The 251,709-nt window shown below is 42.0% G+C and overlaps 8 protein-coding genes across 17 annotated transcripts; 2 read left to right on the plus strand and 6 right to left on the minus strand.

The window, feature by feature from the left end:
• Positions 1-6,195: 6,195 nt before the first annotated feature.
• KIF15 (kinesin family member 15) lies at positions 6,196-94,523 on the minus strand. 4 transcript variants are annotated; one of them, XM_060109845.1, is made up of 35 exons: positions 94,435-94,523; positions 88,279-88,321; positions 87,613-87,796; positions 84,543-84,619; positions 80,540-80,577; positions 71,055-71,152; positions 69,543-69,722; positions 55,889-56,098; positions 54,073-54,198; positions 53,784-53,906; positions 51,704-51,827; positions 51,038-51,114; positions 50,602-50,811; positions 49,521-49,698; positions 47,368-47,533; positions 46,414-46,555; positions 39,223-39,420; positions 38,365-38,472; positions 37,745-37,850; positions 36,444-36,609; positions 33,615-33,765; positions 33,368-33,453; positions 32,316-32,385; positions 31,841-31,927; positions 31,136-31,240; positions 30,196-30,318; positions 28,232-28,378; positions 27,246-27,347; positions 26,794-26,958; positions 24,927-25,036; positions 22,000-22,069; positions 20,924-20,961; positions 16,703-16,868; positions 16,333-16,464; positions 6,196-11,728 (listed from the first exon to the last, which is right to left on the minus strand). In XM_060109845.1, the coding sequence occupies exons 1-35, from the start codon at positions 94,451-94,453 to the stop codon at positions 11,681-11,683; spliced, it is 4,173 nt and encodes a 1,390-aa protein (XP_059965828.1). In that variant the 5' UTR covers positions 94,454-94,523; the 3' UTR covers positions 6,196-11,680. The 4 variants fall into 4 exon arrangements, with proteins under 4 accessions (XP_059965828.1, XP_059965829.1, XP_059965827.1 ...); XM_060109846.1 differs by lacking the exon at positions 6,196-11,728 and adding an exon at positions 15,450-15,999 and having other exon boundaries at positions 47,368-47,509; XM_060109844.1 differs by lacking the exon at positions 6,196-11,728 and adding an exon at positions 15,450-15,999.
• Positions 41,017-41,319, plus strand: LOC132497803 (protein LTO1 homolog). Its single transcript, XM_060111301.1, has one exon. It carries the CDS (start codon positions 41,017-41,019, stop codon positions 41,317-41,319), a length of 303 nt encoding a protein of 100 aa, XP_059967284.1.
• A 142-nt stretch (positions 94,524-94,665) lies between the features above and the next one.
• On the plus strand, positions 94,666-99,514 carry KIAA1143 (KIAA1143 ortholog). Of its 2 annotated transcripts, XM_060109858.1 has the most exons (4): positions 94,666-94,821; positions 97,738-97,882; positions 98,792-99,011; positions 99,493-99,514. In XM_060109858.1, exons 1-3 carry the CDS (start codon positions 94,714-94,716, stop codon positions 99,007-99,009), a joined length of 471 nt encoding a protein of 156 aa, XP_059965841.1. In that variant the 5' UTR covers positions 94,666-94,713; the 3' UTR covers positions 99,010-99,011; positions 99,493-99,514. The 2 variants fall into 2 exon arrangements, with proteins under 2 accessions (XP_059965841.1, XP_059965839.1); XM_060109856.1 differs by lacking the exon at positions 99,493-99,514 and having other exon boundaries at positions 98,792-99,462.
• A 9,691-nt stretch (positions 99,515-109,205) lies between these two features.
• On the minus strand, positions 109,206-131,381 carry ZNF502 (zinc finger protein 502). The gene is made up of 5 exons (XM_060109365.1): positions 131,307-131,381; positions 125,784-125,864; positions 125,181-125,294; positions 122,975-124,363; positions 109,206-109,885 (listed from the first exon to the last, which is right to left on the minus strand). The coding sequence occupies exons 3-5, from the start codon at positions 125,233-125,235 to the stop codon at positions 109,206-109,208; spliced, it is 2,124 nt and encodes a 707-aa protein (XP_059965348.1). The 5' UTR covers positions 125,236-125,294; positions 125,784-125,864; positions 131,307-131,381.
• Positions 131,382-136,878: 5,497 nt separating this feature from the next.
• On the minus strand, positions 136,879-148,713 carry ZNF35 (zinc finger protein 35). Its single transcript, XM_060109366.1, has 4 exons — positions 148,624-148,713; positions 146,337-146,655; positions 145,175-145,319; positions 136,879-142,845 (listed from the first exon to the last, which is right to left on the minus strand). Exons 2-4 carry the CDS (start codon positions 146,526-146,528, stop codon positions 141,593-141,595), a joined length of 1,590 nt encoding a protein of 529 aa, XP_059965349.1. The 5' UTR covers positions 146,529-146,655; positions 148,624-148,713; the 3' UTR covers positions 136,879-141,592.
• A 3,316-nt stretch (positions 148,714-152,029) lies between these two features.
• On the minus strand, positions 152,030-172,196 carry ZNF197 (zinc finger protein 197). 5 transcript variants are annotated; one of them, XM_060109363.1, is made up of 7 exons: positions 172,095-172,196; positions 170,003-170,084; positions 165,967-166,436; positions 164,603-164,765; positions 163,521-163,612; positions 163,094-163,220; positions 152,030-155,668 (listed from the first exon to the last, which is right to left on the minus strand). In XM_060109363.1, exons 3-7 carry the CDS (start codon positions 166,354-166,356, stop codon positions 153,351-153,353), a joined length of 3,090 nt encoding a protein of 1,029 aa, XP_059965346.1. In that variant the 5' UTR covers positions 166,357-166,436; positions 170,003-170,084; positions 172,095-172,196; the 3' UTR covers positions 152,030-153,350. The 5 variants fall into 5 exon arrangements, with proteins under 5 accessions (XP_059965346.1, XP_059965344.1, XP_059965342.1 ...); XM_060109361.1 differs by having other exon boundaries at positions 165,967-166,445; XM_060109359.1 differs by lacking the exon at positions 170,003-170,084.
• Positions 172,197-179,933: 7,737 nt separating this feature from the next.
• ZNF660 (zinc finger protein 660) lies at positions 179,934-191,150 on the minus strand. 2 transcript variants are annotated; one of them, XM_060109367.1, is made up of 4 exons: positions 191,112-191,144; positions 189,700-189,834; positions 188,424-188,544; positions 179,934-183,521 (listed from the first exon to the last, which is right to left on the minus strand). In XM_060109367.1, exon 4 carries the CDS (start codon positions 183,341-183,343, stop codon positions 182,363-182,365), a length of 981 nt encoding a protein of 326 aa, XP_059965350.1. In that variant the 5' UTR covers positions 183,344-183,521; positions 188,424-188,544; positions 189,700-189,834; positions 191,112-191,144; the 3' UTR covers positions 179,934-182,362. The 2 variants fall into 2 exon arrangements, with proteins under 2 accessions (XP_059965350.1, XP_059965351.1); XM_060109368.1 differs by lacking the exon at positions 189,700-189,834 and having other exon boundaries at positions 191,112-191,150.
• A 10,031-nt stretch (positions 191,151-201,181) lies between these two features.
• On the minus strand, positions 201,182-213,982 carry ZKSCAN7 (zinc finger with KRAB and SCAN domains 7). The gene is made up of 6 exons (XM_060109369.1): positions 213,720-213,982; positions 211,273-211,813; positions 206,950-207,121; positions 205,484-205,575; positions 204,941-205,070; positions 201,182-203,250 (listed from the first exon to the last, which is right to left on the minus strand). The coding sequence occupies exons 2-6, from the start codon at positions 211,693-211,695 to the stop codon at positions 201,797-201,799; spliced, it is 2,271 nt and encodes a 756-aa protein (XP_059965352.1). The 5' UTR covers positions 211,696-211,813; positions 213,720-213,982; the 3' UTR covers positions 201,182-201,796.
• Between the last annotated feature and the right edge of the window lie 37,727 nt (positions 213,983-251,709).

The following is a 251,709-nucleotide window of genomic DNA, read 5'->3' on the forward strand; positions in this document are numbered from 1 at the left end:
GCCAGGCACGGACCCCCGGAGCAGCACACCCCGCGCTCGACTGCGGCCTCACGTGACGCGACGCTCACGTGGGTGCGGTGGCCAATAGAGGCTCCCCGAGGGCCTAGAGGGGCGGGGCCGCCGGAAGAGCCCCAGGCCTCCTTCTCCCGGGGTTGGCTCTTTTCCGCGTTAGGTTTAGGCTTTCGCTGGCGCACTCCTGGACCAATGTCCAAGGCTGACAGTGGCGGTGGTACTGTGGTTGCTGATGTAGACTAACTCTTCGTGGCCTAGCAGTTTCAATCCTTGTCATTAGGTGTGGTCCAACATCGGCTTCCCCTGGGAATCTGTTTAACTCCCAGGTCCCGCCCCACATCCGTTGAATCAGAATCTACTTTTTAACAAGACCCCCAGGAGATCGACATGCACCTTAGAGATACTTCGGAAGAGGGCGCCAAAGACCTGCAGACTCAGCAAGAAAGTGGGCTAGGGTTAGGGCTTCTGACAATTCCAAAGGCCCTGATGGATATATGCTCATTGTAAGAAATTTAGAAAGTATATTAGAAAATTTCATCCATAATCACTCCACTCAGATAATTGGGATTAACATTACTTCCAATTTCCAATGTACTTACTTTTTTTTTTTTTTTTTTTTGCGGTATGCGGGCCTCTCACTGTTGTGGCCTCCCCCGTTGCGGAGCACAGGCTCCGGACGCGCAGGCTCAGCGGCCATGGCTCACGGGCCCAGCCGCTCCGCGGCATATGGGATCCTCCCAGACCGGGGCACGAACCCGTATCCCCTGCATCGGCAGGCGGACTCTCAACCACTTGCGCCACCAGGGAGGCCCCAATGTACTTACTTTTAAAATGTTTTTGTTTAAGTAGTACGTTTCTTTGAAAATGAAGTGCTGTTCAAGTGTATAAAGGCCAATTACACTATCCAGGAAAGTCAGTTATTACAGTACTTTTTCTATATATATAGTTTTATATATAGCACACGTTAAAAAATAGTGCATATACCATATATGGGACTATTTTTCTAAACATGATTTCACAGTGCACATACTGTCCAGCAGCATTGTTTTTTTCCATTCAGTAAGTTTTCATGTTAATCCTTACGTGCCATCCTCTCACAACGTGGCTTTGTGGCTCCAATAAAAGCATGGATAACCCTGATAACTCCTATTAAAATTTCAAATTGGCCAATTTTGTAGTTGAGAAAAGCGAGGCTCTGAGAGGCACTGTGCCACTTTGCAAAGAGCTGTGTGAACCCCAGCGCAAAGATGATCCCATCAGAAAGCTCTTACCTTACTTGGAACCTACAGGAAATTGAGTGGTGCTGTGCTGGATCAACTGTGCCTGCTTTATAAGTTTCCTTAGAACAAATGATGCCTCTACTAGCATTAGAGGTTGAGCATCTCAGAGCCACCTCCTCTGTAAAGCAGACTCGGCTACTCCCCTACCTTTGCACCACTCCTGTGGTTGTCTGTCTGCCTCCCTGCTAGCCTGCGAGCTCCTTGAGGGCAGGGACATGTTTCTTTCTTCTCTAGGTCCCCAGTGCCCAGCACAGGGCCTTGTCCTGGTGATGATGGCTGAATTGATACCATCCTTGGACACCCAGCTAAGAAGTTATTTCTGCCTCCTGGACAAGAGCTCCCATGTGCACACGTATCACCTGCTAGCAATCTTGTTAAAATGAAGATCCTGACTCAGGTCTGGAGCTGGATTAAGATTCTGCATTTCTAACAGGCTCCCAGATGGTGCTAATGCTGCAGGGGGCGGGGGGCGGGGGGAGGGGGACACACAACACTGAGTAGCAAGTCTGTGATTAATCGTTGCCCTCAGCGCACTCACACGCCTTGCAACATACTTGCCTCCCTAACTGGGCTCCATCAGGCAGATGTTATGCATGTTTTCTTTGTTCTGCCACAGTGCCCAATATTGTGACCGGCTCCTGTCCTTGCTACAAAAGTTTGAGTGAACAGACTATGATTTGATTATAAAAGATAAAATTAAAAAAATTACCAACAAACAAACAAAAAATTACGAACAGCACCATGGTGTTAACTAGAGCACCCTTAACTGGGAGTGTGAAGGGGACGGAATACCTCATCCCACATTTATTTAATGGTATTTTAAAAAATTAATTAATTTTATTTTTGGCTGCGTTGGTTCTTCGTTGCTGCATGCAGGCTTTCTCTAGTTGTGGCGAGTGGGGGCTACTCTTCGTTGTGGTGTGCGGGCTTCTCGTTGTGGTGGCTTCTCTTGTTGCGGAGCACGGGCTCTAGGCGCCCCGGCTTCAGTAGTTGCGGCTCGCAGGCTCTAGAGCACAGGCTCAGTAGTTGTGGCGCACGGGCTTGGTTGCTCTGCACTATGTGGGATCTTCCTGGACCAGGGCTCGAACCCATGTCCCCTGCATTGGCAGGCAGATTCTTAACCACTGCGCCACCAGGGAAGTCCCCACATTTATTTAAGAAGCCATGAAAACAGACATCAAAGATGGCTTATGGACAAAGGATGACCTATCAAGTTCTGGGAGACCCATTCAAACTCTGCCTCAGATTTAGGGCCTAAAGTCACAAATTTAAGAGGCCTTAGGGGCCAAGGAGGGAATTTAAATGTGTGAAGTTCCCCACCCCCTTACCCATGAGACAGGAGGGATGGGTGTGGCCTGTGATGACCTAGGGAGTGAATGTCTGTCTTGTCTCTTTTATGCCCTCTCTCCAACCTTACCTCAGTCTCTTCCTCCCTTCACTTTGATGGCAAAATATTAGCTCTCTGCACAGACACCCAATAGAAATACAGAGGCAGAGTTTTGGAGGAAAAAGAAAGAGTCACTTTGTTCTTTGCCAAGCAAAGAGAGAACATAGCAGGCTGGCGCCTCAAGAACTGTGCCCTCCTCCCTGGGGAATCAGGAAGTGTCTTATAGGTGGAGCTTGCAGTCTGGGGTAGGTGATAAGGATCAAAGTAGTGAAGGTCTTGCATTCTTCTTCTTTCTGCTTTATTTCAAAATGGTCACAGCTGGCGTCAGGCAGCCGGGTAATTGGGTCTGTTCATCTCTGGGTTATCGGCCCAGGACCTTCTTTCTGAAATGCAGAACACTCCAGGGGGTTATTTGTTACAAGGGAGTGTAGGGGGTGTATATACCAGGGGCAGGATGTAATTCACAGAGTCAGAGAGTCTTAGAGGTTAGCTTTGTGAAGGACAAATCTAATTACAGACACTACAGATCAGTAACAGTTAAAATAAAACTAGGATTGGTTAACTCTTTCAGTCCAGTTTATGCTGCTTCTCTAGCCTGTTCATTGTTCCTTTATTTTCCTTGTTTGTCAGAAAAGAACAACCTCATTTCAACAAGACAAGGACACAGGGGCTTCTTTACGCTTCCAACTTGTGTCCATTCTTTGCCCAGGTAAACAAATGAGCACATACATACTCAGGATCAGGACTGTTCCAGGCAGAATGCCAGGATGACTAAGATCCCTGCACTCCTTGGGTTCTGGCTTTTTGCAAAACTTTCAGTTCTAGCTCCCTGTCCTTAGCTGGCCTAAAGCTTTATCTCCTTTTCCTTGCTGTGAGTGACGTTATGGGTTGAATTGTGTCCCCTAAAAAGATGTTGAAGTCCTAATCCCCAGCACTTGTGAATGTGACCTTATATGGAAACGGAGTCATTGCGAATGTAGTCAAATTAAGATGAGATCATTAGGGTGGGCCCTAATCTGACTAGTGTTCTTAGAAAAGACAGACGGGAGAATGCCATGTGACCATGGAAACAGAGATTGGAGTGATGCATCTAAAAATCAAGGAATGCCAAGGGCTGCTGGCAACACCATAAGCTAAGAGAGGCATGAAATAGATTCTCCTCTGGAGCCCTCAGCCTTGCCAACACCTTGATTTTGAACTTATAGCTTCCAGAACTGTGTGAGAATAAATTTGTCGTCTTAAGCCATCCAGTTTGTGGTAATTTTTTGCAGCAGCCCTGGGGAACTCATACAGGTTGTTGAAAAATTAACCAGTCAACCTAAGAAAAATGGAAAAAAATTTTTTTTGGCTGTGCCTTGTGGCATGCGGGATCTTAGTTCCCCAACTAGGGATTGAACCCATGTCCCCTGCAGTGGAAGCTCGGAGTCCTAACCACTGGACCATCAGGGAAGTCCCCCAAATGGAAAATTTTATTCAAGCCAAATTTGAGGATTATAACCCAGGAAGAGCAACTCAGAAAGCTCTGAGAACTGTTCTGCCTGTTAGAAGTCAAGGCACAGTTATATAAGTTTTTGGAGAAAGAGGGCTGTACATCAAATGACGTATTATTGACAGTTTACATAATCCAGACCTAAGCACCATGTGACCCCTTACGAGATCAAGACAGAATATTATCTTTAAGGAGTTGTGCTACTGATGCTAGAATATTGCTCTTTATGGTTGAGCAGTTCTGCCAATGGGGGAGCTTTGTTCAATGCATAATGCAGATGCAAGATGCAGAGTCAGGGGAGAGAGGAGACCAAAGGGCACAGAAGATTTTTTTGTTTATATATATTTTTAATTTATTATTTATTTTTGGCTGTGTTGGGTCTTCACTGCTGCACATGGGCTTTCTCTAGTTGTGGCGAGCAGTGGCTACTCTTCGTTGTGGTGGCTTCTCTTTGTTGCAGAGCACAGGCTCTAGGTACACAGGCTTCAGTAGTTGTGACACATGGGCTCATAGTTGTGGCTCGTGGACTCTAGAATGCAGGCTCAGTAGTTGTGGCGCACGGGCTTAGTTGCTCCGTGGCATGTGGGATCTTCCCAGACCAGGGATCAAGCTTGTGTCCCCTGCATTGGCAGGTGGATTCTTAACCACTGCGCCACCAGGAAGTGCTATATTTTTTCTTGTCTTGCCATAAAATATGAATTTTATTTCACGAGGTGATAAGATCCAAGCCTCTTTATTACCAGCTTCACTGCACCACCTTCTCCTACCTCCAAGGCAGTCAGTGTCTATTCTTTACCTTACACTGAATTTCAGTTCTTTCTTCATTTCTGGCTCTTAGGGATTTACTATTACTATTCCTTGAAAGTTCAACTATGCATTAATTTTCTAAAATAGTTTTTCTTCAGCATTATTGAGGTATAATTTACAAACCATAAAAGTAACTTTAAAAATGTTTTTTTTTTCATTTCCTGAATCAGTACATTAAGAATTTGCCTTTTTTTTTTTTTTTTTTTTTTTTTTTTAGTTTGGCTGTGTTGGGTCTTAGTTGCGGCACACGGGACCTTCGTTGCGGCACGTAGGATCTTTCATTGTGGTGCTTGGGTTCTACGTTGTGGCATGCAGGCTTCTCTCCAGTTGTGGCTCTTGGGGTCCACAGCATGTGGGCTCAGTAGTTGCAGCATGTTGGCTTAGTTGCCCCTCGCCATGTGGGATCTGTAGTTCCCCGACCAGGGATCGAACCCACGTCCCCTGCACTGGAAGGTAGATTCTTAACCACTGGACCACCAGGGAAGTCCCAAAATTAACCCATTTTCAATGTAGTTTAATTTTTATTAAATTTATAGAGTTGTGCAACCATCACCACAAAACACTTTTAAAACATTTCTGCAACATCAAAACGTTCTCTTGTGGGAATTCCCTGGTGGTCCAGTGGTTAGGACTCCACGCTTTCACTGCTGAGGGCCCGGGTTCAATTCCTGGTCAGGGAACTAAGATCCAACAAGCCGTGCAGCACAGCAAAAAAAGCAAAGTTTCCCTTGTGCCCAACCCCAAGCAACCAGTGATTTGCTTTCTATCACCTGGCCTTTTCTGAACATTTCACATAAATGGAATCAAACAATATATGGTCTTTTGGGTCTGGCTTCTTTCACTTAGCATGCTTTTTTCTCCCCCCCGCCACGGTTCCTGCATGTTGTAGGAACATGTATCAGTTTGTCTCTTTTTTTATTGCTGACTACTATATGTAAAAAGTGTTTGACGTCATTAGTCGTTAGGAAAATATAAGTGATATGCCACTTCATACCCTCCAAGATGACTACAGGAAAACCTGACGGTAACAAGTGTTGGTGAAGATATGGAAAAACTGGAACACACTGTAGTTGCGAACATAAAATAGTGCAGCCAAATGGTATGTTTGGAAAAGTTAGACAATATGTTAAAAAGAAGATGAACACATATTCACCAGATGACCCAGCAATTCTTTTTAACATCTTTATTGGACTATAATTGCTTTACAATGGTGTGTTAGTTTCCGCTGTATAACAAAATGAATCAGCTGTACATATACATATATCCTCGTATCTCCTCCCTCTTGTGTCTCCCTCCAACCCATCCTCACCCATCTAGGTGGTCACAAAGCACCCAGATGATCTCCCTGTGCTATGCAGCTGCTTCCTACTAGCTATCTATTTTACATTTGGTAGTGTATATATGTCCATGCCACTCCCTCACTTTGTTCCAGCTTACCCTGCCCCCTCCCCGTGTCCTCAAGTCCATTCTACTCGTCTGTGTTTTTATTCCTGTCCTGCCCCTAGGTGCTTCAGAACCTTTTTTTTTTTTTAAGATTCCATATATATGTATTAGCATACGGTATTTGTTTCTCTCTTTCTGACTTACTTCACTCTGTATGGCAGACCCTAGGTCCATCCACCTCACTACAAATAACTCAATTTCGTTTCTTTTTATGGCTAATATTCCATTGTATATATGTGCCACATCTTCTTTATCCATTCATCTGTTGATGGACACTTAGGTTGCTTTCATGTCCTGGCTATTGTAAATAGAGCTGCAATGAACATTTTGGTACATGACTGTTTTTGAATTATGGTTTTCTCAGGGTATATGCCCAGTAGTGGGATTGCTGAGTCATATGGTAGTTCTATTTTTAGTTTTTTAAGGAACCTCCATACTGTTCTCCATAGTGGCTGTATCAATTTACATTCCCACCAGTAGTGCAAGAGGGTTCCCTTTTCTCCACACCCTGTACAGCATTTATTGTTTGTAGATTTTGTGATGGCCATTTTTTTTTTGATGACAGCAATTCTGACTGTTGTGAGGTGATACCTCATTTTAGTTTTGATTTGCATTTCTCTAATGGTTAGTGATGTTGAGCATCCTTTCATGGCAATCTGTATATCTTCTTTGAAGAAAGGTCTATTTAGGTCTTCTGCCCATTTTTGGATTGGGTTGTTTTTTTTGATATTGAGCTGCATGAGCTGCTTGTAAATTTTGGAGATTAATCCTTTGTCAGTTGCTTCATTTGCAAATATATTCTCCCATTCTGAGGGTTGTCTTTTGGTCTTGTTTATGGTTTCCTTTGCTGTACGAAAGCTTTTACGATTCATTAGGTCCCATTTGTTTATTTTTGTTTTTATTTCCTTTCTCTAGGAGGTGGGTCAAAAAGGGCCATGCTGTGATGTATTTCATATAGTGTTCTACCTATGTTTTCCTCTAAGAGTTTTACAGTGTCTGGCCTTACATTTAGGTCTTTAATACATTTTCAGTTTATTTTTGTGTATGGTGTTAGGGAGTGTTCTAATTTCATTCTTTTGCATGTAGCTGTCCAGTTTCCCCAGCACCACTTACTGAAGAAACTGTCTTTTATCCATTGTATATTCTTGCCTTCTTAATCAAAAATGAGGTGACCATATGTGCGTGGGCTTACCTCTGGGCTTTCTATCCTGTTCCATTGAGCTATATTTCTGTTTCTGTGCCAGTACCATACTGTCTTGATTACTGTAGCTTTGTAGTATAGTCTGAAGTCTGGGAGCCTGATTCCTCCAGCTCCGTTTTTTTCCCTCAAGATTGCTTTTGCTATTTGGGGTCTTTTGTGTTTCCATACAAATTGTGAAATTTTTTGTTCTAGTTCTGTGAAAAATGCCATTGGTAGTTTGATAGGGATTTCAATGAATCTGTAGATTGCTTTGGGTATTATAGTCATTTTCACAATGTTGATTCTTCCAATCCAAGAACATGGTATATCTCTCCATCTGTTTGTATCATCTTTAATTTCTTTCTTCAGTGTCATATAATTTTCTGCATAGAGGTCTTTTGTCTCCTTAGGTAGGTTTATTCCTAGGTATTTTATTCTTTTTGTTGCAATAGTAAATGGGAGTGTTTCCTTAATTTCTCTTTCAGATATTTTTACCATTAGTGTATAGGAATGCACGAGATTTCTGTGCATTAATTTTGTATCTTGCTACTTTACCAAATTCATTGATTAGTTCTAGTAGTTTTCTGGTAGCATCTTTAGGATTCTCTATGTATAGTATCATGTCATCTGCAAACAGTGACAGCTTTACTTCTTTTCTGATTTGGATTCTTTGAATTCCTTTTTCTTGTCTGATTGCTGTGGCTAAAACTTCCAAAACTATGTTGCATAATAGTGGTGAGAGTGGACAACCTTGTTTGTTCCTGATCTTAGAGGAAATGGTTTCAGTTTTTCACCATTGAGAATGATGTTGGCTGTGGGTTTTTCATATATGGCCTTTATTATGTTGAGGAAAGTTCCCTCTATGCCTACTTTCTGCAGGGTTTTTATCATAAATGGGTGTTGAATTTTGTTGAAAGCTTTTTCTGCATCTATTGAGATGATCATATGTTTTTTCTCTTTCAGTTTGTTAATATGGTTTGTCACATTGATTGATTTGCTATGTTGAAGAATCCTTGCGTTCCTGGGATAAACCCCACTTGCTCATGGTGTATGATCCTTTTAATGTGCTGTTGGATTCTGTTTGCTAGTATTTTGTTGAGGATTTTTGCATCTATGTTCATCAGTGATATTGGCCTGTAGTTTTCTTTCTTTGTGACATCTTTGTCTGGTTTTGGTAACAGGGTGATGGTGGCCTTGTAGAATGAGTTTGGGAGTGTTCCTCCCTCTGCTACATTTTGGAACAGTTCGAGAAGGATAGGTGTTATCTCTTCTCTGAATGTTTGACAGAATTCGCCTGTGAAGCCATTTAGTTGTGAGCTTTTGTTTGTTGGAAGATTTTTAATCACAGTCTCAATTTCAGTGCTTGTGATTGGTCTGTTTATATTTTCTATTTCTTCCTGGTTCAGGCTCAGAAGTTTGCACTTTTCTAAGAATTTGTCCATTATTTCCAGGTTGTCCATTTTATTGGCATATAGTTGCTTGTAGTAATCTCTCATAATCCTTTGTATTTCTGCAGTGTCAGTTGTTACTGGTCCTTTTTCATTTCTAATTCTAGACTTGAGTCTCCTCCCCTTTTTCTTGATAAGTCTGGCTAATGGTTTATCAATTTTGTTTATCTTCTCAAAGAACTAGCTTTTAGTTTTATTGATCTTTGCTGTTGTTTCCTTCATTTCTTTTTCACTTATTTCTGATCTGATCTTTATGATTTCTTTCCTTCTGCTAACTTTGGGGTTTTTTTGTTCTTCTTTCTCTAATTGCTTTAGGTGCAAGGTTAGATTATTTGAGATGTTTCTTCTTTCTTGAGGTAGGATTGTAGTGCTATAAACTTCCCTCTTAGAACTGCTTTTGCTGTACTGCATAGATTTTGGGTCGTCGTGTTTTCATTGTCATTTGTTTCTAGGTATTTTTTGATTTCCTTTTTGATTTCTTCAGTGATCTCCTGGTTATTTAGTAGTGTATTATTTAGCCTAATGTGTTTGTATTTTTTACAGATTATTTCCTGTAATTGATATCTAGTCTCATAGCACTGTGGTCGGAAAAAATACTTGATATGATTTCAATTTTGTTAAATTTACCAAGGCTTGTTTTGTGACCCAAGACATGATCTATCCTGGAGAATGTTCCACGAGCACTTGAGAAGAAAGTGTATTCTATGTTTTTGGATGGAATGTCCTATAAATATTAAGTCCATCTTGTTTAATGTATCATTTAAAGCTTGTGTTTCCTTATTTATTTTCAGTTTGGATGATCTGTCCATTGGTGAAAGTGGGGTGTTAAAGTTCCCTACTATGATTGTGTTACTGTCGATTTCTTCTTTTATGGCTGTTAGCATTTGCCTTATGTATTGAGGTGCTCCTATGTTGGGTGAATAAATTTTTATAATTGTTGTATCTTCTTCTTGGATTGATCCCTTGATCATTATGTAGTGTCCCTCTTTGTCTCTTGTAATAGCCTTTATTTTAAAGTCTATTTTGTCTGATATAAGAATTGCTACTCCAGATTTCTTTTGATTTCCGCTTGCATGGAATATATTTTATCATCCCCTCACTTTCAATTTGTATGTGTCCCTAGGTGTGAAGTGGATCTCTTGTAGACAGCATATATACAGGTCTTGTTTTTGTATCCATTCAGCCAGTGTATATCTTTTGGTTAGATCATTTAATCCATTTGCATTTAAGGTAGTTATCGATATGGATGCTCCTATTACCATTTTTAATTGTTTTGGGTGTTATTGTAGGTCTTTTCCTTCTCTTGTGTTTCCTGCCTAGAGAAGTTCCTTTAGCATTTGTTTTAAAGCTGGTTTGCTGGTGCTGAATTCTTTAGCTTTTGCTTGTCTGTAAAGCTTTTAATTTCTCTGTCGAATCAGAATGAGATCCTTGCTGGGTAGACTAATCTTGGTTGTAGGTTTTTCCGTTTCATCACTTTAAATATGTCCTGCCACTCCCTTCTGGCTTGCAGAGTTTCTGCTGAAAGATCAGCTGTTAACCTTATGGGGATTCCTTTGTATGTTATTTGTTGTTTTTCCCTTGTTGCTTTTCATATTTTTTGTTTTTAATTTTTGATAGTTTGATTAATATGTGTCTTGGTGTGTTTCTCCTTGGATTTATCCTGTATGGGACTCTCTGCCCTTGTACTTGATTATTTCCTTTCCCATATCAGGGAAGTTTTCAACTGTAATCTCTTCAAATATTTTCTCAATCCCTTTCTTTTTCTCTTCTTCTTCTGGGACCCCTATAATTCGAATGTTGGTGTGTTTAATGTTGTCCCAGAGGTCTCTGAGACTGGTCTCAATTCTTTTCATTCTTTTTTCTTTATTCTGCTCTGCAGTAGTTATTTCCACTATTTTATCTTCCAGGTCACTCATTCGTTCTTCTGCCTGTTATTCTGCTATTGATTCCTTCCAGAGAATTTTTAATTTCATTTATTGTGTTGTTCATCATTGTTTGTTTGCTCTTTAGTTCTTCTTCGTCCTTGTTAAACATTTCTTGTATTTTCTCCATTCTATTTCCAAGATTTTGGATCATCTTTACTATCATTACTCTGAATTCTTTTTCAGGTAGAGTGCTTATTTCCTCTTCATTTGTTTAGTCTGGAGGGTTTTTGCCTTGCTCCTTCATCTGCTGTTTCTATGTCTTCTCATTTTCCCTAACTTACTGTGTTTGGGGTCTCCTTTTCACAGGCTGCAGGTTCGCAGTTCCCATTGTTTTTGGTGTCTGCCCCCAGTGGCTATGGTTGGTTCAGTGGCTTGTGTAGGCTTCTGGTGGAGGGGACTGGTGCTTGTGTTCTGGTGGATAAGGCTGGATCTTGTCTTTCTGGTGGGCAGGACCGCCTCTGGTGGTGTGCTTCGGGGTGTCTGTGACCTTATTATGATTTTAGGCAGCCTCTCTGCTAATGGGTGGGGTTGTGTTCCTGTCTTGCTAGTTGTTTGGCACATGGTGTCCAGCACTGTAGCTTGCTGGTCATTGAGTGGAGCTGGGTCTTAGCATTGACATGGAGATCTCTGGGAGAGCTTTTGCCATTTGATATCGTGTGGAGCCGGGAGGTCTCTGCTGGACTAATGTCCTGAACTCAGCTCTCCCACCTCAGAAGCATAGGCCTGACACCCGGCCAGAGCACCAAGACCCTGTCAGCTACATGGCTCAGAAGAAAAGGGAGAAAAAAAGAAAGAAAAATAAAATAAGATAAAATAAAATAAATTTATTAAAATTAAAAATTAAAAAAAAAAAACGGAAAGGAAGAAAGAAGAGAGCAACCAAACCAAAAAACAAATCCACTAGTGATAACAAGCGCTAAAAATTGTACTAAAAAAAAACACCAGACAGACGGAACCCTAGGACAAATGGTAAAAGCAAAGCTACACAGACAAAATCACACAAGGAAGTATACACATACACACTCACAAAAAGAGAAAAAGGAAAAAAAAAAAATATCCATGAAGCCCAGGCCTCATTCTATGCAGATAGCTGGGGATCTTGGTTTTAGGTTCATCTCTGATGTGCGTTCTCTGAAGCTGAGTCCATTTCTCAGGAGAAAGAATGGTTGTGTGAGGGAACCGTTGACCGAAACTGCCGTCCTTGGCTAGGCATGATGCAAACCGCTTGCGTGAGTTGTCTCACAACACGAGGTCCCTCCCTGATAAGGAACATGGTGCTGCTGCCGAAAAGTAATGGGGAGAACTTGGGAGAGGCTGAAAGGACCCAGCAATTCTGAGGCAGGAGATAGATGGGCCCCAGGGTGAGCAGCTGGAGTTTGTCCCCTGTGGACAGATACTCCAAAACAGCAGGAGGGAGGAGAAGCTAAGCCCTGCCCAGATAAAAGACCACATTCTCGAAGTCAAGGAGACCATCCCAACTACACACACACACACACACGCACGTGCAGAGAAAGGCTCCTTGAAGGTCAAAAAGGGTGAGGGCACCACCCTATAGCAGGTGATGTCAAGCTACCCATAGGCCTCTTCACTAGAATCCTCCTTGGCTAAGAGATGCATGTGCACACATGGAAGTGAGGCAGGAGATAGATGGGCTCCAGGCTGGGCATTTACAACTGGCCTCCTGTTTTTCAGTTCCTGAGGAAGGAGGCAGGTGGGCTCTAGGCTAGGTATTTACAACCAGCCTCCTGTTTGCACGAGATAGAAATAACAACAGCAACAGGGTAAATAGCGGGACTTTGTCTCCTGAGGACACTTTAAGATAACAGTCACAGCAGAGAAAGAAAGAGGCTAAACCCTGTCTGAGTAAAGGATCGAGAGGTCACATGTTCCCTATCCTTGGGGCAAGGGAGACACTGCACATGCGCAGAAAGGCTCCTTGGGGGTTAAAAAGGAGGGGGCGCTACCCCATAATAGGTGATGCCAAGGCCTCTGGGCTGGAATCCATCTTGGAAAAAAGTTGTGCAGGTATGTCAGGGAGGGTCCTAGGGCAGGTCAGGTGTGGAAAAAGAAACCACATAATTGGCCAAAGGTAAACAAAGAGCCGGAAGGACTGCCCTATATAAATGACTTAACCGCCTCTTTACTGTGCTCCTCATTAGGGGGTACGCCCACACCCTTTCTCTCCGGGTGTGCATCTCTGCCTTGCTTGTCTTAACTAAACAAACTGTTTCTCTGTGTGCTCTCCCACTTATTGTGCTGTGTCTCTATTAATAAACTTTGTACCTGTTTTTGCAGTTTTTGCCTCCTTGAGAAATGCATTTTTCAGTGGAGGCAAGGGCCAGGGGAATTTAGCTTCCAGCCTCTAGCCCCTGGTGGACTAATGGCTAGGATTCCTGGTTTTCATCCAGGCTACCCAGGTCCAATTCCTGGGCAGAGAACTAAGATCTTGCTTCAAGCCACTGCCCACTGCTGCCTCTCCAAGATGGCGAAGACACTGAGATATACCAAATATGGACTCAGAACCAGGCAAAGCAAGATGACTGGCCAAGGAAAACCAGAAGAAATGTCCCATAAAAGTGATTCAAACTACCATGAGGGCACGACTCACTCTCTGAGCCTGCCCATGTGTCTATCCACATGTACTCTTTTTCCTCCTAATAAATGCTTTACTTGTTTCACTACTTTCTGACTCTATGTACAAGTTCATTTCTACACTGCTGACAGGCCGGGGCCTTGTGACTGGTCACTGGTCCCTGGTGGTCTAGTGGCTAGAATTCAGCGCTCTCACTGCTGCAGCCTGACTTCAATCTCTGGCTGGGGAACTGAAATCCTGCTTCAAGCTGCTGCAGGCCGAGGCCACCCGAGATCAATTTCACCCCGAGGTATCTACTCAAGAGATATGAAACATTTTCATAGCAAAACTTACACAGGAGTATTTAGAGCACTGTTATCCATAGTAGCCCAAAATTGCCAACAGTTCAAATTGTAACCGAGCAGGACCCTACAGGGCCTTCCTGGGACAGACCCTTCCTCCACTTCCTCTGCTTTAGCTCCTCTCTAAGCACCTAGATAACAGTATCTGATGGCACATTCCCTGAGTTGTTTTATAGATGCTAAAACCCTCACTGAATGGAAGAAATTAATTACTTGATGACCCTGAGTGCATGGCCCCCAGACCAACTGGCACCTAAGGAATGATAGTGTTAACCCCTGTGACACTGCCCTGTTACCTCACCGTCAACCAGTCAGAGAACTGGGCACAAACTTATCACAAACCCTGAGATGCCTCTCCCTCATCTTGCTTTTTTTTTTTTTTTTAAAGTATTTATTATTTATTTTTGGCTGCACCAGGTCCTAGTTGCAGCATGCGGGATCTTTTGTTGCAGCGTGTGCACTTCTCTCTAGTTGTGGCATGCCGGTTTTTCTCTCTCTACTTGTGGCATGCAGGCTGCAGAGCACATGGGCTCTGTAGTTTGCAGCAAGCAGGCTCTAGTTGAGGTGCGGGAGCTCAGTAGTTGTGGTGCACGGGCTTAGTTGCCCCACGGCATGTGGGATCTTAGTTCCCTGACCAGGGATCGAACCCAGGTCCCCTGTATTGTAAGGCAGATTCTTTACCACTGGACCACCAGGGAAGTACCATCTTGCCTTTAAAAATGCTTTGCTGGACTTCTCTGGTGGTGCAGTGGTTAAGAATCTGCCTGCAAATGCAGGGGACATGGGTTCGAGCCCTGGTCTGGGAAGATCCCACATGCTGCAGAGCAACTAAGCCCGTGTGCCACAACTACTGAGTCTGCGCTCTATAGCCCACGAGCCACAACTACTGAGCCCATGTGCTACAACTACTGAAGCCCGCGCACCTAGAGCCTGTGCTCCACAACAAGAGAAGCCACCATGATGAGAAGCCCGTGCACCACAATGAAGAGTAGCCCCCGCTCGCCACAACTAGAGAAAGCCTGCACGCAGCAACGAAGACCCAACACAGCCAAAAATAAATAAATATATAAATAAATAAATTAATTGTAAAAAATGCTTTGCTGAGGGACTTCCCTGGCGGTACAGTAGTTAGGACTTGGCTCTTTCACTGCAGTGGCCTGGGTTGGGGAACTAAGATCCCAGAAGACACATGGCACGGCCAAAAAAAACCAAAAAAAACCAAAAAACCACAAACGCGGTGTCAGTAGATTGGCTGCACGAGGGTGAACGGACCCAAGTTTGGTTTGGTAACACAATGCCCATCGAATGGTAAGTAAATAAAATGTGGCATGTCCATACAACGGAATATTACTCTCAATGAGAAGGAACGAAGTGCTGATACACAGAAGTTCCTCGAGGACGGGGTTTCTGTTTGCCTTGTTCACTGATGACCAGTGCCTGGCATATAATAGTTGCTCAATAAGTATATGGTGAATGAACAATATAAATCACCTTATTAAACAATTTATTTTTAAAAGATTTTATTACATTTTGAAAAATGGCCATATTAACAGTCATAAAAAAGGCCCATGAGAACACTTCAAGTAGGAACACAAAAATAATCTATATTAACAAGTTTGCTATTCATGCACACTGCACCGTCACTAACCTCACTGTAAGTTTTGAAGCCTGTATATTGTTGGAGCTTCTGATGCAAAACTCAAAGGAGATTATGGCAGTACTGAAGGAAAAAAATAATCTGGCCGACATCCACTATAAAACTGCAGCTACGGGCTTTTATTTTAAAAGACAAAAGGTTTTCCCAATATTTACAGCTTTGAAACAGTAACCTCTAACTGCAGGCTGCGGGCTGCCACAGGTGTGCACAGCTGCAGAGAGTTCATAAGAAACTTGAGGGTCAGCCCCCCAACCCCCACATACACAGGTAATAGTCGTGGCTCTTAATTCAGCTCTACTAAGTGTGCAAGGGCAGGTCTTACTTCTATAAGAGGGAAAAAAGTCTCCAAACAAGGTAGGTAGTTGATTGGGATCCTTATGATTCATTCATTTCTTTTCTTTTAAAAATAGATTTTCAGCACGCAACTTTTCTGACTCCTGGTTAGTAATTTTTAAGAAAAGGAAAAGAAAAAAAAATTAAGGCTCTAATTCTTGCAGGAAGAGTTATTCTTGGCATTCATTAAGTTTAAGTTTCAAACTACGACTATAATTTTCCATTTGTAAACTACTTTAACAGTAAACAAGAATCTCATGTATATGATAACTGACTGAATTATGCTTACAATAGCAATGGCTGAATATATATACATTTTTAAACAGGAGGTTCCCTGAAGAAAGCAGTTAAGTGATTCAATAGTTAAATTAAATTTTAACTAAATCATCATTTAAAAACCAGAATGAGTTTATTAGGCACAATTTTCAGGAGTTTACCTCAGCAAGCCTGATGTTTTCCTTCTTCAGCCGCACTACGTACTGGATCTTCTGATGTAGGTTTTGGTGACCTACCAACTTCCCATTTTCCTCAGCGAGACACTCCACCTGCTTCCTTAACATTTCCATCTCCTGCAGGTAAATCAATCCAGGGAAGGGAAAATGAACTGTTTTTAATTTTTCTTTTAAAATAACGTTATTTCATGCCTTCCAAGAGCACAGGGAGGGAGAGACAGAGCCCAGGTTCCCAGCTTTCGTGACCACACATCTTTGCGTGCACCGGAGCAACTGTAAACCACGGGATGCCCAATCACAGCCAGGAGACATATGCTGATCAGCTCTGTTAATAAAAACCAACACACAAATGCACCTGGCATGTTCTCTCCTTTTCTTCATACAATTCTTCCAGCTTTGATCTTAGTTGTTCCTTTTCTTGGAATGCTTTTGACTCCAACATTCTAACTCGTTCAACTTCCTCAGTCATTGTAAGGTAGTCGGTCTCTTTGTTCTGAAGGGCACTCTGGAGCTGTTCTAGGCTGTAACAGTAACTATCACGTTATGGTCTCCCAAAGGCAGGTAATTATAAAACAGTACTCAAATCAGACACTTGTCATCCAAGCCCAGAATTTTTATTTGAAAGTATCACTAATATTCAGCCCTCCCCTTTCTGACAGCACAGGAAGATAGCAAGAGCTGCAGATACACTTTTTTTTAATGGTTGTTTTACCCAAAACTTTCATTCTGGAAAGCTCCACAAACCGTTTTTTACACAACAAAAATTTAGAATGGAAACTTTTAGATCTAGCCCTCAGAGCAAACTGTTACTTAAGCATTATTACAGTCTGCATGGTTTATTCAGTGCCCCATATCTTAGAGTAATCTTTTCTGGTTTCAAAAACTGGTTCTCAGATGGTGGGACACTAGTCATTTCTTCAAGGATGTACTATTTAGAATTTATACACTTTATACAACTATCAATTGAAAATAAACATTAAAAAGAAGGGTTACCCATGGATGGACCTAGAGATTGTCATACTGAGTAAAGTTAAGTCAGACAGAGAAAGACAAATATCATATGGTATCACTTATATGCAGAATCTAAAAAAAAAATTATACAAATGAACTTATTTACAAAACAGAAACAGACTCATAGACTTAGATTATGAATTTATGGCTACCAGGGGGAAAGGGAGGCAGGGAGGGATAGTTAGGGAGTTTGAGATTGACATGTATACACTGCTATATTTAAAACAGTGTTGGATAACCAACAAGGACCTACTGTATAGCACAGGGAACTCTGCTCAATACTATGTAACAACCTAAATGGGAAAAGAATTTGAAAAAGAATAGATACATGTATATGTATAACTTAATCACTTTGCTGTACACCTGAAACTAAGACAACATTGTTAATCAGCTATACTCCAATATAAAATGTTAAAAAAAAGAATAAAATAGTATTCAAAAGGGGAAAAAAAAAGAAGGGTTACCAAACAATTATATAGAATTTCACAAAACTAACTGAATCCTATAAGCTTCCCAAAGAAACAAATGATTTTTATTTATTTTACAATGCATATGGAATAGAAAGCTGATGATTTAAGTGATGTAATACACAGAATTAAAAATACCACTTAAGGCCAACAATTTCTAGGGCGGTGTTTTCAGACTACATTCTGTGGAACCTCAGGAGGACAGTGTGGGAGTGAGGGCACTGATGTTCTCCCAATTCATCTGGAGCTGTTCTGCATTTGTCTTATGTGTTTTGCTTTCGTTTCATGAAAAGGCTTTGTGGCATGGCAGACACTGCAGCTGCCTACCCAACAGCCAATCCCTTGCTTTTTATAAAAACTCAGTTTAGGGCTTCCCTGGTGGCGCAGTGGTTGAGAGTCCGCCTGCCGATGCAGGGGACGCGGGTTTGTGCTCCGGTCTGGGAGGATCCCACATGCCGCGGAGCGGCTGGGCCCGTGAGCCCGGGCCTGTGAGCCCTGGCCACTGAGCCTGCGCATCCGGAGCCTGTTGCTCCGCATCGGGAGAGGCCACAACAGTGAGAGGCCCGTGTACCGCAAAAAAAACCAAAAAACAAAAAACTCAGTTTATTCAGAGGACAAGAAAGGGAGAGGAGAAGCACACGCAGTTCCCAAAGGTTAGTAAATAATAACTGGTCTGAGCTAAAACCATGGTTATCTCTACCCCACTGCCAGATACTGGTTTTCTCAGGTTGCCCTGCAGGCATGCTAATTCTGGATAAGGAGACACAATGAATCTTGAGGGTTTCTGGGAGTTTTTTTCCCCAAAAAAAGAAAGTCCTTTTGAACCCACAACACTGCAAGCTGTGATCCTCCTGTTTATGTTGTTTGGAGCTGCAGCAGCCATCTTGTAGTCAATAGGTCACAAGCAAGAGTACCAAAAGCAGAAGAATGGGAAGGGTCTGGGTCAGTGATGGCATCACTGAGTCAACGCACCTCCAGACCTCTTGTTATGTGAAATTAAACATCTGCCTACACCACTGTTGGCTTGGTATTCAGTTCTTTGTAGCTTTTTAAAAGCATTGTCACATACGCATGTGGATAACGCAATGTTTAAAATTGCTGCTGTAGGCTGGGACTGATAAAACCGTGTGTGCCATTTTCTGGAGGTTGCTTCACTTGCCACAGTGTGGGCTCCTGTAGTCCCAGGGACACTGTAGCACTGGTTACTAGATCATGAAATAAATTACGTATCAGCTTACGTATCATTCTTTTTGCTAGAAGGTCTCAAATGGGTATTATCTATACTTCTACAAACTATACAGGTGGATTCTCATGGATCCTGTAAGTGATCCAGATTCTGTCCTAGCCCTACAGCTAACTGGCAAGGAACCAGTCCCCAAACTGCTCAAATGCAGATGAAGGTGTTGAACAAAGTTCTGTTCCACACCTATACTCTATTAAGTATATGATTCTATGACGCAAATGACTCAATAACTGAGTAACAAATCTTTCACAAGTTGGGTGGTCTTTGTCAGCTGATCATTAAAAAGATTTTTTTTGCCACACCATGCAGCATGTGGGATCTTAGTTCCCTGACCAGGGATCGAACCCATGTCCCCTGCAATGGAAGCACAGAGTCTTAACCACTGGACCACCAGGGAAGTCCCTAAAAAGAATTTTTGATGACATATCACTATGTAACTTCTGGCATATTAACTTGGATAGAGTTCAAATAATTGAAGGACAACATTCTAACAAAACTCCTTCCATTGTTATTTACTTAGTATGTGAATAAGATTTCTCAGCCTTTTTATCTATAAAAACAAAAAAGTAGGAACAGAATTGATAGTGAATACTGTCTGATTCCAGAATTAAGTGCAACAGAATGAGCTAATTAAAGAAAAAGCATTAAGATAAAATGCATTGAGAGATGCATTTCCAATAAAATTTTACTTGTATAATAATTATTCATAAAAATTTACAATAAATTCAGGATACTTTAATAATTGTAATGAAAACTCAATCCAGAAAAAATAAAACACTTAGAGCCATATGAATATAATAAATTTTTACAAATTACTTGTAATTTGCATACATATTTTCATTGCTGAGTTATGATAGGGCAGTCAACAAAAAATTTTCCAAACAATATATTAAATTAAGATATAATTCTGCATGGGTATAGAATGGAAACTTAATTTTAAAGGAAAAAGAAACAATGTAAAATTTTAGACTTACGAATTTCTTCAAGTATTTTTTAAATGGGTAGAAAGTACCAAATCGGTTGGATAACTTTTAAAAGCACACCACAAAAGCTTTATTTCTAAATGTCACTATTTTCAGTATGTCAAAACTTTTATCCTTTGCAATAATTTAAACTTACACAATGAAAAATTTTAGACATAGTCAACTCCAAAAATGTGCAAGAGGGTATATGGTGTTTCAAAATTCTTTTAGGAGGTAAAACAAGTGAAAATGTTTGAGAATCGCTGTTCCTGATGAGATCTATTCTATTCAGAGAGTAAAATATCTTTCTAACGTTTTATCACTTTGTTAATACCAACCAGTTTACTTATTTTGAACTTGATAGAAAATACAGTGTATCTTGTTTATCAAAGAATGAGGCAGTTTATAAGATTACATAAATTAAAATATAAGAACTATATGAATAAAATAAAATCATGTCCATAGAAAACATATAAAGAGACACAAGGTCAAGACCAGAAGAATCCATAGTATTGATGATCTATGGGTCTGAGAGGGCCTCAAGGTTTTAAATCAGAAGAAACCAGAAGCAAGAAGGAAACCTGGTCACTTATATAGTTCTCACTGTCCATGAGGAGAAAACCCATCAATTCCCCCAGGGAAGCTAAGGTTTTCCTGTCACTTATTTCTTTAAGTTCTTTTTTTGGAATGGTTTCATATGAGGAACCCCTTTAGCAAGTGGTATTTAAGAAAAGAATTTTGTAAATATCTATTATGTTCACATACTACTGCAGAAAGGAAAGAATTTACTTACCTTGTGGATATTATAAGCATTTCTTCCTTTAGAGGAATACTGGTTGGTATTAATAAAGAAACGATCAACAAGAACTTGAATTACAAAAGAGTGTACTTACTCTGCTTTCATTTTTAGCATTTCTTCAACCAATTTATTCTATAAGAAGATTAAAGAAAGAGAAAGAAAAAATGACTTAAGTTCTTAACATTGCTAAACAAAAGACTGAAAGTAATCAGTCTGTTCTCCCTAATGGTAATAAAACCAATTAAAGCAAATTCCTTTACAATACATGCATCTCAATGTTCACAATGGCACTATTTACAACAGCCAAGACATGGAAGCAACCTAAATGTCTATGAACAGATGAATGGATAAAGAAGATGTGGTACATATGGACAATGGAGTATTACTCAGCCATAAAAAAGAATGAAATAATGCCATTTGCAGCAACATGGATGGACCTAGAGATTACCATGTTAAGTGAAGTAAGTCAGAGAAATATCACATGGTATCATTTACAGGTAGAATCTAAAAATAGATACAAATGAGCTTATTTACGAAACAGAAACAGACTCACAGACATAGAAAACAAACTTACAGTTACCAAAGGGGAAAGGGGGAGAGGGATAAATTTGGAGTTTGGGATTAGCAGATACAAGCTACTATATGTAAAGCAGATAAACAACAAGGTCCTACTGTATAGTACAGGGAACTATATTCAATATCCTATAATAAAACATAATGGAAAAGAATATGAAAAAGAATACACATATAGGTATAACAATCATTTTGCTGTACATCAGAAACTAACACAATATTGTAAATCAATTATACCTCAATTAAAAAAAAAGGGACATCCTTTTCCACAATCCCAGCTACACACACATAAAGGGGGTACCTATTTACAATCATTCATGTATTGTGCCCTTTAAGGCCTCAAATAGGCACTAGATACTTGCTTCTAAATGGAGAATTCTGTGTGAGCAGTAGGCTTACCGTCAGGCATGAAGACTAATTCACTCAATTCTCAGCTATAGCTAAATACTGATGGTAAATATCAAACTTAACAGGAATACAAAAAAGACAACATTTCAATAATAAAATGGTTTCTAAAATATATAACCATAAATGCTAACTATAAAAGCATTTTTCACACAAGAAAAAAACAACTATTATGTAAAAACAAAATCATACTTTAGCAAGTCTTTCTTTGATTTCTTCTTGTTCATTCTTCAGCTGCTGCATGTCTGAATGATTCTGTTCACTGCGTTAGATTAGGAAGGGAGGATGGGAAAAGTGTCAAATATATTCAAGTATTGATTTCGTATCTATTACATGCAGCAATGCCAAGATGTGCAAAGAAGAGCTAATTCTATGGTGATTAGGTCAAGTTAGCACAATCAATAAGCGTGATCAACACATGAGGATGAAATAAGGTACCTCCCCAGCACTCGGGATTCCTTCCATACAAAAGTGAGATGAGCAAAGCTGGGAAATCTAATTACAGGGTTTGGTTGAGAATAAAGTATTAACTTAGAGCGGTACCATCTGAAGATCATATGTGAACAAAATGGGGCCGAAAGGACAGTCCAGGTGCCTGGCATGAATGTGATTGGCTGGGTCGGGATGGTGGGGGAAACACAGGACACACATGGGGGCGGGGAGGGCCCCTCACACTGGCCTGTCCCGTGGAGCCTCTGATGCCCCCTCTTTGCTTTGGATTTCAGGTCTGGGACTGCTGTAGCCCTTTTTATTTATTATTTTTGGCTGCGATACGCGGCATGCAGAATCTTAGTTCCCCAACCAGGGACCAAACCCGTGCCCCTGGCCACCAGGGAATTCCCTGCATTGGATATCATAGTCAGCTGGCGATTTTCTGATGCCACTTGGGCTTCCCATACATGCTGACACCAAGAAGGGGATTCTCTGAGCACCAGACATAAATCCCGTCATGGAGAAGAAACACTCCTCTGTACAAAGAAAATTACATTCTGGACTATACATCGGTATCATGTGAATTTGATTAATGTGAGGCCATCTCTGTGAGCCTGACCAGGTTGGATAATAAATTGAGTTTCTGTGGGCAGCCCCTGAATCAGGAGACACCCCTACTAGGAGAATCTGCCTGAATGCCTCTGGCTTCTCTAGAAATCTCTCTCTCACTGGTGAGTAAAGGATCATTCCTTGAAGGAAAACAGAAGCTACATTAGTTTCTTCCACTTAATGAATCTGACAGCCTAGATAAAAATGGTAGTGAGGAAAACACCCCAAATCATTAGGGCAGATGTGTCTTCTGTTGTCTAATCTGGCGGGGCGGGGGGGGGGGTAACTTTTTCTGTCAAGAACCAGACATAGGTTTTGGGAGCCATAAGGTCTCCGGCACAGCTACGCAACTGGGCTGCTGTAATGCAAAGGCAGCCACTGTGATATTTATATGAAAGAACTGGACTGCTCCAATGAAACTTCAGTTACCAAACAGGCTGACCCCTGGACTATAATTTTCTTCTATTCTAATCTTTCATGAAGAAGGTTCTGTATGGCTCCTCACAAATGGGATGCAAGGCTATGAAATAAAGTATTTTAAATTGTGGTTTTATAAATGATCTGGTAACGTTCTAAGTTCCATGCTCAAACTAACTCTTGATAAAAGGTACAATGCTTTTCTTTAATATGCCTGGACATGGGGGTGGAGCATATGGAAACTAGGTGAGCAGACTGTGGACTACCTGCATCAAAATCACCCAGAAGAGGAGTGAAATCCCTACAAGAGGATGCTTAATAAAACGAGCACCTCCTATGCTCACTAAAACTTGAAAAGAACCATTTAGGGGAATTCCCTGGCAGTCCAGTTGTTAGGACTCTGAGCTTTCACTGTCGAGCGCTTGAGTTCAGTCCTCGGTCAGAGAACTAAAATCCCCCTGCACCCCGCCACCCAGCAAAGAACCATTTAGGAATAGGTTGTTAGCACAGCCACCATCACCAACCTCAAATATCCAGTGTCTCACTTAGGTTTGGACAGTGCACGTCAGGGCTGCTTCTGGACAGGGATGGGGAGCAGCAGGAGTGGGAAAGTGCCTGTTAAGATCTTCTGACAACAGCAGCAGAAGCAGACACCCCTAATCTGGGATGCTGAATTCACAAAGGGCTTCCATCCCAAATACAGACTCCCTTTGACAAACCTCAACTTCCTGCATAGTCTCACAGACCACCCTCATCTCCATCCCTCACTCAGGGGTGGGATCATAAATCTACCGTGTCTACTTAATAGCTACCATTTATCGAGTGGCTCCCCTCTCCTAAGCACTGTAACCAGCACTTTACACACGTTATCTTTGGTCTTTAAAACACCTTGTATAAGAGCTATCATCTCTCTCACTTTATTGCTAAGGAAACTGAGGCACTAAGAGGTTTAAAGATGTGTCCAAAGTCACACAACTTTCAAGTGTCAGAGACAGGATATAACCTGGGTGCAGTTGCCCTTGACAAGACACTGTGCCATTATCAGATACAACTAGAAGACTGTCTGAGTTGAGGCCAAAACACACACACACACACACACACACACACACACACACACACACACACACACACACACACACACACACACACACACACACACACACACACACACACACACACACACACACACACACACACACACACACACACACACACACACACACACCCCTGAACGCCCCGCTGTACAGCTTCTCCTAGGAACGTGCCCTTCCCCAGAAGCCAAGAAGCAAAACCAAGGAAATTCTCCCTTTTTCTGCAGGCAGAACCTTGAGCCTTGTCTTGTTGACATATTTGCTCCCGCCTCACCCCTTTCAAATACAAGTAGACAGTTTGGTTCAAGTATTTCATGTGTTTGAAATTCACTTCAATAGCTCTATAGCAATACAAAAGTTAACAGAGTGGGCAAGATGGTGATGACCTTATTTTCCCTCTCTGGTAAAACAACCCCCTCATCAGACCTGATTGAGAAGCAACCCCTGGAGCAGCTCCTGGATCATTAAGAAACATCACACACGCTGTGAAACCTATTCTGACCTCATTCACTCAACTATACCCAGGCAGGCCAAGATTTAGCTCACAGACTGCTCATGGCTCTTTCTCACCTGTTGTCCTTTTGTCTTTTAATATCATCCAGCTGACCTTGCAGGAGCCAGTTTTTCTCTCTTAACTGCTTGGCTTCCAGGCGTAGGTTTTCCATGTCACACAACTGCTCCTAATAACATCAAATCAGGTCTTTTCAGAAAACACCTTATAGTAGGCATTATTTTGCTCCCCAGACCATGATGAGACAGGTATTCCTCTTTTAAGCTCCCTCCACACACTGAACACTGCTCTGGGTATCACTGGAGAAAAAGTAGACTATGAGAAGCTCTCAGGGGCTCCGAATGTGATTAATTTTCATATCCCCATTGTCTTAAACATAGTCTCTTATCAATATCACATAATTTGGACTTCCCTGGCAGTCCAGTGGTTAAGACTCTGCGCCTCCACTGCAGGGGGCACAGGTTCGATCCCTGGTTGGGGAACTAGGATCCCATATGCCAGGCGGCATGGCCAAAAAACCCCCCAAACAAACCTTAATTCATTAAAATTCCTCTATGAGAAAAGATGAACAAAAGCATCTACTACTTTGGTAAATGTTCTATTTGATTCTATTTATTAGATTCTAAGTTTTAAAAATGGATGTGCCACAGCCTCAAAATACTTAATTGGATTCTGACTTGAAAATCGTGAGCATAACCACCCAGAAGAAATAAATACTCGTCTGCAAGGAGTGTCCTTTTCGATTTACTTCTGCTTATCTGTTGTTTGATTTCTTTTTTTTTTTTTTTTTTGCGGTATGCGGGCCTCTCACTGTTGTGGCCTCTCCCGTTGCGGAGCACAGGCTCCGGATGCGCAGGCCCAGCGGCCATGGCTCACAGGCCCAGCCGCTCCGCGGCATATGGGATCCTCCCAGACCGGGGCACGAACCCGTATCCCCTGCATCGGCAGGCGGACTCTCAACCACTTGCGCCACCAGGGAGGCCCTGTTGTTTGATTTCTTTTAACCTGATCCAATTTCTTCTAAGTACCAAGATCAGGCCACATTCCTGAGATAGCAGCATACTGAGAGCCACCCTGAATAAAAAAGCCAGGAATGATCCCCTCTATGAGAAACAAAGCTTAACAGTGATACTGTCTTCCTACACAGTAGGCTAATTGTGTTCCTAAACAAAGACTCGCTGCAGAGCCGTGAGGTCACAGACTATCTTCTATGGGGCATCGCATCCTCCTTACACACCCTTCTGCACCCACACTACACCTACCCAGGCACTTCTCCACGCACTTCCCACCCCTAACACCACCCGAAATATACTCTCCCACACACAAAAACCATACCCCCCAAGTACCGGGGTGAAAAACACTAGAAGGAAGTTTAAAGAAATGGCAAACAAGAGAAACAGACAAAAGCAAATCTCTCTAACATATAAAGAATGCTTGTACCTCATTAAGGAAAAGTCCAACAACAGAAAAATGGGTGAAGGATATAGTTCATAGAAACAAAAAAACCAAAAGATGCTCAATCTGACTCCTAATAAGAAAAACACAAATTTAAAAATACAATGAGATAAGGTGCTTCAGCTATTAAATTGGCAAAAATCTAAAAGCTGGACAGCACTGTCATGAGAGTAGTTAGTGCAGCCTGTATGATATGACACCATAGCATGAAAAACAAATGGGGCAGGGAGACAATGCTTACGCGCCTGGTTATAGATGCGCTGAAAAGTGCTCAGAAGATAAATAAGACACTAGCTCCACCTGGAGCCTACAGGGCCAGCAAACTAGGCAGCTTGGAGTAAGGGGTGAGAGGAAGACTTTTCTCCATCTACCCTGGAGTTCTGTCCCTTTTGAATTTTGGACCCTCAGTCACCATGAAAGATACTGCTTATTTTGAAACATTAAGTTCATTGAAAAAAATTACCCAGTTACCTTTATTCTGAGGATTTCAGCATTTTTGACTTCTCTGTCTTCATTTAGCTTTGTTATAAGGTGTTGCAAAGAAATTTTGGAGGCTCTCCCATCTTCTATCTCTTGTTCTTGCGTTTCCAGGAGTTTCGCCAAATGTGTTTGAAAGTGTGGTGGTGTTTTAGGGCTCTAAAATAAAATCAAATTTCATCCAAATACCTGATTAAGTGGTTATAAAGGTTTCATTGTAAATATACATGCCAAGCACGTAGAAAATACACAGGCTACGTATATAGCTTGCTATTCTAATTCTTGTCCAAGTAAAACACTGGTACCTTTTTATCAAAAAAAAGCAGAAAAGCTGTTAGTGAAAATCTTTTTCTGTAAAGACAAAGCTAGTCTTAGCAATTTCCAACTTGCATCGCTCACAAAATTGCTTATTCCTCCTGAAATGCACTCTTTCTTATGAAAAGTACCTGGGGATACTTGGCAGCAGAATCCATCACATGTTCTAGTTGCCTCATTTTGAAGTTATATTCATTCTTCTTCTGTTCTACTTCCTCTTTCTTTTGGTTTAGCTGGGAAAATTGAACAGATATAAGATTACAAGTTAGAAAGTAATACAGGTACATGGTCCAATTAGAACAGACAATCCTCCCAAGGCATGCAGAAATGGACTTCTTACATTATTTTTTCAGGGCTTGATTGATAATTTGACATTTCTCTCACAAATTTATTTACACTTTAAAAGAAACATTTTTAAGTTTCACAAGTAATCAAAGGGTCATTTGAGGAAAGTTACAAAATATATTATAAAACTACACTAGCCAAAAAAGAGGAAAAAAGTCAGCCATGGGACTTCCCTCGTGGCGCAGTGGTTAAGAATCCACCTGCCCGTGCAGGGACACGGGTTCGAGCCCTGGTCCAGGAAGATCCCACGTGCCACGGAGCAACTAAGCCTGTGCACCACAACTACTGAGCCTGAACTCTAGAGCCTGCAAGCCACAACTACTGAGCCCACACGCCCTAGAGCCCACGTGCCACAACTACTGAGCCCACGTGCTGCAACTACTGAAGCCCAAGCGCTTAGAGCCTGTGCTCCGCAAAGAAGAGTAGCCCCCACTTGCTGCAACTAGAGAAGCCCATGAGCAGCAATGAAGACCCAACGCAGCCAAAGATAAAAATTAAAAAAAAAAAAAAAAAAAAAAAGTCAGGCATAACCTTTGCCACAGTGGTTAGAACTTGCTGGCACGAGGACAGCCACCGGGTCTGAACACACAGAAGCAACCACATTGTTAAGAGCCCACAGCGCTGCTGCCCCACTACCTACTTGCCCTGCTAGCCCACCTTTCTGAATGTAGAGAATTAGCCGAGGCAGGGACCTCATGAGCTCAACCGCCACACAGTCTTGTTCCCCCAACTCCCAAAGCCTATCCTAAGCAACGCTCACCCTGCATCTCACCTCATGCTGAAGCTCCTGGATGAGGGTGTCCTTCCTGGTCAGCTCCTCCTGGGCCGACTGCAGAAGCCCCGAGTGCTTTTTCGAGGCCTCGGTGAGCATGTTCAGCTGCTCAGTGGCGTGAGCCAGGTCCTCACAGAGCATGTCCCTCTGTTAGGGGACAATCCCCAGAGGGGAAGACTCTCTTTAATTGTGGTGCTCCAATATCAATTTGCAAATCATTACTATGTATGATTTTTAAAACGTTAAGAAAGTTTTAAGTGAGAATCTTTTTTTTTTTTTTTGCTTGTATGCTAATCCATTCCAAGACAAACCAAGCAGTTAATACTTAAGCCACGAGGTCTAGAGATAAATACTACAGTAAATTGATATAAGTATCCCAGTGGAAGTCTAACCACCCTCTGCTCCCCTCTCCCCTCAACCCCAGGTAATCTCTTAGAGCTGATCTCTCCTTCCTTGGGAGGACTCCAGGCATGCGTCTCTAGTTTACCTGTTGTCTCACCAATAGATTCCAGTCCATTATACACGGGAAGGTAAACAGTTGTAAAGATGAGTACCCCTCAGCTAATTGGGGAGGGGCTGGCCAGTTCACCAGACTGTGATACAGTGTCATAGGCCATCAAATTTTCAGGGGAGTAGCTTGATGGAAAGTGGCAGAGAGAATTAGAAGTCCTACAGGTTGCATACATAATTCCTATGTACACAGTGTATGTAATCTCTACCAAATTAGAGCAGAATCTATTCCCCCTAACTTTCCAAATGTGCATGTATATGTGCACAGATATATATAATAGTGTATATTACATATACATTAAACATACAATATTATATATGTCATAGATACAATATGTGTATTGCACACACATATCTGATAGATCACAAACATCTCCACATATACTTACTCTTTTATTATATAATTTTCATTGAGTGGGCTCTATTTCATCTTATGGATGTACCACCATTTAACCCTTCACTAAATATTTCAGTTGATTTGAATTTTTCACTATTATATGCATCTAATTCTCATATCTAGATTATTATTGGGTTGTCCCAAAAGCCAACCACCTCAAGTCAGTCACACCCAACTGTTCCCCTTTATGAGGATGCTCCACAAACATTCACAGGTGCCAGGCTTCCCTCCCTAGCAAAGTCTTATTCTAATACTGTCTTCTCCGGGAAGCTCTTTGGAATTCTCCAGGCATAACTACTCCTCTCCCTCGCTTTTCTGTGCTCCCAAGTCATTTATTACATCATAATACATCTACCTCTTAAGCTAGATTGCATGCCTCAAGGTAAGTAACTGTGTTTCATTCTTCCAATCCCAAATGACAAACAGGTACAGGTTGTATGGCAGGTGGGTTCAATAAATATTTGTTGAATTTGTTTCATGGATAGCAAGAAAACTATTTCTAAAGCAGGTTCAGAGAAGTATACATAGTGGGTTACCATCTGTGTGAAAAAAGGAAAACTCAAGGTATATAGGACTAGCCAAAAATATCTCTGGAAGGATATACAAGAGGGAATGTATATTGCTTTATATATTTTGAATTTTGAACCACACGACAGTATTGCTTAATTTTTAAAAAGATACATTTACATCAACAACAAGAGAATTAAAACTTATTTTAGCTAAAACACAAGAAGCAATTTTTGGTTAACCAGCCCTTTATTTGCTCCCTGATGCTACCACTACTTCCAAGTAAATGCAGTTTCCACTCTTCTTCCTTTTCAGAAGAGGGTGAGTTACAGGAACCTAGCATGGTGTTAGCACAAATGAATGAAAATAAATCAACTAAACAAAATATAACAATCTTAGTATTATCTATCAATTGTCTAACTACCTTAGGGAAAGTGGCTCAAATTATGACTTACTCCTTTTTAAAAGTCTTCTATTTATTCATTAATAACACACAGAAACATACTGACAAGTAATAAACAAAAAAGGGTGATGATGTGTTAACATCTACCTCTATGTCCTCGGAGAGTATTCTCAGTCTCAGGGATTCTTTCAGATCCAGAATGTCCACTTCCTGTCTCTTAATCAATGCTTTGCTCTCTTCTTTGTCAACCAAAGCAGAATTGTATTTGCCCTGCAGAAAAGAAAATGATGATACAAGATCTGTCTGCTTTATTATCAGTTTATTTTTAGATTAAGATAACTGAAGAATGAGTCTGAGTTCCAAGGTGATGACCAGATTAACACAAATAAACTCAATAACCACTTGTTGAATGAAGGAGTGGAAGAGTTAATGGATGAATGGCAAGAAGAAGTGGAAAAGTCCCACAGGTATCAGTGAAAAAACATCTGGTTTTGTCATCTTTATCAGAAATCAGTGGAGTGCAGCAAGCTCCCTTTGGAGCACAGGAGTGAGGAACATTAACAAAAAACTACCTTGACCGAAGGGACGGAGGAAGCATTCACCATTTATATGCAGGAAGAGTAAGTAGTTACTTTAGGAAATGATAAAGTCCAATAATGGGGAAACAAACTCACTTTCTAAATCACTGATGTCTCTGAACTTAACTAAAATGTGTTATTTTTTTTCTTGAAGCAATTAAGGAATACCACATACCCTTAACCATCAGAGGCAACAGCCAGTCTGTTTCTGATCTGACTTGGATCAGCAATTCCCAAATGTGCACAGAGAGCACTGTTCTCAGGTCAGTGAGATCTGAGAAATGCTGCAGCCAACTTTGCTTTCCCAAGATGCACACAGCACACACGTCAGCATGTTAAAGGCCCTGCGGGTTCTGCAGATACCCAAGCCTGCTGAGCTTTCACTAGTACATATTTTCAAACCTGGGTGACCACAGAACCCTTTTTTCTGTGGGGCATTGGTTAACCACTTGAGTCTGTGAACTATGCCTCATGCTCAAATTTAATATCTTGTTGGCGACAGAACTTACATTGATGTCCTTCAGTTCTTGCCTCAGGGTGTCTATGGTTTCTGTTTTCTCAGAGACTGAGGTTCTTAGCTCCTGGATCTGGCTCATGAGGTCAGCTACAACTTCCTGACAAGGACAGAAACAATATCTTCATACTCAACGACAGCAAGGAGAACTTTTTTTAATAATAAATCATTTATCTTTCCAAATGACAATAGAAGTCAATTTTATTTTAGCAAAATATCATGTGTCACATTACATTATTAATGTTACCAATTTATATTTTATTGGTTTTCTAATATTTTAGTTAATCATTTGCTTTGGTTTTATGAATGAATAAGAGCTAGACATATAAGGAATGTACACCTAATTTTATGTTCAGACATACATATTAATGTTTATTATTCTAGTTAAAGCCAACACCAGGGATTTGAGAATTTGTATCATGGCACTCACAATCAATGAGAAAAGGTCGGACTGACAGCATCCTAGTTAAAGGGGGCAGGGATGTGTTTTAGAAACACTGCCATCAAGAGTGATAGAACAGTTTGGGTTGAAGTTATGAGGAAACTTAACTTAAAGACTTCATTCTCTAGCAACCTTGGAAGATGAGCAAGGCCTAAGTGCATACAGAAATGCTAGCTAACCCGGGGAGCAGGAGACTGGAATGTGAAGGCAGCGTTTATAAGGAAAATGCAGGGGGCTATAGCCTCAACCTCTACCTACCTTGTCAGCATCTCTAGACTTCTCCAGAGAACTGATTACTTTTTCGGTAGCACACAAACTCTCTTCTAGTTTTTGTACTTTTGCCATCTATGGGGGAAAATTAATATTTTTAGAAAGAGAATTAAATCACAAAGTTAACCACACACATGTATTTTAAAAAGCATAAAAGGAGTTGAAATCTGCTTTTCATATTAAACAGTGTATACTATGGAGTAATATTTGAAAATAAAAAGTTGGGTTAAAAGATAATGATTTTGTGGTCTCTATCAGGAAACCACCAACAAATTATGATTACAGCCATCTGGAAGTTAGAAAAACAAGAGTTGAAAATAATACAACCAACCAAAAATTCCATCTTTTTATTATAAATTTTCAACATCTGAAAGCTGAAACAGTTTTTATAACAAATCTCTTTGGACATCAGGAATAAAAGTTATAAACCTCAAATTTCAGAGTTAGAGTATAGGACATATACCTGCTGCTCACACTTGGCCATCTCCTTCTGTTTCTCCTGACGTACAGCTTCAAGAACTTCTAAGATTTCTCTGGAAAAGAAGAACTATCTTTTACTCATGACTCATTCAATGGAAACAGGAACTGAGTCCATTCGTACAGAAGAGACTCAATGCAATGCAACTGAACTTTATTAGACACGTACTTGGTGTTAGGAATTGTATTCCAGTAGGATCAGAAATTTGAACCAGTTTCTTCAACAGTTATTTAACAAGAACCCAGTTTTGTGCCAGGACAGTTTATTTTTCCTCCAGAGTACTTAGGACTCTCTAACATAATATGTAGTATTTACTTATTACCCATCTCTCTGTGCTACAATGTGAACCTCAAAAGGGCGGGGCTACTTTGTTCACTGTCTTACCTCTAAATGTCCTGGCATTTACCAGAACAGTGCCTGGCTTGCTGGATATCACTAAGCGTTTGAATGAACGACTAAATGTTAACTGTCTTTCCCAATTAGATGGAATCACAGTATACAGCAGGGACTAGAAGAGAATCTGTCTCATAGTAAGAACTCTACAAGTATCTGCTGAATACACTAATACAAATTCTTCTTATTAGAGTAATAATCCTCCTGTTGGCTGGAACGAAGAGACTGAGATAGATCATCAAGGAAAAGAATTTGGAGAGAGGAAAGAAAGACAATGGTGTTCATATAAGGGACCAGAAGAAAAAAAGAGCAGAGAGAAATCAAATAGTAGAGACAGAAATAAATCAGTCCCTACCTTTCAATAATAAATACTGTGATTTATTTACAGAAGGTCCCGAGTTCTGATCACCACCAACTGCTATTCATTTAAAAAGTACTGTAGCTAGTTATTAAATGTTTCGAAAAATTAAGTTTCTCTACATAGCCATTTATACAAAAAAATCTGATATTCGTTTTGGAATGCTTTAAAAAAAAACTTAACAGGCTATTAGCAATTAAAAAAAGAAAAAAGAAAACCCGCAAGATAAAGAATGTGGTAGTAAATGATATTCTAGTCAACTATGGAAAAGATAAATAGCACTCACTTAGAACTGTTTTCTTTATCTTCTTCAAATTGTAATAATAATTTGTTATTGCGTTCTTTCTCTGCCTCAAAAAGCTCCATCAAATTCTAAAAGACAATGTTATATTAGATTTTAAGGTGTAGTCAACAAACACATGGAGTGCCTTCTACGTGGCAGGCACAATGGGCCAGTACAGAAGTTAGGAAGAGGTCAAACAGTCACACATCCAGAACAAGTTCACCAATAACCAATATCCTTCTTAACTTACATTCAGATCAGATTTCAGAGTTTCATTTTCTTTTTTGCAGTTTTGGAGGTTTTTTGAAAGTTGGTCAATTTCAAACTTCATTACTTCTTGTAAGTTGTCATAGGAATCCTGTAGGCAGGTTTTGCTCTCAAGAAGCTTTTCATTTTCCAATCTTTAACAGGAAAACATTTTTACAAATGTAAATATAGACATCAAATGTAGTTCTGCTAGTCAGATTTATCTGCAGTTCACTTTATCCCATCTACAGACCATTCCCAACTTACAGAAGGCTTGACTGATGTAAAGCTCCTTACGGACTTCTGTGAAATGGTCATTATGATGTGATGCACGAATATTAGTGTGATAGGGATGGAAAAGACAGGTTGGGCATGTTAGCCTGCAGCCATTTACTTCTTCATTCTTTCTCCCGTGATTTCAACCAGACATGTTTAATTGACTGGCAATTTCGGGTGATGAGACTCATTTAGGGGGTTCCAGACCTAACCCTCATGTAAACTAAAGACTGCCCATTGATTTAATTTTGTTGATAGCTGAACTCTATAGACTCAACACCTATTCTCCCGACTCTAGGAAGGTTTTTCAAGACGGCAAATATGGCTTTGATCTGAGCAAGAGAATAAACTCCTTTAGGATAGAACTATCTTTTAAATCACATGATTATTACTTATTGCTTTTTAGGTTTTCACCCTCTTATTCTACTTCGCAACATACTGTGACATGCCCAAACAGAGTTCATCCAAAAACTAGTAAACATGACCTCTGGACCACCCAAAACAGATGTCCCAGCTTGTACACAGAGGGCTATGAGACCTGGATCTATCTGGCTTCACTAACTCCATGCAGAGCAGGAGTGGCAAATTACGAAGTAGGATAAATCAGTTGCTAAAGATAGATATACAGACAATACATGGTAGGGAGGGAGAACATATGATTTATGATACAAGCTGTATATATAAAGCAGGTAAAATAATTCAAGAAATACAAGGCAGTTGGGTGGTTTCACTTAGAGGTCTTAACAACCTTTGAGAGCCATGACAGTTTAAGCAGCCCAGTAAGTGATATACTCAATGTATGTCACATTGAGTGCAAAAAAAATCACACAAAATTAGTTTACAACAGAACCAAGATAAGATTTAGTGATTCAGATGTTAAAAACTAATACCAGGTGTAAGAAAAAACAACAGTGCACCTGTGATGATAAATAGCCATTGACCAGCAGTCTTGGTGCTGGGGAAATGGCGCCGGGGAGTGGAGGCTGTGCTGACTTAGCACAGGCCCCTCTCTAAAGGATGGCTGCCATACAAGAATGTGGGCCCAGTGCCACCAACTTGTCGGATTTTTAAGAGGATGCTGAAATATGGATCTTTATAAGAAAGTTCTCAATTTTAAAAATGCTATGCTAAATTTTTTTCAAAAACCATACTGGGCAGGCAGGCCCAACAAAAACATGTCTATGGAAACATGCAGACCTCAAATTTTCTTCCTCTATTTTTAATTCCTTGTTGCATATTCAAAAAACACTCAAGCATTACAGGTTTTAGTCTTTGCAATGTCTATAAAAACTAAATTCAAGGTTATCTATTAGCAGCTTTTCTAGAGTAAGCAGTCACACTCATATCACACTCACAGTGTCAAAATCAAAATGTCCATTATTAAATTATTGCCATAGACTTGGGAAATAGCATCAAAACCACAAGATGGTTATAAGTTACGTTTTACAAAAGGTTGAAATTAGTGAGAAAAAAAAACAGTAAAAACAAACAATTTACATCTTAGATTACTTTGTTTCAAGATTACCAGCACTTGACTAACTAGCCAGCCTCTGGAGTTACTGTGGACAATGGTGGCAACTACTGATTTGGTCTACCTTGTACTGTCCCTTCTAGTAAGAGCACACCTTTCCCGCTGGAGAGGGAACAGACACATCACCTCTGTTGGGCTAACCCCTGGTAAGTGACTGATCCAAAAGTAAGCAGATGACTCAAGCAAGAACAATACCAATTTTCTCTGGGATTGATATATGGCGATGGGGAGAGAGAATTTCTTCGCAGGGATTGTTATGCCAGGAGACAGAAGATGGAGCTGTCTGAGGCAATCTGTTCCCTGTCACATAGAGGAAGGTCTTCAACAGTAGAAGAGAATAAGGGCAATACACAGAGGGAAGAAGAGCAGAGAGAAAGGGAGGGAGGGAGAGAAAGAGGAAGTGAGGGAGAGAAGCTGGGGGGGATGGGTGTATGGGGATGCACACTGACAATATTGTTTGAGATTCAATCTAGTTTGTCCGTGAAACCAAAATCACCTCTGGGGCTTCCCAATGTCGTGAGCCAATAAACTACCTTTTTTTTTTTTTTTAAATGGGGGCACAGTGTGGCTTGCAGGATTTAAATTCCCTGACCAGGGATCAAACCCAGGCCCTTGGCAGTGAAAGCACAGAGTCCTAACCACTGGACAGCCAGGGAATTCCCAATAAATTACCTTTTAGTTTTGTTTTTTTTTTTTTTTTTTTTTGCGGTATGCGGGCCTCTCACTGTTGTGGCCTCCCCCGTTGCGGAGCACAGGCTCCGGACGCGCAGGCTCCGGACGCACAGGCTCAGCGGCCATGGCTCACGGGCCCAGCCGCTCCGCGGCATATGGGATCCTCCCAGACCGGGGCACGAACCCGTATCCCCTGCATCGGCAGGCGGACTCTCAACCACTTGCGCCACCAGGGAGGCCCAACCTTTTAGTTTTTTTAAACTAGTTTGAGTTGGGTTTATAGCACTTGTACTTCAAGTAGTCCTGGGTTACAGGCTAATCAGGCAACTTGAAACAATAACAGAACAACTCTACCTGACATTATCCAGTTGAAGCTGTACATGCATGTGTCTTTCAGAAAGGCTGTTGAGTTCTTTCTCCTGACTCTCTCTGAATGAAATATACTCCAGTTTCACTGAAGACAGCTCCTTGTCTGCAGAATGAAGAACTACTCGCAGGTCATGTACCTCACTTTCCAAAACTAAAACAAACAAACAAACACATAATAACTCTTAACAGACTTTTCTTTACATGTATTTTTTACAAAGGAGGCAAATAAATTTGATAGGTACCCTTCACACAATCAGCAAAAACAAGTTGAAGAGACCATTTTAAGAGTAAAAATCTTGAACAACTAAATGGGAGGTATCTAAGGAGCACTGAAATTTGTATTTTCTTCCTCTCCCTTGCTCACGGTTTTTGGTATATTTCTACCAAAAAAAAAAGCTAACACCTGTCCCTCACATGTAGGTCATTTGATTTTTCTACATTTCTCCTGCAGAATGTGCATCAAAACTCTTCAAATAAGAAAAAAAGCCAAGAGATTTAATGTATTTTAAGTGACCTAATCTTACTTATTGAAAACCCTTGGAGATGCACCAGAACTTTCCAAAATAAGCTAAACACTCTGGTCTTCTAAGGAAACTCCAACTGGAATTAAAATTAGGTAACTTTGGGGCTTCCCTGGTGGTGCAGTGGTTGAGAGTCCACCTGCTAATGCAGGGGACGCGGGTTCGTGCCCCGGTCCGGGAAGATCCCACATGCCGTGGAGCGGCTGGGCCTGTGAGCCATGGCCGCTGAGCCTGCACGTCCGGAGCCTGTGCTCCGCAATGGGAGAGGCCACAACAGTGAGAGGCCCGCGTACCGCAAAAAACAAAACAAAACAAACAAACAAACAAAATTAGGTAAATTTTAGATCAAAGAAAAGGAAACGGCTGTCTTTTTTTGCCTTAGCTTTATCATAAGCTATTGCAAATATTCTGATGAAAGAAGAAACTGAAAAAACTGGGAATTAAATGATATTCCCACATCTATGAATATATACAAATATATTTTATGCTTTTTTGTCACTAGTAAAACGTTCATCTTATGAATTCAAGACGCTTTGTTTTCAAAGCAGTATTAAAACTTTAAGCAAACATTTGTATCATTTGTTTGAGAGCAGTCCTGAAAAAAATTACCTTTTATAATATATTGCTATTACTCATCTGGTTTAATTTAAAACAAACAAACAGAAACAACCAACCAAAAACACAGGGACAACATTTTATCCATAAGAGTAAAAAGATACTGAGTTACAGTATTCAGATTAGGAAGCCTCCAGTGTTCAGACTCACAGTCATTCTTCATTTGAGTGTCTTGAAGCTGCTTTTCAAGGACATTCAACTGAGAGAGATACCCTTGCTGCTGTTTGGTCCAATCAGTTCTTTCTGATGAGAAAAGCTTTGGGAAAGAGATAAATTTACTGGAAAAAAAATACTGGCATGCTAAGACACACTCCAAATCATCACCTTGTTTCTGTTTTTAAAATCTAGTCTTAAATTCAGACTAGGGATGTGTGTCTCATTATAGTAGGTGAAGTAACAAAATAGAGAATACAACTCAAATAAACCTTGATCAAGGCTTCATAAAGTCATTTCCTTCCTGGGATGCGCTTTTTTTTTTTTTTTTTTTTTTAGTTTCTGCTTTATAACAAAGTGAATCAGTCATACATATACATCTGTTCCCACATCCCTTCCTTCATGCATCTCCCTCCCTCCCACCCTCCCCATCCCACCCCTCCAGGCAGTCACAAAGCACCGAGCTGATCTCCCTGTGCTCTGCGGCTGCTTCCCACTATCTATCTACCTTACGTTTGATAGTGTATATATGTCCATGCCTCTCTTTCGCTTTGTCACAGCTTACCCTCTTGAGGATCTGTTTCATATATTTTCTGAGGCAATGCTCATGGTCTCACCTCCTGCATTTGAGTAGAATGATGTTCCAGTTTGTCAATGTGCTGCTGAAGCTTTAGGTTTTTATGCTCTTCTTCATCCAACTTGACTTGAAGGGCACACATTTGTTCCTGCAATACAAGAACTTCAGTTGTCAAAGATTCTTTTAATGGACATCTTAAACATTGCATTATTTCTTCTGCATTAAAAATACAAAACTCAAAACCTCATATGGACAAAGGTATCAAAGGCCAGTCTGGAGCCAGAAAACCATTTCAAAAGACTACACTAATGATTTCTCATGTTTCAGAATTATACTTGTGGCCCATCAAAGTGGATAATTTCAAACACAAAGGAAAGAAGTGATTAAAATTAAAATCATAGATTAAATCGTAGAGCCATCTTGAGACTTCTAAGAAGCTTTCTCAGGCCTATATGAAGTGACTTCACCAGAAAGGCCTCCATACCCGTGGAAGGGCAAAATTTTGGAATTTGGGGTGATGTGGCTCCCTATAAGTTTTACTAGACAGCAGATAAACTTCTTAAAAGAAAAAACATATCACTGAATTCTGAGATAAACAAACTTCACATGTTATTTCAAATATACCAAAAGCTGTCTAAAATTTGATCACAAGATTCTTTCAACTATTTAATCTTCTTTAGCAGGTACAACACTGTGCCATGTAAACCAGTTCTGGAACTAGAAGCTAGTGGCAAACTGGTCTTTTTACACACGAGCGAATCAAAACTCAAGGAGAGTGGAAACTGGCTTGCTAAATACTGCAAAACAGATTAAAAGAACAAGAGCAGGCTGATTTCTAACCCAGGGATTTTTACACACTCATCCTTAAAAAGATACGATTTTAATACTAAACAGGTACCTGCACCATTCTGTGCTCTTCAGAAATGGCTTCAAAAGCTTGTTCATTAATCTCAGGTGGCAATGGTTCATTTAAGATATCCTTATCCAATCTGCTAGAATTCTGAGTGTGTGCAGAGCTAAAGCTCTCCAGTTCAGGGCTTAATTTTGGTAGTGGTCGAGACCAAAGTTGATAAGCCTTGGTTGGTGTCGTTATGATCTGCAGCAAAAAATTATTAGGAAAACAACATTAGCACACATGAAAACAATAGCATATTTATAATTATGTGAACAGAGAGGATAAAATTATAATTCTATTCATCAAGAGAAAAGAAAAGGTATCCCTGGGACTTCCCTGGTGGTCCAGTGGCTAAGACTCCATGCTCCCAATGCAGGGGGCCCAGGTTCAATCCCTGGTCAGAGAACTAGATCCCACATTCCACAACTAAGAGTTCACATGCCGCAACTAAAGATCCCACATGCTGCAACTAAGACCTGGAGCAGCCAAATAAACAAATATTTAAGAAAAAAAAGAAAAGAAAAGGTATCCTTGAGAGGCTGCATAGAAATGCCCTTGTGGAAACAAACCTATCAGTTCAAAGCAGTCTCAAGCAAAAATTGTAAGATTTTTTAAAACGAAACTTGATAAGTCGACTCCAAACTGTATACAAAAAAAAAAAAAAAAAAAAAGCACAAAAAGAGACAATTAAAAAGACAACAAATTAGGAAGACTTCCCTGGTCAATATAAAAATATAAGTGTATGGTCACTAAAACAATACATTATTAGCATATGTATAATCAAATAGAACACTGGAAGAAAATAAAAAGTCCAGAATTAGAATAATTTATATATGGAAAGTTCAAATTGAGAAAAACATGGTCTATTTTTATTATTTTTTTAAACATCTTTTTGGAGTATAATTGCTTTACAATGGTGTGTTAGTTTCTGCTTTATAACAAAGTGAATCATCTGTACATATACATATGTCCCCATATCTCCTCCCTCTTGCATCTCCCTCCCTCCCACCCTATCCCACCCCTCTAGGTGGTCACAAAGCACCGAGCTGATCTCCCTGTGCTATGCAGCTGCTTCCCACTAGCTATCTGTTTTACATTTGGTAGTGTATGTAAGTCCGTGCCACTCTCTCATTTTGTCCCAGCTTACCCTTCCCCCCTCTGTGTCCTCAAGTCCATTCTCTACGTCTGCATCTTTATTCCTGTCCTGCCCCTCCCTAGGTTCTTCAGAACTTTTTTTTTTTAGATTCCATATATAAAATATGGTCTATTTTTTTAAAAAGGTAAACCTGTATGTCATGCCATTTAAAAATAAAATAGCAGACGCATTAAAAATCTCAATGTAGGGACTTCCCTGGTGGCGCAGTGGTTAAGAATCCACCTGCCAATGCCGGGGACATGGGTTCGAGCCCTGGTCCGGGAAGATCCCACATGCCGCGGAGCAACGAAGCCCGCGCACCACAACTACTGAGCCCGTGCACCTGGAGGCCATGCTCCGCAATAAGAGAAGACCACGCACCACAGCGAAGAGTGGCCTCTGCTCTCCGCAACTAGAGAGGGCCCACACGCAGCAATGAAGACCCAAGGCAGCCAATAAATAAATAAAAAGAGTAACTATTTAAAAAAATCTCAATGTAAAAAGAAAATTATAAAAGTAGTAAAAGAGGCATCCGTGCCCGAGGCTCTGCGGGTCTGTGGCCACAGAGTGGGGCGGCGGAGCCCGAGGGGTGGGGGATGGGAGCGGGGCGGCTGCTGCCACAGCCGGGAGTCAGGGCATGTTCGATGCCATCGTGATGGCGGATGAGAGGTTTCACGGGGAAGGGTTATCAGGAAGGCTATGAATACGGAAGTAGTTTGGGTATGATTGAAGGAAGACAGTATAACACGTTACATGGAGCTAAAATCAGATCTGAGATCAGATACTACCAAGGTTTTGCTTTTGCTTGGAGATGTCTCCTGCACGGTTCTGCCACTGAGAAAGACAGCAAAAAGATGAAGGTCTTAGAATCGTTGATTGGAATGATTCAGAAACTCCCTTATGATGACCCTACTTACGATAAACTTCACGAAGACTTAGACAAAATTAGAGGGAAATTTAAGTAGCCTTGTTCATTACTAAACGTTCAGCCCGACTTTAAAATTAGTGCAGAAGGTTCTGGACTTTCATTTTGAGGATGACAGAGGAACAAAGAGGAAACATCAAGGAACAGATGTTTGTATGTTAAGTGTTTAAAAATGTGATTAAAGGCAAAACAATGAGGAGGGATTCAGTTTTGCAGGGAGAGTTCCAGCTTGGCCGGTGCCTTCACCTGAGGTCTGCCTGCATCGCCTCAGTGCCCCCCATGGGGCCCCTCCACAGAAGCCCGTCCTTTGTTGGGCCCTGTCTGCTCTGCAGTCTGAACGCGGCCCTGGCAGAGCCCTGGCAGAGCCCTGACGGGGATGCTCTTCTCTGGTCCAGGGTCCAGGCCGCTGGCTCACGGGTTCTCGTCACCTGGCAGGCCTGGCTGGATCTAGATTTGGGTTGGCTCTGGATAGGATAAACCTCCCCTTTACCCCCCAGGCTTTGGTCAGCGCTCAGAGGGACAGTTTTAAAAAAAAATGAGAGCCACAGGGTTGACACGAAGCAGGTTAATGGGAAGGAGTGATGGGTATTGTGACATTTATTGACCCTTGAGATGCGCCAGTGCTGTGACCTGCTTCTCATGTTTTATTTAGTCCCTTCAGGAGCCCATGAGGTGGGCATTATTCCCATTTTATAGATAAGGAAACCAAGGCCCAACAGACAGCCTGGTCCAAGGGCAGCGGGCAGTAAAGCTGGGACTCCAACCCCGGCACCCGGCTCTCTCCCCCGTCTCCTGGTGCCTGCTCTGGACCGTGCGGTCGCACCCACAGGCTCAGGGTCCCTGCCCGCAGGTCCCCGCTGTGCCCTGGGGAGCCCTGGGGCATCCCCTGTGGCCATGGACGTGGGTGTCTGGCTGAGAGGAGGGGAGGCCAGCCCTGTCCTCAGGAAGCCGGGACATGCTCTTCCTGTGTCCCCTGGTGGGTGGGGCTCTGCAGCATCAAAAATGGTCACCGTTCTATATGCAGAAACTTTGGAGCCTTACTGCAGCCTTCCTTTTATCGTGAGTTCTTCTGTCTTCTGCCCAGACTTAAAAGGCATCGCCTGTATGCGGTGAGGTCCAGGCAGGCCAGTCCCCCCTGAGATGCGTGGCTCCCGGGCATTTCTCTGCACATGACGGCCCGTGTCCAGGCCCCTCGGGCACCCTGGCCCGAGGCCTCTCCCCACCCGCTTCTGGCCCAGGGAGCAGATCTGGAAGCCGTGAGTGAGATTAGCACAGGGGTAGCCGTGAATCCGCTCCAGATTTTAAAATCATTCCAGAGCATCTGGGTAAACCGTGCTCCCCTGGCAGATGCTGGGGGGCTCCCTGCGGGGCCTGGGACGCTGGCCCTCACCGTGTGCCAAGGAGGGAGAAACAGCTTCTAGTTGTTGGAAGACAAGACTCTGGCTTTATCCTGCTCAGCTGTCTTATGTGTGTCTCGCTCTTTGTTCCTGGCCTGCAGCCCCACCTCAGATCTGCAGAGGCCAGGGCTGGGTGCACGGCCTCAGATGTGCCTGCGTCACAGACACCAGCAGCGCTTATCTCTGGCTGGTGGAATGGAGGGGCTTTTGTTGTCGTTTCCCTGGGTGGATTTTTGTGTTTCCTAAACTATCTGTTTGGATAATGTATTATTTTTATAATTGGAGAAAAAAATAAACAGCATATTTTAAAGCAAAAAAATAAATAAATAAGTAAAATAAAAGTAGTAAAAGAAAGTAGACTATACTGATGCTCTTGAGATTGTCTAGGCCTTTAAAAATGTATTTAAAAAGTCACAAAGAGGGAATTCCCTGGCAGGCCAGTGGCCAGGACTTGGCACCTTCACTGCTGGGGCCCGGGTTCCATCTCTGGTCAGGGAAGTAAGATCCAGCAAGCCACTCGGCACAGCCAAAAAAAGAAAGTCGCAAAGATAAAAGATCAATAAACTTGGCTATATCAAAAATTTTTAACTTCTGTTTAACAAAAGTATCGCATACAAAGATGAAAGACAAGGAACATGATGACAGAATATACTGGCAGTATACATAACAAACAAAAGATTAACACATAAAACGCCTACAAATCACAAGAAAAAGATAAATAACTAGTAGGGAAATAGGCACTTTTTCATAGGTCAAACATCTTTTCCTGTGTTCCAACCAATGGCAATGAACATAGGAAAAGGTGTGGTCTGACCTCACTAGAAATGAGGGGAAGTAGAATTAAAACCATTTTCACCCATCAGACTGTCGAACAATGCCAGTTCTGGGACCAGTGCATGGAAGGAGTGCTCCCAAGTTTCCTGGGAAGGAATGTGGTGCAGCCACTTGGAGGGCACTTCAGCAGGATGCTGAAACGTCCTAAAACTACCACTTCTCCTTCATAAAACCCGCCTCGGAGAATGCCTGCACTGGAAACCACCTAAATAAGCCACGGAATTGTTCCAAAGCACAGAAGCCTGGGTTTAAAATAAGGTAGAGTTCTAAGTACTAGTTCATGTGGAAAGACCCAAGGCATATTCCTGAGTTAACAAAAGCCCATTGCAGAATAACATATGTAGGATGATTCCATTTATTTTTAAAAACAAAGTACAACAACAACAAAAAAACTCTATGAAATAACTCCACATATCTTCTCAGACTATGTATATTTACTGTACAAAATTGCTAAGAAAAAGGATTCCCAAATTGATAATAAATTACCCCTGGGGATGGGGATGGGGGATGAAGGACCAGATTAGACCCAGACTGGCAGTGGTACTCAAAAGGAACTTTAACCAGAACTTGTATACATATGTATACTTTCTTTAAACAAGGGTAATGTATCCATAAAGTTCTCACATAATTAAAAATGAACAACAACAACAAGACCTGAATTGCTATGCTACTCTTGGCAAACCTTTTAATTCCCTTCATCCTGTTTGCTCAGCTATAAAAAGAAGTAGACTAGAGGGCTTCTCTGGTGGTGCAGTGGTTGAGAGTCCGCCTGCTGATGCAGGGGACACGGGTTTGTGCCCTGGTCCGGGAAGATCCCACATGCCGCGGAGCGGCTGGGCCCGTGAGCCATAGCTGGTCCAGAGCCTGTGCTCCGCAACGGGAGAGGCCACAACAGTGAGAGGCCCGCATACCGCATAAAAAAAAAAAAAAGAAGTAGACTAGAATGCCACAGTGCTTCAAGCTCTATAATTCTATTGCTAAGGGGCTACAAATTCAAATTATGAAACATTTAGTGATATTCTGCAAGTATTTTAAAATAATTTCCTGCACAGATTTTAAAGGCCACCTTTTTAAAAAAGCAATCTTAAAAATTCTGCCTTTATAAGAAAAAATAGTATTTTTCTTGTATTTACTTGAAAATAGTATTTTCAAGTTAAATAATAGTATTTAACTTGATATATATCAAATTAAATCATGATATATTCGTACAGTGTATTCCTGTGCAGCTGCCAAAACAAAACAAAAAACAAACAAAAGCAAAAAGGAGAGAGGGACTTCCCTGGTGGTGCAGTGGTTAAGAATCTGGCTGCCAATGCAGGGGACACGGGTTCAAGCCCTGGTCCAGGAAGATTCCACATGCCGCAGAGAAACTAAGTCTGTGTGCCAGAACTATTGAGCCCGCGTGCTGCAACTACTGAAGCCCATGCACCTAGAGCCCGTGCTCCACAACAAGAGAAGCCACCACAATGAGAAGCCCGTGCACTGCAACAAAGAGTAGCCCCCGCTCACCACAACTAGAGAAGGCCCATGAGCAGCAACAAAAACCCAACGCAGCCAAAAAATAAATAAATAAATAAATAAATAAGGAGAAGAAAGTTTGTTTTTCTCCCTTTAGACATGGGACAAACTCTAAAATATCATTATGTTTAAACAAAAAATTGAGGTGTAGAATGATGTGTATGTGTATGCTACTGTGTGTGAAAAATAAAAAAATATATGAAAAAGAAAGAAAAAACAAAAAAACTTTGTGACATTGTCTGCCTCCAAGGAGGGTTTTGGTTGGCTGAAAGGACAGCAGACAGAATGAGACTTGTCACTTTGTACCTTTAAAAATTCCAGTCATGGGACTTCCCTGGTGGTGCAGCGGTTAAGACTCCACGCTCCCAATGCAGGGGGCCCAGTTTCGATCCCTGGCCAGGGAATTAGATCCCACATCCATGCCGCAACTAAAAGTTTGCATGCCACAACTAAGGAGCCCATGTACTGCAACTAAGGAGCCAGCAAGCCGCAACTAAGGAACCTGCGAGCTGCAACTAAGGAGCTTGCCTGCTGCAACTAAGACCCAGTGCAACCAAATAAATAATATTTAAAAAAAATCCAGTCATGTGATTACCTATTCAAACAAATAAAATTACTTTGAAAAGCAGTATCCTATTAAGTGATACCAAAAGGCATCACTGATAAAGATAACCATTAGAGATAAACACCTATTTTTTTAAAGATGTATAAGGAAAGGTTTTTTTTTTAGCCTTCAGAGAATTTGGCCCAAAAGTTAAAATAACCAAGATGAGCAGCATCAGCTTCTTAACCTTTGCCTTCCTTATGCATTCCCCTTCCCTCTCCTCATTCTCAGATGTTCACAGTTTTCTTCTTTCATGAGGGCTTCGGTTATTTAGGGCAACAATCCCTTCTATTATCCCCTATGTTACCCTTGATCCTTTAGTGGTCTTTATCTTTAGGATTTCTATTCTTCCACTGCAAGCTTTGAGCACACAACACATTATAGCAACAATTGCCATATACTGAGAGCCATCAGGTGCCAGGCACTTTATTATCTCATTTAATGCTCTAAAAACCCCGTTATTAAGTTGGCCTCGTCTCCAATTCAGAGGCAATAAATGAGGCTCAGAAGTTAGGAAACCCTGCCTAAGGTTACTGACAGATTAGAATTTAGATTAGAATCAGATTAGAATTAGACAGGTCTGATTCCAAATGCTGTATTCTTCCCTACATGACCCTGCCACTGGGGGTATACATCAGAACCCTAGGACTAGTATTACCCTGGGGTTAACTGTTGGCAAGGGATTCTGTCTGTATCTGGAGATAGTCTGTGCAGACTCTCCATTATTAACAAAATGAGACAGCACTGATTTAAGGTTGAAGTATTGCCTCAGATGACCTACCTTAAGTGTTTCAGCATGAATTTTATTCAGCTGGGAAACTTCTTGCCGCTTGCAGGCTTTTGTTGCTTCCAAAAGGTTTTCAAGATTAAGGTTCGCTTTGTGCAAAGACTGAAGCTCTGATTCTAATTCCAGCTGCCTTTTCCTAACACATATTATAATATTGAGTGTTTCAGGTAATAAGTAATGTCATACATTTGTAGAGTACTTTACAGTTTATATTCTCACAAAACTTTATAGTTAGCTCTTTAAATCAGAGATATTTTCAGATTATTACTGGGATTTTCCAATTGGGTAAAATACAACTCAGAGATTGATGACTGTTTAAGGTATTCAACTAGCAAATGGTAGAGCTCCAATTCAAAAGCCCAAACAATCCACAATGATTCCATATGTAATATGTTATTTTTAAAACAAACATTTCTATATATTTTAGAATGGGATTAATCTTAGTTATAATATGAATGCGGTTTATCTGTTTTCTTTTACAAAGAATATCAAGTGAGAATATTAACAGGAAAAATTTAATAAAAAATAAATAACTGCATAGAACTTGAATCTCAAAAAAAAAAGAATATTAACAAACCTATAATTTCTAAAAATCCTGATCTAATTCATAACAGTGGTGATTTAAATTTGCTGGCCAGATAAAGAATTTACAAGTAACTTTAACAGATACTCATCTTAACAGGTATATCCCTTAAAACATCTGTATCACCTAGTTCATTGAATATATTATTAAAGACTAGAAGTTTATGTCAACTGTACTTCAATTTTTAAAAATGAGTAAAGAAAAAGAGCTAGATGCAAGCTCTTTTCCTTCATGTCAAAACAAGTTAGCTGCTATATTAGAATATTTAAGGTAAATGCTCAATTAAATCATCAATGCTAAACACCAAAACAAACCAACACTAAAAGATCAGAAATAGTAAGCATGAATGTGTATTTATACTTTACCTAGTTAGTTCTTTGAATTCTTCATATTCTTGCTTTGAATTATTCAGCTCTGTCTGAACTTGCAGGAGTTGTGCTTTTAACTTCTCAGTGTTTGCTAACGAACATGGCTCTTTCGGAGCTTTGGGAGAGAATCTTTGCTGACCTGATAATAAGGAAACAACCTGGTCTTTGAAAGAGAAAAACAACAGAATACATATTCTAAGTTCTCTGCCAGGTATCAATTTTGAAGCACAAGGAGGAAAAAAGAGAAATCATTGGAAAGTGGACCCTAAAATACAAGAGCCTGTAACTCAAGAGGAGACATAAGACACAACCCAGTGCATCAAAGAGTATCAGAAGTTGTTTTTGAGAAGCTGTGAAGCCACAGGATGAAGGGGCATATTTAAGCCAACACCTTTTCCATTAAGAGAAAAGAGCAAACAATGACTGAAGTATAACACCCACACTGCTGGACAGAGAAACATCACCAACTGAATCTTGCAGGATTTAGTGCCAACGGTCAATGAATTTTTAGCAAAAGAAACAAATAGCAATGGCAGCCAACTGAAAGAACTTGGTATCATCTACCAGGTAGAATATATTAATTTTCAGGGATTGCTTAGAAGGCTGAATTTGTTGAAAAGAGTGCCACTGAGTTTCAGTATGGGAAGTAACATGTAAAACTGTTTAGAGAGGGACTTCGCTGGTGGTCCAGTGGTAAAGAATCAGCTTTCCAATGCAGGGGATGTGGGTTCGATCCCTGTCCAGGCAACTAAGATCTCACATGCCATGGAGCAACTAAGCCCGTGGAGCAGCTAAGCCCGTGCACCACAACTATTGAGCTTGTGCGCCTCAATGAGAGCCCACCTGCTGCAAACTACAGAGGAGCCCATGAGCTCTGGAGCCCACGTGCCACAACTACAGGGCCCACGAGCCCTGGAGTCTGTGCACCACAACTAGAGAGAGAAAACCTGTATGCCACAACTAGAGAGAAGACCACGTGCCGCAGCTAGACAGAAACCCGAGCAGACGGTGCACTGTAACGAAAGGATCCTGCATGCTTCAACAGAGATGCCTCAACAAAGAACCCATGTGCCCCAAGTAAGACCCGACGCAGCCAAAAAAAAAAAAAGGAAAAAAATAATAATAAATATGTTTTTAAAAAGGAAGAAAGATTGAAGTAAATACCCCAAACTGCTTATTAAAAAAGAAATTGTTTAGAGAATGATGTATGTTTAGAAGATGGTGAGTCCAGAAATTACCATTAGTATCTTTCAAAGGCAGTAAGTTAAGGTACTATTGAGGGCAAAATGGCCAACAAAATACAGAGCACTGTAGGAAAAAATAGTTAATACAGAAAACCTGATTTTAACTTTGCATCTAAAATTGTGGTCTCTCTACAACCCATATTCTGTGAATTTTATTCGTTTGTTAATTCATAACAGAATGGAAGAAGGCTTGGAAAAGGAAATTTAAAAAATATTTTTTTCTTTTATCATTGCAGTATAAAAAGATTAGAACTATCTCAATTTCAACCTAAAGAGAAACAAAGGCTGAAACAGAGTGTGATAAAAGACCATGAAGATATTCACTCTAAGAATGGAGCAAACATAGACTTTGTTACCAAATTCCAGAGCATTAACACCAATAGCTGCCAAGCGTGTAAATCAGATCAGTAACTAAACCACTTTTCAGAGAGTAACAGTAAACTTACAGAACTAATGTAGAGCAGAACGTACACTGGCAAGCATGGCCCGCAACCATGACATCAGGACCCATCACTGTGCTGGCTGGACTGTGAGTCTGATCACTCTGACATCTCTCACACTGTACAGATGTTCGTCAGGTGAATAAATATCTCAATTCTACACTCATTCATGTTGTCATTAGTTAAGCACGTTTCATTTCAAATACTTAAAATAGGAAAATTCCATTTAATAAAAGTGTAAAGTAATATCTGAATCAATCTTTTATCTGTAAGACAGAGATATTCTTTGAGTATTCCTTTGCTAATGGGTATCTATTAGCTTTCATAAAGAATAAGTATGTATATAAGAAATTTGTACACCAGGTCTAGAAGCTAAAATGAAAAACCTCAATGCAAGGCAATATCGATGCCCTTTTAAACAGTCCCCTCGCCCCTAGAAGGCAGGTTTACAACTATCACGTCTTACTTTTGTCATTTTTCTCTGTGCCAGATACTTCAAAGAAAGCTTTCTCCAGGATTGTGATGGTCTGGGCATCCATTTCGTGGGCTCTTTTCACAGGCTGTGACAATCTCAGTCTTCTGTTCTCCTCCCTGAGGGAATGATTTTCCATAGCATATTTTGCAACTCTGGGGTGATGCTCTACCTGTCACATGGAAGAATTAGAGACGTACGTATTTACAAACATGACCTTAGTGAACAAGTCTTTCTGAAAGCCAAACACTGTGCAACACTGTGGACACACAGGCACTGTGGGGGTGGGGAGCACCTCAGCTTTTACCATCAGACTGAATATGTGCATATTCTACAACTCTGAACTCTACATTCAGGTCTGGAAACTCGAAACTTCCCCGTCTACCCCTGAAACGTTCACCCAGGCACCTGCAGTGATAAGCACAGGGTGCACATTGTGGCATGCTCTTCCTGCAAAGGAGACGGCTTGAATTAACACACTGAAAAGAATTAGGAAACTCTCTACTGACCAGGGAGGAATGCCCCCCAAAGACACATTAAATGAAAAGGGCAAGGTACAGAAAAGTGTGTATGCTGTCTTCTGTGCACAAAAGGGATAAAAGTAAAAACATCTATCAATATTAGTTGGAAAATGCAGAAAAACCTCTCAAAAGATATCCCTTCTGGTAAGAGATTATCCTTGTTTTTTAATTACGTGCCTGTGTCAACTATCCATCCTCTCAGGGAAAAGGAAAAACAACAACACTTCAAAGGGCTCAGCTGCGAAGAGACTACTGGCTCCTGGCTCCGATAACCCCAGGTGCCCACTGGGAGGAAGTGGGCTTGGCCTGCTGGGGCTAAATGCCACGGCAGCGACACCACCACCACATCCTCCCTTCTCCCTTCAGGTTTTACTACTTTAGAAAATTGGGCGGGGAGCGGGGGCACATTATGCAATCATACTGTCAGTTGAATTCATTTAAAACACTTTCTCTTGCATTAAATTCCAAGAATTTGCTGACCAATTTGGTGACTGATTCATACTTGCCTTGAACTTCTTTTAGTTTTACAATTACTGCGAATGTCATGTACTCACTTGTTCTCGCAGAGTTTGAATCTCATCCCTCAATTCCGACAGCAAACGATCCTGCTCCTCGGGCAGAAAACTTCCCCGGGATTCCTTGTGGAGCTTCTCCAGGCGCATTATTTGATCCTCTCGGAATTTCACGATCATTTTATTAGATTGAATAAATTTTTCTTTTTTGAGGGTGAGGTCTTCCAATTGGCTAACTTTTTCTACCAAAGACTTAAGAAATTCATAATTTGGTTAAACATAAAAAATAATTGGGCTTCCCTAAATTTTCACAAAACAAGCAATAAACACTAACTTCACATTTAATCTCAAAGGCAAAATTAGGTTTTTCAGTCTTCCTTTGTTTTATTTACCTGTGCCATTTATTTCACTCGGAAAAGCTCTTCATGGTGAAAGCCTAAAATATCTTGAATTCCCTTTTACTAATTCAGTTTCCTACCTTCTTTTCCTGTTCAGATTTCTTAAAGAATAACATTGCCTCTCGGAAATACTTCATGTAGTCAGTCTCGTCTTTGTCTGTAATGGGTCCAGTAAGAAAGAAAAGGAAAGAGGAAAAATGTTTTATCTCCCAAATTTTAAGAACAAGAAATGAGCTAAAATAGCCTTTGATTGACTGCTCTCAATTCGTCTTAAAGAATCACTCTCTCTCTCCCAAAAAAAGAAAAAAAAAAAAAAAAAAAAAAGAATCAGACTCTCATCACCAGTTCATGAATTTCAAATTAACCCAGTCTACAAATTACCTATTCTTTGAAGAAAAGTAAGTCTCTCATATCCAATTTAGTAAACATATAAAGATTACATATGACAGAATCTTGGAAGTGGATCTAAATGAAATTTACTAGTATCTCTTTTTAGCACTTATTAGGGATGAATTATTCAAAATTATTTCTACTGCCCCTTCCCACCACATCTCACAGAAATCAGTACCTGTGGTAACTGTGTCTGGTTACAAAGTACCATGTTCCTATGTAGGTGAAATAAACAGGAACAGACACTTGTGGGAAATCTGGGTAGCCTTACTGTGTTGTGCCTGTCACTGGAGGGCTCTCATACTAATACCCACACCTGGATTTCCTCAGGTTAGAGGACACTGCGCTCATCGTACCTCCGGTCCGAAAGCTTTCTGGTGGTACCTGCCCTGCAGTAAGCTGGGCCAGCTGCTCTTTGAGCCTCTTTACTTCAGCTTGGAGCTGGGTCACATTTCCTTGCGTGTCTTCATTTACCACTGCCTGTTCAAGAATTTTTTTAAAAAGCATTAAAAGAATGCTAAGTCATACAGTCTCGTGTTTATATTTGTTTGTATGATTTGGAGTGACGAAGACCAAACAAAACTGCACTTGCATCTCACAAACAGTCCAAAGGCCTCCAAAATCAGTGCCCTGGAGTGCGGAGGGAGCTTCCTTCCCCTCTGCCTTCACACCAAGAGCCAGAGACTCTTTCCCCTCCCCTCCCCAAGCCCCCACTTAGGTCTCTGCTCTGTTGACTAGCCCTGGGCCCTGCTGGGCTGGGTCACCTCTGGGATCAACGTATATTCATCTAACACTGCCTTCTTCCTGAGATAACCCCACCCCATGAAGAAGAGCAAACACCTCCATGAATGTCACCTCCCCCTGTCTTCGCTCACTAAAGAGGTGTAAGGAACTGCAGAGCTGACCTGAGCTCCACTGGCTTGGAAGAAACCACCCTCTCCAGAAAAATCCAACCCTGTATTTCCTAACAGTCTCCTGGAAGGGAGAGTTGGTTTGACAACTCCATTTCTGTTTTATTATCACACTAAATGCTGTTTTAAAGAAATGTCTTATTTGAGACGACTTCTAAGAAGTTCATAAAGTCCCACAAAACCTAGAGGATGATAACAAGAGTCAAGAGCTGAGAACCAACCAAATCAAATACCCAATACTCCAGAGTGAGGGAGAAACCTCTGACAGCCCCAAGGTCCCCATGTTCCTGTCTGTAGCTGGGTCTGCCCACTGGGAAGGACTGTTCACCCCTAAACAAATTCCAGACATCCGAGCCACTTTCCCTTGGTAGGCTGCAGCAGAGGACTCACCATTGGCAGTGACTAGTATAAGGCTCCTGGTTTGGTTATTTCATGTGTTAAGAAGCCAGTTCTAGTTGTTTCTGATTCTTATGGACAGCCTCATTAAAAGGCACTCCTATACACTGTGACATCACTGTCACATTAATTCTAGTTATCCCTGCAGTTCTCCACTCTCCAAAATTTTCTAGTAAGTCCCAAGAGATAGGGTCAGGAAGCTCTAATGATTTTCCTCCTCATATTACAAATATCCCACAGGGGGTTCATAATCCAATAAAATGAATGAATAACCAGACCTATACTCTTCTGCCTTACCCAAGGGAAGAGGCAACATGGACCTCTTTGCTTTTACCATGATAAGATCACCAGGGAGTCTATTTTGGGAGGTAACAATGACCACTTTCTCTGTTGAAAGAGAGAGGAAATTAATTTGCCAGTTTATGCCCTTTGATTCTTTTGTCTAGAACCAAAGAGCCCTCCAACCTCTCCAAAGCAAGTGGGGAACTCCTTGGTCTTCTGACAGTTTGCACCAGGGGTTGGAGAAGTGCTGCTTGAACATAGCCATGCCTGTATGTTTACATATCATCTACAGCTGCTTTCTCACTACAAAGGCAGAGCTGAGTAGTTGGGACAGAGACCATATGGTCCAAGAAGCCGAAATTATTTACCTCGTGGGCCCTTTACAGGAAGTTTTCTGACCACTGGTGTACACAAGTATCAAGGAAACTTCTTGTATATAAAGAAAAATGAGGAATCCTTAGAGTTACAGACAACTTGAAAGACAAAGTTGGTCAATAGCATCAAATTACGTTCATAGCAGATCCTCCTGCTCCCAACACCCAGCTCCGATAGCGTGGTTTAGGTAAATAAATTTAGTCTCCAGCCCAATTACAAAAGAAAAACTTTGCCTTCCCTTGAGAAAAAACTAGCCAAACAATAATGACCACAAGACCTATTCTAGTGTCAAATTACATGAGTGATATAGAAGGCTCAGAAAGGTAAAATAGAAACCCTGCTTAGAGTTAGGCTTTCACAACAGAGAAATACAATAACTAAAAGCTAATGTTAATATGAGGGCAATCACAAAAGTGAGATACTGCAAGCTTAAATATTTTTCTAATTTACTTAAGTATACTCAGTATTTTACCTTATTTTTAATCAGCTTGGCTCTTTGGGCAAAATTAAGCGTTGATAGGGTTTCCCCAAAACACCTAGATCCAGGATGAACATTTGCAATTATGGCTGTTTTGGCATTACCTCCAAGGGAATCCTGTTTAATGATATGAATGGTACACATTTTCAGGGGAGAAACCACAAGATGTTTTTTAAGCAAAGAAAATGTATACTATTAGCACCAAGGCTGAGAGATTATCCGACTACCAACCATAGTGAGCATAACCAAAACAGGGGCCCAGGAACCCAATGATCTACTTTACCCGGAGTAAGAAGGTAAGTTTGGAGTCTCTGTAGCAAACGTGTCTCTGTTTTCCATTACCCACATCGACAAGCGCAGTAATCACCTGGCCCAGGCAGCTCAACGATCGGTTTATGTTACCTGCTTCCTAGGGCATTGGGGAAAAAGAACAAAAAATTGAGGTGAACTGATGTCTTTTTAGTATTTTGAATTAAAATATACCTAGCAGGGTGGCAATTTTGAATGGAAAGGCAAGACAGGGACAATATTAGTTAAGGTAACTAACTTCTCAGCAAAAAGATGTCCTCAACTGTCCACTAACCTTTTCCTATTCAAGGCACACACTGCAATTTTAGTACTATTCAAATACAAACACAAAAATCATGTGAAGGAAAAAAATATCAATGTCACCTCATAATTGTAATAGTTTTAAACTGACCTATAGGTAGGGATAAAATCTAGAAGAGAACACAGGAAAAAAATTTGGAGTGCATTAATAGGCATATTTTTCAATCCTTTTATGTTAAAATGTTTGCTACATTATAAGGGTATGGTAACTAATAACCCACTCTCATGTCCCACAAAGCCACCAATGAACATATTACAAGAGAACATTCAGTCTAATTCTGTAATGTAATGTATAATAAAACCCCTTTAAAAGAGTGGTTTCAGGAGAAAAGAAAAATGTTTGGGTTAAACATGTTACACTGGATTTTTACCATAGGGAGCATATTTCGATAACTGGGTCTGCAGAAGTGGGAGAATAGAAAAAAAGAGAGGAGGAATAGAAATTATTAAGCAAGATGTGATGAGTCCGGAGTTGCCACTATCTGTTACCATTCAGAAAGGTGGTTTAGGGTCACAGTTGAGAGCCCTGTCAGTGGAGCTGGATTACCATCTGAATCTCAGCGACCCTTAGCCATGTGCCCCTGGAAAATTTCCTCCAGTTTCTTCAAAATAGAAAGGATAATAGGATCACTTCCCAGAGTTGTTGGGACAGTTAAATAGCTAATATATATAAAGCATTGAGAATGGGCCCAGCATATGTCCTATTTTGAACTTATGCTATTTTTCTTTGCTTCATGTCCCCATAGAAACACAAATGTGAGACAGACTGAAACTGCCTGAGAGTTCAAGTGGCTCAGACCCTCACTTTTAAGGCAAACAAGACCCTCTCCTCTACCATTTCTGACTGTTTTCCCCTCTGCCCTTATATATCCTAAACTGTAGAATCCACACACATTTTATTTTTTTAATTAATTTTTATTGGAGTATAGTTGTTTTATAATGTAAGAACCTTTTTTTTTTTTTTTTTTTTTTTTTTGTCCACAGGGCATGTGGGATCTTAGTTCCCTGACTAAGGATTGAACCCGTGTCCCTTGCATTGGAAGCGTGGAATCCTAACCACTGGACCGCCAGGGAAGTCCCCACACACATTTTATTGACAGTACATATTACAATACATATACATATACACATTAGCAATTACATATTACCAAGAACTTCTGGTAATACCTTAACCTAGAACGAGGTCCTTAACCCTTAACTCAAGGACTACTTTGCCATGTTTCCCCCAAGCAGACCATGTCATACCCTTCTTCCTCTGACCCCTGCTACCACTCATATTATCACCCCTTTTGGCATGAATTCAAATACTCTTGCTACTGACACTTGTCATATCCCATGTATGTTTACTGTCCCTACCCCACAACAAAAATTTCTATACCTTTTGGATGAAAGCAATTTCTTAATCTTTTGTAGCCCTCAAAACACTTAGCTTGGTATTGACTTCTAGTAATAATTCAGTCAAGAATTGAAGACCATAATTCTATTCTTACCTTCAATCTCATCCCTTCTGCATGGGTATCTTTTTGCCTTTCAGATCCTGCTAAATCCACCAGATTGAGAAGGGAGGTCCGTATGTTCACAGTTTCATGGCTCTTCTCCATCGACTCTATTGTAATTGTAAAGACTGCATGAGACCTAGAGGATTCTCTATTCATTGATGTTGATGCTACACGTCTGTTTCTCCACCCTCCAGACAACACCTAGGCAAAAGGAAAATACGTTATCACGACTTCCAAGTGGTCACGACAGCCACGAACATCAGTAGGAAATTTGCAAAGAGTGGTGAGAGACTATCTAATGAGGAATACACTCAAGTTATTTTCCTTTCTCTTTCTTTTTTGATTCTTCTCCATGTCATGAAAGAAAACAAGCAGGAAATCAGAAGGCATAGGATCTAGAATGGGTTTTGCCATTTCTCTATTTGTATTAACTCAATGCAAATCGCAAAATCTCTCTGAACCCTCTTCTTTACCGAGACTAAGAGAAAGTTAGATAAAATAAATCTTAAAATTACCTTCAAGCCCAAAGTTTTATTAGCTCTTTTGGTCTACAAAGTATTTGTTTTCCCTCCCTATTCCCTGTGGCAAGTAGATACATGAAGGTTCAGACTGCAGACTCTAGAATAGGATGAACATGAGTTCAACTCTTGGCTCCACTATCTACCAGTTGTGTGGTCTGGGGGCCAGTTGACCTTTTCAAGGCTCAGTCCCATATTTGTAAAATGGGAATATGGGTACCTACCTCACAGGGCAGAACATCTTAAACTGTAATATAAATACTAATCAGCTAGGATCTGGTTAAAATTCAGATTCTGACTCAGCAGACGTGAGGTAGAGACTGAGATCCTGCATTTCTAACAACCTCCTATGTGACACCCATAGTCTGAGAACTACATTCTTTTTTTTTTTTTTTTTTTTTGGTGGTTCGCGGGCGTCTCACTGTTGTGGCCTCTCCCGTTTCAGAGCACAGGCTCCAGACGCGCAGGCTCAGCGGCCATGGCTCACGGGCCTAGCTGCTCCACAGCATGTGGGATCTTCCCGGACCAGGTCATGAACCCGTGTCCCCTGCATCAGCAGGCAGACTCTCAACCACTGCGCCACCAGGGAAGCCCAAGAACTACATTCTTGAGTGGCATGGTTATAATATGCATTGGATAAAATGAAGAAATTAGTAGCTTACCTCAAAAAGTAGATAAAAAATTAAATGAAATAACGTATACAAAAGAAGTTAGCACAGGGCTTAGCACATACACTCAATAAATGGAGCTGTTATAACCCTCTCTATTAACCAGCCATAGCATAAAAATGAAATTGTTTATATCTTTATTTTTTTGGTTAGTAGTTCATGCTTCCTTTTCATAACACTATATACTGTATATTAAATATTAGATAATGATACATTCATACAGCTGCAAAGAGAAAGAGAGAGAGATCCTCAAACATGGGACAAATTTCAAAATACTATTAGCTTAAAAAAGCAAGTGCAGGGCTTCCCTGGTGGTGCTGTGGTTAAGAATCCGCCTGCCAATGACGGGGACATGGGTTTGAACCCTGGTCTGGGAAGATCCCACATGCCGCGGAGCAACTAAGCATGTGAGCCACAACTACTGAGCCTGCGCTCTAGAGCCTGCGAGCCACAACTACTGAGCCCATGTGCAACAACTACTGAAACCCATGCACCTAGAGCCCGTGCTCCGCAACAAGAGAAGGCACTGCAATGAGGAGGCTGTGCACCTCAACAAAGAGTAGCCCCTACTCGCCTCAACTAGAGAAAGCCCACGCACAGCAACGAAGACCCAACACAGCCAAAAATAAATAAATAAATTTATAAAAATAAAAATAAATAAAAGTTTTTAAAAAGCAAGTGTAAAAGTAGCACAATATGCTATCATTTGTGCAACATAAGGTGAAAAAGCAAATACAAGTATGCTTAAATACTTATGCAAAGGCCAAATACAAACAAAAATCAAAAACAAAACACAAAACTATTTGGTGAATACTCATGGATTGGAAGACTCAATATTGTTAAGATATTAACTCCCCCCAAATTGATTGACAGATTCAACCCAATCCCACTCAAAAATCCCAGCAGTCTTTTCTGTAGAAACTAACAAACTAAATCTGAGTATATGAAAATGCAAAGGACAAAAGAATAACCAAACTAATTTTTAAGAAATTAGAGAACTTACTCTACGTGATCTCAAGACGTACTTCTCAGCAATAACAATACAGGCCTAACTCATTTTATTGTGCTTTGCAGATATTATGTGTTTTACAAATTGAAGGTTTGTGGCAACACTGTGTCAAGCAAGGCTGACTCCCGTTAGGGGCTAATGTAGCTGGTGACTAAGTTGAAGCCAATGCTCATTTACCATTCTAAAATTCCTAGGGCCTTAAGAATTATGCTAAATCTACTCTGCTTATGCTCTATAACTGGAACAACAAAGCCTGGATGACAGCACATCTGTTTACAACATGGTTTACTGAATATTTTAAGGTCACTGTTGAGACCTATTGCTCAGAAAAAAAAATTCCTTTGAAAATAGTATTGCTCATTGACAATACACCTGGTCACCCAAGAGCTCTGGTGGAGATGTACAACAAGGTTAATGTTGTTTTCACGGCTGCTAATACAACATCCATTCTGCAGACCATGGATCAAGGAGTCAATTTGACTTTCAAATCTTATTATCAAAGAAATATACTTCATAAGACTAAAGCTGCCGTGGATAGTGATTCCTCTCATGGATCTGGGGAAAGTCAACTAAAACTTCCTAGAAAGGATTCACCACTCTAGATGCCATAAAGAATATTCACAACTCGTGGCAAGAGGTCAAAATATCAACATTAACAGGACTCTGGAAGAAGCTGATTCCAACCCTCATGGGTAATTTTGAGGGGTCCAAGACTTCAGTGGAGGAAATAACACAGATGTGGTAGGAAGAGCAAGAGAAGTAGAATTAGGAGTGGAGCCTGAAGATGTGACTGAACTGCTGCAATCTCCTGATAAAACAGATGAGAGGTTGCTTCTTATGGATGAGCACAGAGAGTGGTTTCTTGAAATGGAATCTACTCCTGGCGAAGATGCTGTGAAGATCGTTGAAAAGACAACAGAGGATTTAGAATATTATATAAACATAGATGATAAAGCGGGGCAAAGTTTGAGAGGACTGACTCCAATTTTGAAAGAAGTTCCACTATGGGTAAAATGGTACCAAACAGCTGCAGAGACATCATTCATGACAGTAAGAGTCCCCTGACGCAGCAAGCTTCATTGTTGTCTTATTTTAAGAAATTGCAACATCCACTCCAACCTTCAGCAACAACCATCCCTATCAGTCAGCAGCCATCACCATTGAGGAAAGACCTTCCAGCAGCAAAAAGATTATGATTCACTGAAGGCTCAGAGAATGGTTAGCATTTTTTAACAATAAAATATTTTTAAATTAAGGTATATACATTGTTTTATTAGACATAATGCTATTGCACACTTAATAAACTACAGAAGAGCGCTTTTATATGCACTGAGAAACCAAAACATTCATGTGACTCACTTTATTGCAATATTTGCTTTATTGTGGTGGGGGGGACCAAACCTATGATATCCTCAGGTTTGCTTAATATCGATCAACAATATCAATATAAAGACAGTTGTGTATTGGTAACTGATTCAGACACAGAGATCAATGAAACAGAATACAGTCAGATATAAACTCATATATGTACGGTCAATTGATTTTCTTTAAAGGTGCAAAGGCAACCAAATGAGAAATTTTTTTTAAAAAAATGGTGCTGCATACGGGATCAAAACCAAAAAGGCAGCCCAAGATTGAACTTCTGATGTCAACTATGGGCTTTGGGTGATTATGATATGTCAATGTAAGTTCATCAATTGAACCACTTTAGCGGGGAATGTTTAAAATGGGGAAGGCTACCCATTTGGGGGAGCACGGGATATATGAGAAATCACTGTACATTCCTCTCACTTTTGCTGTGAACCTAAAATTGCTCATTTTAAAAAGAAGCAAGAGGGACTTCCCTGGTTGTCCAGTGGTGAAGACTCCATGCTCCCAATGCAGGGGGCCCAGGTTCGATCCCTGGTTGGGGAATTAGATCCCACATGCTGCAACTAAAGATCCTGCATACTGCAACTAAGACCCGACGCAGCCAGATAAATAAATAAATATTTTTTAAAAAGAAAGGAAGAAAGGGGAAAGAGCATTGAATAAAACAGAACACAAAACACTAAGAAAGATGGTAGAAAGATGGTAGAAACCAGTCCAACAATATCAACAATCATACTTATGTAAAGTTAGGTAAAATGCTGTCAAAAAAAATTTTTTTTTAAAGCAAGATATAACTACATGGTTTTTCTTGTAGAAAAACTTAAAACATTAAAACACAGAGGACTGATGGGAAAACATATGCCGGGCAAATAACTAATCAAAAGAATGCTGAATGGTAGGTCAATATCAGACAAAATAAATTTTTAAGGCAAAATATGTTAATAGAAAACTGTGTTAATAATAGAAAACTAAGGACTTCCCTGGTGGCGCAGTGGATAAAAATCCACCTGCCGGCTTCCCTGGTGGCGCAGTGGTTGGGGGTCCGCCTGCCAATGCAGGGGGCGCGGGTTCGTGCCCCGGTCCGGGAGGGTCCCGCGTGCCGTGGAGCGGCTGGGCCCGTGAGACATGGCCGCTGGGCCTGCGCGTCCGGAGCCTGTGCTCCGCAGCGGGAGAGGCCACAGCAGTGAGAGGCCCGAGTACCGCAAAAAAAAAAAAAAAAAAAAAAAAAAGAATCCGCCTGCCAATGCAGGGGACACGGGTTCAAGCCCTGGTCCGGGAAGATCCCACATGCCATGGAACAACTAAGCCCATGTGCCACAACTACTGAGCCTGTGCTCTAGAGCCTCCATGCCACAACTACTGAGCCCGTGCGTCTTGAGCCCATGCTCCACAACAAGCGAAGCCACTGCAATGAGAAGCCTGTGCACCGCAACGAAGAGTAGCCCCCGTTCTCCACAACTAGAGAAACCCCGCACACAGCAATGAAGACCCAACGCAGCGGAAAAACAAAACAAAACAAAACAGAAAACTGTGTTAATATAAATACAAAACTATGAATTCAAATCAAAGGAAGATATATTAATTCTACTACTTGCATATGCCCCTAATAAAAGTCTATCTCTATATGTATACATATATATTTACGTAAATAGACAAAAGCCAAGACAAAACCAACACTTTAGTTGGAGATTAATATATCTCAAGTACTGATAGATTATACAGACAAAAAAATATTAGTAAAAATATAAAACCCTATATCCAAGGATGTACACACTTCTTCTCAAGCACACACTTATAAAAGTTGGCCATTGTATTAATCCATAAATTATTTCTCAATAAATCTCAAAGACTAGGAATCAAACAAGACCGCATTCTCTGATCCCAATGCAATTAACAATCAACATGAAAAATAAATATAAATTTCCCATAAATTGGGGAATTTAAATCACATTTCTAAGTAATTCATGGGTCAAAAAAGAAATTATAATGGCATAATACTTAGATCTATATGACAGTTAAGATATTAAAACTTGTGTGAACTTTAAGTAATATTAAGTAAATTTATAGCATTAAATACAAAAGAAAGGCCAAAATGAGCTAATAAGCATCAAGCTTAAGAAGTAGGAAGGACAGTAGGATAAACCCAAAGAAAGTAAAAATAAAACATTAAAGAGTAAGGCCATATAAACCATCACAACTGTTCAAAAAGAGAACAAAACTATAGTTACAGCAAAGATTTTAAAAATGAGAATACTAGGAACAGCTTTATGACAATATATTTGAAAACTTAGAGGAAACTAAAATTTTTCTAGGAATATGCAACCTATCAAGACATCTGACCCAAAACGCCTGCATAGGTCTATTAAAGAATTTTTATTTGTTGTTAAAAATCTTCTTACCAAATAAATAAATAAACAAATAATCAATCTAACTAAACACAAGGCCCAGATGTTTTGGGGGATGAGTGCTACATGCTTTTTAAGAACAGGTCATTCTAATCACACGTATTTCCAGAAAACACATAAAGGTGGTAATAAAGCAAGACAAGGAAAGTAGGAAAAAGGAAAATTACAAGTTTATCTCAATCTTAAGCCCTGATGAAAAATGATAAACAAAATACTGACAAAGCTAATCCAATATTTTATCATGTTAACATGTTAAATGAGAAAAACCATATGATCATCTCAGTACAGGTAGAAAGAGCATCTGACAAAATTTAACACACATCCTTGATTTTATAAGATAGCTAACGGGGTGGCTGTTTATAAAAGCATTCTATTAAAAAACCTGCATTTCTATACATAACAGACAACATATAATTTTAAAAAGAAGTTATCCCGCACCAGAGCAATAAAAAATATAAGGTATATTAGAATAAAGGTAACAAAAAAAGGTAAGACTTTTATGGTGAAAATTATTGTAATGTAAGACATTAAAGACCCAATTAAATGAAGAGACATACCATGTTCATGTATGAACTCTATTGTAAAGATGTCAATCCCTCCAAACTGGTCTCTAACTACAATGCAATTCCAATCAAAATCTCAACATTATTTTTTGAATATGCATATATATATACACCGGATCACAAGTAAAACCTATCTCTTACTATGAGAGTCACAGTTTAAGAAGTTTGAAAAAGATTTGCTGAAGATAGAAGAATAAATTAATGAACTCTGATATATGTATATTTATTTATTTATAAATATTCATATAATGGATTACACAGCAGTGAAAAAAAAGCAACATAGATGAATTTCATACACTGTGTTGACTTTAAAAAAGTTATAGAAGGCAAAATACATACCTCTTTTTAAAACTCAAAAACAGGCAATACTAACATTTTAAGAAATACATACATATGTGATTTAAAAGTCCGGCTTCCCTGGTGGTGCAGTGGTTGAGAGTCCGCCTGCCGATGTAGGGGACACAGGTTCGTGCCCCGGTCCAGGAAGATCCCACATGCTGTGGAGTGGCTGGGCCCGTGAGCCGTGGCCGCTGAGCGTGCACGTCTGGAGACTGTGCTCCGCAACAGGAGAGGCCACAACAGTGAGAGGCCCGCGTACCGCAAAAAAAAAATAATAATAATAAAAATGAAAATAAAAATAAAAGTAGAAGAAAATGATAATGACATTCAGCACAGTGCTTATGTTTAGGGAGGAACCAGGGATATGAGATAGAAAGAAGCACACAGGTAGAATGATAATATTGGTGATATTTAAGTCTAAATTGTCTAATAGGGTCCTGCAAGTTCATTTTAACATTATGCTTAGTAAGTTATATGCATATGGCAATATTGTATATGCATCAAATATTACATATAAAAAATTGTTTAAATTCAACTGGCCAGGTTAGAATCCATAAAATGTGAATAGAGGAAGAAATAGAAAATATGAACAGACCCAATCAGAAGCAATGAAATTGAAACTGTGATTAAAAATCTTCCAACAGAAAGGGATAAAACAGTATGCTGACAACTGTTTACAAGAAAGTGGAGAAAAATGTACATACATTTTTGTATGTTTAGATATTACCATAAATACTCAGGATTGGAGCTGCTTGTAAGTATAACAATATACAGAATAACTTTATTTTATCTTGTCAGAGTCCATCACTAATCTAAAACAAAGGTGGCACTTTTTCATGTTAACCTTAAACTCTAGGCCTTACTGGAAGCCACTGAAGGGGGACACTTCACTACCAGATGGGTATGCAGTGCCACAGATGGTCATTTACACTGTGAGGCACTGATTCTGCCTTCAGAGGTTCTGACCAGATTGGCTGCTGAAATAGCCCCTAATTTTCTGAAGGCTTGAAGAGGAAAAAATAAAGTTTACATACTCTTGATGTGAAGTGCATTTAAGTGTTTGTTGGCTTGTTGCAGTACTATAAACACAGAGCTGTTAATAATGGTTATGTAGATTACTGTGATTTGAAAACTGAATTCACAAAAACTTACATTAGTGAAGAATTAGTAAGTCTTTTTCTTAAATAGAGAACTTTAACACTACGTATTTTAACAGTAAACAGGAATCGCTTTTCCTTTAGCGTTCAGAAGGACACCATGTTCTTAAACATACTCCTCCCCTGAAGCGTGTTTGTGTGTGATGCCATATTTCTTTTTCAGGTAAATGCAGTCTTCCTTATAAAAATGAAATTAAACTTATTGCTCTTTCAGTTCTTTTATATTCTAACAATAAATAAAACAAAAAGATCACTGACTGTGCATTGTACCTGTATTTATAGCTTATGGTTGTTAACAGGAAGCTCACTGAGAAAAAAAAAAGGTAAGCCTCCAGGTAAACAGCTAGTGGAGGTTTTACATTTGTTTGCACATCTCAGTATATTCCTGTTGAAGTCAAGTTTGCACAGTCTTCTGACTTTGGAACAAATGATAGACTTTAACTTGTTTAAAATTTGTCTTAAATGCCGGTAACATGGCTCTGGTTTATCAGCTAATCTTCAATTCTGTGGTAAATCTTTGGGCTGTTGAGTATCTTTGAGATAGATTGAATTCAACTTCTGTTGAATTGAAAACTGTCTTAATTTTTCCTCTATGTATATGAATTATTTTTGTTACAAAGCCACTGATATGTGCACAATTGTAATTTTACTCAAGTATGTTGCAGTTGTAAATATTAGAGAGTTTAATCTCGTGCTCTACTCTTATTTAGCAATTACCTGATTTGCCAGTAGCTTTATAATTTTTTTTTTAAGATAATTGTTCATTATTTTGTCAATGTTATTTGAACTTAGGATACTAGGATCCTCTTTCTAGGGACTTTGCCTAGCTAGCATGTCCTAACTTTGTTCTTGTCTGGCCTAACTTTAGTAATCTTTGTCATTACATGTAACTTTGTTACTCTGTATGACATTATTGTATCCATAAACATGGTAATTTTGATACAGTTATACTTTTACAGTGGTACATAATCCAAGGACTAGTATAGAATTAAGATGAGTGCAAGATGAGGGAGGGAAGGGTTTTGTTCTTGGTAATTTAGATGTGAAACCTCTAAGGAGCTATCATGTGAAACGTCGTAGGGTGGTTGTGCTACTGTATAATTGGGGTGATAATACCAGGAATTTTAATGAGATTTTGTAAAGAATATCCAGAAAAGTAATGAACTTATTTTCAGTATGACATAGAAAACAATGTGAATATTTAAGGTCTGTGACTATACTTCACTAAGAATTTGCAGAATTGTTTTGAGATGTGAGAATAAAGGTAATTTTGTTGAATCTTTATTGGTGCTAATGATGGACAGTTAAAAAGGTAGCTAGTGTATATTGTTATGGGTCAGTACTTATTAGTACTTCCAAAATTGAATTTGAAATGCTATGTATTCACTTTTCACTCTGTAAATGTAATTCTTTACAATGACTTTATTTATTAAAGGGCAGCCAGTTGTAATTTTTACAGGATTGTGTGAGCTATTCAAACTCTTCAACCTCTGAACAGGATATTAGCTTCCGTAAACCACAATGGGGATAAAATATGGAATTTCTTTTAAGTTTCGTTTCCATTAAATGAGAACCCTTATAATTCATATTGCCATGAATTTAACCATCTCATTTGCATAAAGTAGTTCATCAGCCTGGTCCCAATAGGCTCAACCAAAGAAAAAGACTCCAATGAATGGACATTATTACTGAGTCTTCTTGTAAGTAGCCATAAATAAACCAAAATAGTATCAAATTTAGGTATGAAATTCCACATGTGCAAAGTACTGTTAAGGTGATACATTTTTGATGAGATTTTTAAAAATATTTGAACTATTAAAAAGCATTATCTTTAAACATCAAAAAAAAAAAAAAAAAAAAAAAAAAAAAATCTTCCAACAGGGCTTCCCTGGTGGCGCAGTGGTTGAGAGTCTGTCTGCTGATGCAGAGAACATGGGTTCGTGCCCCGGTCCAGGAAGATCCCACATGCTGCGGAGTGGCTGGGCCTGTGAGCCATGGCCGCTGAGCCTGCGTGTCAGGAGACTGTGCTCCACAACGGGAGAGGCCACAACAGTGAGAGGCCCGCGTACCACAAAAAAAAAAAAAAAAAATCTTCCAACAAACAAAAGTCCAGGACCAGATGGCTTCACAGGTGAATTCTATCAAACATTTGGAGAAGAGCTAACACCCATCCTTCTCAAACTCTTCCAAAAAATTGCACAGGAAGGAACACTCCCAAACTCATTCTATGAGGCCACCATCACCCTGATACCAAAACCCGACAAGGATACTACAAAAAAAAGAAAATTACAGACCAATATCACTGATGAATATAGATGCAAAAATCCTCAACAAAATACTAGCAAACAGAATCCAACAATACATTAAAAGAATCATACACCATGATCAAGTGGGATTCATCCCAGGGATGCAAGGATTCTTCAATATGCACAAATCAATCAAAGTGATACACCATATTAACAAATTGAAGAATAAAAACCATATGGTCATCTCAATAGATGCAGAAAAAGCTTTTGACAAAATTCAACACCCATTTATGATAAAAACTCTCCAGAAAGTAGGCACAGAGGGAACTTACCTCAACATAATAAAAGCCATATATGACAAACCCACAGCAAACATCATCCTCAATGGTGAAAAACTGAAAGCATTTCCTCTAAGATCAGGAACAAGACAAGGATGTCCACTCTCACCACTATTACTCAACATAGTTCTGGAAGTCCTAGCCACGGCAATCAGAGAAGAAAAAGAAATAAAAGGAATACAAATTGGAAAAGAAGTAAAACTGTCACTGCTTGCAGAAGACATGATACTATACATAGAGAATCCTAAAGATGCCACCAGAAAACTACTAGAACTAATCAATGAATTTGGTAACGTTGCAAGATACAAAATTAATGCACAGAAATCTCTTGCATTCCTATACACTAATGGTGAAAAATCTGAAAGAGAAATTAAGGAAACACTCCCATTTACCATTGCAACAAAAAGAATAAAATACCTAGGAATAAACCTACCTAGGGAGACAAAAGACCTGTATGCAGAAAACTGTAAGACACTGATGAAAGAAATTAAAGATGATACAAACAGATGGAGAGATATACCATGTTTTTGGATTGGAAGAATCAATACTGTGAAAATGACTATACTGCCCAAAGCAATCTACAGATTGAATGAAGTCCCCTACCAAATTACCAATGGTATTTTTCACAGAACTAGAACAAAAAATCTTAAAATTTGTATGGAGACACAAAAGACCCTGAATAGCCAAAGCAGTCCTGAGGGAAAAAAATGGAGCTGGAGAAATCAGACTCCCTGACTTCAGATTATACTACAAAGCTTATCAAGACAATATGGTACTGGCACAAAAACAAATACAGATCAATGGAACAAGATAGAAAGCCCAGAGATAAACCCAAACACCTATGGTCAACTAATCTACGACAAAGGAGGCAAGGATATACCATGGAGAAAAAGACAGTCTCTTCAATAAGTGGTGCTGGGAAAACTGGACAGCTACATGTAAAAGAATGAAATTAGAACACTCCCTAACACCATACATAAAAATAAACTCAAAATGGATTAGAGACCTAAATGTAAGACTGGACACTATAAAACTCTTAGAGGAAAATATAGGAAGAATGCTCTTTGACATAAATCACAGCAAGATCTTTGCTGATCCACCTCCTAGAGTAATGGAAATAAAAACAAAAATAAACAAATGGGACCTAATGAAACTTAAAAGCTTTTGCAAAGCAAAGGAAACTACAAGTAAGACGAAAAGACAACCCTCAGAATGGGAGAAAATATTTGCAAACGAATCAATGGACAAAGGGTTAATCTCCAAAATATATAAACAGTTCATGTAGCTCAATATTGAAAAAACAGACAACTCAATCCAAAAATGGGCAGAAGACCTAAATAGACATTTTCTCCAAAGAAGACATACAGATGGCCAAGAAGTACATGAAAACCTGCTCAACATCACTAATTATTAGAGAAATGAAAATCAAAACTACAATGAGCTATCACCTCACACCAGTTAGAATGGGCATCATCAGAAAATCTACAAACAACAAATGCTGGAGAGGGGGTGGAGAAAAGGGAAGCCTCTTGCACTGTTGGTGGGAATGTAAATTGATACAGCCACTATGGAGAACAGTATGGAGGTTCCTTAAAAAACTAAAAATAGAATTACCATATGACCCAGCAATCCCACTACTGGGCATATACCCAGAGAAAACCATAATTCAAAAAGACACATGCACCCCAATGTTCACTGCAGCACTATTTACAATAGCCAGGTCATGGAAGCAACCTAAATGCCCATCAACAGACAAATAGATAAAAAAGATGTGGCACATGTATACAATGGAATATTACTCAGTCATAAAAAGGAATGAAATTGGATCATTTGTAGAGACGTGGATTGATCTAGAGACTGTCATACAGAGTGAAGTAAGTCAGAAAGAGAAATACAAATATTATATATTAACGTATATATGTGGAACCTAGAAAAATGGTACAGATGAACCAGTTTGCAGGGCAGAAATAGAGACACAAATGTAGAGAACAAACGTATGGACACCAAGGTGGGGGAAGTGGTGGGGTGTGTGTGTGTGTGTGTGGTGGTGTGATGAATTGGGAGATTGGGATTGACATGTATACACTAATATGCATAAAATGGATAACTAATAAGAACCTGCAGTATAAAAAAATTAATTTAAAAAAATTCAAAAAAATGTGAATAGAATATTTTGCAAATTCCTGTCAAAAGGTTTCTTTGTCCTGAGCTGAATGGCCAAAAGAGGTTGCCTTTTGACACCTAACAAGTAATAAACAAGGGTAGAAAATAGAGAGAAGAGCCAGCTGGTTTGAAGGGCAGAGATCCTAGGAGCTCTTCAAAAGGGCAGCTCCGGGCTTCCCTGGTTGCGCAGTGGTTAAGAATCTGCCTGCCACTGCAGGGGATACAGTTTCGAGCCCTGGTCCGGGAAGATCCCAATGCCGCGGAGCAGCTAAGCCCATGCGCCACAGCTACTGAGCCCATGTGCCACAACTATTGAAGTCCATTCGCCTAGAGCCCATGCTCTGCAACAAGAGAAGCCACTGCAGTAAGAAGCCCGTGCACCACAACAAAGAGTAGCCCCACTCGCCACAACTAGAGAAAGCCCCCGCGCAGCAACAAAGACCCAATACAGCCAAAATTAAATAAATAAATAAATTTATTAAATAAATAAATAATAAAATAAAACTGTAACTCTATATCCTTTAAAAAAAACCAAAAAAAACAAAAGGGCAGCTCCCAGGAGGAACAACTAAAGGGATATGGTCACTAACAAACTGTCCCCCAGTGACATATAAGGTAGTTTTTAAGAGTCTATGACCAGAATGAACAACACCAAAATAACAAATAATCAAGGGGTCAAACTTCTATTTTAACTAAGGGGAAATTTATAAAACAGTGTCATATCCTTCTTTCATTTCTTCTCATGAACATTCTGGTTATGGCTTTATAAAACATTTTTAGTAACTCAACTCTTTCTTTTTTTTGAGATCAAGGTGCTCATCACAGCATGCTATATTGCCTACAAATCAAATTGCTCAAGGCAGGGTACCTGATAGGATTCAGCAGCTGAGGTCACCACCTGCTCCACAGCACCAACAACGAAGACTCCCTTCTTAATATGCTCCCTTAAGTACAGTCCAGCCGAAGCAGAGTCCAGGAGGTCATAGATCTGCTCGTTGTAGATTTCAATAAAGGAACACTTACAAAGAAAACTCTTTCCAGCTCCAGCCTGTAAAAGAGAAGCCTGGTTTAGCTATATTCTTTTCATGAGTTCATCCTTACCTTTCATGAGCATTCATCTTTCACTCACTTCACAACATATAAATTTCCTACAACATTATCCTTTACACAATACAGGACACTTAAAAGTCAGTATTAAAATGTAGGTTACTAGTTTCAGCACATCAGTACACTTTAAAGCAGCATCAAACTGTGGTCCCAGGAGCCCTAAAGTTCCCAACAGTGCCTCAGAACAAAGACAGGGAGGTGGGACTTGAGCATTCCAAATAGGCAATTCCATTTTTTGTTTAATTGAGGCATAATTGATATACAGCATTATACTAGTTTCAGGCGTGTAACATAATGATTTGATATTTGTATATATTGCAAAATGATCACAATAAGCCTAGTTAACATCCATCGCCATACATAGTTACATAATTTTTTCCCCTTGTGATGAAAATAGCAATTCCATTTTCACCTGTCTTATATATGAATCAAGTGTTATATTCCTCAAACGACTGAAAACAATGTATTTTAAAAGTCTCTCTTTAAAAAAATAAACAAATAAAAGTTTTCTTTAAAAAGCCTTGCTATAGGATTTTTAACCACAGAAATGCACATCACTAAACTTACTTCACTGGCAAATAATATGTGTGTCTAACTGCAATGGTCAGGCATAGTTTCTGCAAAGGAGTAAGTGGTAAACCAATGCTATATATCAGACTCCTTGGCACAAACGTAATAGAACATAAAACACTAATGGCTCTTAAGCCTGGAATTCCCTAAGCTAAAGACGCACAACCAACAGAATGACCCAATCTGGGAGTCAATGGAAAATGGAAGGCCACATCGCTAGGATGATGGAACACCATGTGTGAAGCAAGGAGAGCATAGTCAGATGGTAGCAGGTGCTGCAAAGGAAGTACAGATGGGCCCATTACTAGTGGCTGTCATGAAGATGTAGGGACAGCTGCAGTCAACTGTGAGCCTAGGTGCAGGTAGGTGATGGAGCTTAATGAATTTGTTTTCCTCAGTTAAGATTTTCTTTACACTTTCTCTCTTGTAAAATCTGAGAGCCTAAGAAGCACTACATTCTTCTTTCTTTCAATGTGGGTTCATGGATGATGCATGTTTTATAGACTAAAAACGTGTAGAAAATAAAAAACTCAGAATCCTTAATTTTATCTTAAGAATTGAAAGATTTTTTTTATGACTCTAGCCTATCCACACTGTAGACTACCAATGATGCCCTTCCATGTACCATGAGCTAATTATTAGTAGTTAGCTACTCAAAACTAGGTATTTCATAGAATCGCTTTATTTTTACAATAAGTTTTACCTTCTCTTTTTCACGTTCAATTAAGGAAAACAAATATTCAAAACTTCGTGGAATTACTCCTCTCAGGTTATGAGAAAAATGATCAGATTCAGATGGTCCTAAAGAAAAATGTAAAAATATATATATATAGCTGTTCATTTTTATTCTGTTAACAGGAGTCTTTCAAAACAGCAAAACTGAAAGGCAATTCATATAGAAAAGACAAATTGTATAATCAGTTTCTTTCAGGCCCCCAAACAAGATAAATCGTGGTAACAGATGGCATAATAGAACCTGCCTATCAATGGGACTGAAGGGAAGGGCCCACAATAGCCACTAAGCAATTTTAAAAAGTAGTTGTTGTTTGATAAATTAAAAAATCCATTTCAGTCCCAAGCTTGAAAATTTTCCTTCTGCAGGTACCAAAAGTAGCAGAAATAACAAATAATTGTACTTTACTGTTGCATAAGACATTCTGTCTCCTAGGCTGATCTTTATACACTGGTTCTGTGGCCACAGGCTAATTACTTAACCTCTTGGAGTTTTCAACTATAAAATGGAAATAGTAATGGTAATAACTATCTCACAGGGTATAAAAATTAGCATTAGCTAGTATTTTCTTAATTGGGCAGTAAAAGCCAAGCTGGTAAGAAAGATACTATAGGAATTCTTCACAAGATTTCTGTACAGACAGAAAATTGAAGAGCAATCCAATCTCTATTTTGTTAACACTGGGGAAAAGGGGAGATGTGAGTGGATATGTAAACAGCAGGATTTTTTGGATACTAATTCAAGCTATAGCTATATTTGCCAGAAAAAAAACTATAAAGCTAGAAAAGATCCAGAAGTTACTATATGTATTAGTTAAACATGCCTTAGAGGGACTTCCCTGGTGGTGCAGCAGTTAAGAATCCACCAGCCAATGTAGGGGACACAGGCTCAAGCCCTGGTCTGGGAAGATCCCACATGCCAAGAAGCAACTAAGCCCATGCGCCACAACTACTGAAGCCCATGTGTATACAGCCCATGCTCCACAACAAGAGAAGCCACCGAAATGAGAAGCCAGTGCACTGCAATGAAGAGTTGCACCCCGCTTGCCACAACTAGAGAAAGCCCACACACAGCAATGAAGACCCAACACAGCCAAAAATTAATTAATCAATAAGTAAATTTATTTAAAATATATATATATGCCTTAGAGGCCAAAGGAACTAACAAAATGCTGGTGTACGCAAGAAAATTACAGAAAATAAATTTTAAGATATTACTGTCATCTCGGTGTGCCACACCTAAAATATTTTAAATGGCCCTTGTAAACTGTACCTTAAAAAGATAAAAGAAAAAAATAAAAACAGGGCAGAGAAATGCAAGTAAATGAACACAGAGGACAGATAATATTAGAATACGTGCAGATAATTTTATAACATTTTCCTGCTAAATACTATATAAAGATACTCAAAATATTCATTATAGTTACCTTATCATCTCTTGCCTAGTCTCCTGCCTTGGCTCCCTATCTTGCTTCGGCTCTAGCCCCTCCTAGGGTCTCTATTCCATTCAGCTGCCTGAGTAGTCCTTTTAATTATACATCAGACCATGTAATTCTTCTTTAAAAAAACAAACAAAAAAAACAAACAAAAAAACCCGTTCCCATGACTTCACATACACTCATGAAAAATTCCAAAATCCATGACCTGGCTTCAGGCTACAATTTCAACTTGCCCCTTATTCTGTAAAATTCCACTCTAGCCCCATGTGTCTTCTTGCTGTTTCTTGAATGCTCTTGAGCATGCTCCCAACTCAGGGCCTGTGCATTTGCAGGGATGGTCCCTCTGCCTGGAAGATTCTTCTCCCAGAGTCTTATGGTTCCTTCTCATTTCACTCAGTAATTCTCTTCAAATGTCATGCTGAGAGGCCTCTCTGACCCACCTAACTAAAACAGCACCTGCTGCTCTTTTCCATCCTCTTATTTTTCTTCATAGTACTTACTACCTCTGGCATAATTACTAGACATTTATTTGTTTTTACTTGTACATCCCCCGTGAGAATATAAACTCCATGAGAGCCTGGACATTGCCTTGTATTTGAACAGACCACCAGAGCCTTGAAGAGTGCCTGGCATATTTTAAGCACTCACTTATATGTTGTCATAACCTCAGAGAAGGGAAAACCTTTCTTACTAAAACTCACAATTCAGAAACCATTAAAAAACAAAACAAAACAAAGAAAACCTGAAATTCAACCACATAAAAATAAAAAACTTTGGCATCAGAAAAAATTAAATAAGCCAAAAGAAAAAACCTACAGAAAAATCTGTAATCTATATCATAGACAAAGAGATAATCTATTTTATGAAGAATCCCCACAACTGAGTAAGAAAAAGACAAGATAATTCTTAAATAAGAAAAAAGCTTGAGGGACTTCCCTGGTGTCGCGGTGGTTAAGAATCCACCTGCCAATGCAGGGGACATGGGTTCAAGCCCTGGTCTGGGAGGATCCCATATGCAGCAGAGTAACTAAGCCCATGCACCACAACTACTGAGCCTGTGCTCTAGAGCCCTCGAGCCACAACTACTGAGCCCACATGCCACAACTACTGAAGTCCGTACACCTAGAGCCCATGCTCCACAGCAAGAAAAGCCACAGCAATGAGAGGCCCACGCACCACAACGAAGAGCAGCCCCCACTCACTGCAACTAGAGAAAGCCTGCACACAGCAAAGAAGACCCAATGCAGCCAAATATAAATAAATAAATTTATTTTAAAAAAAGAGAAAAAAGCTTGAATGGGCATTTTACAGAGAGGCTATTCAAATGTCCAATAAACGTATAAAAGGTGCTTAGTAGTCAATGGACATCAAACAAGTGCAAATAAAAACACGAGATAGTACTATACATACTCCAGAACAACTAAAAATTTTAAAACGGACAATACCAAGTGTGGACATGGATGTGGAGCACTGGGAAATTCTATGTCTACGCATCTCCATCATGACATTTTTACTAAAGCTGAACATACATATACTATAACCCAGCAAGTCCACACCCAGAAGTTCAATAGATATGCACTATAAAAGACACACACAAGAAAAAAATGTCCATAACAGTACTATTCATGTGCTCTAAAACTCTCTAGCAACAGCAGAATAGAAAATGTGGAGCTCCTTTAAGATGGCAGTGTGGGAAGACGCAGAGTTAGTGTCTCCCCACAACTAGGGCGCCTGCCGGCCACTGGTGGGGGGCTCTGACCCCAAAGAGATGGGAGGAACCCCAGAGTGAACCAGTAGGACATAGGGGGACCAAGGGAGGAGGAGAAGTGGAGGCCAGACAGGATCGGCTCCCCTGAGGCTGCGGAGATCAGGAGAGGGAGGTGGGAGGGACTCTCCGGGAAGAGTGGGAGAGGAGCGTAGGGCAATTGCCTGGCCCACTGGTCTCGGGGAGACTGCTGAGCTCCCAAGCCAGTCCCCCCCCCACAAAGCCCCATCCAGGCTGCATGGGTCCTGGGGGCACAGGAGGGAGGCCAGGGAGATCAGGAGTGGCAGGTGGGAGGGGCCATCAAGGAGGAGGGGGAGAGGAGCAGAGGTTGCTTTCCCCGCCCACTCGGGCCCAGGGAGCCTACTGAGCTCCCAGACCACTTCCCTGCCCTCCAAGGCCCACCCCCAATTGGTCCTGGGGGTATAGGAGGGAGGACAGGGAGATCAGGATTGGCAGGTGGGAGGGGACCCTAACCAGACCCCAGACGGGAGGAGCAGGAGAGGAGAGGAGAGGAGGGCGTTTGCCCCACCCACTCAAGCCCAGGTAGCCTGCTGGGCTCCCAGGTGAGGTCCCCCGCCCTCTGAGACCAGGCCCATGCCTGAGCCCCTTCTGTTCCTTGAGTCTAAGCCCCACCCCCACACAGCCCCCAGGGCCTTTTCCAGCCCTGTGGGTGCTGAGCACTGGCCCCACCCACCGCCCAAACCTCACCCTTGCTTAGGCCCTGCTCTCCACAGCCAAGGCCTTCCCCCCCCCTTTCCTTTTTTTTCTTCTCCCTCCTCCTCTTTTTTTACTATTGTGGTACTGACGTACCTTCCAATTGTTGATTCATCTATATTTTTATTGTTAGATTCTTTCTAATATATCTATTAGTTTCCTAGTCTAATTTTGTTTTTTACTTTGTTATTGTTCTCTTTTTTTTGCCACCCCATGTGGCTTGCGAGATCTTGATTTGTGAGCACAGGGTTGGGCTGAAGCTCCTGCAGTGGGAGCTCCGAATCTGAACCACTGGACTAACAGAGAACCTCAGACCCTAGGGAATATTCATCAGAGTGAGGTCTCACAGAGTTCCTCATCTCAGCACCAAGACCCAGCTCTACCCAAGAGCCTACAAACTCCAGTGTTGGAAGCCTCAGGCCAAACAACCAGTAAAACAGGAACACAATCCCACTCATTAAAAAAAAAAAGGAGACAGCAAAAAAATATGTCACAGATGAAGAAGCAAGGTAAAAAAACCTACAAGACCAAATAAATGAAGATGAAATAGGCAATCTACCTGAAAAAGAATTCAGAGTAATGATAGTAAAGATGATCTAGAATCTCAGATATTGAATGGAAGCACAGATTGAGAAAATAAATGTTTAACAAAGATCTAGAACTAAAGAACAAACAAACAGAGATGAACAACACATTAACTGAAATGAAAAATACACTAGAAGGAATCAATAACAGAATAACAGAGGCAAAAGAAGGAATAAGTGAGCTGGAAGACAAAATGGTGGAAATAACTGCCGAGGAGCAGAATAAAGAAAAAAGAATGAAAAGAATTGAAGACAATCTCAGAGACCTCTGGGATAACACTAAATGCACCAACATTCGAATTATAGGGGTCCCAGAAAAAGAAGAGAAAAAGAAAGTGTCTGAGAAAATATTTGAAGAGATTATAATGGAAAACTTCCCGAACATGGGAAAGGAAATAGTCACCCAAGTCCAGGAAGCACAGAGAGTCCCATACAGGATAAACCCTAGGAAAAACACACCAAAACACATATTAATCAAACTAACAAAAATTAAGTTCAAAGAAAAAATATTTTAAAAAATAACACACAAAGGAATCCCCATAAGGTTGTCAGCTGATTTTTCAGCAGACTCTGCAGGCCAGAAGGGAGTGGCAGGATATACTTAAAGTGATGAAAGGGAAGAACCTACAACCAAGATTACTCTATCCAGCAAGGATCTCATTCAGATTCGATGGAGAAGTCAAAAGCTTTTCAAACAAACAAAAACTAAGAGAATTCAGCACCACCAAACCAGCTTCACAACAAATGCTAAAGAAACTTCTCTAAGTGGGAAACACAAGAGAAGAAAAAGACACACAAAAATAAACCCAACTGGGGCTTCCCTGGTGGCGCAGTGGTTGAGAGTCCGCCTGCCAATGCAGGGGACACGGGTTCGTGCCCCGGTCCGGGAAGATCCCACATGCCGCGGAGCGGCTGGGCCTGTGAGCCATGGCCGCTGAGCCTGCACGTCCAGAGCCTGTGCCCCGCAATGGGAGAGGCCACAACAGTGAGAGGCCCGCGTACCACAAAAAAAAGAGAAAAAAACCAAACCCAACTAACACACCATTGTAAAGCAATTATACTCCAATAAAGATGTTAAAAACAAACAAACAAACAAACCCAAAACAATTAAGAAACTGGTAATAGGAACATCCATATCGATAATAACCTTGAATGTAAATGGATTAAATGCCCCAACCAAAAGACACAGACTGGCTGAATGGATACAAAACAAGACCCATATATATGCTGTCTACAAGAGAACCACTTCAGACCTAGGAACACATACAGACTGAAAGTGAAGGGATGGAAAAAGATATTCCATGCAAATGGAAATCAAAAGAAAGCTGGAGTAGCAATACTCGTATCAGATAAGATAGAGTTTAAAATAAAGACTGTTACAAGAGATAAGGAGGGACACTACATAATGATCAAAGGATCAATCCAAGAAGAAGATATAACAATTAAAAATGTTTATGCACCCAGCAGAGGAGCACCTCAATGCATAAGGCAAATGCTAACAACCATGAAAGGAGAAATTGACAGTAACACAATAATAGTAAGAGACTTTAACACCTCACTTACACCAATGGACAGATCATCCAAACAGAAAATAAATAAGGAAACACAAGCTTTAAATGACACAATAGACTAGATAGATCTAATTGATATTTATAGAACATTCCACCCCAAAGTGGCAGAATACACTTTCTTCTCAGGTGTACATGGAACATTCTCCAGGATAGATCACATATTGGTTCACAAACCAAGCCTTGAAAAATTTAAGAAAATTGAAATCATATCAAGCATCTTTTCTGACCACAATGCTCTGAGACTGGAAATCAATTATAGGAAAAAAAGTGTAAAAAAACACTGGAGGCTAAACAGTGTGCCACTAAATAACCAAGAGATCACTGAAGAAATCAGAGAAGAAATTTAAAAATACATAGAAACAAATGACAATGAAAACACAATGACCCCAAACCTATGGGATGCAGCAAAAGCAGTTCTAAGGGGAAAGTTTACAGCAATTCAACCTCACCTCAAGAAACAAGAAAAATCTCAAATAAACAATATAACACTACACTTAAAACAACTAGAGAAAGAAGAACAAAGAAAACATAAAGATCAGAGCAGAAATAAATGAAATAGAAATGAAGCAAACAATAGCAAAAATCAATAAAACTAAAAGCTGGTTCTTTGAGAAGATAAACAGAATTGATAAATCCTTAGACTCATCAAGAAAAAAAGGGAGAGGATGCAAATCAATAAAATTAGAAATGAAAGGGAGAAATCACAACTGACACTGCAGAAATACAAAGGATGATAAGAGACTACTGCAACAACCATATGCCAAAAAAATGGACAACCACGAAGAAATGGACAAATTCTTGGAAAGGTACAATTTTCTAAGACTGAACCAGGAAGAATTAGAAAATATAAGCAGTCCTATCACAAGTAATGAAATTGAAACCAGAATTAAAAACCTTCCAACAAACAAAAGTCCAGGACCAGATGGCTTCACAAGCAAATTCTATCAAACATTTAGAGAAGAGCTAACACCAATCCTTCTCAAACTCTTCCAAAAATTGCAGAGGGAGGAACACTCCCAAACTCATTCTACAAAGCCACCATCACCCTGATACCAAAACCAGAAAAAGATATCACAAAAAAAGAAAATTATAGACCAATATCACTGATGAACATAGATGCAAAAATCCTCAACAAAATACTAGCAAACAGAATCCAATAGCACATTAAAAGGATCATACACCATGATCAAATGGGGTTTATCCCAGGGATGCAAGGATTCTTCAATATACGCAAATAAAACAATGTGATACACCATATTAACAAACTGAAGAATAAAAACCATATGATCGGGCTTCCCTGGTGGCGAAGTGGTTGAGAGTCCGCCTGCCGATGCAGGGGATGCAGGTTCGTGCCCCGCTCCGGGAGGATCCCACATGCCACGGAGCGGCTGGGCCCGTGGGCCATGGCCGCTGGACCTGCGCATCCGGAGCCTGTGCTCTGCAACGGGAGAGGCCACAGCAGTGAGAGGCCCGCGTACCACCAAAAAAAAAAAAAAAAAAAAAACCATATAATCATCTCAATAGATGCAGAAAAAGCTTTTGACAAAATTCAACACCCATTTATGATAAAAATTCTCCAGAAAATGGGCATAGAGGGAACCCACCTCATCATAACAAAGGTCATATATGACAAACCCACAGCAAGCATCATGCTCAGTGGTGAAAAACTGGAAGCATGTGCACTAAGATCAGGAACAAGACAGGGATGTCCACTCTCACCACTCGTATTCAACATAGTTTTGGAAGTCCTAGCCACAGCAATGAGAGAAGAAAAAGAAATAAAAGGAATAGAAATTGGAAAAGAAGAAGTAAAACTGTCACTGTTTGCAGATGACATGATACTATACATAGAGAATCCTAAAGATGCCACCAGAAAACTACTAGAACTAATCAATGAATTTGGTAACGTTGCAAGATACAAAATTAATGCACAGAAATCTCTTGCATTCCTACACACTAATGGTGAAAAATCTGAAAGAGAAATTAAGGAAACACTCCCATTTACCATTGCAACAAAAAGAATAAAATACCTAGGAATAAACCTACCTAGGGAGACAAAAGACCTGTATGCAGAAAACTATAAGACACTGATGAAAGAAATTAAAGATGACATAAACAGATGGAGAAACATACCATGTTCTTGGATTGGAAGAATCAAGATTGTGAAAATGACTATACTGCCCAAAGCAATCTACAGATTCAATGCAATCCCTATCAAATTACCAATGGCGTTTTTCACAGAATTAGAACAAAAAAACTTACAATTCGTATGGAAACACAAAAGACACCGAATAGCCAAAGCAATCTTGAGAAAGAAAAATGGAGTTGGAGGAATCAGGCTCCCCGACTTCAAACTATACCACAAAGCTACAGTAATCAAGACAGTATGGTACTGGCACAAAAACAGAAATACAGATCAACGGTACAGGACAGAATGCCCAGAGATAAACTCACGCACATATTCGCACCTAATTTACGACAAAGGAGGCAAGAACATACAATGGAGAAAAGACGGCCTCTTCAATAAGTGATGCTGGGAAAACTGGACAGCTACATGTAAAAGAATGAAATTAGAACACTACCTAACATCATATACAAAAATATATTCCAAATGGATTAAAAACTTAAATGTAAGACCAGAGACTATAAAACTTTTAGAGGAAAACATAGGAAAAACACACTTTGACATAAACCACAGCAAGATCTTTTTTGACCCACCTCCTAGAGTAACAGAAATAAAAACAAAAATAAACAAATGGGACTTAATTAAACTTAAAAGCTTTTGCACAGCAAAGGAAACCATCAACAAGACAAAAAGACAACCCTCAGAATGGGAGATAATATTTGCAAATGAAATAACAGACAAAGGATTAATCTCCAAAATACACAAACAGCTCATGGAACCCAATATGAAAAAAACAAACAATCCAGTTAAAAAATGGGCAGAAGACCTAAATAGACATTTCACCAAGGAAGACATACAGATGGTCAAGAGGCACATGAAAAGATGCTCAACATCATTAATTATTAGAAGTCAGAGTAATACATATGTCAGGGGACAGCAGTGGGAGTAGTTACGGACTAGGAATCTTGGTCTGGGTAGTGGTTATACAGTACATAATATATAAAAGTTCATTAAACCCACTTCAAAAATTGTTCATTGAGCACATACTCTGTGCTAAGCATTGAGCTGGGAACATAGCTAAAAACACAGACTTTGCTATAATGGAGGTCGCAATCTGACAGAAGCTTGGGAAATAACCCTAATTTTAAGAGGTCAACATCATATACCAGAAAGTATTCCTTTCCAAAAAATATACTAAGTTCTGTCATCACAAAAAGAGTAGACTAAGCCAGTAAATGTTAATCTCTAATTTACTTACCCATCATAGTAAATGTTTTCCCTGAACCAGTCTGTCCACTGTAAAAAAGAATGTTTCATATATTATTTTCACACATGAAATTTAGAAGACTACCCTGTTTTAATATGGTCTACTAGTATATAAATTTTCCCCACAAAGAACTAATTGTCTTTCTTTTTAAAAATTATATCAGGTAAAAAGTGAATGATACATTTTCTTTCTCTCCTATTCTACCACTAAAACTTAACCACTCTTAACTGTCTAATAAATGCTTCTGGATTATACAGACATGGCCATCAGAGTTTTCATTTAATTTTTATTTACAAAATTGGAATGATGCTATTCATACTTCTCTGCAACCTGTTTTTTCCCCTAAATTTTTATCTCACACATCTTTCTATGTTGGTAAATAGAGATCTGCCTCTTTATTTTTAATGGCTACATAGTATTCCATGAATGTATCATAATTTATTTAATCAGAACCAACTAGACTTTTTTTCCCCAATTTTTGCTATTCTAAATAATGCAGCAATTATCTTCCTAAATTCTGCCTTTAAAAGATACTAAGATGTATGTCTTCATTTAAAAATAAAGCAATTAAAAACATCCTTATGCTATAGGCTTGATTTTTTTTTTTTTTTTTGTATAGTGTCATATCTCCTCAGGTACACCAAGAAACAACTAAAAAAATTTAAATTTAGGGATTTCCCTGGTGGTCCAGTGGGTAAGACTCCATGCTCCCAATGCAGGGGGCCCAGGTTTGATCCCAGGTCAGGGAACTAGATCCTGCATGCATTCCACAACTAAGAGTCCACATGCCGCAACTAAAGATCCCACGTGCCACAACTAAGACCTGGTGCAGCCAAAATAAATATAAATAAATATTTAAAAAATAAAAACAAAATAAAAATTTATGTTGAATATAGATGTCAATTAGGATGTTAAATGTGTTTACATTGGATTCATGGCACAAATATAAAATTTTGAGTTTACTTTTTGGTTCAATGCTCCCAAGAGCTAGAAAACAGTATAATCTAGTTGTTTACCTCTTTCTTTCGGAAGTAGGGGGAAAAAAGTTCTTCAGTTAACTCAGAATAAGAAATGGATATCGTTGAGCGTCCTACTTGAAAGTGAAGGGGACACTATTAACAATAACTCGAATTGAGAATGTCTAAAGTAAACCAGAAAGCATGCTCACCCAACCAATAAATCAATGCTCACTTCTCTCCGTATGTTTCTCATTTCTGCCCTCGACTACCAAAAGCAATTTTCAAATTAAATATTATAATTAGTATGCCTAAGGATCTTCAAAGAAAACAGTTCTGAAGACATATAATCTCTGGTAATTATGGCTCTTATTTCAAATTGATTTTTGAACTTTACCACTCAAAATATTCTGTGGAAAAAAAAAATCTTTTTTTTTTTCTTGAGAAGACATGAGAAAATGGTTATCTGCTTCACAGGTCAAGAGAGAATATTTAGTTCTGCTGAACACAACTGAAAAGTAAGCATGAAAGGCAAAGGCAAATTTTCAAGGAAGAATTTGTGCACAAGATGAATGCAAGCTTTAAACTTCTTATTTTTTATTTTCTTGTATTTTGAGCCAATTACAGATGAACCAAGGGCACACACACAAAAAAAGCATCAGCTGCTCAAAATTAATTACATAATTCACTACATCCTATTAAAAACCTCTGGTTCTAAATAAAATTAGGAAGTCTATTGCTAGAAGAAAAGGAAAAAATAATTGTACTACAAATTATATTCCTATTTATGAAATAAATCTGAGATGATTCACCTTGTAAAAAAAACTGACCTTGTAGAACGGCCAAGGTTGTCAGCTTACATTCCAACATTAAACCTAGAGCAGTATTTTAAGGCTGCCAGCATTTAGAAACTCAGAATCATCATGCACTTTTTTTTTTTTTTTTGGCTGCGCTGTGAGCCTTGCAGAACCTCAGTTCCCCGACCAGGGATTGAACCCAGGCCCTTGGCAGTGAAAGCACCAAGTCCTAACCACTGGACCACCAGAGAATTCCCATCATCATGCACTTTCAATATATATTTGGAAGACAGATTGACAGTTTCTTATACTATATGACCCAGCAATGTATTCCTACGTATTTACTCAAGTGATTTGAAAACTTATGTTCACACAAAACGCAATATTTGAATGTTTGTAGCAACTTTATTCATAATTGCTAAAAACTGGAAGCAACAAAGATATCCTTTAACAGGGGAGTGAATTAAAAAAACGGTGGTAAATCCACACAGTAAAATACTACTCAGCAAAAAAAAGAGAAAAAAGGAAAGAAAGAAAAAGCAAAAGCTACTGATGCATGCAACAACATAGACAAATCCTAAATGAAAAAAGCCAGAACCAAAAGGCTAAATATTGTATGATTCCAATCATATGACACTCTGGGAAAAGCAAAGCTATAGGAATGGAAAATTTATTAGTGTATCCAGAGGTTGTGGGGGGGCGGGTAGGAGTGGCTGACTATGAATGGGACAAACAGGAGGAACTTTGAAGGTGGAGGAACTGTTCTCTTCAATAGGGGTGCTAAATGCTTGGGTCTCTGCATTTGTCAAAACACTATGCAACTGTACATCACAAAGGGTGAACTTTAAAGTATGCAAACTAAATAAACAAACAAAACACATCAACTAGGATGTCAGAGACCCCAGGATGGAATGCATCTAACTGAATTACAAGTTCATGACATACTGCACTGAAAGGTATAGGTGGAAAAGGGGCTGGCCTAAGTAAGTTTACAAAATGAGGTTTTGACTAGAAATTGTAGGACTTAAGGAAAAAAAAAAGGATCTGTACATAAACACTGTACGCAGTAAATTTGTTCTTCACAGGGATACAGGCTAACAATTCTGAAACTGCTTTACACGTGTACTGGGGATGAACAAATAAATAAACGGATGGTAGCAGTGGGAGCCCGGGTTTCTCACTGTCAGCAAGGGAAGTTACAGATAAACAAGAAAGAAAGGCTAGAATGAACCCACGTGGATTCTAAACCCTTGGATTAGAGTCAGAGACATCAGTATGAACTCAAGTTTACCTTACTGTATATAGAAATGGATAGAAACAGAAACAATTATAGATATGTCTGTATACATGACTTAGTATACATACATATATTACCTAGCTCTATCTGCTGAAAAGGCCTAGAAGCAATGACACTCCAGTAGCAACAAACATACCGAGTGCCCTTAGTTTCTAAACACCATTCTCCAACAAAAGGAACCAGGGCTCCTTGCCAAAATGGCTGATTCTAGGTCTCAGACGGAAAATATAAGATGAGCCAGGAGCATGCTGTAGCATCGTAAAGGAAGTGCTCAAAAAACGAAAGCATGTGACATGTCAAAGGGACACAGAAACCAACCTCAAAAAGCTCCCAATGGCCAAGCTAGAACAATGTAAGCAACAAGATAAACATAAGGTAGCATTAGATTATAACCCAAAGTATGAAATAAATATATGTAAGTCCATACCATATAAATGAATGAATTAATTAATGGGGCAAAAAGACAAATCTTCCTTACAGAAGAATCCCGGATAACATGTAGATCCTCTCCAGGAGGTAGAGTTTAATCCCTCCCACCTTGCTTACACAGGTGGGGCCAATCAGATCACATGAGTTCTTAAAATTAAAGAACATGCCCACCTCAGTCAGAGAGCAACATGACTAAGGAAGAGCAAGAGTTGCATGTCACTGGCTTGGAAGATGGAGAAAGGGGGCTGTAAGCCAAATAATGTACATGGTCTCTAAAGTCGGAAAACTAGATTCTAGATTCTCCTCTAGAGCTTTCAGAAAGGAACACAGCCCTGCTGACACCTTTATTTTAGCTCAGAGACCAGCGTCAAGCTCCTGACTTACAGAACTGTAAGACAATAAATTTGCGTTGTTTCAAGCCACTAAGTATGTGGTCATTTGTTACAGAAGCCATAGGAAACAAATAGAAGCACTTGCTATTATACCCTTGTATAAGGAAACAGTGAACAACTTACTATGCAAAGATGGTACCATTATAGCCACTCATGCAAGACTCCACAATGCCTTTGGCCACAGTTGAGAACACAGACTCCTATAAATGTTAAGCACCAAATATGTTAACATTTCACAAAAATGAAAACATTTTTCCTAAACTACATTCTAAAATATAATAAAATGTGTGTGCAAATTTTCATCTGCAATAACATGAAAATTATATCTACTATAGGAAAGGCTAAAATAGCTAAGATGATAAAACTGTAAACATAATTATGTCCATTAATCTCCTATGCAATTATAGATTTAAACCTCACATCTAGAGTTTATATAGAATTTAGCATACTGCATGCAATATTATACTGGTATCAGCATAAAATACATAGCCCTATATGTTCTTCAGTACTTTTCCCACAAGCTTATACTAAATAATCAACATCTGATTATTATTTTCATTTTTATATATAAATAGATGCAGCCTTATCAACAATGCAAGAATTTGTAGATCTGCATCGTCTAGTATAGTAGCCATGAGCCACATATGGCTACAGAGCACCTGAAAGGTGGCTAGTCCAACTTGAGATGTGTTGTAAGTATAAAACATACACCAGTTTTGGAAGACTGAACATGAAAAAAAAAAAAGAATGGAAAAATATCTCATTAATAACTTGCTTTATATTCCTTACATGTTGAAATGGTATTTTAGATATACTGGGTTAAATAAGATACAGAATTAAAACTAATTTTACCTGTTTCTTTTTTACTTCTTAAAAATGTGGCAGGCTTGCCTGGTGGCGCAGTGGTTGAGAGTCCGCCTGCCGATGCAGGGGACACGGGTTCGTGCCCCGGTGCAGGAAGATCCCACATGCCGCAGAGCGGCTAGGCCCATGAGCCATGGCTGCTGAGCCTGCGCGTCCGGAGCCTGTGCTCCGCAACTGGAGAGGCCACAACAGTGAGAGGCCCGCGTACCGCAAAAAAAAAAAAAAAAAAAAAAATGTGGCTACTAGGGAAATCCCTAGTGGTCCAGTGGTTAGGACTCTGCGCTCTCACTGCTGAGGGCCCAGGGTCAATCCCTGGTTGGGGAACTAAGATCCTGCAAGCCGCACGGCACGACCAAAAATGTGGCTACTAGAAAATGTTAAATTATATATATGCCTCACTTTCTATTTCCATTGTCCAGCCATGCCCTAGATGAAAAAGATCTAAAGATCTACATGTCTCACCAAAAACATCAAAAACATCCATGTGTATGAGGGAATAATCAAGATGTGTGATGTCCAATGCAATAGCCATTAGCCATGTGTGGCTATTACTTAAATTAATTAAAATTAAATAAAAATTAAAAGTCAGGTCCTCAGATGCACTAGTCATATTTCAAGTGCTCAACAGCCACATGTGGTTAGGGCATCTGAGAAATTAATAATCTGAAAAGGTGAATTTGAAATTTTAATTAATCTTAATTAATTTAAACTTAAATAGCCATGTGTATCTAGAGGCTCATGTAATGGACAGCACACTTACAGAACATTTCCATCACTGCAGAAAGTTCTATTTAATAGTGCTAGCTAGATTTTAACTAAATTGTCCTTAATTAGAAAAAGTTATTGACACCATAGCAATTTTTTTTTTTTTGGCCACACCTTGTGGCATGTGGAATCTTAGTTCCCCAACCAGGGATCGAACCCGTGCCCACTGCATTGGAAGTGCGGAGTCTTAACCACTGGACCGCCAGGGGAGTCCCAACACCATAGTAATCTTAAAGCAATCACTCTCTGCTATGGATTGAAGGTCTCCCCGAAATTCATATGTTGAAACACTAATCCCCAACGTAATGGTATTTGGAGATGGGGCCTTCGGGAGGTAATCAGTCATGAGAGTGGAGCCCTCAGGATAGCAGTACAGGCACACCTCAGAGATATTGTGGGTTCGTTTCCAGATGAGCTCAATAAAGTGAATATAGCAATAAAGCAAGTCAAATGAATTTTTTGGTTTCTCAGTGCATATAAAAGTTATATTTGTACTATACTGTAGTCTATTAAGTGTGCAATAGCATTATTTCTAAGAAAACAATGTACATGTCTTAATTTAAAAATACTTTATTGCTAAAAAATGCCAAAACAACTACAATAGTAACATCAAAGATTACTGATCACAGATCACCATAATAATAACAAAAAAGAACAAAATATTTCAAGAAATATTGACCAAAATGTGACACAGAGACATGAAGTGAGCAGTGCTGTTGGAAAAATGATGGTAATGGAGGTGTTCAATGCAGAGCTGCCACACGCCTTCAATTGTAAATAAACACAGTATCTGCAAAGTGCAATAAAGTGAGGTATGCCTGTAGTGCCCTTATAAGAAGAGACACAGAGAATTCTCTCTCTCCACCATGTGAGGACACAGTGGAAGACAGCTGTCTACAAGTCAGGAAGTGAGTCCTCACCAGACGCTGGATCTCTTGCACTTGATCTTGGATTCCCAACCTCCAGAACTGTGAGACATAAATGTTTGTTGTTTAAACCACCCACTCTATGATATTTGTGTAATGGCAGCCAGAACCAAGACACTCTTCTTGGGCTTCCCTGGTGGTGCAGTGGTTGGGAGTCCGCCTGCCGATGCAGGGGACACGGGTTCGTGCCCCGGTCCAGGAAGATCCCACGTGCCGCGGAGCGGCTGGGCCCGTGAGCCATGGCCGCTGAGCCTGCGCATCCGGAGCCTGTGCTCCGCAACGGGAGAGGCCACAAGAGTGAGAGGCCCGCGTACCGCAAAAAAAAAAAAAAAAAAGACACTTCTTAAACTAGGTAGTTCAACTTTACTTATCAATCATCCAAGTGGCTCTGAAAAGTACACCTTCACCAACCTCCATCACAGGTTGGAGAGGGAAAATAAAGCAGGCTTGTCATTGTAGTACAAAGTCTGATGAAGGAAGAAAAATATTTAATAATATTAAATTTTAAATATTTATGGAATGTTTGAGCTTCCTTATCTGAGATCTGTCAAACTAAAGAGACCAGAAGTGAAATCCTCCCAAATAACAGAATCTTATATGTTCCAAATGAAAAGTTGAGTTCCCAAAATCATCATTACCTGAGTGGTGTCCATTTCTGCCACATGATCAAATACGAAGGTTTTGGGCTCAGGGTTGGAGTGCAGCCGGACAGTCGTAGAGGACAGCACAGATAGGCATAAGTTTTGCTCTCCATCAGCTGATCCAGAACCCTCTGTAGGTGGGCGAATTCGCACAAAAACTTTGATAGCATCGCCTTCATTACTAAAGACAAAAAAATATAGCAGCTAAGTTTACTGGAGAAAAAGGATCTAAGCCTCATATTACCTCTAGTGTTTCTATTCTGAGTTTCCCCAACAAAGTCCGAGATCTACCCATTTACGTTGACCTTTTTTCAAGAGTCTCCCATAACCCACAGCCTTTATTGATTTGCTTCACATCAGCCAACTTCAAAAGCCTTTACTTGAAATCATCTGAAAGGCAGCTCTAAGCTCTGCTTGTCTCTGACTTCCTTTTTAATAGCAATAATAAAATAAGTCATCCCAAGGGATGTTACGGATTCTATCTTTTAGCCTGGAAGGTGAGGGGACAGAGGCTGGGGAGATGTGATTTTTCCATATTTCCAGGTAGCCGAGGACAAAGCTTAATGCTGAAACAAGAAACCCTTACTTATTATGCTAAATGGTTGTTTTAGGAATACTACATCCCTAATTCTTTTGGTCTCATCAACAAGATTTTTTCCTTACCTTGGTTGGTTAGACTGACAATTTGTCACACTGCGTAACTCAGCTAGAAAAAAAGATAAGAAGTCATTAAAGGTTTTTAAAAGTACAACATGAAAACCCCATTCTTCTAGCCTATTCTTCAGTTGCTGACACTCCTCAGTCTCCCGGCTCCCTGGCCTGGGCGTGACAGGGGACAAGGCTAGATCTTCCACTCCATTCTAACTGTAAGCAGATAGGTTAGGGGGTCCCCGGAGAAAGAGAACCAGGAATGGCTTTCTTGACATAAGAGAACCCATTTTGGTCTAAGCCTGGCGCAATGCTTGCCCTCAAACAGGTCTCAATAATTAATGACCTTGAGGGAGGAAATGCAGAAACAAGGAGGAGCAGTCGAGAAACCACAGTACAGCCTTGGGGCAGCGTCCAGGTTCCTCAAGGGATATACATAATAACATACCTTTGAGTTCTGCAGGAACTAAGGCCCATAGTCAGGTGGAGGATGGAATTACGATGGTGACCCTCCAGACTTCAATCGACTAAGGTTTGGACTCTTGTCGACCTTTGCCCCAACTCTATGCTAAATTTCCTCAGTTCAATCAAGTCCCTTCATGAATATGTATGTACGCTTAGCTTAAAACTTCCCCAATTTGCTGTTCAGGGAGAGTCTGCTTTGGGAAAGATCCCGGTATTCTCCTCTTGCTGTAAGTAATAAATCCTAGAGAATGGGGAGACCAGTACCCAGAGTTGCTGTAACATATTATCTAAGATGTCAAGTTTCTAACAAAAAAATTATAAGGAATTCAAGGAAGTATGATCCATAAACCAGAAAAAAAGCAGGCATCAGAAACTGCCTGTGATAGTGCCTACATGCTGGGTTTGTCAGGAAAAAACTTCAAAGTAGCCATTATAAACACGTACAGAACTAAAGGAAATCAAAATTAAGAATTAAAAGAAGGTATGAGGACAATGTCCACATCAAATAGAGAATATCAATGAAGAAAAATTATAAAAAAGAAACAAATGGAAACTCTGGAGTTGAAAAGTGTATCAAGTGAAATAAAAATTCGCTTGAATGGCTCAAAGTAGATTTGAACTGGCAGAAAAAAGAGCAAGCAAGCTCTGAGATAGATCAATAGAGATTATAAAAGTCAAAGAACAGAGAGAAAAAAGGATGAAGAAAAGTGAAGTGAGCCTCAGAGAAATGCGGGACGTCATTAAGCATGCCAACATACATAAATGGGGAGTAGCAGGAGAAAGAACAGAAGAGAAAGAACAGAAAAAATTCAAAGAAATAATGGCCAAAAACTTCCCAAATTCATTAAAAAGCAATCTACACATCCAGGAAGTTCAACAAATTCCAAAAAGGATAAACACAAACAGATCCACAGATACATCATAGTAAAAATGCTGAGAGTCATTACTTATGAGAGAACCCCAATCAGATTAACAGCTGACTCTCAGCAGAAACAACAGAAGTCAGAGGAATTAGAGACGGAGTTTGTTGTTAGAAGGCCCACCTTACAAGAAATAGTAAAGGAAGTTCTTCAGCCTGAAAGTAGTGACCACAGACAGTAAAATTCAAATCTACATGAAAAAAATCAAAGAGCACCAGGTAACAGTGATTATGTAATTATAAAAAACAAAAGAAATGCCTATTTTCTCCTCCCCTTACTTGACTTAAAAAACAATTGTATAAAATAATATGTATATAATGTATTGTTGGGCCTACAACATATAGAAACATATGTATATTTGCCAATAATAGCACAAGGAAGGTGGGTAGGAACAAAGCTGTAACAGCCTAAGGAAATGACTAAAGATGGTAATGTATTGTTGGGTTTTTAATAATAGACGTACTTGTTTAACAATAATACCAAAGAAGGGGTGAAAGGGAATAAAGCTACATAGCCCCTGCTCGCTGCAACTAGAGAAAGCCGGCGCACAGCAATGAAGACCCAACGCAGCCAAAAATAGAAGCTGACACTGTTAAGATGTATATGTTAAACCTTAGAGCAACCATTAAAAAAAAAAAAAAACTTCAAAAAAAGCAGGGAGTTCCCTGGTGGTCCAATGGTTAGGACTCCACACTTCCACTGCTGGGAACACGAGTTCGATCCCTGGTTGGGGAACTAAGATCCTGCATGTGGCATGGCCCCCCTCCAAAAAAAAAAAGAGCAGTAACAAAATGGAAATAGAGTCACAGATGTAGAAAACAAATTATTTATGGTTACCAGGGCGTAACAGGTGGGGAGGGATAAATTGGGAGATTAGGATTGACATATACACAGTACTATATATAAAATAAATAACTAATAAGGACCTATTATATAGCACAGGGAACTCTACTCAATACTCTGTAATGGCCTACATGGGAAAAGAATTTTAAAAAGAGTGGATATATGTATTATATATATGTATAACTTATTCACTTTGCTGTACACCTGAAACTAACACAACATTGTAAATCAACTATAATCCAATAAAATTTTTTTAAAAAAGCAGTAAAGATGGAACAGAGAAACATAAAAAACATGACATATAGAAAATGAAAAGTAAAATGGCAGATGTGAATACAACCAAATCAATAACAACATGTGAATGGATTAAACAACCCAATCAAAAGGCAGAGATTGTCAGACTAAGATGAAAAAACATGCTCCAACTATATACTATCTAAAGGAAACACACTTTAGATTCAAAGATATAAACATATGGAAAGTAAAAGGATGAAAAAAGATTATCTCATGCAAACAGCAATCATAAGAAAGCAGGAGTGGCTATACAGGTTTCAGACAGACTTTAAAACAAAGTTACTAGGGGTTTCCCTGGTGGCGCAGTGGTTGGGAGTCCGCCTGCCAATGCAGGGGGCACGGGTTTGTGCCCCGGTCCGGGAGGATCCCGCGTGCCGCGGAGCGGCTGGGCCCGTGAGCCGCAACTACTGAGCCTGCGCGTCTGGAGCCTGTGCTCTGCAACGAGAGGTCTCAACAGTGAGAGGCCCACGCACCGCGATGAAGAGTGGCCCCCACTTGCCACAACTGGAGAAAGCCCTCATGCAGAAATGAAGACCCAACACAGCGAAACATAAAATAAAAATAAAATAAAATAAAAAGTTACCAGAGATAAAGAAGAACATTTTTTATAATGATAAAAAGGTCAAACTACCAGGAAGATAACACAGATATAAACATATACTCAGGGACTTCCCTGGTGGTGCAGTGTTAAGAATCCACCTGCCAACGCAGGGGACACGGGTTCGAGCCCTGGTCCAGGAAGATCCCACATACTGCAGAGCAACTAAGCCCGTGCGCCACAACTACTGAGCCTGCGCTCTAGAGCCCGCGAGCCACAACTACTGAAGCCCACGCACCTAGAGCCCATTGTCCACAACAAGAGAAGCCACCGCAATGAGAAGCCTGCGCACTGCAACGAAGAGTAGGCCCCGTTCGCCGTAACTAGAGAAAGCCCATGTGCAGCAACGAGGACCCAACGCAGCCAAAAATAAAATTAATTACTTAAAAAAAATAAAAACATATATTCACCTAGTAACAAAGCACCAAAATACATGACAAGAAATGAAGGGAGAAATAGACAATTCAACAATAAGAGCTACCATATGACCCTGCCATCCCACTCATGGGCACATATCCAGAGAAAAACATGGTCCGAAAGGATAAATGCACCCCAGTGTTCATTGCAGTACTGCTTACAGTAGCAAAGACATGGAAGCAACTAGATGGATAAAGAAGATGTGGTACATATATACAATGGAATATTAGCCATTAAAAAGAATGAAATAATGCCATTTGCAGCAACATGGATGGACCTAGAGATTGTCATACTGAGTGAAGTTAAGTCAGACAGAGAAGGAGAATGATATCACTTATACGCAGAATCTAAAAAGAAATGATACAAATGAACTCATTTACAAAACAGAAACAGACTCACAAACTTAGAGAATGAATTTATGGTTACCAGGAGGGAAGGGTGGGGCAGAGGGATAGTTAGGGAGTTTGGGATTGACATGTACACACTACTATATTTAAAATGGATAACCAACAAGGACCTACTGTATAGCACAGGGAACCCTCTGTTCAATGTTATGTGGCAGCCTGGATGGGAGGGGAGTTTGGGGGAGAATGGATACATGTATATATATGGCTGAGTCGCTTTGCCCTGCACCTGAAACTATCACAACATTGTTAATTGGCTATACTCCAATATAAAATTAAAAGTTAAAAAAAAAAGAAGAATTTAGAGTGGGCAGACGACACAATCAGAAAATAAAATAAAATAAATTAAAAAAATATATGTAACTGAATCACTTTGCTGTACACCTGAAACACTGTCAGTCGACTATACTTCAATAAAAACCAACCAACCAACCAACCTTAGACGCTTACTCTGCAGTCCAGATAGCTGTGGATCATCTAAGCAAATATGATTAAGTTCAGAAAGGGACTCTTACGCTCAGTCAATGTCATGAGGGTTATTTCACGTTCTCATTTCTCTGATTTCAGTCAGCAACCCATGGTGCCAGTGTTGTCACAAGAAATAACCTTCACGAGCACAAAAGTAAGAGCTGCAGGGAGCACTGCATGGGCTCCCTCCTTCCCTGTGTTCCCACTCCATGTTCCTGGTCTCTAGCCTGCTGGGAATGCACTTACCTGGGGTGTCATCAACCTCAACTTTGCTAACAAACTTAAAGGAGCAGGAGAGTTCCCCATGGAAATCACCACCATCATAAAGGGGAGCTGTGTCTCATTGCAGTGGCTTCTCTTATTGCGGAGCATGGGCTCTAGGCGTGCAGGCTTCAGTAGTTGTGGCACATGGCTCAGTAGTTGTGGTTCACCGGCTCCAGAGAGCAGGCTCAGTAGTTGTGGCACATGGGCTTAGTTGCTCTGCAGCATGTGGGATCTTTCCGGACCAGGGATCAAACCCGTGTCCCCTGCATTGGCAGGTGGATTCTTAACCACTGTGTCACCAGGGAAGCTCTCCCATCACTTCCTGATGTGTACAGACAGGACAGAGTCCTTTAACACAGTCATATACATATGTCACTTTCCATTAAATAAACAGATGCTCTAATATCACAAACATCAATTCTCTTGCTCGAGTCCAGATTTACTGAACACTGTGATTGTGCAGAAAGCGCGATCAACATTTTGCTCCAATAACGTACCAATTTGTGTGCTAATATTCCCTGAATACTGAAAATAGGGGAGGAAAAGGAACATTTTAGATGGAAAAAGAGAGCATAATGAGGTGTTAATGGTATGATGGACCTAAAAGGTAAGTAAAACAACAAACGTATCAGGAAAGAATTGCAACTGATAGCTAAAAGCATTAACGTTATTGAAAGGTTCAAACACCAAAAATTCACCATTTCTTCAATCTTCTAACATAGGCATCGCCTCGTTACCATTCATAGCATTCACAAAAATCCATCTAATCGGCTCAAAATCAGCTTTGAAAAACCAAGACTCCTTAAAGGGTTAGGCGATGTAAGAGGCACGTATACAGGAACAGCAAAGGACCAAGAAATTAGTAAAAATGAACGGTTTATCAAAAGCAAAAATGACAGGCTCCCTTCTATGAGAAAAAGGAAGAAATTGAAGGGGTCTCCTGGAGAAGAAAAAAGGGACTGTGAGAATATAAAGACACTACTGCATTCTGTGCTTTAAAAGTCCCTTACCTAAGGAGAGTCCACAGCGGACCCTCCAAAAGAGAAAGACATGCTTGGAACAAGAATAAGTTCTTCCCTTCAGGAAACAGTACTGTGGAAATACGCAGAAGGTAGTGAGAGCTGGAGCCGACCCTCAGGCGAAGATACCTAGAGAGGCAGCCCGGGTCCGGACTCGGGAAGAGGCCAGCGACGAAACGGCAGGACCGAGAACGGGAGGGAAGAACCAGAAGGTCGCTTAGGAGCCAAGCGCCTGGATGAGGGCTCGGTTCCGGTTCTCTGCTCAGCCCCAGAGCTTAGAATTGCGCCAGGTTCGTAGCGTGCGCCCAACACATAGACGAAAGGGAAGAGAGCTGTTCCATTAGTGTATTATCTTGGAGAGACAGAGGGAGATTTCAAACATCCCCCGCCGCTCAGTCCGCTCCTGCCCTTCCCGCCCAGCAGGAAAGCTCGTATTTGGGGACGGAGACGGGGTCACGAAGCCTGGGCTTCTCACTTACTTTTGCAGCCGGACGCCATGGTGCCCTCACCCCTCGACCCCGAGACCGACGGAGCGACTGCACTCACTCCTAGCCCAGCCGCGCGCGGAGATTCCGCCCACTCAAGATGGCCGCGAATTTAAATTTGGCGCTCAGGTCGAACGTTGACGCCAGCACGGAGGCTGCCATGTTGCCAGGCCCTGTGTCAGGGGCGGGGCCAACGTGACGTCACGAGTAAGCGCCGTCGCCTCTGTACAGTCTCCAGGCGGCTGGGGCATCCTGTTTTTCTCTAGCGCGGCTATGAGCAAGCGGAACCAGGTGTCGTACGTGCGGCCAGCCGAGCCGGCGTTCCTGGCCCGCTTCAAGGAACGGATCGGCTACGAGGAAGGGCCCACGGTAGAAACCAAGGTGAGCCCGGGCCAGTCCCGTTACCGCAGAAATGCGGCCCGCTCCGCCAGTTCCAGCTTCTGGCTTGACTTGGAGGCCAGATACTGATGGGTCCCTCCTCGCACCCGCGCCCGGCCCGTAGTCCGAGTGTCCTCGGACCCCAGGCTGGTCATCTTCAAACAAACTACTGCCTCTTTCGCCCAGGAAGCTATTTGTCGTTTTCACAGTGCTGCTGTGTTCTTGAAAATGACTTCACGCAGGTAAAGCGCCTCGTCCTTGGTAGACGGTTAAGAAAGATCATTTTCCTCTCTTCGTTTTCACTTGCTTATCCCATAACCTGTAGTTAGCAGTGTGGGTGGTAGCGTCGTCCCATTTTCCAGGTAAAGAAACTGAGGCCACTCGATCAAATGACCTGATATCCTAAGCCTTGAGTCTGGAACATCCTTAATGAATGCCCTAGATCTACTTCTGTGCTTGTTGTCACCAAAAACAAAAAACAAACAAAAAAAAAAAACGGAAAGCAAAAACCTTTTATATCTTGGATCTCAATAGAAGAAGAGGAGCTTCAGGAAGGAGCCACACCTGGATAGTTAGAAACGGGGATCGGTGGGAGCCAACTTCTAAGCGCCCCCAGGCTCCTACCCGAACTGATTCACATCAAAATCTGCCCTACCTTTTTTAATAGAAAGAGACTATTATGCTTAGGGCATGTGTGGAGAAATAGAGAATTTATTTAGCACTTTGTTTTTAGCACTTGCACAAAGACCCACCCCTCAAGTCACTTAGTAGAAGGACACAAGATTGGCTTAAGTGCAGTTAATCCAGTGAGTATGTGCTAAATCCAGGCCCTGGGCCAGGCTCTGAAAGGACAAAGAGATGGATCTCCAAAATGCCCTGTTCTTTAACACCTTCCTGCCTACCTCATCTCAGCCTTCACAGGTCACCACCTCAGTGAAGCCCTTTGAACCTCCCCCAGACAGTAACTCCTCCTCTGTTCTTCTCTTCACTCTATCCGCATCTTATCTGCAATACTCATCATTATGCATGGCAACTACTTGCTCTCTTGGGTATCTCCACCACTAAATCGAACACTCTAAGTATCTTAATCCCTCTATATTTTCCTAGTACAGTGCCTGTGGCACCAAGTAGTGGGTGACAAGTTACATTGGTTAGATGACTGTGGTTATCATCAGGCAAGGCTTCATGGAGGAAGGGACATTTAGATTGAATCTTGAGCATAGGTAAGTCAGCAGGTAGAGATGGAAGGAACAGCATGGGTAAAGGTGTAGAGATAGTGAGTCATGGACTGACTGTGTTTAGAAGTGATTGAGGGACTGATAGAGGTGAGGCCATATGGACTATTCAGTAGGCGACAAGGAGCATGTTTGGATAGAGATAAGATGATCAGGGAGTGACTGGTGCCCAGGACCAAAAACAGTGACTATAGCAAAGAGGATGAGGTTTGAGAAAAGGGACATGGTTTCAGCAATGAGGAGAATATGGACCTAATTTTATAGTTTGCTTCAGGTCCTAGTGATGATCATGTGTGTACCTAGTTAACACCTTGAAGATTGCAGCTTAGAATGCTATCTTAGGAGAACTCGGGGGGTTGGGGGGGGGGGAACTTTCCAATTAATATCAGTCATTCGGGCTAAGACATTTGATCAACAGACTTTTCCATAGACAGATGTCCCAGGTTCCTGTGTTTGCGAAAACAACTTCATTCTTAATCATTTTGGCAGTATAATCATTCTAGGAATCTGTTAACAAAAAGAAAAGAGTTTCATGGGAAATCACTATATAATTATAGTTTATAGTTTAAGATTATAGCTGTGGTTATTGACTGAAGCCAGATCCTGCAGGGCTTTGTTGCCCTGTTTGGGAGACAAGGAAGGCTCTGTAAGAGGTGGACTGACAAGCTATTTGCATAATGTCTGGTGGGTGTGCGTGCCTTTCAACCTAGCATTTCCATTCGAGGAATTTATCTATGTATAAGTTTGCAAAAGTGAACAAAAATGTGCAAAAATTTTATTATAGTAGAAAAAAACTAGAAACAACCAAAATTTTTACTTACAAAGAACTGGTCAAATAAACCATGAGATAACCATATGTATAATTAAATACTGGGCAGTGATTTTTAAAAATAGATGATGCCATATGTATCTCTAGGCATTGTGCAAAGGTTTTTTTGAGTAAAAAACTTGGGTGAGTGGGGCTTATATGATATCTGACATTTTTTTAAAATCTCAGTCAACTAGCCAAATATTACCATTTGTTGCACCTGTAGAGTCAGTGCATGGTTTCTGTTATTTTCTGTACTTTTTTATGTTTGGTAAATTTCATAATTTAAAAAGGAAAACGAAAGCGAGTCATATAGTAGTATGTTCCGTGTCTTGTTTGTATACAAAATGTTTTCTGTACCTCCGTATTTTTATACATTTAGAATAACACTTAGGATACCCACCAAACAAGCTACTGGAAGTGGGTAAAGATGAGCAGAAGTAGGTGAAGGAGGACCTTTTACTTGCCGTTTTCTGTACTTTGGTGGTGTTTATTTTTTGTCACACTTTGTGAAGAGATGTAAATGAAAAGGGTTGATGAAGAGCAGAGAGAACTCCTGTAGTCAGCACTACCCTGAGTAGGCTGAATGCTGGCACAGCATGAAGCAGAGGGCCCCTGACATCAGGAACTGCAAGCTGGGGTCCTGCTGAAATGGAAACCAGTTTCCTTGGACAGGCACCCCAGGATAGCTGGCAGGACCTCTTCCCTACTCTGGTGAGGTTAGATTCTTAAGAGTTACTTGAAAATTCATTGCCAAACACATTTAGTCAATAAAGTTACCCTTCTCACTCTAGTAATTACAGTTTCTCACAGAGACAGTGGTTGTATTTAGTTCAAGGTCAGCAACTTAAATGTTATGTTTGTGTTTTTTCCTAGAGAATCCAGCTTCAGCTCCCAGGTGAAGATGATGATCACAGTGACAAAGAAGATGAACAGCCCCAAGTGGTGGTTTTAAAAAAGGGAGACCTATCAGTTGAAGAAGTCATGAAAATTAAAACAGAAATAAAGGCTGCCAGAGCAGGTATGTCTGAAAGTAAGCTGGTTTTTCTACCAACTTAACGAGTTAGGTATGAAATCATTTTATACAGTGGTATGCTATGTTTGAAGGAGACAGTCCTAGGTTCAAACTTTGGCTTTAACACTTACCAGATGTGTTACCTTGAACATGTTATTTCACCTCTCAGCCTCAGTTACCTCATCAGTAAAATGGGGACAAGTTGTGCCCACTTTATTGGGCTGTTATAAGGATTAAGTACAAACTTAAGTAAAAACATCCTGTTTTTTAAAAAAATACCTGGTTAGGTTTACAAACTAGTCAACAGAGGTGTATTTAATTAGTGCCTGAAGTGTGGTATGCTATGTAGTATTTTTTTCATTATTTGTAGTATTTATTACATTGCTTTAGGAGGAAATGCTGGAGTTCCAAACAATTGCTTTTTGAAATACTTAAAAAATATAGCCTGATTGTAATGAATTGGGGACTGGCAATATTACACTATACTTCGTTTGGTACATGAGGTTTGTTTTTTTGTTTTTTTGTGTTTTTTTTTTGCGGTATGCGGGCCTCTCACTGTTGTGGCCTCTCCCGTTGCGGAGCCAGGCTCCGGACGCGCAGGCTCAGCGGCCATGGCTCACGGGCCCAGCCGCTCCGCGGCATGTGGGATCTTCCCGGACCGGGGCACGAACCCATGTCCCCTGCATCGGCAGGCGGACTCTCAACCACTGCGCCACCAGGGAAGCCCTGTACATGAGTTTTTATTAAGTGACTGCATGTCTTGTGGCTATATAGCTAGAGGCAGTGGAGAAGACCAGACTGAACTGACTCAAGGACATCCATAAATACCGTATGAGATTTTCTTGCCATTTGACTCTCTGATAAAGTCAAAATAACAAGAGAAAGAAAGTTTTTTAACTTTGTTTTTTGCTGCAGATGAAGAACCAGCTTCAGCTGATGGAAGAATTATGTATCGAAAACCAGTCAAGCGTTCCTCAGATGAAAAATATTCCGGTTTAAGAGCAAGCTCAAAAAAGAAGAAGACAAATGAAGAAGATGAAATAAATAAGCAGGATTCAGTTAAAAACAACTCACGAAAGCAAATCAAAAATAGTAGCCTCCTTTCTTTTGACAATGAAGATGAAAATGAATAAGTGTAAATAAATATTTTGGACTTAGTCTTCTTTAAGAACATACGGAGTATTTTTTTAAATAACATCTTTTTTTCCTATTATAATACAACTTCAGGGACTTCCCTGGTTGTCCAGTGGTTAAGACCTCATGCTTCCACTGCAGGGGGCACAGGTTCGATCCCTGGTTGGGGAACTAAGATTCCATAGGCTGCACGGTGTGGCCAAAAAATAAAAATAAAACATTAAAAGAAAAAAAAAAGATAAGACACGTTCACTGGAGAAAATTTAGAAAATACAGAAAACATTCAGTAAGATAAAACATACCTATCCATCAATACCCTTTTGACCTGAACTGCTAACTCTATAGACATTAACTGCCACTAACATTTTGTTATTTCCTGTGTGTGGGATGTGTGTGTATGTAAATAACAGTACCTAACATATTAAGAGCAGAATAAATATAGTTAGAATAAATGAGTGTTTAATTTTTTTTTTTTTTAACAGGCCGGTGGTTCTCAAAGTGTGGATCCTGGACAAGCAGCATCAGCACCCCTGGAAACCTAAAGATGCAAATTTGCAAGGCCTTGCCTGAGAATCAGAAATTTCGGGTGTAGGGCCCAGCATTCTCTGTAACAAGTCTGCCAGGTGGTTCTGATGCTCACTCGAATTTGAGAAATACTGATAAAGCCTATTATAAGGGAGATAAAACAAAAAATTTAAACAAGTAACATGAAAGACTGTTTAAAAGATCTTAAATCTTGAAACTTATCATATTGACAAAGTCTTTACTGTAGGTGATATTTCTAACAATGTAAATGTAAGTGTTACCAGCTAGGAAGCATATCTCATGATGAAAGACCAAGACCAAGGTAGGGTGGCAGGTGACATCTGCTAAGCAGCCTTAAGAAAATTGCTTCACCTCTGTAAACTGCTTTCTAAGAACAGTGGGTCCTGTTAATTGCAGAGAAAGGTGAATGAGTTTGGGGCCAGAGAAGAGAGGCTAGTCCTTTTCCCTCACGAACTATCCCCTTGCTTCTCAGAAATGGACCATAGGAGCAGGGCTAGACAAATAGGCCAGTAATGTGATCCCAGGGCTGAGGCAGGAATAGTAAAAGAACAAGCCTGGAACATCTTGTGCCCAAAAGTAAGGCGGTCCTCAAAGAATAATGGGGGCATGTCAAAAGAACACACGTGGAGGAGAAGGGATAGGTCTTCCTTGCAGTAGAGTCCCAATTAATAAATGTAGGAGGAATGATGGAAATAGAAAAATCACCATTTGGGGGACTTCCCTGGTGGCGCAGTGGTTAAGAATCCGCCTGCCAATTCAGGGGACACGGGTTCGAGCCCTGGTCCAGGAGATCCCACATGCCGCCGAGCAACTAAGCCAGTGTGCCACAACTACTAAGCCTGTGCTCTAGAGACTATGAGCCACAACTGCTGAAGCCCGCACGCCTAGAGCCCGTGCTCCACAACAAGAGAAGCCACTGCAATAAGAAGCCCATGCGCAGGAACAAAGACCCAATGCAGCCAAAAATAAAAATAAAATAAATAAATTTTTTAAGAAAAAAAATCACCATTTGGAAAATTCCACAATAAGTTGCAGTGGTCTGAATGGCAGCCTCCTAAGAGATAGGTCCTAATCTCTGGAACCTGTGAATGTTACCTTATGTGGTAAAGTTTTTGCAGGTGTGATTAAGGCGCTCAGAGAATCCTGGATAATCTGGGGAGGCTCTAAAAGCCATCACACATTTCCTTGTAAGAGAAAGGCAGACAGAGATTAGACACAGACAAGACAATGTGAAGAGAGGCAGAGAATGCTCACAGCCACCAGAAGCTGAAATAAAAAGATTCTCCCCAAAAGTCTTCAGAGGGAGTGCAGACCTGCCAACACCCTGACTTCAGCCTAATGAAACTGATTTCAAACTTCTGGCTTCTAGAACTCTGAGAGCATACATTTCTGTTCTTTTAAGCCACCAAGTTTGTGATAGTTTGTTACAGAGGCCATAGTAAACAAATACCTAAGTGGTGTTGGAAAGATTCATCAAAAGATGTCAAAATTAGTGGCCAGAAATAGGCTGAAAAGATCACTATTTGCATAGTCTCAAAGTATATCTCCACCAGATATTACAAAAGGAAAACAAGTCGTTTACAGTGGAAAACCAGGCAGATGCCACCTTATGTAAATGATCAAAGTAACATTACCACTAATAAGTCATACTGACATCATGACCTCCTTACATGATGCACTGAGATGGGCACGTCACTTTCCAAAGGCCGAGAAGATCCCCTAGGGCCTTCCTGATGCCCTTTTCAAGGATAGGGCTCAAGTGCAGTACTAAAGAGGCCCAAATCCTACAAGCTGACAATGGCACAGGAATGTCAATACAGGCTCCAGGGCTTACCTGTCAGTGTCAGTGCAAAGATGCCCATTTATGCTTTCTTCTGAAGAAGTCCTTTATTCTGAGATTATAGGTTTCTTATCTCTGGTTTTTATTTTATGAAATAATGGTTATAGCAAATAGCTGGTTAATCTAATGTGCTTACTCGTCAAAATAAAAGGTCATCAAATCTATATCAGTGTCCAAAAAATATTTTGAAGTTTATTGCCTAGGAAAGCCAAACATCAAGGCCAGCACTGTCTGATAGAATATTCCACAATATGATTCACTTTGTTATACAGCAGAAACTAACACAACAATGTAAAGCAATTATACTCCAATAAGGATGTTAAAAAAAAAAAGAATATTCCACAATAATGGAGATGTTTTACAGCTTTGCTGCCCCTAGCCACATGTGGTCATTGAGCACTGGAAATGTGGCTAGAGTGAGTGAGAAACTGAACATTTCCTTCTGTTAATTTTAACTAGCTTAAATAGCCACATGTAGGAAATCCCCTGGCGGTCCAGTGGTTAGGACTCAGCGCTTTCACTGCTGAGGGCCCAGGTTCAATCCCTGGTCAGGGAACTAAGATCCTACAAGCCACACGGTGAAGCCAAAAGAAAAAAAGAGAACAAAATAGCCACATGTAATTAGTGGCCACTCCATTGGACAGTGTAGTTTTAGGTATTATTGGAGTAAACGGGATTTTTTCTTTCACTCATTAGGAGTCCTGCAACTCCTGAGGAAGTCTGCCACTTTGTAAGGGTCAAAGGTATTTTCACATTTGACACAAAACAGTGCAAAATGCAATCATATCTGACTGCATGGCTCAAGATAACCAGGGCAATGCAGTCAAGTCAGGAAGCAAGACACATGTCTTCTGAGTTTTCAAGCTCCCACTTCTGTGGCCCTTTCCCCAGTCCTGGGCCCTGTCTCTCCAGAGGTTCTTGCTTTCTGAGCCTCACAGTGCTATGGAAACAGTTTGGACTGACATCTACTCTCACCAACCTACTGCTTCTCCCAAGTTATGCATGAAGTCTTTCAGACAGGAGAAAGGCTAGACGGAAGGCGTCTGTCCAGGCCTGAGGTTAGGAATCCTCCATTGCCCCACAATCATTCTAGGCTAATGGCAGCCCCAAGTTTAACGTGATTTAGGCATATGTGGTCCCAGAAGCTGGGACAGAAGGGACCATTGAGATATCATCACTGATTTGAACATTTCCTTAGAGACTGGCAACAGCTAGCACAGTCCTGGTCCCAGGAGCTGCTGGGGGAGAGCTGACCAAGTTCCTCAGCTGCAGGATGGGACCCCGAACTTTGTATTCGTGTAGCTGTTTCCCCAAATTCTCCCAAGTCTAGCCATAACTTCTCTTGCTCCTCATCCCATCACAGCCTCCATTCTCTCCAAAGTCTGGATCCTCTGAATCTGCAGTGTGGGGTCCTAGAACACAAACCATCTGTCCTGCCTTGACACTCGCAGTCCTTCCCACCATTCTCCTCCCTACACCAATCCAGCTGTGCACCACTACACTTTTCCCCTCCTACCCTGGGCGCCTGAGGAGATGGTAGCACAGAGTCGGTTTTCCCATTGCCCTTGCCTCTCCCTGGGCCAACAAGTCAAGCTGGGTCTCTGGTACAACTGCGGCAGTATTGTCTACCTCTCAGAGAAGGTTCTCTGTAAACTTGTGGGCAGTGGAAGCTGGACACCCAATTAAAGATGGGGAAACATCCTGAACAGATACCTCATCAAGGAAATATACAAATGGCAAATATGCATAGAAAAGATGCCCCACCTCATATGTCATCAGGAAAACAAATTAAAACAACAATAAGCTGCCACTACACACGTATTAAGATGGCTAAATCCAGAGCACTGACAACAGCAAATGTTAACAAGAATGTGGAGCAACAGGAACTCTCATTCATTGCTGGTGGGAGTGCAAAATGGTCACCACTTTGGAAGACAGTTTGGTGCTTTCTTAAAAAGCTAAACGTGATCCAGCAATTGCGCCCCTAGGTATGTACCCAAAGAACTTGTAAACTTAGATCCACACAAAAACCTGAACACAGATTTTTATTGCAGCTATATCCATAATTGCCAAAGTCTGGAAACAACCAAGATATCCTTCAGTAGGTGAATGGATAAATAAACTGCGGTACAACAAGACAATGGAATGTTATTTAGCGCTAAAAAGAAATGAGCTATCGGGTTTCCCTGGTGGTGAAGTGGTTAAGAATCCGCCTGCCAATGCAGAGGACACGGGTTCAAGCCCTGGTCGGGGAAGATCCCACATGCCGCGGAGCAGCTGAGCCCGTGTACCACAACTACCGAGCCTGCGCTCTAGAGCCCGCGAGCCACAACTACCAAGCCTGCGAGCCACAACTACTGAAGCCCGTGCACCTGGAGCCCGTGCTCCACGAAGAAAGAAGCCACTGCAATGAAAGCCCGCGTGCAGCAACGAAAACCCAACACAGCCATAAGTTAATTAAAAATATTAAGAAAAAAAAAAGAGGGCTTCCCTGGTGGCGCAGTGGTTGAGAGTCCACCTGCCGATGCAGGGGACATGGGTTCATGCCCCGGTCCAGGAAGATCCCATATGCCGCGGAGCGGCTAGGCCCGTGAGCCATGGCCGCTGAGCCTGCGCGTCCGGAGCCTGTGCTCTGCAACGGGAGAGGCCACAACGGTGAGAGGCCCGTGTACCGCAAAAAAAAAAGAGCTATCAAGCCATGAAAAGACATGGAGAAAATTAAATGCATATTACTAAGTGAAAAAAACCAATTCAAAAAGTCTGCATAGGGGCTTCCCTGGTGGCACAATGGATAAGAATCTGCCTGCCAAAGACACGGGTTTGATCCCTGGTCCGGGAAGACCCCAGTTGCCGCGGAGCAACTAAGCCCATGCACCACAATTACTGAGCCTGTGCTCTAGAGCCTGTAAGCCACAACTACTGAAGCCCACGTGCTTAGAGCCCATGCTGCACAACAAGAGAAGCCACTGCAATGAGAAGCCCACGCACTGCAACGAAGAGTAGCCCCCTCTCGTTGCAACTAGAGAAAGCCTGCGTGCAGCAACGAAGACCCAACACAGTCAAAAAAATAAAGAAATAAAATAAAAAATTTAAAAAAGGCTGCAAACTGTACAATTCCAACTACATGACATTCTGGAAAAAGCAAAACTATGGAGACAATAAAAAGATAAGTAGTTGTCAGGGGTTGGGAAGAGGTGGGGATGAATAGGTGGAGCACAGAGGATTTTTAGGGCAGTGAAACTATTCTGCATGATACTATAATGGTGGATACATATCATTATACATTTATCCAAACCCATAGGATGCATGACTCTTAAGAGAACCCTAATGTGTTGGAGAAAAGGGAACCCTCCTACACTGTTGGTGGGAATGTAAATTAGCACAGCCACGATGGAGAACAGTATGGCGGTTTCTCAAAAAACTAAAAATAGAGTTGCCATGTGATCCAGCAATCCCATTCCAGAGAAAACTATAATTCAGAAAGATACATGCACCCGTGTTCATAGAAAAACTGTTTATAATAGCCAAGACATGGAAACAACCTAAATGTCCAATGACAGATGAATGAATAAAGAAGATGTGGTATTTAACACAGATGTAGAGAACAAACATATGGACACCAAGTGGGGAAAGTGGCAGGAGGAGGTGGTGTTGATGGGATGAATTGGGAGATTGGGATTGATATATATACACTAATATGTATAAAACACTAATAAGAACCTGCTGTATAAAAAATAAATGAAATATTTTTAAAAGATGTGGTATTTACACACAGTGGAATATTACTCAGCCATTAAAAAAGAAATAACACCATTTGCAGTTACATGGATGGACCTAGAGATTATCACAGTAAGTGAAGTAAGTTAGAAAGAGAAAGACAAATACCATATGATATCACTTATACGTGATATCTAAAATATTACACAAATGAACTTATCTATGAAACAGAAACACCCATAGACATAGAGAACAGACTTGTGGTTGCCAGGGGGTTGTGCAAGGGAGGGATGGATTGGGAGTTTGGGACTAGCAGATGCAAACTATTATATATAGAATGCATAAACGACAAGGTCCTACTGTATAGCACAGGGAACTATATTTAATATCCTGTGATAAGCCATAATGGAAAAGAATATATATATATATATATATATATATATATATACACATACATACATACATATATATACATACATATCTGAATTACCTTGCTGTACACCAGAAACTAACACAACACTGTAAATCAACTATACTTCAATTAAAAAAAAAAAGTTAACCCTAACTTGAACTATGAATTTTCAGTTCATAATGTGTAGGTTCATGGACTGTAACAAATGTATCACCCTGGTGCAGGACATTGATAATGGGGAGACTGTACATATGTGGGAACTCCATGTACTTTCCATTCAATTTTGCTGTGAACCTAAAACTGGGTGTGTGTGTGTGTGTGTGTGTTTTTAATTTATTTATTTTTGCCTGCAGTTGGATCTCTGTTGCTGTGTGCGGGCTTTCTCTAGTTGCGGCGAGCAGGGGCTACTCTTCGTGCGGTGCATAGGCTTCTCATTGCGGTGGCTTTTCTTGTTGTGGAGCACGGGCTCTAGGCACACGGGCTTCAGTAGTCGTGGTGCGTGGTTTCAGTAGTTGTGGCTCACGGGCTCTAGAGCGCAGGCTCAGTAGTTGTGGCGCACGGGCTTAGCTGCTCTGCAGCATGTGGGATCTTCCCAGACCAGGGCTCGGACCCGCATCCCCTGCAGGGGGGGTTGGATTGGCAGGTGGATTCTTAACCACTGCACCACCAGGGAAGTCCCCTAAAACTATTCTTAAAAAGTCTATTTTAGAAAAAGGAGGGAAACACGTTTCCTTGTTTATAATCATCTGTCTCTGGAAGGAAAACAAGCAACTGATAATATTTTTTATCTGGGGTGGCTGGCAAGAAGGCTTTTCACTGTTTAACTTTTGTGCTTTTAGAATTTTAAACCATAAGCTTCTATTGTCTAGTCAAAAAAATGAAATTTTAAAAATAAAATTAAAGATCATACCTTCTGAAAATCCTAAGGCAATAATTTAAAATGATGAAAAAGCTTTATATACAAACATGTTTCACTGCTGAGTTAATAATTTTACTAGCTAACATGAGCACGTACCATGTGTCAGGCATTGCACTAAGTGGACCAGCTGATTTATAAGAAAAAAATGGCATTAATTTAAACAACAAACAGAAGGGAAACAAGTCAGTAACTTATGAGCAGGTCAATAAAATGTTAGGCAACCATTAAAACGAGGTTTAAGGCTTCCCTGGTGGCGCAGTGGTTGAGAGTCCGCCTGCCGATGCAGGGGACACGGGTTCGTGCCCCGGTTTGGGAAGATCCCACATGCCGCGGAGCGGCTGGGTCCGTGCGCCATGGCCGCTGAGCCTGCGCATCCGGAGCCTGTGCTCCGCAACGGGAGAGGCCACAGCAGTGAGAAGCCCGTGTACCACAAAAAAAATAAATAAATAAAAATTAAAAAAAAGTAAGTAAAACGAGGTTTATAGAAAGTCTGTAATAGTATGGCTAAATCCTTATGTTAAATCAAATAGCAAGATGTAACATAATAATCATAGTTACTTTGTTTTTTTCTTTTGGCCACACAGCTTGTGGGATCCTAGTTCCCTGAACAGGGATTGAACCCGGGCCCACTGCAGTGGAAGCACGGAGACCTAAACACTGGACCTCTAGGGAATTCCTCATAGTTACTTTTTTTTTTTAATGGAAGAAAGAAAAGCTAAGCAGAGAAGAAAGGCTAGAATAAATATACTAAAGTAAGTACTTTAGTATATATGTGCTTGGTGAAAGTATGTAATTTTAATTTTTTCCACTCTTATTTTATAAATGTATTTCAATGAGCACACATTAAGTTGAGAAAATACCTCCCCCCCGTTTTTCACAATTTTGGCATCTCACACAATGGAAAGGTTCAGTGATGGAAAATTACCTGTGAGTTTGGTACTATAAAACTAGGATCTAGACTGAGATTCAACTCTGACATTAGCTGTTTGACTTTGGGAAGTCAAGTTCCTCTTTCTTTATCCCTGACTCTGGAAATGCGGAAAATATCTCCTACTTTTCTTACAAGGGTACCTTTTAGTGTTAGATGTGCTTGTTTACCTTAAGTACCTTATTAGCATTGCATGAAGCAACATTAAAAGTATCCTTTGAGGGCTTCCCTGGTGGTGCAGTGGTTAAAAATCCACCTGCCAGTGCAGGGGACACAGGTTCAAGCCCTGGTCCGGGAAGATCCCACATGCCACGGAGCAACTAACTAAGCCAGTGCACCACAACTACTGAGCCTGCGCTCTAGAGCCCGTGAGCCACAACTACTGACCCTGCGTGCTGCAACTACTGAAGCTCGAGCACCTAGAGCCCATGCTCCACAATAATTGAAGCCACTGCAATGAGAAGTCCGCAAACTGCAATGAAGAGCAGCCCCTGCTCTCCGCAACTAGAGAAAGCTCGCGTGCAGCAACAAAGACCCAATGCAGCCAAAAAAAAAAAAAAAAAAAAAAGAATCCACCTGCCAATGCAGGGGACACAGGTTTGAGCCCTGGTCTGGGAAGATCCCACATGCTGCGGAGCAACTAAGCCCGTGAGCCACAACTACTAAGCCCATGTGCCACAACTACTGAAGCCCACAAGCCTAGAGCCCGTGCTCTGCCACAAAAGAAGCCACCGCAATAAGCCCATGCACTGCCACAAACACCCAACACAGCCAAAAATAAATAAATTGTTTTTTAAAAGTATCCTTTGATTTCTTTGCTTCTTTTGAGCTCTAAGAAGCCATTATTTGTTGTAAGTGAGGCACCCCCACCCACTTATCCCCAAGACGCTATTCTCATGTTGGCCCCACCTGCTGGCGCCTAAGAACCCAATGGCTCCTATCCTCCTTTTCCCTTAAGAGGCTCCCCTTTAGTGTTGTGCTCCTAGATTTCAAAACAAGTAAAGACACGTCCTCATCAACAGACTTATATTCTCTATCTTATGCCCCCTCTCTATTCTCCTGTGTCTTTTCCTCATCCCACTCCACCTCAAAACACACACAAAAGTCCTAAACACGAGTTTTTACTCAGTTAGTGTTAGTGAGGCTTCCCTTTTCATGGAAACGAGAAGTCCAGAGCTTGAAGTGAAATTAGATCCAACAATGGAAGGTATCAAAATCTACATAAAGCTTTTCAGAGTACCCAAAATGTCCACTCAAATCCCAATCATTTATTTTTTCTCTGATTAAGTCTGAATTTTTTCAAGGAGAAACTGGTCTTAAATGTGTTCTCCTATTTAAATCTATATGTTATAGTTTAAATAGCCTTCTGTAGATTAAGTATGAAATCACAGCCCAATTACAAGAATATTCTTAAGAAAAAATATATTATGAGAAACAAAAAGTTGACCTTTGTTTTCAATAACCAGATTTATAAACTTTTGCAACATCTATCACTCAAAACCAATTACTGGCAGTTAGTTATTATATACCACTCATTTTACTCTCAAGACAACCCTAGTAAGTATCCTCATTATTCTTTGGGGAGGATGGGAAAAACTGAGGCTCAGAGCGGTAAGGTCAGACACCCCTTAAGTGGCAGAGAGGCCATCAAACTTAAGACTATCTAGTTCTGAGTCTATTTTCTTAATTTTTAGGACACATTGCCTTGTGCTCAACATACAAAACATTCATCCCAGGGGAAGATTTGAGTCCTAATCTCCTAAGAATTTAGAAAAAAAAAAGAAGTGTTTTCATATTGATACAAGTCTTTCCACCCTAGTTATATCCCGAGTTTTATTCCCCAGCATGAAGCCTCTGATGTCGAGCAAGTGCTGAGCTGTGCCTGAAGGATTTCCCACAGTTAGCACATTCATAAGCTTTCTCTCCAGTGTGAATTCTGTAATGTTCACTAAGGTGTGCTTGCTTGCGGAAGGTTTTTTCACACTCACTACACTTAAAAAGTTTCTCTCCAGTGTGAGTTCTCTCATGTTCAACAAGCAAAGAGTTCTGAGTGAAGGCTTTACCACATTTGGTACATGTGTAGGGCTTCTCTCCTGAGTGGATTCTCTGATGCTGCCTGAGGCACGCACTCTGATTAAAGGCTTTCCCACAGTCGTTACACTTATAAGGTCTATCTCCAGAATGACTTCTCTGATGACGAGTAAGGCATATGCTCTGACTGAAGGCTTTGCCACACTCGCTGCATTTATAGGGCTTCTCTCCGGTATGAATTCTCAGGTGTTTAACAAGGGATGGACTCTGACAAAACGCTTTGCCACATTCATCGCATTTATAGGGTTTCTCCCCAGTATGAATTCTCAGATGCTGGACAAGGACTGCTTTTGTTTGAAAGGCCTTCTCACATTCATTACATTTATAAGGTTTCTCTCCCGTATGAATCCTCAGATGTTGAGTAAGATTTGACTGTTTACGGAAACAAGTTCCACATTCAGTACATACATAGGGTTTCTCTCCTGTGTGAATCTTCTGATGCTGGGTAAGAGATGATCTCTGAGTAAAAAACTTTCCACATTCACTACACTTGGAAGGTTTCTTCTGTCTTTTAAGTCTCTGATGTTTCACTTGCAGTGAAATCTGGCTGGAACTCATGCTTTTTGTAACACGATGAAGGGGCATCTAATAGGTTCCAGTTTAAAAGAAACTGTCTCTCAAATTCAGAATACTTACAAGGTACTTTCTCAAAGATGATTATCCTTAGAGTAACACTGTTCTCCTTTGAAAGGTCTGTGTGCATATGGTGTCCTCCCAGTCATTCCTGCAGGATTTCCCCTTCTAGTCCTTATTCAGCATGCATCTTCAACTTCTCCTCATGTGAACCCCTGATGACCAGGATCTCTGACCCTCCATGTCTTTTCAAGTCATTTAACACTGTGCCATCAGGCTTAGTTTTCTTGCCTGAAAAAAAAATTCACAAAGGAAAATGTCCTCCGTGCAGAAGAGAGGACCTGCATTGTGAAGTCCTGATTTTTATCCTCTTCTCAATAATAGAGAAAGAAGATCACAATGACCTGGGGAAAAGATTAGAATAGGTGATTGGGAGAAAGAGATTAAGTAGTGACAGGTTTTGGTAAATCTACAAACTTCCCTATTGTGATCAATTCTGAAATGCTCAAATACTAAAAACTGACCCAGGTAATTTAGGATCATCCAAAGTGATAAATGGTAGAAGAATGTGAATGGGATAAGTACATTAGTCTTGGGTAAGTTAAGTGTTGGGGAAAATTACCACTCACCTACAGTTTCTAGTCCTCAAAAATGGGTGAAAAGTAATTATATTTCCTTAGGTTGCCTATAATCAGTACCTTGGCAGAGCAGTGATAATTGAAGAGTTCCTCTTTCAAGGTTTCAAAGGTGATCCAGGCTGTAACTTTTGCTAGGTCCATTTCACCTATCCTTCCCTATTCACTCACCTTGATAGGTGTCTCTTTGGACCTCTCTTTCTCTCCAAAACATTCAGCCCCTAGGTACAACTGGGAAGGATCTAGGTTTGAAAAGTAGAGTTCTGCTTAATGAAAGAAAATAAGATATCACTGTTTTGTTTACATAAAAATAAGACAGAGGTGGTCCTTAGGGAAGAAGCCCCCATTGGACAGTAACTTCACTATAGCATCATGATCCAGGATCTGGCCCTCACCCTTGAAGCCAAAAAATGCTTCAAAATCTGATGTGTACTAATCAAATTTACAAGGAGAATGATGTAGAAAACAGAAAGTCACTTCACTAGTTTACAATGAAAATTTTGTATGCTTAATGTCCAGCTGGTTAATATATTCTCTCCAGTATAGAAAAACTGTATGGGAACCAAACTGTTGTCATCAGGACACTCCTTAGGAAGCACAGAACTGGAGAAAGAGTGGACTACTTAGACAATCTTAACGGCATCAAACTTTGAACCTGATGCCCTCAATAAAGGTGCACAGAATCAGAGAATGGATATTCAGGAACCGCATATCAGAGCAACCTCTTCTCTGGATGGTCTGGAGACACAAACACATTCTTATTCCCTGAGGCCTCCTTCTATTTTAGTTTTCTAATTATACAAGTTACACATGGATATATCCTCACCTTAAAATATTTAGATAATATGAAAGTATACAGGATAAGACAGTAATTTTTATAACCATCACCACCCCACTCTACCCAAATGAAACCACCCCCTTCCCAGAGATAATTTGGAGTATATTCTTTCAGTCTTTTTTCTCCATATTTTTAACACACATATAGCATTTGATTCTTTTTACATAAATAAAATCGTTGTATAGATGCTGCTACCCAATTTGATTTTTTTTCACCAAGGAATGTGTCTTTGAGATCATTTCATGTTGGTACATACAGATCTACTGGGGCTGAGAGTCAACTGGTACACACTGGAGTATCTGCACAAATGGTTTACAGTTGGAATCTCCAAAATATACAAACAGCTCATGCAGTTCTATGTCAAAAGAAACAACCCAATCAAAAAACAGGCAGACAGGGCTTCCCTGGTGGCGCAGTGGTTGAGAGTCCGCCTGCCGATGCAGGGGACACGGGTTCGTGCCCCGATCCCGGAAGATCCCACATGCCGCGGAGCGGCTGGGCCCGCGAGCCATGGCCGCGGACCCTGTGTGTCCGGAGCCTGTGCTCCGCAACGGGAGAGGCCACAGCAGTGAGAGGCCCGTGTACAGCAAAAAAAAAAAAAAAAAAAAAAAAACAGGCAGACATTTCTTCAAAGAAGGAATACAGATGGTCAAAAAGAACATGAGGGCCTCCCTGGTGGCGCAGTGGTTAAGAGTCCGCCTGCCGATGCAGGGGATACGGGTTTGTGCCCCGGTCTGGGAGGATCCCATATGCCGCGGAGCGGCTGGGCCCGTGAGCCATGGCCGCTGGGCCTGCGCATCCGGAGCCTGTGCTCCGCAACGGGAGAGGCCACAACAGTGAGAGGCCCGCATACCGCAAAAAGAAAAAAAAAAAAAAAAAAAGAACATGAAAAGATGCTCAACCTCACTAATTATCAGAGAAATGCAAATCAAAACTACAATGAGGGGCTTCCCTGGTGGCGCAGTAATTGAGAATCTGCCTGCCAATGCAGGGGACACGGGTTCAAGCCCTCGTCTGGGAAGATCCCACATGCCGCAGGGCAACTGGGCCCGTGAGCCACAACTACTGAGCCTGCGCGTCTGGAGCTTGTGCTCCGCAACAAGAGAGGCCGCGACAGTGAGAGGCCCGCGCACTGTGATGAGGAGTGGCCCCCGCTTGCCACTACTAGAGAAAGCCCTCAAACAGAAACGAAGACCCCACACAGCCAAAAATAAATAAATAAATAAATATTAAAAGAAAAAAAACTGTAATGAGATATAACGTCACACAGGTCAGAATGGTCATCATCAAAAAGTCTGCAAACAATAAATGCTGGAGAGGGTGTGGAGAAAAGGGAACCGTCTACACTGTTGGTGGGAGTGTAAATTGGTAAAACCACTATGGAGAACAGTATGGAGGTTCCTTAAAAAACTAAAAATAGAACTACTATATGATCCAGTAATCCCACTCCTGAGCATATATCCAGAGAAAACAATAATTTGAAGAGATACATGCACCCCAGTGTTCATTGTAGCACTATTTACAATAGCTAAGAAGCAACCTAACTGTCCATCAACAGAGGAATGGATAAAGAAGATATGGTACATATATACAATGGAATATTACTCAGCCATAAAAGAGGACAAAATAATGTCATTTGCAGCAACATGAATGGACCTAGAGATGATCATACTAAGTGAAGTCAGACAAAGAAAGACAAATATCTTATAATATCACTCATATGTGGATATAATTTTTTAAAATGATACAAATGAACTTATTTAAAAAACAGAAACAGACTTACAGATATCGAAAACAAACTTATGGTTACTGAAAGGGTAACATGGGGAGGAGGGATAAATCAGGATGTTGGGATTTACATACACACACTACTATATATATGTAAGAAAGATAACCAACAAGGACCAACTGTATAGCACAGGGAACTCTACTCAATATTCTGTGATAACCTGTATGAGAAAAGAATCTGAAAAAGAATGAATACATATATATGTATAATTGAATCACTTTGCTGTACACCTGAAACTAACACAACATTGTAAATCAACTATAATCCAATAAAATTTTTTTTAATGGTTTACAGTCAAGAGCCTGATTTGGTTGGGCAGTCTTGTACCACACTGGTTGTTAATATATTGACTATTTTGTGTAAATCTATCTTTATCTGCTGTATAAACGTCCAATATGGACATATATATACAAAAATAAACTCTAAGTGGTTTAAATAGCTAAACATAAAACCAAAACTCTAACCACACCTTTATTTCCTTTATTTTTATTGTCCAAAATAAAAAAGGTTTCCTTTTCTTAATCATACAAGGAAAAAAAAAAAAGCTCATTCTGTAAAACAGTCAGTTAGTCCAAAAATGAAATTACTTGAAATCCCACCACCCAAAAGAAACAGTTGGTATTTTGATGAATTTTCTTCTAGGATCTCTCAATGCACATATGGGCACATATGTGTACATGTATTATGTGTACATATTAGGCTAGACTGAATTCTGCAGGACATAAATAGTCTATTATATCTATTCAAAAAGTTCCCATTACCTAAAAATCCAGTTCACCCAGTACTATTCTTACTTAGTTTAACAGATACCCAGGCTCCACACTGCCATCTGATGGCCAATGACAATGGCAGTTGTGATTACTTAAGCTCTTGTTCCAAACGAGGCCAGAAGCCCATTGCATACCCTCTGAGGAAACAATCACCTTTGCAATGGGTCTTCCAATAATTTACTATCAGTTTCTGACCGCTACACCATTAGAGCATCATACTTAGCAGTTCAGCAAGTGGTTTCAGCGTGTTCCACCAGATGACTGCAGTTTAAGTTCATGTGATAAGAAATTACTGAGACTTCCCTGGTGCGCAGTGGTTACGAATCCGCCTGCCAATGCAGGGGACACGGAGTCGAGCCCTGGTCCAGGAAGATCCCACATGCTGCAACTAAGCCCGTGTGCCACAACTACTGAGCCTGTGCTCTAGAGACCACGAGCCACAACTACTGAGCCCTCATGCCACAACTACTGAAGCCCACATACCTAGAGGTGGTGCTCTGCAACAAGAGAAGTCACTGCGACTAGAAGCCCATGCGCAGCAACAAAGACCCAACGCAGCCATAAATAAATAAATAAATAAATTTATATAAAAAAATTACTGCACACTCTGATCTATCCTATAACCAATTACTACATAGCGTTCTTTCACAATAAGCCACTCTAAATCTGATTTGAGTAAGATGGTCCCATTTCTGGGTGGTTCTGTGTTTTCAGTCTGCAGGGTCTAGGTATAGTGGTCACTGCTGGGTCCCACCTTAGGTGTGCCTACTGAGCAGCCCCATCCTGGGCTCTCTAGTTAGATTTCACTTACCCAGAGACAAGCTGTTAGGAATACAAGTGACTATGGTTTGTCTCTTGGGGACTCTTCTCATGAGGAAGAGCAGGAATTTGAGGCACAGAGGGAAGAGAAAGAGCACCCATAAATTGTCAGCCTACTTCCTTCATACTCTGGATTCAAGGGAATCCAGGAATAGCCCATCCCTAACCAAATGACTATTTTAAGTCTGAATGAATGTCCTTGTTCTCATAGGCATGTATCACCAATGACAAAAAGTCAGTGAGGGCTTCCCTGGTGGCGCAGTGGTTGAGAGTCCACCTGCCGATGAAGGAGACATGGGTTTGGGCCCCAGTCTGGGAAGATCCCTCATGACGCGGAGCGGCTGGGCCCGTGAGCCATGGCCGCTGAGCCTGCGCGTCCGGAGCCTGTGCTCCGCAACGGGAGAGGCCACAACAGTGAGAGGCCCGTGTACCTCAAAAAAAAAAAAAAAAAAAAAAAAAAAAAGTCAGTGAGATGTGACAATGCACAAAGAAAGAGGGCAGGTGCTCTTAAGGACCAGGCATCCTGGGGTAAAAATTCCTCCACCAGAGATAAGACTGGAGCCCAAAGGCACCCCCCCCCCAAACCTAATGGAGAAGTCACTGACTTCAGAAATCAAAGACTATGGGGCTACAGAAGGCAGTGAGACAAGCAGTGGACTCAGTCAAGAGGTCTGGGTTCTAGTCTCTGCTCTGCCCCTAACTTGCTTAATGACCTGAAGCAAGTCACTCAATTTCAACTGTGACTTTTTAAATCTGTGAAATGAAAAACTAGTTATCTAAAGCTTCCTCTAGTACCAACATTTTGTGATTCTTTGACTCTAAAAACAGATAGAAAAGAGCAAGAACCTCAAATCAAGCCCTTCCAGTCCCTCTTTGATTGAAGCTGGTTATTAATTTCTGTGAAAAGTACTAACTGAGCAGCTACTATGTGTCCAGCAGTGAGATGCCCTCTTGTTAAGAATAGGCTGAGTCAATAGCAGGGCAACACCCCAGCACTTAGTCTCCCACAATCAGAGGCCTATCTATGAATTTCAGGAAAATAAGACTGCCTCGGTGTGAAGCAAAATCTCCAACAAAAGACAGGGGGTGTCTGTTGGAAGATGTTAAGAACCCCTCCTTAAAGGAAAGGTTTTAAGAACCCCTCTGAATAGAAAGACCACCGTATCAAAAGGCGGTGACCTGGTTTCCAGTCTAATCCATCCCAATCCACTAGCACCTCTTGACACTAAACAACTAATTATCTTCAAACTTCTAATTAGATTAAGTTACTCTTCTAAACAATTTTAATATTCAGGTCAAGTATGAACCACCACATTTCTTCCTTGAGGAGAAGTTTTCTTCACGCTTCCAAGGCACTTCCTCAACATTCTGGAAAAATTTCACAGGTCTACTATAGCTTCTTCCACTCTTGTGTTTAATACTCTGATTACATCCCATTTTCCTCTACCAAACTTGAAAACAAATATAGCATGGGCTCGGGGCTAGTGGTCTCTGGGTTTGAATCCCTGTGCCACCCTTTATTAACTAAGTGATATTGGGTAAGTTACTCTATCTTTCTGTACTCCATTTTTAACAAATGTTAAATGGAGCTGATAATAACTACTTCATAGGGTGATGATGTATAAATGAGTTAACACATGGAACGTATTTAGAAGAAAACTGACTGATAAGCATTCAATAAATAGTACTTGCTGTTAAATTATTATTGATGTCTTCGTACAGCACCTATCCTGTTGCTATTAGAGAGGAATATAAACTTAATGAAAAGAAAGAGATAACTTGCACATATACTTATTCAACCCGTACAACTCTGTGAAGTGGCAAAGCGAGGAATAGTATTCGCTTCTGGAACACAGAAAACGGAACTTAGGGGTTCGCTGGCTCAAGTGCAACCCCGGCCTCCCGACTCCCAGACCAGGGCTCTGGAACAGCCTTCGCCCCTCCCTCTTCAGGGGAGCCGGCCCCGGTCCCCGGGCCTCCGGTCCAAAGGGCCCTGCTCGGCCGGAAGGAAGAGGCGCTGCGGCCGGCGGGGTTTCTCCTGGAACCAGCCGCAGCCGGGTACGGCCGACTCCGCTTACCACGCGCTCCCCACGACGCCGCCGGCCACACCTCTCCACCCTCTGTCGACTGCGCGCTCCTGGGCCCCCCGCGCAGCTCTTCCTGGGCGCTCTGGGCCGCCACGACGTCACCAGTCCGCGCCACGCCAGCAACTGCAGCTGTCTCCTCCCTAGGAGGGCAGGGGGCTTCCTCCCCGGCTCAGAAACAGTGGCAAATCCATCAGTACACCTCTTCCCAGAATAAGGAGGCTGACCGCAAGTGAGACTGGGGGACGCCACAGGGAGTTCTTACTCCAGGTTAATTCACCCAGCAATTCGACCACATTGATCTTCCTAAAAACTCTTCTGGGGCCTCCCTGGTGGCGCAGTGGTTGAGAGTCCGCCTGCCGATGCAGGGGATACGGGTTCGTGCCCCGGTCTGGGAGGATCCCATATGCCGCGGAGCGGCTGGGCCCGTGAGCCATGGCCGCTGAGCCTGCGCGTCCGGAGACTGCGCGTCCGGAGCCTGTGCTCCGCAACGGGGGAGGCCACAACAGTGAGAGGCCCGCATACCGCAAAAAAAAAAAAAAAAAAAAAACTCTTCTGCAGGTCACGGTCCTTTGGAGGTCTTCTAAAGGTTTTCCCAAAGCTTATAGAACACACTTATACACATTCTCACCTGCCGGATAATTGGCTTCCTCAGAGGAACCGCAAACACCCTTCCGGATCTTTGTTCAACAATCAGCCAAAAGACAAGAGCTCAGATTCTCAGTGTGTGAACTTGGGCGTTACTTTACCCCTCTGTGCGCACTCCTTAATGATACCAAATTTCATAGGGTTGTGAGGATTAAATGAGGCTAATTCGTGTAAATTACCAAGAATTTCTGGTACTTGAAAAATGCTCAATAAATGTACGTCCTATCATGTTCCCCAAATCCCAGCTCCAGTCCCTCATTGACTGAATTGGCTTCCAGGACGTCTCAAGCCTTCCAGGTAGCACCCCTGCCCCCCTTTTGGGAAACTTTAGATCCTGCTTATCCTCATTAAGGAATATTTGCGCATAAGGTCTCATCCTGACAAATGTATCCCAGGGATGAAGGCATGGGCAATATGGCACCTGACCTACTTCCAGGCATTCCCACTGATCTGCAAGCTCAGGAAAATAGGGCTCTCTGCTTACCATCATATCCCTAGTGTGAGTAGGCTCTCAGTAAACAATTAAAAAATGAATGAGATGCAGCAAAGAAGTTACCTGCTCAAATTTCCAGATGGACTGTTTTCCCAAAATGGAATCCATTTAGGATGCTGAAAACAGGAGTGGAGATGCCAGACTGAAACCATCACTAACTATCTTCAGCTAAAAGGGGACCCTTTGTAGAACTGTTAGCTGACATGCCAGGGAACAATGTTGGGCTTGCCTTTCCTTTTACCCAATGTCACAGTCTCAGCACTTCTTTTGAATCAGATAGCGGGTTCTTCCTCCATAGCCCTAACATCCCACATGCCACAGAGCCTAGGCCTACTCATTTCCCCCCTAAGTTTTAGGCTTCAAAGAATCTCTAAATCAGCAGGCTCTGCTGGGTGGAAACTAACCCTGGAGTGGGGTACCCTAGGCAGAGCAGGTTAGAAACAGGAATCTGGGGCTTAACTGCAATTTGGGTTGAGATTTTTCAATGACAGGTGGAAAATGGATTGGAGGAATGGACACCAAAAATATTCCACAGGGCTTCCCTGGTGGCACAGTGGTTGAGAGTCCGCCTGCCGATGCAGGGGACAGGGGTTCGTGCCCTGGTCTGGGAAGATCCCACATGCCGTGGAACGGCTGGGCCCATGAGCCATGGCCACTGAGCCTGTGCGTCCGGAAGCCTGTGCTCCGCAACGGGAGAGGCCACAACAGTGAGAGGCCTGCGTACCGCAAAAAAATAAAATAAAAATAAAAAAAATTCCACAAAGCTAAAATGATCCTAGCCCTGCTCTAGACAGCAGCTGCAAGAGTGAAACTAGAGCTACCCCGGGTCAAGACCAGACTTCTGCATTATGTGGAAAGATGGGGTCAAAATGTAAAATCAACTTATTTCTCACCCTCACTTACATGCAGTAAGGTCTTATTCTGTGGGCCAAAAAGCTTCTTGATCTAAAGTGAGCTTCTCCCATTCTCAGGAGTAGGGCCTAACAGACACAAGCAAAGAGGCGTCATGGAGCAGAGTTACAACCAGTAAAGAGAAATCTGAGGGGAAAGCAAGGACACTGGAGTTTCAGTTTTACCTGAGACTAGGTGTGTGACCTTGGGCAAGTCCAACCATCTTTCTGTTTTTCCTTATGTCGTTTTGAGGATCTCATGTGGCCTCATCCCATGTCCTTCTGAAGTCACAAATTGCATTTCGGCACACTGAACAAAAGCAACACATTCTAATTTTTTATCATTCCAGAGCCCAAGGAAAGCCATAAGCTTCCATGTTGGGGTTTCCAGCTCAACTGCTCTCCTGCCAGGCCAGCATCACTGCTCAGCTCCTGCCTCTCTTATTTCATGGATATTCCAGTTGACATAGCTGTGCTTCTACAGCTGCATGGATTTTCCTCTTCCTGTTGACCCTGACATCAGTATATCTAAAGCACTTTGTTAAACTACGATGGGACATTTAAATGCCTAATTTGTAACAAAACCAAAAAAATTCTTTGCTACATATTACTTTTTCTTATGAGATCCTCTCTGTAGGATCTCATAAGAAAAAGTATCAGAGTGGGCCACACACTCTTTACCTTGGAGGAAGGTGCAGAATTCTTGCTTCTGGCAAATGCTTCATGACACATTCATGTATTCACATTTCTGCTCAGGTATACTCACGTATACCTCCTTTCTGCTGCTAACTGTGGACCTAAGTCACGAACTGCAGGTGGGCATGGAGAAATGTCTGACTTGATTTTAGTTGAACTCAACAAATATTGAGTACCTACGAAATGCCAGAGACTGAGGATACAAAGAGGAATAAATTTCACATGGCTCCTGCCCTGATGGAGCTGACAGTTCAGTGGAAAGAGAGATTTGTAAACTAGCCGTTACAACCTGATACATGAAATGACGAAGTTACAAAACACAGAAATAATACAGAAATGTGAGGTCAGAAACAGCTTTGAAGAGACGTTGCCTGAGCACATTCATAAGTGACAAATGGGAGCCTCCCAGGCAAGCAGAAGCAAGGAAGGCAAATAGGTCATAGAAACAGTGTGTGCAAAGGTGCCAGAGTCCAGAGATGAGGAGTCGTCACAGGAACTTGCACTATGGAACAGAACATGCAAGGAATGTCCTCTGAGAATGGCAAAGGAGGCCTGGGCCAGGTGAGAAGCCTCAGATGCCCGTTGAGGCTAGCACTTTATTCAGAGAGAGAACAATAGAGCTGCCACAGTTGTGTCTTCCAAAGACCACCCAGAAGAAATGTGAAAGATGGCCTAGTGGGGCAAGAAACTGCAAGACTGGTTGGGAAAACATAAAAATCGCCTAGGAAATAAACCAGGGAGCTGGAATAAAGCAGCAGCAGTAGAGATGGCTTCCAGACTTAGGAGGTAATGTCAACAGGATATAGTGGTTGATTGGATATGACGAGGGAAGGCTGAGGAAGAGGACAATTCCTAGACTTGGGGCCAAGCTGGAGTGGCTAGGTATATGGTGGGCCAGCAACTGAGAGAAAATCAGGAGCAAATATTGCAAGGGTGAGAATATAGGATGAGAGTAAAGATGATACGTTCCTTTCCTTCCTGCTTCCCCAGGAAGTAAAAATGGTACCGGACACTCTTAACCTGAGGATTAAAAACTCCATTTAATCCATTTTCTCCATTCCATTTTAGAAAATCTTTCTAACAGCAACTTAGGCATCTTTCACCCCTAAGGTTTTCCCATTTCCTCCTCAAGAAAATTCTCCCTTTCCTCTCTAATCTCCACTCAAGACTCCAAAGATGGTAGCATATAAATATTACTCTAAATATCAGGAAGTTCCTGAAGTTTTGGGTGGGCAAAGTTTGACTAAAATATATTAATCCAACAAATAAATATTTATTGAACATTTACTACATGCTAGCAATGAGTTTAGTGGGTTTTTTTCATTTAGAAAAAAAATACATTGACATTTGCTTTCAGTAGACTATATTTTTTTTCCATGAGCATAAAATGTAAAGTTTTCATAGGGTTACTTTTGCCCATATTAATTTACTCAATTATGAATTGTCCTATGGCAGGTTTGAGAACATAATCTTTATAGCTGGAGAGGGAAAAGTATGTTATTTCTGCCACATTCCCATTATTGGTAATTAATTGCTCAAACCAATGCTTGTAAGACACTTGCTCTGGAAAAAAAAATCGATGCTGAGTTCCAAATAACCATTCCAGAATTAACTTACTTTAGTTTTTTAATAGTCATATTTTTAAAACTGTATAAGCTTCAGAGCATAGAAACGATTTCAAATACTAGTCAAAGGCTATCCTCACTTAATCTTCCAGAGCTGAATCTCTGGGTAGCAGTTAAGAACATGAAAGAGAATGGGGAAATAAAGGGGAAACATGCCCTTCCTTTCTCTCAAAGAATAAAATACCATCACAGTCACGGCAAACCATGTTACCTCAATTTTCAGGGATTTGAAAAAGAGGTAATTCTCTCTAGAATTCTTTCCAAATTCATCCCACGAGAGGTGTTTCCCTAGATACTCCTAATCCACAGGGAATGATAAATATCCTGGAAAAAGAGGGCCAATAAAAACAAATATCTGAGATCTAATGAATCCGTGGTTAGAGCCACCAATGCCATGATTACACAAAACCTAGCCATCCCCACTACGGTGACCACTTCATCACTAATGCTTTCTCCTCTCTAAAGGCTAACAAACCAAGTCCCACTTTGTTAATCCCAGTGGGCCCCACTCGCCTGGTCCCTGTGCACTAGTGCCCCAGCCAAACTTAGAAGAGACAGGTGTACGCCCTAGTCTAGGACAGGGATATGTGGGTAGCTTGCTCAGTCACAGGCAGGCTTCCTGCTCTGAGGCTTCTTAGCACTAGCAGCCTAGCACAAACCATTTTCTTTCTGGGTAAGAGAATATTCCTCTGGGAAAGAGGTTAGGTCTTCCTCTCTGTGATCCTCTGAGCAGATCTGACTTCCTTCCCACAAACTGACATCATTCAAGAGAAGTCTCTCTTGCTCTCTTATTTCCTTCTTAGCCCCAAGTCACCCTCCAGCTTGAAAGGATCAGGAAGCTCTCCCTCACCCTGATAAAAGCCTTCTTCACCAACTTTTCTGTAGCGATCAGCCCAGCTCTTGCCACATATCCCCTTATTTGCTGAATAGATGAATGACTAAGGATTCTGTTTTCACTTGTTTCTATCTCCCCTTCACGGGAACACTCCCACAGATGGGCAGCCTCCCCACGGTGGCATGCTCAGAGCGGCCTCAGGCATCTGCAGGCTACTCAGCACTACCTCAGAGTTGCTGCCACTTTCACACTGACAATCAATTTGGAAAAGCGCCTCAGCCTATGACCAGTGAACACAGGTGACAAGTTGGGAAGGTGAAGCAGGGGTGTAATAAGGGAAACACAGTGCTAACTTAAATGGCACCTCCAGGTATGAGAATGCCATGGAGACAAAGGAATGGCAAAGGGCAAGGATTTCTCTGAAAAGTAGGAACTTCTTTCCTACCCTGTATTCCCAGATGCCCACCTGGAGTAGGCTCTGCATTCTCCAAGCTCCCACCTCCATTTCTCAAAACACCCTCCTGAGTGCAGTATCCAAGGCTCCTTTATCCTTTCCTCTAGGAACTCTTCCTGTCCCTCTTCCCTAGCCAGATTCCTAGTCACTGTCTCTAGAGAAACTGTCATAACCTTAATGCCAGGTTTATTCACCACTGTGAAGTTTCTGATGTCTGAAAAGGACTGAACTATGTCTGAAGAATTTTCCACATTCAAAGCACTCATAAGGCTTCTCACCAGTGTGAATCCTGTAATGTTCACTAAGGTGTGCATACTTGCGGAAGGTTTTCTCGCACTCACTACACTTATAGAGCTTCTCACCAGTGTGAGTTCTATGATGTTCAGTAAGAGACGTGTTGTGAGCAAAGGCTTTCCCACATTCTTGACATTTATAGGGCTTCTCTCCAGTATGAATTCTCATATGCTGAGTGAGGCAGGTATTCTGGTTAAAGCCCTTCCCACATTCATTGCATTTATAGGGTTTTTCTCCGGTGTGGCTTCTCTGATGCCGAATAAGGCAAATGCTCTGAATGAAAGCTTTACCACACTCACTGCATTTGTAGGGTCTTTCCCCTGTATGAATTCTCTGATGTTTAGTGAGTGGGGTGCTCTGAGCAAAAGCTTTGCCACATTCCTTACACTTATAGGGTTTCTCTCCAGTATGAATTCGCTGGTGTTTAATAAGGGATGGGCTCTGACAAAACGCTTTCCCACATTCCTTACATTTATAGGGTTTCTCTCCAGTATGAATTCTCTGATGCTGAGAGAGGTTTGCCTTTGTATGGAAAGTCTTCCCACATTCATCACATTTATAGGGTTTTTCCCCAGTGTGAATTCTCTGATGTTGTGTAAGATTTGAGTGTTTGCGAAAAGAAGAGCCACATTCATTGCATAAATAAGGTTTCTCACCAGTGTGAATTCTCTGATGATGAATGAGGTGTGTGTTCTGACTGAATGTCTTCCCACATCTACTACATTTATAAGGTTTCTCTCCAGTGTGAATTCTCTGGTGTTCAGTGAGATGTGAATGATTGCGGAAGGAATTCCCACAGTCATTACATTTATACGGTTTCTCTCCAGTGTGGATTCTCTGATGCTGAGTAAGAAATGATCGACATCGAAATGTTTTCCCACATTGCTCACATCCATATGGTTTCACTCCGGTGTGAATTCTTTGATGTCGAACAAGGAATGAGCTACGACTAAAAGTTTTCCCACATTCCTCACATGTGTAGGGTCTCGTATGAGTTCTCTGATGCTGGGTAAAGGATGAACTCTGATTAAAAGTTTTTCCACATTCACTACATTTCCAAGATTTTTTCTGTGTAGAGAAGATCGGACATTTACTTTGGTCTGAAATCTCATTGGTGTATATGTTACTTGTCTCCCACTGATGTAGGCTCTCTTCTGTAGAAACCCTGAGATGTGTAACAAGGCTTGAGGTCAAAAGCAGGCTTCTCTCAAAATTATATTCTTGTCTAATCATTTCTGGAGGTGCTTCCTTGTGGATGAAAGCTATTCCCCCAAAACCTTCTTGGAAAAGGCATGGTCCAGGAACCTCTCTGGGAGGGTTTTCCTTCATGCTCTCACATACATATTTTTCTTCAAATGTAGAATCCTGGTATTCATACTCTTGGAATCTCTTTGTTGCTATCCCTGGCAAATCAATTTCAGAGCCATCCTGCTCTGGAGCAGGCTTGTTCACCCAACCTGAAAAAAACCACCACAGTGAGTATCTCTTGTGCAAGGCAGAGTGCAAGCCCCTGAACTTATAGGGACCTAACTTTGACAGGTCTCAGTAATGGCCTATGAGTAATGGCCAATAAGAGCCAGTGGGGGTAGGACTTCCCCGGTGGCACAGTGGTTAAGAATCTGCCTGCCAATGCAGGGGACACGAGTTCAAGCCCTGGTCTGGGAAGATCCCACATGCCGCATAGCAACTAAGCCCGTGTGCCACAACTACTGAGCCTGCAAGCCACAACTACTGAAGCCCGCACGCTTAGAGTCCATGCACTGCAACGAAGAGTAGCCCCTGCCTGCTGCAACTAGAAAAAGCCCGCGTGCAGCAACAAAGACCCAATGCAGCCAAAAAAAAGAGCAAGTGGGGCAAGTAATTCAGAGTTACAACTGGTGAAAGAGATCTGCATCAGGGTAAGGTGATCACCATTAATGAAAAATGAGTAGCTGCAGACACCAAGGAAGTGACAGAATCAGAGACCAGGGAGATAAAGGGAAAAAAACAAACAATAACAGACTAAGATTAGGGCAAGACAAGAAACATGGATGGTTTGTATTCAAAGAGTGGAGAGTGGAAGAATGTAAAAGTGCAAAATAGTGGAAATGAGATCAAGTGAGTACCAGGGAAAAGCTGGCCTCAAGAGATGCTCACTCAATAGATGTTCACTCACATTCACCCCAGCATTCTTAAAAGAGAGGGTAATTTGCTCTCCTGAGCTTCATTCAGTTTCTCTTGTAAAATTTCCAAAGCCCTCCTGTTTCTTCCACTGGTGATCCCTTGCTTACTCACCTGGACAAATCTCTCTTTCAATCTCTCTCTCTTCAGCTCCTTGCATATTCGACATCCACAAATCTTCTCTTTGCTTTGATTGTAAAAGACTTCAAGGTTGAAAAACTGGGAGCCCTGCTCATAGAGGAAAAAAAGGTGGGGGAGGGGATATCACTGTCCCAGTAAACAGAAAAATAAGATAGAGCTGTTGCCTAAGGATACTATCCGGTAACTCACACAAAACCTGTCAGGACAACAATGTGCCTGCATCACCAAGAGTCAGGGGTGGCTTCCAGCTTTCTAGGTTAACAAACTCCATTTGTCAGCTGTCCAAGAAGTGGCAGCCAGACAGACTGACATATTAGCAAACACTCAAGTACTTGAGAAATAAATCAGAATGTTATTTATAAAGATAAAAATAACTATGAAGTGAATAGGAATATCCATGTCAATTAGTGCACTCTTTCCACTATACAATAATCTATATGAAAAGTCAATTAATATGGTCAAACGTTGTGTTGGGAAACGGCTTCATAGCAAGGCTAATGCATTAAGTCTGATCCACCCACCTCCCCTATATGTCAAGGAGCTGGATAGTAATTAGGGATTTCTATTTGATACAACCTAGAGATATGCTGATTGTCCTTTCTTCAAGATGTCTTATCAATTCAAAATCTTTTCTTCAGGCATAGCTCAGTGTGTAGGCTGCAGTTGAAAAAACAAAAACACTTTGTGAAATAATTTTTGACTTACAAAGAGTTGCAAAAATAGTAGAGAGAGTTTCTGGTTTTTGGAAGGTCAAAATCATAACTATTCATCCAAAAATGTCTCTCCGTATAACCCTGAAGTGAGGAGTAGAATTGGAAGCATTATTTCAAGAAAAACAGAAGGCAGAGAGATGGTTTACCATAATCAAGAGCTCAGAAGGCATGGAAGAATAGGATGTCTGGTGAAGTATAGAATAAGGCTGGCCCTGGGGACTTCTCATCAAGGTCTGTGCCTCGGTGTTGAGTTTTAGAGGTTTAAGAGGATCCTATCTGGGATTTCCTGATCCTCTTCCATAGCAGGGACATAAAGTGGACCCACTGCAGAATCCTACGGAGACTCATGAAGTAGTGTGGGGTTTGGCTATAATCAGAGCTAGACAGTGGAGAAAAAGTCAGAAATGCCCCTGCCTACCCAGAGCTTACGTCACAGCTCAACAAAGACATTAACACCAGTAGTTACAAATAAGGGAATTATAAAAGGAGAAATATTGGGTCCTGTAGAATGCAGAGCAGAGGGGACCTAATCTAATCTGGGAAAGAAAGCCTCCCTGAAGAAGAGTTAAATAAGAATTAGACAGGTGAAGAGGGAAAAGAAGATACTAGAGAGATTAAACAGAATATACAAAAGAAATCAAGCCCCATACTTCAGAAGAATGAAAGAGATCTAGTAAGGCCAAAGTATTAGGCACTAGAAATAAGACATGAAGCCCGAGGCAAGCAAATACAACCCTGCAAATCACTTTAAGGAATTTACCCTAAAGTGAGCAAAAAGCCATAAAAAGTATTGGAAGAGGTTTGAAAAATATGTGACATGATTAGATCTTATATTAAACACACACACACAAACACAACTTATCCTTTTGCCCACAGAGCAAAGTGTGTACAAGGGGTGGAAGGTAGGAGGCAAGGTGAAGGCTGGAGGACCCCTTGGGAGGTTGTTTCAGCAGTCCAATAAGGGGACTTGGATGACTAAGAGACAAAAGCAACAGGACAGGATGACTACTGGAGCGAGATGTGAGGGAGAAGGAGAAGTTAATGACAATTTGCTGGTTTGGGGCTTGAGAGATGACAGTGACCTTTAGTGAGAGTGGTAACACTGGTTTGAGGAGGAAAAAGATACATTCAGTTTGAAATATCAGGCATACATATATGGAGCAGAGGACAGAGGTGTGGGCTGAAAACTTGTATTTAGAGTTTTTGTCATAAAGAAGGTAACTGAAATTCTGGGGATAACAGATAAAATCATCAAAAGAGTGTAGCTAGGAAACCTCAACAGGGAGTTTACACATTTATAAGGAGGTTTAACTCTGGCTTTTGATTTTAGAGATTCCTAATCCCTAAGAGAAATAAGTAAACTAATTTAATATATGATAAAAATTGGCATTTCTAATCATAAAAAAATTGATTACTCAAAATTTATGTTGGGATTGTTGCTTAAGTATCTGGAAAATACACTTAGTGAGATTCCTACCTCACACCACATACCAAAATAAACCAAAACCCAGTAAAGGGTTAAAAAATGTATTTTTGATTTATACATCAAGGAGTAGATAGACCTGATAGATAAAAGACTTCCTATTAACGAGTAAAGAAAAAAGATGAACTGATAGAAAAATGCAAAGTACAACAAATACACCAAGAATTACAAAAGGCCAATAGACATACCAAAACAAAGTTTCACCTCACTGGTAATCAAAGAAATGGGAACTGAAAGAATGAAAAATCAATTTTTATATCAAGTTGGAAACTCTCTCTTTAATGCTAAAACTCAAAACTGGCAAAGGCGCAGGGAAAGAGAGCTTCTCACACACCACTGGTGGGAATGTAAACTGGTACCATCTTTCTAGAGCTAACTGGCAATATACTGGGATGGCCAAAAAGTTCGTTCATAAGATGGTATGGAAAAATGCGAATGAACTTTTTGGCCAACTCAATATATTAGGTCTTAAAGTTGTAGGCTGAGTGGCAGTTGGGACAGCACGATCACCATTTTGTAGGTACAGAAAGTCAGAACAAAATTCTCAATCTGTACTACATACAACACCTGCAATGGATCTCAGAAGATCCTCAGTCATCAGTATGTAATAAAAATGCCTATATTATTTAACCTAGTAATGCTACTGTTAGAACTTTTTCATAGAGAAGGAACCTCCCAGAGTGAGAGAAAAAAAAACAAACTGAATTCTTTTGTTACCTGTAAAAAAAAAAAAAATCCCCTGAAATGTTGTTGGAAAACACACTTTTTCTGTTGATGGACACTGAGGCTTAGCAATTTAGCAAAATATGGTACTTCCACTTGGTGGAAATTAAACAGACATCAGATAATTGAAAATGAAAATATGTGACAATGTGGAAAAATACTTACAGGCAAATGTGAAAAAAAAACACAAGATATTAAAATTTCAAATACAATCTAACATCATATATGTATGTTAAAATATACATATGAATAAGATCAAGAAGGAAAAGTAATTATCACCATGGTGATATAAATTATGAATGATTTTCTCTTCTATTTTCCAAATTTCCTCAATTATCTATATTTTGCCTTTTTTTAAAAAAACTTAAATCTCTCAGAATATCTATCAATTTGTTAGCCATGATCATCTTGAGGAATAAGATTATGGTAAATTTTTATTTTAAGGCCTTTCTTTTTGCAATGTTTGAAAGTTTTCCTGTAGAAATAAGTAAATAACTCTGTAATCAGAGAAAACAAGTGAAAAAAATATAATCAGAGATAAGCACAGAGATTTATGTACAAAGATCCCATTGTTACTATAACTGTACAAAATACAGGCAAGTAAACATTGATGGCATATCAATATGATAGATTATGAAACTATTAAGAGTTATGTTTTCAAAGAATATTCATGAGAAAATACAATATGTTAAAACAGGAGACTACAAAACACTAAAACAAAACATATGCCCATATATACCAGTACTAAAGTAAGCATTCAATAAACAGAAACTATTATTACTACACAGATATATACAAAACACACACATAAAAAAGGACAGAGGAGGGCTTCCCTGGTGGTGCAGTGGTTGAGAGTCTTTCTGCCGATGCAAGGGACACAGGTTCGGGCCCTGGTCCGTGAAGATCCCACATGCCGCGGAGCGGCTGGGCCCGTGAGCCATGGCCGCTGAGCCTGCGCGTCCGGAGCCTGTGCTCCGCAACGGGAGAGGCCACAACAGTGAAAGGCCCGCATACCGCAAAAAAAAAAAAAAAGAAAAAGGACAGAGGAAAACCCACTAAAATGTCAACAACTGATCTCTAGGTCATTTAATGGGTTACTTTATTTTGTCTTTTATATCCTTTTACATATTTCATTTTTCCTGCAATAAACATGAATTACTTTTATAGTCAGTAAAACATTTAAAAGTGAGAGATCTCACTCAGGGGTTTAAGCACCCTCCCCCCAAAAAAACTTTCTTTTTAATGCCACACCTAATGGATATGGTATTGGTTTCCCTTTCAAAATAAGATCAAAGTGGCAAAGTGGACTGGGCTGGGACTCAGGAAACTTTGCTCTGCCATAGCCCACATGAGCAGGCTATTTATCTGAAAAAGGTGACAAATTAGATAATATCCACGAGTCCTTCCAGCTCCAACGTTCTGTGAAACCCCTGACTAAATAATTTTTTTTTTTTTTTTGGCTGCGCCGCACAGCTTGTGAGATCTTAGTTCCCCGACCCCAGAGATTGAACCCAGGCCCTCAGCAGTGAAAGCTCGGAGTCCTAACCAGTGGACCACCAGAGAATTCCCTAAATGAGTTAATTAATTCACGTAAAGCATTTATAAAGATATCTGCCACGTATCAGGCACTCAACAGGGGTTAGGCATTATTATGTTTGAGAAGGACAGGTTGGTGACAACCACTGTCCTCCAGTCGTGGATCATCTGAGCTGTTTGTCTACGCCAAAAGTTAGCAAACCTTGCCTTTGTAGTTTGAAAACAGAACTAGACAATATGTAAACAAGTGATCTTGGTTGTGTTTCAATAAGTTTTTTTTTTTTAACAAAAACAGGTGGTAGACCAAAATTTAGCCCATGAGCCACAGTCTGCTGTCCCCCTGGCCTCTAAGTTGCCCAGAATAGGATGTATAGGTGCTTCCACAAATACATAATGTGGAATAATCTGTTGGTGATTTTAAGATCTGAAAGGATCTATCTGAATCCAGATTTGGGGGAAACGGGTATTATGGTGAACGGACATATATATCTCCATCCTCATCTTGCTAAACTAAGAGGGATCTGGCTTCCTCCTCATGCCTTGTAAGCTTTCTCCCTGCTGCCACTTCCCTATCCCTCTTGAAGGATTCTGGGGAAGCCAGGTGGGGTTTTCCAAGAATTTGAAACTACAATTCCTTCAATAAGACCACACTTAAATGTACTCTTCTCTGAAGCCCTTCTTGATTTGCCTGTTGGCTCCAAGTAACGTATTCTTCTAGGCCTGCAGCAGCACACTGGATCTATCTCTTCTGCAGCCTTGGGTCATTCAGTAGCAATGTGTCCTCGGATAAGTTACCTATTCTCTCGTACCTCAATTTCCTCACTAAAAACTAGATAATACGTTGCTGTGAAAGCTAAATAAATTAGCACAACTGCTTAAAACAGTGCCTGGTACACGTTAAGTGCCAAATAAATGTGTTTTAAAACATTACCACAGAAATCTGCTCACATATATATCTTCCAGCACTACAGTGGCAGCGTCTTCCCATTTGGCGGGCTCCGAGGTCACTCACGCTGCAGCCCCGCCTCTAAACCCTGTGTAATATTTGGCAAGTAATGGATAGTATATTTTTGTTGTTAGACGTTAACATTTCCATACGTGCTATCACGTACATGCTATCAACTGAGCTTTAGAGAGAAAAGAAGGCAGTGACAGTCCAACTTTATAAAGATCAAGAAATCGGCTCTATCATAGGTAATTATAACCCAGGTCTTGAGACTCCCTAGCTGGTGCGCTTTACACTATTTGCCTTCTGCTGTTAAGTCGGTCCCTTAAAAAATTTGAGCTGCAGGACTGGTTGGGGTACAAGTAGCTGGTATCCAGACCGAGAACTCTGGCCCCAGGATTTCATTTACGAACACGGGTCCTAGGTCTTGATCATTTATCCATCACTCAATCATCATTCATTCATTCATTTATTCACTCCACCATCTTCTTAGGCGCGTCCTCTGTGCCAGGCCCTGGTGAGTGCAGTGTTGAAGCTGCAAGCCGGGCCGGGCCGCCGGGAGTTCGGAGCCGCCGTGCAGGCAGCAATCCGGGGAGAACGAGGCCCGGGAGGGCTTGCTACATAAACCTGGGCCGCCGCCACAGCCGAGACGCACCCGGAGCCGCTGCCTTCCCCTCCCTTCGGCCCCGCCCGCTCACCGTGATGTCCGGCGGCTCCCAGCGGGGCGGCGACCACGGTCCCGGAGGTACACGGAAACCCAGGGCGCAGGCTCATCCGCCCGGACCGGAAGAACAGCAGCGCGGCCGGTAGTGCGTCATCAGCGACCCGGAAGCGCAGCCCTCGCTTGCCTCTCTAGGAATTGGAAGGAGCCTCTCGATAGGGGCCTCATAGAAGGCGGTCGCGGCCTGGTTTTCCTCCAAGCCCAGTGGCGTGCCTGATGTCCCATGAAAGACTGCCTTCACCCAGAACACAGTGACCACCTGATGCCTGGGGAAAACTGTAGATGGGGGCGTTAGGGTTGGAAAAAACTGTAGATGGGGGCGTTAGGGTTGGAAAGAGTGCTAAGTGGGAGTCAGAATGGGCCATCTCGGGCTTCCGTGGTGGCGCAGTGGTTAAGAATCGGCCTGCCAATGCAGGGGATGTGGGTTCAAGCCCTGGTCGGGGAAGGTACCAAATGCCAGGGACCAACTAAGCCCGTGCGCTAAAACTACTGAGCCTGTGCTCTAGAGCCCGCGAGCCCACAACTCCTGAGACCACGTGCCACAACTACTGAAGCCCACTTTCCTAGAGCTGGTGCTCTGCAACGAGAAGCCACCCAATGAGAAGCCCGTGCACCGCAACGAAGAGTAGCCCCTGCTCGCCGCAACTAGAGAAAAGCCCGTGCGTAGCAACAAAGAGCCGAGGCAGCCAATAAAATAAATAAATTTTTTTATTTAAAAAAAAAAAAAAAGAATGGGCCATCTCAGCAAGGGAGTAGTACATTCCATCTGCTAAAAATAGCTCCTGATTATGAACCTTGACCTCAACACTGGGCTCTGACCAGGGAGGCCGGCCTGGTGTTTCTTCTGGGCGTGAGTAGTCTGGTGGCAGACGAGATGGGAGCTCTGGCCGAAGGCCTTCCTGCACTGGGTGCGGCAATAGGTCTTCTTGCCCGTGTGGCTCTGCGGGTGCACCAGGAGGCAAGGGCTTCAGCTGAAGGCCTTGCGGCACTCAGGGCACACGCAGGGCTTCACCCCAGTGTGCACCCTCTGGTTCAGGCTCAGGTGGGAGCTGCGCGTGAAGGCCTTCCCACACTCCCCGCACCCACATGACTTCTCCCGTGTGCATTCTCTGGTGGACCATGAGAGTGGAGCTCTGGCTGAAGGGTTTGCCACACTCAGTACACGTGGAGAGATTTTTGCTGGGGGCAAGAAGTGTTTGGTTTTGTTTTTTAACTTTCATATACCCCCTGATAAAAAGGGAACAAGATTGGAAATGCACCATGCAAGGAAGTAGAATAACACTCCCTCTGGGATAAAGATATATCAATAACTGGCCTTTCATGGGCCTTCTACTTTTTCAGAATAAAACGAAAACACACACTCATTCACAAGAGAGGTACTTGAAAAGAGGTGAAAAGAACAGAGTAAAGGCACCCATCTAACCACAAGTCTATCTGTAGCATCAGTCTCATAAAGATTCTACATACATTAAATCAATATATTCCTGAATTGAATTCCCTTTGAATTAAAAATTGCCATTGAAAAAAGTTCATTAACAAGTCTCTCCTCACTTACTTGTCTGCAGGCTGTTCAGAATGCCCTGCTGTCCTGCTCCCCTCTTCTCTGGCTTCCCCAATGCACAAACCTCTGGAATCTCGCTCTGGAATCTTAACAAAGAATTCTCCTTTCAGTTTGCTCTAGAGTCAAATCCTCCTTTTCAACTTTAGTCTCACTATCTGAGCAAGGCATAGAAGATAAAAACAAATAATATATAGCAAAAAGAAAAAGAGAATCAGCTTTATATTCTAGACAGGTAAAAGAGACTATATTGGGATTTGAGGAAACCCAATAAATGACTTCTCTCTTTAAAGTAACATGGGGGAATTCCTTGGTAGTCCAGTGGTTAGGAGTCCGTGCTTTCATTGTTGAGGGCCTGGATTTGGGGAACTAAGATCCTGCAAGCCATGGGGCATGGCCTAAATAAATAAATAAATAAAAGTAAAGAATCAACGTAGCACTGGGGCCAAGTGTGGTCTCTGGGGCCAGACTGCTGAGGTGAAATCCTGCCTCTGTCACAAGCAGTTACTTGACTTCTCTGTGCCTCAGTTTTCCTATCTGTAGAATAGGTTAATGCTAGTACCTATTTCATGTTTTTAGAATTAAAAAATTTAATGTCCATAAAGTGTTAGCTAGGTAAGTGTTAGCTATTAGTAAAATTCTCTGCTCAATTGACAAATAAGATATGCAAAGACCAATATATTGTCTTTATTACTGAAAAGCTGATATTGTTGAATGTGGCTTATAGTTGCTGGCAAGTGAGGTTACTAACACCGAATCCCAGGATTAGACAGCATTAAGCACCCAGGGACACAGTGCTGGGCTACCATGGGTTTGCCCCTGTAACACCTGCAGCAAAGAGGAACAGGGCAGACACATGGTCTCTGTGGAAAAACTGGACCCTAAGGGTGAGGAAGGAGGAGGGGTGGCTTTCACACAGTCCACTTCTTTTCCAAAGTCATCAATCAAATCCAATCCCTTTTTGTCCTAGGGCAAGAGTGAGTGTGGGGTCAGAGAGAGGATACAAGTGTTACACCAGTGAGCTTCCTGAAACATCAGGAGTGAGGGAGTACAGTATTTAAATTCATAATTTTTCTATACACGCACCATGGTTTCAGAGTATGGGCAGAGGAAGAAAAAAAAAAAAAAAGAAAGGGCAGTAAAGGAAAGCTTGCATTCTGGGGAAGAGGCAGAGATGGCTCTGTCACCAGAAACGTTGTGCCCAGGGTGGGCCATGCCTGCAGATGTAAAGACTGCCAGGGCTTCCCTGGTGGTGCAGTGGTTGAGAGTCCGCCTGCCAATGCAAGGGACACAGGTTCGTGCCCCGGTCCGGGAAGATCCCACGTGCCGCGGAGCACCTGGGTCCGTGAGCCATGGCCGCTGAGGCTGCGCTCCGCAACGGGGAAGGCCACAGCAGTGAGAGGCCCGCGTACCGCAAAAAAAAATAAAAATAAAAATAAAGACTGCCAAAACAGGAGGGGACACACGGGATGTCTTGGGAACTGGCCAAAGCAGCAAGTGAAGGTCAGAGAAGGGCTTGGATGTAGACTGTGGGGTCCCAGGAGTCAAGGAGCTTGAGCACATCCCCCTTGCCAGCAAGAGAGAGGCAGGACGAAAACTCCTGAGAGGGAACTGAGGGGTCCATGCAATCAGGTAGGGCAGGGGAGCAGGGAGCTACAAGGTAGGCAGGGTGGACAATGTGGAAAATTCAACCACTGTTAATACCTGATGCACTTATTTCCTCCCAATCTTTTCTATACATGTACATTTAAGGAAACTGGGCTGTCTGTACACACCACTGAATTTTATACTTTGCCTTTTTTATTTAATATTATTGTGAACGTTTTATCGTATCACTAAATACTCTTTAAATTATGATTTTTGGTGGTTGCATAATATTCCATCACGTTGTAATTTAATCATTCCACTGTTGTTAGTCATTTGGGTTGTTTCCATTTTTGTAAAATATGGACATTGATAAGTATATATACCATTGTCAAAATACTCATTTTTAGGATAGCTTTCTAAAAGTGGTACTACTGTATCAAAGGATATAACATTCTTTTTTAAATTGTTCAGCTTCCCCTAAAACAATAATGTATTAAAATGGTTTAAAATATATAAATAACAATGATGGGACAAGGGGAACAAATTTCTAGAAAATGGAAAATGGATGAAATGGTAACTGAGAAAGTTGGGTGGAGGGAGTGACGGCTTGAAACACTTGTTGAGGGCAAGATAGTGGAAGGATGCAGCTGAAGTACCTGCCGAACCCCAGCTGACTTGGGACTTGGAAACCCAAGGTGCAACGAAGGGTGAGAGGGAGAAGTGGGGCTAAAAATAAGGGCATTAACTGAAGGTATGTAATAACATTTGATACCCTTCTCTCCCACTCTAGAGAAGCACTTACATCATCCAAACCCCAGACAAAAACATCAGAGGATTTTTTGCTAAGAAAATGTAAGCACCCCAGCCAAAGATCTCTACATTCTGGCATTTAGAGGTCGCCAGGGAAACAGCTTGCTCATTACCAACCACTCTAGAGGGAAGCCTTTTACTGAGCCAATCCCACTACCCACCTTCCCACCACACAGATATGTGCATGTATTTGTGTGTGTGTGTGTATCACTAAGAATCACAATATATTTGAGGAAAGTCTCCAAAGATAGTCAACAAAATAAAGAGAAAAAAGGACCCAGAGCAGGTGAACGAAGATGGTGAGACAATTCATGTGACAGAAGAAACTTTTCAGAAAATCCTTCTAATTACAATACTCAGATTTGACAGGTATCTCTAAAACGAGAAAAGTATGCTACAAAAAAGGAACAAACTGAAAACAAGAAAAGGCTCTTAGAAATTAACTACTGCCAAAAATAAAAAAATTCACTAGAAAGGTTGAAAATAATCAAGGTACTCTCCCAGAAAATGGCACAAGGAAATGGAAATACTAGAGAAAGTAGTTGATGATCAATCCAGAAGGTCCAACATTTGACTGACAGGAATTCCAGAAAGAGTGAGAATAGAAAAGAAAAATATGGAAACGGAGAACTGTCACATAAATAACATGAGAAAATTTCCAAGAGCAGAAGTACCTGAGTCGCTAGATTGAAAAATCTCAGAGTACATTAGGGAATTGAGTACATCAAGGATAAACAGGAGACTTTAAAAGCTTGAAAGGGGTGGGGAAACAGATCACAAAAATGTAAATTCTATTTATTGTCAAAGAAATAAGAATCAGACTGGAATCAGGCATCTCATTAGCAACACTGGATGTTATAAGTCAGGGAAGCAATGCCTACAAACTTTGGGGGAAATTTTTCAATCTAGAATTCCAGAGCCAAACTACCAATCAACTGTGAGGGCAGAGACAGTTGTTTTAGATATATAAGCACCCAACAATTTTGCCTTCCACATACTCTTTCTTGGCAAGTGACTTGACGTGCTGCAGTGAAATGAGTGTGTAAACGAAGAAAGGAAGAAATGTGGATTTTAGGATGCAATGGAGCCCAGTGTAACAACTGGACAGTACGCAGACAGAACATGAAGGACAGGGACTTTCCCGTTGGTCCAGTGGTTAAGACTCTGTGCTTCCACGGCAGGGGGTGTGGGTTCGATCCCTGGTTGGGGAACTAAGATTCCACATCCCACACGCTGCAGGGCATGGCCAAAAAAAAAAAGTTAAAAAAAAAAAAGAACATCAAGGACAGACTAGAGCAGAAGGCTGGAGGTCTCTGGGAGGGATATATACAGGAGAAAGGGGGACTCAGAAGAGTGTCTAATTGGACGGAGAATTTGAAAATAACTGAGGATATGTTAAAAGCAACCAGTACAAGGGAAAAAGAAAGACAACCAGAAACTTCGGTAAAAATTAAATGCTGCTCCAAAAAGGAAATATAATCACAATAAACTACTTAGGTCTGCAGTGAACAACATTTACACAGTCATAATAACATTCATGCTGTTTATTTCAACTTTCAGAACAAATCAATAAACAAAGCATAAAGACTATGGTTTCAGAACAGAATTCAAGAATTATCAGACTTGACATTGTCAGAGGCAGAGAGGTGGACAAGGGGAGGAGACAGAAGCAGGGTGCATCCCCCATTCTACAAAATGGAGAATTGAGATACTGTTTACAGTTAATACAATAAAACTAAATTTGTAGTTACAATAAATAATTTATTTTTCCTGATTATAAAATTTTTGTTCCTTATAAAAAATATGGAAATTACTTAAAAAAAACTTTTAATCACCCATAATTCCATTATCCCTAGGACCTGGGTTTGAGCCCAGGCTCTGCAATTTACCATTTGTATGGCTCTGAACAAGTCAACCATTTATAACATTTTCTTATATTTCCTTCATGTTTATCTATATACTTTCTCATAGTATATAGTGTACATAACAACATTATGTGAGAACTGTACTATATACACAATTTTGAATCCAGACTTTTTTCACTTTTAAGCATAAAGTAAAACTCTGGATACAAATATCATGCTCTTCGATACTTCTAAATATACTTCTTGGCCATAGGGCAGTCAGAGGTTTCCCAGAGATGGGCCTGAGCCAAATCTTAAAAGAAACCAAATGTTAGGCAAAGCAGACAGGGGCTGTGGGGCGTGGTGGTGAGGTATCACAGGCACCGAGGACAGTGTGAGCAAAGGCACGAGAAGAGCAAGCACGTGCCTCCAGGCTGCAGTAAAGGTGCGTGTGAAGTGAAGCGATGAGGCTGGGAAGAGCTCAGTAAATCATGTTGAGGGATCCAGACATCTTTCCCATGAGAGACATGAAAAGGGGGTATGGTAGACCTTGTTTGCTTTGGCAACCCAGGACCTAGCACCATGTTTGCCACAAAGAGAGTGCATAATAAATATTTTTGTAATCAACGCATGATACATCGGAAGCCAGAAATGCCTCCTGGGTTTCCAGTCTGAGTGCTGCATAATGCCACCATTTGCTGAGGGAGGGAAGCCAGGAGAAGCAAGACTGAAAAGGTTATGTATCTGGGCAACATCCTCAGAGATTCTGTAGTCTGACCTCATTTTTTAAAAAGCCACCATTTTGTGGCATGTGAGGGCAATTATGTAGTGCATCCCCAGGTCTGACTTGAGGCCCTGGAGGCTCCACGGATTGGCCTCAGCGAATTTATATGCCTCCACAAATAAGCACAGAACTGAGAGTGCAATCCGAGTTTCTCCTGAAGAGGGTCCACAACCTCCATCAGATTCTCAAAGGGGCTGTGACCCCAGAAAGGTTAGGCACACAACGGGAGAAGTGACAGAAGTGGGAGAGGGATGACCACCTACGGGAGGGAGGGGATCTAGAGCATAGAAAAAGGACTAGCTTCCTGAGCCTGGAGGAATTCACAGCCAATTGTGTTTGAGAGGGGTGTGTGTGTATGCGTGCTGATGAAGAATCTCTCCCCACAGAGCCTCCAAAGCACTTACACATGATTTCACTTCCTCATCCCTGTGCTCCACGTAACACACATCTGTTGGTCTCATTTGAGGGTAGAAACAGGCTTCTTGGCTCTACCCTTAATACTCATCACTAGGTCTGACTCTTTGTCTGAGATCTATAAGACTGATAGCTCTTGGCAACTTAAGAAAATGGGGCTTCAGAGCTCCCATCTACTTCTGGCAAGACCAGCCCAGAAAGAAGGGAGATGACCCCAAGGAAAAGGAAAACCTAAGCCAAGTCTGACAACAAAGGGTAGTCACTCCTCTCCTATCAGAAACCCTGTAGAAAAAAGTGGGAGGTAATTTATTTTGCGGGCTGGAATTTAATTGGGAGGGAAAGTTGTTATGAGTTGGGGAAGGAACTGATCTGTCTAGTAACCTACTAGGCTCACAGAATTTGTGTAGGATCGGGGGTCCTGAATCTGGGTGTAGATTTGTGGAAACCCAGACCTGGAGATGAAATATAAGCAAAAGTGTAAAAAGTCATTTTGTTGAATGAGGAACAGAAAAGCATGTTACGTAGAACTTGGTTTGCTCATATAAATAAAATGTTTGGTATATTCACTTAAAATACAAATACAGGAAGTTAGGTCACAGAGTCCCAGCAGCCAAGGGTTGTTAGAGGCACAGAAGGCAATGTAGTTACTGTCCTGTTTTGCTGAAACAGAACAATGCGCATCCAGATCCTTATACTGGAGTTCCCCTCCACCTTTGATCACACACATTTGTGGCCTGCAGGTTTTACTTGTCTGTAGTGGCTCATTCCCCTCCTAAGTTTTAAAAAATACTGAGGCCTAAAATGGAAAAATTTTCACGTGTCCTAGATGATTCTAACATGCAGCCAAGGTTAAAAACCACTGCTGTAAAACGGTGGGTCAGTGATTCTCAAACTTGGCTTTATATCACAATCACCTGGATAGCTCTTCTGAGCTCCTTATGAATAGAAATCTCTAGCCAGGAGATCACAATCAGTCATGACTGAGTATTCAATTACGAGGATAAATATACAACGTGTGGCTCAAACAGTTTAACCATCTTAATGGTCACAAATCCCAGCTGATACCTTTCAGGAAAGTACACTTTTGGTCTCTTGGTGGGTCAGGGTCACGGATCTACCCCAAATCTTCAGACCTGCTTGCCCTCTCTAAGCCTCCTGATCATGCAGGGGGAAAAACCTAACTTGTTCCTAATCTCAGCAGAGACATGCGGTGTTATCTTTGGGTCTTTCCACTCCCAGACAGGGTACAGAAAGAGTCACTACCAGGGTCTGTGAGGGCATGGGCATTTTTGATTCTTACTTTTGAACTGTATTGATGTTTTTGTATTTGTGTCTATATGATTTAGAGTGAAACTGGGAGAAGTTGTCACACATGCTTTGATGAAAGACTGTGGTCAAGGGGGGAAAAAGAAGTTAATAAGCTTTCTTGTGTATGCCTTCTGTATGTGAAAGTGCTCTGTAAACTACAAAACGCGATGCTAATATTTAGTCTTGTAGAAATGACACAATAAATGCGTGGACTTATGCAGGAGAGGTGCCCCCAACTGCTTTCACCAGGTATAGCATTTATGATAAACACTCCTGCTTGCTGAGAGCGGGAGTGGAGACAGACCCAGAAATTAGGAGACTCAAACCCCAGCCTTAGCCTTAGATTTGCTGCTTGCTGGTCACACTGCCTAAGGCAAACCCCCAAATCTGTCACCTCAGTTTCCTCACCTATATATATATATATATATATATATATATATATATACCTTTTCTATATACCCTTTTCTCAGGCTTTCCCACACATCTGGGTGGGGTTACAGGTGGTGAGACATGGGATAAACATAGAAGAACAGAGGGAACCTGGATTTAGGACCTGGGTCTGAATACAGGCTGTCACTTGTTACTTGGTCTTGTGTTAAATGACCTCTCTCAGGTAAAGGGGGCAAACACCTCTTTCAGTGTTACAAGGATTAAGGTAATGATCTATCTGAAAGTATGAGGTAAGTGCCGGGTATCATGACTCTACACATGAAGGTACACAAAGAATCAAGTTCTATATAAATACAAGGCAATATTATTACATAACTCTACCTATTGCATAGTTGTAGAATTTGTTTTTCCGGGAGTAAAGGCTCAATGGTAACAAAGGTATCTTACCTTAGCCAGTTTCTTCATCCTTCTAAGTTTGCATATTCCAATACCTTTGAACTTCTAAAAAAAAAAATGAAGACCTTAGGAATCCCACTCTGCTTCCTCCCTCTCATTTCCCTCTTGGCTCCTCTCAGAATTAGAAGGGCTCCATTATTTCTTCTAAAGACCATCCAGAAAGTGACAGTGACACCCAGCTGAGCCCCCTGCTTGGGCCTGAGCGGAATGAGAGCGGAGACAAAGCGGGCATACCTCCAGGGAAGCTTTATTCTCTGATGCCTCTATCTGGGAAGGGGGCTGTTAGCAGCGTCTCAAACGGAATGCAATGGCACCTGGGGTTAAGTTATGGGAAGAGCTGTTGACCTTAGCAAGGGGACACAGCCCAGCTGCGTCTGTGGCTGTCTCCATCAGTCCTCAAGTGCTTGGCCATGCAGGCTGGGAGATGGTCAGAAGAGACTCTCGTCAGAGGTCCCCAGAGCTTTACCACAACAACGTTCATGAGGTACAGACGATGAGGGAAACGAATGTTTCCTACTTCCATCCATGTTAGGAGCAGTAGGTGGTTAGTAGGGTTTTTTTTTTTTTTAATTACCTAGGGAATGGAAGAACCTATAAATGTTTATAGGTGAGTTGTTGGTGAACCGCTACCCCAAGTGGTTTCCTTAATGAGTCGCTGCTTAACCCAAAATATTAGAATACAAGGTTCAAAGCTCCGGAATTCCATCAGGCAGACCTCCACCAGTAACCTGCCCATCGCCCAAGAAATTACCAGAGTTTTCAAAAACAAAGTTAAGTGAAAAATGCCTTTCCCCCAAAGGGATCTTTATCACTGAGCTCTGTATGATCCATTTCTAAGAAAGCCACATTCCACTTCAGACACCATGACCACTTGGGGCACCAAGTGAAAAACAAAATCCTTGCCTTGAGGCCTTCGTTTTTATTTTCTTTAAATTAGCCTCTGAAATGCCCCTCTTGTGTTTTGCACTGCACTCCTGAAAACTATTACTTTTAAGGACAGAGCAGGCCTCGTTTTCACCAAGGAGGAGAAAACAGCCAAGAGGTGTCTGACTTGGAGGGGCGGGGGCAGGGGCGGGAGGTTCTCACTGGCGCCTGGAGGTCTCCCTCGTCCTCTATGTGCTCTCAACGAGATGGGTTCTGTGGTGGCGCATGAGGTGTGAGTTGGAGATGAAAGCCGCGCCGCACTTGGCGCACTCGTAGGGCTTCTCCCCGGTGTGGGTTCTCTGGTGCACGGTGAGGCTCGACCTCTGCCGGAAGGCCTTGCCACACTCGCTGCACGTGTACGGCTTCTCCCCATTATGGATCCTCTGATGAATCAGCAGGTACGAGCTGCAGGTGAAGGCCTTCCCGCACTCATTACACACATACGGAAGGTCCCCGCTGTGAATCCTCTGGTGCACGATAAGGCAAGAGAGCTGACTGAAGGCCTTCCCGCACTCGCTGCAGTCGTAAGGTTTCTCCGCGGTGTGGATTCGCTGGTGCACGATAAGGTGTGAAAAACAACTAAAGGCTTTTCCGCACTCTTTGCACTCGTATGGCTTCTCACCAGTATGGCTTCGCTGATGCACGATAAGATTTGCACTCTGGGTGAAGGCTTTGCCGCAGTCGTTACAGGCGAAGGGCTTCTCCCCGGTGTGGATCCTCTGGTGGACAATGAGGTTTGAGCTCCGAGTAAATGTTTTCCCACACTCGTTACATTCATAGCATTTTTCTGTAATGTGGACTTTCTGGTGCCGGGCAAGTTGTGAGCTGTAACTGAAGGCTTTCTCGCATTCACTGCACTTAAAGGTTTTCTCTAAGGAGTGGATTTTTTGATGTACAGTCAGGTTTGAACTCTGAGTGAAGGCTTTCCCACACTTTGAACAAACATACGGTTTCTGTCCAGTGTGGATTCGCTGATGCACAACAAGGTTTGCGCTCTGAATGAAGGCCTTCCCACACTCATGACATTCGAAGGGTTTCTCTCCAGTGTGGATTCGCTGATGCACTACAAGGTTTGCGCTCTGACTAAAACCTTTCCCACACACACTACATGTAAAAGGTTTCTGCCCAGGCTGGCTTTTCTGACTTTTAACAGAGCCAGAACCAAGGCTATATCTCTCCTCAGATTGGTGACACTTCTGGTCTTCCTCTTCTTTGAAGTTTTCAGGTATGTGACAGTCCTTCACTGCCACTTGTCTGAAATCTTTCTTTTCCCTCTTTATTCTCTGCCTTTTTAACATGTTCCCTTTTTCACAGCCTTCTCCTAACTCAGGTCCTGGAGGGTCAACTTTCTGGATTCTTCCTGATATTATGAAAGGTTTTTCTGCTTCATCACATATCTCAGTTTTTGGAACCAATAACTGTGGGTTCTTGGTTTCAGCACCTGAAACAGCAAACAGAAAAAATATATGTCAGATTTTTTTGGCCTAGAAAAAGAATAGGATAGTCAAGTCATAACGGTCAGGAAGCGTGTGACTTCAGCTGTGAGCTGCAGGTCATGCAGGAACTGCACAGGGGAATCTAATGTCCAAAGACATCCTACTGGCACAGGCCAGGGCAACTCTCCAGCCAGTAAGGTGAGTGGGTGGGACAGGGATGCTGTGAGGCACAAACGAATACTGGGCAAGGAGGATAGCCCAGTTTGGTTGCCAGGCTAAGGCCATCACAGTCATTCAGAAAGAAGGGCAATGTCAGAGAAAGGGAATGCCTGAGCGCTGGATACAGCAAAGCCCTGAATGTGACAACAACAAAAAAACCCCTGAAAGGCTAATCTTTTTCTGGTTATTTCTATTACTACTGCTCTGATTTCTCAATCTACTCCACTTCTCTCCCTGCAGTTTAAAACTGCTATTACATCTCCTTTTCTTCCTTCTTATCTTACTTTCTCCCTGTTACCTCTTTCCCCTACCGCCTCTCCACCCTTCCTTTCCTGGTTTTTATGTAAAAACATTTTTTGTTTGTGAAATATTCTGAATTTTTCTAGATGTATAAAGGACATAAAAATAAGTTATGCTTAAAAGCTTAAAAACTTGGCTTTAAATATATAAACTTTAATAAATTCAATATTAATGAATACATACCAAACTGTAGATAAAACTCACAAACATTAACATCAAAATTTCCAAAGTACTTTCATGTATATTATACAATTTTATCATCAAGATGAAACTGTTCTCCTTCACTTGTATGGAAGCTAAAAAAGAGCAAGGCTGTTCTTACTCACTGCTATATCCCTAGCACCTATCACACTGCCAGCTCCCAGGAAGCAGGCCCCCAACGAATCTTGTATTTACTGAATGAATGCACCCCAGTTTACAGAATAGGAAATGGACGTCCAGAAGAGAAAGGATTTGCTCAAGGTCAAAGAGTTATCAGAGGTAGGGCAACAACTACACTCGTGACTCCCTCTCAATTCCTAGAGCTCAGTGATCTCGCTATTACGTTTTTTTTAAAAAATATTTATTTGGCTGCACCAGGTCTTAGTTGTGGCATGTGGGATCTTCGCTGCAGCGTGCAGGGTCTTTAGTTGCGGTATGCAGGTGCTTAGTTGTGGCCTGTGGGATCTCGCTCCCTGACCAGGGTTTGAACCCGGGTCCCCTGCATTGGAGCTCAGAGTGTTAACCGCTGGACCACCAGCGAAGTCCCTCGCCATTACCTATTACAACAGAAATGGCTGGCAGAAAGGTGAGTCCTGGCTAGGAATAGCAGAGAAAGAAAACAGTGGCCATTCCTGGTGGATGGGGGCAGCTGCTGGAGTTAAGACTATAAATGACTGACTGATAAAGCAAGGAAACAGAAAAGAAGTGATACACAGGGGAATGCTCCAGAGACAATGGAGCAGAAAGCAGAAAGCGGGAAACAGAAGCTGCTGAGAGTTTGGGGAATTAAAGAAGAGACAAGAAAATGAAAGGTGGCAATCCTAGCCTTCCCTACAACACTGGTTTAAGAAAATGACTTGGCTTGCAAATGCCTGAGTAATTGGCTAGGGAGGAGAATAGGTTCAGGATATTCAGGCACAGCCCTATACTCATAGCATATGAGTACCAGAGGGGTCTTGGCAGTCATCCAGGGATTGCTTCCACAACACAGGACTCACGGCTACCACACTGTTGACCCACAGTTACATGTCACTCCTTCACAGGCAAGCTTCCGCCACTGCTAGCCAGACACATCCTGAGTCCCAGATTAGAGAACCAGGTGATAAGCCAGCCATCAGTAGCCTCCGTGAAGACCTAGCTTTAAACCTCATCATGGCTGACGCAAGTGCTCAAAATCCTCTAGAATCTGCACAAAGATCTTTGAAAACAGAACACCTCCAGGGCATTTCCTCAAAATATCACCACAAAAGGTGACCCTTCCTACCTTAGCCAGCTTCTCTTGCAGGCTCACCAAGCTACAATAAACACGAAGCATATGAAGAGGACATGTGTCTACACGGGTGAATAAATATGAAACGTGCTGAACAATAAATGTGATTAAAAGGTAAGTTTGGAGTTCACCTGTGTTTGTCTGGTGTCTTGAGACTGTGCAAAATAAGCCACTTCCTGTGACAAATGCATAGGCATCTTTCAGTATTCCTCTGTCCAGCTCTCCCTGACACTTTCAACACCTCAATACTCTCTGTTGTTGAGGTTAGGAGACGAGACCACCAGTCTCTGAAAAGATTCTGAGAAACCTCAATGGTCAGATTCTGAATTGGGGTTGAACCTCACCTAGACAGGTCATGTTCCCATGAGTCTCCAGTAGCTCCCTCTTGGCCAGAGTCTCTGGTAATGAGGAGCTGCCTGGGGTTGAAGCAGCAGACGCCTCCAGTGTTGGTTTCAGGACAACAGCCATGTCCCAGAACATGTTCTGACCCTAGAAACAAGCAGGCACAGGTGGGTTTATGAGGAGACTGTCACTGGGAGATGGTACAATTATAGCTTTGAGGTTGAGAACATAAGCACCTGTTCTTGGAGACCGTAAAATAAAAAATTTAAAAAAAGAAAGAAAAGTACCAAACATTTAAAGATAAAGAAAGGAAAAGGAAGCCAGAGTCTTCCCTAATTCCCAAGATGGGGTGGGCAGAGAAGCAAGCCTGCTACCTTCCTCCTGATCACTTTGATTTCATCTCATTGTCCACTTCAGCACCCAAACCTAACTTGCCAGTAAGAGCACAACACAAGAGAGCATATGGGGAGATCTTCCAGAGTAGACTTTCCCAAGGTCTAAAGATCAAAGAAGCAAGGTTCTAATCATATTATTACAGAGAGGCTTTGGGGAACCTCAGGTCTCATTTGGCTAGTGATGGAAAGGTGTGTGTTTGAAAACATACAGCCTCATAAACTCAAATCGTGGTCTGCAGATCAGCAGAATCACCATCACCTGGGAGCCTGTGAGACCTGCAGAATCTCAGACCACACCCCAGACCTCCTGAATCAGAATCTGAATTTTAACAAGATCCCCTCCCCCACATCCTGGTGATTCCTTTGCTTATTAAAGTTTGAGAAGTACAGGTTACAGTTATCAAATCCTACCTAGAATCACCTGAAGAGTTTTTTTTTTTAAATACAGAGTTCTGGGTCCCATCCCCCAGAGATACTGGTTTAATTGACATGAGGTATGGCGTGGGTATCATGACTTTATAAGAAGCTCCCCAGGTAATTGCAAACTGTAGCACAGTTTGAGAAGCACTGGGTTATAGAAAGTACCGAGTGTCACATCAATAAAATAATATAATGTTTCAATTATATTGCAAAAGACTAGAGGCCAGAGCCCTCACCAGACAACAAGACTGCAGATGTGGGAGCAGAGGGATAGGGTCCCCTCTGAAATCACTTGAGATCTTTAGCTGTCTGCTGTCTCCTTCCTCCTTCCTCCCAGACCATTGTTTACCTTTTCCTCCTGTTCTGATACATCGAGGCCTGTCTGAGGACACTCCCCAGGAGCCCAGACTTTGATGTTTTCAGAGTGCAATTGTTGGCTGGACGCCTGACCCACGAAGGTTTCCTCCTCTTCCTCCTCCTTTTTCACTGTCACTGGGCCCCAAGGGGCCAGGGTCATGGCCTCTCTCAATTCTGTAGTCATCCTCTCTGCTCAGCAGGGGAACTCCTATAGCTGGGGGCTGCCCAGCAGAAGTCAAGCCCCATGTAATCTTTAAGTCTCAAAAGCTTCTTCTTGAGTTTCTTCCCGGGGCCTGGATGAGTAATGTCTACTGAGAAATCAGAAAACACTGTTAGCAGTAGAGGAGGTCTGCCTGGATGCCACCAAGCCCACAAGCCAATGTCACCAGTGTCGAGGCAGCAGCCACTAGAGCTACAGGGTCTGCTCTACTCAAGAGGATGGAAGGAGTTGTACTGTATACAAGCGATTTATCCCCACAATAATCACATTACAAACACCTTTATATAATATTTATTGATTTCCCCCGATTATAAAGTTAATATATTTTAATGGTAAAAACTTAAAAAATACAGAAAATGATTAAGAAAAATTACCCCTGGTTCATCTCCAAAGAGATAATCGCTGTTTAATAAAGAATTTAAGATATTTCTTTTAAGGAAAAAACCTCCAACCATACTGACGATTATGACTTACATTTCTTAACTATGGTTTCTTTTTAAGAAAGGACATTACAATGCAAAGTTTTTTGTTTGCTTGGTTGGTTTTTTTTAATCACCAAGGACAACAGCATGAACAAAAGACTGCAACCTGAACTGTTTGCTTTTTGAACTCAATTTCTATGTTTCACAATAGTCTTAGGTAGATGTTTCAATATAAGTACATATAGCACCACCTCCTTCTACCATGGTACTCTTAAGTTACAGCTACATTATAATTTACTTAAACAGCCCCTACTTATTTGTTTTAAAGTGTTTATTTATTTGGTTGTGCCAGGTCTTAGTTGCGGCTCGCTGATTCCTTAGTTGTGTCATGAAAACTCTTAGTTGCAGCATGCATGTGGAATCTAGTTCCCTGACCAGGGATCGAACCCGGGCCCCCTAACCACTGCGCCACCAGGGAAGTCCCCATTCCCTATTTATTAGTCACTGCTTTAGTAAAAGGACTTTTGTTTCCAGTTTATTTTCTTAATAATTGTTAAGATTCTTTTCATGCAAATAGTTTTTTTCTGCTGCTGAGTTATTCCTTTACAATAGGGGGATTACTGATTGAAGGATTTTATGAGTGACATGTATTGCCAAATTGCTTTCTTTTTTTTTTCTATTTTTTTTTAATATTTATTTATTTGGCTGCGCCGGGTCTTCATTGCAACATGCAGGATCTTTTAGTTGCAGCATGCAGGATCTAGTTCCCTGACCAGGGATCAACCCGGGCCCCCTGCATTGGGAGCGAGGAATTTTAACCACTGGACCACCAGGGAAGTTCCCCAAAGTGCTTTCTAAAAGGACTGCACCAAATCATACCACCACCAACTTAACAGTACCCCTGTATCATAGCCAAGCCAACAGATTTTTTTTTTAATTTGTGAGTAAAATAACCTTACCATTTTAGTTGATTATGAAGAAACTGAAATTTTCCTATTCCCCTTTAGATGTCTTACTAGGAAAAAAAGTGCTACATTTCATTAAGTCCCTTTTTGCTGTTACTGAAGTGATCACATACTTTATCCTACATTAACGTACTGGCAAGTTAATGTATACACTGCATCTCTTCAATAATGCAATATTTTCAGTCCTGCAACACATCTTTAATTCTGGAGAATTATTCTCTCTATGGCTATCTGAATTCTACCAGGGAAGAAGGCCCTTAACACTCGTTTCACCTATCTATACGCGATTGCCTACTTTGAGTATTGTCATCAGATTGCTGATCAAACTCTAATCGGCCTCCAGCCCTAGACAGCAAAGTCTCCTAACAAGGGGTTCCTTTCAATGTCCTTTCCCTAGTTCCAAACGTGGCAACGCATCTCCTCCTTCTCCAGGCCCCACGCAGCCCTGTTGCGGGGTCGACCCTGGCCCCTGGGGCGGTCCGTGTCCAACCTCCCGCGGGCTAGGCACCCCCATAAGTAGGCGAGAGCCGAGTTTCCGAGGTGGCGGGGCGCGGAGCCGCCTCCGGACAGACAGGGCTGGGATCCCCGAGGGGAGGACGGGGCTACCGGCCCCTGGGATGGCCGCTCCCTCACCACCGACGTTCGCGCCCAAGCCACGCCAACCCCGCTCACCGTGCGCGGAGAAGAAGCCCGGCCGGAGCTCGCGGGCCCTGGAGCAGAAGGCGAGCGGCCGCGACCCCTGCGCCTACCGGCGCGAGAACAATGACCGGACAGGAAGTGCCTGGGGATGGGCTTCCGGCTCCCCAAGTCGCCAGGCCAGCCTCTCTAGGAATCTCGGAGGTGCTGTCTTCTCGTTGGGTGTCCAATATCGCTACCGACCAGTGATGGGGGCAAAAGCGCTTAGAGGAAGAGTGCAGGTGGATTGGGGAACTGAGCCTCAGAGCGCGGGGCATCCCTAGGCCGGGTAAGGCCACTTAACCGAGGCGCGCACCCGACAGCCTGAAGCTACAAAGCATCCATCTGTGGAAGGCCCTGATAATTTTGCCCTAAATGTTCTGGAAATAACAAACAGTACAGAGAATGGTACAACGAATGCCTGTATCCTCCTTCTGTACTCAACAATTAACACTTTGCTATGTTTGCCTTACCTCTCTATATACTGAAGACATTTTTAAAAGTTGTAATCATCAAAACACTTCATTCCAAATACTTCAATATGCATCCTTCAGTAATAAGAATAATCTCCAAACTAACAATACCATCATTACAGGTAGGAAAATTAACAATAATTCCGTGAAACCATCTAATAACCATTTTCAAATTTCCAACTGTCCTAAAATATATATTTCATAATTTTGTTTTTCCAAATCAGTTTCACACACTGCATTTGGTACGGCTCTTCAGTTTTGCTTTTTATTTTGAATTTACAGATTCACAGAAAGTTGCAAAGATAATACCCTTCAACTAGTTTCCCCCAATGGGTACATCTTACATAGTTTAATATTAAAAAATCAGGAAATTGACATTGGTACAATGTGTGTACATTTTGTCATTTTATCATGTGTAGATTTGTGTAACCACCATCACAATCAAGATACACAACTGTTCCAACACCACCAAGGCCTCCCTCAGTGCTACCCCTCCCTCTTCCCCTGCTCCCTCCCACTATCCCCAACCTCTGGCAACCACTTATCTGTATACTTTCATCTGTATACTTTTGTCAATTTAGAATATTATATAAATCTGGCCATACATTTCAGATTGGATTTTTTTCACTCAGCGTAATTCTCTTGGGATACACTTGAGTCACTGCAGGTATCAATAGGTCATTCCATTTTATTGCAGAGTAGTATTACATGGTATAGATATACTGCAGTTTGTTTTAACCACCAGTCAGATCTTGACTATTACAAATAAAACTGATTTTAACAGTCACGTACAGGTTTTTTTTGTGAACACGAGTTTTCATTTATCTGGGATAAATGCTCAGGAGTGCAAATACTGGGTATATGGCAAGTGCATGTTTGGTTTTATAGGAAACTGCCAAATTATTCCCCAGAGTGGCTGTAACATTTCTCATTCCTGGCAATGTAAAAGATTCAGTTCCTTTGCATCCTTGCCAGCATTTGGTGTTAAAACTTTTTTTAAAAAGCTGATAGCTGTGCAGATTTTTTTTTTTTTTTTTTTTTTTTTTTTTTTTTTTTTTTGCGGTACGCGGGCCTCTCACTGCCGTGGTCTCTCCCGCCGCGGAGCACAGGCTCCGGACGCGCAGGCCCAGCGGCCATGGCTCACAGGCCCAGCCGCTCCGCGGCATGTGGGATCTTCCCAGACCGGGGCACGAACGCGCGTCCCCTGCATCGGCAGACGGACTCCCAACCACCGCGCCACCAGGGAAGCCCTGTGCAGATTTTTAACTTGCATTTCCCTAATGGCTAATGATGTTGAACGTCTTTTCATTTGCCATAAATATCTGTTCATGTCTTTTGCCCGTTTTCTAATTGGATCTATTTATTACTGCTGAGTTTTGAGAATTCTTTAGTCTAGATACAAATCCTGTGTTGCATGTATGATTTGCAAATATTTTCTCCCAGTCTGTAATGCTTTTTCATCCTCTTTAAAGAGTCTTTTGGAGAGAAAATTTTAATTTTGACGAGGTTCAACTTATTTTTTTCCTTTTATGGAGCATGCTTTTGATATGTCTAAGAATTCTTTGCTTAGTCTTAGTTCCTGCTGTGATTTTTATTTTTTGCCTATGGCTATCCAATTGCTGCAGCATTTGTTGAAAGGCTATCTCTCCTCTACTGAATTGCTTTTGCACCTGTCAAAAATCCATTGGGCATCTGTGAGTCTATTCCTGGCTCAGTATCTTATGGCTCTTTAGTATCTTTTAAAAACAACCCTCTCCTCCACTTTTTATACCTTTCATTATGGAAAATTTCATACATATACAAAAGCAGTACAATGAACTCTCAATATTCACCCAGCATTAACAATTATCACCCCTCCCTTTTTCATCGCATCTTTTTGAAGAATCCAGTTTTCTTTTTGTTTTTCTTTTTTGGCCGTGCCGCTTGGCTTGTGGGATCTTAGTTCCCCGACCAGAGATCAAACCTGCGCCCTCAGCAGTGAAAGCAAGGAGTCCTAATGACTGGACCGCCAGGGGATTCTCCCAATTTTCTTACACAATATCCCATGTTTTAAACTTGTTTCTCATGGTGTCTTTTATCTTGCTCCTCTGCCTCCTGTACTTCCTGTAAACTGGCAATCAGGTCTAAGAAGCTTGATAAATTCAGGTTATACTTTTGGCTTTATTGCATTACATGTGGAGAGGCACATTATGTGAGTTGTCCCAGTCTTTGCAATGTTACATTTTGTTAAACTGATTAAGAGGTAAATGCCAACTCTTCATTGTTAAAGTACATCTTTCCCTGTGTAATTATTACATAATCCGGGGTGATTCTTCTGTATGGACATAAAGCATCTTCATATTCATTACCTCATAACAACTTGGTGAGGTAGATATTCTTCCTTCTGTTTAACAGATAAGGAAATCGAGGCTCCAAGAAATGAAGGCATTTGTCCAAGGAAGAGTGGCAGAATCTGACTCATAGGGTCTTCAGACTTTTAACCTGGACCCCTTCCAGTTTTCACTCTTGGTCCTTTCAGTCTAATGAGGAACCAGCCCTCAAGGAACTTTGGGGTTGAATTAATAACACTTATTATAATCAACACACCACTTCAATGCTGCTAGTATTAGAAAACACAATCCTAATATTAAGGTATTTATACTCCAGTGACAGGACTGGAGTTCTGAGAATCACAACATAAAATTATCAAATAAAGAATATAGGAAGAGGGCTTCCCTGGTGGCGCAGTGGTTGAGAGTCCGCCTGCCGATGCAGGGGACGCGGGTTCGTGCCCCGGTCCGGGAAGATCCCACATGCCGTGGAGCGGCGGGGCTCGTGAGCCATGGCCGCTGAGCCTGCACGTCCGGAGCCTGTGCTCCGCGGTGGGAGAGGCCACAACAGTGAGAGGCCCGCGTACCGCAAAAAAAAAAAAAAAAAAGAATATAGGAAGAAATAAATTTACAAATGTAGAAAAGGGTACAGACTGAATGAATGATTGGTTCACTGGGAGTAAATGGGCCTGACCACTCAGAGGTGGATTCTGAATTGGTTTAATCAGAGCTTTGAAGGGCTTGGCTCTGTGTAAAAAAACTTATGTAGTAAGTTGAGTGCTGGGACAGAATGTTGTTTCTTAAGTAACAAGCTATTTGTATGTCAGTAATGATGAAATGCTGATTAGAATTCAGAATGACAGGAGCAGGGATAATCAGCTCAAGGGGTGGGGTTAAGGATTTTTTCCTGTCGACAAGGAAAGCAACGTAGGACTGTCCTTCCATTTTGACACTCTAGGTCCACTAGTTTTAAAATCCAAAGGTTGAAAAATAAATTGTTTTTCTTGGCATCATACTAATAGCTGGACATACTATTTAATAAGCCAATATTTTTTCCATTAAAACAAACTAATATATTATCTCCCTTAGACATTTAAAAAGCTGTTTTAAAAAGGTCTTTTTAAAGTACAAAATTCCAAAGTTAGCTATCCACCATACTTCCTCTTACTATAAAAATGAATCTTTTGAGGTGCATTAAGTCCTAATATTAACTTAATGAACAAACGTTACATTATGCCATGTTCTAGATTTTGTTCTAGATCATGTTCTTTTATCCAACTTTATTGACAACTAAATTGTTTCATAAAGTACTTTCACATGATCCTTCTACTGAATGCTCACAACAACGCTATGAAGTAGGCATTATACCAATATTTGACTGACAAGAGAAACTGAGACTTAGAGGCTGACTTAATAACATCACAGAGCTAGTAAGAGAAAGAGCCAGGACCCAAACCTAGGTTTTCTGATTCCAAATCCAGTGTACTTAAGTTGTCCTCAAACAGCAGACTCTTGCCCACCCAACTCCATCTTTGATATGTCTTAATCATACTGTCTGTAGAGACTTTCTCTAGCAGTAATACTATATTTTAAATGTACAATGTATATATACCTTTTCAAAAATGTACACTTTTTAATACCAAGATATTTTTGCTGTCATTTATAATGACACCATTACATCTTATAAAACATAACCCAATTTCTTCAGAATCTTTGATCGCTCCAAGGTCCTTTTCTAGGTTCATAACAAATGGTTTGGGACAGAGTATTTAACTAGAATTTGGCTTATGTTTTTGTAGTCTAGATTAACTTTCTTCCTCATGCAACATACTTGTCTATAAAGGGGTGATCATGATTTTTTTTCCTTATAAAAACCATATGCTGCCATTTATCCAACAGTTACTTAAGTAGGCGGGGATTCTATTCCATTTGACACATGATACTAGATTTTCTGAATCTCTGTCTTGGACTCATTGGCATTTTGGAGCCAAGAGAATTCCTCCACAGAATGGATTTTTTGTTGAAGATGAAGGTTTGAAGTCTGAGAGAATTGTTTTTCAGACTCATCACATTCACAGTTTTTTTCATCTGTATGAATTTTCTGATGTACAGTAAGGTTTTTTCTTTGCCTAAAAACTTTACTACAATCATTACACCCATATGGTTTCTCCCCTGTGTGGATTCTCTGGTGGCCAACTAAATTCCTCTTAGAAGTAAAACATTTTCTACACTTCTCACACTCATATGGTTTTTCCCCAGTGTGCATTCTCTGATGTACAACAAGGTTTTTATTCTGACTGAAATCTTTTCCACACTCATTACATTTATAAGGTTTCTCTCCAGTATGGATTCTTTGATGTACCATAAGATTTCTACTAGAGGTAAGGACTTTTCTACATATATGACATTCATAGGTTTTTTCCCCACTGTGAATTCTTTGATGTTCAATAAGATTTCTGTTGTAAGTAAAGCCCTTCCCACACTCACTACATGCATAGGGCTTCTCACCAGTGTGGATTCTCTGATGGGCTATAAGGTTTGAGCGGTAACTGAAGACCTTCCCACAGTCATTACATTTATAAGACTTTTCCCTTGTGTGAATCCTCTGATGGCCAATGAGGCTTTTCTTCAGAATGAAGCATTTGCCACACTCATTACACTCATAGGGTTTCTCACCACTGTGGATTCTCTTATGTTCAATGAGGTTTCTGTTAGAGCTGAAAGCTCTACCACACTCACTGCATTCAAAGGGCTTTTCCCCAGTGTGGATTCTCCGATGTACGAGCAGGCTTGAATTGTAACTGAAAGCCTTCCCACAATCCTCACATTTGTAGGCTTTCTCCTGTGTATGGAGCTTCTGATGGACCATGAAACTCTTGCTCATAATGAAGGTTTTTCCACATTCTCGACATTCATAGGGCTTTTCCCCATTGTGGAGTCTCTCATGGTCAATGAGGTTTCTGTTAGAACCAAAGACCTTGCCACAGTCTTTACATTCATAGAGATTCTCTCCTGTGTGGAACCTTTGATGTAAAATGAGGCTCTTTTTCAGAATGAAAACTTTCCCACATTCATTACATTCGTAGGGCTTCTCCCCATTGTGGAGTCTCTGATGGTCAAAAAGGTAAGCACTCTGAGTAAAGGCTTTCCCACATTCAGTACATTTATAAGGCTTCTCTCTGCTATGCATCCTCTTATGGTCAATGAGGCTTGACTTAGAAGTGAAAATCTTCCCACATTTTTTACAACCAAAGGTCTTCTTTTCTGTGTGAACTCTCTGGTGTAAGAGGAGGCTTTTGCTTCGAATGAAAACTTTTCCACATTCTTTACATTTATATGGGTTCTCTGTGCTGTGGAGCCGCTGATGGTCAACAAGGTAAGTGGTCTGGGCAAAGGTTTTTCCACATTCGTCACATTTATAGGGTTTTTCCCCAGAGTGGATTCTCTGGTGCAGAATGAGGCTCTTCTTCAGAATGAAAGCTTTCTGACACTTGTTACATTTATAAGGTTCTTCTCCTTTGTGGAGCCTCTGGTGATCAATGAGGTAAGCATTTTGAGAGAAAACTTTGCCACACTCATTACATTTATAAGGTCTCTCCCCAGAATGGCGCCTTAGATGTATAATAAGGCCTGAGTGCCTATAGAAGCCCTTTCCACACTCCTTACATTTATACGGTTTCTCCCCAGTGTGGATTCTCTGATGGTTTAGAAGGTAAGCACTTTGAGAGAAGGCTTTCCCACATTCATTACATTTATAAGGTTTCTCCCCAGAATGGTTCCGTAAATGCATTAGAAGGCTTGAGCGCTGAATAAATCCTTTTCCACACTCCTTACATTTATGAGGTTTCTCCCCAGTATGGATCCTCCGATGGTTTATAAGATGAGAGATTTTATTGAAATGTTTACAACATATATCACATTTATAAAGCTTCTTTCCTTCAGTGCCTATTAAACTTTCAGAAAAAGCTGAATCTGAAGTTAAGCTTTCTCCAAATTCCTTCCACTTTTGGCCTCGTTTTTCTGGTGGAGTCCTTTTCTTCTTTTCTCGTTCACACAGGGAACCTTTCTTCAGTGTATCTCTTTCCCTTGTTTCATTTCCCCACTGACTTGCTAAAACTTGCCATTCATACTCTTCCTCAAAGTCAAGAACCTGGGGAACACTTCCTTGAAGTCTTTTTGATGTTCCTTTCTGAGAATCTGCTCTTTGAGATAGGCTTGACTTTGATGTCACCTCCTCATTCTCAGTCATGGTCTCCCACTCTGGTAAAAGGAATTAAAAATGCAAATATTATCATATCCCTGTGTTAGTGAGAACAAGATCTTCAAATGACTTTGAAACAAGCCAGAAGGAAACTTTTATATGCATACAAAAAGGAAAAGATTTTTGTTAAATGAGGGTACAAAGCAGAATGCTACTGACAGAATGTTGTAAATGGATTAACATAAAATTCATTCTGAGATACTTCTAAGCTCTTTGCCTTCAGGGAGCAGATGGAAACATAGAAAGGATTCTGAAAAAACAGATGTAAGGAAGAACCAGAGAAAGAACATGGGATCTTTCGTAGGTGGTTCACACCTGAGGCTCAAGAATTTGGACGGGACAAAAAGAACCATTTGGCTTATAAAGAGCTGTCTTTTTATTTTCTTCTTGCTAGGAAGATAGGAACTCTAAAAGAAAGAAAATATACCTAAAAACTTGGAAGGCAATCTTTAATTTTTGAAGTCAAGTGTATAAACACTTTTTAATTACTTGAAAGCAATTAACCTACAGGGAAAAAAATCCATGAAAAAGCAACTTAATGCTTAGAATTCTCCTTCCAAAATTGAGTAACAGAATTTTAAAATTCGTTTCACAAAAATATCAGGGCTAGGTTAGACTCCCTCACTTAATTAAATATAAAAGAGAAGAAATACAGAACAAAATGAAAAAATAGAGACATTGAAAACCATGAAAACATCTTTAAAATAATGAGGCTAAACTAGTTAACCTCTTTTCTACTCTAACATTCTCAAATATTTTAAAATGTGAAATTATATATATTTTAAATGTTTTGGAAACTTATTTTCACCATCCAAATGTGAGAAAAATTATGAACTAGTTCCCCAAATTATCTAATAAGTAAAATTATGTAAATAATAGTAACATTATCTTCTATTTGAGTATAAAAACACTATTCTTCTACCTAAATAGAGAGAAAAGACATGGGAAAGGAGTGTAACTATTTTACTCTATTATGAACTTCTTTAAGTTTATGAGAGTGTGAAAATAGAAAACATCCAATAAATGTTAAAGTGAACTACATTCTTAGATCAGGCCCTCATATCTCATCTCAACCGTCCCTCTCTCTGGATTTTGGGCAGGACTGCCCATCACACTACACTGCTTCACTTGGCAGTAGGGATGGGCATGTGTCCTAGGCGTATCCAATACCAGTACTCCAGTTTCCTTGTCCACAGTGATTGTATCAAGACTGGTTTCACAATTTAAGCAGGATGCTGGTGGAAAGGAAGGTTCTCTTTCTTTAAGGAAGTAGAAGTGTTTTAAGGAATAGAAGTGTTGCAAGTGGTTAAACTGAGATGGAAAATGGTTAAGAAATGAGCAACTTTTATATATACAGTAGCTAATTAGCTGGTTAAATGATCTGAAATTTTAGTATAGAAATCAGACTATGTATGGGCCTATTGAGCTTTAAGAGATTTGGGAGAAAAATATCAGAATGAGAGAGGAAGCTGGTTACTTTCTGCAATCTTTGGTGAAGGCTGCAAGAAAAAGACAGCGTTCCCTACCTCCAATACTGCCCACTCCTCTAATCCATGTCCACTCCATTGTTAATTATCTTTCCGATAAGTATATTTGATCATGTCACTCACCTGCTCAAAACAAATAACTCTTCACTGCTTATAGGATAAAGCACAAATGACTAGAACAGCCCAAGAGCTGCCTTCACCCTATATCTGCCTATTTTTCTGGCTTCACTTCTTGTTAGTACCCTTTATGCCCAGAGACTCTAGGCATGGAAAACTACATAGAGATGCCCAAACATGTCATGTTTTTGCTTGCTTCTCTATCACTGCCCTTGCCCCTTTCTCTTCCCGAATTGCTCTTCCTCGTCCCAATTTGCTACCTGCCCAAACCTACAGCCTTAAAAACTAAGTACAAAAGTCACCCCCTGCCCCTGGAATTACCACTGATCTTACATAAATAAAAAAAGGATTATAAAGGAATACCATGAATGATTCTGTGCCAATAAATTGAACAACTTAAGATGAAATGGCTAAAATCGTAGAAAGACACAAACTACTAAAATTGACTCAAGAAGACATAGAAAATCTGAATAGTTCTATAATAAGTAAAGAAATTAAATCAGTAACCAAAAAACTACCCACAAAGAAAAGCCCAGGCCCAGACTGTATGACTGCTGAATTCTACCAAACATTAAAAGAATACCAATTCTTCACAAACTCTTCCAATAAATAGGAAAGGTGGGAACACTTCCCAACTCATTCTATGAGACCAGTATTACCTAGATACCAAAACCAGGCAAAGATATGACAAAAAAAGAGAAAACTACAAACATATCTTATGAATACAGACATAAGAATCCTCAACAAAGTATTAGCTAACTGAATCCAGCAACATATAAAAAAGAATTATACACTATGACCAAGTGGGATTTATCACAGGAATGCAAATGCTGGTATAACATCAGATAATCAATTAATGTAATAGACCATATCAACTGTATAAGGGACAAAACTCACATAATCATCTCACAGATACAGAAAAAGTATTTGGCAAAGTCCAAAACTCCTTCATGATAAGAACACTCAACAAAGTAGGAATAGAAGGGAACTTCCTCAACTTGATACAGGACACCTACAAAAAATTTAAAGCTAACATCAAACTTAATGGTGAATGATTGAATGCTTTCCCTCTAGGAGCAGGAACAAGAAAAGGATGTCTGCTCCTGCCACTTCTATGCAACAGTACTGGAGGCTCTAGCCAGGTCAATGGGGCAAAAGAAAGAAATAAAAGGCACCCAGATTGGAAAGGAAGACATAAAACTATCTCTGTTTGCAAAATTTGTATATAGAAAATCCTAAAGAATCTACCAAAAAACTATCAGAACTAAGTAAGTTCAGCAAGGTTGTAGGATAAATATCAATATACAAAAATCAGTGGTATTTCTGTACATTAGCACTGAACAATCAAAAAACAGGAAATTAAGAAATAATAGCATCCGGGAATTCCCTGGTTGTCCAGTTAGGACTTGGCGCTTTCACTGCCAGGGCCCAGGTTCAATCTCTGGTTGGGGAACTAAGATACTGCAAGCCACACAGTGCAGCCAAAAAAACAGAGACCAATATTCCAAAAGTTAAGTGGGCAAAGAACAGTACTAGGTAGTTCATAACATATGAAAAGATACTCAACCTGACTAGTAATGAGGGTGCTCATGAAACCAAATTGAAACAGCAATGAGATTTCATTTTTTCACCCTCTGTAAATCCTTCCCTAAACCACCCACCCCTCCCCCACCCTCCCAGTTCTTCCATCTAACCAAGCTCCTATGTGCTCCCCGCACTCATGCATACTTTTATTATATAACATTTGTCGCACTGTATTGTAATTATTTGTGTAAATGTCTTTTACTCCAACTTGAATGTACTTTATGGCAGGGGCTAAGCTTGATGTGGGAGATACTTAATATTTCTTGAATAATTGCCTTCAAATCCTATTCCAATCTCTTAAATGAACATATACAAGTCTTTTACATATTGAAGAAGTATGTGCAAGCTATCTGGGAGTCTGCTTTTCTACCAGCTTATCAATGCACAGAAACTGAGTGCACAAAACTGTCAAATATGATAGTGTCACAGTCTACCCCAGGTCAAAACACCATGGGCTGTGTAGTACTTTCTCTGTCTGGGGGAATTTGGTCGTGCCCAACTTTTAAACATTATAAATCCTTCGCGGGGACTAGATTCTTTAGACACATTACTTATTTTCCCTCTTTCTGAACCATTTCTTTAAGGTAGCCTCCTCAAGTCAGAATTACTAGGTCAAAGAGCGTAAACACCTTGGTATCTGTTTGCCCAAAGCCCTAACAGCATTGCAGTTAGAGCATATCTTACTTATTAAAGTTGATTCAAACTTCTCTTCCCTTAAAGAGTTGGAATAAATAAGGAATTACATCTTCTTCTTATTTTTTAAATTTAACTCCTACACCCATCTGGAATTTATTTTGGCTTACAGCGTGAGGTATGGATCCATGGTGAGTGCTTTTCATAAAATTAATCAATTAACCCATAAAGCAGGTTTTAAAGTTCTTCAAAGAAAAGATGAATTATTGAGTAAATAGCATTAGAACTACTGAAAGCCACTTGGGTTAAAAAAAAAAAAACGGGCTTCCCTGGCGGCGCAGTGGTTGAGAGTCCACCTGCCGATGCAGGGGACGCAGGTTCGTGCCCCGGTCCGGGAAGATCCCACATGCCACGGAGCGGCTGGGCCTGTGAGCCACGGCCGCTGAGCCTGAGCGTCCGGAGCCTGTGCTCCGCAACGGGAGAGGCCACAACAGTGAGAGGCCCGCGTACCTCAAAAAAAAAAAAAAACATAAACAAAAAAAAACAAGCAAACATACAAACTGGATTCCTATGTCATTCTGCATAACAAGATAAACTTTATTTATTTATTTTTTTTGCGGTATGCGGGCCTCTCACTGTTGTGGCCTCTCCCGTTGCGGAGCACAGGCTCCGGATGCGCAGGCTCAGCGGCCATGGCTCACGGGCCCAGCCGCTCTGCGGCATGTGGGATCTTCCCGGACCAGGGCACGAACCCGTGTCCCCTGCATCGGCAGGTGGACTCTCAACCACTGCGCCACCAGGGAAGCCCCAAGATAAACTTTAGATGGACTAAAGCTTACATGTAAAAACGAAACAATGAAAATGTCTGAAGAAAATACAGGTGATTTAAAAACTAATAATTTTATGGAGGAGACCACAAAGGAAAATATTGCCGTTTGACTCCATGAAAGATTTCTAAGACTTAAAAAATAATGATAATAATAATACCACTGAAAGGCAAACAAATGGGAAAATGTGCAACATGTGACAAAGTGTTAGCAGTTCTAATAAATAAAATATGTAGAAAAGATATGAATAAGCAGAAAATGACCAATAAACATGATAACACTAATAATCAAAGAAATGAAAGAAAAATAAACAAAAGATAGTATTCTTCATCTAGCTAGCAAAGTTTTAAAACAGTGACCGGGGCTTCCCTGGTGGCGCAGTGGTTAAGAGTCCGCCTGCCAATACAGGGCACACGGGTTCGAGCCCTGGTCTCGGGAGATCCCACAAGCCGCGGAGCAACTGGGCCCTGGGCCCATGCGCTATAACTGAGCCTGCGCTCTGGAGCCCGTGAGCCATAGCTACTGAAGCCCACGTGCCTAGAGCCCATGCTCTGCAACGGGAGAGGCCACCGCAATGAGAGGCCCGCGCACCTGAATGAAGAGTAGCCTCCGCTCGCCGCAACTAGAGAAAGCCCGTGTGCAGCAACAAAGACCCAACGCAGCCAAAACAAAATAAAAAATTTAAAAAAACTCAAAAAAACAGTGACCAAATCATAAACACATACAGGGGAAATGGGCCCTCTTGTACTCTTTTTGTATAAGTGTAAATTGGTACATCACTGATAGAAAGCAGTTCGGGAATATGTATCAAAATATAAAATCTACAAAATGTTTGACCACCACACCATAGCTGAGACACTGAAAGACATATTCTCATATACGTAAAAATATATAGTATAAATTACTATGAGCAATAAAAAATTTACTAAGGTTGCTGGGTACAAAATTAATATACAAAAATTAAATATTTTTATGTATGCAAACAATGATTAGAAAACATCAGAAAAGTTTCCTATTTCAAAGAATCAATGTAACCAGAATATGTAAGATCTACCTGAATGCAATTTTAAAACAGGCCTGAAACAGACAAAGGCAGTATGAACAAATGGAACAATATGTAATGTTCTTGAATAGAAATTCAGTATCATAAAGCTGTCAATGTAAAGCATGATACTCAGACAATGAAATACAAAGCTACTTCCTTCATGGCCTTTCCTAATCCCAGGAACGGTACTGGTTGCTTTGTCTTCTTCATTTCCATCTCAAGAGGCTTACGTCACTCTATTATCAATTATTTTACTCTGCCTTGTTTATTCTTTTTATGCTCATCTCCCAAATCATGCTACTTAAGGGCAGAATCACGTCATACCATTACATGGTAGGTGTTTAATGTCTGTTGGAAACATAAATGGCTAACAGTTTTTTAAAAAATTCTCTGTTATTAATCAAAGAAATCCACTTGAGGGCTTCCCTGGTGGCGCAGTGGTTGAGAGTCCGCCTGCCGATGCAGGGGACACGGGTTCGTGCCCCGATCCTGGAGGATCCCACGTGCCGCGGAGCGGCTGGGCCCGCGAGCCATGGCCGCGGAGTCTGTGTGTCCGGAGCCTGTGCTCCGCAGCGGGAGAGGCCACGGCAGTGAGAGGCCCGCGTACAGCAAAAAAAAAAAAAAAAAAAAGAAATCCACTTGAGAATAGATATTATAACTTAAAAAATTATATTAACAATAATTTAAAAGAATGGGACTACTCAGCAGCAATGAAGGCAGAGCCAAAGGAGTGGTTCTTACGTACAGCTGGTAAGAGCAGAGAGGACTGAGATCACTATGGAAAGCAGTTTGGCAGTATGAAGCAAGAGCCTTAAAACAATTCAAACACTTAGGCCTAGTAACTCTACTTCTAAAAAATAATGAGAAATTAAAAAAACAAAAACAGGGGCTTCCCTGGTGGCGCAGTGGTTGAGAGTCTGCCTGCCGATGCAGGGGATATGGGTTCATGCCCCAGTCTGGAAGGATCCCACATGCCGCAGAGTGGCTGGGCCCGTGAGCCATGGCCGCTGAGCCTGCACGTCTGGAGCCTGGGCTCCGCAACGGGAGAGGCCACAACAGTGAGAGGACCGTGTACCACAAAAAAAAAAAACAAACCTTAGGCATAGAGATAGATTATTATTATGGCAATTATTTAAAATAAAGAAATGGCTAACTAAATTATGACACAAATTACGCAGCCAATATAGATAATTGTTGCAAAGAATTTGTGATAATACGAGAGTGAGGTGACTGCAAAGAACACAAGCTATAAAACTGTATATATTCATAAATAAACACTCTCAAAACAATGTAAAAAACCTCAAACACACAAAAAAAGCCAGAAAGGTAATATATCAAAATTCTGATAGTAGCTGTTTGCAAATAGTGGGTTAAAAAAATTTTTTTTCTCCTAATATTCTGTTTTCCAAAATAAGTATGCTATACTATGTTCATAATCAGAAAAACAAACAAAAGCTGGGACTTTCCTGGTGGTCCAGTGGTTAAGAACCTGCACTTCCACTGTAGGGGGAAGAAAAAAAGAAGAGAAAAACAAACAAAAGCTGATGAAGTTGGCCGGGAGGGAGACGCAAGAGGGAAGAGATACGGGGATATATGTATATGTATAACTGATTCACTTTGTTATAAAGCAGAAACTAACACACCATTGTAAAGCAATTTATACTCCCATAAAAACGTTAAAAAAATGCTGATGAAGTAAAGGTAAGAATTATGGGAAGAAAGTGTCCTTACCTAAGGAAGTCACATTTCCATAATTCTCCAGCATCACATCCCAGTACAAAGCCCTCTGAATTGGGCCCAGACATGCCCATTCCTCTGAAGTGAAGCATACTGATACCTCCTCAAACATCACCAATTCCTGAAATAACAGGTATGTGTGAGATTATCCATGCCCAGGAAGCTCCCCTACTGAAAGGTCCCTTTCACTTCTGGGGAAGACATGTTGTGAGGGCATGAGGTGGGCAAGGGATATCAGGGAGACATAGGAGACCCCACATGAAGTCTGCCTTCCAATAGCATGGACCTTGATTTAGAGATGGGAGCTGAGTGGACACCCAAGCACAAGGATGAGGGATACTCCAGCCACAACTAGGATACTTCAGCCACAATGAAATAGTGAAGATAGGATCTTAGGAAGAAAAGAGGATGTAAATCTTACCTGTGGCTGGGCTGTCAGGAGCATGAGAGCCATTAATTGATTTCTTGGGTTCTCTTCCTGGGAAAGGGCAGAAGCTTCAGGGGCAGAAGAATCTGAAGGAGAAAAAGCTGCATATGAGGTAACTGTTGTTCCTGCCCACTACTCCAAGTCCAATATCTTTATCTTCTAAAAACAAGGAATTCAGAAAGACACAGAGCTCCCGGAACTAGGCAACGATGGCTATAAAATGACCTACAAATCTTTTCTGACCCCCACGTGCAGGGCTGGAATAGCACAAAGAATAGCAATAGAATGGATAAAGGGGGACTTCCCTGGTGGCACGGTGGATAAGACTCCGTGCTCCCAATGCAGGGGGCCCGGGTTCGATCCCTGGTCAGGGAACTAGATCCCACATGCATGCCGCAATTAAGAGTTCACATGCCACAACTAAGGAGCTGGGGAGTCTCAACTAAGGAGCCCCACGAGCCACAACTAAGGAACCCACAAGCCGCAATTAAGACCCAGCGTAACCAAACTAAAAAAAATTTTTTTAATTAAAAAAAAGAAAAAGGGCTTCCCTGGTGCTGCAGTGGTTAAGAATCTGCCTGCCAATGCAGGGGACATGGGTTCGAGCCCTGGTCCTGGAAGATCACACATGTCGTGGAGCAACTAAGCTCATGTGCCACTACTACTAAGCCTGTGCTCTAGAGTCTGTGAGCCACAACTACTGAGCCCGCATGCTGCTACTACTGAAGCCCATGTGCCTAGAGCCCATGCTCCGCAACAAGAGAAGCCACCACAATGAAGAGGCCATGCACTGTAACGAAGAATAGCCCCTGCTCGCTGCAACTAGAGAAAGTCCGCGCACAGCAACAAAGACCCAACACAGCCAAAAATAAGTAAATAAAATAAATTGAAAAAAAAAAAAAAGAAAGGATAAAGAGTCAGAGGGACCCAGGAAAGGACAAGAGGGAGAACAGGAAAGAGCTTGGTACCATAAAGGGTTCATATAAGGGCAGGAGAGGAAGCAACTATCTGGGAGTAGGGAAATGATCCACAGTAAGAGTCCCGAGAAAAGTCCAAAGTCAGAGCCAGTAAGTTACCATGTTGAGGATCTTGGAGCAAGTTGAACACCACTGGGTCAGTAAGAGGATTTGAGTGAATTTCAGCTGATATGTGGCTGCCAGTGGGTGCATGAGGAAGTGCTATTCCTGGAGTGCTCAGACCCTCCTGGAGAGTGTCCTGATCCTGGACAAGGACTGGAACCTGGGAACAAGCAGAACAAAATAAGCTGACTCTCCTTGTACCTCCAGAAAATGGACTCACCTAACATGGACCTCTTTCTGCCCGTAATCTAGAACTGTGAGATGAGAGTGACCCACCTCAAGTATGGAGCATCAAAACAGCAGTAAAGCTTTGCCTTGAGAACAATGGAGCTGCCCTCTAGCCCCACTCATGGTACTGGTGACCTCTCCCAGAGGAGACTGAACACAACGGTGGAAACAGAAGCCAGACCTGGGTGTGGGTTAAGGAGGGAATGGGAAGTAACAAGCAATTAAGAGCTTCAGACCTCGTTTTAGATTACACCTGGGTTCAATACACTCTTCTACTTATTTACCCCTTTACTTATCCCTTCCTGCTCCAACAGAAGGAACACTACAAGTCTAGACATTTGCTTTTGTTGCTAACTAGGTGTCTCACCTAAGACAATGTAGTGAACCTTTTCCTGCCTCCATTTTCTTATCTCTCAAATGAGAAAGATGGATTAGTGATTAGTACTGAAATACGTAGCTCTAAATTCTTCATTTTTATGATTTAAACAAATGAGCCCATCCTTGGTACCGCTCCCAAGTTATATTCCAGACTTCTTATATAGAAGTGTTTCTAGTGGGCTCCAGATTGACAAAAAGAGATCTGACACATACTAGAACCTATATTAAGATCCCAATTTAATAGCCAAGGATATAAAATCTTATCAGAGGCAAATATCTCAACCCAATCCCTTGGCTCACAGAATCCCCAGTAGGGGAAAACATGGGAGGTCTTGCCAGATCTAGAAAGCTTCATTCGTGCTTTCTCACTGCCTTTTATACTTCAGGCTTACAACATCACTCCAAACATACTTATACAAACAATACATACGTTTCTGTTTAGAGGAACACTTACAAACATTACGTTCTTCAGATTCTTGAACCAAACTCAGCATTAGCAAGCATCACCCAAGGAGGCAAAGCAGAGTCAATGCCTTGTGTTGATTCTGAATTGGCCCAAAGACCCCAATCATAAATCCATTTCTCTCAAAAGACATTCTGTGGTCTGAACAGCTCATGAACCTGTTTTAATTAGCATTAGGGTTGCTACTGTGTTATTAATTGTTAATGAAAATCATAGCATCATCCTCTATCCCCTCTGTCCTGGGCCTACTCCCTCCTTCCACCTCAAACTCTTCCCCCTTCCCCTTTCTCACTTTTAGTGCTGGTCCATCGAGGTCTTTCTGCAGCTCCTCTACCAGGGCCACTGCCTCCTCACCACTCCTGGGGCGATGGATCTGCACCCAGGTCCGTATCTCTCCGGGCAGGATGCTCAGGAACTGCTCCAACACCAGCAGCTCAAGGATCTGTGCCTTGGTGCGTGCTTCTGGCCTCAGCCACCGGCGACAGAGCTCCCGGAGCCGGCTCAGTGCCTCCTGGGGTCCAGATGTCTCATGGTAACGTAACTGTCTAAAGTGCAGGTGGGAGGTCTCCCAAACAGAGGAGCTGCTCCCTTGGAAGCTGGTTCCCCACTTCCAGGTATCATCCTTCCCTTTAACAAGGCCCTCTTGTCTCAGAGCACTGTGGGCCCAATTTTCTCTTGTCATTGTTGTTATTTAAGAAAGGCTCCTCTCTAGGGCCCCTCAATCCTTGCTTGCCTTCTTCCTTAGAGCTTGGAGAACATCATCTATAAGACCTCAAGAAATCATTGTTAAAGTTAACCCAGAGAAACAATCAGGTTTTCCAGACCCCAGTTAGCTCTCACTAATGAAGAAACCTCCCTGAATGCAAAGTTCTAGATTCTGGGCCATGCCTCCTCTAACAGAAGCCCGGGCCCAAGGCTCTAGGGACACTAATACGCATGTTACCCAGACCATTGCTCATATCAAAAACATGAAATTCCTTTGGTCTTTTTTTTTTTGGCCACGTGGCATGTGGGATCTTAGTTCCCCGACCAGGGATCCAAGCCGTGCTCCGTGCATTAGAAGCATGGAGTCTTAACCACTGGACGGCCAGGAAAGTCCCTCCTTTGGTCTTTATTCACAGTTTCTCCTCCACCTAATTACAATAAATCCTTTATCCACCATTCTAACAATGGGCATCCTGGCTACTCCTGTGTGACCTTGAACAAGTTACCTCACTTCTAAGTCTCAGTTTGTTAACCTGTAAAATAGGGGCAACAACAATTCCTATCTTATGGGCTTGTAAGAATCTGATGTGAAATACATTTCAGGCTTTTGAATAGTGCCTGGTATATGGATTCAAATGTTAATCATTATCTTTCTGCAACTACCACCTTTTCCTATGTTCTTAGGCTTCTGCTTTCTAGAAATAGTGCGTTCTTTAGAAATAATATGTATCTTTATTACAAAATGGAAAATCTGTAAAACCAGAAAACACATACAAAACCAAAGAACAATCACTGCTATTGTTCTGGACTACATTCTTCCAGTCCTTTCTCTAACGGACAATTTGGATCACAAAACTGGATCCAACTGTACTGCTCCATAATTTCACACATATTGTGTTGTGAACACAATATCAAATATTCTTCATCATTATTTTCAAGAGTACATCAGCCCATGGGACTTTCCTGGTGGTGCAGTGGTTAAGAATCCGCCTGCCAATGCAGGGGACATGGGTTTGAGCCCTGGTCTGGGAAGATCCCACATGCCGTGGAGCAGCTAAGCCCGTGTGCCACAACTACTGAGCCTGCGCTCCAGAGGACGGGAGCCATAACTACTGAGCCCGCGTGCCACAACCACTGAAGCCCGCGTGCCTAGAGCCCGTGCTCCACAACAAAGGGAGGCCACCACAGTGAGAAGCCTGCGCACTGCGGGGAGTAGTGGCCCCCACTCGCTGCAGCTAGAGAAAGCCCGCGTGCAGCAACAAGGACCCAACGCAGCCAAAAATAAATAAATAAATAAATAAATAAATAAATAATTTTTTTAAAAAGAGTATATCAGCCCATTCATACTTTAGTCCCCTGTTGTTAGACGTTTAGATTATTTATAATTTTCTCCTATGACAAATTCAGCTGCAATGACCATCTTTGCTAATGAATTTTTGGTTACATTTCTGCTTATTTCTTCAGGAAAAATTCCCAGAAAAGAAACTGTTTGGCTGAAAGGTACAAATAGTTTAAACTTTTAAGGTTGTAATAGTTACATTACTATCAGTAACATATAAGAGTGCCTCATTGATTTTATTTAACACATGGACCCTTAAAATTCATGCTTATAATGGAGCAGAGGAGGCCAAAATATAAACATAATTTCAATATAATGTGTGAGTACAATTAACAGGAGGACATATAAGCACAGTAAGAATTCATGAAGGTAATTTTGGGTTGGGCTGTAAAGAAAAAAAGACCACTGGAGTGTTAGGAAAGCCATTCCAGGAATAAAGAAACTGCAATTTCAAAAGCAAGGGAGAGACAGCACATATAGCTCTGTTAAAAAGGTTCTTTGCACATCAGAGAAGGAAGTAAACTTTGAGGGTAATTTTGTAGAATTAGAGTGAAGAGGTAAACAGAAGCCAATTCTACAGGCTACTGAGAGGCAGCCAGAGGCATCCCAAGTAGCCAGAGTGGCACTGCCAACCAAGCTCCTTCCACAGGAATTACACTCAGCATCTCAGCATCAAGCCACTGTAGATTTAACCTGTGTCTGTGAGCACCTCTGCTTTATCTAGTTTTACTTTGTGCATCTGTTAGCAAGACGCGTCCTAAGGGAACTGCTTCTTTGCTTTACATCATTTCAGCTTATGAAAGGTTTCATAAGAATACTCTACTTTCAGGGATTTCCCTGGTGGTGCAGTGGATAAGACTCCATGCTCCCAATGCAGGGGGCACAGGTTCAATCCCTGGTCAGGGAACTAGATCCCACATGCGTGCTGCAACTAAGAGTTCGCATGCCACAACTAACGAACCTGTTTGCCGCAACTAAGGAGCCCACAGGCCGCAACTAAGGAGCCCACCTGCTGCAACTAAGACCTGGCGCAACCTAAATTAAAAAAAATAAATAAATAACCCTACTTTCAGACATTAGGGGAAACCTGTAGTCTAAACAAATAATTAAAGTTCTAAATTAAGTAGTAGTAGGGATAGAACAATTGAGAAAAACTGAGCAGTTCTTTGGTAACTGATCTAGGGGTGATGGAAAGGAATTTAAAAAAAGGATTTCTATCCCATGTTCACAGATAGGAAGACTCAATATTGTCAATGTTTCAGTGCTTCTCAACTTTACCTATAGATTCAATGCAACTCCAATCAAAATCTCAGCAAGCTATTTTGTGGATATTGACAAACTGATTCTAAAGTTCACATGGAGAGGCAAAAGACCCAGAATAACTAACACAATATTTAAGAAGAAGAACAAAGTTGAGGGACTGACACTACCCACATCAAAACTTTCTAAAAAGCTACAGTGATGAAGACAGCATGGTACTGGCAAAATTGTAGACAAATCAATGGGACAGAATAGAGAGTCCAGAAATAGACCCACACGAATAGTCAACTGATCTCTGAGAGAGTCAAGGTAATACAATGGAGCAAATATAGTCTTTTTGGCAAATGGTGCTGGTACAACCGGACATTCACATGCAAAAAAATGAATCTAGAGACAGATTTTACATCTTTCACAAAAATTAACTCAAAATGGATCACAGACCTAAATGTAATATGCAAAACTATAAAATTCCTGGAAGATAACCTAGGAGAAAACCTAGATGATCTTGGGTATGGTGATAGCTTTTTAGATACACACAAAAGGCACGATCCTTGAATGAAATAATTAATAAACTAGACTTCATCAAAACTAAAAAATTCTGCTCTGCAAAAGGCAATGTCAAGAATGAGAAGACAACCCGGAAGACTGAGAGAAAATACTTGCAAAAGACACACACTATTATCCTTCCTTTGTATATTTTATACAAAGAACTCTTAAAACCTAACAATAAGAAAACAAACAACTCAATTAAAATATGGCCCAAGGGGGAATTCCCTGGTGATCCAGTGGTTAGGACTCAGAGCTTGCACTGCCAGGGGCCTGGGTTCAATCCCTGGTCAGGGAACTAAGATATTACAAGCTGTGTGACGAGGGGAAAAAAAAAAAAAAGATAAAATGACTCAAAGACCTAAACAAATACCTCACCAAAGAAGATATACATATTTCAAACAACTGCACGAAAATATGCTCCACATCATATGTCATCATGGAAATGAAAGTTAAAACAATGAGATACCTTACGTACCTATTATAATGGCCAAAATCCAGAACACTGGCAACACCAAATGCTGGTGAAGATGTGGAGCAACAGGAACTATCATTCATTGCTGGTGGGAATGCAAAATGGTACAGCCACTATAGAAGACAGTTTGGCAGTATCTTACAAAACTAAACATAATCCTACCATAAATTCTAGCAATTGTGTTCCTTGGTATTCATCCAAAGAAACTGAAGACATACATCCACACGAAAACCTGCACATGGATGTTTACAGCAGCTTCATTCGTAATTGTCAACACCTAGAATCAACCAAGATGTCCTTCAATAGGTGAATGAATAAACTGTGGTACATCCAGACAATCGAATATTACTCAGTGCTAAAAAGAAACAAGCTATTAAGCCATGAAAAGATACAAAGGAAGCTTAAATATGGACTACCCAGTGAAAGAAGCTAATCTGAAAATCTAATATACTGTACAATTCCAACTATATGACACTCTGGAAAAGGCAAAACTATGGAGACAGTAAAATGATCAGTGGTTGCCCAGGTTGGAGAAGGAAGGGCTGAGCAGGCAGAATACAGAGGACTTCTTAGGGCAGTGAAACCATGCTGTATACTAAAATGGTGGATACATTATACAAATCATTATAAATCTGTTCAAACCCATAGAATATATAAACACAGAGAGTGAACCTTTATGTAACCTATGGACTTTGGGTGATTAAAATGTGTCTGATACAGGTTCACCAACTGCAACAGAAGGTACCACTCTGGTGGGGGATTTTTTTTTTTTTTGGATTGAAGTGTAGTTATTACACAATGTTGTATTAATTTGTGCTGTACAGCAAAGTGATTCAGTTATACATAAATATACACTCTTTTTATATTCTTTTCCATTATGGTTTAGCACATGATACTGAATATAGTTCCCTGTGCTATACAGGAGGACCTTGCTGTTTATCCATTCTATAAATAGTAGCTTGCATCTGCTAACTCCAAACTCCCACTCCATCCCTCCGGTGGTGGGGGATGTTGATATGGGGGGACGCTATGCAAGAGCGGGGGCAGGGAGTATATGGGAAATTTCTGTATTTTCTGCTTAATTTTCCTGTGAACGTAAAACTGCTCTAAAAAATAAAGTCTGTAAGTAAATAAAACCCGGGGCAGGGGGGAGAAGAATTTCTAAATAATTTTCTACAGTAAATTATCAGAATTCTATTTACTCTTACTTTGCAGATAGATACAAATAATAAATCCTTAAACATACATTTTGTTTGCTTCTCACAAAAGGTTTGTGAGCCACAAGTTAAAAAGAACAAAAGAAGCCTCAAAGGAACTACGCGATTCACTCAAGGCCACTCAGTTATGGGAGCAAATTCTGAACTCAGGGATTCTAACTCCAAAAGTCCAAAATAACTACATCTAAGAAAAGACTTCTGAAACCCAAACAACTCTTCTAAAGCAATGGTTTAGAATAATAATGACAACAATTCATTATAAAGCTTTAATCTGGCAAGCTGTAAAACGAAAATAAACAACCATACGTAGTCACTCACAGGTTGGCAATGACCTTTCTTGCAAAAGCCGGCGTTTACGCTGAGTTTACCATCTTAGTACTTAATGTGAAAATACATTCTCTGAAGCAATGGTGGTACGGCTTGTCTAAGTTTGCTTCTTAAATACCATTATATTACAAAATTAAAAGATGAGAACCGGTCCATACCTCAAGGGAAAAAAAAAAAAGCCCCCAGAAGTCTGGGAGTCCCTGCTCCAGGGAAGTCTCAAGCTGTTTCTCAGCATCAGTCTCAGAGAAGATGGGAAAAGAGCAGAAAAGCCTGAGCTGGGGAACCTGACTACTGAGGGCGGTGTTCTCAAAGGGGCAGCACATTCTACTAACTCGAGGGCCGGTCCACAGACACACGGACTCAGGGGCGCTGTCTTCAATACCTTCCCCAAGCCGCAGCCAAGGCGTCCACCTCAACACGGAGTGGAGGGACCGCGCTGGGGGTAAGGGCCGGAGAGGAGTCGGAGAAGGCTGCGCTGCCCTGGCGAGCTCAAGCCGCACCCCGGGCCGCCCTCCCCGCGTGCCAACCTGACCCGAGCCCAGCCCGCTCACCAGGGGCTCCCGCAGCGGCTCCGGCCTTGAGGACCGCCGCCTCGGCGCCGGGACGCCGGGAGATGACACGGGAACTGGAGCCCACGGCACCTGAGGCCCAAAATAATGGCTGACCCGCGGATACCGCGACTTCCGGTCGCTCACCCCACCTCCCAGTCCCGGCTCTCTAGGAAGCCATAGCTCTATGGTTCCTAGTTTTTCCCGGTGAAGGCGAAGAAAAGCAGAGCTCCTGGACCCTTGGGTCTTCATTCCTCCCAACCAAAGAGTAGGCGTAGCTGTACTCCGGAACACAAGGATCAGCGGTGAATCACACGGTTCAGGCCCTCAGGACGCTTGTTGCCTCCTGAAGGAACTGAACCTTTTAATTTGCAGTTCAACTGAGGTTGATGGGGAGTAATTCTTCATATGTCTGAGTGACTTCGTGGGTGACTTTTCCAATCTATTCTTGAACCTAGAGCAGTTCTCACTGTAAATAACATGGCTTATAAATGACTCCCTTGTGAACTGGCTTACTGTCGAGTATCTCTTGCCCAAATGATGAGATAATGGAGCTCTGGTGTTAAATATTAGTCAACCTGAAACTGCGATAGAGAGACACTGCCTCTCTGGAATGAGAAAGTTGTTGCAGTTGTCCATCACCCTGGGTGAAGTTAGGTCTGTGTAAAGGAAACTGAACTCTGATTCTCTCTTTGATACTTAGATATTTTAAGTTTGGACTCCTGGAGTCGTCAACCCCTATATGAGACAGACCAGAAAGAGGCTCCAAGAGTGTGTTGCAGGAGAGGGAAATGTCATGTCCTGGGACCCACAGGAGCCATTAGGACGGACCACGGCCAAGTGAGGGTCCTTGGCGTTGTGCAGGAAAAAATTCAAGAGCTCACCAAAGAAAAGTGAAAGCAAGTTTATTTAGAGCGATACACACTCCACAGGCCAAATGTGGACTGTCTCAGAAAGTGAGAGCGGGCCCAGGGCGTGGGGTTGTAGTTTTTATGGGCTAAGTAATTTAATACGCTAACGAATGGGAGGAATATTGCTGTTACCAGAAGGAATATTGCTATTTCTGGGAAGGGTGGGGATTTCCCAGGAATTGGGCCACTGCCCACTTTTTGGCCTTTTCTGGTCTGTCTGGGAACTGCCATGGCTGAGGGGGCTTGATTTTTAGTATTACAATGAAGGTATAATGAGCTAAAGGTCAATGACCAGACTTTTCTCAAAGCTACCTTGGTTACCAAGCAGGTTCTGGCCGGTCTTTACTGAATCCCAACAACTGCGCTCCATCTTCATTTATCTAGAGTTTGTGTCCTGCCCCTTTCCCTCCTGTATCAAGGGCCAGGGCCATGTCTGTCTGGATCCCTTGTATACTTGGCACCTAGCACAAAGCCATACTAGGTGCTAGATGAACGTTTGTTGAATGAGCAAGGTGTTATTCTGTATATATGTTCTCTCCTGGCTTTCACTGAACACTTGCCTAAACATTTCAGCCTCTACTCTTTCATTCATTCAACAAGTATTAACTAAGTACTAACCATGTGCTAGACACTATTTTAGGCACTAGGGACATAAATGAAGAGGTAAAGTCCCTAGAAGCTTACATTTCTAGTGGGGATAGTCAGGAAAACAAATACAAAATATGTCAGGGAGTGATCCATGCTAAGCAGAAAGATGGTAAAGGAGGCTTAGAAGCAGCAGCCAACCAAGTAGAAGGAGAACCAGGAGATAGTGCGTTATAGGTCTCAAAGCATGAATGGGAGATTTTGCCCCTGCTCCCCCTACACTAAATCATTTTGCTTGTAACCTGAGGCCCCTTCTCCTCTCCTGCCTGCCCAAGTAGACAGAGGTTATTCACTGTGAGACTAGAAACAAAGGGTACAAAGACTATACTGTCAGGTCAATAGACACTTTTGGGAGATGGAAAGACATGCTTGCCGAACAAGTGTTTCTGCTGGGGAAGAAGAAAGGAATGAGAGGAGCCAAAATGACTAATTGGGCTGTGGATGACTGACCAGTGAGCCTATAATCCACACCCTACCAAGCAGTGGCCTGGAAGGATGTAACCAGAGTTGTCTGCCAGTGAGGACCACTAATTGCCAATGGTCAGCCTAGAACCACAGTTTTATCATTCAGTTTGTGTCCTGAGATTAAGCCTGGTGCCCATCTGACAGTCAAGGAATTTGAAGCCTCCTCATCCTCATCCCAAGATGAAAGACTTGGTTATCTTGTGGGATGATGGTGGTAGAAAAGGGACACCCTACCTTTGAAGAAGATGGAACTATATGGAATCTGTTTAAAGTGGCCCAGAGAGCTGGGATGTTGGTGGAATACAACACATAGCCTGTGTTTTACGTACACTCACACATTCTTAGCACATAGAATTCCCACAGGTGAAATACACTGGATTTGGAATCAGAAAACCTAGGTTTGAGTCCTGGCTCTTTCTCTTACTAGCTCTGTGATGTTATTAAGTCAGCCTCTAAGTCTCAGTTTCTCTGTTGGTCAGATATTGGTATAATGCCTACTTCATAGCGTTGTTGTGAGCATTCAGTAAAAGGATTATGTGAAAATACTTTATGAAACAATTTAGTTGTCAATAAAGTTGGATAAAAGAGGTAATGGTCAAAATCTAGAACATGGCATAATGTAATATTTGTTCATTAAGTTAATATTAGGACTTCATGCACCTCAAAAGCAAACAAGAATTAAATGAGTTTGTTAGGGCTATACAGTTAATTAGGGACATAGGCAAGAATGGAACCCAGATCTTTCTGCTCTTTCTTTTGCAACAGGTTACATGCACCTAAACTGTCCAGATACCATAGAAATTCACTTAAACATAGAACATGCCAACTCTGAAACATTCTTCTGAATAAGCCCCTACTTTAATGCCAATAAATAGCTTGGAAACTTGAGTTCTATTCTTAATATTGCAATTTCCAAACATCCCTTCAACCATTCCCATAGTTTTTAAGGGCCCAGACTCTGGAGCCAAAATCTCTGGTTTTAAATCCAGGTTCATATGTGAATACAACCTCCTTTTTGTGGGAAAGAAAAGGACACTAAAAAATAAGAGGGACCTCGGACTTCCCTGGCGGTCCAGTGGTTACAACTCCCCGCTTCCAATGCAGAAGGCATGTGTTCGATCCCTGGTCGGGGAACTAAGATCCCACATGTGGTGTGGTATGGTTAAAAAATAAAAAAAAAAAAATAAGAGGAACCAGACGTACACTCAAGGCTGCCTCACCTTCTCGTGGACCACTTTGTCTCTGAGAAGCAAGATCAACACATCCTCCTATCTCTGTGGTTCTCCTGTTTAATTTCATTGTCTTGACTTAACAGGAAGGAAAATTGACCCTTCATTTTGGGGAGGGAAGAATTATACCAGATCCTTTGTCATAGGTCAGTCACACACCAATCTGCATTTAAAAACAAACAAACAAACAGCCCCACAACACTGGTAGAGTAGGATTTTATAGAAAGATGAGAAACACGACCTTAACATTCAGACTAGGATTTCTGTTTTAGTTGACCAGTATTCTGAGGTCTTAGCCCCATCTTAGACTATTGGTCCTCTCCCTCCAGCCTCTTCTCAAATATCTATCTATGATGTTGATTGATGCTCTTACACCTCTAATTTGGAGAGGCCCAAAAGCACACTTTTAAGACAATCTAGAATCTTCCATCCTTAGCAGTGGCTAGGTGTCTGGGCAGCAGAACAAAATGTAACTGAGGCCCTCCCCAGTCCAAGAGATTATGCAAATACTTCTCTTTCAGGTATTGGAAAATAATGGAATTAGTACTACATCGTTGAAGGGATTATTTCTAGACACTAAATTCTGAGTCAGGCATACAGAGAAGAGAGATCATGGAGCTCTTCAAGAATGCTAGCACTCCCTTTGCCAATTTATTTCTCATAGTATTGATGAAAGTTTTGTCTTCTGGACCCTCCCAGTGTGGGTGAGTAAGTCTTGAATGACAAATCCACTTTAATAATCCAATCTCCCTAAACCTTTGAATTCCACCCTGTACATTAAACCAAGGCAAGGAGAGCATTTCTGATTCATTCACAACAGGCCATCTTTTGGTCCATGTTTCAGCCAGTCAACCAAACTGTCAGAGCCCTTTCTAACTCCCAGATTTGCAGATTAAAATGCTAATCTCTTCTGAAAACAACCTCACAGACACACCCAGAAATAATGTTTTGCCAGCTTTCTGGGCAACCCTTAGCCCAGTCAAATTCAACATAAAATTAACCATCATAATAATTATCCCTTTAAGTAGTGTAGAATCTCATCTAATTGGTGTCTTCTCTTTCATTCCTGACATTGGTATTTTGTGTCTTCTTTTAGCCTGATCAGTCTTGCTAGAGGTTTATCAATTTTATTGATTTTTCTAAAAGAACCACTTTTGGTTTCATTAATTTTTTTCTATTATTTTTATTTTCTGTTTTCTAGTTTTCTACTCTGACCCTATTACTTCATTTCTTCTGCTCACTTTGATTAAAAAAATTTTTTTTATTCAAGTATAGTTGATTTTAAATGTTGTGTCAGCTTCAGGTGTACAGCAGTGATTTGGTTATATATATATGTTTCCTCATATATTGTGCCAATCAATACTTGTGTCAGTGAAGGGCTCTAACGGCCCAGACCTCTCACTTCAAGTTTGGGCAATCTTGAAAGGCCATCCCAGTCTGAGTCTGAAGTCTGAAGTAAAGGGAACACAGGTAACTCTGTGACTGCAACACAGCTATCTTCTCCCACTGCTAATCCTGCTTTCGTCCCTCTCTCTACAGATGTTAATCCCAATAACACTCTCCAATAAATTTGCTGCATATTATCCTGTCCCAGAGTTTACTTCCCAAAAAGTTCAACTGAAAACAATTAGATAACTCAACTTTTTTAATTGTTAATTTTTAAATAACTGTTCCAGGTGTACTTGGATATGTAAATACCTAATTTTATATTACTTTCTTGGTCTGGTGTTTACCAAATTTGAACCCTAAAATACCATGAGGATTGATCCATGGCTATAAATTATTAGGGAGACTTTTATTTTACATTTAAAGCCCAGGACAAGCCCCACAAGCTTCCTTAATGTCTTCCCTCTGCTCCTGACTTTTTTTTCTAATGTATGCTTTCACTGAGGGTGTAGCCCTGTAAAGATCTAGGTTTCTTGTTAATCTAGGTTCCAATTTTCCACCTCTTTGTAAACCCAAGGACTCAAATCCTGCCCTTGTGGCTGATAAAATCTAAGTCCCTTGGTGACCAAGATCTCCAAACTGCTGCATGGCACCCAAGGCCTTATCACCCACTTATCTTTCTGACTTCCATTTCCTCTTCTAGGCTCTGAGGATTTATTTCACTTTCTTGAAAGCCCTGTAAAAGGATGTTCAAGTTTTATCCAGCATTTCTAGGTTGTTTCATAGCCAAAGGGCTTTGATTATCTTGTTTGCCATATTGTTCTATTATAAATTTTTAAAACATGAATCTCTGTTCAACTCTGTTGTTAAACCAACACTGCAAATGTGACCGCATTTTCTTTCACTCGGTAAACTGGTTGCTAATTTGTTATGATTATATTAACTTTGGTATATGTCTCAATAATTTTGTGACTATAGACTTTTCTGAGGGAAAATGGACAATCATCCCACAAATAGTCATGTAAAGAGTCAAGGCTCCTAATGGAGAGTTTTCTTAAATCCCCACTGCAAAAGTTTTGCTTTATATAGATTCCTACGCCCTGTCCCAGAAATGCTGATTTGCTGGGCCTGGGAAATTACTTATATTACTTCTTGTGATTCCCAGATTTGGACTTCACTGGACTTAGAGACTGGTTATAGTTTTTTCGCATCTACAACCCTTATACATCAAATTGTGCCACGTGAATTTGAAATGGTCGGTGGAAAGAGTGTGACCTAGTCAAGTCCTGTATCTATGTTGCCCAGAAAGGAATCTGCCGTATCCTTTTTGACCCCTCACCAACCTGCCTTCTGGAGCAGAAATGGACTTCAGGGAACATGCTGGTTTTATTCAGCCAAATGACGTCCACATAATAGTATAGGTTTGAAACACAGATGAGGCCAGAGAGGGGGGTGGGACAATAAGTGGCTGTTCAAGTTCTCTAAGGAAATAACAGAAGGACACTTTCTAATGGTTAGAGCTCTGGTTTATGTAGAGTTGGCCTTCCGTGTCTCTGGGTTCTGCGTCCATGTGTTTAACCAACCACAGTTAAAAAATATTAAAAACAAAAAAAATTCCAAAAAGTTCCAAAAAGCAAAACTTGAATTTGCCACACTGGCAACTATTTAGATATCATTTACATTGTATTTACAACTATTTACATAGCACTTACATCATATTAGGTATTATAAGTAATCTAAAGATGATTTAAAGTATACGGGAGGATGTACATAGCTTGTATGCAATAGTTTGCCATCTTATATAAGGGACTTGAGCATCCTTTGAGTTTGGTATAGGGGTGGGGCTCCTGGAACCAATCCCCTGCAGTTACCAAGGGACAACTCTATTATGAGTGTGAAAAGAACAAGCTTCATGTTGTGTTTGAATCTCGAACAACAGAATCATTCTTTCTAAAAACAGCTGCTTGAAAGAAAAGCAAACTGGACAGTTTTCTTCCCACTCTCAATAAAGGAAGGAAGCAAAGGGAAAAAAATTCAGTGATATTTATAACAAGTAACTAACAACAGATATTTATTGGAGGAATTATAACTATCTTCTGCAAAAACAGTTTTATGACTCCAGTTTTATAACATCAGAGGTAACTATAGACAGTCTAGTTTCTAAACACAATCTAACAATATGAGCATACTATTTTATTTATATTGAATGGGAGAAAATTAAAAAGCAAGTCTGTCTCTCAGGATACAGAGCTGAAATGAAATATAGTCTTATGGGATTCATATTCAATGGAATTACTCAGCTATTTAAAGCTCTTTTTGGTTTCAATTTTCTTCTCAGTTCCTAGTAAGACCTAACATAGTACACACCATCAATGAAAAATATCTCTAAGTCTAGGAAGACACTTTCCTCTCTATGCATGATTCTTTGTCTTTCATATTTCTCTTTAATCAAGGCTACGTAAGATTTTAATTTCACACCTTTTCTCACAACTAAAAAGAAACATATACATTTCTAGTCCACACCAAAGCAATTCTCAAGAACCAGGGTATCTGTGACTGAAAAATACTTGCCTCTTCATATTCCTCAGGAATATTCAGGGTACTGAAAACTAAAGTGAATAAATGTGAATGCATAGGAAGCTGGCAGATGACAAGAACAGGGATGGGCAATACACAGTAGTTTAGTGATGTACATTTCAAGATAGCTGGGGTTTTGATAGAATAGAGAAGAAATGGCCATACAAAGAGGTAAACAGGTTGGGGGAGAAAAAACTAGCAATTGAGGGACTGCAGAGGAAGCACTGCTGTTAGGGAACAACCAGGCTTCCATTAGAACAGGAAGTTGGAAAAAACACATTCAAAGAGACAGATCCTGAATTCCAGAGTGTATCATGAAAGGGCTTGAAAGGAACTGCAAAATTAAACTCTGGCTGAAGCAGGCAGCTGGTAGTCTTGAAAAACTTCTGGAGGAAGGTGGATGGTCAGTTCAAATTATATTGCAAAATATTTATATGAAAAGGTACAGAGACCATCTGTCAACATTTACTCCTGCAGCTCAAGACAGGCATCAGCCTCTCAGACTAGAAGCTAGTGAAGGCCTCCTCCAGGGTCCGCTACCTTAGCTTGTCTGGGCTAGAAAAGTGAATGTATTCTGATCTCTGGCAACCCTCCTAGAAGGTATTTACTCTTGAAGATCACAGAGTCTTTTAAGATGAAAAAGAAAGCCTATTTGAAGAAAAAATTTCAGATGCTATGACACAGTGGTAGGAAAATGTTTTGGTCAGAGAACAACACTTGCTCAGCAACATAGGAAGCATCAACAACTCTGCTCAGCAATAATAAATGCTTAAAAAGTACCACTTGACAGGCACACAGGAAGCTGTTTGCCTATTTTCTTAAAGCAGTTTTGGCAGGGCCAGGACACATTAGTCCTGGGAGTTTCCACATAGGTAATGAGGAGGTGTGGATGGCTGCCATGACAAAAGGCATGAATATTGATTACAAACCCCTTGTAGAATTTTAAAAGGACACATGACAAGGGAAAAATGATGGAAGTGCCCTTACTGCTGCAGTTCTGTTTAGCCACTGCCACATGTGGGTGACCCTACTCTCGTGTCCACCCAGACTCTTGGGGAAGTGCCTACCCAAGGGTGACCAATGATACAAGAGTCCTACCCCTTGAATGCAGCAGATCTGTTCTAGAGCCTCCAAACCTTGCTTTGAATAACTATGCAAAGAGGGACTATTGCATCACAAAATAATATGTAAGCCATTATCCTATCAAAATAGGATGAAACCAAACAATCCCTTTTCACCCAAATATACCCTTCACACCTTCCACTTCTTTCTAGTAACAGCAAGGAAGAAGTATATAATCCTTAAAACTAAATTACAAGGTGCAGAGACAGGCCATAAATCTAACTTAAAGAAGACTGACAGCATCTTCCTTATGAAACCATGATCAAATAACTGTCCAGATATAATCAACCACCTTTCACAGAAGTGGTTACTCAGGAGGATCCCAACTGGTCTCCCCCTCGCATAGAACCATCATGATGGACAGAGGCACTTTGGTATAATAAAGAAAGCATGGACTTGAAAGTCAGATCTGAGTTCACATTCTGGCTCCAACCACTTACTAGCCAGTCACCTAACCTCACTGAGACTCAATTTTCTTGTACCAATGTTATGAGGATTGGATGGAATATCAAATCCTTAGTAATCCCTGAAACAATAAATCACTACGTGCATAAGACAAATGGTGTTAGGCTTGGGCATTCACTGTATACAAAGAAAGAGGAATGGCTGCGTTAAGAATGGGGAGATTCTAAGGGTTCCCAGACGGATTATGAGCTGTCTTAAAAGTTTAAAATATTGGTTGTAAACAGATTAAGGCCTTCTCAGAGGGCTAGACAAAAAGAAAGGCTTGTCACACATTTACATGCATTATCTCATTTAATCCTCACAACAACCCTGTGAGGTAGGTCATTATTCCCATTTTACAGATAAATCTGTGGCTCAGAGCATCTGAGGGACTTGTCCAAAACTGACAAGCTAGGGCACAGCAGATCTGGAATTAGAACTCATATGTCTCTGACCCAAAAGTCTGCACTTTCAGCTACGAAACTCCATGTAACACGTGAAGGCAGAGTCTTCTCCTTGTTTGAATTATGCTGTGTCTCTTTAAAGGCTTTGAAACTGCAATTGTTCCAATTTCATAAGGGGGCATTTTTTTCTGTAGACATATATTGAAAAGGTGGAGCCTAGGTGGTTCTTTATTATCTGTGGATCCTTCTACAACTGTGGGAGAGGAGAATGTAGTAAAGCTTTGCTGTTTTCTTTTAACCTAACAGTGATTAAGAAAGTGGATTATATATTCTGTTGACAACTGTAAAGTCAATTTATCTCAAAACTGCAAAAGCCAACTGGTATTTATGATGTAATACACAGGAAACAGGCTCTAAAGGAAGTGACGTGCTCAGGGTTCCCCTGCTACTAAGTGCCAGTATTAGGGTGCAATCCCAGGACTTTAGAGTCTATGTTCTATGCGCCTTTCATAACCCTGTTGAGTGAAAATGAACATGTACTCATTGTATTTAAAAAATACAAAAGTAGTACATTCTCACTGTAGAAAAATATAAAAGTAGTACATTCTCACTGTAGAAAATCTAAAAAGCATAGAAAAGTACAGAGAAGAAAATAGAAATTACCTATAATCCTATTACCCAGAGATAATCACTGTTAACATTTTGCTTTGGTATTATTTCATTCCCATTTCTTTCCTTTGCATAAATGTTTTTTAAAAATTTGGATCGTATTTCATTGTTTTTCTCTTTATCTTCCATTTCATCTAAATCATTTCCCCCATGGCATTAAATATTCTTTAAAAATGTTTACAATGGGTGCAAAACCATCATATGGCTAGACCATCATTCACTTAAACCCTGTATGGTTGAAAATCTAGTTTTCTTCCTCCGGTTATATATGATGCTGGCATGAATAGCCCTTCTGTTAATCTTTGTCTACTTCTGATTACTTTCCCTGTATGAATTCTTAGAGAATTAAGGTTGATGATACTGAAAAATTACTTTTCCAGAAAGTAGCAATTAGCCCCACTTCCAACAATATATGTCATTTATGACGTTTCTTTCTCCTCATTATGTTTTCTCTGGTGTTGAATAAGCTGTGAGCTATAACGATAGGCTTTCCCACACTCACTACATTTATAGGGTTTCTCCTTTGTGTGGGTTCTTAAATGTAGAATAACTTGAGAAGTCTGCCTGAAGGTTTTTCCACACTCATTGCATTTATAGGGTTTCTCTCCAGTGTGCACTCTCTGATGATCAATAAGATTTCGATTAGAAGTAAAAGCTTTCCCACACTCATTACATTTGTAAGGTTTCTCTCTACGATGAAGTCGCTGATGTTCATTAAGGGTCTTCTTTAAGATGAAAGCTTTCCCACACTCATCACATTCATAAGGCTTCTCCCCAGTGTGAATTCTCTGATGGTCCATAATCTTTGTATTAGAAACACATGTTTTCCCACACTCCTTACATTTGTAAACTGTTTTTCCTTTGTGCATTCTCTGATGTTGAGTAAGGTTTGAACTACGGCTAAAGGCTTTCCCGCACTCAATACAAGTGTAGGGCTTCTCGCCAGTGTGAACTCTGTGATGTGAAATCAGACCAGAACTCCGACTAAAGGCTTTCCCACACTCCTTACATTCATAAGTTTTCTCCCCACTGTGGATTCCCTGGTGCCGAATGAGGTGTGACTTACCGCTGAAAGATTTCCCACATTCGCTGCACGTGTAGGGCTTCAGTCCAGTGTGGATTCTCCGATGAACAACCAAGTTGGAGCTATGACTGAAGGCTTTTCCACACTCCTTACACTTATAGGGTTTCTCTCCTGTGTGGATTCGTTCATGTACTGTGAGGTTTGCACTCTGACTAAAGGCTTTCCCACACTCAGTACACACATATTGTCTCTTTTCAGCCTGACTTCTCTCATTTATTGTAGGGTCATCTTTTTCAGATTCTTGGTCACTCACTTCTGTGAATGTTTTATTATCCTTAACTGTCTTCTGTTTGAAGCTTCTTGTCTTTCTCCTCATTTTCTCTTGCTTGAAGCATCCCAGTGGCCCCTTGAGTCTTCCTTTTCCCTTCAGAGGAGCTTTCTAAACATCGACTTCCTTGGCAACACCTCTGCAGAATTCTCTTGAAAGTATGAGATTCAGATTTTTGGGGAATGATGTTTTGAAATCAATACTTCCTCAATCCCCATTTCACCATCTGACAGAAGAAAGAAAAGTTGCACATGTCACTTGCTCTCTATACTAGAGGAAGGAGAATTATCCAAGGATAACAAGATGTGGCAGAACACAAGGTCCCTCATGGAAAAGTAAGTGTTCAAAGGCAGGGGGACCTGATCAAAAAGATGAGAAAAATGAGGATAGACATAGAAGCCAATGGAAAGGCTTATGGAAATCCAGGGGCTGACAGGAGCCCAACATGTCCAGCATCAGAATGAACGATGAACAGTATAAAACCCATCCTGGTTTCTTCCTGTCTCATGCTCTACTCCCAGAATTGGAGCCATCTAACTCCTAATCTGATCCCTAGAAAAAATGCACTGAAAGATCCTTCGTTCAGTAGCTTAAGTGACTAATCTTCAGATCAGTTTGGTATTTAGTTCATGCTGACCTATTCCCCTAGTACCAGTGATATAGTGGCTGGAACAAAATAGGTGCTCAAAAATTGTTTTATAGAATAATAACTCATATTTTGTCTTAAGGTATGACTAAGATTTCATCTTTTGCTTTGGTCTAGGTACTACATCCCTCTTCTTAAACTTTGTTGTGATAGGGGTAACACAATTCTTCCAATATTGGAGCGTAGTCACATCATAGCCTACTCTGTAGGGGCTGGTCTGTAGCTGGATCCAGCTGTATGTGCTAGTTCGGTCTGTCTGCTTTTCACCAAGCAGTCTACTGGGTGAACCTGAAAGGCTGAACTGGGAAACAGGGTTAATTAAAGCATGGCAGGGGAAACTCTAATAGGACCTTGCATGGTACAGTGGTAAAGTATCTAAAGATGGCAATAGGGTGAGAGCAGCGGGCAGCACAACCAAGAGGGGCCGATACATGAAACCAATGTCAGGGATGAGCAGGAATTTCTCAACTGGTTTGACGTAAAACTCTGAACATATAGATATCCCTAGCAGACCTCAATCTAGAGGGGGTTGAGTCATAAAAGAAAACTGAAAGATGACTCCATGATACTAACACATGACTAATTTTCCTTTTACTATGTTCCTTTTCAGACTTGTCCATATTCATAATTATATAGTTGTAAATATACAGTAGATATAATTTTGCATCCTACTTCTTTTACTTAATTTTTATAAGTATTTTTCCATATTGCTATTAACTCTTCATATGATCATTTTCTGACTGCATAATTCACCACCAATTAAACTCCTTACAGTTTACCTACAATTTTGCTAGTGTCAAGACATTTCTGTTGTTCCCTGAGGTTTAACCACTATTAATAATGCTATCATGACCACTCTATATATATAAAGTTTTCTTCTCATTGAAATATATTCCTAGGATAAAAGTTCCACAAGTGAGTGATTGGGTCAGAAGGAATGATGCTGTTTTGTAGTACTACCTACTGCTTTTCAAAAAGTTTGACCAGTTTTCATTATCCCATAGCTTTCTGATAAACTGAGTCAGGATCTCTGAAGGAGGGACATATCCAATGGTGAGTGCTCAAGGCCAGCAAGAAGAGAACTGTGGAGGTTAGAGTTCACATCTCAGAAGGGTGGGTGCCACCGATATGATACACAGGCACATATACACAGACTCATGCCCAAAATATGGAGGGCAGGCAGAGAAAATGGTGGGGGAGAAGGGGTTCTTGGCAGGATCCTGAGCACACTCACATCCAGCTGCTGTTACCCTCCTAATCAAACAGGAGTTAGCAGGTGGAGGAAACTCAGTGAGAAGCCAGGGGAACTGCAGAGCAGAGTGGGACAGCAAGTGAAGCCGCCTCCAGAGTTCTGAGAAAGTTGATGGTTCTCTCTCAGCTTCTTTTCCATTTTTAATCTTCTCTGAAACTTTCTTTTCTTCATACATTTCTTAAACTAGTAATTATTGAACACTCTACCCTGTACATATCTCTGTCCTGGGTCTCACGCAGGGAAATTTTTAAAAAGCATTGTTGCAGAAAAGTGAAACCATTTGTGGTATGAATGAATGGATGGATGACTAGGTGGATAAGTTTATGGATTTGCTGTTATGAAAGCCTCCCATTTTGCTGGTAAATTGTCCTCTGCTAACTTGTGTTATTGTTTAATTCTTCTTCTTTCTACAGTATTACGTATGAAAACTCAGGAAATGACTTTATAGAGGAACGGATTCCCATAATTACTAGAACAAAGTATGTTAGAGATTCAGAATGAGACAGTGCCCTGAAGCCAGCCCCTTCATTTCTAGGCATGGCTGATCCAATGCTCCCCAGTTAGCTAGTGGAGTAACTATTATATCCTTAAAGGCTATTACGGAAAGATCAGTCTTGCAACCTTCCAAAAAGAGGTGTTCAGGAAAAACATTAATAACCAGGTATTTACACAACTCCTTCTTTCACAAGCAATAAATGCCATTATTGAATGCAAAAAAAAAAAAAAAAAAGTTCTGTTACACACTGGGTCCCTCCAAAATTCATATGTTGAACCCCAAGCCCCCAATGTGACTATATTTGAAGATGTGAGTTCTAAGCAGGTAATTAAGGCTAAATGAGGTTATAAGGGTGGGCCCTGACCCAATAGGATTAGTGTGTCCATATAGGAAGACATACCAGAGAGTTAGCTTTCAACTTGCACTCCTGCCCCCTTCCCACCACATACACAAACCGAGGAAAGCCATGTGAGCACACAGCAAGAATGTGGCTATCTACAAGCCAGGAATAGAGTCCTCACCAGAAACTGAATCAGCAAGTCACCCTGATCTTGGACTTCTAGTCTCCATAACTGTGAGAAAATAAATGTCTGCTGTTTAAGCCACCCAGTCTATGGAATTTTGTTATGGAGGTCCAAGGAGACTAATATAAATGTGAAATATCATACCTACTTTTAAGGAACTTACAATGGAGTGATGACAATACACTAAGAGAGTAAATTACAAATTTACAAAGTATCCTATCAGGGGATGAAGGGGGCTAGGAGAGGGAGTGAGTACTGGGGCTTGAGATGCTTGTGGAAGGGTGCTTTAAAAAGGCAGAAATTTGGCTGAACCTGAGGATAAGCAAGAACTGTTTTCTCAAAAGGATGTTAGCACAGGGTTGATGTACTCAGAAATAAGTGGGAGGTTACACTATCACATAGCTTTATGAGGGCAGGGATTTTTGTCCATTTTGTTCATTATTGTATTCCTAGCAAAGTTCCAGGCACATACCACGCACTCAAAAAAATTGTTTTTTTGTTTCATGAACAAATGAGGAAATGAAACAATAGAGTTGCGTGAAGTGATACCAGCCAGAACACTGAAATCACGGGGCAAAAAAATATGGATATAATCTTCTGGTCAACAGGAAACAAGTTCTAAATGGAAGAGTGAAATCTACCCTTAATTTCCTCTCTGTTTTCTATATTCTTTTTTTGTTTTTTTTGGCTGCGCCATGGCGCAGCTTGCAGGATCCTAGTTCCCTGACCAGGGATCTTACCTGTGCCCCCTGCAGTGGAAGCTCGGAGCCCTAACCACTGGATCACGAGGGAATTCCCTCTATTTTCCATATTCTTTTTTCTACCTTGCTATTCTCTTTTCTTGTTACTTTCCTTCTCATTCTCACTTGTCAAGAACAAAGTTTTTCAAGCATTACCATTAATTTCCCCTAGTCCCAGACTTCCCTCCACCCCCAGAACATTCATGTTTCTCTGGGCTTCATGAAGTGGAAAACAGGAAAGAGGCAGCTGGGGTATCCCATGAGGAGTAAACTGAGGAAAATAAAAAGAAAGAATCCAAGAGCTGTCACCTAGGAGTAGGGTGATCATATACCCTGGTTTTCCCGGAATAGTCCTGGTTTATACCTACTATTCCAGCATCATTATTCTTTATTTTTTTATTAAAAAAATTTTTTTCCAGCATCATTATTAATAGTGCCCCCCTTAATTCACAAAAGCATCCCAGTTTGGATAGTAAATTTTGTATCACCCTACCCAAAAGTGAAATTAGGAAAAGAATGCTTTCGGAAGATTAGCCCAGATGGATTAGAGTTGAAAAAAAGAATGGAGGAAGGGAAATGAGTTGGGAGAGAAGTTTAGGAATGCAGTATGGGTGACCATTAGAGGGCCTGCGACTTTCTAGGTGCTGAATAAATGTTTGCTGAATGAATAAACAAATGTATGAGATAGTGAGACTCTAGTCCAGAATAACAACAGGAGAGAAAACAAGTCCAGCTATTTCCAGGAAAGCATATGCATATATCAGACTGGATATAGAGGATGACTAAAGGAAAGAATTCTAGGCCATTAGATCCAGGTCTAAATATTGAGAATGGTACTATCACTAAGAAAGATGGGGATGTGGGAAAACACTTTAGACAAGAGGAGGAAGAGTATGTCAGGAATACTAATTTGAGAATAAGACATAGGGGACAGATGAAGTCATGAGAATGTATAAGCTTGCTGAAATAGAGATTGTGGTTAAAGTGCAGGCAGAGAGAAAGAGAAATGCACAAGGACGTGCTGTAAGGATGCTCAGGGTGGTTCTGGGGGACCTGAGGAGGAAGCGAGACTTGTCAGGAGAGCAGGGAGGGATAGTTTGAAGAGAGTTTGATCAAAAGGAAACCTAACTATTTGCCCTCTGCCCAAATGGATGGGAAATTCCCTCAGAAATTCTGGAAGAATCCCCAGGCAGTAGGGAGGTGGGGTCTTAGCTAAAGAAGTAGGAGGAGGGACAGATGAGGCCGTAAGATAGCAAGTCACTAGGGGTATCCAGGCAACTGGGCAAAAAATTACAATCTCAGACAACCAGTAAATGGAAGAGGACCAATGAGGCCCCATAGGTCTCTGACCCACAAATCCCTGAGACTGATGGATGAGTGTCCTGATCTCAGGAACAGCATTTATTTCAGGCTGTGAGGAACCCACAAAGGGCAGAGTTCTATTCTGAGAGAGAGAGACAGAGGTTTTACCTAGAGACGTTGTATTCCTTTAATTCACCAGCATCACCAGCCTTTCAGGTCCCTCTGGGCAGTGGTCACATGGTCTTTGGTTACTGTTTAGCTGTAGTGGAGTGATGAATAGAGGCAATACCTGAAAATAAATTCCAGAGAAACAGATGAGTGAAGTGTAAAAATTTAAAGGAAAAAAAAAAGAACTATTAGAAATTATCTTGGTCTCAGGGAAAGGCCTAGGCCTTAAGCATAAAACAAAAGCTGACACCATAACAGAAAAGCTGATAGATTTGATCATATAAAAATTTTTTCACTTAAAAAAAAAATTAAAAATCTGTAATATAAACTAGAGTTGCCTTACACCATAATTCCTTTTGTGTATGTCTGTGTCCCTCCTCACATGTATACTTTAAGCTCTAAGCCCCCAGAGAACAGGGCCCATGATATTCGTATGTGGATCCCACACAGTGCCTGGCACATAGGGCTCAATAAATGTTTGATTTGAAACGTTAAGTAAGTTCAGGATTCTATCTAATTCTACCTGGGTGTAGGGATGATGAGAAGTGCACCCTCGGGCCTCCCTGGTGGCGCAAGTGGTTGAGAGTCCGCCTGCCGATGCAGGGGATACGGGTTCGTACCCCGGTCTGGGAGGATCCCATATGCCGCGGAGCGGCTGGGCCCGTGAGCCATGGCCGCTGAGCCTGCGCGTCCGGAGCCTGCGCGTCCGGAGCCTGTGCTCCGCAACGGGGGAGGCCACAACAGTGAGAGGCCCGCATACCGCAAAAAAAAAAAAAAAAAAAAAAAAAAAAAAAAAGAAGTGCACCCTCCACACATGACCACCCTCATCCCTCCTCTCCACCTGTTTATCTCTTTGGTGCTTCATACTGTCGAAACACCATGACAATACTGACGTTCTTGGCAGTTCTGTCTCAACAGGGCCATCCAAGGGCTTAAATTCCCTAAGAGACTGACCTAGTCTAACTGCTCAGAGATTCTCAGAATGTCAGAGTTGTGAGGAAACTCCTAGACCACCTCGTCTCATATTAAAATTTTGAGCTGGGGAAACTGGAACTTAGAGGAGAGCTGGGACTCAAGCCAAAGTCTCCTGACACCCAAAATTGAGTTCCACTACATCATCTTTCCTCACCAAAACTCTACTCCTCAGGGTCCAGAGGTCCTCCTCCCACTTCTCTGTTTCTCTCGAGAAATGCTCCCTTTCGGACCCGGTTCCCATACTCTCGAGCAGGCAGGATTCCCGTCCCCAGACTAACTAATTTCACAATAAAGATCTCACCTGCCAAAGAGAAGGGAATGGCTCACTTTCACACCTGTACACAGTAGCCTCACTCCAAAGGATCTGCCCAGCACAGACCTTGCCTCATCTCTTCCTTCGGTTTGGTGAAAAAGTTCCTAGTGGGGTCTTGGATCACTGTAAACACACAGAAACGACTTGAGTTCTCTGAGAGCTCAACTGCAAGTGGACACTCAGGGCAATGTCCCATCCCTGGGTCACTTCCCTTCCTATTGAACTGAGAGCAATAAGGATAATCATTCCCATTTTAAAGATGGGGAAATGAAGCTCCCAGAGATGGAATGACTTGCTGAAGGTCGTATGGGTAGTAAGAGATAAGCCTTCTGCGTCGGAAGGAAATCCTCATTCCATCACACCACGGTCGCTCCTTTTCACCTGTTCTGTTGATATCTAAGTCTCCACATTCTCCTCTAACTGAAAAATGCATTCTAAATGAGAAGTTCTCTGCAATCCAGCTTTCCAACAAAAGTTTGCAGAAAAGGGATGAGGGAAACTCTGCTGAGTCAAATGTCTTTAAAGACAGGAAGAAGGGCTTCCCTGGTGGCGCAGTGGTTGGGAGTCCGCCTGCCCATGCAGGGGACACGGGTTCGTGCCCCGGTCCGGGAGGATCCCACATGCCGCGGAGCGCCTGGGCCCGTGAGCCATGGCCGCTGAGCCTGCGCGTCCGGAGCCTGTGCTCTGCAACGGGAGAGGCCACAACGGTGAGAGGCCCGCGTACCGCAAAATAAATAAATAAATAGGAAGAGATAAGGCTTTACAGGGATGCTAGAAGGAGAATTTTTTTATGATTATCCATCTCTCAGGATCACTAGGTCTCAAAATCGGTTTTGTGTTTCCCCCTTCAGATTCCCAGACCCCGCGTCTAACCCTTCAAGCTTGTTCCATTTCTTCCCTACCAGAATATAGCTCTGCCTTGTACACAACTGTAATCCCTGGATCTAATACACTGCAAGCTGGTGCTAAGTATTTGTTGAATGAATGAACGAGTAACCTTCGGCAAGGCTCTGCCCTCCTCTCTGGGTCTGTTCCTCACTGAGAACACAGCAGGGATTGGATTAGTGATCTGAGCCAAATACTTAGGTACTGCGGAGCCCTTTGAGAGCCTGGGCGGGACGTGGACCGCTTTTACCAGGGAGGCCCCATGGCTAGAACGAGGATGATACTGTTCTGTCACCACTGCCAGCTGGTCCGAGTGAGCAGCTACGCGGAGCAGGAGACGAGACCCAAGACAAAGGGGCAGCGCAGAACAAGGGAAGCGGGGCCCACGACAACCCCTTGACCTGCCGCGCCCCCGTTTCCGCAGCGGGCAGCGGTGAAGGAGGCCTGGCCCCCGGTCTATGTGCCCCACCCGCTCCCAGAACCGGCCCGAAGCCCCACACCAAGCTGCCACATACCCCGCACCGAAAGCGCCCGACCCACATCTTGGAACAAAGCGGAGAAGGAACTACGTCACCGACTCCCCACTAACTCCCACCCTAACCCTCCGGTCCTTCTAGGCATCGGGAGGTTTCTGCATCTCTGTGCCCCCTTCGCGAGCCCTCAGGTCAGGGGACGCTCTGGCCCCGCCTCCCGCCCAGTTTTACCCTACCATTGGCTGAGAGGGCGAAAGGGCGTGGAGAGTTCAGCCAATAGGCGGAGAGACCCTGAACGGGGTGGAGCCTGGGGAAAGGACTTGGTTAGGGCGGGAAGAGGGACCAATCAACTGGGCGGCCAGACTACCTTCCTCGAACTGAAACTCTCTGAAGTCACACCCCCAGCTCTGGCTGCTAAGCGGAAAAGTCGTCCTTTTCACACATTCCTTCTCCTTTCAGCCTCAAAGTCAGGATCGGCTACCATCTATCGGCAGCATATAAAAATACGTGTCGAGTGCCTATTATGTCATTGTTCTAGGTTCTGCAGATACAGTAGTGAAGACAATGAACTTACTGCCCCATGAAGCTTACCTTCAAGTCAGGGAGACAACGGATAAATAAATACCTAGAATGTAGTAGTGCCTAAGGGGAGAGAGAGAGGGAGAGAGGAAGAGAGGGAGGTAGAGAGAGAGAGAGAAGGGGGTAGGTGGTGGCGGGGCTACTTTATAGATGACAGGGAAGGCGGAGACAGATAGTGAGCAATTTAGGCATGTGGGTAGCTGGTGGAGTATTCCTGATAGATGGAACATCAGGAAGCAAAGGCCTTAAACCAGAAGGAAGGGGGCGCACGTTTTGGTCCATAAGGGATTTGGATATGTCCCAAATAACACTGGAGGGTTTGGGGACTGAGAAGTGACATGATCTTACCTTTTTTTTTTTTCCTGCCACATGTTCAAAGGTTTATTAGCTATCAGATATGAATGGAGCCAAGAAACCTGTTTTTCTATAAATTCTAACTTCTTGCTTTCAGTCCTTAGTCATTTTGACATAAACCTTGCATAAAAGTTTCACTCCATGACATAACGTTTTAAAAATTTGCTCTGGCTGCTCTGCTGAGAACAGTCTGAAGGTGGGCAAGAGTAGAAGTAGAGAGATTAAGAAGCTACTGCACTATTCCAGATGAGAAATGATGGTGGCTTGGACTAACTTAGAGGTGATTTAGGTGATGAGAAATGGTCTACATATATTTTGAAGGCATGTCCAGCATGATTTGCTAATGAATTGGATGTTGATTAAGGATGACTCCATGGTTATTGATCTGAGCAACTAAAATAAGACTGTCTTTTGGAAATAGAGTAGACTGAATGAGGAGCAGGTTTAGGGAGAGGGATCAATAGTTTTGTTACGGATGTGTTAAGTTAAAGATGCCAATTAGACATCCAAGAGTAAATGTCAAACAGTCAATTGAGATAGGAGTCAGGAGTTCAGTGAAGAAATCACAACTAGAGATTTAAATTTAGGTGTCGCTATATAGGGCAGGATGGGACAATCTAGGGAGTGACTGTAGGTAAAGAAGTCATCTGAGCAATGAGCTTTGAAGCTCATTAATCAATAGATGTGTATTGAATACTTAAAGCATACCAGGAGCATTCTTATCCATCAATTCTTATAGGTGGCACAACATTTTCTAAAGAAGATTGAGGCACAGAGATTCAGAGGAATGATAAGACTTGCACAAGTTCATACCCCCAGTCAATGCTGGAAGTAGAACTCAGGAGCACAACACTATTGTCACTACATCAGGAAACACTTAAGAAGAATATTCATGTACATTATGACCGTAATGATCAACTTGGTCTTGCTTTTCACCTATTCTTTTATTTGGGGGAGGAGTTATTAATTCTGATTAAAACTCTTAACTCCACCTCTGGTCCCAGGGGGTAACAATATTTCATTAATATTCCAGCCCCAGCTGGTCTCTAATTTTAGAGAGCATAATGAGGACACATGTTAAAAATACAAATTCCAGGCCACCCTATCCAACTTGTTGCCTTTATCCACAAGGATATTTATTTTTTCTGACAAAACCTATTCATTCAGTCCAGAATGATGTCACTGTTCAGAATCAGAGTATTTGTGGGGTTCATAATTGCCTAAATATTCAGCAATTTCAATCTTTATCATGACATCTGTCAACCAAAGAAATTACAACTCATTTTTGGGTAAATGAAATCAATATCTAGTTATTCAGGTCTTACTTTATTGGTCAAAATGGTGATAACACAATGCTTCCCTCTGGTAATTCACAGTCTCTTTGAGGATATGACTCTCTGGCTTTAAGAAAAGATCAGGGGGGAGTTTCCTGGTGGCGCACTGGTTAAGAATCTATCTGCCAATGCAGGGGACACAGGTTCGAGCCCTGGTCCAGGAAGATCCACATGCCTCAGAGCAACTAAGCCCCTGTACCACAACTACTGAGCCTGCGTTCTAGAACCCGTGAGCCACAACTACTAAGCGTGTGTGCCACAACTTCTGAAGCCCGTGCACCTAGAGCCCGTGCTCTGCAACAAGAGAAGCCACCACAATGAGAAGCTTGCATACCGCAATGAAGAGTAACCCCTGCTCGGCGCAACTAGAGGAAGCCTGAGCGTAGCAACGAAGACTCAACGCAGCCATAAATAAATAAATAATAAATTCACTTAAAAAAAGAAAGAAAGAAAAATCAGGGACTTCCCTGGTGGTCCAGCAGTTAAGAATCTGCCTTCCAATGCAGGTGACTCTGGTTCAATCCCTGGTCAGGGAACCAAGATCCTGCATGCTGCGGGGCACCTAAGCCAGTGCACCGCAACTACTGAGCTCGCAGGCCACAAGTAGAGAGAAGCCCGTGCACCACAGCAGAGGATCCCACATGCCGCAAGGAAGATCCCATGTGTGGCAACCAAGACCTGATGCAGCCAAAAATAAAACAAATAAATAAATAAATGTTTTTTAAAAAAGATCAAAGTATACTTCAGAAGTATAAAAGTGAATGGGACATTACTGCCATACACACACACACACACACACACACACACACACACAGGGCTTTCATGGGCATTGAATAATTTAAGCCTCAGAGTAATTTTATGGCTTAATTCTGTCCTTATTTTTATTTATTTTTACTTTTAGTTTTTTTGACCATGCCATGCAGCTTGTGGGATCTTGGTTCCCTGACCAGGGATTGAACCTGGGCCCTCAGCAGTGAGAGTGTGGAGTCCTAACCACTGGACCGCCAGGGAATTCCAATGCTATCCTTATTTTTAGATAAGGAAACTAAAGCCTGGATATGTCAAATGATTTGTTTATGGTTGCACAGCTAGCAGTGGACAATTTGAAACTTGGACTGGGTTTTCTGACTGTAGATCCTGTGTTCTTTTGTCTACTGCCACACTGCCTCAAACTATAGATTACATTTCATCTAAAGGGTGTTGAGTTATAACAAGCCATCCATAATCCCTTTTTACCTTTTTCAAACTTTATTTTGAAACTTTCAAACATGCATATACCCTCTAGGTAGATTCAACAACCATTATTTTGCCATATTCACTTTTTCTCTCCACACACACATACACATTTTATTTGTTGTTATTGTTATGCATTTGAAAATATGTTGAAGAGATCATGAGCCTCTAACCCGAAACACTGCAGCATGCATCTCCTAAGAATAAGGACATTCTTCTACAGAAGCAAAATATAACTGTCAGATTTAAGAAATCTAAACAATTGTATATTATCATCAAATGGGCCTACTATTAAATATTACATCCATTCCATATTTAGTGTCTCCATTGATCCCCAAATATCTGCTACAGCTGTTTAAAAAAATTCAAAGTTCACTCACTGCATTTGGTGGTTGTGTTTCTGAAGAGTCTCTCTTAATCTAGAACAGTTGGCCAACTTTTTTCATTTCACTGACTTTTCAAAGAGTCTAGGTCAATTGTCTTATATAGTGTTTCACATTGTACAAATCAAAAATCAGTGAATCTGACTTATTTTCTCATCATATCCCCCTATATTTCCTGTAAATTGGAAGGTAGGAAAAGAGGCCTGATTAGATTCAAGTTAAATCTTTGCTTCACTGGTGGTGTTAGAACTTATGCATTACATGCCATCCTTAATTTCTTTTTCTTTTTCTTCTTGTTTTGTATTTTGTGTGTACATTAAAATTTCTCCATAATAAAAAGTAAAAACAAAACATTAAGGCTGGCAGAGGGGGGAATTAGGGGAAGGGATATGTAAAAAGTAGGGAATCTCTTTTTGAGGTGATGAAAATGTTCTAAAACTGCCTGTGGGGATGGTTGCACATGCATGTGAATATACCAAAAATCATTGAACTGTACATTTTACAAGGATGAAGTATATGGTATGTGAATTATATATTTCAATAGAAACGTTAAAAACAAAAGTCAGGAACTCACCTCAGCGAACAATTCATGTGCCTGCCATAGTGCTGAAATGTCCAGGTTTCAATAGAGAGTAAAATACAGATTGAGGAGCCATTTGGAAGACAACCCAGGAGGCAGTGGCCACAGTGTTCAACCTAGGGGGAAATGTGTTCACTTAAGAATAAGGCCGACTCCCCACATTAGCAGGTCAATCCAGACTTGCCCTTCCATTAAACTGATATCATGGGCTACATTGTGTCCCCCGCAAATTCGTATGTTGAAGTCCTAAATCTCAGGACCTCACAATGTGATTATATTTAGGGATAGAGCCTTTAAAGTGGTAATAAAGGGTAAATGAGATCATTAGGGTACATCCTAATTCAATACCACTGTATAAGAAAAGGAAATTAGGACATAAACTAACAGAGGGAAGACCATGTAAAGATAGAAGGAGAAGATGTCCATCTACAAGCCCAGGAGAGAGATTTCAGAAGAAATCAACGCCGCTGACACCTTGATCTCAAACTTTCAGCTCCAAAACTGTGAGAAAATAAATTTCTGTTGGTTAAGCTACCCAGTCTGTGGAACTTCGTTATGGCAGCCCAAGCAGACTAATACACCCAACTTCCTTGAGAAGCAACATAGTTCCTTGAGAAGCAACCAACTCATGATTCCCCCAAGAAGAGGAAAAAGGGTGTTCCAGAACCTGGAGATACAGAGCAGGTGGCATGTCAGAAGATGGCTTTACCCTTGATATTAATTATGGGCCAAGACATTATAGCTTCTTGTTTGGGGGAGGGCAGGTAGAGCACAGCTTTAGCTCTGCCCCAATGCAAGATATTCCTGACTCTTATTCGAGCATATTGCTCTGGGCAAATCAGAGGCCCCCAACCAGATGTGCAACTTCCTTAGTTCTTGCAGATTTTTGGGAATTGCCCAGCTGTTCCTGATTATACAGTTCAAATAGCCCACATATCCACTCTCAGTGGAAACCTCAGGGAGCCCCTGAGAAGAGGTGAATTGTCTAGAGTTCTTCTAATGGTTCTCTTTTGAAAATCTTTTAAGTAACTCACTATCTCGTTATTTCAGTGCTGCTCATTAGGACAGATGTTGACAATGGATAGCGTGGTAAGTGCACAGCTTAGCCTGGAGAATACAGTTGCCAGTGGCTTTAATTTTAGCACCATAACAGCTTCCAGACCACCTTCTTCATAAATGGCCCCTGTAGTAGGCTGCACATACCTCAAATCCTAAGGGCACCAGTAGTGTGGCTCCCCAGTGAGAGCTTGAGTGTCATCGATTTTTGCTCATTGTTGAGGCAGCCTGACTAGAGGTTTCACTAGTGGCATTTTTCTGAAATCAGGTCATGCTGACTTGCCAGGGTCCCTACAGGTATGGTGTAATTGCATCATTCTGTTCCCTCCTTCCCTAGGGAGCAACACAGACAGTCTCAGAGAGGGATATAGCATTTTTCAATCTCACCCAAATGGAAATCAAAGTATAATGTATACAACCTGGTGGATGAGCATGTACCTATGCACCCCGTGACCCTGAACATGCAGCCGTTGTTACCACTCCTCATTTAATCTTAGAGGAATATATATTGTCCTGTGATTACTCTGTCCTTTCATCTCATTGTACTCAAATCTTGGGTGACTGTTGGCCCTGTCCCTTTCCATCCACAATCCATATGACACCAGCTTGGGAAACTTAATATCTTGTAAATGTATCATCCATACACAAGACAATGCAACTGGAAGGGACTTGGGGGAGAAGCCTGTTAGATTTCATAAAATGCCAACTGTACATACATCTCTAGAAAAGTTTAAGTCATTGGACTGTGCCACCTAGGGTGGAAAAACATAATGTTTTCAGTCAGCTGCAAATTCCTAACCAAGAGTCACAGGTCAGAAAATGGGGTAGAACACCAAATATTCCTCTCAAACCGTGTTTTCATGCAGGGTATTCACAGGTCTTGAAAGGGAAAGCACTCTCATCCTACAGGGCATCCACCTGGGCAAAGTACAGGACATTGGTCCTGTGCATATATTAGTGGGAGGACTGTTGTGGTTCAGTAAGGAATCAGTCTACAATGTCCTATCCTGGGTCAAATACCTGTACCACAAGGTACTTGGAGCCAGTTGACATCATAACACCTTCCCATTATCCCCCTTGGGCAAGAGTTTTAAAAGGCCCCATCAGGCTAGAACACATCCTAATGTTAGGGGGGATAGGGGGGTTGTTTTTAATTTTCTATAGAGCAAAAGCCACCCTGTGGGTATTCACAATTTGTCCCTAACACCTAGAGTATCCTTTGTAACCCTCCAAGAGGTCGACAACTTCACAGAAATGTCTTCCAGCATGGGACAGTACTCGTCAACTTGTCGGCACCCAAAATCTCTGGACCTTTCCTACTGGTCTTAGAAGTTGAATTACCAGGGCTTGGGATGCAGAATATAGCTGTGGAATATTTTCTTTGTGTGTAAGAGGTAAGAGGGTAAGCGTCCAGCTCCTAATACGTTTACCACCATATTTGGTCACTGGGTATAAATTTTGTCTGTTGTTTTGGGGTTTTAAAAAATTTTTTGGCTGTGCCACGCATCATACAGGATCTTAGTTCCTGGATCAGGGATCGAACCCGTGCCCCCTGCAATGGAACCGTGGAGTCCTAACCACTGGAGCGTCAGGGAAGTCCCAAACTTTGATTTTAAAAAATAAATTGGGAGCTCTATCACATTGCTTACTGTAATTCTTTACTTGCATTGTGGACTCATGAATGGAGCAGAAGCCACGTGCTATAACTAAAAGCTTTCTACACTTATTCCAGGAATAGTATTTTTCAAAAATGTGTACAAAATAATAGAAGCTCTGGATGAATGATTTCTTGCCCTCTAAAATCCAAAACAGATTATAACCCAGGTGGGTTTTGTTATGTCAAACAAGAAAACTATAACCAAAGCTTTCCCATACACAAATAAGTAGACTTCCTTGTAAGCATAAAGTCTCTGGTGGATGTTTCACACAACTGAATGTTTTCTCACACTTATCTCAGGAATAGCTTCTTTTCTCAGTTTGGAGTTGCCGAGGTAGAATAAAGTCTGAGTTGTGACTGAAGGTTTTTCCACATTCAGTTCTTTTAAAACAAAGCTATTCGCAACAGGTAGAGCACATGGAAGGAGCCTCCGCTGTACCCATAGTGTGAAGGCTGAGCGAAAAAGAAAAGAGGGCTCTGGGCGGAAGGTTTGCAACCAGATTAGCAAAATGTCGAGCTGCTCCTTTACTTCTTTACTGCTGCACAGCATATTAGTAATATAAATTTATAACTCACCTTCTAGCTCCAAGTCTAAACAGACAATTTTAAGAGCATGCAAATAGAATATAAAGCAATTCAAGGAAAACCCACTTTCCCTATCTTGGGGCAAATATTGTTGATTAGTGAAGAAAAAGACAAATGAAATATGAGGCTAATAAAAAGTCTCTGCAACTTGAGGCAGTAAAAGGACATATGAAAAAAATATATTCAAGGGATCTCCCTGGTGGTCCAGTGCTTAAGACTTCGCCTTCTAATGCAGGGGGTGCGGGTTCAATCCCTGGTTGGGGAGCTAAGATCCCACATGCCTCTCAGCCAAAAAACCAAAAATCATAAAACTGAAGCAATATTGTAAAAGATTCAATAAAGACTTTAAAAATGGTCCACATCAAAAAAAAAAAAACCAAAAACTTAAAAAAAAAAAACCCAAACTTGGCAATCATGAAAGGAAAACTGAAAGGAAACCAAAATGTAAAACATTATGGATGGGGCTTCCCTGGTGGCGCAGTAGTTGGGAGTCTACCTGCAGGTGCAGGGGACATGGGTTCAAGCCCTGGTCTGGGAAGATCCCACATGCCGCTGAGCAACTAAGCCCATGCGCCCCAACTACTGAGCCTGCGCTCTAGAGCCCACGAGCCACAACTACTGAAGCCTGCAGGCCTACAACCCATGCTCCACAACAAGAGAAGCCACTGCAGTGAAAGGCCTGCGCACTGCAGCAAGGAGTGGCCCCCGCTCGCTGCAACTAGAGAAAGCCCGCACACAGCAAGGAAGACCCAGTGCAGCCTAAAAAATAAATAACTAAATAAAATCTATTAAAAAAAATTGTGGATGAAACACGGCTCTAACTACATATACAAAAGGGAGTAAAAGAACTTTACAGGGCTTCCCTGGTGGCACAGTGGTTGAGAGTCTGCCTGCCGATGCAGGGGACACGGGTTTGTGCCCCGGTCTGGGAAGATCCCACATGCGCGGAGCGGCTGGGCCCGTGAGCCATGGCCACTGGGCCTGCACGTCTGGAGCCTGTGCTCCACAATGGGAGAGGCCACAACAGTGAGAGGCCTGCATACCGCAAAAAAAAAAAAAAAGAACTTTACAGAATACTAGGTGCAGCTTTATGCCACTCTCTGACAGTCCAGTAGAAGGGATGATTTCCAGATACAGATCACCAAAACTTACACAGAGGTAGAAACTTAAAGAGGGCAGTAATTGAAGAAATCAAAATGTTGCTAAAGATTTATGCTTCTTGGTGCGGGGCAGGACAAAAAAAAAAAAAGACTTGTCCCTCTCAATTCCCTCATCCCCCAAAATGGATCAAGCCCAGTTATTTTTACTGTTCAAAGAATAATCCCCACATTATTCAAACTCTTCCAGAGAAATTAAAGAAAAACAAATACATTTTTCAAGGCAGACAAAACCTTTTTAGTAAATTCAATTTAGTTCTGTACTTAAAACATCATTAACAAATGGATTTTATTCCAGGAGTGCAAGGAAATTTCAATTATCTAGAAACTTGCTCCCCCTAAAATTACAAAAAAAAAGGACATTATCCGTAAAATTAGATTAAAAAAAAAAAAACGTGGTAGAACTTAAAAACCATAACAAAAACTCAAAATGCTAAATAGTAATTATTATAGGGTATAGTATGTGCCAAGCACTGTTTTAAGTGCCTGACACTTATGAACTAATTTAACCCTCACAGCCCAGAGGTAGCTCCATTTTATACATGGAAGAGCTAGACACATGGAAACTAAATGACTTACTCAGGATCACACATGTAAGAAAGGAGTCAGGATTTGAACCTAGAGTACCAGGCACAAAAATCTATTAACTACTTTATTATATTGCTGCTTCTAAAAATAGGAATAGGGACTTCCCTAGCGGTCCAGTGGTTTAGACTCTGAGCTTCAGATGCAGGGGATGTGGGTTTGATCCCTGGTCAGGGAACTAAGATGCCGCATGCTGTGCAGAATGGCCAAATCAAACAAACAAAAAAATAGGAAAAGAAGAAAACTTCCTAAACCCAATAGAAAATTTATCAGAAACCAACAACCAAGTAACAATAGTGAGACTTCCAGGGGTACACATAGAAGATATCAATGAGGGCTTTATATGAGATATCCTATGAAGAGATGTCACTTCTATCTTTAGAAGCTTCTAGTCTGGTGGGGGGTGGGGGGAGGGGAGATTGTGTCTAATTTAAGGATGATTCAATTACAGAGCTGAGTTTTCAAAAGGTATTTATTAAACAACTACCATATGAAAATTATTATCTATATACTAAAAGAAATAGATACTATACCCAACCTCAAAGAGCCTATAATAAGTTGGTATGAACACATATGCATTAAACTGAGAATAATTTACAATGCAATTTAACAACAGTTGTACACATAGCACCAGCTAACTCAAAGCACTGAGGTCCAATGAATAGCAGTTTAAGATGAATGAAGACGTATTTGAAGAAGAAAGTTTTTCAGAGATGAGTTGGATCTGGCAGGTTCTGAGGGACACAGATTAACAAAAGAAAAGAAAAAAGATTTTCTAGACAGGGAACATAAGTGATGAGGGACTATATTAGAGTAGAAGTTCAAAAAGTAGATAAGGAGGGCCACAGCCAAGAGAAAGAATGAATGAATCAGTACCTTGGAGAACTTTATGTAAATGGTAAAATGAAGTGGAACAGAATAAGGAAATACCTCTGTCCTTGAGAAGTACACATTCTGATTTTGGGATGCCTAAGTAAGAAATGAGATAGATTTTTAAACAGGTGTAAAAAAAAAAAGGAAAGAAATCTACAAGCACATGAAATATGTAGTCCTTAGTGGGGAAGGACGGTACTGCTACTCCCACTCTCCCACCTTCCTGACCACCAGAGAGCATTTAGGGAATGATCCACTTGGATTAGTGGTTCCAAGAGGAGACCAGGGTGAGCATACTTCTTATATAGAAACCTTAACTCAGAGTTCCTTGCTGTCTTAGAGAATCATGTCTTAAAAAATAGACCGAGCCAGACCTGAGTGCTTTTCTCCAGTGTGAGTTCGCTGGTGGTGATTGAAAGTAGAACGCTGACTGAAGGCTTTCCCACACTCAATACATTCATAGGGTTTCTCTCCAGTGTGAACTCTCTGATGCACAATGAGCTGTGAGCTGTCACTAAAAGCCTTCTCACAATCTTTGCACTTATATGGTTTCTCCCCAGTATGAGTTCTCTGATGTACCATAAGACTGGAGCTATAACTGAAGACCTTCCCACATTCATTACATTCATAAGGTTTCTCACCAGTGTGAATTCTCTGGTGTATACTAAGATGTGAGTTTTGATTGAAGGATTTTCCACACTCTTTGCATTTATAGGGCTTTTCACCCGTGTGAAGTCTCTGATGTCGAATGAGACATTTACTCAGACTGAATGCCTTACCACACTCATTACATTCAAAAGGCTTTTCTCCAGTATGAATTCGCTCATGGTCAACAAGTTGAGAGTTCTGATTGAAGGCTTTCCCACACTCACTGCATTTGAATGGTTTTTCCCCAGTGTGGAGGCTCTGATGTCGAGTAAGACATTTACTTCGACTAAAGGCCTTGCCACATTCATTACACTCATAAGGCTTCTCCCCAGTGTGGATTCTCTGATGGTCAATAAGATTTCTGTTGGAACAGAAAGCTTTCCCACACTCATTACACTTGTAAGGTTTCTCACCAGTGTGAAGTACCTGATGGTGGACAAGGCTTTTACTCCGAATGAAGGCCTCCCCACACTCATTGCATTCATAGGGTTTCTCCCCAGTATGGGTTCTCTGGTGGTCAATGAGTTGGGAACTCTGAGTGAAAGCTTTTGCACATTCATTACATTTATATGATTTCTCCCCATTATGGAGTCTCTGGTGTTGAATGAGATGGGAGATATGGCGATAGGTCTTTCCACAATCACTGCATTCATAGGGCTTTTCCCCTGTGTGGATTCTGAGATGGACTATGAGCTGAGAGGTCTGCCTGAAGGTCTTGCCACACTCATTGCACTCATAGGGTTTCTCTCCAGTGTGGATTCTCTGATGCCCAATGAGGTGAGAACTCCGATTAAAAGCTTTGCCACATTCATCACAGTGATAGAATTTCTGTCCCTTCAGAATTCCCTGATGTTCTGCAGGACTTGAGGACAGATTTGGATGTTCCTGAAGTTCCTTATATTCATCACATTCATCTTTTGTGCATTTATTTTTATCCTCCTGTGTTATTTCCAAGAAATCGCTTTCCAGTCTGGTCCCTTGTTCACCTGAGGGTTGAACTTCTAGCTTCTCTAAAGCCTCTTCACAGGCATCTCCAGCTTCCGGTCCTCCAGGAATCACTCCATAGAGTATTCCTGAGGTCCTATCACATGACTCCAATTCTTCAGAAATTTCCTGCTTTGGAGGCAACTCTGAACTCTCCATCCTGTTCTCACCTGCTGCCAAAAGAAAGAAGAAAACAACTCTTACTCACTCTTACCCTACTGAGGAAATGAACTATCAGGAGCCTATGTACCTAAAAAAAAATTCATATTATGGGTAAGGAATGAGGAGACACATTGAGAACAGGAGAGAAAATGAGAAAACAGCTCAAATTTCTCTTCATGGACAGAAAAACAATGAGGGGAAGCTGGTCAGTGGAGGAAGGCAGAAGAATAGCTATCAGGACAGAGGGATGCTGAGCCAGCACAGCCAGGTGAACAGGCCAGTTGAAAGGCAAGAGACCAGACTAAAGCATGGTGAGATCTTCCAGAAGTCACTTAGATGCGACATCTCCTTAGTAAAATGATGAACTCTAAGGCTCTTTCCAACCATGACACTGTATGGTGTCATGACAAAAAACCAAAACAAAACAGAAGCAATATTGTAATAAATTCAATGAAGACTTTAAAAATGGTCCACATCAAAAAAAACCCCAAAAAACCAAGAATGGTATCAATAACTTGAAATATAAATCAAACATGTTTTTGGTATCTTGATAATCAGGAATCATAAGGAAAGTGAGCAGTTGAATATTTGCTTTTAAATTCTAGGATTTTTCAGTACAAAAACTGGGAGAAGGCAGAGCAATTATGGTTATAGTTTAACCTAAAAATGTTGGTTCCTTTCAATGACATCTACATCAGGGCTATAAACCTTCATGCTAATTTAGTGTGTGCAAGTTGTAGATGTCTGAATCTCTCACTTCTAAGCCCACCCTCTGCAGAGCAGGCTACTGTCCTAGACCGGTCAACCCCAGAACCTGCCCTGACAACAGCTCCTTCCAGGAAGCAGCCCTGCCCCAGTCTTTCTGAAGGAGAAGCTGAGGCAACCATGCTTTGTGCCAGGCAACCCAGCTCTTCCCATGATGGACAACAGGTGACTGGAACAGGGCCAAGCACTAGACCCAAGTGTGGCTTATCTGTAGATTAATTATCCGCCTCTGTGCAGGGAGGACCAAAGTTCTGCTCAAACAAAGATGTTATTTAATGGCTGAACCACCCTCGGAGTTCCTCTCTACATAAATTCTGAACTAAAGGTAGGACAAGATGAAGGAAATTACAAGTAGAAGCCCAAGCTGAAATGATGCATGGAGAGAAGGCAAGCCATCGGGAGCCAAAGCAAGCAGAACGTGTGAGGAAACAGAAAGTCTAACTAAAAAGGAGCTCTGACAAAAGATTCAGAGTGAAGAGAATGGGTATCAGAGGGAGGAAAAAACAGATACACAGCACAGCTGTCTTACGACACTGGTGTAAAAATCCTTTCACTTTTGCTGCTGTGGCTCCCAGGCTCCCAGGTCCCTACAAGGCTTTGTTTCCTGAAGTCTGGTCTAGCTGGTCAGTTTGTTCTAGGTTTCCATTCCTTTAGCCTTATTGTAAGTAACTTAACTCATTGCTTACAACAACTGAGTGGCTTTCTATTCCTTCCAACTACAAACTCTAACTAAACCAGCCCAGCTCAATTAATAAGAAAGTAAAAAGAATGTTAATAACTGTTAAAGTGGATGATGACGTAGAGGGGTTCATTATACTATTCTCTCCACTTTGACTCTTCATATTTTCATAATAAAAAGTTAAAAAAAGAAAAAGAATATAGCAAAGAATATGTAAAGAAGGCAGACTCTAAGTTACTGGGTAACAGAGTCATTACCCAATGAAGCCAGGCTGCAGCAATTTTCTGGCACGATGTTCCGGTACAGGGCTGCTTTCTGGCTGAGTGCTGGACCTTTCCACTTCTTCTGAGTATAGTCCACAGACAGGAACTCGAACTCTGCAGCCTCCTGGAATGACAAGTTTCTATTGCTCAGGGACATTCCCAGCCTGGAAAGTAGTCCTTAGGGGCACCAAGAGCACAGGGTCGGGGAACCTGGTGGTAAAATGGGCGGGGTGGGGGGGCGAATCTGGGAAAGACAGATTAAAAGGACAAGTCCAAGGAATTACCTGGTGGTCCAGTGGTTAAGACTCAGTGCTTTCACTGTCATGGGCCTGGGTTCAATCCCTGGTCGGGGAACTATTATAAGATCCCACAAGCTGTGGGGTGCGGCCAAAAAAAAAAAAAAAAAAAAAACAAGGACAAATCTAGGACAGGACCAGCTCCAGGGGAAGCCACAGGAACAGACTCAGAACGGGCCAGAGGCCCGAAGATAAGCTCTAGCTATTCCTGGGCCACAGACTTGGAACTCAGGAAGCTCACCTGGAGCCTGACCATCCGGAGCACAGTTGCCGCTGCTTGGTCTCCTACGTTCCCCACTTGGGGAAGGGCAGGCACCGGGGAAGCATGCTGAGCTGAGGGAGGAAAGAAAGCTCTGAGTGGGACCAGCCCTGCTCTTGGCTCCAATGAGGTCTGTATCCCAGCAAGTGGATTCAGGAGAACCCAGGTGGCTCCACACACACGGACCCTCATCCCTGTTCCATAAAGGCACTATCCTTTGTAAGCTGTGAACTTTTCCTGGAAGCAAGAAGGTCCCTGTTCAAACCGAACTGGTGGCTCTTTCCAGCCCTCTCTCTGCCACTCTCGGAAGGAAGCTACACTTCTGACCACCTTCTGTCTCCCGTGGCTTCCCCAGCAGCAGCCTGCCTGGCCTCCCCCTCATCTCTCTGCCCCTCATTCCCTGGCTTCTCTTCCTGCACCTGCCCTCTCATCACGGACACTGCAGGCGTTCAGGCCTCGGAGCTTCCCCTTTCCCTCTCTCAGAGATCTCACAACTCCCATTCTCTGCTCTTAAGCTGTCAGTTCTTTCTGAGACCCCTATCACAAGCCTCCAGTTGCCTATTGGACATTTCATTTGGGTGTCCCACAACACCTGAAATTCAGTGTCTAAAGTGCATGTTTCCATCTTCCTTTCCTGACTTCCCAGGTTTTCTCAGTGATGCCAAACATCGGCCAAAACCCGCTAATTCTCCCTCCTCTCCATTGTCCCATGGATTCTTCGTTCAAATATGTGTCACATCTATCACTTTGCATTCCACTCAAACCCACTCAGGCAATTACTGCCTCACAACTGCTCTACACCAGCCTCCTAGTGAGGCTCCCGGTCACTGGTCTTCACATTCAACCCACAGTGCTCATGTGCCACAGTAATCCTTCTGAAATACTGTTTCTAATGCTTCAATCCCCTGCCCCCCAAATCTTCCTGGCCTCCATCCAAAGGCCCTGCACAAGCAGACCCCAGGCTCCCAAATAAGTCCTTTCTGACCCGACCTCAATGGGGTCCAAGGAACTCCCACTTAGCGAGTGTCTTTGCTCCAGCCCTCCATGATCTCGCTCACTGTTTACAATGTCCACATGGCTCATTCGTGACGGCATCAAATGCCTGCGGACAGATATCACTCACATGTATCTTATGAGGTTGCCTCTTCTTGCACTTACGACTGACTCTGCCAACTAGATAACAAGCTCTTTGGAAGCAGTGCCGGCCTACTACATCTCTCTGGTCCTCAACAGTGCCTTTGCCATGAAATGTGCTTGACAAAAATGTGCTAAATACACGAATGATTGGAGAATAAGCAAAAGGAACAAACAAAGTCACTAGGGAAGGAAGACACAGGGCAGGGCAATAAGGGACTCCAATGGGGTGGGAGATGGGGAGATGAAGGAAAGGAGACGCCGAAAGAGAGAAAGGAGGAATGACTTAAGGCCAAAGCAGGGGAGGTGAGTACCAGAGTGCCCACTGGGGAGGTGGTGGTGTGCCCCAGGGTCACCAGGAGGCTCCAGGTGGGCTCCAGGTGCCGAACCCTCACTAAGGAGTGAGGTAGGAGGAGATTCCTCTGTTGCACCCAAGGCTGTCATCTCCTCTGAATGCATTTCCTGTTCCTGTGCCGGAGCTGAAACCTAGAGACAAGGAAATAAAATTGGGTCCAAAAGAGCATCCTTGAAGATACAGAACCCAAAACCTCTAAGAAGCACCCCCAGGAGAGGAAGCCAGGGAAAGAAGAGCCAGAGGGTCCTTCTAGCCCCACCAGTACAGCCAACTGGGGCAAAAATGTCAAAGCAGGATCTACAGCTTATAATCCTATTTGCCATCCCTCTGTTGACCCTTTTGGTAGGAGCTTCAAGACCAGATTATATAACCATTTCCACTCTGTGTCAGTGCTTCAGACACACATTTGCTTATGAAGAACCCCCTGGAAAAAGGAGTCAGGAAAGTAATTCAGTACACTCCCTAGGGCCTCAGCCTACAGAACAGATCAATCAGGAGTACCAAGGAAGTAAAAAGTGACAGGTGTATGTACCTGTATGTGCATAAATAATGCTACTGAGGCCGACAGCTGGAGCAATACCCCAGACGGCAGCTGACAAACCTCAGCTTTTCCAACTTCTCTCAGCAAAAGTGTCTCCTCTTCAGAGAAGCCATCCCTGACCACACTGACAAAGCAAGGATAGTCACACTCTCTCAAATTACCTGGTTATGTTTCCTAGGGCATACATTAGTCTTTAAATTATCTTATTTATACCTTTATTGTCTATTTCTCTGCCAATGAAGTATAAGTGTTTTGAGGGTGAGCACTCTGTCTTGGTCACTAGCTCCTAGAACAATGCTTAGCCCAATGGTGGTGTTCAATTAATATCTGCTGACTGACTTCCTCTCGATATTTTGTTAAGAGTTATCTGCAAACTTGATTTTCAATATGTACTACTTCTCACCAAAAATTTATACAAAAAGTCAAATAGAAAAAAAAATTTTTAAAGAAAAGTCAAATAGGATCACATAACACCAATCTTTAGAGACCTCGAGAATATCTCAGAGCATAGACCTTTTATTTTCTAACCCTTGCTTGTTGTCATCAAATCAGTTCCTCACAATCTCATGGTTACTACTTGTACCAGCATTTGGAGCAGAAAACCTAAAAAATTGTCTAAATAAATCACTTTTTTTGTGTGTGTGTGGTACGCAGGCCTCTCACTGTTGTGGCCTCTCCTGTTGCGGAGCATAGGCTCTGGACGCGCAGGCTCAGCGGCCATGGCTCATGGGCCCAGCCGCTCCGCGGCATGTGGGATCTTCCCGGACCGGGGCACGAACCCGTGTCCCCTGCATCATCAGGCGGACTCTCAACCACTGCGCCACAAGGGAAGGCCAATAAATCACTTTTTAAAAATTGAAATATAGTTGATTTACAGTGTTGTGTTAGTTTCAGGTGTACAGCAAAGCAATTCAGTTATACATACACATATATTCATTCTTTTCCAGATTCTTTTCCCTTATAGGTTATTAAAGAATATTTAGCAGAGTTCCCTGTCCTATACAGTAGGTCCTTGTTGATTATCTTAAATAAATCACATTTATAAGCTCACTCACTCTGGCATGTACATAGCACAGGATAAGGTGAAAATAACTTCTGCTTCAACAAAACACATGGATTTGCCCTACTGGGTTACATCTGCTGAGAAGTTAGGGGGCTCTCTCCTTTAGTGTATATCTCTCCAATGGAATGGTAGGTCCAAGAGGCTCCCTGCAGTCTGGGGTTCCCCAGCTCTCCCATGGATGGTTCTTATAAATGGGACTTAGAGCTCTTAAATACAGCAGCTGTGGGTACTGGGAGAAGATAGAACTTAACTGCACTGTGATAACACAACCTTGTAATTCACTGACAATTAAATCCTGATAAAGTTCCTATTCATTACCTAGGACTCATAAGTGTCCTCTCCTCACAGGCCATGAAAACCCCATTCCAATTTTCATTCCAAGATGGCATTCCACAGCAAGACATTTGGGAAAAGGTAGTGGCTTAGAATCTAGGGAGCTGGAAAATCCTGGTTCCCACACACATGGACAAAGGGACTGCTTACTAGCTCTGTCACCTTAGATGAGCCAATTAACTTCTCTGCGTTTGCATCACTTGTCAAGTGGAGATAATGATTACTATCTGCATACCTTGTAAGCCTGCTAGGAGCTCAAATTTTAAAAGATATAGGACTTCCCTGGTGGTGCAGTGGTTGAGAGTCCGCCTGCCGATGCAGGGGACACGGGTTCGTGCCCCGGTCCGGGAAGATCCCACATGCCGTGGAGCGCCTGGGCCCGTGAGCCATGGCCGCTGAGCCTGCGCGTCCAGAGCCTGTGCTCCGCAACGGGCGAGGCCACAACAGTGAGAGGCCCGCGTACCACAAAAAAAAAGAAATAAAAGCATTCTGTAAATTCTGCAGCCCAGTAGGGATGCCTCTACCACTCTCTCCAGCCCCAATGTGCACACATGTGCATGCTCACTCCTGCTGATCAGAATGACATTCCTTAATCTCCCCCTGGCAAACTCCCATGAAAAAGCCTGTTTTTTCATTTAGTCATAAAAACAATTTCTGAATCCAGGCCAGGTGAGATAGTCCTGTTCTCATGTCCTTATGTCAGAAAACTTAAGCTGATGACACTGGCAGAGTAAGAAATGGAGTCCAAAGATCCCACTTCTAGGCTAGAGCCATGAGTGTTCAGCTGCCCTGTCAACTGTTAGTCACTCTCTTGGGTTTGTGACTCAGTCACCTTTCTTCTGAGGCTCCCTGGATAAAAGACGGTTTTAATGGAGGCTACATTCTCTTCTGCTTAAGCAAAAGGCAGCGGGAGATAGGGAAATTTTCCTTCTATCCTCCTCACTAAATAGCACTCTAAACATTTCTTCAACCACTTGTCCTTGCCTACGGTTGGGCCTAGCTGCTCTCTAGACCCTACTGATACTTGATTTATCCCTGTGTTTACTTGTTTAAACAAGGAAATAACGATTGCCAATGGATCTGATACTGTCAGAGGGAACTGGCTATTACCCCTGGAAAAAGTCTAGCCCTAAGACTCCCATCAATTGGAATTCATTCCCTAGGCCTAGATACGTAATAATTTTTGAAAAAGCACTGAATAAAAATAATGTACTGGGTACTAAGGAAATTTCACTGGTACTGGTTTTCCCTGGTAAAGCACAAAGGAGGAAAAGTAGAGGGGACCCTAAAACATCCTGCTCAGTTACAAGGAGCAACTGGAGACTCATCAGGAAGAACTGACTCATCCACGGTGTGATGGTCTTTTGATGTCAGTTGAGCTCTAATCTAGGTGTTGCTGTGATGGTATGGTGTACAAGTGATTAAAATTCATAATCAGTCTAAGTAAGGGAGGTTATCTAGATAATCTGGATGGGCCTGATTCAATCAGTTGCAAGACCTTAAAATCGGAGCTGAAGGTTCATGAAGAAGGAATTCTCTTTGTGGACAGCAGCTTCAGCCTATGCCTGAGAGTTCTAGCCTGAACTTTCTGATGGCCTACCTTACAAATTTCTGACTTGTCAACTCCCACGATGACATGTCACTTTCTAGCAATATATATAGATATGTATGTATACATATAATTTCCTACTGGTTTTGCTTCTGTGGCTGAACCCTGACTAATACACATAGTCACTGAACCAGTTAGCTCTGTGACCCTAGAAGCCAGATTTCCCACTGTTAGGACACTGCTGACTCTCCAACTTTTCCTTTTGAGCTACCCTGGCTTAAACTTTGAGAGAATCCCAGGAAGTAGGGAACCTCAAAAATAGAATTAAAGAAGCAAAAAGATCCCAGCTGGGTTTGGAAAGCTAGAAAAGAACAAAATGATGAGGCCCAGAACTGTTACATCTCATCAGGAACCTAAAAGGCAGGAAAACAGCACAGTAAAATGAGAACTTCTCAAATGAGGGCCCATGTTATCAGCATACCCTAAGGGCTACTTTCTCCCTGACCTGCTTCCCTATTCTAACAGCTCCTGCCTGTCAGGAGCACTGTGTGGAGCTCCAGGCTGCAGCTAGGTTCACGACACAGCACTTCACAAAGGAATTCACAGAGCGTGGCTGGGATCTACATTTCTGTTGAAGGCTAGGAGCACAAAACTCTTTCCCCTTTATACATGGCACTGGTTCAGGAGTCCCAAAGGCCAACCAGCTTAGAGCCTAGGCGATGGAGCCTGTCTATTCTCAGGCTACCCTAAGCAGTACAGAATGGTTCCAGATGCCATTCTAGACTCGGCCGCTCACCTCTCCTGGTCCACGAACGTGTCTCTGGAAACCCTCCACCACAGCCACAGCCTCCTCACCACTCTCAGGGTGATGCAGCTGCACCCAGGTCCGCAGTTCCCCTGGCAGGATGCTCAGGAACTGCTCCAGGACCAGCAGCTCCAGGATCTGCTCCTTGGTGCGCACCTCCGGCATCAGCCACCAGCGGCAGAGCTCCCGGAGCCGGCTCAGCGCCTCCTGCGGCCCAGACATCTCGTGATAACATAACTGCCTGAAGTGCAGCCGGAAGATTTCACAGACAGGAGGGTGATTCTTTTGGAGACGGCAGCCCTGCCCCCAGCTCTGGCTCTCCGGCTCCGGTTTCACGGTCAAGTGCCCCTCCTGCTTCTGGAGAACAGCACCCCTGGGGATGAGGCCTGAAGTTCCCCTGCCTTGGCCGGCCATCGTGACACCAAAGAGAAGCTTGCTTCAGTTGTGGTTTGTCCGATTAAAATGATGGTCTGTAATTCAGGTCTCAGAAGCTGTTGTCAGAGTTGAGGACGTGGGGTGATGGGAACGTCACCTACAGAAACATCAAGAGAGAAATCAGAGTCCCCAGAGTGCTCAGCCCTAGGCGGATGACAGACCCTCCACAGTTAAAAAGCAAAGCTCTAGAAAAAAGAAAAAGGAGCACAACTAGGGCAGTCTCTCTAAGCATCTCTCCAAGTAACTTCCTTAAAGTTTCAGTGGCTCCCATCACCTACAGGATAAAACCTAAATGTCTATGCCTAGCATCCAGAACCTGGCCTGAGGCCTCTGTTCTAGCCACACCCCCTACCACTTTCCCCAGGTACCCACCAGGCTAGAAAGCCTGCAATGATCTCCAAATGTGGGATATGCAAGATAATCCAAAAGGTGGATAAAGAAATACGAAGTTGTTATTTAACTATTTAGTGGATATTTTATTTTATTTTATTATTATTTTTTTTTGTGGCCTCTCACTGTTGTGGCCTCTCCCGTTGCGGAGCACAGGCTCCGGACGCGCAGGCTCAGCGGCCATGGCTCACGGGCCCAGCCGCTCCGCGGCATGTGGGATCTTCCCGGACCGGGGCACGAACCTGTCTGCTCTGCATCGGCAGGCAGACTCTCAACCACTGTGCCACCAGGGAAGCCCTTTAGTGGATATTTTATAATGTGCACTGAAATTTGTACAACAGTACAAACCTTTAATTCACAAATAAACCTATGTTGGAAATGCATGCTCAAAACTCTGCTACTCTACTCTTTTGTAATAGAGATGCACAATAAAGGAAGTTAGCGACTAAAGCTCTAAAGACACAGCTAGAAGCCACACATACTCTTTCTCTGGAGTTTTCTGCTTCCGAAACTTTCGACAAACACCTACTCACCTGTCAAGACCCAGAACAAATGCTAGTTTTCTCTTGAAGGCATTCCTGATTGCCCCGTGCAGGAAGGGGAGCTGGTCACCTCCCTCTCCGTACTTCTCAGTGTAACATTGTATTTTAACTAACTTATGCACAACTCATCACTCACCCTCTCCAAACTGCTGGATGGCCACAAAAGAAAAGGAACCCAATGGAGTAAGAAATGCCAGACCCCATAGCACAGGGAGATCAGCTCGGTGCTTTGTGACCGCCTGGAGGGGTGGGATAGGGAGGGTGGGAGGGAGGGAGACGCAAGAGGGAAGGGATATGGGAACAGATGTATATGTATAACTGATTCACTTTGTCATAAAGCAGAAACTAATAAAAAATAAAATAAAACAAAAAATAAGAAATGCCAGACCCTTTTCTACTCAACCCGCTTCCCCTAGAAAGCCTTGCTGATCTCTCCAGGCTTAAGTGTGGTTACTGCCTCAGTGAACCCACAGTACCTTTTTCATTCTGACCTCTGCTAGAGCGCTTCTCACACTGTGTTTGGGACTTACACGACTGCCTCCTCCACTTTATGGGAGGACTCAAAGGGCAGAGCTGGTTCCCAGTCATCTTTGTACGTGTGTGTGTACTTGGCATACAGAGGCACATATCTGGGAAGCGAACTAATGATACTGAAGTTGGGGGTGGGGGCGACTTTTATCCAGTTTACATACTGTAAAACCCTGAAAATCAGCACCTTAGTGGTAACTAGGGCATCTGTGCTATGCTTCCAATTCACCATGCATCTTGGTACCTTGGGTAAGCTACTCTCTCCAGGGCTCAATTTCTTTAAAAAGACAAAGATAGACTTAAAAATCTGAACTCTGCTCTGAAATACATAGAAAGTTCAGGCCATTTTCCTACTTCCCTTACTGCTCCGAATGCTCAGCCCCTCATCTCATCTGGATTTTTGGCTCTCCAAGCTATACTTCACGTCTGAAATTCTGACTGGGTCTGACCCACTTCTGAGGCTTCGTACTGTCTTCCAGCGCAAGGCTGGGAAAACGTCTACCTACATTTCGCGTTCGACCAGGCTTCTGCGGCGCCGCTCACCTGGCCACGTCTGCCCTGCTCATCGCTGTACCCACAGATGCTGGGCTCTGTGCCAGGCACGGCTGGTCAGGGCACTGGGACAAAGAGGCGGCTCTACATCTGGCGGCTTCTGAACGTCACGGGGACCGCGCCGCCAGCCGCGGGGGCGAGGAGTGGGTCGGTCCGGCGTAGCCGACCTGGGCTGTGGGCGGCCGCAGCTCCAGCCTAGCAGCCCCGGGCTCCAGCAACACTTCTCTCCCCGCCCCGGGCCCGCTCACCGGGGCACCGCGCCCGCGACCCCCGAACACCAGACGCCGCCGCGGCCGGCATAAGCGAAAACAATGGCCGGGCCGGAAGCGAGAGAAGCCCCACTTCCGGCCCCTCCAGGATCCCGGAAGTCTCGGTTGAGAAAGTGGGCGCCCCACGCGCCCCCGCAGCCACACAGCTGGTGACACCTTGGGCGCGGAGACCACCCCCTCCGGGCCTGGCTGGGGCACAGCGGCGGCAGCGGGGAGGGGGTCTCAACTGAGGCCTCAGGGAGCACACGTGCCGCTCTCAGACCATTCTAGGTCTGGGCCACCCTGCCGCACCCCGGCTTTGCCCCTTCCCCTCCTGGTGGCCTTGGGAAAGAAAACCTAACCTCTGAGCCTGTTTTTTCATTTGAAAAATGCAGAGCACAGCGTGCGCCTGACAGGGCTGTGAGAGCTGAAAGGGGTAACATAAGGACACTACACAGCAAAAGACCTGACATATCCTGAGCGCGCAGTCAGATATTATTATACTGTATGTGATGCCCAGGGCATTTTCACCCAATGTGAGTCTTAATGAAATGAGCAACAGGTATCTCCGTCTTACTAAAGAAGAAATGAGCCCAGAGATTGTGATATTTTGGCCAGCAGGTGTGGTTAATCTTTCCTAAAACAGAACAAGCACTCTGGTGTCTAAGGAGAGGCCCCCTAGGGAGGGCCAAGGAGCTGATAAAAAGTGGGAAGTTATGGAGACAACATAATCTAGATGCAATTGTCTAGTCTAATATCTGGGAGGCAGGTGTTACCCAGGTGGACTTAACCTGAAACAATGGTTTACATACAGAAGCATGTGAACAGGTCCCTGCTGCTAACATGATTGAGGAGGCTCTGAAGGCACAGCCTCCAAAAGCGATGATATATGGGGCTAACGAAAAGCCTCTGCAACTTGAGACAGTAAAAGGACATATGAAAAAAATATATTCAAGAAAAACTTGAGTTCCAAAGAGAAACGAAGGGCAAAGGATAACATCAGCCACATTTCCAATGGAGTTAACTATGTATCTTATGCATTGGGTTGGCCAGGAGTTTCTCTCGGGTTTTTCCATAACATCTTACGGAAAAACCCTGATGAACTTTTTGGCCAACCCAATATCTTGCTGTAGCCCAGCAAGTAGTTCCTTTACAGGGTCCGAAGTAACAGTAACTTGTGCTGTCCAGGCCATCAGAAATATCCCAAGGATGTTCTGGGTCTACCTCTGGACCTGACATGTGTCCATCACATCTCTGCATAAGCCAAGACAGAAACGAAGGCATAAGAAGACCTACTGCAGGGATTTTACAGTCTTTAAAGAGGTCTCTTAGAGAAGTCTTTGCCCACTGAGCCTGATGAGTGGCCTTCTGATATCAAGGTCACCCTCTACATTTGGAAACCTCACAGGGAGGTCTTGGCTATCTGGTCCTAGCTTCTGCCTGACATTGCCACTGCGTGTGGCCCACTGGCCCATTAAGGCCTCAGAGACTCAGGGATATCAAGCAGGAAATCTCTTAAGGCCAGGCCAAATGCTGTCAGCTCTTTTTCGGGTTTCCCTGATGATGCATTGTCCTGCAGTTCTGGTTGCCTGGTATGTAGGAGACTTAGGGATCTGGAAAACAAGATTAAATTTTTTCATTCCTCAGAGCTATTTCATGCCCAGGTGGTTGGCTTTCATTGTCTGTGAGAGCCAGCTTCATCTGGGAAGGGTGTCCAGACTTCATAGGTTCCTCTGTGGCCAGCACTGTGGGTCTAACCTAATCCATGACTGGATTGGGTTCCAGTGGAGGAGACATGCTACATAATGCCCCTCATATAGCACCTTGGGAAACCTATATTTGGGCCAAAGACAGTCCCAGAATACCTGAGGGAACACCACCCCTGACCTCTCTGGGAAACTATCACACCAGCTTTGGTATGAGAGCTAATAGAACAAGTAACCCAGTTCTATGTGCCTGAAGCAGAGCTCACCATCTACCCCCAACCCTGAAGCTCCACTCACATTCACATCACTATAAAGGGCACTATCATTCATCCAAGAGCCCAAACTAGAACCCTGGATGTCATACCATGGGCTGGGTGACCATAGGAGAGCTACTTAGCCCCTCTGTGCTACAGCTTCCTCATCTGTAAAATAAGGAGAATAATAATAATGATACCTAAATCATAGAGTTGATATGAGGATTGGATGAGATTTTATATATATATATATATATATATATATATGGCACTTAGAATGTGCCTGGCACATTGTACGTATTATAGGTGTTTTCTAGTATCATGTTCACTCACACTTCTTTATACCTTGTATCCAGATAATTGCTGAGTCTTTGCCTCATTTGTATGTAATAACAATAATAATGACAACAAAAAACAATAGAAAATACCTATACCACTTACTGTGCTGCTCTGCATCATCGCCACTGCTCACTTCCTTGTCTTAAGTCCTGCCTGGTGTGAGGGCAGCTGTGAGAAGGATGTTCCTAGGGACCTTTGGGATTTAAGGAGACCACAAAGAGAGGAGCATTGTCAGGTCTGGAGATTCTTTGTCCCCAAACTGCTCATACCTTCTGACATCATCTGTGTGGACAGTCCCCTTTTCAACAGCCAGGACACTCTTACACACCCTGAAAATAAGATGGGGGTCCTAGAACTGCCCCCTGTGGGGGGATAGTTGTAATATGGACAGGAGACCCCAGCTACTATGCTTGAATGGGAATGTATGAGGCCCAAGCTCTAGCCAAGAGAGCAAAGAGACTGTCCTATTACCTTGAAAACTTCTCCTTGTCCTTCAAGAATTAGCTGAGAAACTCCATTCTCCAGGAAGATGTCCCAGGACCCCATCTCCCCACCTGGATTAGGTGCCCCTTCCTTTGTGCTCCTGTGGTGGCCTGCCATGTGCTTGTCACGGCCCTTATTTGTTGCACCAGGTTAACACTGTTTACTTGTCAGCTTCCCCCATGCACAGTAAGCCTTATGTGGGCTGCCACCATGTCTCCCTGGTTCACAGTTGGGTCCCAAGGCACAAACTGTAAGCCTGGCTGGTTTGAATATCTGTCTTGGCCGGAAGACAAGGTCAGTCCACCTTTATTTCCCTGGTGTCCAGTACAGAGCCTGGCCTAACCTCTAAGAAATGTGTCCTTGATCCAGGCTGCTGTGGAAGGCTTTTTAAGCAGGGAAAGAATCTGTTCAGTCTGGGCTTTGATTGCCAGCTATACTGAGGGGCTTGGAGGGAAAGAGATTGACACATCCACTGTATCTGCTTATCTGCTTTGCCACCCCAGTGCCTCTGTAAGACACAATCATTAGTTTACAGGCGAGGATTCTGAGCCTCGGCAAATGTCCTGCTTCCTGGGTAACAATTTTACTGGCTGAAAAGGGCACAGAAGGCTTTGAATTCAGGTCTATAGACCACCCCCACCCTCCTCTTTTTTTTTTTTTTTCTGTTTTAGGATCCTATCTCTAACCCTCATTCTTTAATTACTCTCAGATTTCTTCCTGCTCGTGGTGTGTCAACGATGGTCACAGAACATGGCCTCGTGGTAGACTCGGGAAAGGCAAGGATTCTCTAGGTCTTCTAGCCTCAGCTATCCCGCTAGGAGCCAACCCCCGGCGCGGAGACCAACGAGATAAGAAGGCCTCCGAGCTTCCTAGACGGAACCGGAAGTGGCTCCAAGGGCCCGAAGATCGGAGAGAAATTCGCTTCCGGCGCATCTTTTGTTCAGGAATCGTTGGAAGCTACTGCTGGTGGGGAGGTCATCGGGCTAGTCGTGGAGCTTCCTCAGGTTGCCAGGAGTGGGAGCCGTGGTCCCGGGCTGTTCCTGCCCGCTGTTGGCGCTGGTATTGACCCTACCCCGTGACACACGTGATGAGACAGGCCCAGAGGGCAGCAGGAAACTTCCGGGGATACCAGCGCATCCCCGACGGGGTTTGGTGGGAACGCAGGACTGTCTCCCCGCCTCATACCGCTCGACTCTCCGTGCTTCCTTCCCGGGGTTTACCCCAGAGGTCTTCGGAAAAGCGGGGCACTGTATTCCGTGGTCTTTTGTTCTAGCTTAATCCCCGTCCCGAAACCCCGAAACCCGACCCTTAGCTCAGTCTCTGGCCCACCGAACTGCAGATTTGCCAAGTGGAAAGAGCGTTTTCAGTCTGTCCTACCCACAGCTCCCACAGACACCAGGGATGTTACTAGCATGTGCTCGTGGATTGCACAAAGGATCCTTAGAGTCGCTGGTCCAGCCACCACCTTCCTACCTGTTATGGGTGGGGAAACAGGACCATGGAGGGATTTGAACTGAGACCTTCTGCCTCCCATTCCAGAGACCTTGACTCTTTCTGAGCCAGTGTATGTGACCTCGAGTCTCCTAAATAATAATAAACTTGATACTATTGGCTGTAATCTTTCAGTTTTTGTGTATTGTTGGGCCTTAGATTTGAAATCCAAATTCTTCCAGAAACATCTCAAATATAGATTGGAATTTCTTTCCAGCCTGTGAGTATGGCAGACCTCAACTTTGCAACTTACAATCTGGGATTTGCAATTTGGGCAAGTTATATATCCACTGAGTCTTAAGTTTCTTCATGTGTGAAATGGAAAAAACCAATCCATGCCTGCTTATCCCTCAGAGTTGGGAGGATTGAGTGAGGTAAGTTGTGAGTTTTGACATGTCCTGTTAAGCAGTATTCAAAGATTAACAAAAACACCTACACAAGAAACTTTGGATTCAAGGAGGGAGACGGAAATGACTGGACATTGGAAACATGAAGGGCAAGGGGCAGACAGACACTGGTGACTTACAAAAGGCAGTATCTAATAACAACATAAGAGAAGTTCAGAGAGCCAAGGAAGGGATTGATCTTGAAAGGGATCAGAAGCAGCCTCAGAGGGAAGAGCATTGAGTTGAGCCTTGAAGCAAGATTTAGGGAGGTTTGGGAGGGAGAAGGAACAATATGATCAAATGTTGAGAGATACACATTTCTGGGGGGGTCGTTATTTCCGTCCAGTATTATAAGCTGTAGGGAATTTAAAAACGGTGATGAGATCTCTAGTTTAGATGTATAAAATCTAGGTGCCCCCTAAGCCACCATAATGTCCCCTGATGATCCTGTTCTTCCACCACTTTAGAGGACAGGTGATATTGTATTTCCATTCCTTATTGCTAGTTGCACAATCAGGAGAAAGCCAAGAAGAAGCTGAGCCCTGATACTCCAGGGAAATTGTAAATTCTCTTCCCATATTAGGCCTCCAGGATGTCTCCATCTGCACTTGGAGGGCTTCCATGACTAAGCCTAATCTTTTCTAAGAGTATCTAGCAGATTACCCTGTGCCCCAATAACACCAGTGTTCCATACACTAATGTTTCTATAGAGTAAGCGTGCAGAACTTGCTAAGTGAGTGGATGTTTCCTACTTCCTCAGAGAAGGCGTTCCAGAGGGCCAGGTTGCTTCTCCCAGGAGGTGGACAGGAGTATTGTTCTCTCTTTCCTAGCAGTGTCTGGAACAAGGCTGTCTCCAAGGGTTGCTCACCTGAAATACGTTGAGCCTGTTGCCCTGTCATCCTAAATCCCTGTCATTTCTGGCTTCCTCCCATTGCCCAGAAGCTGGTGGAGCCTGGGAAGAGGATAACAGTGAAGAAAAGTCTGATCTCTCTCTAAGTACCATTTAGGGTAAAAGGGCTTGTCATTGGCATCAAGTTTACTGATAAGGGATGCACAGTAAAGTTCGGAGAGTAAAGCTCTAGTGGAAACTTCTCAATGTGAAAAGGTCAGTTGTGTATTGGAATTTAGCTGTGTTTGCACTTTGCTTTTTGGACTATGATAAGTGCTACAACTCTTCTGTGGAAGAAGCACTTCCCTCCCCAAAGTTTTAATGTATCTTTTCTTTTAGGACTTTTCTAGCCCTCTTGCCAGAATTTTGTTTCATTTCATTAATCCTAATCTCACACCTTTGTTCCAAACAGTTTCACTCTGCTGTGATGTCCTCCCAATTTCAAAACTCAGAGCAAATACTAACCATTAAAAATTCCTGGTAACACTGTCTGAAAAATGGACTTCTAGCTGGCTTCCGCATTTGTCTTTTTTTGATTATCTATTAAACTTTCTTTTTTATACAACTATATTTTATTCCAGTGATCTATGTGTCATAGTTTGTGTCTGATTTTCCCCTTTCTTTTTTTTTTTTTTTTTTTTTGCGGTATGCGGGCCTCTCACTGTTGTGGCCTCTCCCGTTGCGGAGCACAGGCTCCGGATGCGCAGGCCCAGCGGCCATGGCTCACGGGCCCAGCCGCTCCGCGGCATATGGGATCCTCCCAGACCGGGGCACGAACCCGTATCCCCTGCATCGGCAGGCGGACTCTCAACCACTGCGCCACCAGGGAGGCCCTCTTTTTTTTATTGAATAAAAGATTCTTTAAATTCTATAGTGCTTTACAGTTTTCAAAACTTTCACACATGTGATTTCATACAATACCATAATAACTCTTTTTTTAATCCCCTACCCCTATACTGCCCTCCCCACTTCCCTCTCCCCACTGGTACTAGTTTGTTCTCTGTATCTGTGAGTCTGCTTCTCTTTTGTTTTATTCACTAGTTTGTTGTATTTTTTAGATTCCACGTGTAAGTGATATCATACCGTATTTGTCTTTCTGTGACTTATTTCACTTAGCCTAATGCCCTCCAAGTCCGTCCATGTTGCTGCAAAAAGCAAAATTTTGAAAAAATTTTGTTGAAGTATAGTTTATTTACAATATTGTGTTTAATTTCTGCTTTACAGCAAGGTGATTCAGTTATACATATATATATATATTTTTTATATTCTTTTCCATTATGGTTTATTACAGGATATTGAATATAGTTCCCTGTGTTATACAGTAGGACCTTGTTGTTTATCCATCCTACATATAATAGTTTGCATCTGCTAATCCCAAACTCCCTGTCCTTCCCTTCCCCACCCACCTCCCCCTTGGCAACAATGTCTGTTTTCTATGCCTGTGAGTCTGTTTTTTTTTTTTTTTTTTTTCTTTTTGCGGTATGTGGGCCTCTCACTGTTGTGGCCCCTCCCGTTGCGGAGCACAGGCTCCGGACGCGCAGGCCCAGCGGCCATGGCTCACGGGCCCAGCCGCTCCGCGGCATATGGGATCCTCCCAGACCGGGGCACGAACCCGTATCCCCTGCATCGGCAGGCGGACTCTTAACCACTGCGCCACCAGGGAGGCCCTGTGAGTCTGTTTTTGTTTTTTAAGTATGTTCATTTGTGTCGTATTTTTATTTTATTATTTATTTATTTATTATTATTATTATTTTGCTGTACGCGGGCCTCTCACTGTTGTGGCCTCTCCCGCTGCGGAGCACAGGCTCCGGAAGCGCAGGCCCAGCGGCCATGGCCCACAGGCCCAGCCGCTCCGCGGCATGTGGGATCTTCCCGGACCAGGGCACGAACCCGTGTCCCCTGCATTGGCAGGCAGACTCCCAACCACTGCGCCACCTGGGAAGCCCTATTTAATTATTTTTAAAATTAATTTATCTTTTTATTTTTGGCTGCGTTGGGTCTTCATTGCTGCACATGGGCTTTCTCTAGTTGCGACGAGCGGGGGCTGGTCCTTCTCTTGTTGCAGAGCACAGGCTCTGGGTGCGCGGGCTTCATTAGTTGTGGCACGTGGGCTCAGTAGTGGTGGCTCGCAGGCTCTAGAGCACAGGCTTGGTAGTTGTGGCTCACAGGCTTAGTTGCTCTGCAGCATGTGGGATCTTCCTGGACCGGGGATCAAATTCGTGTCCCCTGCATTGGCAGGAGGATTCTTGACCACTGCGCCAGCAGGGGAGTCCCTGTGTCGTATTTTAGATTCCACATATAAGTGATATCATATGGTATTTGTCTTTCTCTTTCTGATTTACTTCACTTACTATGATAATCTCTAGGTCCATCCATGTTGTTGCAAATGGCATTACATCATTTCATTCTTTATATTTATTTATTTGCTTGTTTCTTTGTTTATTGGCCACACGGCACAGCCCGGCATGCAGGATCTTAGTTCCCCAACCAGGGATCCAGCCCATGCTCCCTGCAGTGGAAGCCTGGAGTCTTAACCACTGGACCACCAAGGAAGTCCCTATTTCATTCTTTTTAGTGGCTGAATAGTATTCTATTGTGTGTGTGTGTATATATATATATATATATATATATACCTATAGGTATATATATATATATATATATATATACCTATATGTATATATATATATATATATATATATATATATATATATAGGTGTATATATATATATATAGGTATATATATATATACCACATCTTCTTTATACATTCATTAGATTGTTTCCATGTCTTGGCTGTTGTAAATAGTGCTGCTGTGAACATTGGGGTGCATGTATCTTCTCGAATTATAGTTTTGTCTGGGTATACGCCAAGGAATAGGATTGCTGGATCATATGACAGCTCTATTTTTCATTTTTAGAGGAACCTCCATACTGTTTTCCAAAGTGGCTACATCAATTTACACTCCCACCAACAGTGTAAGAGGGGGTTGGGACTTCCCTGGCAGCTCAGTGGTTAAGACTCCAGGCTTCCACTGCATGGGGCATGGGTTCAGTCCCTGGTTGGGGAACTAAGATCCCGCATGTCACATGGTGCAGCTAAAAAGAAAAACAGTGTAAGAGGGTTCCCTTTTCTCCACACCCTCTCCAGCATTTATTATTTGTAGACTTAAAAAAAATTATTTATTTATGGCTGCATTGGGCCCTCGTTCCTGCACACGGGCTTTCTTTTAGTTGCGGCGAGCAGGGGCTACTCTTCATTGTGGTGCACGGGCTTATCATTGCGGTGGCTTCTCTTGTTGTGGAGCACGGGCTCTAGGCGCGTGGGCTTCAGTAGTTGTGGCACATGGGCTCAGTAGTTGTGGCTCACGGGCTCTAGAGTGCAGGCTCTGTAGTTGTGGCTCACGGGCTTAGTTGCTCCACAGCATGTGGGATCTTCCCAGACCCGTGCTCAAACCCGTGTCCCCTGCATTGGCAGGCGGATTCTTAACCACTGTGCCACCAGGGAAGCCCTATTTGTAGACTTTTTAATGATGGCCATTCTGACTGGTGTGAGGTGGTACCTCATTGTAATTTTCATTTTCATTTCTTTAATTAGCGATGATGAGCAACTTTTCATGTTCCTATTGGCCATCCGTGTGTCTTCTTTGAAGAAATGTCTATTTAAGCCTTCTGGCAAGTGGCAAAATTTCATTCTTTTTTATCCACCTATGTCTTTTAATTCCCTTTTCCAGTCTACATTACTTCAAGCAGTTTCTGGAAAGTCAGCTTCATTTAGATCAGACTGTCATTACATATACATATCTGTTACATCCCAACAGATTGAATTCAGAAGCAGATAAGAGAATCCAGCCATCTTCTGTTAAAAATCTTTAGTCAGCAAATCCGTTTACCACTTCAGTCCACTCAGTGCCCTCTGATAAGTGCACCTAGAGAGCAGTAAATTCAGTCCCATCTAAAGTTATGGTCTTCTCTCTCAAATCCCCCCATATCTATTACTATACATATTCTTTGTATCTAATTTATGGGATTCTCACAAAACCTCAGGCAGATAATACCCTCTTAAGAAAGCTGTATTCTCTTCAATCTCTACTTTCATAATTCTCTTGTAGGCTCTGCTGAAAGCGGCAAGAAGTAAAGAGCACACACCAAAATTCTGAGACTTTCCTGCCATTTCCTCTAACATTACAGCTTTGGTGGGCATATGGTCTGCATTGCAATGGACAACACATAACTGAACCAGTGCTTTTCCACTGCATAACCAGGTTCATCATCAGCATCCTACTACAACAGGGTTTCTCACTCCCAACCATTTTGAACCAGACAATTCTCTGTTGATGCATGTAGGATGTTTAGCAGCATCCCCGGCCTCTACCTATGAGATGCCAGTAGCACCCTACCTCCAGCTGTGACAGTCAAAAATGTCTACAGATGTCCCTTGGGGAGCACTACATGTTCCAAATTCTGTATCAATGAATAATTCTTTGAACAGTAACAGAAATCGGAAAAACAGCAGCTTCAGCAAATAAGAAGTTTATTTTTCTCAGTACCATCAGGCATTGCATCTGTATTGTAAGCAGGACTGAGGAGGAAGGTGAAGACTTCTCACCAGAGGGCTTTAAAAAAATTATGTGGTAAGAGACACCCCCACCAAAGACTTTCTTTTAAATGTTAGAACTGTGCATATGGCCCCCCTTAGTTCTAAGAGAACCTAGAAGACTGATTATTTGAGGTTTCTAGCCTCTATAGCAGCTCTGTCAAAAGGTTCTGTGATGATGGAAATGTTCCATATTTGCTCTAATAATATGATAGCCACAAGCCACATGTGGTAAATGAACACTTGACATGTAGCTAGGATGACTGAAGAAATCAATTTCTAATTCAGTTTAATTTAATTTAAATAGCCATACGTGACTAGAGACTACCATATTGGCATATGGTAGTCTAAAATAAAACTCTAAAATAAAGGAGAACAAGGAGAAAAGGGGTTGGAAAAGATGCTGGGTAAGCCAACCTAGAGTATCTGCCACAGGACTACTCGTACTTTTTGAACTTCCCTTCTACCTTGACTTCAGGGAAACATACTCTCTCAGTTCTACTTCTTTGACACACCCTTTCTAGTATAAAGCATCACGCAACTATGGGGCTCTCAATGTGGACCAAGTTCTTCATCCACCCCTTGAATGTCAGTGTTCCCCAAGGTTTTCCTGACCTTTTTATCTCACTTTTCACACTTTCCCTCTCTGGGTAAGTTCATCGATTGATTGTTTCACCCACCTCCCACAAGTTGATAACTTCCAAATCTAAACATCTGCTAGAGTGAACTCCAGCGTCATACATATGTCTCCTTAGTTGTCTCTACCTAGATGTTTCGTGGGCACCTCAAAACTCAGTATGTCTCACATGGAATAGTTACTGATGGAACAAATATTTGTTTGGCACTAACTGAATATCAGACAGTGGGTTAGATGCGAGGAATAAAGATATGAATAGGCTAGCTGTGGATCCTTTTGGTTCTTATAGTTTAGCAGATGGAGTAGATAGGTTCTCTGTACTCAACTGTCTTCATTTGGTTCCTCTTGTTCTCAACCAAGGGCAGGGTTTTTTTCCTTTCACAATGCCATCCTTCTAGATCAGCAGTTCTCAAACTCTTTAGTCTCAGGAAACTTTGAAACTCTTAAAAATTGTTCAGGACCCCAAAGAGATTTGTTTGTGCGGTTATATCCCTTGAGATTTAGTTATTAGAAAACTGAGATAAATATATGTATTAATTTATTTAGAAACAATAATAATAAATCCATTACATGTTAATATTTACATCATTTACAATGTATTTTTATGAAAAATAACTATATTTTCTAAAAAAAAATTACAAGAATGTTTTATATTTTTGCAACTCTCTTTGAAGACTGGTTTAACAGAAGTTGGCTAGATTCTCATATCTGCTCCTGCACTCAGTCTGTTGCACTATGACAGATATGTAGCCTCTGTATACTCCATGGTACACTCATGACAGAATGAGAGTAAAAGGCAATGACATTTGATTATTATGAAAATAACTTGGACTTCATGGACCCCCTGAAGGTGTCCCCGGGATCCCAGGTGTCCCCAGGCCATACTTTGAGAACTGCTCTTGTTCTCTGGACCACCAGAGTAATTCTCTTGTTTTAGAAGGCTTACAAATGTCCCAGGCTATTGAAAAGGTGGTTTGGGTGAGCTGTGTGTGCCTCAGGTCATGTGCCCCCTGCTGGTTGACCAAGGATAGTCTGCAGGCAGCTGCTGAAGAAAGACCCTGGACAGATGGCTCCTGGCACAGCAACGGGCACTTGAATTTCGTGGGGTGGTCTTGAGTCTCTGGCACAAGAACGTTGTCTGGTAATAATGACGCGGGCACAAGTGGAAGCTGGGCTCACTCACATATATGTTCGCCTCCTCTGCTCGTGATTTCCCCGGTTCCAGAAGGCCCCACCAAGCTCCTCCCTCTTCATGCTTCTTCATTTCTCTTGTGGCCCTAGGTTTTTCCCCTGTCCCAGCCCTCATATCCTCTTATGTTACCTTTTTATTCAATCTGTCATTTATGAAAAATCATTGTCCCTTGTTCCTTTGATTGGCTCTTATTAATCAACATCTTAGTTTTCAAAATTGTCTCTGATGGGCAGTCCAGTCATCTGATTTGGATGTCAAAGCTAAATATTATTTCATTCCCTTTGCATTTCTGTTGCAACAACCCTAAATTCTCCCTGAACTGCCTCTAACTGACGAGGGGAGGGACACCTACATGGTAGAATGGGGGGAAAATCAAGTCAATCAACATTCCAAAAGATTACCCTGCCAAACAGGGAGTTGCCTACCTCCGCTCCCTCTCCCCATAAACCCGCTCCTCTTGGAGGAGCAGTAGAGTAAACGTGAGACAGTTACTGCCTGAACCCAGGTGGTGAGAAGCAAAGGGAGGATGTGAGAGACATTCTCAAGGAATAACCTAGGGGAGGGAGAGGGAGAACCACAGCTATGGGAGGTAGCCACGAGGATGCTGACATCTGAACTGCGGCTTGAGGAAAGAGAGTTGGTTTTATAGGAAGAGGTGAATTTTAGACATAGAGTTTACAGTGCTGAGGAACGTCCAAGTGAAATGTACAGCGAGCAGGAGAAAGCATGGGGGAGGCTTTGGGAGAGAGTCTGGGCTCCCATTTTTTCAGAGGCCCATGGTAGTCTATGTAGAAAGACAATGTCTCACTTTACCACGTGCCAAGTCCACCAAAAATGAAATCAGCCAGCAAAAATATTTTTACCTAGGCAGGTTAAATATCAAAAATATGCCAAACATTATATTACAAGAGATGCAAGAGCAGCTGAAGCCCTGTACCTGGTAAGAACAGAAAAACAGGTGATGGATTGCCGTAGCTTTATTCACAGGATGGACCGGGGGCCCGTCCTTGCTATGAATTTGCCATTTTTGCCATTCTTGTCATTTTGCAAACATTTTGAGAGAGGGTGTGTCTTTTTCTCTGACCATTTATAGTGGGCATGTGAATCAAATGCTTTTAGAATAGAACTGAAATGTTTAAAGAACTCTTTTCAGTTCATTTTTCACCCACGATGATCCCAATCCTCAGTTCTCTGTTTTCATCAAATCTTAACATTTCATCGAGTAATCTTAATAGTCCAGAACCTTCAGCAGTTGATTTATAAAGTTAACACATAGGTTGGAAGACAAATACAGTAATTCTTATCCTCCTGTATCAACAGTGTACCATTTATACCTTTTTATTTTGAAATAATTTAAGACTCACAGGAAGTTATAGGGACTTCCCTGGTGGCACAGTGGTTAAGACTCCTTGCTCACAATGTAGCGGGCCCAGGTTCGAACCCTGGAGCCCACATGCATGCCACAAGTAAGATCCCACCTGTCACAACTAAGGAACCCTCCTGCCTCAACTAAGACCCAACACAACCAAATAAATAAATAAATAAATAAATAAATTTTTTAAAGTTATAAAAATAGTACAGAGAGATCTTACAATCCTTCAGCCAGCTTCCCCTAATCATAACCACTTATATAACTAGAGTATACTGTCAAAACCAGAAGTTGACATTGGTACACTACTATTAACTAAATCACAGACCTTATTTGGATTTTGCCAGTTTTTACGTGCAATCTTTTCATGGTGGCAGTGGGGGGAGGTGTAAGCTGAATAATGGCTCCCCTAAAGATATCCACCTCCTGATCCCTGGGACCTGTATTATCTTATATGGCAAAAAAAAAAAAAAAAAAGGATTTTGCAAATGTGATTAAATTAAGGATCTTGTGATGGACAGATTATCCTGGCTTATTCAGGCGGATCCTACGTACAATCAATCACACGTATCCTTGTAAGTGAAAGACACAGAGTCGAGGAGAAAGCAGTGTAACCACAGAGGCAGAGATTGGAGTGGTGCAGCCACAAACAAAGGATAATGGCAGCTGCCAGAAGCTGGAAGAGGCAAGAAACTGATTCTCCCCTAGAGTCTCTGGAGACAGTGTAGCCCTGCTGACACCTTGATTTTGGTCCAGTGAAACTGATTTTGGACTTCTGGCTGCAGAAGTGTGAAAAGATAAATTTCTGTTGTTTTAAGGAACAGATTTCTGTTGTTTATAGTAGCTTGTTACAGCAGCCATAGGAAACTAATAGAAGGTGTATAGTATTATGAAATGTTATCACCTGTATAGATTCATATAACCACCACCACAATCAGGATATAAAACTGTTTCATCATTACAAAGAAACTCTCTCGTGCTACCCCTTTATACTCATAACCGCTGTCCCCTCAGCCCTAACCTCTGGCAACCACTGATCTGTTCTCCATCTCTATAAACTTGTTACTTCAAGAGTTCCACGGGTGCCTTTACAATTACTAGTCAACAAACACAAAAAAGCAGAGACCATACAAAACATAACAAAAGCAACCCAGCATTCATCAGAAAGTTGGACCTAAACTGAGTGTCCATAAACAGGTATCTCCAACAGAGCCTAAACCCGAGATACTTGCCCAATTCTGAGGGAAACCCCCTAAGGGTATTGTCCCAGGGGGGCTGGCCTCAATTTCTTTCCCAGGAACTGGGCTCCTGGTGCCCCCTGAGTTTTTCCTTTCCCTGTTTCCCTGCCTCACACTCATTCCCTGCAACTGTCAGGGACATGTAACCAGCATGCCGCCACCCATCCCAGCACAGCTAACTCTTCCAACTCTCAAGTTTCCCAGGAAAGCCAGGATATGTTATCTCAGGATTTGGTGGCTTTTGAAGACATGGCCTCCTCCTTCACTCAGAAGGAATGAGCTGGACTGGCCCCTGCTCAGAGAATCCTACCTGTACAGGGATGTGGTGCTAGAGAATTATGGGGACGTGCCCCCCCCCCCCCCGTGGTAGGCCCCAGGTGGTCCTGGGAATGAGATTCTGCCCTTTAGGGCTCCCTGACTTTTCTCTAGAGGCCCTAGAATCTCAGATGATTCTAGCATAGAAATAATCACCCTCTGCCCTGCCCCTCTCAGGTTGCTTGTCACCCAGATCTCTGTTTGGGGCTGCCTTGGGACCTGATGCAGCTGAATTGGCTATGGTGAAAAGGAAAGCGAGCTGACCCTTCTTTGACCCGAGGACTGGACCTTCTGGGATCAGGATTCAGAGCTCGTTTCCTGACCTCCCTGAACCTTCCTCACTCTCCCTTCTGGGTATTTCATTTTTTTTGTTGTTCCACCAACCCCCACATGAATGAACCTGGAAAGGGATCTGGGAGTAGCTCTCTGACACCTCACTCATCTTTTTTTGTCATTTCATTTCTTTGAGTAGCATTTCCATTCCCAAACTGTGTTCTTTTATCCAAACTGGAAGAAGAAATGAACCATGGAGTCCTGATCCTTACAAAGATCTGGGTAGAGAAGATTCTTGCAACCTGAGGAGAGGCAAGTGATGGAGAATGTTCTTTTTTTGTTGTTGTTCTTTTTTCTTTCTTTTTTGGTTGTGCCAGGTGGCTTGCAGGATCTTAGTCTCCTGACCAGAGATTGAACCCATACCCTTGGCAGTGAAAGTGTGGAGTCTTAGCCACTGGACCACCAGGGAATTCCCTGGAGAATATTCTATTCTTTCCTTATGACAGTTTCTTTTCCAGTCTCCTTACATATTTAGGGCTTCTCTGTGGTGTTGATTTCCTGATGCCTCGAAAGAGATGAGCAATGGCCAAAGGCCAAGGCCATAAGGTATCAGCAGACACCAGAATTGCTCTGCTGCCCAGAATTAGTCTAGGAGGGCCTGACTAATATCTGGCTGGAAATGCCTTCTTGAAAAAGACATGCCAAAACCATGCTTTGGGGGTTTTCCTTTTTTTTTTTTTTTTTTTTTTGCCAAAAGGGGATGTGGTCTCTTCACTATAAAAACTGGTGGTTATGTTGGCTGAAGGAAAGAAATTTGATCACATAAAGAGCATATAGCTCTTTCTCCATTTTCCAGCAATTGCTTAAATGCTAGTAATGAAAAGGCTTTGCGATTTGGGGCTGCTATAACAAAAATACCATAGACTTGGTAGCTTATAAAGAACAGAAATTTGTTTTTCACTGTTCCGAAGGCTGGGAAGTCCAAAATCAGGTCACCAGCAGATTCAGTATCTGGTGAGAGCCTCTTCCTAGACAGCAGTCTTTTCACTGCGTGCTCACATGGTAGAAGGGTAGGGGGTCTCGATGGGGTCTCTTTTATGGGCACTAATCCCATTAATGAAGGCTCCACCTTCATGATCTAATCACCCACCAAAGGCCCCACCTCCTAATACCATTACCATGGCGGTTAGGATTTCAACAAGTGAATTTTGGTTGGACACATATATTCAGACTATAGCAGGACCCAAATATAGCATGCAGCTCAGAGCTGACCATGGATATACTATTAAAAAAAAAAAAAAAAAAGCTTGCCCACTCCAAGCTCTAAGCTCACTCATGATTTTCTGTCACAAACAGGAAAGTTCAGAACCCTCAGACATGACACCAAAGCCCTCCTCCACTCAGGTTCATGCCTTACTTTCTAGCTTCATATATCCCTCCTTCTCTCCCATCATCCTCAGAGCAACCCCCCCCCCCATGCAGAGTGGCATCCTACCAGGAGGCTCCTGATTTAATCACTAATCATGTGTCCCTCACCCCTGTGCAACCAAAGTCTCACTTAGGGGAAAGCAGCAATCACTTTTTCTCTACCTTGGGCTTCCTTTATAGGGCCCGGTTCTTATATATTCTCCGGTTCCTAACAATCCTTAATGTTGACAAGGAAAGAAGTGTTGAAATAAATTGACTGCCAGATATTTCTCCAGCAAAGATGGGTGTACTCAGGATCAGCAAAGAATTGCAATTCAAGGTCTGCAGTCGTGGCAAGCCACATGCAGTTTCCTCATATGGCAAGGGAAGGAGAACACTTTTATAGAGAGGAAAAGGAAATTGGGATGGCTGTAGTAAACAAAGAATCCATGGCTTTTCATTGGTTGGGTCCTTGCCAGGAAAGGAGTCCTTCTTTCTGTTGGGCCCTGCTATCATCACATATAGTGAGAACTCCCCCTTCTAGTCTCCCAGCTCTATTTAACTGATGTTTCTGTTTATTAATTTTTTACATTTCCCCCTTTTGATCAATATCTTTCTCTGAAAGCATCACTGGTTGAGTCAATTTTTCTAGTTTCAGTGGCTTTTTGTCCCTCAGTATCAAGAAGGATTTTTTCTGGGGGTAGTGTCTCATGTCGGAGAGAAAGTACACAGATTGGAAACCTATCCAAGTAATAAGGAGGGGTAAGAGGGAGAACTCTCAGGTGCTCTTTTTCTAAAGTTCATGTTATCAAGATCATAGAAATTTTTTTTTGAGATCTGAAGCATTATATCATCAAAGGTTTGACAACAAACTTCCAACAGGCCTGGTCATCTTGGGAAAGCTATCTCATCAGATGTCATCTGCCTCAATTTGGGGAAATCTTTACTTTCAGGTCACCAGATGATGTGCAGGTCCAGTCAGGATCCAGTGCTTTCTTTAGATGGGTCATGTGAATCCAAGAATTCCTTGGGGTTTGGTGGCACAAGGGTTTGGTTAGCAGTACTTGATAGGGGCCTTTCCAGTGATGCTGTAGAGAGTTCTTCTGAAAGTGTCTTTTCCAGTAGACAGAAATCTCTAGTTTGCAAGGTGTGATGCTTAAGGTCTTTATCTCCTGAGGGTGCACTATGAAAAGATTGACCTACTAAAGCATGGTTATTTTTAATAGAAGCGATTAGGCCTTTATGGTATTGAAGTATCTCTGTTTTTATCAGCTGTGGGTCAAAAGAAGTAGGAACCAAGTGCATTTGGCATCCTATGACTATCTCAAAGAATGAGAGTTTGAGTTCCAAAAGGGGTGGATCTGAGATTTAGAAGGACCAGTGGCAATGCTTTTGGCCAAGGTATTTGGAGGGCCTCTATAAATTTTGCCAACTGAGTCTTAATAATATTGTTAGTGTATTGACTAGACTAAAGGAGTGAGGATGGTAAGTACAGTGAAAGTGTTGTAAAACCAGCTGAACAGCACAGACTTCTTGAAGCACCTGCCCTGTGAAATGGGTAACTTGATTACTATGAAGTTTGAAGTTACTCACATAAGAGGCAGTAGGCTGTCTGCAAGGGGAGGCTTCAGTCCAGTGTGAAAAAGTACAGACCGTGACTAAAACATACTTGTATCCAAGAGACAAAGGAAGTTGTATGAAATCCATTTGCCAGACCTCGAATGGTCCATTTGGCAGTTTAAAATGTCCAGGAGCAGTATGAACAGGCTTCCCTGGGTTGTATTTTGACAAGTGGGACAAGTGAGGTAAGCACTTTTTGCAAATTTGTTAATGTTTCCCCAGCAATATTGATTCATGAAGGCTATCATTTTGTCAGTAGTTCAATGGTTTAATGCATGTACAGTGGTGAGGAGTGGGAATTTTAGAGCCTCCAGTAGGACTGGATTGTTATTTGGTACAAACCAGAGCTTTCTCTTTTGAACAAACCAACAGTTGTTGAATTTCCAATCTTGTTTTTCCTTTTTTTGAGGCCAAATGTTGGGCTTCTACAGCCAGTTTTTCTAAATTATCCTTTGGTGAACTAATCTCTTTGGAGCATGACAGAGGTTTGGCTGCTGTTGGTCCCTTTAAGGGCAGCATTCCTTGCAAAAATATCAGAGGTGATTTCCCTCAGCTTCCAGAGAGTCAGGTTTAGAATGCCCCAGAATCTTAATAATAGCTAAAGCAGCAGGTAAAGGGTTACATTCAGTAATTCCCGAACATAGGACCATTTAAAATTTTATTTCTGCTGGAAGTAAGGAAGCCACGTTGCTTCCACAACATTCCAAAGTCATGAGCTACTCTGAACGTATATCTACTATCAGTATAAATATTGGCAGTTTTGTCCTTGGCTAAAGCACAAGCCCGTATAAGAGTGTATAATTCATGGCCTCCCTGGTGGCGCAGTGGTTGAGAGTCCGCCTGCCGATGCAGGGGATACGGGTTCGTGCCCCGGTCTGGGAGGATCCCATATGCCGCGGAGCGGCTGGGCCCGTGAGCCATGGCCGCTGAGCCTGCGCGTCCGGAGCCTGTGCTCCGCAATGGGAGAGGCCACAACAGTGAGAGGCCCGCGTACAGCAAAAAAAAAAAAAAAAAAGAGTGTATAATTCAGTATGTTGGGCTAAAGCAGCCATAGTTAAAGACGCTACCTCAACAATATCAAAAGGAGTTGCAATAGCATACCCAGCACAATATTTGCCATTGTCACCTCTTTTTTTTTTTTTTGGCTGCACTGCACGGCATGTGAGATCTTACTTCCCTGACCAGGGATCAAACCCATGCCCCCTGCAGTGGAAGTTCGGAGTCCTAAACACTGGACCATCAGGGAATTCCCCATTGTCACCTTTCAAATAAGAACCATCGGTGAACCATGAGAAGTCAACGTTACCCAGTGGAATTTCCTGTAGATCATTACAGGAGGTGGTCCGTCAGTGTTATGCACTTGTGAGGTACTTGATTAGTGACAAGGGGAGAAGAGTAGCCGGGTTAAGGTTAACACCAGGTAAAAGAGTTACGTGAGGAGCAGTTAACAAAAGGACTTCGTAGGAGGTGAGGTGGCTGACAGAAATGTTGAGTATGATGCGCATTCTCCTTTAAGGCCTTGAAGGCTATGTTGTCCAATTCTTCCCATTAAGTTAGGTTGGATTGTTACTGTTAAGTAAAACATACAGAGATTTGGCCATAAGAGAGAAATTTGGAATCCAATTTCATCAATCAACTAGCCCAAGCAAACCTCACAGTTAGCATTTGTTCTTGGTTTGGGGAAACTTACAACACCATGAAGTCTATTTGGTTCTAGGTATAGGTCTTGTTCTGATATCAGATGCCCTAAATATTTTTTTAATTATTTTAATTATTTATTTATTTTTGGCTCTATTGGGTCTTTGTTGCTGCGTGTGGACTTTCTCTAGTTGTAGCGAGTGGAGGCTACTCTTCGTTGTGGTGCGTAGGCTTCTCATTGCAGTGGCTTCTCTTGTTGCAAAGCATGGGCTCTAGGTGCATGGGCTTCAGTAGTTGTGGCTTGCGGGCTGTAGAGCGCAGGCTCAGTAGTTGTGGTGCATGGGCTCCGTGGCATGTGGGATCATCCTGGACCAGGGCTTGAACCCGTGTCCCCTGCACTGGCAGGCGGATTCTTAACCACTGTGCCACCAAGGAAGTCCAAGATGCCCTAAATATTGAACCTGGGTTTCAGAAAACTGAAATTTTTCTTTGGGGACCTAATGTACTTTTAAAAGAAGCTTTAGTAAGCGTATGCTGTATTCCTGTGAGGAGGCTCGGGAAGGAAAGCAAAGAAGCAGATCATCCACATATTGCAACAAAGTAGAACCTCTAGGGAGCTTTATATCATATAGATCAGCCTTCAGGATTTGTGAGAAATAAGGACTCTCAATATAAAACTGAGACATTATTGTTCAGCTGAATTGTTTTTCTTTCCAAGTGAAGGTAAAAGGTATTGGCTAGCTTCATCAAGTAGAATACTAAATAATGCATTAATCAGTTACAGTAAACAATTTACTTCCAGTGGGAATGGATGTTAATAACTTATGAGAGTTAGGAACAACAGTGTGTTGAGGGATAACAGTGTTGTTTATTTGCTCTGAGGTCGGAGACAAACCCCCATCCTTGGCCCTTAGGTCTTCTCACTGATAAAATGGGAGTATTACAGGTGCTAGTACAAGAGATAATGAGGTCTAACTCTTATAATCTATTATGGGCTTTATGCCTGGAATGGCTTTTTTATTTATAGGGTATTGATTAATTCTGGGAAGAAATTTTGAGGGGACTATTTGAATCTTGATGGAAGGTGTGCTGTGAATTTTGCCAACATCAATTGGAGATTTTGCCCAAAAGGAAAGTGGTAGCTGATTCAATAGGAACTAATGGTCAGTGTTTCCAGAATCTGCTTTAGTACAGTCAGAGACAGAAAAAATAAAAATATCAAAGAGTTATTCAATTCATGTGTTGGTTACTTTAATGGCTACTGTCAATTTCTAGAATTATTTCAATTTTGGGGGAGAAATTCCATCATGATACTTCTCTAATAATAAATAAATGGATGGGCTGGAGGAACTAAGGAGAAAAGGGTGTATATCTCTCAAAGAGCCTAAACAAAAGGGAATAGGTTCAGAGAAAGGAACCGCTTAGAGATCCCTACTATTTGAACGGTTTTAGTACTCCAAGCTGGGGGCTGTTCCATAGTGGTGGGGTTGAGAACCAAGTGTGGGGCTCTGGTGTCAATTAGGACTGGAAGAGATTCATCCCCAGTCTGGAGAAATGTTTCTCCAACCAATTAAGAGGGAGGATTAGAAAGAGCCCCCTGTAGTTCCTCGGAACCCCATCTTTGAAAATAGGGAAGATGTTGGAAAGGCTGGTTGGAGGGCTGAAGGTGCCTAAAGTGCTTAAATTTGTAACAATCTCTTTTGCAATGTCCTGGCTATTTGCAATAATAGCAGAAACTAGGAGGGTTTTGATTTCATTTCTGAGCCTTCATTTGTTGAAGATTAAGAATTTTGGCAGTCTTCCTTGGAGGTGACCCATCTAGAGTACGAGAGAGCTGGCTTGCCAGATTAACTAAATCTGGAGTGGACACAGTTTCCCATTCCATCCTGGTCCTTTTTACTAGAAGGGAACGGTCTCAGTTCAGCCCATTAATAGACACAGTTAAAAGCTACTTGGATGGAATCAATATCTGAAGGAAGACCAGAATTTCCTTTAAAAACAGACTGAAGTTGATTGTAATAATCATGAACAGGTTTGTTAGATTTGTGTGTAAGCCTGAATTTTGTTCCAATCAACAGGCCTTGGAAAGGCCCCAGGAATTGCTTGATGAAGTTGCCTAGCGATTGCCCGAGCCTGATCATGTAAGTTCGGTGGCTGGTCTACCAGTTGTAATTCTAGAGACCTTTCAGGACTTTCCTAATTGGTGGTTTTCATCCAAAGCTGGGTCTGGCCTTCACCAACAAGCATATGCACTAGATGATATAAGTCAGAGAATCCAGGCTGACAAGTTAGAATGGCTATATTAAATTCCCCATCAAATCTGTGAGGAACTTCAATTACTTTGGGAAAATCTTTGATTATGGCTCGCAGTTCAGCTTTACTCCAGAGATTATAAGAAATTAAGGGTTTAGCTTCTGGAAGCTTGGAAGGCTTAATTTTAAAGGGACAGCTTCTGACAAGTTCAGAGGAAAAGGGAGCCAGAAGAGTTTCAGAGAAAAGGGGAAGTATGGTGGGAGAATTACTAAGGGGAACTGAGGGTATAGAGAAGGCGTAGGCAGCATAGATTGCAGAGAGACAAGATGGCGCCCGAGGCAGAGCCTGAGGCAAAGAGGCCAAGGGAGAAGAGCCTGAGGCTTTGGGAACTATTTCATCTTTCTTTAATCGTTTGTTTGCCTCAGTTGATCTCAGAATCTTACTTTGCAGAGAGGCAATTTAGACTCTTGATAATGTTGGAAAGCCTTAAAATATCAATTGAAGTAAGCATTCCACTCAGTTCTGGAAATTTTTGAACTCTTGTAGTCCATTTCAGTTTTAAGGAAATTAAGTTTGGGGATTTCAGAAGTTCCCCATAATGGCCATTGATATTACAAGTTGCCTTTACTCAGGTCAGTCCATTTAGTTAAAAATGCACATGAGGGGACTTCCCTGGTGGCACAGTGGCTATGAATCAGCCTGCCAATGCAGGGGACACGGGTTCGACCCTGGTCCGGGAAGATCCCACATGCTGCAGAGCAACTAAGCCTGTGCCACACAACTACTGAGCCTGCGCTCTAGAGCCCATGAGCCACAACTACTGAGCCCGTGCACCACAACTACTGAAGCCTGCGGGCCTAGACACCGTGCCCCCCAACAAGAGAAGCCACTGCAATGAGAAGCTCGTGCACAACAGCGAAGAGTAGCCCCCGCTCTCCGCAACTAGAGAAAGCCCACGCAGCAACAAAAGACCCAACACAGCCCAAAGGTAAATAAATAAATAAATTTATTTAAAAAAAATCCCGCAGCATTGTAAATCAACTATATTTCAAGAAAAATTATTTTTCTAAAATGCACATGAGGAAGCCATAATACATAAAAACATAAAATTGGCCCGAGTCCCTGTAGGCACCCTCAAAATATTTAGATAACTGGGATCCCATTTCTCAGAGGTTTTTCTCTAGAGTAAAGAACAATTTTCAAACAGCTGCAAGAGCTTACAGCACAAATAGCTCAATTTGTATAGCTTGCAAGCCTGAATACCAGCCAGTCCTAAGGAGATAGCTTGGTCTCGGAGAAGCCAGGTGGAAAGGCTTTTTCAGCCAGTTTCCAGAGAATGGCCCTTTCCAAAGGGATAGGCCAAAGACTGAAAAACCAGCACAATTTCAGAGAAGCAGCCCCTGTTTCTGAAGGAATCAGCCAAAGGACTTTTCAGCCAGCTTTGGTTGACAGTCTGACTTCAAAATCAGATCAAAGTGCCAAACACATACAAAACAAGGCTTCAACCAGAAAGATGAAACCTTTAAGTAGATCCCAAATAAACCCTGTGGAGCTTCAAATGCAAAGAGGGCATGAGCTCAGATCCAGGAGAAAGGCTTGCCTTCAAACTCCAGGGTCAGCAAGAAAGCAATGAGCTGGAAAGCTCAATAGGCTAAATTGTGGTTACCACACCTGTTTGCTCACCAGCGTGGAAGCCATGGGAGGATCTTCAATGGTCCCTGTGTGGGCTACCAAAATTTTGACCTGAAACAAATAGACTGCCAGATATTTCTCCAGCAAAGGTGGGTTTATTCAGGATCAGCAGAGATTTTCAACTTGAGGTCTGTAACCATGGCAAACCACATGCAAATTCCTGAACGACAAGGGAAGGAGAACCCTTTCATAAAGGGAAAAGGAGTACGGTGGGTATAGTAAACAAAGAACCCATGACTTTTCATTGGCTGAGTCCTTGCCAGGATATAAGAGGGGTATTTCTTCTTCCTATTGGGCTTTGCTATGGTCACAGGGCGTAAGAGCTCCCTCTTCTGGTCTCCCAACTCTATTTAACTGAGTTTTCCGTTTATTATTTTTTTTAAAAGAGATTTATTTGGCTTTTGCTCCTTTAAGTGTGGCCCTCGGAATAGCAGCCCCCATCCATTATCTGGGAGCTCGTTAGAAATGCAGAGTCTCAGACCCCAGCCTAGTCCCATGGAATCAATTTTCTTTTTAGCGAGGTCCCAGGTGATTTGTATGTACCTTAAAGTCTGAAAAGCACTGGTCTGGGTGGAGCCTTCTGTTTACAATTCCTGCTTCATCTCTAGGAGCCCCAACAGTCCCAAGGAGGAGAGGTTGGGACGCAAAGGGTACATATGAGGTTAAGGTCTTCTAATCAGTGGCACCTGTGGACTCTAAAACCTAGGGACAGAGGGCAGGAGGCTGAAACCATTGGCCACCCTTGGGGTCAAACACAACTTAGGTGGAGCAGATTTTTATACAGCCCCACCCTCCAATTAGACAAACAGAGGAGGTTCCTATCACTTTTTCTTAAGAAATCCATGTGGAACTTTTCCCCACGAAGCAAAACAAATTTAGGGCAGTTCTTCTCAACTCTAATGCACAGAAGGACCTTTTTAGAGCTTTGTAGAAATCCAATGCCTGGGCCCTGCCCATGGGATTCTGGTTGAATTGGTTTGAGGTGGGGTGGAGGGCTGAATTAAAAAAAATTCTCCTGGGCTTCCCTGGTGGCGCAGTGGTTGGGAGTCTGCCTGCCGATGCAGGGGACGCGGGTTCGTGCCCCGGTCCGGGAAGATCCCACATGCCGCGGAGCGGCTGGGCCCGTGAGCCATGGCCGCTGGGCTTGCGCGTCCGGAGACTGTGCTCCGCAACGGGAGAGGCCACAGCAGTGAAAGGCCCGCATACTGAAAAAAAAAAAATTTCTCCTGATATTCTAACGTGCAACTAAAGTTGAACTGCCAACTTAGAGGGTTTCCATTAAGATAGTGGGTTTCCAAATGTGGTGCCCCGAACCTCTGCATGAACATCACCCAGGAACTTGCTACAAAGGCAAATTCTCAGGTCCCACTCTAGACCTACTCAATCATAAACACTGGAGTAGGGCCCAGCAAACAGGGCCTCCAGGTGAGGCTGATATGTTTCAGAACCACATCATAAAGGCTTCTTTTGCCTTTACAGCACAGAATGCAAGCTGAAAGTCCCTTTTGTGGATCTTTCTAATAAACTACAAGTTCCAAAAAGAACTTAAAGGGCTTAATCCATATTCCTATTTATTTAATGTCATGGCCAGCAAGCTTCATAGGGGATTGAGTCTGCCTTGGAAAGCTGTCATAGTGTCTGTTCTTGAAGGAGTTCCGAACAAGTCCCTGAAAAGATGCCACTTTTTTTTTTTTTTTTTTTTTTTTTTTTTGCGGTACGTGGGCCTCTCACTGCCGTGGACTCTCCCGTTGCGGAGCACAGGCTCCGGACGCGCAGGCCCAGCGGCCACGGCTCATGGGCCCAGCCGCTCCATGGCATGTGGGATCCCTCCGGACCGGGGCACGAACCCGCGTCCCCTGCATCGGCAGGCGGGCTCTCAACCACCGCGCCACCAGGGAAGCCCAAGATGCCACTTTTGGCATGAGGATTATTTTGCTTAGAGGTCAGTCAAGACCCAGCAGACTCAGGAAACGCTCTTTACCTCCCCCTTAACTGCCTAAAAGAAGCAATCAGTTCCTCCATTTGTGGGGATGTTACCGAGCAAAGGGTTTGCTTTCTAATGGGCTTGGAAGCCAGTACTATAGCTCCAGCTTTTAGGCTCTCAATCTGCCTCCCCCATCCAGTGTTTGGGGCAAAATTTAAGAGGTAGGGGAATTTCAAACTTGGAAGCTGGTTGGCTAGTCCTGAATTAGTCCAGATAAGCTACTTGTGCTGCTGGAAGCCAGATTTTTTTTTTTTTATTATTAAAGGACTTCTCGCTTCCTAAAGGGCTTCAGGGCTTTCCTGGTGACACAGTGGTTAAGAATCCGCCTGCCAATGCAGGGGATGCAGGTTCGAGCCCTGGTCCGGGAAAATCCCACATGCCGCAGAGCAACTAAGCCCGTGCACCACAACTACTGAGCCTGCGCTCTAGAGCCCGCGAGCCACAGCTACTGAGCCCGTAAGCCACAACTACTGAAGCCTGCATGCCTAGAGCCCGTGCTCCGCAACAAGAGAAGCCACCGCAACGAGAAGCCCACGCACCGCAACGAAGAGTAGCCCCCGCTCGACGGAACCAAAGAAAGCCTGCCTGTAGCAACAAAGACCCAACGCAGCCAATCAATCAATCAATCAATCAATCTAAAGGGCTTCAGTGGCAAGACTGAAGATTCTTGGTTCCAGGGTCATCGTGGAGGCCTGGGTCCCTGCCTTACACACGTGTGGTGCTGTCTCTGTAAAATAACTCAAGGTTTGATTAATCAACCACCTATTTAAAGAGGCAAAACTAGTTTAAGCTGGTGCTGTTTCACTTTGATTACAGGATTAAGAAAGGAATATTATCTCCTAAGGAGTTATCTTGCTGGCATCAGGAGAAAACTGCTCTTTTCGGTCAAGCAGTCATCCCTGAATCTTCTAAGGAGGTCTGGTTAATGTATAATGTAGATGCACAATGCCCACTTAAAGGGGTTTTCCAGAAAGCAGAAAAAGAAAACCAGCACTGAGTTAAGCAGTGACTGATAAAGTATAATTTTAAAGTAAAAGATAAATTTGCACAGCAACGAAGACCCAATGCCGCCAAAAAAAAAAATTTAATTAAAATAAAGAAATTAAAATAAATAAAATAAAGCATAAGAACTATCTAAAAGAAAAAAGATAAATTTTTATTATTCTAATCTTGCCCTAAACATATCTTTAATATGAAAAAGGTAGCTTTCGGTATGAAAATTTAAGGCATTTTTATGACTAAATCAAGCTTTTCTAACTTCTCTGCTCTTATGCCCAAGAAAGATCCTCTGTAAAGATCTCACTCATGAACAGCTCCTGGACTTGGATGAGCCTCGGAGAAGCCATGATTGATTTCAGTTCGGTCAATGTGGAATCTTGCCTGAGCCCTGTGATCCTGGTAAACAGTGAAGGTTAAGAAATCCCCTCACACGTTTGTGTTCCAGAAAACAGCTTACTGCACAGAACCACCCTCCCATATATGACTCAGTTAAGACCCACAGACACCCTCCTTGGTACTTAAGACAAAGCGAGATACAGACTGGCCAAATTCCCATGCTTGTCTCATTAGCTGAGCTGCTTGTCCCCACTGATCAATCAGAACAAAATGCTTGCTAGCCAGACTTCAGTCAGGCTTCTCTTTCCTCCAGGCCCCTGACCTCTGCTGTTCCCCAAGGCTGAGCAAGCACAGAAAAGTGGAACATGCCCCCTTATCAGCTTCTCCCGGGAATCGGGAGTAGGACCCCAGGGAGATACTTTTCTGTCAGACCCCACTAGTCATTTCACCTTGCTCGTCCAGCTTTCCCCCCAAAGATTCTGCTTATCTTTGCTTCCTCTTTACCCTATAAAAGAAAAACCATCTTCTGTTTGATTGGAGACACTTGCAGACCCCAGGGTCACGATCTCCGTCTTGCAATAGTCCCCCTTTCCCTCTTGCATTAATTCTTTTGAATACAAGTCTCTATTTACTAAGTCCGGATTGGTTTTTCTCTGGCAGTTTCCTACCATGCTGGCCATCTTTCAGTTTGTAAACACACCAAGCTCGTGACTTGGGGCCTTTGCATGCTGCTCTCTCATCTGGTACATCCCTTCCCACCTTCTCTGACTGGCTTCACAGCCCTCCTGCCTGTCCTGACCCTGGCCCTGCTCACTGTATACCAGAGCCTAGGGTCATAGCCCTGTTCTGCACATTTGATATAAGTGGAATCATATAATATGTGGTCTTTTGTGACTGGCTTCTCTCACTTAGTATATATTTTCAAGGTTCATCCATGTTGGAGCATCTATCAGTACTTCATTTTATTGCCAAATAATGTTGCATTGTATGGATATACCACATTTTGTTTAATCATTCCCAGTTGATTCCCAATTTGGGTTGTTTCCACTTTGGGGCTATCACATGAATGCTGCCACAGACATCCATGTACAATTTCTGTGTGGACATATGTTTCCATTTTTCTTTGGTATTCTATTAGGAAAACCACCAGTTTTCTCCTCCTGAGTAGGGAAGAACCCATTTCTTCCCTAATGTGTCTTTCTTTCCTGTGTGTCTCCTTTACTACTCACACAAAACACTTAACTTCTGATACTTTTGGTCACCAAATGCGTGAGGTTTCTCCCCACACCAAGCAATTCTCTGAGACACCAGTTGGGTGTCCTACAACTTAATTCTGACACTATGTACCCAGAGATAGTGTCAGATCCCACAGATTAAGGGCTCAGTCCCACAAGACTGCCCCACCCCACTTCAGATGCCGATCACAAGTAGTAGGTCCCCAGGTTACCCACAACTTCTGTCTGCATTGTCTACAAATCAGAGGTTCCCATGACCCCCTCCTTGGGTTGGATTAATTTGCTAGAGCCACTCACAGAACTCAGAAAACACTTATATTTATTTACCAGTTTATTAAAGGATATGATAAAGGATACAGATGAACAGTCAGATGAAGAGATAACATAGGGTGAGGCCTGGGAGGGTCCAGAGGGCAGGAGCTTCTGTTCCTGTGGATTTGGGGTACATCACCCTCCCAGTATGTGGATGAATTCACCAACTTGGAAACTCTCTGAACTCCATACTCTTGGGATTTTATAGAGGCTTCCTCGCGTAGGTATGATCAATTATTAACTCCATGTCCAGCCCCTCTCCCCTCTCTGGAGGATGGGGGGCAGGGCTGAAAATTCTAAGCTGCTAATCATGGCTTTTACTTTCCAGTGACCAGCCCTCCTCCAGGAGCCCATTCAGAGTCACCTCATTAAAACTGAAGATGCTCCTAGTGCTCTTCTTATTACTTAGGAAATTACAAGGGTTTTAGGAACCCTGTGTCAGGGATCAGGGACAGAGAACAATATATATTTTTTCATATAATAACACTATGTTTAACATTTTAAGGAATTGCCAAACTGTTTTCTGAAGTGGCTGCAACATTTTACATTCCTACCAGCAAAGTATGAGGGTTCCAATATCTCCACATTTTTGACAACATATGTTATTATCTAACAGTCATCCTAGTGGGTGTGAAGTGGTATCTAATTATGGTTTTCATTTGCATTTCCCTAATGATTAATGGTAATGAGCATCCTTTTTATGTGCTTATTGGCCATTTGTATATATATATATATCTTCTTTGGAGAAATGTCTATTCAGATCCTTTGCCCATTTTTTCAACTGGATTATTTGCCTTTTTATTGTTGAGTTTTAAGAGTTCTACGTATATTCTGAATATAAATTCTTTATCAGAAATACATTTTGCAAATATTTTCTTGGGATTTTCCCTCATCCTTGAATGATAGCTTAGCTGGGTGTTGAATTATAGGTTGTAGCCATCTTCCAATGCAGGAATCAGAAAATTTTCTCTGTAAAGGGCCAGATAGTAAATATTTTCAGCTTTGAGGGTCATATAGTCTCAGTCATAACCACTCAACTCTGCCACTGTAGCAGGAACACAGCCACAAATAATACATAGATCAATGGGCATGACTGTATTTCAATAAAACGTATAAAAACAGGCAGCAGGCTTGATTTGGCCCATGGGCTGTCGTGCAGCCACTCTGCCAAATTTGGCATGTATGTTGAGATTAGTGATACCACACATTCATCAAAGGTTTATTACTCACGTAATGAGGAATTCTGGGAGAGTAGGGTGACTCCCACACAGATCCAAAATGGCTTGAGGGACTTCCCTGGTGGAGCAGTGGTTAAGAATCTGCCTGCCAATGCAGTGGACACGGGTTTGGTCCCTGGTCCGGGAAGATCCCACATGCCACGGAGCAACTAAGCCCATGCGCCACAACTACTGATCCTGCGCTCTAGAGCCTGCGTGCTGCACCAACTGAGCCTGCGTGCCACAACTATTGAAGCCCACGCACCTAGACCCCATGCTCTGTAACAAGAGAAGCCACTGCAATGAGAAGCCCGTGCACGGCAACGAAGAGTAGCTCCCACTCGCTGCAAAAGCCTGCAAGCAGCAACAAAGACCCAACATAGCCAAACAAACAAACAAAAAAACAAAAAAATCCAGAAAGGCTTGAGAGAGCAGGGAAAGGAAATTGGTCTGAGGTTTTTATGGTGGTTCAGGATTGGGGCCAAGGTAGGGTTCTCACAGATGGGCAGAACCTGAATGGTTTGGATTTCCTACTGGTGTAAACGGAGGAAACACCTGGGATTTCTTACCAGCTTGCTCAGATGTAGGAGAGAAGTGGAAGAGGAGAGTTAGGCTTAAAAGATGTCACTTGTCAAACGTAAAAAAGATGAAGCAGACTCTATTACAGGCTGTAGTTGTCTGACTCCATATTCAAGGTTTTTGAAGATACCACATTATCTTCTGACTTCTATGGTCTTGTTGAGAAATCTGTTGTCAGTTTAATTGTAGTTTCTTTGTAGGAAGTCCTTTTTATCTTTGGTTGATTATAGGATCTCTTTAAAGCCTTTGATGCCCTGCAATTTCATTACAATGTGTGTAGGTGTAGATTTGTATTTATTTATCCCATTTGGGATATGTTAAGTCTAGGGATTTCTGAATCTAAAGATTCAGCCCTTTAAACAATTTTGGAAAATTTTCGGCTATTCTATCATTGAACATACCCAGATATTTTTTATTCTTTTCTGAATTCCTAATTGATGTAGATGAGACCTAATTCCTTCCCCTAAGTGTCTTAGTATCTCTTTCACATTTTCAATCTCTTTCATATTTTCAATCTCTGCATTTCTGTGCAGGAGGGCTTGTTTTCAGGTTATCTAATATGCAAAATTACTTGAAACAGAAATCCTGTCCCACCACTGTTGACTGATCTCGGAATGAACATGCAGCCTCAACCTGGATGTTCCTGAGTTTTTTGTTTTTAAGATTTATTTTTTATTTATTTTATTTATTTTTCACTGCATCGGGTCTTAGTTGCGGCATGTGGGATCTTTCATTGTGGTGCACGGGCTTCTCTCTAGTTGTGGCATGCAGGTTTTCTCTTCTCTAGTTGAGGTGCGAGACCTCAGTAGTTGTGGCACGTGGGCTTAGTTGCCCCGCAGCATGTGGGATCTTAGTTCCCTGACCAGAGATCGAACCCCCGTCCCCTGCATTGTAAGGTGGATTCTTTACCGCTGGACCACCGGGTAAGTCCTCTAAGTTTTTAAACTGCAACTGAGAACAGAGCTATTTGGTATGTTCTGACAGACTTTCTGGTCTTTTTCCAGTGACTGTTAAGACCCAGCTGCACCTCTGTTGTTCAAGTGTTTATCTAAGTTCTTTTCAGTAATGTTCCCTTTTGCTCAAACTATTTTGAATTGTGTCTCTTAAGTGTGATGAAGAAAGTCCTAACTAGTGCAGCGGACTACCTCAAAATTTCCAAGTACCATTTCAGAGAGGGAGTCAGGAACTGCAGACCAAGGACAATGTGAGAAATTTGAGCGTTCTTAAAAACATTGTGTGTTCGTTATCTATTGCTACATAACAAATTACTCCAAAACTTATTATTAAACAACAACTTTATTATCTCACAGTTTCTGCATTCAGGAGCAGCTTAGCTGGGTTGTTGTGGTTTAGGGACTGAGACTGAAGTCATGATATTGGTTAGGGCTGAAGTCACGGGCCTTCCATAATGCTGCTCAAATTTTCTCAAGTTATGGAAGCTAGCTTACCTCAATGTGAGTCATCTCAGAAAGACAGAGAGCAGAGAGGTAGCCTCAAGGTCTTTCTACAACCTAGTCTTAGAAGTGACACATCATCACTTCTGCCTTATTCTATTTGTTAGAAGCAAGTCACTAAATCCAGCCCACACTCAAGGGGAGGGGAATTATGCTCCATCTCTTGAAGGTAGGAGTAGCAAAAAATTTTGGACATATTTGAGAAACACTACACTTTGTCATTCCTCCATGGGTTATAAAGGTGACACTACCTCCACAGCTCCAACTAGACCATTATTCCATCTGAATTTACAGCCTCTCTTCGTTTGAAGTTCTTGGTGCCAGATTTAGCACCCACTACGCCTCATGTCAGGAATTAAAACCCATGTTTTGCCATTCATGAAACCTGCATCTTAGCCATGGCTAAGCCTGGGAGGCTCGAGGGAATGTAACAGTTATTCCAGACCCCTAAAACCCTCAGATGGGTTACCCCAGACCTCATCACTGACCTACATCCCCCACAGGGTGGCAGTAGATAGTACTGACACACTTCACACGAGTCCCCTGTCCACATCAGTCCTGACCTACCTGTTCATCAAGGAGGTACCCTGCTCCTATGACTCCCTAACCCCTTAATTTCTGAATACTGTCTCCAGTCTGTCTCCTGATTTTGGAAGGAACAGTTGAGGCATTCTAACTCTATATTTACCCATTCCCTGCCCAGTTTCTACTGACTGAGGACCACACATGAAGTGTTAACTGTGTGCTCAAGAACATCTTCCTCATAACTCTCCTGGTTCTCTCATCTTGCCGCCTACAAGACGGCATCCAACTTGTACTCCATCATCCCCAACAGAACAATTACGGCCTCTACATCTCCCTGCTCTGTACACCCCTAACCCCACTGACACCCTGGCAGTCAGGTCACACAAGGGAATCTATAACTTCTGCTGGTCTGGAAAGTAAGGTAACCAGAGCCAGGCCATGTGGGAGGCCATGAGCATGGAACACATCTATCTCTCCTTCTAGCAGGCACTCCCACATCTTCCACCCATGCAGTGAATAATTATCCAGGCTTGTGGAGAATGGATGAGGTCCTTAACCCCATTGCCCTATGATACCAGCTCTCCCTACCTTCCTTTTCTTTTTTTAAAAAAAATATTTATTTATTTGGCTGCACCAGGTCTTAGTTGTGGCACGCGAACTCTTAACTGTGGCATGTGGGATCTAGTTCCCTGACCAGGGATCGAACACGGGCCCCCTGCATTGGGAGCACAGAGTCTTAGACACTGGACCACCAGGGAAGTCCTCTCTCCCAACATTCTTAATCTACTCCATCTTTCATTGCTCTACAATCATGCTAACCCTGATCATCCAAATGATCCAGCAACTAAGGAGTTAATTAGGAGATGCTCTTCTTCCGAAGGAAAATAAAAATGGAGTCTGTATTGCCAAGAGAGCTCTCTAACAAGCTATTGAGGAAGCGTGACTTATGCATGTCTTAGCCTGTGGAACCTGACCTTTTGACCTAATGAAGTCATCCCGAACATCTGCCAGAAACAATATATCTACTTATTGACACCCTAAAAAAACTTGTGATTCCTGAGGACAAATCTTTTCCGATCATGTCAGTGCCAACCACAATTCTTGCCAGGCAACTTTTTTTTGTGTGTGTGTGTGGTACGCGAGCCTCTCACTGTTGCGGCCTCTCCCGTTGTGGAGCACAGGCTCTGGACGCACAGGCTCAGCGGCCATGGCTCACAGGCCTAGCCGCTCCGCGGCATGTGGGATCCTCCCGGACCGGGGCACGAACCCGTGTCCCCTTCATCGGCAGGCGGACTCTCAACCACTACGCCACCAGGGAAGCCCCGCCAGGCAACTTTTAAGAGCCTCGTGCCTTTGTTTTTTTTTTTAATAATTAAAAAAACCCACATTTATTTATTTATTTATTTATGGGTGCGTTGGGTCTTCGTTGCTGCGTGCGGTCTTTCTCTAGTTGTGGCAAGTGGGGGCTACTCTTTGTTGCAGTGCACAGGCTTCTCATTGTGGTAGCTTCTCTTGTTGCAGAGCTCGGGTTCTAGGTGCCCGGGCTTCAGTAGTTGTGGCACACAGGCTCAGTAGTTGTGGCTCACAGGCTCTAGAACGCAGGCTCAGTAGTTGTGGTGCACGGGCTTCGTTGCTCCGTGGCATGTGGGATCTTCCTGGATCAGGGCTCGAACCTGTGTCCCCTGCATTGGTAGGCGGACTCTTAACCACTGTGCCACCAGGGAAGTCCCAGCCTCGTGGCTTTTTGTCTTTATAAGCCCCTGTTTCTCTTCCCCATCAGGGAATACTCTTTCAAGAGTTACCTGAATCTGTGTCTCCCAAGCTACAGTTATTGCAATTGCAATAAGATCCCAAATAAACTTTTTTTTTTTCATCCTCCTACATTATTTTTTTGGTTGACACTTCCTACCTGGTCTCATTCTACCTGTGAGGAGGAGTTCCAGGTAGGGAGGGATATTAGGCCCCTTCAAAGACTCCAGTCCACAGACAGAACTGAAAGTGCTACTTAGGTCTCTTTCTCACTTAGGGGTAATATTTAAATTATTAACAATTTACTAGCCTAAATGGATCAAAGCAGATCTGAAGGGTCCTTGATGGGATAGGTATTAACTCTTCAATTGTTGTCTCATATGAGTGATCCGTGAGGGGTTGGTTGGCGGGGGAGCTCCTGTGGGGTTCAGCGTGTGTTTAAATAGTTCAGCCACGGTGGCGCAGTGGGTGAGAGTCCGCCTGCCGATGCAGGGGACACGGGTTCGTGCCCCGGTCCGGGAAGGCCCCACATGCCGTGGAGTGGCTGGGCCCGTGAGCCATGGCCACTGAGCCTGCGCGTCCGGAGCCTGTGCTCCGTAATGGGAGAGGCCACAACAGTGAGAGGCCCGCGTACCGCAAAAAAAAAAAAAAAAAAGTTCAGCCACTATTTACCAACTGGAACATGGGAACTTTAAAAAATGATAAGAAAAAAATGGTTGGAATCAGAATAGCTATAACCATATGTACAAAATAAAATTTATACTGCTTTGTACCTGCTTCTCCAGCAGATAATGCCACAAAGTCTTTTCCAGTTAGAGCCTAGGAACCAGCCTGCTCTGACTTTCTGATGTGAGTTTTGACCTTCCTCCTTGCCTGTTGTTCTTGATATACTCTTGGCCTCAATATTTTGAATCATCCCTGCTTCTCTGGGTGGTGCCCATTCTTAGACAGGGACTTAAGTTTTCATTGGAAACTTGTCCTTGAGCCTAACTAGCCCTCCTCACTACCCTACCCACAGACCCCTTTCCGTAGCTTCTGGGATCCCAGGTCAGAGCCATGCCATCCCCTGCTCTTCCTCTAGATGGAGATGGAACAGGATATGATGGAAAGCTGTAGTGAAAAGACGGAAGGATTTGTCCTGGGTGGGTATTCCACTTACCCTACTTACTAGGGCAACCCAAACCAATCTATGGCAGGCAGTGTGCTAGGAGCTACAGGAATTGTGAGGTGATTAAGAAAATATACAGGCAGGCATGGTAATCAGTCACTCTCAAATAACCCTGTTACTTTATTTCTTTTCCTTGGCCACACTGCTCGGCTTGCAGTATCTTAGTTCCGCGAACAAGGATTGAACCCGTGCCCTTAGCAGTGAAATTGCGGAGTCCTAACCAGTGGACCAGCAGGGAATTCCCTACATTTTTTTAACTTAGCATTTGTAAATATTTGATGTGAAGTTATTAGTGAAGTGGCCTATCAATTTTCCACACTGGACCACTGGCTCTTTTCGTAGTAGGTACTTGAGTGCCTTATGTCTTCAAAGACAGGGCCCAGATTTGTGGCTAGAAAAAGGGTGAAAATCCCAGCAGGACATTTTACTTTCTGTCACTTGGCCACAGCTGATTCTTAGGCTTACATTCTGATCTATTTTCTTTGGCCACAGTCCTGACCACATTCCCACTCCCCATACCCAAACTTCAAATAGGAGGGAAAAAATTAAGCGGAAGCTTTTCCCCTTCTTTTTAGAGGCAAAAAGCTGATGCATTTTAAATTTGAAAACACACAAATGAACAAAACCCTTCAGCCTGTGGCTTTTGCACGCTGCAGGGAATCAGGGTAAAAGGAAGGATCCTGCACTCCCAGGTTGTCAACTTTGGTTACCTGTTGGGATCACCTGGGGAGTTAAAGAAGTAGGAACACCTGGGCCCTACCCACAAAACTTTGCGCTTAATTGATGTGTAATATAAAGAGCTCCCCAACTGTGCAGCAGAATTAAGAGCCGGTGATTTACATTCACAGTTCTTTGCTACTCAAAGCCTGGCACAGGAACATAACACGCTCACACCTGTGAGTTTGTCAGACACAGTCTTTGCCCCCTCGCACACCTCCCAAATTAGAATCTGCAGTTTAACCAGTTAAGCCTGTTTAACCTCAAGTGATTTGCATTCCTATGCACATTAAAGTTGGAGAAGCTCTGCCCAGGGCTCCTGCCAAGCAAACTGGCCCAATGCGGAAGGAGGTAAAGCACTCAGGAAACAGAGCTCCAAGAATAGGCCCCCAACCGGAGGACGGAAGAGATCTCCTTGCTACAGGCTCTGTGTTGTGGCTCTCAGAGAAATCAGGTAGTGGCCGAGGTGGATTGAGCCTCAGGGAGCTGGGCAGGACTTCAAAACAGAGCTGCTCTCTGAGCAGAGCAAACAGAGCAAAGAGACTGCTTCTGCAGCGGTGCAAACGCTGGAGGGGCCGATCTGCTGGATCTGTTTGACCACACCAGTCTGGGTGCTGTCCACGTTAGCTGCGGTCCCATTGCATAAGCACACCCCAAACAGAACCTGCTTGAGCTCCTCTGTGATGGGTACACTGTGCTCTCAAACAGACTGTAAAACAAAAAATGTTGCTCACCATCCAGTTTTATAAGGATTAAGTCATTTGCCAATGCAGCTGCTGACCGACAGTGCACCCTAGGAGGAATTCCGGATGAAAACCAGGATGAGGCGCTCTGTGCTTTGGAAAAACAGGCCCCTCAGACAGATGTGTATCTCAGGAAGAATTTTAATGAGTCTGGATTCTTTCATTTTCCCAAACATAGAAAAAGCACTAAAATAATTAACTGAGATATCTGTTCCTTGTGACCTTTCACTGAGATGTATGCTTGACAGCATATATTCCCTAGACAAAATCATATGTGTACTGGCTTCTCCTCTATCTCTGTGGAGCAGCTCTCTCAGAGCTACTGAGAGGATGTCTTCTGGGCTATAGTCCTCAATAAAACCCAATCTACCAGCTCTTATGTTGTGTGTTTTTCTTTCAGGTGATGAGACAAAACTCAAAACTCTTTCCTGTGTGTGGTTGCAGATGTTCAATCCCTTACCCACTCACCCACTCCTTGGAGACAAGTTACTAAGAACATTATTTCAGAAGGAAAACTGTATAGACAAGCAGTTCCCACTTTCCTTTTTAAGTGTGTTGGATATTTTCCAGTTCTCCCCCATATTCACTCTCAATCCTTCTCAACGCTGTCCTGAGACCTGAGAAGCTGACCTTCTTCCACCAGCTTCCAGTTGAGTCATGTTGACTTAAAGAAAAACACACAACATAAGAGTTGTGAGTTTACGTTTTGTTCAGGGTCTTGCTGAGGACTAGAGACCAGGAGACAGCCTCTCAGTAGCTCTGATGAACTTCTCTGAAGAGGTGGGGGGGAACCAGTTCATATATGGTTTTTTCCTTTTCTTTTGGCTAGGAAATGCATGTAGCCAAGCATACATCATGGTAAAAGACTACTGCTAATCACAAAGAACAGATATCTCAAGTTAATAATTTCATTGCTTTTCTATGTAGGGGAAGATGCAAG

The sequence above is a fragment of the Mesoplodon densirostris genome, chromosome 10, assembly GCF_025265405.1.
Source record: "Mesoplodon densirostris isolate mMesDen1 chromosome 10, mMesDen1 primary haplotype, whole genome shotgun sequence".
Classification (NCBI taxonomy): Eukaryota; Metazoa; Chordata; class Mammalia; order Artiodactyla; family Ziphiidae; genus Mesoplodon; species Mesoplodon densirostris.

Coding starts and splice junctions, on each gene's coding strand:
- KIAA1143 (XM_060109858.1), top strand. CDS start 94,714: ATGAGCAAGCGGAACCAGGTGTCGTACGTGCGGCCAGCCGAGCCGGCG. Junction 94,822..97,737: donor GGCCCACGGTAGAAACCAAG/GTGAGCCCGGGC, acceptor GTTTTTTCCTAG/AGAATCCAGCTTCAGCTCCC. Junction 97,883..98,791: donor AATAAAGGCTGCCAGAGCAG/GTATGTCTGAAA, acceptor TTTTTGCTGCAG/ATGAAGAACCAGCTTCAGCT.
- ZNF197 (XM_060109359.1), bottom strand. CDS start 166,356: ATGACAAGAGAAAATTGGGCCCACAGTGCTCTGAGACAAGAGGGCCTT. Junction 164,766..165,966: donor TCGATGGACCAGCACTAAAA/GTGAGAAAGGGG, acceptor GCTTGTTCCCAG/GTTCCAGTCCTTGTCCAGGA. Junction 163,221..163,520: donor TCCTGACAGCCCAGCCACAG/GTAAGATTTACA, acceptor CTGTTATTTCAG/GAATTGGTGATGTTTGAGGA.
- ZNF502 (XM_060109365.1), bottom strand. CDS start 125,235: ATGTCGAATATGCAAGGAGCTGAAGAGAGAGAGATTGAAAGAGAGATT. Junction 124,364..125,180: donor TGAAAGAGAGATTTGTCCAG/GTGAGTAAGCAA, acceptor GGTTTTTTTCAG/GTTGGGTGAACAAGCCTGCT. Junction 109,886..122,974: donor ACATCATAGAACTCACACTG/GTGAGAAGCTCT, acceptor AGATTCACACAG/GAGAGAAACCCTATGTATGT.
- ZKSCAN7 (XM_060109369.1), bottom strand. CDS start 211,695: ATGGCCGGCCAAGGCAGGGGAACTTCAGGCCTCATCCCCAGGGGTGCT. Junction 205,576..206,949: donor CCTCCCCAGTGGGCACTCTG/GTACTCACCTCC, acceptor TTCCTCCCTCAG/CTCAGCATGCTTCCCCGGTG. Junction 205,071..205,483: donor TCCGGATGGTCAGGCTCCAG/GTGAGCTTCCTG, acceptor TTGTCATTCCAG/GAGGCTGCAGAGTTCGAGTT.
- ZNF35 (XM_060109366.1), bottom strand. CDS start 146,528: ATGACTACAGAATTGAGAGAGGCCATGACCCTGGCCCCTTGGGGCCCA. Junction 145,320..146,336: donor TATCAGAACAGGAGGAAAAG/GTAAACAATGGT, acceptor GCTTGTTTCTAG/GGTCAGAACATGTTCTGGGA. Junction 142,846..145,174: donor TGGGAACATGACCTGTCTAG/GTGAGGTTCAAC, acceptor TTGCTGTTTCAG/GTGCTGAAACCAAGAACCCA.
- LOC132497803 (XM_060111301.1), top strand. CDS start 41,017: ATGAGAGGTTTCACGGGGAAGGGTTATCAGGAAGGCTATGAATACGGA.
- KIF15 (XM_060109844.1), bottom strand. Junction 80,578..84,542: donor AATGGTACCATCTTTGCATA/GTAAGTTGTTCA, acceptor TCTTTTTTACAG/TGGACAGACTGGTTCAGGGA. Junction 56,099..69,542: donor CAGCTGCTGAATCCTATCAG/GTACCCTGCCTT, acceptor CCTTTTGCCTAG/GTGTTGTCTGGAGGGTGGAG.
- ZNF660 (XM_060109368.1), bottom strand. CDS start 183,343: ATGAGGAGAAAGACAAGAAGCTTCAAACAGAAGACAGTTAAGGATAAT.